Below are 288,358 nucleotides of genomic sequence, written 5' to 3'. Positions count from 1 at the left end.
GTATTCCCACAGCCACCGAGATCCCCAGATCCACCCTTGATCAAATGTGTGGTACCTGCTTAAATATCAATACAGACCCTGTGTTAGCATCCAGGACATGTTAATACAGTTGTGGGTCAGCTCGCCTAAGATAAGGATACAACACCTTTATGACACCTCCCAAACAAATCTGTGCATGCATACAGATTAGAGGTGATGCAATCTCACACTGATAAGTGGGTTCATACTGATAAGTTCCTTTTCAGTTTTATTTAATTTTGTAATCACTGCAATAACATTGCATATGCTAACAATTCATGAAGTTTTGTTTCCTTTTCTTCTTCTCATTTCTTGTCACAATCAGTGTAGTATAAAATAAAATCCATCCTATTTTTTTTTTTTTAATTTTATTTTTTAGATCTGCCAATGAACAAAAGTCTGCAACGCATAGTGCTATGACCATATAAACAAGTAAATATGTGAATTAATAATTTTACATTACTGGTTGAAGCCAACAGCTACATTTCTGTCACAGTCACAGACAAACAAAAGTCAATATGTCTCACTGTGTTCCTAATTAATGTACAGTCAACGTCTAGACAATCAGACAATTATACGCCAACGAGCTAAAGCAAGACAATCAAACAATTATACACCAACAAGCCAAAGCATTAAGACCACCTGCTCAATAGAGATTTGGTCCACCTAGGAATGCATGCCACAGATTTGACAAGTCTTTGGTAGGTTTCCAAAGGTATGTGGCATCAGAAATCCACCAACATAGCACACAGTTTCCGTAAATTATGGGCCGGTGATTCATGGGTGTGGAGCTGGCACTCAGTGGTGTCTCAGATATGCTTCATCAAGTTCAGATCAGGTGAATGGTGGTGGCCAAGGCATCGTGTGAATTCACTATCATGAACCTCAAATCACTGTATCATGATTCTGGCCTTGTGTCAGGGACAGCTGTCTTGTGGGAAGACACCATAACCAAATGCCATGTTTCCATTAATCCACACTACCAGTCTCAACGATTTCGCGTCCACTGTTATCACAATTGACAGTGTCACTGGGTGAACACAGAAATATTTACAGATTATTTGCCGTAGAGTCCCATGTTCAACAATGTGCTCTAAAACACTTGTTCCTGCACCATCAGTGTTCTCTGTTGGCAGATTTGCCACGGGTCACAACCTGTTCTGCTTTACAGAGTGTGTGAGCTAGTCTATTATCTCCACATTTTGTGATGAAGTGTGGACACTCAACCCTTTGTAACCTACTAGTGGTTGCACTGTCCTTCAACCACTTTCCACTGATGCTCACACCCGTACATGATCCTCATGGGCTCATTTGCAGGTGCTGGGCCACAACAATCCACTATTTACTATCATTGTTGATGACAGCTGATTTCCCCATCTGCAGCACGTATAGTCACTACAATGATTCCTCATTTGTCTCCGTGCCACTCGTATACTTTCTTTGCTGTCTCGTGCCTGCAAGACCACCAGGTGTCATTCAATCTTGTGGTGGGTAGAGGTCATAATGATTTGGCTCATTAGAGCATTTCCATTTTCTTGGGATTATCTAAATCATAGTTAAACTGTAAAATGTAACCCTTTTTCTCACCAATTTTTCCTCTTGTTTCAGAGACTCCACTTCACTGCCTTCACCATCTGACAAACTTCCAGAAGAGTTGCCTCCATTTTCAGATTCTTCAGATGAAGAATCAGATTCATCATGAGATTGGTTTTCCACAGTTTCATCTGTACAACAGAGTAATTATTATATGCCACTACACTAAAGCTATGGCAAATGAAATCCTAGCTAAAAGTTCTCCCTTAACCTCAGCTTTACATGCTCCACTATCTGAAGACTCATGAATGACTCAGCAGGAGAATAATACACTTTAATAAATTTAATAAACTTCAGTGATAAAAGTTGAAAAATACCATGAATTATTAGCATTAACAGCATACAGAAATCTAAGAAGAAGAAAAAATGCAAACGCAAATGATAAACAGCAAGGAAACAGCCCGCTATCACAAAATTCAGTAAGAGCTAACACTTCATCTACATTTTTGCAACGATCCTGATTCAGCACATTCCAATTGTAATGTCTATTCTTATGACTTCCATTTCCTGCTTTGCTTCCTTCAAATTTCCGTAGCACTTAACTTAGTTTCTGTACTAACTGTGGTCCTCTCCTCATTCCTCCGACATTCCTATCCCTTTATCTCATTTACATGCATTCCTCCCAAATTCGTATCCCTATACATTATCTCCATGGGAGTTATGCCTTGCTAATGAATGAGGAGGAATTCAAAATTCTGAAAGTGACCGAAAAAGTGTTTAAACTGACTTTTCCAGTACCTCCATCACATGTAATAATTACAGAAGAGCTTCTCAAAATTACAAAAATGAGAGCACGTAGAAAGTCATAACATTATTCACATATCTCCAATAAGTGTATAAATTACTGCACTATCAGCACATATGACAAATGTTAAAAACATTGGTATCACCCACAAAACAAAACAAAATCCAAATGTTAAGAACTTTTAATACAGTCATCATTTGCTAAAAGTAAAGTAGTCACTCACCATTAGGATAAAATAGCCTTACTTTCTTAAAAAGTAGATGAACTGTAACTGTTTACAAATGAAACACTATACCATTATTCTTTATTAGTATGTCAAGATGCTGAAGACATTCAAAGAACAGTCACAAAAGTTAGAACAATGTGAAATACTACTAAATCATGACACTGTGTTCAGAGAGAGGGAATATTACAGTTATCCACAAACTGAAACTACCATAACATAGCTACCTCCTGTTTAAAAACACAAAGAAAGAAGTACCCACAGAACAGATATAAAGAACAATCGGTCAGAATAATTTTAGGGTATACCAGTAACCCGGTTCTTTAAAGAATCAAACTCCCATGTATAAAACTGCTCCAAACGTCTGATCACTTTACAAATGAGTAATGTGTTAAAATATCTGACTTTAAGAAAGTAAGCACCAAAAAGTTTAGGGTAGTGTTGAAATTATGCTCCAAGTTTGATGGAACTAACTAAGTACTCTAATTATCAAGCACCGGATGAATATAGTCTGGGTAATTTGCACTCCATTTTAATCAAAAGTTAGTTTTCCATGCATCTCAATGTTTATTATGTCATATCTCCTGATCTGTGTGTCATACAATTATATAATTTTGCAAGCACATTCAGTGACATATGTAGATGCTGTCTGCAAAGTGTTTTGCAAATAGATTTAGGAGTAAAGATGCCTGATGTTGAAGTTGAATTTTAAGCAGAAGCTAGTGTTTCGCACATGTAAATGTTTATGACTTCATATCTCCCGAACTGTGTGTTGTACAATAATATAATTTCGCAGGAAGATTCTGTGGTATTTGTGGATACTGTCTCCAACTGTGCTGGGAAAACAACTACTAGTAAACAATTAATAATTGAAACATCATGTCTGCTACTCAAGTTTTACAGCATGATCAGCAAGACTGTAGTCAGCGATAAATTTTTTTACTTTCATCACATGTTGGACATGTCCGACAGAGCAGACACCACTAATGATGGTAAGGCTGATGCACACATTTATATAACAGAGAATGGGGAAAGAAAGGGAAGGGATGGATGGGAATTTGTGACTGGGTATTGTGTTAACACAATGGCTAAAGCTGAAAATTTGTGTTGGACCAGGACTTACATCTGGATTTACCATTTCTCATGAGCGGTTGCCTCAACCGCTGAGCCATCCGGACACAGTCCCTGACCAACTCAAATTTCCTACTTATTGCACAGTACAATGCATCGCTTGCCCATTAACCCCTGACTTGCAAATAATATTCCTGTAGGAGTTCAAACAATGTCTGCTTCAGTGAAAATGCACTAATACTGTCCAAACCCCTAAGGGAACCAATAATTTGCACACAGTGGGTAATGGACGAGGGATGCTGAATATCAGTTTTAAGAATCCAATGTCTTGAAGCTTTTGCCATCATAATAGGCATCTTATTAGTGTCAAAGTTTGCTCATGCGGCATACGGATGTTATTCTTGACATTTTAGGAATGGCTCAGAAGCAATATTGTAAGTATCAAAACTTTCTGGACCCAACACAATGAATATGATTTCCTTTATTAATAGTTGCATGTAGCCGATATGATGAGGTTTGTTAGACCGAAGCAAGTGTATATTAGTCCTCCCAAACTACTGATCTCTGTTTTTTGTTTGTTTTTCTGCTATAAAAGCACTATTACATTGTTAAATGAGGCAGCTCTGAGGAAACATTAAGAGAAACCATTGAGAGTGTAAATGTTATTCTGAATGAGTATTAACATCATTTGAAATAGGAGTCCCTATTTGTAAGGTTAGATTGGCAAATACCTTGTTACAATGTTAAATTAAGAACTTCCTGATTTCTAGACAGTTCTCTTTTGTCATAAATATTATACTTGAGGAAGCCCACATGGTGAGGATTTGTTAATTTCTTACCTCTTTTATTGAGCTTATATGAACATAAGTAATATGGTAGTCTATACTACTTCTCTAATATTTTTGAAACTGTTATACACGTTACCCTCATTAATCGGTTCCTGGTCAAGTGTCGTTAAATTCTCTACGTCGGAGATTAATAGGACTGTCACACCATTCTTCAGTTTAATAGCTCTGCAAAAGAATATTCCGTAGGTATAATGGAAACAAACAAAAAATACAAAGCTTGTATAGTGGCAGTTAAAATGATGCTATGACTCATTACTTGTACACACGCACACACACACACACACACACACACACAAATTTACACAAAACACATATTTACACAAAGTAAGTCTAAATTAACAGAGAGAAGTAACTCTCAAACCAATTTTGTGGGCAGTACTATCCATTACCATTAAGGTCATATATTCTATTTGTAGTTATAAACAAAATAATAAAATCTTACAACTACTTTGAAAAAGAAAGAGAGAAAAGATAAATGACAACTACTTCCTCTGTTGTACTAGGCTGTTCATCAGAATTGTGGGATATGCAGTTCATGAAAAATTACCAGTTTCATATTTACATAGACAAGTTCTTAAAACAAAAATGCCTTATTATAACTGAAGTTCTTCCAACTTGTAAGCAATTTCAATATCAACTAAGTACAGCAAATAAAAAAAAAGCAACATATGTCCTGCACTCCCACAGACACACTTTGCTGTCAATCCATGGATAAACATTTAATTCAAGCAAGGCAATCCTCACTTCTTGTGACGAGTCTACTGCTTGATCATAATTTTCCGTTCCTCGCTTTTTAACTGATACTCTTCTAAATGCATTTTTACTTCAACAATACATTAGTAATGAAAGTATGCATGGTTCAAGCATACACTTTTCTCACTTCTAACATCCACATCTCTATCAACTACCTAATTTTTATAAGCCTCAGTGTTCAGCAGAATGACAACTTGCAATATGGCATGTCGAGCAGTATATGGTTTATTTTAAGTGGTTGTACACATACTGAATAGTTTTATTCCCTATATCTCTGCATGAGGATTTTATTATTTACTATATGCAGTTCTATACGTGAATACTGTAATGTGAACATAGTCTCATTCTTCATGGATAACAGTTTTTAAAAGTCCAGAACGATCTTACATTGTCCCCTGAAAGGCACAGATCCAGGCTCATATTCCATTCTGGCACATAGTTTTGTCAGGAACTTTCACAAGCAGAAAGCTGACTACATTTTTATTGTTCTAAATTATCTCCTATATGTGAAAAATCAAGGTTTGTAGTACCCAACCGCAATAGATAATATCTGTAGCATTTCTGTCTAGTGGCCTTATTTTTAGTGCAATGTTTTTTGACCCATGCATAAAGCTGCTTTGGGCACAAGAAGAATAATACAGTCCATCTCGCAATATCTCCTTTATTTCAGAATTAGTTTTTGAAACTTCAGTAGCTTCCCAAGACAAACTGATTTGCATTTTCCCGCATTTAAATCTGAACACAGCTTGTCCATTCCCCACTCTCCCACAGACAGTAAGCCATTATTCAAAAGTGTCCATAAAAGCAACCAAACATAAAGAATTGCCAATTGCACATACTGACATAATTGCAGTACTGTTATCCTCTGCAAAAAAGGAGACCCTCCATGAGACAGATTTTCTATTTCTTAAAACAATTTCCCCCAAAAAATAAATATGTATAGCATGTGGAACTATGAAAGCCTTTAAGCCACCATTTATAACACCAAGGCATCCAGTGTCTAGAAATCTGAAGGAAATCTCTATAACGAGCAATGATTTTTAAGTAGTTTCACAATAAAATAGTGCCGTACCACACTAAGGCAAGTTTAAAAATCCAATAGTATGTGTGAGATGCATTGGAATTAAATTTCTATGTGAAACTGTTAACAAACAGGAGAGAATGCAACCAGCTACGAAATTCAAATTACCTAATTGAGAGAACTAACACCAGCATTTCTACAGATGATAGCAACATGAAAGTTCATGTAAGCAATTATTTTAATTATTACCTTTCAAATATGAATGGAAAAAATTGGTTCAAATTGTTTTATAGCAAAAGCTGACAATTATAATGAAGCCGCAACAAGCAGGGAATTCATTTTAATTTATGCTTCCTCTATATTCTTCTCTCGTGTCAGGTAAGTTATCAACTCTTGTAATAGTAAAAGTTATTGTGGGGTTAATAGTATTTGTGATGAGATACTACAAATTTCCAGTCCCAGAATATTTTATGTTCATAATCAATATTATGAAAAGCGTAGATAACTACCCATCATATACGTGAGACGTTGAGTCGTAGACAGGCACAACATTAAGACTGCTATACATCTGAACTTCTAAGGTAGGAAACACACAGCTGCCAGAGACAGTGGTCATGTGTGTATGAGTTGTGACTGGATGATACTTTAGAAGTAGGCCTTTTGGGCTGAAGGCTCAAATGTATAGCAGTCTTTTTGTTTTGCCTATCTGCGACTCACCATCTCCTCTATTTCGTGAGAAGCTATCTGTCCTTTTCATAATACTTTTATTATTCCATTCAGTTTTTTCCATTGTTTCTTATGTAAGGAACTCAAACAACTGTTTGTGGTTACACCGAATGCATGTTTGTGTATGTGTGGGTAACATTACTTCTGGTGTAACTTCCCTGACAAACTGAAATATTATAATTAATTGGTTATGTATGAGAAGGATTATTTCTTGACTTTCTAAAAGCTTTTGACTCTGTACCACACAAAAATTATTAACAAAAATATGGTTATGTGGGATATCAATCAAAATTTCTGACTGAGTTGAGAATTTATAGGTGGGGAGGACACATTATCTTTGATGGAGAGTCAGCAGTGAAAGTAGAACTAAGATCAGGTGAATTCCAGGGAAGCATAATGAGATTTTCACTCTGCAGCGGAGTGTGCGCTGATATGAAACTTCCTGGCAGATTAAAACTGTGTGCCCGACCGAGACTCGAACTCGGGACCTTTGCCTTTCGCAGGCAAGTGCTCTACCATCTGAGCTACCGAAGCACGACTCACAGCCGGTACTCACAGCTTTACTTCTGCCAGTACCTCGTCTCCTACCTTCCAAACTTTACAGAAGCTCTCCTGCGAACCTTGCAGAACTAGCACTCCTGAAAGAAAGGATACTGTGGAGACATGGCTTAGCCACAGCCTGGGGGATGTTTCCAGAATGAGATTTTCACTCTGCAGCGGAGTGTGCACTGATATGAAACTTCCTGGCAGATTAAAACTGTGTGCCCGACCGAGACTCGAACTCGGGACCTTTGCCTTTCGCAGGCAAGTGCTCTACCATCTGAGCTACCGAAGCACGACTCACACCCGGTACTCACAGCTTTACTTCTGCCAGTACCTCGTCTCCTACCTTCCAAACTTTACAGAAGCTCTCCTGCGAACCTTGCAGAACTAGCACTCCTGAAAGAAAGGATACTGTGGAGACATGGCTTAGCCACAGCCTGGGGGATGTTTCCAGAATGAGATTTTCACTCTGCAGCGGAGTGTGCACTGATATGAAACTTCCTGGCAGATTAAAACTGTGTGCCCGACCGAGACTCGAACTCGGGACCTTTGCCTTTCGCAGGCAAGTGCTCTACCATCTGAGCTACCGAAGCACGACTCACGCCCGGTACTCACAGCTTTACTTCTGCCAGTACCTCGTCTCCTACCTTCCAAACTTTACAGAAGCTCTCCTGCGAACCTTGCAGAACTAGCACTCCTGAAAGAAAGGATACTGCGCAGGAGAGCTTCTGTAAAGTTTGGAAGGTAGGAGACGAGGTACTGGCAGAAGTAAAGCTGTGAGTACCGGGCGTGAGTCGTGCTTCGGTAGCTCAGATGGTAGAGCACTTGCCCGCGAAAGGCAAAGGTCCCGAGTTCGAGTCTCGGTCGGGCACACAGTTTTAATCTGCCAGGAAGTTCCAGGGAAGCATGTTGGGACCCTTCTTGTTCATGTTGTATATTAATTATCTGCCAGTCAGTATCAACAGCTACCTCAGACTGTTTGCAGATGATGCAGTTATCTATAATGAAGTGCTGTCTCAAACAGCTGCAAAAATATCGAGCCAGATCTTGACAAGATTTCAAAGTGATATAAAGATTGGTGATTTGTTTTAAATGCACATAAATATAAAATTACACACATTACAAATGTAAAAAGGTAATATCCTGTGGCTATGAAACCAATGAGTACAATTACAGTCAGTCACCTCTTACATATATCAAGATGTAACAGTTTGTGGGGATATAAAAGGAAAGATCACATACGCTCGGGGGTAGGTAAGTCAGGTGGCAAACTACAGTTCACTGTCAGGAAACTAGAAAAATACAAAGGAGGCTGCCTACATATCACTTGTGTGTTTCGCCTTAGAAACATTGCTCCAGGGTGTGGGATCCAAACTAAATAGAACTAACTTGGGATACTGAACATATATAAAGAAGGGCAGCACAACTGGTTTCAGGTTTGTTTGATGACATTCACAGAAATTTTGAAAAACTTGAATTGACGGATTCTTGAAGGTACATGCAAATTACCCCCCCCCCCCCCCCAACCCTATTATAAAATTTCAGGAACCTGTACTCAGTTAAAAAAACTTTAGACATTGTTCAGCTCCATATGTATTACTCCTGTAATGACCATGAAAACAAAATTACATTAGTTACAGTATGCAAAGTGGCATTTTAGAAGTTATTTTCCACACAATCTGTAGGTGGCTAGATTGAAAAGAAACACGAACATGTGGTACTATGCTACATACCCTATGTCATGCGTTTCACACTTGTCTGCAGGATATGTTGTAGGTAAATATAAATGATTCCACATATGTTAATAAACACTGAATTTTAGAGCATGATGAAATATCACTGTTTGCTACAGCTTGCAAATTTTCCAAGTCATCTGACTGTCACTCAAAACTTTCTGCTAATGAAGCTGCATTTTTATGTAATTAATGGTTTAGTATTTTACCAGTAAACCCCTGATTCTTTATAGAAACTGATTCCCACATATAAAACAGCTCCAAGGGTCTGATTACTTTATATCAAGCATGTAAGTGAGAAAAAGTTTAGAAATGGGGTTGGAATTATGCTTAAAGGTTGTTGGAAGTCAATAAGTACTCTCTTTATGAAACACTAGATGATGTCCATCTGAAAAATTTGTGCTCCATTTTAAGCAAGAGCAAGTTTTTCATATATCTCAATGCTCGTGATGTCGTAGCTCTTGAACTGTGTGTCCTACGATGATATAATTTTGCACGTACATTCAGTGGTATATCCAGATACAGTCTACAAAGTGTGTTGGGAATAGAGTAACTAGTAAAGAAATAATTAAAAGTCATGCCTGATGAAGTTTTGGAGAAGGCAGTTTTTCACACATACAAACATTTATGATTTCATATCTTCTGAAAATGTGCTGTACAAAGAAGCAATTTTGCAGGCACATTTAGTGGTAATGCGGATATTGTCTGCAAACTGTGTTGCGAATAGAGTTGGTAGTAGAAAAGTAATAAACTAAAGCATAATTTCGGATGCTGAAGGTTTACTGCATGAAAAGCGATAAAATTTTTCGTTTCATCAATCTCTGAGGAGTGTCCGCAAGAAAGAGTTTCATAAAGGTTTATGAAAAGAATAGATTGCTACTCACTGTAAAGATTACAAGTTCAGTAGCAGATAGACACGATGAAAAGACTGTTACAAATAAGCTTTTAAACGAAACTTTCTTCAGAAAGAAACACACACACACACACACACACACACACACACACACACACTTGACCACTATCTCCAGCCAGATGCAACTGAAACAAACAGAATGGAAGCACACTCCAGAGTGGGGTGGGGAAATGGAAGGACAGCAGAGTACGGGTGGAGGAAGAGGAATCAGCACTGTCTGGCGGAACGTGCAGCGACTACAGGTGGCAGGACAGGGCTGCCGGATGCAGCAAAAGGAGGCTTTATGGGGTGGAGAGGGGAGGGGGAGAAATGGGGAGCAGGAAGGAGAGGATGAGAGAAGGGGAAAGACTGGTGGGTGGACAGCAGAGAACAGCGCACAACGGGGATGAGGGGAGGCAAATTGTGAGGAGGTGATAGAACATAAGGGGGCGGAAATGCGTTGAGGGTGCAAGGTCAGTAGGTTACCATTAAGTTGAAGCCAGGATGATTTCAGGAACGGAGAATGTGTCATGAGGACAACTCCCATCTGCACAGTTCAGAAAAGCTGGTGATGTAGGGAGGATCCAGATTGTCCAGATTGTGAAGTAGCCATTGAAATCAAGCCTGTTATGTACAGCTACACATAGAACCACAGGTTGGTCCACTTTGTTTCTGGCCACAGTTTGGCCATTCATATTGGTGGACAGCTGGTCGGTACTCATACCAATAGCAAAAGCTGAGCAATGGTTGCTGAAGAGCTGGTATATGACATAACTGCTCTCACAGATGGCCCGATGTCTGATGAGCTAGGATAAGATTGTGACAGGACTGATTTAATATGTGTTGGGTAGGTGGATTGGGCAGGTCTTGCATCTGAATCTTTCACAGGGACATGAGCCCTATGGCAAGTTTGATATTGGGAGTGGCATGGGGCAGATTAGGATGTTTTGGAGGTAGTGTGGCCAATGGAGGTAGTGTGGCCAATGGAACACCTCTTAGGGGGAGTGGGAAGGATGCTGGGTAAGGTGTCCCTAATTTCAGGGCATCGTTATAGACAATCAAAGCCACGACAGAGGATGTGTTTCAGCTGTTCCAGTCCTGAATGGTATTGGGTAACAAAAGGAGTTGCTCCTTTGTAATTGTTCTCCTGGATACTGAGAAGATTGGGATGTGAGGGATACGGCACAGGAAATGTGTTTGCAGACTACATCTGGGGGACAGAGTCAGTCTCTGAAGGCCTTTGTGAGATCTTAAACATACTGGTAAAGGGAGCACCTGTCACTGCAGATACACCGTCCCCACATGGCCACACTGTATAGGAGAACTTTTTTTGTGAGGACAGCGGGTATTGATGGGTTTAATGTGGACAGCTTATTTGATGGATCCATCAGAGATCAATATCCAGGAATGTGACACCCAGGACTGAGGAGGACCAAGTGAAGTGGATGGGAGAGGTGTTCACATTGTGAAGGAACGAGGGTAGGGTGTCCTGGACCTGAGTCCATATCATGAAAGTATCATCAATGTGCTTGACCCAGACCAGGGGTACGGGGCTTTGGGAAGCTTGAAAGGTTTCCTCTAGAAGGCCCATAAACATGTTGCCATAGGAGGGTGTTATGTGGGTGCCAATGGCTGTGCCACAATTTGCCACCTTCCTTCCCTTCAAAGGAGTAGTAGTTGCATGTTAGGATATAGTTAGTAAACAACCAATTATTCATAAAAGGAATCAGTCTTTCCTTCTCATGTCATACGGTAAGTCTCCCCTGACCCATGATTCTGGGTGAATTTCCCAAAACCTATCCCTTTTTCTAGACCTCTCCATTCCTTTTACTTCACCATTCTTCCTTCCTCTTCAACCCTTCTGCCTGAAGAAGGAGCCACTGATATAGTTAGTAAGGTGTATGAGGAATGAGGTAGACGGTTTGGAGACTGAAAGATGTTGGGAGAGGTAGTATTAACAGTGCTCTCGAATTTTTTTTTTTTTATTTGGGATTTAGTGATGTGCTGGAAAGGAAGTTTAGGGGCTGTGGCAAGTTGATTAGGTCAGCTAGGCAGTCTGGATGCTATGACAGGCTGATGAGGAGGAACATTGTGGGGAGTATAGGGGTTGGGTATTGGTGCCCCAAGGCGGCAATGGGACGTCAGCTGGCTGGATAACTTATGGAGATGGTGTCTGGAATGCTCTTCCAGGTACTAGAGAAGAAGGGACTCAGTTTCATGTATGTGACGTATGTCGTAGGGACTGCACAGTACCAATATCTTGTGGAGAGAGCAGACATGTTTCTAGGATGCCTGTACCATGAAGATGTGTTTTTGTAGTACCAGGTTTGTGAGGGAGAGGGACTGGCGGAATATGAAAAGGTGAAGGTCATTGTGAAAGGAGGGGTTGGATCCAGGGAAAGGATTTTTTATGGGTAGGTCACTGGGCGTCATTACCATATATTATATTATAATTATTCCTATGATCACAATTATTCCCTCATCGTCTTGTATTTTTGTGTGTTATTGTCCACACATACCTGTGTCATGTGAACATCTGAAACTAAACAATCTCCCTCCCCTCTTCCCTTAGTCCAACACACACATTCTTCCATATCCATTTGTTCCATCCCTCTTTCCCACTTTTTGTCTGTATTTGTGTGCATTTTTACATATTTTTGCATATCTGTACATATTTTATGCATCTCTTCTTGTCGTTCAGCTCACTTCACAATCACCCAATGATTTCATTTGCCCTTTTCTACATCAGTGCCCGTTTCCCCAACATCATCCTGCCACAATGGACCTCACAAGTCTCTATCCCTTACAAACCTGGTACTGCAGAACCACCACTCCATGCCACAGGCATTCCAGAAACACTTCCACTCCCTTCTCAAGATATTGTTCTGTCCAAAACTTAACTAAATATACCACATCTCCGAAACTGAAACCCTTGCACTCCAACACCTGGAAGAGCATAAGTTATCCAATGCCACCTTGGGGCACCTCTATCTAACCCCTACCCTACCCATAGTGTTCCACCTCATCAACCCTCGCAGCATATAAACCCTGCCTAGCTGACCACCTCAACTTGCCACATCCCCCAAACCTCCTTTCCAGCACATCACTAAATCCTGAGCCAAAACAATCCCAGAACACCATTGTTAGCCTTACCACCAAAATCTTCAGGCCCACAGTATTTTCAGCACTATCCAAAGGTCTCTCCTTTAGTTCTACACCCAAGTTTAACCCTTTCGGACTTGTGAAAAACCTACTCCCCTTCTCCCAATCCCTATGATGGAAATACTTCTTAGTAACCAATCCTTCCAAACAAAGTCAACCTAATCCCAACATTGAACCCTGCCTCTCTCAGTTGATCTCAGTGATCCTCCCTCCTCCCACCTAACCACCCCCTGGTCACCTCCCAGGACTTTCTGGCCTCCAACTTAATCTCACCATCCTTCCCCAGGTTCCTTCCTAAAAACACCACCCATTCAGCAGAAGAAAGAACAGTCATACACAGTCTCAAAAATGATCCTGACCTTATCACCACTGTCATTATGAATAACAGTGAATACCTGGCAGAAGGTCTGCTAATAGTCTTGACTCCTCCAACTACAGGGTGAGGCATAATAAAGAGCGATTTTAAAAAATTCTTTAATTTTTTTAAATTTTGTAATCTTAAAATACTAGAAAAAGCATTTTCTGCAACAGTAAAACATCATTTATATTTTGAAGATAACTCCGATAAGATGGCATCCATTTAGACGCACACATTCCTCCAGCCAGACCTTGAAGTGACTCATCACACTGTGCAGCACTGCCAATGGGATTTGAACAATTTCTTGCCTGATCCGCTCTTTCAGCACTACAATTGTTCAAAGAGGGTTATCCTGGTAAACTTTGCTTTTCAGATAACCCAACAAGAAAAAAATCACATGTGAGGTCTGGTGAATGAGAGGCCCAAGCAGTATCCCCATTTCAGGAGATCACATGATTTGGAAAGAAACAATTGACAATATTTATGATTACTCAAGCAATGTGGGAGGTTCCTCCGTCCTGCTGAAAAAATGCCTCATCGTTCACTATGTAGTGTGCCAGTTGTGGAGTAAAAAAGTTTTCCAGCATGTCTGTGTATCTCCCCGAAGTCACTGTTACAGCATTGCCAAGGCCATCTTGGAAAAGTATGGCCCTAAGATCCCTAATAAAGACACGACGCACCACACAGTAACTTTTGTGGAGTAGAATGGTTGGTGATGAAGTTCTCTAGAATTAACGTGAGTCCAAAATTAAAAGTTCTGCTTGTTCACAATACTGGAGAGATGGAAGTGAGCTTCCTCACTCATCTACAAACAGTTCACAACATCCTCGCATTGATTAATCATGTACAAAAATTCTAAGCAGAACTGGCTTCAGCTCACATAATCTGTTTCCTTAAGGGACTGACCATTTAGATTTTGTAGGGGTGAAAGTGCAAATATTCGTATAAAATTATTCTTACCGTTCTGTTTGAAATCCCAAGTGTAGTGCTGTGCCAGCGAGTTGAGCGATGAGGGCTTCACTCAATGGCACCTCTTACACGTTTGATGTTTTCAAGTGTGTGCACAACTTTCTGCTCCCAGTTACATCCCTTTCGATGACGTCATCTCCTCAATGTTCTTAACCCAATTTTTCAACACACAGGCAGATGGCATCGGCCAATCCTGATTGATGTTGACGTGGTTTCGGAATGCATGACATGCTAGCTGGTATGAAGTACCATTTTGACAAAATGCTTTGACAGTGTATACACAATGCTGTGGGGTCCAGCACGCCACTATGACTAAATGCTATTTCGCGCCAAACGTAACTGATGCAACCTCTCCACCGAATCTGCTCCAGTCCTGAATCCCTGAACCATTACACCAACAACCTGAAAACAGCTTTCGCATCCCGCAACTACCCTCCCGACCTGGTACAGAAGCAAATTACCAGAGCCTTCCTCATCCCCTCAAACCCAGAACCTTCCACAGAAGAACCCCAAAAATGCCCCACTTGTGACAGGATACTTCCCGGGCCTGGATCAGACTCTGAATGTGGCTCTCCAGCAGGGATACGACTTCCTCAAATCCTGCCCTGAAATGAGATCCATCCTTTATGAAATCCTCCCCACTCCACCAAGAGTGTCTTTCTGCCATCCACCTAACCTTCGTAACCTCTTGGTTCATCCCCATGAAATCCCCAAACCACCTTCCCTACCCTCTGGCTCCTACCCTTGTAACTGCCCCTGGTGTAAAACCTGTCCCATGCACCCTCCCACCACCACCTACTCCAGTCCTGTAACCCGGAAGGTGTACACGATCAAAGGCAGAGCCACGTGTGAAAGCACCCACGTGATTTACCAACTGACCTGCCTACACTGTGAAGCTTTCTGTGTGGGAATTACCAGCAACAAACTGTCCATTCGCCTGAATGGACACAGGCAGACAGTGTTTGTTGGTAATGAGAATCACCCTGTGGCTAAACATGCCTCGGTGCACAGCCAGCACATTTTGGCACAGTGTTACACCATTCGGGTTATCTGGATACTTCCCACCAACACCAACCTATCAGAACTCCGGAGATGGGAACTTGCCCTTCAATATATCCTCTCTTTCCGTTACCCACCAGGCCTCAACCTCCGCTAATTTCAAGTTGCCGCCGCTCATACCTTATCTGTCATTCAACAACATCTTTGCCTCTGTACTTCCGCCTCAACTAACATCTCTGCCCAAAATCTTTTGCCTTTACATATGTCTGCTTGTGTCTGTATATGTGCGGATGGATACGTGTTTGTGTGCGAGTGTATACCTGTCCTTTTTTCCCCCCTAAGGTAAGTCTTTCCGCTCCCGGGATTGGAATGACTCCTTACCCTCTCCCTTAAAACCCACATCCTTTCGTCTTTCCCTCTCCTTCCCTCTTTCCTGATGAAGCAACCGTGGGTTGTGAAAGCTTGAATTTTGTGTGTGTGTGTTTGTGTCTCTATCAACATACCAACACTTTAGTTTGGTAAGTTACATCATCTTTGTTTATATATGTACACAAACAAACAAAAAATCACTTGGCTCTACTGAGAAATTCATCAATGGAGTAGAAGGAGTAGGCCACCAATAAATCCTTTAGGCTTCTCTTAAACTGAATTTTGTTGGATGTTATGCTTTTCATGGCTGCTGGCAAGATATTGAAAATGTGTGTCCCTGAATAATGCACACCTTTTTGTACAAGAGTACGTGACTTTAAATCCTTGTAAAGATTATTCTTATTTTTAGTACTGATTCCATGTACTGCGCTGTTGGTTTGAAAAAGGGATATTTTTTAATTACAAATTTATGACTGGTTTCAGAATTTTTTTTTAAACGGAAGCTTACACATATATACCTTGACAATCACAAAAATAGGTTAGAATGTAAATAAGTAGTCAATTATACTCCTGTTAAAAGATACATTTATATATTTTTAAAAAGTATAATTGTTACACAAATAACTAGTTTAGCAGCTCATCATCCACTGTGAATGTGGTATATGCATCTTGCTGAACTGCTCTTTGGATCAGCAGTTCACTAACCCCCATCGATCATTACAGTAACACAGAGTAACCTTCTAATAGGTTAGTGACACATTGGCACACCTTTCTGTTTCAACTCCATATGAATATTCAGAGTCATTACAATATTATTCCTATAGGGTTTAAAAAGTCACTCTTCTGGTATTCTGTTGTCTGCTTTCATTTATGCTTGCCTGTCTTTGTTCACACTATTTTTTTTCTTTTTTTCTGTTCATGAACGGATGCAGGAGGTCTAAAAACAGGAATAGAGAAAGATGGGGAGACTCACACTGTTTCAATTTAATTTCACCTTAGACTTTTAGCAATTTCTGGACAATGATGAACTTCTGTAATCTTGTTATGCTTATTTAACAACTGAACATCTGTTCCTCCATTTCTGTGTTAGCAGTTGTGAGAACTGGTTCATTAATGGGACCAACTGTCAACTGAATTTAAATTTTTTATTTTAGCTTGAATCTAATACACCCTGCATTTAGAGTACATATAAAACATTTTATCTTTCAAGTTCAAAAGCTACGGACAGTTCCCTAATACCCCAACAACCATATACCATTTATTTAAATTTATCACTATTATTTGTATCATAGGGACATAGGCTACAAGTTCAGTGTTACATAAAGGTGACACTAAGCACTACTGATTGCACTTTAATGTGTTATTCCATTATGCCCACTGCTGTTGTAATTCTGTAATATTCTGAAGGCACTGGGACTCTGACAGAAAATTGTATCCCCTAAAATAGCCCTCTCCCACAGGAGGGCAACACAAAGGTGAAATGGGGACTATTCATTCTGCAACACAAATGGGCAATGGCCCATTTCTGTGTTAATGGCATCATACCTCCATTGTTTGTGAGGAAACATGTTGCAGTTCCACAAACCTCCATTCTGACAGAATACAGCAAACAAAGGGGTGGAAACAACTGAATGGATCAAAATTTTAATCAGTACAAGATAAATAACGATAACAGGAAATGGTAATGGGTTCTTTTCAGTTGGTTACTGGATGTCACTGTACACAATGCCTAGGTACTCTACTGCACATATGGAGAAACAGTCTCTCATTTAAATTTTCGGAGAGAAATTGTGACAGTATACATGAAGAGGTACACGACACCACCAAAAGGGCCTGGACAAACCCCTTGCTCAAGTTCTGTAGCAGATGAGCTCCTGTTGGATGGAATGAAGCACCTGTGTGTGGAAATACAGGAACTCAAAACAAGACATGTTGGAATAAGCTGTAAGACATCAGCACTTAGCCAGTGTAACAAATGTGGTGTGGCTGTGTGACAGATATTTTGCTGCTTATCATGCCAAATAATTTGTTATTTTTGTTTCTGATTTTTAATTTGTACTAATGTTTAGTTCATTTCTTTCAGCACATAAATGTATACCCATTTCATATAAATTTAAACAGGAACCCCCCATTTTTATTACATATTTATGTAGTACATAAAGAAATATGAATGTTTTAGTTGAACCACTTTTTCCGCTTTGTGATAGATGGCACTGTAACAGTCACAAACATATGACTCACAATTTTAGATGAACATTTGGTAACAAGTCGGTTTCTTAAATTAAAATACAGAACGTAGGTACGTTTGAACATTTTATTTCGGTTGTCCCAATGTGATACATGTACCTTTGTGACCTTATCATTTCTTAGAACGCATGCTGTTACAGTGTGATTACCTGTAAATACCACATTAATGCAATAAATGCTCAAAATTATGTCCATCAACCTCAATGCATTTGGCAATACGTGTAATGACATTCCTCTCAACAGTGAGTAGTTCGCCTTCCGTAATGTTCGTATATGCATTGACAACGTGCTGACGCATGTTGTCAGGCATTGTCGGTGGATCACGATAGCAAATATTCTTCAACTTTCCCCACAGAAAGACATATGGGGACATCAGATCCGGTGAACGTGCGGGCCATGGTACGGAGCTTCAGCGACCAATCCACCTGTCATGAAATATGCTATTCAATACCGCTTCAACCGCACGCGAGCTATGTGCTGGACATCCATCATGTTGGAAGTACATCGCCATTCTGTCATGCAGTGAAACATCTTGTTGTAACATCGGTAGAACATTACGTAGGAAATAAGCATACATTGCACCATTTAGATTGCCATCGATAAAATGGGGGCCAATTATCCTTCCTCCCATAATGCCGCACCATACATTAACCCGCCAAGGTCGCTGATGTTCCATTTGTCGCAGCCATCATGGATTTTCCATTGCCCAATTGTGCATATTATGCCGGCTTACGTTACCGCTGATGGTGAATGATGCTTCGTCGCTAAATAGAACGCGTGTAAAACAATCTGTCATCGTCCCGTAATTTCTCTTGTGCCCAGTGGCAGAACTGTACTTGAATCCTGGTGCATAGAAATATGGTACGGGTGCAATCGATGTTGATGTAGCATTCGTAACACTGACTTTTTGAGATTCCCGATTCTCGTGCAATTTGTCTGCTACTGATGTGCGAATTAGCTGCAACAGCAGCTAAAACACCTACTTGGGCATCATCATTTGTTGCAGGTCATGGTTGACGTTTCAGATGTGGCTGAACACTTCATGTTTCCTTAAATAACGTAAATATCTGGCGAACGGTCCGGACACTTGGATGATGTCGTCCAGGATACCGAGCAGCATACATAGCACACGCCCGTTGGGCATTTTGATCACAATAGCCATACATCAACACAATATCAACCATTTCTGCAATTGGTAAACGGTCCTTTTTAACACAGGTGATGTACCACGAAGCAAATACCGTCCGCACTAGTGGAATGTTATGTGATACCACGTACTTATATGTTTGTGACTATTAAAGTGCCATCTATCACAATACGAAAAACTTAAACTAAAACATTCATATTTCTTTATGTACTACACGAATATGTAATAAAAAATGGGGGTTCCTATTTTTTAAAAATGCAGTTGATATCCGTTTGACCTATGGCAGTGTCATCTAGTGGGCCAACCATAGCGCCATCTGGTTTCCCCCTTCAAGCTACACAAGTTTCGTTCTTTGTAGTTTTTTCATTTGATGCTTATTTCGTGAGATAGTTGGCCTGGTCACTATCAATGGACCATCCTGTATAATAATTAGAAAAGTAAAATTTTGTTTTTTTCCCTATAAATGTTTCTTTTCCAATGTAACAAACAATGTAATAGTAATAAATGGAAAAAAAATAAACAAAAAAGTCATTCACGGATTAATGGGTTGAATTCTCAAGTGTCCTCTAGTGGGATTTTTTTCTTTCCCCCAATAAAAACTGATACACCATATTACTATGCTGCACAAGTACAGGAATGGTTTAAATAAAATCTTTGGGGGATGGGCATTGGGAAGTGGCGGGCAGGGATAATTTAATGTTCTTTGTTTACACTCAAAGTCTCTACAGCCCACAATTTGCTTCATATTTTTACTTTTTGTATGTGAACATGTTGGCTCAATTGACTACATAAAACAAAGGGGGAATCCACTGTCACAGATGGGATAGTTTCACTACATTTGTCAAAAGTCAAAAGTTAATGTAACAAAAATTATACATAGAAATACATTAAAAATTGATTGGTGATAGCATGAATAGTTGTTTTACCCTCCCTTTAAATCTAAATGTCACAAGTTCAAAAAGTGAGTCACGGGACATAGTATTGAAAGTTCACCAACATTTTGCAAATATCGTGTTTTGAAAACATTGAGTTCACACTGTTACAAGAATTCTCTACATGATGAAATATCAATAAATGTTACATTATTAACACTTATTTATAAAAATTGCAATTAAGATCTTCACCAGTCTGACTAGGAATTGTCACAGGTGGGAGCCTCACAAATTACAATCTGTTTTTATCAGTTAAAAGCAATTTTATTATATCAATTCTATTTAAATAATCTTGTAGGAAAGTTTTGTTATTGTAAAGTAACATAAGTTTCAATACAATGTTAATTTAAGTTATAGTATTCCACTTTTAAAAAAATCAACCACTAAAATATGCTATGCAGCTGATTACTCATCCACTTTCAAAAATACTTGAATTCCTGAAAACTCATACCTTAAGGTGTTCAGAATGTTTCTGATGTATGGATTCAGAAGAACAGAAAGAACTTATTCACACTTAATATATGACACATCCTTCTCATTAACTTCATCTTTGCTGAGTGTCTTACAGTTCTCACACACATAATCTGTATTTCTCTGTTTTTTTCTTTTTTAACAGCTCTCTGGGCAATTGCAGCATACCTGTGTTCAGCTTATTACTTTCTTGCAACTTAAAACTTCACCAGAAAAATTTCCTGGCATGATCTTCATGATGGCTATTCAAACTTGGAAAAAAAATCCCTGAGAATTCCAGATGTGAGGATCAAGATGGTTTTTTAAGAAGCTTATGATATATTTATGGTGAGTCGGTACGGGAGAGGGTGCAATACAACAATAACAACTTTTCTTTCCTCTCAACTGGGCTATATACCAGCCATATGCAGTAGTTTAACCACAGTTTTTAATCATCAATAATTTATATGGAATAATGTTCATTTAATTAACACACTTTTAGATTTATGTATTTTACAATTTGTGATTTATAAAACTCAATACAATTCAATTTCAGTATCATGATAAAATGCATTATTCCCTGAGATTTTATGAAATTCCCTGGTTTCTTCAGATAAAACATAATTCCCTGAGGATTCCAGGTTTTCCAGAATTGCAACCCTGATCTTTTCCACAGCTAGTTCTGACCCTGTAATTTGTTTGAAATTTTGTCTGCACATATCAAGATATGATTGTTAACTACCCATTTTAGAATCTGTACAGATGAGAAAATATAAACTGGGTCTAAGTTCAAAAACTTTATTCCCATATCTGGAATATTTCCTTTACTGTCAAAGATAATTGCAGATTTTATCATTTGTGAAAAAATTTTGTATTTTCGGGCAGATTATCATATATAAGTCCACAAGATGAAGTTTTCTTGTTTACATAGAAAATTTGCTTTGTTTCTTTAGGAAAGTTTTCCCAAACACTATTTTTAATTACTGCTAGAAGTATTATTATAAGGTACAGATAGCCAAACCATAGGTACAACCACAACAGAGGATATCTGTTGACAGTCCAGACAAATGTGTGGTTCCTGAAGAAGGGCAGCAGCTTTTTCAGTAGTTGCAGGAAAATAGTCTACATGATTGACTGATCTGTCCTTGTAACTTCAACCAAAATGGCCTTGCTGTACCGATACTGTGAATGGCTGAAAGCAAGGGGTAACTATAGCCGTAATTTTTTCCAAAGACACACAGCTCTACTGTATGGTTAAATGATGATGGTATCCTCTTGGGTAAAATATTCCGGAGGTAAAATAGTCCCCCATTCATATCTCTGGGCGTGGACTGCTCAGGATGATATCATCAGGGGAAACAGATTGTTGCATGGAATGTTACAGCCCTTAACTGGGCAGGCAGGTTAGAAAATTTAAAAAGGAAAAGGGACAGGTTGAAGTCAGATATAGTGGGAACTAGTGAAGCTCGGTGGCAGGAAGAACAGCACTTCCTGTAAGGTGAATACAGGACAATACAATACAAAGACAAACAGGGGTGATGCAGGAGTGTGTTTACTAATGAATAAGAAAACAGGAATGCAGGTACGCTACTATGAACAGCATAGTGAATGCATTATCATAGCCAAGAGAGACACAAAGCCCATGCCTACCACAGCAAAACAAGTTTACACTACAAAAGAAATTATTCAGATAGTTAAAAAGAGATGAAAATTTCATTATGATAGGGAACTGGAATTCGATAGTAGGAAAAGGAAAAAATAGTAGGTGACTATGGACTGGGGGAAAGGAATGAAAGAGGCAGCCACCTGATAAAGTTTAGCACAGAGCATAATTTAATCACCGCTAACACTTGGTTTAAGAATCATAAAAGAAGGTTGAATATGTGGCAGAGACCTGGAGACATTGGAAGGATTCAGAATAATGGTTAAATAGAGAATTAGGAACCAGATTTTAAATTGTAATACATTTCCAGGAGTAGATATGGACTCTTACCAATATTCCTTGGTTATTAACTTTAGATTAAAACTAAAGAAATTACAAAAGTTATGAAATTAAGGAGATGGGACTTGGGTAAGTTGAAAGAAGTAGTGGTTAAGAGCTTCAGAGGGAGCATCAGGCAACGGTTGACTAGAACAGGGGAAAGGAAGACAGTAGAAGATGAATGGGTAGCTTTAAGAGATGAAATAGTGAAGGCAGCAGAGTATAAAATAGTTAAAAAGAAACAATGCCTAGTAGGAATCCTTGGATAACACAACAAATACTGAATTTAACTGATGAAAGGAGAAAATTTAAAAATGCAGCAAATGAAGCAGGTGAAAGGGAATAAAGATGTCCAAAAAATGAGATTGGCAAGAAATGCAAAATTGCTATGCAGGATAGCTAGAGGACAAGTTCAAGGATTTAGAAGCAAATTTCAGCACGGGAAAGATAGATACTGCCTACAGGAAAATTAATGAGGCCTTTGGGGAAAAGCGAAGCACCTGTATGAATATCAAGAGCTCAGGTAGTAAACCAGTCCTAAGCAAAGAAGGGAAAGCTGAAAGATGGAAAAGTATATATAGGGTCTATACAAGGGAGATCACCTTGAAAACAATATTACAGAAAGGGAAGTGGATGTAAATGAAGATGAGATGGGAGATATGATATTGCGAGAATAATTTGACAGAACACTGAAGGACCTAAGTCAAAAGATCTCGGAAGCAGACAACTTCTATCAAAACTACCGATATCCGTCGGAGAGCCATCCATGACAAAACCGTTCCATCTGGTGCACAAGATGTATGAGAGAGGCAAAATGCCCTTGGACTTCACGAAGGATGTGGTAATTCCAATTCCAAAGAAAGCAGTTGCTAACAGGTGTGAAAATTACCAAACTATCAGTTTAATAAGTCATGGTTGCAAGATACTAACACAAAGAATGGAAAAACTAGTAGAAGCAGGCCTCAGAGAATATTCTGAAGATGTATAGGAACACACGAGGCAATACTGACCCTACGATTGATCTTAGAAGATAGGTTAAGGTGAGGCAAACCTACATTTATAGCATTTGCAAGCTCAGGGAAGGCTTTTGACAATGTTGACTGGAATATGCTCTTTGAAATTTTGAAGGTAGCAGGGATAAAATACAGTGAGTGAATGGCTATTTACAACTTGTACAGAAACCAGACAGCCGTGATAAGAGCCAAGGGGCATGAAAAGGAAGCAGTGACTGAGGAGGGAGTGAGACAAGGTCACAGCCTATCCCTGATGATGTTCAATCTGCACACTGAACATGCAGTACAGGAAATCAAAGAAAAATGTGGAGTAGGTATTAAATTTCAGGGAGAATAAATAAAAACTTTGAGGTGGGACATTGTAATTCTGACAGAGAGAGAGTAAAGGACTTAGAAGAGCAGCTGAATGCAATAGATATTTTCTTGAAAGGAGAATATAATATGAACATCAACAAGAGCAAAACAAGGTTAATGGATGTAATCAAATTATATCAGGTGATGCTAAGTGAATCAGATTAGGGAATGAGGCACCTTAAGTAGTAGATGAGTTTTGATATTTTGGCAGCAAAATAACTGATAATGGCCAAAGTAGAGAAGATATAAAATGTAGACTGGCAATGGCAAAGATAGAATTTCTGAAGAAGAGAAATCTGTCAACATCTAATATAGATTTAAAGTATAATGAAGTCTTCAGTAGGTATTTGTCTGGAGTGTAGAACTGTATGGAAGTGAAACATGGACAATAAACAGTTTAGATAAAATAAAGAATTGGAAGCTTACAAAATGTGGTGCTACTGGAGCATAGTGAAGATTAGACGGGTTGATCACATAAGTAATGAGGAAGTACTGAATATAATAGGGGAGAGAAGAAATTTGGGGCAAAACTGGACCAAAAGAAGGGATTGGCAGATAGCACACATTCTGAGGCATCAAGGGATCACCAATTTAGTTATTGTGGGAAGGGGGTGTGTGGGGGGGGGGGGGGGGGGGGAAATCATAAAGGAAGATCAAGAGATGAATACACTAGGCAGATTCAAAAAGATATATGTTGCAATAGATGAAGAGGCTCACATAGGATGGAATAGCATGGAGAGCTGCATCAAACCAGTCATCACCTGAAGACAAAAAAAACTACTAGAAGTTATATAATAATAATAATAATTATTATTATTATTATTATTATTATTACTACTACTACTACTATCTTTACCCGAGAAACAGATCTGCTGAAGCATTGAACACATTTATATGATCTGGGAAGCACAAGACTCTCACTTATTTTGATTTGGTACGGATTTTAGCTTAAGCCTCTATTTTCTTTTTCTTTCAGCTTTCTTCTTATAATCCCAAAGTAAATATTTTTCATACAAGGATGTCTTTATCTTCATGTTTTCCAATCTTCTTTAATCTCATTCTATTTCTTTTCTTTATGCGTGTTGCATTTGCTGATATCTTTCTGCAACTTTTCTCGAAGTTTTCACATTCACTCTGCTGACATTGTTTTCCTCAATCTTTGAATAAACAATAAGCCAATATTAATGTAAACCACTAAGATACTAATTATAGTAACCAACATCACTTAAAAACTGACAAGACCAGATTTCAGTGACATCAAAAAAGAATTTCTTTGGTGAGACACAATTTATTTCCATATATATATATATATATATATATATATATATATATATATATATATATATATATATATATATATATATATATATTCAGAATAAAAAAAAAGGTTGTTTTTGTTTTTATATAAGGTCGTTTACATACTAAGCACTGCTTTATGTGTCACTATATGATTTTATCAGTTTTCCTTAATTCTAAAACAAATAGAGGGTAACTTTTTTTTGTCATAGTTGGGACACTAAACACATAACTGTTTTGACAGTCTAGCTGCATACTAAATATTTCTTCTTTCCTTGAAAACTCAAGTTCTTCTGAAAAGATGGGGTCATTGGAAGCACCTTATTCTTCTTCTCTACTTTAACCCATGACGTAATAGTGCTGTAATGTGTGACGTCACTACGGCGCGGTGTTTTTGAGTTGATTCATGTTTGTAGATGTCTTGTTGTGTTTGATGGTGGTGGATGTTGATATATATCACTATGGTAACATTGGATTATTCGAATCTGGGTAGTCAGAGCTGTAATGTTTGTTTGTTTGTTTGGTTGGCTGGTTAGTTGGTTGGGGTATAAAGGGACCAAACCACAGGGTCATCAGTCCCTTTTTCCAGACACAAGCAAGACTCAAGGTACAAAAACAGCCAAAGTACGTTTGAGAAAGTAAAAGGGGGAAAAGGAATGGGTAACCACAACTAAAAAGAAAACGAATAGAACAAACAAAAAAATGGGGAAAACATACCACAAGGAAATGCAGAAGAAGGTATTAAAACCATAGAGCAGATGGTCTGGGCTGGCTGATCACAATAATAAAAAGAGGATGAGCCAGCCACTCTGCAACACATTAAAATGCCCACCCCAAAAAGACAAGGCGAGATGAACACATGTAGGGAAAAGACAACCACCAAGACAAACAAATGCAAAGAAAGTGTAACAGAGTTAAAAATGGAGGGAGGGTGGCAGCCTTGGAGAGATGGCTAAATGCCCACGCTTAGATGGTACGATAACCCCCCCCCCCCCCCCAAATAAAATGTAAAACTAAATCTGCTGTTAAGGCAGAAAGTTAAAAGTCTGTGAAAGTTAAAAGTCTGCCGCAGAGGGGCTAAAAGAGGGCAATCCAGCAAAATGTGGATGACAGTCATATGTGAGTCAACAGTGACACCGACGTGGGTAGTCGTGACGGAGAAGGTAGCCGTGTGTTAGCAAAGTATGCCCAATGCAGGTCAGAGAACCACAGAGTTCCTGTGAGAGGCCCACATGGAGGACTTCCACACATTCGGGGTCTCCTTAATGGCATAAAGGTTGTTGTGCATATTGAGATTATGCTATTCCGTCTCCCAAAACTGAAAAACCTTGCAGCATAATAATGATCGCAGGTCAGTTAAGGGGATGCTGATCTCCAGAAGCAATTTCTGTGTACCCTGTTTGGCCAGCCTGTCAGCAAGTTCATTTCCTGGGATTCCGACGTGACCTTGGGGCCATACAAACAACACAGAATGAATGGACCATTCCAGGGCATAGACGGACTCCTGGATGGTCGCTACCAAAGGATGGAGGGGGGTAGCACTCATTGATAGCTTGTAGGCTGCTCAAGGAGTCAGTACAGAGAAGAAATGACTTGCCAGGGCATGAGTGGATGCGCTCAAGAGCACTAGAAATGGCCGTTAGCTCTGCAGTCATGTGGCAAGGAGTGCTGTTCAATATGTCCTCCATGAACATACACGAAGCCAACATGTCCATCAGCCGTCGAGGTGGCGGTGCAAACTACTTCATGGTCCTGGTACACGTCAAGAATCAAGAGGAAATGACAGCAGAGAGTTGCGGGGTTAACTGAGTCCTTAGGACGAGGTGTACATGGATGGACCTCAAGTATAGGTGGTAATGGCAAGGACTCCACTTCAGACAGAAGAAATCGGACGCGACCCGCAATCGTAAGCGCTGACCTTGGCCTCCGATGTAGGAGATAAACTGCCGTGGGTGGGAAAAGGAGATGGGAATTAGAATGCTCAGGAGAACTATGAATGTGTGCAACATAACTGGCATTCAGTTGTGCACCCCTAACCTTCAATGGATGGACTCCGGCCTCCACCAGGACGCTGGTCACTGGTCTCGTCCTAAAAGCTCCCGCTGCCAGTCCAATGCCACAGTGGTGTACTGGGTCAAGTAAATGCAATGCTGACGGCGCCGCAAAACTGTTAGCCAGAGTCCCATAGTCAAGGCGGGATTGAACAAGGCCTCTGTAGAGCTGCAGCAGCATAGAGCGATCTGCACCCCAGTTGGTGTTGCTCAGGCAGCGGAGGGCATTGAGGTGCTGCCAGCACTTCCACTTCAGCTGACAAAGGTGAGGAAGCCAATTCAATTGGGTGTCGAAAACCAGTCCTAAGAATAGGTATGTCTCCACTACAGTGAGTGGATAGTCATTAAGGTAATGTTCTGGTTCTGGATGAATGGTACGACACCGACAGAAGTCCATGACACATGACTTTCCGGCTGAAAACTGGAAGCCGTGGGCTAGAGCCCATGACTGTGCCTTGGGGATGGCTTCCTGTAGGCACCACTCAGCAACACCAGTACTGGAGGAGTAGTACGAAATGCAGAAGTCATCTGCATACAGAGAAGGTGAGATGGACGGCCCGACAGCTGCTGCTACCACGTTAATGGTCATTAAAAATAGAGAGACACTCAATACAGAGCCCTGCGGGACCCCATTCTCCTGGATATGGGGGGAACTACGGAATGCACCAACTTGGAAAGTATGGAGCGAGAGGAAATTTTGGAAAAAAATCGGAAGCGGGCCCCAGTGACCCCACTCATATAATGTGAAAAGGATATGATATCGCCAGGTCGTGTCGTGAGCTTTTCGTAAATTAAAAAAAAAAAAAAAAAAAGGCAGACTCGAGGGAAACTAGATTATCAGTGGTAGAGTGACCTTGGGGGAAACCACCCTGGTATGGAGCCAGAAGGCCATGTGACTCCAGGACCCAATGCAACTGCCAACTTACCAAACATTCTAACAGCTTACAAAGAACGTTGGTGAGGCTGATGGGCCGATAGCTTTCCACATCAAGTGGGTTTTTACCGGGTTTAAGCACCACAATGACGGTGCTCTCCCGCCATTTCGATGGGAAGATGCCATTGCACCAGATCCGGTTGAAGATGACAAGGAGATGAAGCTTGTAGTTGGATGAGAGATGTTTGATCATCTGACTGTGGATCTGATCCGGCCCAGGAGCTGCGTCGGGGCAATGTGCAAGGATGATGAGGAGCTGTAAATGGAGCATTATAGGGTTCACTGTGATGTTCAGTGAACGAGAGGGCTTTCCTTTCCATCCACCGTTTTGAGGGTGCAAAATGCTGGGGGATAATTCTCAGACACAGAGGCTCGAGCATAGTGCTCAGCAATTGTGTTTGCATCAGTACATAACACGCCATTGATGTTAATGCCAGTGTCACCTGTCGGGGTCTGGTACCCACAAACACGTCTGATCTTTGTCCAGACTTGGGAAGGTGATGTATGGCACCCGATGGTCAAGTCGTACCTCTCCCAACATTCCTGTTTCCGTCTTTTTATAAGCTGGCGAACGCAGGCATGGAGCCATTTAAAAGCTATTAGGTGCTCTAGGGAAGGGTGCTGCTTAAGTCACTGTAGAGCTCGCGAACGCTCTTCAATGGCCTCAGCGATTTCCACTACCAAGGTACTGTCTTTTGTCAGGGGCACCCTACAACATCGATAGCACCCTCAAAACAGTGGATGGGGGAGATTCAACGGAGACAGTAGAGGTGACAGCTTCCCAGTCTGCCTCGTTTAAAGCCCACTGTGGTAGACGTCCAGGGGAATGGCACTGGGGAGTGACATGAAGAAGGGAAAAGTGGTCACTACCACACAAGTCATTGTGGGCTCTCCAGTGGATAGATGGGAAGAGTCCTGGGCTGCAGAGGGATAAATCAATAGCTGAGTACGTGCTGTGAGCCACACTGAAATGTGTGTGTGTGTGTGTGGGGGGGGGGGGGGGGGGGCACTATTTAAGAGGCAGAGGTTGATTTGGGACAGGAAAGTTTCGACACCTCTACCCCAGCCAGTAAGCCCTGGCCACCCCACAAGAGGTTATGGGCATTAAAATCTCCCAAAAGTAGGAAAAGTTTAAGGAGTTGATAAATCAGTGCAGCCAATGCATTCAGGGGTACTGCACCATCTGGAGGAAGATATACATTCCACACAGTTATTTCCTGTGTTGTCTTCATCCTGACAGCCAGCGCTTCAAGATGGGTTTGAAGGGGCACAGGTTCACTGTATACCGAGTTCGGAACATAGACACAAACTCCACCTGACACTCTTATAGTCACTACAGATCTTGTAATATCCCCTATAGCTGCGGAGGGCAGGGGTCCGCATTGCCAGGAAACAGGTTTCCTGGAGAGCAATGCTGAAAGCAGTTGCACTAGCTCAGCCAAGTGGTGGAAAAAACTGGAGGATGAGGTTATTGTGAGGCTGGGAAGGCATGAAGCACGCAAGGAGTCAGGTTACACCCAGGGACACCTGCTGCCACTGACTGAGTATTTGTATCCATTCCTATTCTGGATGAGGCGTCAGTGAGATCCAGGTCCTCAGGGGAAGCTGAGACCTCCACCTCATCTGCAGGTGCAGAATTGGTTGGGAGTGGTGGTGTTGGGACCACCAGAGTGTCCTTTTTCTTAGCAAACTTCTTTGTTTGCTTGACCTCTCACATCTCTTTAGGGGCTTGCTGGAGGGGCTTCTCCAAAGTAGCTTCAGGCACAGAGGAAGACCATGAAGCTCTTTGTGCAGCAGCTTTTGGCTCCTTTAGCCACTGGCGAGTGTACGCTGTGGCGTTAGTGGAAACCTTGGGAGAGAGGGTCCCAAGGGACCCCTTCCGCATTAGAGGAGCCAGAAGAGCTGGGGGAAGGGGACCGATGTCCCCTGCATTTGGGGGGGGGGGGGGGGAGGGGGCCTTGTTCCCAAAGTTTTTTATTTTAAATTCAGTGCATTAGTATTTGTAAAATGACTCTTAGTGTTCATTAAAAATGACGATCATTCCACTTGGGACCTGTGGAATGGTACATTAGCTTATTTGTTTTAGTTGTAAATATTTGTCATGTATTGTTGTTTTTCTGACATGTTCCACATCCAGGAGGACCTCCTCACTACGGATCAATTGGAATGAAAGTAAATCTAATCTAATCTAATCTAGGTACTTTGGGAGCAATGGAAGGAGATTTTCCCCCCAACCACCAAGGGAGTGGATGTATTCTGGAGGCCCAGAGGGCCCACTGTTTGTGGCACATTGTGTGGTACAACTGGTACTTGTGACGGCAATGGTAATGTAGCTGCAGAATATGTGGACATCAACCGAATGGGGTGTAATCGTTCAAATTTATGTTTAGCCTCTTGGTAAGTCAACTGGTCCAGTGTCTTGTACTCCAAGATTTTCCGCTCCTTTTGGAGTACTGTGCACTCTGGCGAGCACGGTAAGTGCTGCTCTCCACAGTTGACAGAACTGGGAGCAGGCGCACATGGAGTATTTGGATGCAGTGGACGTCCACAGTCTCGACATGTGGTGCTGGATGTGCAGCGGGAAGACATGCCCGAATTTCCAGCACTTAAAGCACCACATAGGGGGTGGGACGTAAGGTTTAACATCACAGTGGTAAACCATCACCTTGACTTTTTCAGGCAATGAATCACCCCCAAAGGCCAAGATGAAGGCATTGGTAGCAACCCTGGTGTCTTTGGGTCCCCTGTAAACGCGCCAGATGAAATGAACACCCCGCTGTTCTAGATTGGCGCAGAACTCATCTTCAGACTGCAAGAGGAGGTCGCGATGTAAAATAATCCCCTGGACCATGTTGAGACTTTTATGGGGAGTGATGGAAACAGGAATATCACCCAGCCAGTCATAAGCAAGTAACGCCCAGGATTTGGGCTGAGGATCCTGTCTGAATGAAGACCACTGCTTCTCATTTTGGACAGTGCTGTCACTTCCCCAAAGCTTATCCTCAAGATGTTCAACAAAAAATTGAGGCTTCATTGGTAGAAAGGAGCCCCCTCCATTCTGCTACAGACTAAATCCTATGGCTCTCTTCTTTCTGTAACCCTACATTCCTCCCATGGTGTTGTGAGGGATGGAAACGATTTAGGGTCATATCTGTCAGCATTGTACTCGATCTTACCCTTCTTAGAGACTGCTGGCACCGTACAGTCCCAGCAAGAGGTGACTTAGTCCACTTCATTGCGGGTCATCCGCCCTGGTGCCACACACTCTGATCAGGGCACGATGGCTGTTTCCGGGAGTCCTGATGCCCCAGGAAGACAGGTATCTACTCCTCGGCATTCGTGGGGAGTTTACAGCTCAGTGTTCAGCAATGTGATCCCTGTGTTGTCGGGGGGCTACCACCAAATGGGTACACGACAGCCCCACCACAACACACTGGCTACCATGCTAGATACTGAGCACAGAGAAATAACATTGCCATGGGGGCGAAAGAGGACAGGAGACAATGGAAAACGAGATACCCCGGAAAGTGTCCTCGCGCAAATAGTTGAATTGCAGGTGGAGATGCAAAGCCATGACAAGAGATTCAGGAGATCAAATCTAAGGGCACTATAGATAACTCATGCATCACCTAGGGCGGCATTCCCCGTATGGCCCGCACTTTTGTAGAATTTGGAAAGTGGCAGGTCAAAGTATAAAATGGAACCTGAACTTACAGGACCAAAAAGTGAGACACTCCTTTTAGTCGCCTCTTACGAAAGGCAGGGATACCTCGAGCCTATTCTAACCCCCAGACCTGCAGGGAAGAGTGCTGTAATGTGGATCTGGAAGTATTTGCTTTGTGTTCAGTGAGGGGGAGGGACCTAAGTGATTTTGTTTGTTGGAGGCTTCGGTGGCTTTTGTTGGTAAGTAGTTTTTGTTTTCGTTTCATTCTATAGTAAATGTAATGTTGCGTCTGTTTCATATTTATAGAATTTCAGTTGCATTTAAATTGATCTAGTGAATATGGGGTTTTGGGTTTTTTGAATTGTTGTGTTTTGTGAGTTATGTATGGCAGGTGTGTAAGGTTTGTCATCGTGGTTTTCAATTACTGGTTAGCCTATACATTTCAAGACCTGTGTTCAAGCTGTGTAGGTCAAAGGAAATGTCAGATTCCACTTTTCAGAGTTATAGGTATTAGTTTTTTGGTATCAAGAGTTGCGTTTGAGCCATATAATTCAAGAAAAATGTGTGATTCCACTTTTCAGAGTTGTAGGTGTTGGTCTTATGGTATTGAGGGCTTTGTTTCAGCTACATTCGTCAAAGGATACATCAGATTCCGGTTTTTGAAACTGCAGATGTTGGTTTTTTTGTATCATGGGCTTCATTTGTGCTATAAAGGTCGGGTGAAGTGTACGATTCCTGTTGGTTTTGTGACTGTAGCATTATGTCATAAGTTGCGATTTTCCTTTTCTTTTGGGGCGTGGGGCGGGGGAGGAGGGGGGCGGTGTGGATGGTGCAGTATTTTGTGTTGTTATATATTTTACATTTTCCGCTGCAGTTGCCCATTACTTTAATTTTATTGTTGGAGTGAGACATTTTTGTGACACTTTTATTTTTGTTCTCATTTGTTGGCATGAGTGTGTAGTGGTGACATCGTCGCCATTTTGTATACACTAGAAGTAGGCGTTGCGTTGCCACATACTGATGACGCCAAGGGGTTCCTTGCGGAGTGGTGGAGCGGCCATGTACGAGGGGCATTTGAAAAGTCCTTGCAAAAATAAAAACTACTTACCTGTTTGGGGTAAACTTTTTTATTTTTTGACATAGTCTCCTTTTAGACTTATGCAATCTGTCCAATCCTGTTCTAACTTGTTGATCCCTTCCAAATAATAGGAATTGTCCAAGTCTGCAAAATAGCTATTAGTTACTGCAATCATCTCCTCGTTTGAATAAAATCTTTGTCCCGCCAGCCATTTCTTCAAATTGGGGAACAAATAGGAGTCCAAGGGAGCCAAGTCTGGAGAATAGGAGGGGGGGACGTTAAATTAGTTGGAATCCTATTTCCATTAATTTTGCGACCACAACTGCTGAAGTGTGTGCTTGGGCACTGTCATGATGGAAAAGGACTTTTTTGGGATCCGATCGCCAGCGTTTTTCTTGCAGCTCGGTTTACACACAGTCCAATAATGATGAATAATATTCACCTGTAATAGTTTTACCCTTTTCCAGATAGTCGATGAGGATTATCCCTTGTGAATCCCAAAAGACAGTTGCCATAATCTTTCTGATCGAAGGACTGGTCCTCGCCTTTTTTGGTGTATATTCTCCCTTGGTAACCCATTGTTTAGATTGCTGTTTGGTCTCAGGAGTATAATAATGTATCCATGTTTCATCCACAGTGACGAAACGACACTTAAAGCCCTGCGGATTCTTCCTGAACAGCTGCAAAGCAATCTTGCAACGCTTCACACAATTCCATTTTTGGTCAAGTGTGAGCAAACACGGAACCCATCTCGCAGATAGCTTTCTCATGTCCAAATGTTTATGCAAAATATTATGTACCCGTTCATTTGAGATGCCCACAACACTAGCAATCTCATGCACCTTTTATCAATGATTTCTGGAGTCAAAACCTCCACAGGGAGTCGAGAACGTTCAGCATCACTTGTGCCCATAAGGCCACTCCGAAAAATTTGAAGCCACTTATAAACTGTTCTAATCGAAGGTGCAGAGTCACCGTAATGTTTATCAAGCTTCTCTTTAGTCTCCTGACGTGTTTTGCCTTTCATAAAGTAATGTTTAACCACCACACGAAATTCTTCTTCGTCCATTTTTTGACAATAACTCAACTTCTTTGATTCACACAAATGACAAACACAAAGAAATAGACCAATATGGCTGAAACTTGGTGTGTGTTCTTTCCAAAGATGCTACTAACTAAAAATGACCTCGATACATGCCGGTGGTGCCATCTCTCAGACTTTGCACCAACTTTTCAAACGCCCCTCATACATAAAATGTTTGAGTACATAGATATACCATGGCACTGCACTGAACAGATATTTGAATATTGTGCAGAAGCAGTTGAATTTAGTGAAACTAATCTTATAATTGTTGTTGTTCATAGGTCCACTAACTAAGACTTCATAGCATTTCTGCTAAAGCTAGAGAGGGTTCTTAGTTCACTTTATAGGAAATACCAAAAATCAGTTATATGTGCTGACTTCAATATTAATTTTATATATGATTGTGCAAGAAAGAGGATGTTAGAAGGTCTCCTAAAGTCATATGATCTGATGCAGACTGTGTTTTTTCCAACTGAGGTGCTGGGAACAGTAGCACAGGCACAGACAATATTTTTATTCATTCTAAATCACTAGAAGGGCATTCTGTTAGTAAAAGCATGAATGGCCTTTCAGACCATGATGCACAAATTTGAACACTAAAAGGCTTTTGTACTCAAACAAATGTCACATATATTACAAGCTATACAGGAAAGCTAATGCAATGGCAACAGAGAGTTTTTTAAACCCCATTAAGAAACAAGAGTGGCAGGATGTTTATAGTGCCGATAAAATAGATGACAAATATAATGCTTTCCTTAAAACATTTCCCATGCCCTTTGAGAACTGGTTTCCATTAGAACATTCTAAACAGGGTACTAGCAGTAAAAGACAGCCTGGATGGCTGACTAGTTGGATAAGGATATCATGTAGAACAAAGTGAGAATTATATCAAAATGTTAGAAGTAGTCACAATCAAGCTACAGTAGCCCATTACAAACAGTATTGTAAGGTGCTGAAAAATGTTATTACCAAGGCAAAGAGTATGTGGTGTGCAAATAGAATACCTAATTCACAGGATAAATTTAAAACCAAATGGTCAGTTGTGAAGACAGTGTCGGTCAGCAACACAAGGTCGATGATATAAAGTCAATTCGTAGTAAAAATATTTCTGTTATGATAAGTAAGATATAGTACTGTATTTAACAATAAGGTTCTGAGCACTGCTCTTGAATTAAATAAAAACTCAGTTTCTAAAGGGAATCGTGTAAAACTCCTAGAAAACACCTTTCCAATACTGATGTCTGAAACACTCCTCTGTGATTCTGACAAGGGGGAGATTGAGTCAATAATTAAATCACTGAAAATTAAGGACTGTCATGGATATGATGGAATGCCTAGCAGAATATTAAAAGTACTGTGTTGCACATGTTAGCCCTGTACTTAGCCGTATTTATAATTTTTCCTTCAAGGATGGTCAGTTTACTGAACGATTAAAGTAATCAGTAGTAAAGCCATTTTATAAAAACGGAGAAAGGGATAATGTAGACAATTTTAGCCCTATTTCTATGCCACCAGTGTTTTCTAAAGTTAATGAAAAGGCTAGGATGTAAGGATAATGGATCATTTAATATCGCATAATTTGCTATCAAAGGTACAGTTTGGATCTAGAAGTGGTTTAACAACTGAAAGTGCTATATTCTCATTTCCCTGTGACATACTGGATGGATTAAACAAAAGGTTTTGAAAACTAACGATATTTTTTGGTTTAACTGATTGCGTTGATCAAAAAATATTGCTCCAGAAGTTGGACCATTAAGGAATATGGGGAGTAGCTCACAACTGGTTCACCTCTTACTTCAACAACATACACCAAAAGGTCATTATCCACAGTGTTCAGAATGGCTGTGATGTAGGGTCTGAGTGAGAGACAGTTAACTAGGAAGGGTGGGGGGGGGGGGGGGGTGCCAAGGAATCAGTGATGGGGCCACTCCTGCTCCTTATTTATGTTAATGATATGCCCTATAGTATTACAGGTAATTCTAAAATATTTCTGTCTGCTGATGACACTAGCTTGGTAGTAAAGAATATTGTGGCCAACACTGGCTCTGTTTCAAATAGTGCAGCTCATGACATAAGTTCATGGCTTGTAGAAAATAAACTAGTGCTAAATCACAGTAAGGTTCAGTTTTTACAGTTTGTAACAAACAATTCAACAAAACCCGACATTTTAATTGCACAGAATGGGCATTTGATCAGTGAAATGGAGCAGCTCAATTTTCTAGGTGTTCAGAGAGATAGTAAATTATCATGGAAAGCCCACATTCAGAATCTTGTTCACAAACTTAATGCTGCCATTTTCGCTATTCAAACGGTATCTGAAATAAGAGATCACCCGACACAAAAATTAGTCTACTTTGCTTATTTTCGTTCACTTACGTCATATGCTATTATATTTTGGGTAACTCTACCCATTCTAAAAGGATATATTTGACTCAAAAACTGGCAGTTCAGGCAATAAGTGGTACAAGTTCGCGAACCTCTTGTTTACCCCTGTTCACTAGTCTAGATATTTTGACATTGGCCTCTCAATATACATATTCTTTACTGTCCTTTCTTGTTAACAATATCAGCTTATTTCCAACCATTAGCAGCTTTCACACAGTTAATACTTGGAAGAAATCCAATCTGCATCTGGATCACACTTCCTTAAGTCTTGTGCAGAAAGATGTGCAGCATACTGCTGCATCCATTTTCAATAAGCTACCAAAGAATTCAAAAATCTTAGCAGTAACCCATGTGCTTTCAAATCGAAACTGAAGAGTTGTCTCATGGGTTACTTTTCCTATTCTGCTGAGGAGTTCCTTGAAAAATCAAGCTGATTCTTGCATTACAGTGCTGATTGGATTTACTTAAACTTATGACTTGACGTTTTGGGGTTCATAAACATTTTATTTATCTCTTATACTTTTATGTTGTAATTTCATGTGCTGACACATTCCATGACATAGAAATTTGTTCCTCAATTTGGTCCTACGGAACTGGACATACATATAAATGTAAAATAAAATAAATCAAGGGTCGAAGCATATGGGTGGAATGGGACACTTCCCTAATAATGAAAGATAAGCTTCTGTCTCTTAAACTTTACCACTAAACAATAATGGCTGTAAACTAAATTTAAATAGTTTCAAAATAAAATCTAATCTTCTTTTACTCCATCCTCACCTATAGCAGTGTCAACACTGTATGTATTTCCTCAACAAATGTTGTGACTTTTATTATTTTTCCGTGGCAGAAAAATTTAACTTCTGCAAATTCAGGAAACTATGACATACTTCAAACGATGAATAAAATTTAAAAACATTCAGGCTGTTTCACGTGGGATCACCCAATAGTTGTCACCAAGGCATTGTTCATTTAAGATCAAATTCTACCGGTGCTGTCACAAATATTTCTCTCGATTAAAGTTTGTGTCCTGCATGCGACACAAATGATGTTTACAATGAGAATACGTATATTCTATTACACGCGCAGTGTCAACTACCAGACATACAAGGCTTTCTGTAGCACCGTATAACATTGTACAGCCATTAGTACGCATGCTCGTAATACGAGGAAGTGCTACCACATCAGGAATGAAAGAAACTTCTAAGTTAATGAATATACAACAGCCAAACCGCTTCCTAAATGGAGAACTACGACATTTCATAAATTCTTCACATGGTCAAATAAGGACACATTGTAACACACGTACACCTATATACGGTTAAGTTAATACTGGGCACATAAGATCAACAATAAATAAATATCGTGGATTGTGACAAGGGAGAGATGAAAATTATAAATACTGCTGTGTGTGTGTGTGTGTGTGTGTGTGTGTGTGTGTGTGTGTGTGTGTGTGTGTGTGTTAAAATTCACGAATCTGCTCGAATAATCATCAAACTTGATGATCTGGCAGTTACACTACATTAACTGAATGTTACAATTGGAAAGCGTACTCAAAAACAGTCAATTCATGGTTAGTCAATGGATATAAAACCCGAAATCACAATTTCATTCGTGTGCGAGGACGCTTTCTAACCTGCCATTTCAACCGTAGCAACAGTGGCTTCCGAATACACATATGTCACTTACAGAATCCTTAAAACGTTACCTGTATTCCCGACTATCATTTTCCGATTTCGTTGGTGTAGGGAGAACAATGAACTTCTGACTGACACTTCCGTTGGTATTGCAAATCTCATTAGTCGATGATTCATTTTTGGCAACAATGTCATCGCGTCTTGACATTTTGGGACCTGGGAGGTTATGTCCATTCCCTTCATTGGCCACTCTCTTAGACATTCCGGTTATTCTAGAAACGAATGGCACCAGATTCTTCAAACGTACAACATTTTTAAACATGAGTATAAATTTTTACATTTTGATATGACTTCGCTAAATGTAAACAGTAAATGAACAATATCAAAGATTTTACTAAACAGGGCAATAAATTACAGTAAATGCAGCTTCAACGACTTTACTAGTAGACAATAAAATCGATACTATGTGTCACACACCCATGTTTCGCACTTGCTAGAATGATGAACACATTGCGCATGCGCCTGCTTCAAGGGTTGATACGGTTTTTCGACAGTGAAAAATTTGAGTGAACTTAATTAGAACTATAATTTCGATATACAGTGGATGTTAATGGAACGTATGGTGGCGTCAACGACAAATGGAGGTGTGTTTACGCACGATGAAATGTCAACGCGTCGTCGTTTCGCTCTGCCTAGCAGAAAACAGTGTAACCATATCAAACCTACCCACGGTACATAAATAGGGATATGGTACTCTTAAGTTTACTGTTATGAACAGTTTTATTTAATAACTTGAATGGAATTGAAATAGCTCAGTCTTATCAGACAGAGATTGTTTTACGCTCTTTGCCGCAATGGAAGAGTTTATTATCGTTGTTCAGCGTTAATGTGTAGTCCAGAGACAACACCTTCTAGAAAGCGCTGCTAGACATCACTGGTGTATTATCCGATAGGAGGCTCGACGATAGTGACTCTGAAATTGATAACAAACAAACGAATAACTCCACAGAAAGTGTACCACAGTTGGGGCAAGGGGAAGTTTCATCAGACCTTCGACCATAGATACTAATAGACTGGGCAAGCAGTGCAGCGGCTATACATCTGGCGTGGCTACAACATAGAATCACGTGACTGTTGGCAGAACGTCGGCGGGAGTTCAAGGCACCATTTTGATTCCTGATTTCACTTCCAGCATTTCTCAGTGAATTTCCTGCTAACTTCACCACATTAAATGTAGCTTATGTAAACACAGCTAGAAGTGATAAATTATTGCGTAACCACTGTATAAATTTAGTTTTACAGCCATTACTTCACAATGAACTTTGTGAACTGCTGTAACACTTTCGATGTTCGGCAATATATTCGCCGCGAATATTTCAGTGTTACCAATTATGAGATGCATTCTCTACTCACAATACGCGTTATGCACTGCGTAAAATGTAAATATTGCGTGTGTGTGTTTTAGTGCCTTGGTTGTAGAAAGTGTTATAGACTACATAAATCGGCATAAACAACGAAACCTGTAACGTAAACACACGTGTTCACATCGAATATAACGAACTCAATTGTGTCGTTCACCCACAAAACGTAAAGCAGTTTCATTTGAAAGCTCTTTTTTGGTTTAAACAGTTTGTTTCGTAGATGTAGCAAGTAAGATATCTACAAAATCAGTACCTACTTACATGAATACTTGTTCCACAGATCATGAATACGATACTTCACAATGATGTGTCAGTTTAATGAAAGGTAGACCTATCATTACATGACAATTCTTCCAATCACTTATTTATACCTAAAAAATCTTCTACTGAGTAGGAGCTGTCATTCATAGATTCTTTTAGTTTGATTTTAAATGCTGGTTGGCTATCTGTCAGGCTTTTAATGCTTTTTGGTAAATGACCAAAGATTTTTGTGGCAGCATATTATTTATCCCATACATTACAGCTTATTATCTGGAAACTAACATAGACCATACAACTACCTTTCTGCAAATGGTATTCAGTATTTGTTTCTGATATTCGTATGTTTTGTAACTGGGAAGTACAAAAAAAAAAAAAAAACTAAACCCTGATGAAAAATCAAACCCCTAACTTGTTTTTGCAATTTGTTCTTTAAAATAATACCAGCATAATTCACCCCTTTTTGTACCAAAGTCAGATTTAATCCAGGATAGTAAAAATCATCCTTTCTTCTTATGTAGTAGCAATGCACATTGCCATTGCTTTTGGAGTGGGAAGGGTTATTGGTAATAATTATCTCTCTCTCTCTCTCTCTCTCTCACACACACACACACACACACACACACACACAATATATATATAGGTGTGTATGTGCGGACGGATGTGTGTGTGTGTGTGTGTGTGTGTGTGTGTGTGTATACCTGTCCTTTTTTCCCCCCTAAGGTAAGTCTTTCCGCTCCCGGGATTGGAATGACTCCTTACCCTCTCCCTTAAAACCCACATCCTTTCGTCTTTTCCTCTCTTTCCCTCTTTCGTGACGAAGCAACCGTTGGTTGCGAAAGCTTGAATTTTGTGTGTGTGTTTGTGTTTGTTTGTGTGTCTATCGACATGCCAGCGCTTTCATTTGGTAAGTCACATCCTCTTTGTTTTTAGATATATATGTGTATATCTTCTTCAAAGTGCTTCGAAAAGATGCGTGTGTGCGCAGTAGGCTTGAAATCTTTTCGTTTCACTGCCTGTATCCACATCTGCCTGCGTCCTTCATCCTTTGGAAACCTATACGAAAGAGAAAAAGCAGCTTTGTAGCTTACCATTTCAAGAAATATATACGATTGCAATGTGCGCCTGGAAACACACACAGCACCTCAAACCGCCAATTTATGTAACTGTGGCGTTCTGGGTAAGGATATGATACACACAATAGTTTATCAGTATTCAAGAAATGCCGCTAAATTATACTAATAATACTTACACGTGAAATTTAATGTTACTTCCCTTCACAAAACGCTCGGTGCAACCATAAGCACAACAGGATACCACCATTGTTTTGCCAATAGTCACATGGTATAGCAGTAGAGATGTTGGTGCCACGAAATATACGTCATGACCAGTCTACCAATATCTATGGTCGAAGCATCAGACACTACTGTTGATAAAGATTCTTTCTTTTGGGAGATCAGTGATAAAACACAAGATCAAGTAGTACGATACAGATTTAATCAGAATAGAAACCACAGTCTAACGTAGCAGTCGCGACACTTCGCCTCGATTTTGTTGCCTACCGTTCCAGCAGCGCCCCAAGCGGCCAGTAAGTTAAATTGTGAGTTCGGCGTGATCGTGACAGCGAATAGTGGTTGTTTATTTTCATTTCTACAATGGTTTTTGCAAGCGGGAGCGTTTGTAGCCCAATAAATTGCAGCAACAACAGGAAGAAGACACCACAGCTGTCTTTAAAGGTTTCCTAAGGATCCTGAAAGGTACATACCATCATGTTACTAAACTGTATCCTCAGGATTCACTTGTAAACTACACGTGTATTAATGATTAGTGTTTCGTTTTAGGAGCGGAAAATGGCTAGTTAATAGCAGACAAGAAGACCTTACGAAAAAGACCCAATTTACCTGTATAATAATATTAGGTTTTGTTCGCGACATTTGGATCAAAATCAGTTCATGAACGCAGAAAATAATAAACCCGTGTGGAATGCAGTATCCACACTGTTTGACATCCCAAATAAGCCACCTCAACTGACGACGAAAAGGAAACTGCCACAAAGATTCGACAATCCATCTAAAGTTGTAAAACAATCGTGTGATACAGAAGCATCCAGTTCAACTCTCCTTGTATCAGTGCCAGATTCGTGTGAATCGTCAACACAGACCTGCTTTGACGATGAAGTGGTTAGATTGAGTGCAGTTATTCGTGTCTTACCAAAGCGTGTGAAGTGTCAGAATGTGCAGATCGCTAGGCTTCTAGAAAAACTATTACAGGACAAGGAAAGTGCCTACAGACAGCGACAGAAACTTTATCAGAAGGATCAAGAGAACAAGGACAAACGATTGTTGAAGACAGTAGGATCCCGATATTTATTGGAATCAAGACATATTTTCGAACAACAAGAAAGCAAATAATAACCTACAGAAATTGGCTTACTTGGGCTGCTGATTTCCTTGATAAGCATTTCATTCACTTCTGTTGTTAGTCACTTAAATTTTCTTGCTTCCTTTCTGTGATGACATTATTTTGTTAGCACCGTGTTCACAAACAGACTGCTTGAAAATTATTCAAATATTTGGTTTTGCGTGAAATGTAATCAGCTCATTGTAATGTTTTTAACATATTTCTCGCACTATTTCAGAGTTGCTTGTCCCACTTAGAATAATGTAAAGATGAAGGTCGTACTTGTGGCAACAGGTGGCAATGACAAAGATTGCAGGCCTACAGAACAACAAATGAGCTGTCGATCGCTTTTGCATGTAGAGGTACATGTCTGTGCTTCTTACGTGTGAATCTGTGTGTTTATATTCTTTTGATATCAACGTGGTAAGCTGTAATTCTGTCCAACGTCACAAGTTTTTCTTCACGAATGTGTTGTAGCTTGCCACTCGATTCATGGTTTTTGTCCATACTTGCGCTTATTTTAGAATCATTTTTAGAAACATATATGCCTTGTGATACTACACAAACCCTTGGAGGCAACAAAATAACTCAAATTTTTCGTAAATTACGTAGGACATGGATGCAAAATAAACATTATGCTTACGACGTGTCTGACGTTCACCTTACTCGCCGCTTGGAGCACTAGTGTCGCTCCATCTCTCAAACCGTAACAACTTTGATAGCAGTGAGTGTCGCGCCTGTTATGTTAGACTGTGATGGAATATCTGATTTTGTGATGTCAGAGCGTGCATATTCGGATAAACAGAGATTTCTTTCCAAGTTTTTGTTTGAAAGGAAATTGTTGAATGGAGACATTCAGCAACACAGTTACCCTGTGTCAAACTTCTTTTATTATAGCGTTCTGAAATTTTCCTAATTTATGGAAAAAAATGTCTTTTTCGAAAATGCCAGCCCATAAAATTTTGACTTTCTTCTGTTCATTAGTGCCATATAGTTTTACATTCCTTGAAAAGGAGAGCTTCCACTTTCAGGTTCATTAGGTTTTATAGACAACTGAAATTTTTTCCATACATAAAACCTGTTTTATTACCATATTATCTCATAAGGGGCTCATTAAAATCAAAAACTAGCCTTATTTAACATAATTGTAGTTTTGAAAGATGAGAAGAGACTCATTATTCTAGTATTTTAAATGGGTCCAATATGTATGTGAAAGGTCCAAAGACTTAAAGGTATCAATTTATACAACTTCTGTGCACTCTGTTTTGTACTGAAATAAGCCAGTCAATGAACTAAAAACATGTTCCACTGCTTCAATATCTTCCTTTGCTATAGAGTTATGCCTTCCTGTTCAACCAACAGGAACTGGAGCACTTACAATATTCAAAACATTGTCAACAGGAAATGAGCACTGATGGCGCTGTTGCTGTGCTTCAGCTGGAAACCTATATCCATCAGCTGGTCCATGTGGTAGCATAAAGTTCACTACAATTTCATTTAACTCATAACTGGTGTCTATAATCTCTGCAAGCCACCAGTCACAGTCACACACACACGCACACACACACACACACACACCTACACACACACACACACACACACACACACACACACACACACACACACACACACAAACACACCACAAACAACCTCCTTCTCAGGTTGTGAATCTGAAAATTATCCTGCTCTTTCTGAAGTGTCGGCCGAACGAACGATATTTCTTCTTTCTTGCTCCTGTGTGAAATGTGTGTTCGCCCATCACTTTGAGTCCAAAAATGTGTCTTCTGAATTCTTTTCAAAGGAGTAATTTGTTTGGACCTTTCTTATTTTTCTGCTCATGGAATGCTTCGATTTCCTCTTTCGACAAAAGAATCGCAGCTGTATTTGGTCTGGAAATATTATGTTTTGTACCATAGTGCTTCAGCAGGCCTCCTACACCATCACAAGGCCTCTTGCCATGACCAGTAGCACCGTATACCCAGTCAGTTGGCAGAAGCGGCTTACCCAGTTCAAACAGCTGGTACCGATTTTTAAAATGACTAGGAGCACCTTTGCAATTGAAGAATATCGCGAATCGCTAGCAAACCATGTGCTGAGTCATGTCCTGTGTCATCAGTTATAACTGCAACACTTGTTGTCTCGTTTTGAAAATATGTCACTTCTGTAAAAATTTAAACCTGGTCATTACTCCAATGATACCCTTGTACTTCTTGTAGGAGAACCATAGACAAATTCTCAGCAAAATTACTGCTAAGCACTAAACATATTTCATCAGCATGTACACGCCCTTTCACTTCTGCAATGTGTTGTTGCAATTTTTTCAGATGCTGGTGTGTTACTGATTTCACTGACCAGTTCTTCAATGAAACTGTCAAAGGCAACAGTTTTCTTAAACAGTTTTTTTACCTCCCATGTCTCATATATAATTTCTGCAGAGTTATCTGCTATGTCTTCCAGGCCAAGCGTCTAAAGACAGTCCTCCCTTTCCAGGACAGTCACCACATTTTTGAAACAAACAAGTTTCTCGCTTTACGTCACAGACTACTAATAACTTTACGCACCCAACCAATCCAACCAATGTGTTGTATGTCATGTACTCCAGTAAGTTCTTCAAAGTAACCACACAAAGTTCAAAAGTCACACAGTACACAAATAAACAGACATCTCTAGGTGGGTGTGGAACTACCCACTTAGGTCGTAGTGCATAAAATTTTGATCTTCCAATAGAGTTTGTGGCTCAACTTCATTGACCATGACAGGACTAACACCTACCTCTGTAGCTAACAGATTCAGAGTATTTAATTCTTCCTCTATTGATGCAAAATCTGCATCATCTGCACCATGGGAGGCTTCACCTTTTTCAGATGCTATCAGTGTTGTTATTCTGTCAAAACATTTAGAACACAAAAAGTCGTATCTGGAAACATCTTCCCTTTGAAACAGTCTTCAAATGAGAACACTTATTCCAAACCTGAACAAAATCTGTTTTCTTGTTTGTCTTGTATGTGGATATGTAAATAGTCAGCACACTTCACTCTCGTCCTTTTCCCAAAACACACTGCAACTGTGTCAGCTGGCAAATTCCTCACGAAAATACAGAACCCACTGGACGGTCTCGGATTTCTTAGAAGCCTCTTTATAAACAAATTAGCACTCAACAACTACAATACAGAAACCTGCAATGAAGAACCATGACAAAGAACTGACACGAAATTACAACAAAGTGTAAGAAACTGCAACAAAGAAAGTGATAAAAAATAACTGCAACAAGGAAAGTGACAAGAAATAATTGCAACAAAGACAATAGAAATAAACATTGTAACAAAGTAAGTTAGTAAGAAACAACTTCAGTGAAGAAGGACAAATACTTTAAGTCAGTTTTAAAATTGATTTATTTCACACAAAAATAAAAACTATAGTTTGTCTGTTGGGGTCAGACTTCTGTCACTATCAGCACAGACATCCATTCTGAAAACACACAATCACTGATTCTTATACAATACTATTTTGGTGTAGAAAATCCTAATCCGAGCATCATGAAGTCTCTCGCTGCAGAGTCTTGCTTCATGATGCAGCCTTATTTTAAGTGAGTACACATTTTTTTTATCTGGTGAATATGATTGTCGATGGGTGGACAAATTGAGATGTTCATTCAACTGAGGAAAACTATCATTCTTTAACTCCTGCTGTGATCAGTTTGTTCAAGGCGCTTTTCACATTTAAAATTGATGTTTGCCTCTTACCCTCTCGCCCATTTTATAAACAGAAGAAACATCATCCAATGCAAGAGACAAGCCACCTCTGTTCTTTATGTTCAACAGCCCTTAACCTGAAACATTGGAACATGGTGCCAATATGCTAATATTGCACTTTTTTGACAGGTTTCCTGGCCACAAATCCAACAATATATTCAACAACATCATTCACATATAATGTGAGGGAAGCTGGATGGAATATATAACCATGGTCATAATTTATTAATGTCACTCCTGGAACAGAAGGCAACACACTGCATTCAACTTCCTCATTTTGATAGTACTTGATGTTACACTGAGAATTGTGGTAGCATCAATGGCAGAACAATTTGAACTTGCAGGTGTGCGAATATGGACATGAACCAGAAGTCTCTTGAACGCAGCTTCAAATTTCCGAGCTGTGGGTGTATTAATCGCCCCCCACGACTCCTCACAGCACTGAAAAATACTTCCAAGTGGTTTTCACTAAGTTTGTGAGTCAATAACAATGTAATTCCTGGCGCAAATCTATCTGTAATATCCTCATACACAGCTAAGGACGAATACAGACTAATGATCATGGCTAGAAACTCAATTCTTCTTGTGCAATACACCAGTAATGTACCCCCAACAGATTTTTTTAAATGTAAACACCCCATCTTTCGCTTCTTTTACGTATTTGCGTACATCACTATATGTAATTGGGACCATACGTCCTTTGAATCCCTTGCAAAATAGGTTCCTACTGTTTAACATGTCAAGTAAATTATTCATCAACCTGACAGATTTCTCCATTGCTTCACAACCCTGAAACTGGGAGAGACCCAAATGTTTGTCACAGTATGTAAGGGCACTGGAAACACCTAAATGTCTGTGCAGCAGATTTAACCTTCATAGGTTCTTTGTGCCACTTAATACGGCTTTCGTCAGTTTTGTCCCCAAATGCAATCCCTCTGGAACGGTAATTTTTGTAGCTCCACAAAATAACTCCATTTAATTGGGCCATTTTTACTGAAAATAGCCCCTTTTGTGGCAAGACATGATGAAACTTTTCTATATGGACGAGAGTGACATCAAGACCTGCATAACGCGTTCCCGTTCACAGGAGTGAGTAACAGAATAAACTGTTACTCGCTCCTGTAAACGGGAATGCGTTATGCAGTTTTTGATGTCACTCGCGTCCATCTAGAAAAGTTTTTACTGAGTTTAACGAAGGCGATGTTGCCTGATATATTCGACGATGCCCTTTGGCTACACTGACTAAAGGATCCTTCCAAGAAATACCAAATAAAGATAACCTGAAGATGCCTAAATAAGGTGAAATGCGTAGTTGAAAAATAAAATACTAAAATTACAACCAAGACTGTTTTTAACCAATTCTGAAAAAAAGTTGAGAGTAAGTTCAAATTTATGTAGCTCTTCCAGATACTCCTTTCCATGTTCTCCATTAAAGCTTCTCAAAAGATGGACAACAACTGATGGGAGAAGCTTCGACAAAAACAAAAGGAACAACTTTTACTAACGATTGAATAATATATTTGCACAAAAGTAGAAAAATGGACAACTTATTTGTAGTAAAATCAAGAGTATGGTAGGTGCATATTACTTCCCTTAAGATTCAACACTTGCGTTTGAAAGATGAAATGTACAACACACAAAACAGTTATCACTGTTGACACTACTATTTTACTTTGTAGATTTCTTAACTTTGCAGCGCTGTATGAGTAATAAGACTCAGAATTTAGAAATATTAGTTTACCTCCAACATGTGAGCTGTACTTCCAGTGATCATCTGCTTCTGTTTTAATTCTGATAGCAGTGCTTCACCAGTACTGACTTTGTTAAACAATGGCATTTCTGTCTCTCTAAACGTATCTTTTTCCTTGCCACTTCAAGTCTACTCTTAGCAACTTCCACAAGATTAGTTACTTTATTGGGAGACACAATTACTGCTTACTTCGCATAATCCCATATATAGGATTTCCTGAATGTTCCTGGCCATTTTAGTTGATGGCCATCAGTGACAGGACTAAAAAAAAGCAACACAATGACAAAATTTTCTACACTGATTTTGAACACAAATTTAACATTTTACTGCTATCAACTACAGTTTTAAACCTTACTCCACAGTCAGCTACTTACACTGTCATGAAACAGCTTGCAAATTATGCTAACAAACCATTTCTGTGAATAGTATACCATGCTCTTTTTGAACCATACTTTTATATTACTGCTTGGGAAAATCCCAGCAGCAATAGTACTAAAAGAGTTTATGAATTGCGAAAAAAGACCATTAAGACCATCTTCAATAAAAAAAACTGACTCATGCAGAACTGCCTACCATAATCTAAAAATATTGAAATTACCATCGATGTACATAAAGAGAACAATTTTGTGAATCAAAGCCAGTGTAATACCAGAAAAAAAATGTGTTCATTCATACCAAATGAAATAAAGGCCAACTGGAAAGTATGCCACAGAAACTGAGAGCTGCTGAGAAAAGTCCTTGGCACCTGGTTGTACAATTTTAAGAGTCTACAGGGCAATATGAGTGAAAAGGTATTCTAGAAAGAGCCAAAGGATTATTTAATGGAAAAAATTATGCATCATATGTGTTTGGCTGCCTGATCTGTAATTAAGTAATATACAAATAGCTTTAAGACCTACACATCAATCAAGATAAAAATCTATGCTATATATTACCATTATCAATAATTTTAAGCTTTATACTGTAACATGTACTCTATGCATTTTAAGATACTGGATCAAGTTGATATGTCTTATATCACAAGTACACACACTGTACATAATGTAATGACATGGAAAAAGAGAAATAATTAAATCAAATGCTTTGATCTTAGTAGCCTATCAGTGCCCTACTAATAACAAATCTTCCTCAGCAACACTAGTCAGTGTTTTATACAAACTAAACCAATATTGAGCTAAATGTAATTTCAGTTGGAATGAAATTATAGATTTAAGTCAACCAAACTTGTGTACAACAACTTTCTTTAGTCATTTTGATAATAGTACAAATAAAATGCATCTTAAACATCATTTTGCGAACTAGAAGATGCCTCTTGCGCATTTCTCTGAGTTGGTGGTTTCCTCTTTCTTCCTTTAGGTGCTAACCATGGAGGACAATAAAAAATTGATGGTACAGCATCTGGCTTGAGTTTCCTTCCTATACCGGTCTCAGCATCAAAACTTTCTGGTGAAAGTTTCCTTTACAGCACTGTGTGGTTGGTTGCTTAAAAAATTTTTCTTTCCAGACCAGGATCCAAATATTTCTCTGTACTTTATCTCTGAGAAAACTGTGATCAATTTTGAGACTATGTAAAACATTTATCTTCACAACAAAGATATACAGTATAATGATCCATATCTTATATGTAGACACAAATAAATACTCCACCCTGGAAATATACTAAGTCAGACTTACAAAAGTGTTCAGAAGCATTTTGTATTGTTAAAAGAAATTTACCTATGGAGCGAAATATTTGTTCCTTTCACACACCTTTTGGTGCAACCAAATGCTGTACAAGATCTCACCTTGCAATACAGAACTGTAAATGAAAATACTACACTTGCGATAAATTGAACGTATACCAGAAGTCATATGCTAACACATATACAGAGCAACTGCAATAGCAGCAACTCGACTTCGGCAAACTTCCTGCCCCGACTCACGTGACTTAGATGTTGGTTGTGGTGGTTCTTTATACATACACATTGTTGGTATTTGTTTGTTATGTAAAGTTAAAGTTAGTATGTGATATTCTGCCTGCTTCACAACTGAAAAATTATTTATGTCATTGACTCTGTTATGGTTCTTCTCGCAGTTAGTTAGCTTGAGAAGCTGTTTTTACAGTAAAAGACACCACCAACAAACAATCTTCCAGATATACAGCTGTGTAAATAATAATTTGTTTTGCTTTTGTGATCTTGCAATGCTGGGGAGATTCTCGCAATTTCCGTTATGTGGGGATAAAAAAAATTTACTGAAATCACGTTTTTAAGTATGGTTCAATTTTAAAAAGACTGACTACTATTACTGCTTCAAAAGAAGAACCTCTAATCAAGAGAAATCTCCTACATTTACATTCATTGTTATTGTTTCTCAAAATTAGCAAATATTAAAAATATTTATTACGTCGCTTGGCCATTATCATTTATAACAATGGCGTTGACCTCTGCACCAACTTTTCCCTATATAATTTGCGTAAATTATTTAAGTCACTCACTTCATGAGTATAGGATCAGTTACAATAAAACATTATCGACACTTTTAAGTAATATTTGATTATATTTAGACTAAATATTACATGAAACATACGGCTTCTTACATAACCAAGAAACAAAAGGGAAGTCCTAGATCCTTTATCAAAAGGAACGCGGATTACAATAACAACCACATATCAGTTGATTACATAGTCTTTCGATCTTCTAAAATAATATTTATTTTGTTACAATGTCAGTTTTGTTAAATCTGCGAAATTCTTTAGTATTGTTTTTTCACATTATGTGGCGTACTGTCACATGGGCCCCCTAGTGAGGATGTACCCAAATATTTCCAGTGTTATGTCTCACTCACTACCAGACCCAATCACTTCACATGATTTTTAAAGTTATTAGTCACACTTGTTACTGCACTTTAACTCACACCAACAGTATTTCTTTACAATGTATTTTCAGCTTTACATTTATTTTGTCTGGGCTTGTGTTTAACTTACTCACATGAAGGCGAACAGCTTGGAATAACCTATGACCTAATAACAAAAGGCTTACACTCCCCCATTCGGGTTACAGGCGCATGGGAAAAAACGTGTCGAAAACAACCCCGCTCAGAGTCTTCGAACTGTTTACTTTCCTGTGGTATTTAATGATTATTTCGAATCACAGACATTTAAACATCCATATATACAACAATTATGATAAAACAGTATTTACATCAACACAAAAGGAAGAAGTTTACGTACAAGTTGGTTACAGTACAAATTATTGTAGAACGTTTTTTCATATTCGCTGTTTAAGGATGTCCATGACATGTTTTGTAACTTAAGGTTCAAGTCCATAACAAGTTATCCTAGTTTCACATATGAAGGCTTACATCAATAGAGGTACAAGTCCATTACCTCCACTTTTTTGTCTATGATGCTTCTGAAATTAATGGTCGAAACAAACTGAAAGAAAGGTTCATCTCTAACAAGAAACCATATGCTTGAATATTTCTGGTATGTCAACTGCAGATTTTTCAGCGCTCATTTAACTTTAGGATCCTGTATCTCAGAATGAACAAAAATGGACTTGTACCACTATTGAAATAAGCCCTTCATATAAGGGAAAAGTCTTTGTCAGTTTATCAATATTGCTTCAGCACATCAAGTTCATTTGACTTTATGCCTGCCAGTTTGCTGGTCCTCGGTGTTGCCAGTGGTCATTGGAAGTGCGCATGTTTTTCTGTGGGAAGTTGGTATTACCCCCCCTCCTTAATCTCTCCGTTTACGGCCGTAGTGTTTATTGCCGTTTTTAGTCGGTGAGTAAGTACGAGGTTAATATTGGTTTCCTTCCGCATGGCTAGGATGCCAATTACTGTTACTCGGTTGCTGGTTACACTCCGCCTGCCTTTTATTGTACGCTCAGTCATTCGAAGAATCATTATCCTTCGCAAACCCGTTCTTTCTGGGGTTGCTACTATTCGACTGTCGTGATTTATCGTTGTTTTGATTACTCCCCACATTGCCATATTCGTTTTTAGGTGCATCTTCTTGCATTAAATCCAAAGAATCTAGATTCGACATAAATTGTTCTATGTCCATGTCTGGGACATGCACGAGTTTTTCTCGATGTCAGTGGGTAGTTTTCCTTTAAGAATTCTCAATACATCCCTTTCCAACATCGTTTCATCCCAATAGAGCGTCTTATTAAGATATTTCTGAAAATATTTTCTTAAATTCCCCTAGTGGGGGTTGAACAGTTCAGTGTAGTAGACCTGTTGTCTTCAACTTTCATGTACAGCTCGGGAACCTTGCAAGAAATTTGTTTTCAAAATCAGAAAAAGCCCACAGCGCTGCATCTTCTGTTATAAAGGATGTGATAAACTAAATCTTTTGCCTCTGTGTCTAAGCGAGAAGCAAAACGTTTTTAAACTTTTTATAATGACGACAGGATGCACAGCCTTTTTCTCATCATTGTATGACTGAAACTGTCTACGTTTTATCAACAATTCCTCAAGTTTTACTTGGGCAAGGGTTGGTACACCTGAATCCGCGGTACCGACAATGCCTGTAAAAGTCAGTGGAGTCTGGCTTTGGTAACTCTCCAGACAAATTTCTCATCACGGCGTATATTAACTGGAAAGTTGCCTTATTACTCTCTTTTCTGCAGTGAATCGAGTTTCAGGTGTTGCTCTACAGCAACACGTGGTGTGATGGGCAGGTCGACCTGCAACCGGCCCACGGCTTCAGAGATACGATCGTCGATGCGTTGGTCCAAGTCTTGTGTGAGGCCATCGACCGTCCAGCTGATAACCTTTACTTGCCTTTCGAGCACGTCATGGGCATTGTCAAGATTATTTACTCTGACGTCAAGGTTATTGAATTTTCTTTAACATTTTTGTTTTGTTCTATAAGTTCCGAAACTTGTTGTTATATCACATTCATGTCCTGTGATAGATGTGAGAAGATAGCCTTATCTCGTTCTTCTAAAAGGTCGTTAAATATTTGAACAAGAAGGGCATCACGCTCTTTCTCTCTTTACTCCCTAGCCAAGGGTTCAGCTTTCTCTCTTTGCTCAAGGGCTTTGGCTAGTACACTTTCCCTTTCCTCACGTTTGCTATGTTCTGATTGTAACACGTCTTTTACCTTATGTAAAAGTGCTTGTTCGCGTTGTCTATCCCGAATATCTAATAGTGCTAACAACATTGCAAGAAAATTAGGCCTAGGACCTGCTGTTACTGATGCACCATCAGCTGATGCTGCGACATCAGTCATCGTTTCTGGCCTAATTTCATGAACATGTGTGCTCACTTGAGCTTCTTCAGTATTTGCAGTAAAATCGTGAAATGTTGGTTCCTGTTCTGGTTCCTTTTGAGGAATTTGCGATTGGGTATTCTACGAGCGTGTGGACATTATCGTCCACTTCTGCATCAGATAAAGCCTCACTCTCAGTACTTTTTCTCTAAGTGGCCTATTCATGCTTATTCAGTGACAATGTTCACAAGACATGCACAAAAACACAAGAAATATAACAGACACTTTAAGTGAAATTGTGTCACAATATACCGAAAGAGAAACACACAAAAATTAGAAAAATGTTCCTAAATTCACTATCTTTTAGTTATGTAATACTATCCTTAACTAAAATTCTTCAAATTGACTCAAAGCTTAACTCTGTAAATGAACTGAGCTAGTACACCTACACAGAACTTTCTGCAACAGCAGTGCAAGTTTTACTTATACTGAATCATTAATTATGGCCATCAGTGCTCTGAAGTTAACTTTGTGCACTCTTGACTTTAAATTACTTTACACTAATGTGGCAAACAAAATCGTATGAAATATGCACTGCACTGAACTATCTATGTCAGACATTCAAATTGAACACTGTCATTACTGATTTTGGTAAATGATTCGTTTTGACGTGACTGTAAAAATATGCAAATGTAAATTCATTAAAATATGTAGACATTTTAAAATGTATCACTGTGCAGAGTGCCTCTCCTCCTGCTTTTTTATGTCTTTTCGTCCACCAGATAGCAGCACTTGCGTCTGCACTCTTACCTTTTGTAGTTTTTGGTTTATTGTTCTGTTTATTTTCCTCAAAGCTGCAGCCCAAGGATCGGTTACTGCAGCCACTTCTGACACATGGATAGGTTGCTTGTACGATTTTGATGGAAGTGGTACGTGAAACAGATTATTTTTACAACTTTAAAATATGTACCACCTGGAATGTCTACAGACACATAATATACATTTACATCTAAGTTTTAATTTGAGATTATGAGTTCAATCAAAAACTAAATACAGGTATATATCTGTTTGCACATCTGTCAAGATATATTTATGTAAGTGGTTCGAGTTGCACGCTTTGGACTCCAGTTGTGTTGTTGCTTTAAGTACCTCCACAATTGAAATATTTATATAAATCGGTGGTTCGTGCTCACACGTTGGGCACTATTGTGGTGGTTCCTTTTACGTATGTATTATTGGTATTTGTTTGTTATGTAAAGTTATAATGAGTTTGTGTTATTCTGCCTCCTTCACAACTGAAAATTTATTCATGTCATTGACTCTGTTATGGTACTTCTCTTGTTTGCCCGACATGCTGTTTTTATAGTAAAAGACACCACCAACAAACAGTCTTCCAGATATACAGCTGTATAATTAATAATTTGTTTTACTTTTGTGAAACTGCAATGCTGAGGAGATTCTGGCAATTTCCATTAAACAGAGATCATAAAAAATTACGGAAATCATGTTATATGAGTATGGTTCAATATTAGAAAAACTGACTACAGTTACCATTTCATAAGAAGAACCTCTAATCAAGAGAAATCTCCAAAATGTTGTTTTATGTTAATATTTGTCAAAATTAGCAAATATTCAAACAATTATTGCGACTCTAGTTCGTTATCATTTAGAACAATGGTGTTGACCTCTGCACCAATGTTCCCCTACAAAATTTGCATAAATTATTTAAGTCACTCACTTTATAAGCATATTATCTGTTACAGTAAGACATTAGTGACACTTTTAAGGAACATTCGATTACATTTAGTCTAAATATTACATGAAACTTACATGTTTTTGTGCCTCATCACAAAATGGCTTCTTACATCACCAAGAAACAAAAGGGAAGTCCGAGATCCTTTATCAAAAGGAACAGATATTACAATAACAATCACAGATCATATTAGTTGATTACATAGTCTTTTGGATTTTTCTGCGATAGTATTTATTTCGTTACGACGTTTCCGAAAATCTTTAATATTACGGTATTTTTTCACGTTATGTGGCATACCGCCACATGGTTTCAGTGTAATAACGTCATGCACAGTCTATGTTATCTATGTTCTAGTCTAGACAGGGCCAGTTGTAGAATCTCGGGATAAATCCAGGGCTAGCGGAACAGGCATGGCCTATGGAATCGACAAACCTCTGATTCCTTGGAGTAAGCGTTGTACATCGCCATTTTATTCCTCAGTTAGTTAGTCCTAGAACAGCGTTCATGTCAAGTTAAGTTGGCAACAACTGAAGAGCACTCTAGGTATTTTCGTGTATGTCATTTCATATTTAGATTTACGTAGTCGTCGTCTGTAGAAATAGTGTGTCAAACATGAGTGATAAACGTTCCAGGTCGCAAAACTTTTCATTTGAGGGTACCTTGAAGCTGGTAGATACTGTGAATGAGTTCAAGAGTATAGTAGAAAACATGAAAACTTTGTAGTCTCATTCAGTTAAAATATTAGTGCTAAACATCTAACTAAATGGGTACCGTACATATATGTATAAATTCCTATCTTGAATTTATGTAAATGATCTATTATTTTTTATTCGACCAGTAAGATATCTTTCTAGATTTCCGAGTAAAGTATACGAAAAAATATGCCACAGTTTACATTCACAAACAATATCACATAGATCGACAGAGCGGGTACAATTGATGTACTATTATTATCATTTAAAGTAAGAAACATGTAAATATTGAGCACAGAAAAGGTAGCAGGGGCTGTAGATTGATGGCTCCCATATATGTAATGCAAGTTCCAAGAATATACGATTATCGTCACAGAATGACGCTACGGTCAGTTCAATTCAGATGGAACATTTCTGTACTATAGTATCCCATCAGATGTAGCTGTAGGGTAGATAGTGGATTGTAAGTGGGCACAAAAATAGAAGTAACTGTGGAATGCGGTCTGCTTTATGAAATAGCTGGTCTTTATAGTCTCTCCAACAAACTGTGGTAACATAGACATCATTGAGAATTATTTGACTCAAAACTCTGAAAGGTATTACAGGCTAGCTTGCTGTTGTATTTACGTCTTAGAATGATTCACTCATTACAGCAACGATGAGTGTTATACAGAAAATACCCTTGCTAAATTATTGAACACTTTTTGTGCATCCACTTTTGCAATTCTTGAGCCTATATGAATTATAGTGGTAGTTTATTTTAAGAATATGATGCAACATTTACACAAGCATCCATCATCTTTTCTATAGTCTTGGGGTGGAAATGTATCCATGGCAGATACCAAACTGGAGGCTGTTGTTATTGTATCTCACCATAAATGGTTAGAAACTGTTTAATATATAATTTTGGGTTGTGCAATCATCTCTAGCACCTGTATGTAATCTGGGTGAGGGTGGGAAAGTAACGAGAGTCCTGGCACCTTCACTGTGTTCTTCTTTCTTTTCTTGCCATTCAGATTAGAACTGTCAGTTTATTTGCAGAGTAAAAATACCTGTTCTCAAATGTGAAAGAATTAGCTGAGTTGCAGATGTTGCTACTTCAAAAGTACCATGACAAGAACCAGAGAAAGGAGAAATAACTGTATTAGTTGAGAAAGCAATACAAAGCTCAAAATTAGTATCAGAAAAGAAAAATTAATTCAAATGATTTCAGAATAAAAATGTATTAATCCATATACACTTGTTTATTTTATTTTAATTACATCAGAGAACAGAAATAATTAAAAATCAATACTATTTTTCTATGAATCGTAATTTATTTGTGCCTGATTTACATAAATCGAATGACATAATTCACAAGGTACTGAAATTGAATGCGTATTACTACAAATAAACAATATTATTTAAGGAAACAGAGAAAAAATCTCACCTGTCCGTCATATGCTACAGTTCCTAATGTAAAAGACTGACAAGGCGAAGTGCAGCTTCCTTTGATAAGCAAAACCTTGATATACATTCGGAATCGGGATTGTTACTCTTCCTTTTCCTTCCTCATTCTCATGAACAGTTCAGTCAAAATCTCGTCACTGCTGGGTGCTTCTGTCACTATCTCTGCAATTCTTTTGCAGTTAAGCTCGCTAACCAGCCAGGAATATCCGGTTAAGTTATCTCGAGTTTTTCTCTGGTTAGGCATTTTTCCGGATTTTCACAACGCGTTTCTTGCGCTATTCCGAGAATAGAGGTTAACAGGTTGTTAACCAGAGGTTGTACACATAGGTGGATTCACACATGCCAGAACTTCACCGTCACGTTTTTTAACGTCGACGGTCAGAGTAATTCCTAAGCATTCGCACTACACTTTATGTTAACATCGAAAGAATGACGACACTATGAAAATGGCCTGATACCTGCCAATTATGTGTTCAGGAAAATAAAAATAGTGAACCAAAACTCATTCTGTAGACGTCGAAACAGGAGTTTTCGTGCTGATTTGTTATTATAGAAATAAACGGTAAATGAGAATGTGAAGTGACAAAATAAATAGCACTGAAGTGACATGTTATCCGAGAGTAGTTTGTTAACTATAGGAAATGTGTATTAATATTAATTAAATAATATTTTTAGTTGGTAGATATGTACTGTGTCCCAGAATGTACAAACAGTTATCGTTCCATGGTGGTGAAATCTAAATTACCATATTCAGGCCAATCAATGTAGACTGTCACATTACATCACAGCACAGCATCATAACTTCAGAATGTTTTCACGCTGTCCATCACATCACATCAATTTTCTTAACCTAAAGTATCGTAATTGAGGAACTAAGAACAAAAAATTCCTTAGTGTCCTAAGAAATATTTCATAATGTTTGCTTGCGAGCGATTAACAATGGCAAGTGTTGAGACCTGAGACCACATTTGTATGATAATAATAATAATAATAATGATAATGATAATAATAATATTAAAATGATATAATTAAAATGGAAAAATGATGGATAGCACAATTGCATTATTAGTAAATGTTCTGCGTGTTTGAAATTGTGCTATTCTTCATTCCCTTTGTCTTGTATAGCTTCTTTTTTTCTGTGTGTGTCCATTACTATATACATTTTAATTACATTTGTCGTCTTCTGAAAGCTCTTATACTTCTGTTAATCTTATGAAATAGGACTTCCTCTCCTACATTTCAATTGTAGATGCAGGCAGCCAACTCCTAGTACACCAGTGCCTTTCTAGCTGAAGGAAATTCTCCCAACTAGGCACCACTTCACTTCAATAAAAATACTTAATACTGTTATTAAGCCTTCTTTAATTCAGAATTACATCTAATACAAAACACTTGTAGCATGTCATACTTTGAGCAAAACATCTTAACTGTCCTTCTACAAACGAGAGAGTGAAACAAAATCACATACAAAGAAAAGCAAATGATACTTTTGTTACTGCACATTCATAATTAATGTCTTTGCCAACACTTGTGGTTGGTCCTTTCTTCTGTCATTATTGCTGTTTCATTTTATTAAATAAATTTTAACTTTACCATATTGTGGGTATCTTTCACCGTGCACCTATACAATTGCATTCACACTGTATGTTGACATGGTAGGAAGACATATAGAGTTTTTGCATGTACATATTTATATTTACATATTTCAATAAGGGTCAATGCCCTCGATTTGTCGGCTTCTCCTTTATTTAAGGGAATGGATATTTCAGCTTATCCTATGTACGATAAAGTTCTACAAAAAATTTAAAGATTATGCACCTGATACGATAGTTCATTACATATTTGAATTTAGCGCACTGACAATAATGTTCAGTTTTCTACAACCTCACTGCCGGGGTTCACGCTTGTGCACTAGTAGGTTTGGTGGCTACCATATTGCGTCTGCGCACTCACTTCCTTATTGTTAATGTCACATTGAGTGTCAGACATTCACCTGAATATCACATATTAAAGAATTGCTGTCGTGTTTGACTTCATTCTGCATGCACTGTGTGTATGCTTATTCTTCAAAATCCGAGGCTGTACCAGAAGATCTCCATTCTTATGGCCTGGGCGTCTTTATTAACCATCGTACACTTCAGCAGAGAGAACCCTGGTTGACATCTGTCAACGAGGTAAGTACTGGCTCAGAACAACTATAGTTCACTTATGAATGTATCAGACGTTGTGAGACACAATACTCAAAGATTACTTCGTGGATCACATACGTTTATGTCACCAGATTTCACTGTCCACTTTATTAAAAGACATACATAGCTGTCCAAAATATTCTATAAATTGCTTGTCTTTAAAGTTCACACCTTTACATGAAGTTTCGTTTCCAATGAAAATTCATACAAGTATTGAGTTACAACAATATATAAAATGATAGCTTACTCCTATGGCTGACATTCCATCCATCGCTTATACTATGAACATAAATTTCTTACGTTTTAAAACATTATAAATTTTTCATTACCTAGGTTCTGTTACTACTTATCTTTGTTCACGTCACATACACAAATTCATTATATAACACATTATTATTGTACAATACAAGCATATGATACATTTGTACTTCATTTTATAGACAGGATATTATCACTTATGGGAGCTCATTTCTTCCTTAGGTAGAGGACGGAGAAAAACATCCAAAATATGACTAAAACATATGTATTGCTGCCTAACTACGCTTGGCGCCACCTCCTTCCGTAGAGAAGGAAGAAAGGAAATACTCATCTACTGGTTCAAGGTTTTATGAGGAAATGTTACTCGTACAATCGTGGACTAGTTGCCAAGAAACTCTTATTTCATGGAAATGATGTGTACTGACTAATCATTCATGTATATACCATGTTGTTTCTTCATGCACTAGTGGTGCTTACTTCAGTTCATGTGTAGCTTAGTGTTCATTATGAAGGAGTTTCAACCATTGTAGACTTATCTTTCTGGAATACATGGATATGTCATTATTTATGCTTTTATGTGACATGATAAAGATTAATTGGTTTTTGTAAAATTACATGCTTAAATTTTTATGTGTACTCTGCAGTGAATAGGTACTGGTAAATGTCACGGAGCTATACTGCAAAGATGTGAATTTTTATTTTTCATTGCCTTATGACTTGTATAAATATCCTTATAACTCTAATTCTTTGCTTGAGGTGCGGTCCATTTCTTCATTTGCTACATGCTACTCTCGATGTAATTCTCTTCTTCTGCGCCGTGACGATGCACTGCTCGCTGAAAGAAAAAAAAATTAAAACTAAGTGCATTATGTAGCTCGGTGGCCACTGATACATTTGATCATTGCATTTGTCCATAGATATTTCCATACTTTGTTTTGTTTAAATTCATAGACATTCGTTTATTCTGTTACCCTTAATAATCATTTACCCCGCAAAGTGAATTATTTGACATTTCCTACAGTATTTTATCGTTTCTTCTTAGCTTACACATGTTGTACATTTCTTCATAATGCTTTCTTTTGCTTGTAAATATGTTGTATATATCTTAGTATGTAATTAAATCTCTGTGCACATATATCAACAGATTCCTTAATTGTTAGACAGTAGATTTAATCGCTTAATTTTTCCTTTTACTTTGTATTTAAGTTAGATACTTGTACACATTGCATTCCTATTTGTTTGCGCCTTCTGACAGTCTGTCATGGTTGTGTACAGTTCAATGCCTCCCCTCCTAGTACTAACGTCAGAGAGTATGGTTGAGTGTGCACAGGTGAGCCATAAGCTAATTTTGTTTATACTTTCGCTTCACGTGAAGCGGTGTATTACTTCTCATTCGTGTTGATTTTATGCTTATGTGTACAAATCAAATGAATTACTTATACCTATACACATCACTTTATCCTAAAATACACTTCAGAAGATAAAAATTTCACTTAGAGTTATGTACATTACGTACAATTATCTTGTGATACAAAGAAAAATGCTACCTAGCTTTACCATTCTATAAAAGCTTTTACATCTTTGTGAGGGTGGAGACACTTGTCTCTCCCTGTCATCTCATAGACTAATCGGAACTTTCCATGGTAAGGTAGTTTGGAAATTACATATGGTCCTGAATAGAGTAACTGCCACTTCTAATTCAACTTGCCAATTTTTGTTGATTTAGGATGCGTACATATCAGCATTCGTTACCCTTCAAAAGTTTGTGTAACACGTTTCAGTTTCTTATTATAAATTTTCTTTCTATACTCTGCCCTGTTTTCGAATGTAATAATGGCTTGTTTGATATTGCTTGTAGTATCATTTCTGTAGTGAGTACTTTTGGCATGGGCGACTACCGCTCATTCGTTTGTTTTGTGCAGAACATCAATTTGTTAAGTGTGAAAGCTGATGAAGAATGTGGAAGGTTATTGACAACTTGAATGAAGGACGCTATTTATATTCTACCCATCGAATGTGTTTGTGAGGAGTGTATGTCCTAATAAACCATTTAAATTCCTTAAAGACTCGTACTACTGGTCTTGCTTCTGGGTGAAAGAAGCTTACTAATACATATTTTATGCCCTGTGAGGTCATAAATTGTCTCCACTTTTGCCCAACTAAATATGAACCATTATCAGTTGGTAGTACCTTTAGTTTACCTATTCTTGTCAAATAGTCTTCCTCAATTCTATTTCTGATATCTGTGGCTGTTGCATTTTTAATGGCATACATTTTGATAAGTTTCGAGAAAATGTCGTATGGTGCTACTACGTTTCTTACTCCTCATTTAGTTCTTGGATGTGGACCAGCTATGTCCAGGAATACTATATCTAGAGTTTTTTTGTGAGTGTTGGGTGTAGCTCAGTATATTCTGACACAGTGGGTTGCTTTGATTTTTGACATATTGCACACTTTCTTAATACCCATAGAAATCGCCTTTTCAAATTTTGAAAATAAGGAAGTGTTGCAAGTTTTTCAGTACATTTGGCTAATCCATAATGTCCTTGTACTTCATGTGTTTGTCTTATAAATTCCTCGATATAATCTTCAGGAATACACACACACCATTGATCAGATTTTTCATGTTACAAGGAAACAAAACGCCCTTGTACTTCTGATACCATTTACTTACCTCTCGATCTTCATCTTGTGTAAGGTTTTGCATGACTTTTCTCCATTGGCGATCTTACTGTTGTATAGTATTCATTTGCTTACAAAACTTATGGCAATCAGACTATTGTCTTGTACATGGCATTAATAGCGTTTTTATTTTTGCATCTTGCTCTGTTAATTCACTAAAGTCCACTACACCTTGTGGTAACCTAGACAAGGCATCTGCAATAACATTATGACTTCCTTTAATATAAACGATCACGAAATTGAATTATTTTAAATATAGACACCATCTAGCTAATCCTTGGTGCAATAGTTTACTTGTTAAAAGAGATAACAATGACTGAAGATGACAGCAAACTGGTATTCTTACCACACAAAAGATATTCAGACTTTTTAAGTGCCTATATTACAGCTAAGCTTTCCAATTCTACCACAGAGTAAGAGCTTTCTGCTTCTGGTAATGTTCGACTAACAAAATTTATGACCTTGGATACTTTTTTTACCATCTTCTTTTCGCATCTGGAACAAGCACACCCCCAGCCCCTGAGATGAGGCATCTGTGCATAGAGAAAAATCCTTGGACATGTCAGGGTGGCTAAGAATGTTTGCATTGACTAATGCCTACTTAATGTTATGAAAATCCTCCTGACCCTTATCGTCCCATAACGAATGCCAATTTTTCATAACAAGTTGACTTATGCATCACCGTTCATCAGTTGCTGTGGTACGAATTTACCAAAAAAAAAGGATGCTAGTCCTAAATAGGCTTTTAGTTGCTTTTTATTCCTTGGAGCTAGACAACTGAGTATGGCATCGAGATTTTAGATCACATAATATACCTTGTACTGACACAACATGTCCTAAATATTTGACTTACTCCTTACCATAACTAGAATATTTGAAATTGACTGTTACTTTGTAACCTGCAAATCGTTGAAATACCTGTTCAGTCAGCCTGATATGTTCGAACCAAGTGGGTCTGGCTATTAGCAAGTCACCTACATAGACGGTGACTTTGCTAAGCAATTCTGGTCTTAAGACCTTGCCCAGTGCGGATATAAACACACCTGCACTAATGCTCAGTCGAAAAGGTAGAACACGGAATTCGTAACCTCTGCCACCACAAACAAATGCTGTATATTTTCGACTTTCCTCGTGGAGCTTAATTTGCCAGTAGGACATCTTGAGATCGACTATACTGAAGTATTTTGTATTGTAAAATTTTAAAAGCTGTTTGTCCAAGTTGTCGGGTCTTATGCATACTCGTACTAAAATCGTATTGATACCTCTAGCACCAGAACTAATCTTACAGATGCGTCTGGGTTACTTACTGGAAATATAGGACTACAATAGGGTGAAAATGAAGGTTGCAAAATTCCCCATTTGATCATATGATTGATATCTTCACTTCCTGCCTCTCATTTTGTGCATGGAATAGGATATGATATTGCACAAAATGTTTCATTTGGATAAACTTCAAATTTATATTCATAATCTTTGATTACTCCAAGACTGAAAACATTTGCATACTTAAATAACAAGTTAGAAAATACTTGTCGTTGTATATCATTCAGCATCTGTGATTCATTTAGTTTCTGCTCTACCATTTCGTAACTAATCGTAAGCATCAAAGTTTTCTTCTCGTTCAGGATCAAATTTTTGTTTGTGAAATATTCAGCTGCAAAGGAATATTGTGTTATTACATTTTACTCTGGTTTGTTTTTGTTACTTTTATCAAGTGTTTTGACTAAGTCAATAGAAAAAAATCTGATCTTTTACATAAAAGTAGCATCTACCATTACGTACGTCAATCTGTGTTTTGTATGTTCTGAACATGTCCATGCCAATAAGACAATTAACTATAAGTTGGTCAGTTATAAGAAAATTGCACTTCACTGTAAGATATTCAGTTTGTAATGGAATAAGTGTCTGATGTCTCACCAATTTATTCTTACTGCCTGTAGTAGTCTGCACCTTGCACTTTGGACAGGGAATGTTGGAAATTTGTCCCTCTTTTTCAACTCAATATTAGGTTTGTAGTTGAACCTGTATCTAAAATTAACTGTGTGTCAATACTAAATATTTTCTCATTAGTGATTGCTTGTACTTATTCTTCCTGGGTATAATTCGTTGTGTCTAACTCATGCTGATACAGATCGTCCTAGATGTCTCCTTGGTTGTCGAATCTTATGAAACCTGTTTGTAGTTTTGCCCCCACTCCCAGAGAGGTCTATAGCTTAACTACGACCAGTTGGGGTTTTCCAATGGTGTAGTGTGACTTAATTCACTATCTGGAATAATATCAGTTAGTTGCACACAGTGGATACTTCGTCAATATGTATTGCTGGCTGCTCACGACATTCCTTCGCGAGTGCTCGTGGTGTTATTAGTAAAAACTGCTCTGCTGTTACTTTGCTGCCCAAAAGTTGGCTTGTGTACAGTGTAAGGCGAGTCACTGTTGCCGTGAATCAGCCACTGCTGTGGCTGATTATGTTTATATTCGGCATATGGCCTTGTGATGGTGGATTGTAATTCGATTGTACATTGAAATTACTGCATTTGTTTTGAGAATTTCTTTTAAATCGTTTGTTTTTTTCGTTCACGTTACCGTACTCTTTATCATTTGGTGTGTAACTTTGTTGTTGTGTGTACCATCCTTCCTGTGTGTTTAGATCACGTTTTACTGACTGATTTACACAACTATATTGTTGTTGTACCTGATTTTCTGTTGCTCTAATCGGTACTGGTCTTACCACATAGATTAAGTCGATAGAATCAAGCACTGACAGAAAATATTCCGTGTCGTGCTCTGGGGCTGTGACTAATTTGCGATGGTAAACAACTCCACAAAATTATTAATATGTCTACTTGTGATATTGGGTTCGTCCAGTAGCGTGCCTTGTTTAGGTATTTTTCAAAGTATCCACGTAGACCTCTGTATTTGTCATTGAATGGTGTGGGTTGAAAACCTCACGTCTGAGTCTTTTTTGTACCACCTCAGACCAGTAATTGTCGAGGGAAGCTCGTTCAAATTGTATATAAGTGCTGCAATGATTTGACACTTCAGTTGCCCATAAAAGAATGTTGCCTTGCGTATATCCCACGACACATCTCATTTTCTGTTATTCCGTGCAGCTGAAAGCTATTACATGACTAATAAATACTATTGGGTTCTGTCGTATTTATGTTGTTATTGTAGTTACCTGTAATTACAGTTGGTAATTGCTCAGGAATTGTGGGTCAGTTTACATTTTGCACTCTGCAGCTGTCACTGGTACCTGCTGCAGGATTCGTAACAATTTGTGGATAAAAACCAACAGGTTGTGGTTTGTTCACTGTAGCCGGTGTATCACTTACATGTATATTTCGAGATCCGATAATATTCTCTTTTAAAAGATTGTGGATCCTAATTTCCGTAACTTGTAGGTTATGTTTACCTTGTTCACTATTTCCCTTTCTTTTTTTAAATAGCTTTTTCTATTCCATCTGTGTATAACTTACAATCGGTTATTAACTTCTCTGCTTAACTAACGTATCTGCTTCAGCCTGACTGATGGTATCAAATAGATTTTCGTTGATCTACAGTCTCTGCTTCTTAGCACATGCTGAATCAACTTCTAATGTTGCTACCCTTAAAGTAAGTTCTTCTACAGCTAGAGTTACACCTTCATAGTCTTAGTTTAGTACGTTAACGACAGTGGTTACCTTTTTTACTGTCAAACATAAATGGTTTTGTGTGGCTTCAATGTTTGAGTATGTATCTGTGTTTTTCTTTATCTGTTGCTCTACTAGTTCATGATGGTCATTAAAAGAATCTACCTTCTGTTTTAACTCCGTAACGTTTCTGTTAACTTCAGAAAGTACTCCATTCTTTACTTGTTTTTTCATATCTTTCCATTTTTCGTCGATTTCAGTGCGAAAATTTTTGGCTAAGTCATTGAACTTCTGTGAGACTACGTCTTGCAATTACTTGAACACTTGTTTTGTTCTTGTATCATTGCATTTAGATCTTGCGTAACAGTGTTTTGTTGCTGCTTTGCTGTGGTTCCATCTTATGTCAGATTATCCATTTTGGTATTCATATCTTGTTTCATATCACTGAAATTGGTGTTCATATTATCTAATATCGTTTTTATGTTAGATAATAACTGTCATAGCAGTTTTTCAGTTGTACTACTGTGGTTGCTGTCAGCTGTTCTTATTATATATTAATGACTTGCCATTCTATATTCATGAAGAGGCAAAGTTAGTTCTCTTTGCTGATGATACAAGTATAGTAATCACACCTGAGAAACAAGAATTAACTGATGAAATTGTCAATACTGTCTTTCAGAAAATTACTAAGTGGTTCCTTGTAAACGTACTCTCACTGAATTTTGATAAGACACAGTACATACAGTTCCGTACAGTGAATGGTATGACGCCATTAATAAATATAGACCTTAATCAGAAGCATATAGCTCAGGTAGAATATTCCAAATTTTTAGGTATGTCCATTGATGAGAGATTAAATTGGAAGAAACACATTGATGTTCTGCTGAAACGTTTGAGTTCAGCTACTTATGCAATAAGGGTCATTGCAAATTTTGGTGATAAACATCTTAGTAAATTAGCTTACTACGCCTATTTTCACCCATTGCTTTCATATGGCATCATATTTTGGGGTAATTCATCACTGAGGAATAAAGTATTTATTACACAAAAGCGTGTAATCAGAATAATAGCTGGAGTCCACCCAAGATCATCCTGCAGACATTTATTTAAGGATCTAGGGATATTCACAGTAGCTTCTCAGTATATATACTCTCTTATGAAATTTGTTATTAACAACCAAACCCAATTCAAAAGTAATAGCAGTGTGCATAACTACAATACTAGGAGAAAGGACGATCTTCACTATTCAAGATTAAATCTAACTTTGGCACAGAAAGGGGTGAATTATACTGGCACTAAAGTCTTTGGTCACTTACCAAATAGTATCAAAAGTCTGACAGATAACCAACAAGTATTTAAGAAGAAATTAAAAGAATTTCTGAATGACAACTCCTCCTATTCCATAGAGGAATTTTTAGATATAAATTAAGAAAAAAAAGAAAAAAAACAAAACAAAATATTAAAAAAATAAAAAAAATAAAAATAAAAATAAAAAATAAAGAAAAACAACAAAAAAATAAAGTTGTTATATTAACTTAAGTATGTTGTTAAATTAACCTAATTATGTCATGTATTGGAAAATTCGACACATTCCACATCATTACGAAATATCGTATTCGTGATCCATGGAACTAGTATTAATCTAATCTAATCTAATCTAATCTAATCAAGTTAATGATTCTGTTGTGAACAAGTGGTGTTTGTAACATGCTGTAAAGATTCATGTTTGTATCTCTCTCCAATGTTTCATTCATTAGCGCATGTCACTCTGGGAGATGCATGACGTTGTCTCGTAAATTGTAAACATTGTGTTGTGCTGTGGAGCATCGCTATCATTTGTCACACCTGTGGGACTCATGTCAGACCTACTTAAACCTTCTATGGTAGGCATGCATGTCGCCTGAACTTCAATTGTTCGATTGTGTAATTCTATATCATCTGGCCTGATTGCGTTTTCTTTATTTCTATCAACAATGGACACACATTTTTCTGCTATGTTACACTCCTGGAAATTGAAATAAGAACACCGTGAATTCATTGTCCCAGGAAGGGGAAACTTTATTGACACATTCCTGGGGTCAGATACATCACATGATCACACTGACAGAACCACAGGCACATAGACACAGGCAACAGAGCATGCACAATGTCGGCACTAGTACAGTGTATATCCACCTTTCGCAGCAATGCAGGCTGCTATTCTCCCATGGAGACGATCGTAGAGATGCTGGATGTAGTCCTGTGGAACGGCTTGCCATGCCATTTCCACCTGGCGCCTCAGTTGGACCAGCGTTCGTGCTGGACGTGCAGACCGCGTGAGACGACGCTTCATCCAGTCCCAAACATGCTCAATGGGGGACAGATCTGGAGACCTTGCTGGCCAGGGTAGTTGACTTACACCTTCTAGAGCACGTTGGGTGGCACGGGATTCATGCGGACGTGCATTGTCCTGTTGGAACAGCAAGTTCCCTTGCCGGTCAAGGAATGGTAGAACAATGGGTTCGATGACGGTTTGGATGTACCGTGCACTATTCAGTGTCCCCTCGACGATCACCAGTGGTGTACGGCCAGTGTAGGAGATCGCTCCCCACACCATGATGCCGGGTGTTGGCCCTGTGTGCCTCGGTCGTATGCAGTCCTGATTGTGGCGCTCCCCTGCACGGCGCCAAACACGCATACGACCATCATTGGCACCAAGGCAGAAGCGACTCTCATCGCTGAAGACGACACGTCTCCATTCGTCCCTCCATTCACGCCTGTCGCGACACCACTGCAGGCGGGCTGCACGATGTTGGGGCGTGAGCGGAAGACGGCCTAACGGTGTGCGGGACCGTAGCCCAGCTTCATGGAGACGGTTGCGAATGGTCCTCGCCGATACCCCAGGAGCAACAGTGTCCCTAATTTGCTGGGAAGTGGCGGTGCGGTCCCCTACGGCACTGCGTAGGATCCTACGGTCTTGGCATGCATCCGTACGTCGCTGCGGTCCGGTCCCAGGTCGACGGGCACGTGCACCTTCCGCCGACCACTGGCGACAACATCGATGTACTGTGGAGACCTCACGCCCCACGTGTTGGGCAATTCGGCGGTACGTCCACCCGGCCTCCTGCATGCCCACTATACGCCCTCGCTCAAAGTCCGTCAACTGCACATACGGTTCACGTCCACGCTGTCGCGGCATGCTACCAGTGTTAAAGACTGCGATGGAGCTCCGTATGCCACGGCAAACTGGCTGACAGTGACGGCGGCGGTGCACAAATGCTGCGCAGCTAGCGCCATTCGACGGCCAACACCGCGGTTCCTGGTGTGTCCGCTGTGCCGTGCGTGTGATCATTGCTTGTACAGCCCTCTCGCAGTGTCCGGAGCAAGTATGGTGGGTCTGACACACCGGTGTCAATGTGTTCTTTTTTCCATTTCCAGGAGTGTATATGAATATAAAAAAAATTCACAAAAAATGGTAGCATTTTATATGCTAATTATTACACTTCATAATTGTAAATTACGTGATGTCGAAGCCTGTTTTACATCTATAATGATGCACAAAATATTATGTCCCAATTCTTTAAGTTTTTCTGACAACACGTATCACACTGAAAAATTCCTGTAAATTTTCCACTATTCAAGGAAGGGAATAATGACGAAAACGTTTTTATCTACATCAAAGTAAGCGCTACTAAGCATATCCATGCAAGCAACTTGTGTAGCCGTCCTACTTTTGCTGCACTGAACAAAACAGCTTACTATGGAAAATTTTATGTAACCTTCTCGTTTCTTTCCAAAATTTTCTCAGGTTGTTTTTCCTGTTTGCTTTACTTGCTCCTCGTTGAGATGCATGTAAACAGAAAATACAGACAATTTGTTTTTATGACTAATAACAATGTCATACAAGTTTCTTACTATAACAATAGTTAACAAAAGCTACTTACAACCAATGCCCTGAAATCATGGTACTTAGGTGGCCAGTTGTATTATAACAATAAAAAAATGTGATTATATAATTAAAATAACGAAGGTTGAGGCTCAAATGGTTCAAATTGCTCTGAGCACTATGGGAGTTAATTCTGAGGTCATCAATCCCCTAGAACTTAGAACTACTTAAACCTAACTAACCTAAGGACATCACACACCTCCATGCCCGAGGCAGGATTCGAACCTGCGACCATAGCTGTCACGCGGTTCCAGACTATGGCACCTAGAACCGCTTGGCCACCCCGGCCGGCATTTCAATTGTAGATGCAGGCAGCCGACTGCAAGGACACCAGTGCCTTTCAGGATGAAATAAATTGTCCCATCTTGGCACCAATTCACTTCAATAAAAATACTTAACACTGTTATTAAGTCTTCTCTTAATCAGAGTTACATATAATACAAAACACATGTCATACCTCGAGCAATATTACTTAACCATTCTTGTACATACGAGAAAGTAAAGCAAAATCATGACAAATAAAAGTAAATGATGTTTTTTGTTCTTTTGCCTGTGCCTTACTGCACATTAATGTCTTTGACAACACTTACGGACGGTTCTTGCTTCTATCATTATGGCTGATTCATTTTATTAAATCAATTTTAACTTTACCATATCCGGGGGCTCTTTCACCATGTACCTACACACATTTCAGAAAATCGACATATATTTGCTCCACAAAATATGTACATTCGAACACGTGAAACAATATTTAAATGGATTAAATAGAGCCTGTTTACCTTACCCATTACGTTTTTATTGTTACCTAACGAATAATGTCATAAACAATTGAATTTTTCTCTTCATTAGAACTGAAGTATTCACTTGAAATGTTATTTACTGACAACTGCTTCACTGCCTTATGATCTTATTTATATAGGATGAAACAAATGGTAAGGTCAGTCCTCAATGAGATGATAGAGGACCTTATTTACAACAAAAAATATTAATGGAGAATTTCTCTTTCGTTTGAATGCCAATCTCAGTTGACATATTTCTCATGTTAATCATTTTATTTTATTCACATAATTCCTTTACTAATCACTTTACTTGTGTCATTGTTCTTGGTTTGTCTTAGTCCTATCGGAAGGAACGCCCAAATGTCCCCTTCTTGGACGAATACAAGCTTCAACACACTGTCTGGTCTCTCATCGCAAAGTTACTAAATCCCTGCTGATGTATTGCCACTGCCACAATGTGAATCTTTGAAATGAACTCTTCTTTGCTTCTTATCTCCGAATTGTACACTTCTTTTTGAGGAAACCGCATAAAAAGAAATGCAGAGGTGTCAGATCAGCGAACCATGCTGGCCAATAAATGGGACTACCCCTACCAATCCATCTTGCTGGAAAATGGTCGTCCAACCATTGTCGTACTCAGTGTCGGATATATGCTAGGGCACTATGTAGTTGATACCGTTGGTGTTGCCTTGTCTGTATGGGCATATCGTCCATTCCTTGCATAACCATACCTTCTAAGAAATGCAGACAATCAGCACCCTCCATTCTGTCCTCCAGTACAAGTGGACCAAATAGTCTACCACTACACTGAATCTTGTTTGGAATGCAGTGAAATGAGTTACATGAGGATTTTCGTTAGCATGGGGGGGTAAGTTGTGTTTGCCCATAACACTACATCTTGTAAACACTGACTCGTCAGTCCATATTACATGGTTCACGAAATGTGGTTGGTCATTAATCATCTGTAATAACCACTGACAGTATGCAAGACGATGTCTATGATCTTGTGGCTTTAATGGTACAGATGAAGACCTTGTCGGTGAAGTACCTGTTAAGCAGATGAGTGAGACAGTCAATACATCTCCCAAAACACCTTACACTGACAGATGACATGCTTCAACAGTATCAAGAATTTCTTCTCCACAATCTGGATTATGGTCTGGTCAACAAACACAATGCATAGGTCAAACCAGGTGTAGAAGTATGAAACTGGAATTTAGTTGCAATAATTACATGTCTGTTGTTTGAAACTGATAAACAATATTTTATTCAGAATAATCTCCATCGCTATTTATACATTTCTCCCACGTCTCCAGCAGGCTATGAATGCCACACCAAAAAAACAGTTTTTTTCTTTTTAAGTGAACCAGTCAGCGAGAATTTTTCGTACATTTTCATACGAATTGAAGCGTTGTTCAACAACAGCGTGTCCCAGTGACGCAAATAGAGGATATCGGGCGGAGCCATGTTGGAGAATAAGCCGCATACCCTCGTATTTCCCAACTGAACGCCTCGATCGATGCCCTGACCCGTTTTGCTGTATGTGATGGGGCATTATCATGGAGCAATATGACTTCGTGTTTTTTTCCATATTCCAGTCGATTTTCACTTAATGCTGGGTTTAAATCGATCATTTGCTATTGGTAGCGGTCAGTGTTGTAGTGAGAGCTTCTGCCACTGAATGTATGAGGATGACCAAATGTAGCGGGAAGAGGTAGAAGGCACCGTATTAAGACTCGTCCGAGCTTTCCAAGTGATTTATTGTTTCCAACTACAGTGCCATGTGCCCCACGATCTGCATCACTGGGTCCTGCAATGCTGAGGACACCACTTTGCTGTCTACGAAATGGCTTGGCGCAGAATGGCTGCCTCAGCGACCCAGTGTGTGTCGGCCTTGTATGTCAGCAGAGTTGCTGCGTCGTCAGGGCGCCTGCAGTTGACTCAGCGAACTGCGTCATTGCCGACTCAGCGCCACTCAGTGTGAGCTGCAGGCGGCGAGCTGCGTCCTCGCTGGTGTGGCTGAGATCGCGGCCACAACGAGCGCCTGCGATCTGGCGTCCGAATCTGAAGCCCTCGCCTCGGAATGCCTCTGGCATGTGTTGCAAGCCACGATGCCTGCCCGTGGTAGCAAGCCGTGGAATGGCCCACCACTGGCCGGCTATGGACCCTCGTCGGCCTGAGGGTCAAACCAGCGACCTGCCATGGACTGGAATGCTGGCGCCCCATCTGCTGCTGTGTGTAGCTGGTGGTGTGACACGCTCCACCATCCAGGAGAGCTGCCACTCTTGAAAAAATCTCGTTAGAAACCCGCTCCTATTTGTACGTGGCTGTGCACCTCTGTTTTGCCATACTCATAACATGCTAGGTGGGCCCCTTCTACCTGTGATTTGCGACATGCAATACTGCTACGTATACTCTTTAAGCATTTGACGGCCTTGTGGCCTCTATTCTACTTCGCAACTGTTGGTATGCGTAACTAACTCTCAATCCGGCCTGCCCTTGGTCGTAACTTGTGCTCGGAATATTGCACAAAACTAACTTTTCCTATCCTAAACGGTGGTGCTGCTACAGTGTTAACGGTTTCACCAGGCTTTAGCAGCTTGTAATAAATGACACCCCTCTGATAACACCAAACACAGTGCTTTGTCTTCTTGCCAAAGCGATTTGGTCTTGCAGTGGATGTCGATGGTTTGCTTAGATTCACCCATGATTTATGACGCTTAGGATTCTCATAACCATTTTTCATGACCTGTCACTATTCAATGGAGAAACGACTTTATGCTTGCTGTCTTTTATTCCATTCATGCTGAGCCCATTTTCCCACTTTTTGCACCTTTCCTATAGCTTTTAACCGAAAAGAATCGCTTTTCTGCATCACATTAAATTGCTCTGAGTTCTTGTTAAATTTGACTTACAGCTTCATCTAATAAGGACTGTAATTCGACATCTTCGAACTTTATTGGTGGTTTCCCGCGCTTGTCGTTTCTTACATTAAAATCAACACTTCTGGATTTTCTGAACTACTCAAAACACTATTTTCGCAAGAGCATGTTCGCCGAAAGCTTCGACAAGCATTTGACGCCATTGTGCAGCAGTTTTCTTCAAACGATAACAGAAAACCAATGCAATCCACAAACCGTAATTTATAGGCACAAAACTCGACAAGCTTACTTGTTTGAAACAGATACCGATGTATGGAACTTGGGTTACTGTATGTTGACATTCATCGTCAGCCGTTACAGGAAGCAGATGGCGCTGCAGACGCGGTCTCATGGACGCTACACTGACGACTAGCATCATCTATAAGGAAATTCCGGTTTCATTCCTCCACACCTGGTAGTATTCCTGTATCCCTCATATGTTGGTGAAGCGCTTGAAACACCCATCTCCTTGGATGGCACCACTGCAGAAACCTCCCTAAGTATTCCCTTTCAGCTGAGGCTGCATTACCATTACACAAACTGTAAACAAACATGTCCTGGTAATCATCATTAGTAAAAATCGTGGATGTCCATATGTGGACATAACTTTTCAACTGATCGCTACAGTCATTTCACACAGGAGCGTACAAGGCTAAACAAAAGAAAAGCAATACATTGATAAGACGAAACATTGTGAGTATGGCCCACCGTGACATTGGATGCCGCCTGGTGGCGTTGCGGGCACATGACATAGTAACAAAATATGTAAGAGGAGTAGACACACACAGACGATGACCCTTGCAAAGATATGGGCTGCAAATGGGGAAATCCATTGAGATAGACGACTTTCACAAAGAACGGATTATTATTACACAGAGCTTGTGAACGATTATCTTGAAAACGGAGAAGCTGCTCGAATGTTCACATGCTACTATTGTGAGCCTTTAAGGAAAGAGGTAGATGGACAGTGAAACTACCAGTAGATGTTAAATGGTTGGATTTCCACGACACTTTACAGAAAGTGGGGTTGAGAGGCATGTCTGCTCTGCATTATGTTCAATGACATCTCTGCCAGAAGACCACAATGCTCGTGCACGCACAAAGGAGTTGGAGTATACGATTCATCATACATTGTTGAACATTGAACTCCATCCCTGTGTGTTCATATGTTGACCCAATGACATCGTTAATTACGATTCATTGGGCACAGAACTATCAGGATTCCATAATCGATCAATGGTAACGTGTCGGGTCTTTGGGCGAAACCAAAATACTCCTTTGTTGTGTATGTGGCAAATCAAACAAATAACCTGAGAAATATGTTAGTTCAGTCCGACTAAAAGGGAAAGAGAAACTCCCCGTTTTGATGTTTCATATGCATCTCCAAAACTGTCATGAACACAGAAAAATTGTATTAACATTTTTTGTTGCGAGTAAGTTCCTCTGCAATCTCATCAAGCATTGAGTATAGAGATTCAAATGGTTCAAATTGCTATGAGCACTATGGGACTTAACATCTGAGGTCATCAGTCCTGAACTTAGAACTACTTAAACCTAACTAACCTAAGGACAGCACACTCATCCACGCGTGAGGCAGGATTCGAACCAGCGACCGTAGAAGTATGCGGTTCCAGACTAAAGCACCTAGAACCATTCGGCCACATCGGCTGGCAAGTATAGAGGAAGTTCCTACCACACCACAATGGAAAAGTGAGGCAACTGTTCACGAACTGAAGGGCACCACTTGCAGGGATGGGTATCAATACAGGTCTATGACTTAAAGGACAATGGACAATGAAAGGAAACCAAAGAACAAAATAAATCAATACATCCAATTCCTACTGAGTAATCAAGTCTATCGTAAATGGATGCAGTTTCCTAGTTTTCTGTCTAGATGCATGAGGCTTGTTTCGTAATTCACTAAGATTTTCACTTTCAATTCCTGGTTAATAATTACTTGAATCTATTCTGCATCTGTCTTTTTTGCTTATTTTTCAATCTTTATTTTTGTATAAAATAATTTTATCTACCTCCTTTTTATGGTATTTGATCTTCAACAAGCTTGGACTTCATTAACTGCAGTCTCCAATATAACTGGCACTAACCATTTAATTTTCAAACTTTTTTGTAAATACAGGGATGCAGAGTTGTTGTCAACATTACTTGAATCTGTTAAACTGTTGCATATTCAACGCATTATCCTATAGTTGCCATCATTTACTAAGTGCAAACACAGCATTGCACTGCATGTGGCGGCTTCAGTAAGGTACGCTACACTAGCAGTAGAGAGTGGTCTAAGTCCAAGACATAAAGCAATTCTGAGGTAAGATTGGATACTTTCTATGACATCAGTGGTCTGTGTGACACATTTTGAAGAAGAGAACATACTAAGAATTGATTCCTTTAAAGATCTGCTAAGACATGAACAGTGAAAACCCCCAGCTCAACTGAAATTACCCGAAAATGTGATTCAGAAATTTTTCCAAATTTAGGTGAACTCATACTGACCAGCATGTCATCTCACAGCATCGCCACTTCAGGGTGTATTCACATTCTTTCACATCGCATCAATTCTCTTAACTCAGTACTCAACAGTGAAAGTGAGATCATGACTTACGATCAGTGATACAAAAAGTTGGATTGTAGTATTGGAATTATTAATGGACAAAGCAAACCCATAACGTACATTCTTGATAAGTTTTGTGTTTTAGAGGGGTGGAAGTGAAAAAAGATGTTAAGAAGTGGACATTTACTTGCTAGAGGAGATATATACTTACGAACACATCAAACAGTATTTAAAAGGGAATTATTAGAGCATGTTTACCTTGTCCATTGTGCTTTTTTATTTTCTTACAGAACTAATGACGTTATAAACAACTGTATTTTTCTCTTCCTTTGTAGCTGAATTTTTTCACTTACATTGTTATTTAGTGAAAATTGCTTCATCTGGTTATATTTTTATTTACACGAAGGTGTGTTCTGTTACTGTGAAACCTAAATTTTTTTCTGTCAAATATCTGACGCTGCTTGTGGAAGAACATTCAGTGCAGGAAATTTGCCATAAAAACAAAGCACAACAATAAAATTAAGATTAAGGAAAAACAAAAATACGAAATCCAATCTTACAACATGACTGAGTGTGGTGAAAATGGATTAACTTCCGATGTCAGCAGAAGATGCTGGCATTAAACCTTGCTCCCCAGATAATTTTGGCATGATGAAATGTGACAGGTCATTGATGTTCGGTATGAATGCCGCCATCTCGAATTCATGTTGTGATGTGACATGATGGCTGGTGTAAATTAGCCTTGTGTTGTCCATCTAGTTATGGCTGGAAAGACTGCATCAAAAATTAGGAACTTGATACATTATCTATAAGTAATATGTAACATTACAAAGAAATTGAAGATATTAAGTTGTTTCCATAGGTCCGTGTCACTACCATTGATATTTTAGTTCTCTGGCAGATTTACTAGTTTTGCAGAAAGATCAGTAAATCACAAGATTCACAGCAAAAAAATCCCCAGATGAATTTTAGTGGATGTAGTTTTAAGTCACTTAAAATATTTTTCCTGCATCTCTTCAGTGGCCAGACCTGCACTTCCATGGTTCGTGATCTGAACATTGTCAGAGTAATTGCTTGAAATCTGTCTCTTGTTTTGGACAGTTCTTTATGTTCTCTTTTTATGGGTGTTGTGGTTGTACATTTTATGCCTCTTGCTGAAAGAATCAAGATTTTCCTTAACCTGAAGGAATCATAAAAATATTCTCAGCTGAAAAAGAGCTAGAACCTATGGGCACAGAATAAATAAATAAATATAAAAGTATTCACTTGGCGCAGTAAGGATAGACGTTTCTAAATTGTTCTTTGCAATGTTCGCAAGTAATATTTATAGTCCTTAGTCTTACAGCCCTTATAAATATGGCATTTTATGCTGTTTGGAATACGCAGCAGAATATGTTGATGTTCTGCTCGTTTCTGTCCAATATGCATCTACCTTTATATTTGTTCGGTTACTTGGGAATAACACAAGTTCTAGTGTGTTCAAAAACATTTTTAATAAAAGTGTATACATTAATACTTAATAACGATAATAAGCCCTTCTATTGCAGCGAAGAGTGTAAAACACTCTGTGTCTGGTAAGACAGAGATACTTAAATATCATTCAAGTTATTAAATAAAATTGTTCACAACAAAGAACTTTAACACTCTAACTTATTTAAGAATTCACACTTCTCATATTATGGCTCAACTGTTGTAGTCAGACACAAATAGTGATTTTGTTAATAAATCCACAAGCAGAGTTTCTGTGTTTGCTACTTAAATACGAATTTCTTTAGCTGAAACCAACTCTCAAACAAAGAAGTATCTGAGACGAATATGTTTTTCTGGTTGGTGAAATTTTGGATTGTGTGTGAATCAAACAGCACTTCATTGTGCACTCATAGGCAAGGATTAAACTCCTTTAGCTGGAAAAGTTCAGATAAAAGTCTCTAGATCCAAACAATATCTCATCCTGCTTCACTAGCTGCTAAACTTCAGCTCCTGTAGTAGAAATTGGAACTGAAGTTCGCACTGACTCAGCCAACTGACAAGAGCATCAAATTAAAGGCGAAGAAAACTTGAGGTAGACTGTCAAGTCCCTAAAACTCCTCCGGATTCACTACAGCATTCAAGAATGTCTTCAGCGCTTTTATAAATAAGACAATAGTCATATGCACCACTCAAATAGCGAAAGATTCTTTGCAGCCTCATTACATAACGCTCTATTGTATTTTTAAGATTTCTGGATACTAATACAAAAATGTATGCTGCGTTTGGTCTTGTGCCACAAATCAGGTACATCAAGATTCGAGCGGCTTGCCTGTATAGTCAGCCAATAAAGAAAATTAGGGGGAAAATTTATGTAGTCCCAAGTGGTATGTGAGAGTGACAGGAGTGCAGAGACGTTAAAAGGTCATTTTATTATGTTTTTCTTGAATAACGCGAAAACTGCAGCTTCTGTCAAAAATTTTCCCCAGTACAAAATGAAACTACGTTAAATTTCCTACAAAAAAAGGTCCTAATTATATCTTTGCTAGAACTAAAAGCGACCATGATGCAGTGGATGGAAAAATCGCAAATTGTTAAACATAGTGTTTTAATGGAATAAAATTAATGTTTAATGCCCACTGAACTTATAAGTAATAGGAAGTTTACATTAGATGTTATTTTATAACATCTTATCTTTAATAAGTACATTTCATAAATTAATAATTGTATCATCATCTTCACCATCTTGAAGATCGAGTAACAGTGCACCATTCATACATGTACCATGGCATGTCCCACAAACCATGGTATATATAATGCCCACTTTTCAGCATCCACATTGTGTGCTGAAGACATCATGGTCCTATATTTTTCTCTCAATCTGTACTCGACTGTCTTCAACAACTCATTTGAGGTGAACTGGCAGTCGTTATTACCTTCTATGTAATTGAATATTTTCTCCATTGACCATTAATTCCATTATTTTCAGAGCACCCAAGTTTTCTATATTTAAGTGCTGAGACTATAATGAACTATTTATAGCAGTCCTCATGATATCTTGCATCTGCAGTGTGTTGATACCCAACAGAGCAGATATGCCTTTGGATGGTGTCTCCCCATTCATCCTCCCTATCTTCTGCACGAATTGCAAGTATGTTGGCAAAACAGAAGAATCAAATGCTGTGACCTTTCGCCCATTTTTGTCTTCATTGACCAGGATAGTAAGCATATTCCATGTTGATAGAGTTCTCTTTCATGCCATTTCCCTGTGATAGTTGGAGTTATAATAGGTCAACAATCGTTCACTCCAAAGTGCTCCAAAACGTTACTGGTGTATTGAGTCTGAAAGTCCTCAATAGATCCATCTTCTTTTCTATCAATTTCGAATGTTAACAAATATGATTCTGGGTTTGGTTTTATTTCGAATTCTCTGTCAAAATCTTTAATAAATTTTTCAAGTTTGCTGTCATTGTTTGCCACAAATAATCAATCATCAACATAGAGCATGAAGAAAACCTTGTAAGAACCGTTCTGTCTCATAAAAAGGGAGGGAACTGCTTCTCTACTCTTAAATCCTAATTCCATGATGTAATCAGTGAATCTCTCGTTGCAGCAACAGGTGTCTGGTTCAGGCCATATGAGCCTTTCATTAATTCACATACTTTTCTAGAACCATCATTATAATCTTCAGGCTGTGTCAGACATGCCATTTCCTTCAGGTCACCCTAAAGAAAAACTGTAGTCACGTTTATTTGTGCAATGTATATCTTCACATTGGTGGCAATACAGAGTAATATTTGAATAGTCATCGTCTTCACCACAGGGAGTATTTGTTCATAATAATTACTTTTCTTTGAGAAAATCCTTTGGTAACCAACCTTGCCTTGAAACTGTCAAACAATCTATCAGTATCTGTATTCGGTTTGTAGATCCATTTACATGGAATTTCTCTTTTACCAGAAGGTAAATCTTCCAAAGTCCAAGTTCCATTTTCTCGATGTGTCGCCATTTATTGATAAATTGCTTCTTTCCAACTGTCTTGCTGACTAAAATTCACGACATCACAATAACATTCTGATTCCTTAAAGGTCGTTAACTGTATTATGTAGTGTTGAGGTCTTTTTGTATGTTTTGTTCATGCATTTGTGGCCTCTTCCTTTCATCATCAGATAATTTTAATTACTCAACAGTTCCATCTTGTAAATCATCGTAACCATAAATTCATTTTGTTCTAATTTCTCTACAGTTTTATCCCTTAACTCACCATATCTACAGAAATTATTTTCTCATGGAAAGCTAAATTTCACTTTGCTCTCAACTTCGTCTGATGACTCTTAAGACTTCCGATGAGGGAGAACAACAGCCATAGGAACTAATGAACTTTCCTTTAGCATAATTTGCTCTTCAAAAATCACACAATCTGACGAATTTCTTCACACCAGATCCAACAATCATCATAATGGTCATAGCCAATCAGAAACTCTTTTACTGCTATTCAATACAATTTCACCCCTAATCGTTTTGGATTGTAAATATAACATTTAGAACTTGTTATACATAGATGCTTCAAACCAGGCTTGTTTCGATACCATATTTCTTGTGGATATCTCCCTACCGTCTGGAGGGTCGAATTCGTTTCAGGATGTATGCACAGAATTTGTTACTCCAGCTCAAAACGAATGAGTAATGTTTCCATGAGCATGCATCATAGCCCTGCTGTTTCAACAGGAGTACGATTATCTCTTTCATTGTATTCATTTGCTGTGGAATGTATGGAATAGTGACGCTTTGGATTATGTCGTCCTTCTGAAGAATCTCTCTTTTCTGTTTACTGCTGTTTACTGTTGTTTATTGTTTTACTGTACACCTAGCAGCCTTTGTTTCAAATATACATTGCCTTAGTTTATTAGGAACTTCTGATTTTTTCTTGACGAAGTGTCCCGCAGCAATTTCTTTACATACACATAAAAAAAAGTTTTGCCTCACATCAATTCCCAGAACTCTTGAAGACAGACGTTGACTGTGGATATTGTATCACAAACACAGTCCCTTTGACTCTTCAGAGATGTCCCTAAACCGCCCAAAGATGAAAACAACCATGCATGAACTGCACCTATTAGATGGAGGGGTCCGACAGCCGGTCATTTACAGTCATTCCATCATGAAGGAGTACACGGATTGTCTTGTCTGTAGTTCAGTCATGCCTAGATGGTCAATACCGGGGTTCGATCGCATAAGCTAGGAAGAGCTCTCAACAACGAAAGTGTGCAGGCATCTCAGAGTGAACCAAAGCGATGTTCGGACATAGAGTCGCCGTAATGGCCGTACGATACATGAATGCCATCCTCCAACCAACAGTGCAACCATATCGGCAGCATATTGGCTAGGCAATCGTCTTCATGGACGACAATTCACGTCCCCATCGTGCACATCTTGTGAATGACTTCCTTCATGATAACTACATCGCTGGATAAGAGTGGCCAGCATATCCTCCAGAAATGAACCCTATTGAATATACCTGGGATAGATTGAAAAGGGCTGTTTATGGACGACGTGTCCGACCAACCACTCTGAGGGATCTACTCCGAATCGCCGTTGAGAAGTGGGACAAACTGGACCAACAGTGCCTTGATGAACTTGTGGATAGTATGTCACGACGCATACAGGCATGTATCAATGCAAGAGGACGTACTGCTGGTTGTTAGAAGTACCGATGTATACAGCAATCTGGACCATCACCTCAGAAGGTCTCGCTGTATGGTGGCACAACATGCAATGTGTGGTTTTCATAAGCAATAAAAAAGGGTGGAAATGATGTTTATGTTGATCTCTGCTCCAGTGTTCTGTACAGGTTCTTGGAACCGAGGTGTTGCTAAAGTTTTTTTGATGTATGTATAAAACAAAGTAGCGATATCCAAACTCGAACTTTTGGAAAGGACCACAGACGAGCATGTGAATTAGCTCTCCTGGTTCAGAAGCTTTCTACCAAGCGCCAAATGGAAGCCAAATTGCAGTACCATAAATACAGCCTTCAAAGAGCTCAGAATCTAATTCCACATTAATGCCTTGTAAAGAGTGTGAAACTCGCCTTCACCGTCGTGAGTTTTTAACATTTTTCTAACTCAGACTGTTTTTTTCTCTCTGTTCCTCATCATCAAGGTACAATAGCAATCATTGCAAACAGCTTTAAACTAAATTTCGGCATTTTATGACGATCTGCGATGAACGAAGAAATAGCTCCTCTGGTGAGTATTTTATGAAATAGTTGTAATGTCACGGCGTACTTTCGAGGGAAGTGTAGCCTAACCAACGCCACCTAAACGGCAAGGCCTCACAACTCAACTATAACGTCACTCAATTCAGGCGAGGCACTTAGCCTCAACTCAGCCTTTCGTGGAATCGTTACGCTAACACAGTTTTAGGAACAGAAAAATATAAGACAGTAAAAGACATTAAGACTATCGAGCTTGACTGTAAAGAAAATTACTGCGAGTTGATTTGTTTTCTCGGGGAAAAAAGCAGAATCATTTACTGTTTTCAGGTGTGTCAGTTATAGAATCACGAAAATTTTTTGCGCTTAACACAACTTTGGATGCTTAAAAATTCCAGGCACTAAAAGCTGTCGAGCTGTAAGGAATGACATTACTGAGACTTAAAGCAATTTCTTTTTTTCTATGGTATTTCAGATGTAAAATAAGATATGACACTCCAGCAGATGGCGGAACAAAGTACTAACTAACAACAGCATATTTTGAGTTATTGCTTGTGGCATGTTTCATTAATTTTAAAGACAAGGACATAAACAGAGCAGGCAGTGCATTCTGATGGTACACATGAAACAACTACCTCACAGAACGCTGTGTATTGGGAAACAACAGATAACGTTTTCAGTTTAATCCTTAATTGATGGCTAGCATTTTCTTCCAGCGCCCCCTTCAATTGTACCAAAGTTTTTATTTACACTGACACAGTTTCATTCTTGTAACATTGACACAAGCGAAATTGCAGAATATACAGCATACACATGTTCAACAAATCCTAATACACACCCACAACATATTTCAAATATATGGGTTGAAGTCAACTGTAAACAATAGAAGTGGGAAAAAGATTACTGATAACTCTCACCAAACCTATGAGCACAACCACGACATACAGAAGTATCTATGAATTGCATGAAACAGCCCAGAATTCCCCAACAATAAAAGTTACATTAAACTTATGGAAACATTACACAGAGTTACAAAGTTGCAGTCCTCATGAATATAGCCTTGTTGCTGGCCGGAGTGGCTGAGCGGTTCTAAGCGCTTTAGTTTGGCACCACTCAAACGCTACCATCGCAGGTTCGAATCCTGCCTCGGTTATGGATGTGTGTGATGTCCTTAGGTTAATTAGGTTTAGGTAGTTCTAAGTTCTAGGGGACTGATGACCTCAGATGTTAAGTCCCATAGTGCTCAGAGCCATTTGAACCATTTGTAACCTTGTTTCACAGACATAATGACTGATGCCACAGCTTCTTAGTAGTTCATGTAAGGACAGATGTTAATAATTACTCAAACTATATCACATTTGCATTTCTAGATAGCAAAGCTTCTTCTACAAAACATCTTAAGTATTAACAGTGTGATTCTCAATTCTTGCGCTAATGGGCACAGCAAAATATGTAGGGAGGATAATAGATTTAAGTTTACAAATGGGAGATTACACCAAACTAACAGATTTCTATACAAAAATAAATTTCACAGAACGAAAAACAAGACAATCCAAATTTATGACATCTAAAGGAGATACAAGAATCACTGTCCAACAACAATTAACTTTCAAAGCAGGATCAACATAGCACATGCAAATACTTCTCACCAAACTCTAGAAAATGACAGAGTGGCAGATAATAAGCTGAAACGTCCCCTTTGAACAATTTATACAAGACTGTGCTTATACTGACACACAATGTTTTTTAGCGCAACGTAATCTGACTTTCAAAATTCCCTACTAAAGAATGGCCCTGACTAACATTAAACTATACCTTTCACAAATCACTTACCTCACAAAAATCTTCACTGCTCAAGCTACTGCAATACAGCGAGCGCCACTACTGCCAGCTAAATAAAAGATTCAAACTATGGAAGGCACTAACTACTGATAGGGATAGTTAGCAAATGAAAGATATTAGTAGAGAACAAACAATGTATTTACCTTGATATCATCATATATAAATATAGCAGTTCATGACAAATTACAAAACTCCGCCATCTCTCTCCCCACATCCACCACTGCTGGCGGCTCACCTCCAACTGCGCAACGCTATGCGCTGTTCACAGCCAGCTGCCTAACACTACAATGGCGAGTATTACAACAATGCAAAGCAGCCACAGACTGCACACAGCACAGCCAGTGATTTTCATACAGATGTGGCGTTAAATTAGTGTAGCTATTGTTTATTGCTAGCGCGTAATTATAGAGAGAATTTCCTTTGTAGTTGTAGTTTTTCATTGTTGTACAGTAAAACAGTTGTGGCATGCATGTAGATTTGCACCAAGTATTTCGCAGCTGCGCTGGCAATTAAGTAGACATTATTTCCATTGCTATGTTATTTTATTTTGCTCTTCAAATTGCGCTTTTCTGTGTTATCGTGTGAAATACTGTGACAATAATGGCGTGTGAAAAACGTAATACTAGGCTCCAAAGTAAACTGAGAAATGACAGTGAAGACGAAAGCAGTGTGTTAGCGCCGCAGAGTAATGAATTAACTAATGTTCAAAGTAGTAATTTGGTAATTGCGCATAGGGAAATGGAGCGGGCGGCAAACAATGGTGTAGACAGTGAAACAGGTAGTGAACAGGGAAGCGTTATCGATCGATTGGTCGGCAACAGCTCGCCTCAGGAATCGGGAATGACAGAACACAATATTGCAAATACTGCAGACTCAGGTTTTGGGTTCCCACCGTTTTCTCAAATGAGTCAAGACACATTTTCCACTTGTCAAAATGTGAATGTTGCCGGTGCAACTTCACTGCCGAAAAGCACTGAGGAACATGTTTCAGACACCAGTGCATTGTTATTACAATTAATGCAACAAATGGGACAAAAGCTTGAAAAGTTAGACACAATGGAACAACATCAGAGACAAACACAGCAACAGTTAGACACAATGGAACAAAATCAGAGACAAACACAGCAAAAGCTTCAAAAGTTAGACACAATGGAACAAAATCAGAGACAAACACAGCAAAAGCTTCAAAAGTTAGACACAGTGGAACAAACACTTGAACAAACACGTGAAGATTTAACTACTGAGTTACATAACATTGAATCGAAATGTCAAAAAGTCTGTATTGACGTAAAAACACAAATTTGTGAGCATTTTCAACCTATTTCTTTGCGGCATGAAAATGCATTACAGAATCACGAAGCAGCCATAAAAGAACTGCAAATTATTGTTCATGAAAATCATGAGACCTTGCAAGCTAAATTTGACTCAGTTGCATCTACCGATTCGGTTACGCAACTTGCAAAAACTCAGGAAAACTTTAAGGACACAGTAGATACTCTGAAACTTGGTTCAGAAAAACACACTGAAGAAATAAGGACACTATCGGAGAAAGTAGCCGAACTTCCGGATCAGGTCACTAACTTATCTACAAAGGTGGATGATGATCTGAATGACACAAGACCCGTAGCCTTCACTGACACAGAAGAGTATGAACAAATAAGAAAATTCAAACAAAATCAGAATCAAATTAATACACAACACCAAAGAGAAATCCGGGAAGTACAAGATCAGCTGACACAGGTAATACAAGAATTACGTATTTCAGAGGACACTGGCGCTCCAACACGGGAAGAGGGACTTAGAAACACGGAAAAGCCGCAAAATAATAACACAGGGCATTTCGGAAGTTATGAAAGAAATTGGCAATGTGCACCGAATTTTGAGATGGAACGGCCGACACAACCAACAATGACCGATATGCGACTCGCCGACATGATGATTTTGACTATAAGCTGTTCATTACTACACGTAAATTCAAAACATTTAAGAATTCTGGCAACGACATTCATCCACAAGCATGGCTCCATCAATTCTCTCATTGTTTTCCTCCCAACTGGTCGTTGGAACACAGATTAGAATTTATGTGTGGCTACTTAGAGAATGAACCAGCTGTAAGAATGCGATCGGTCATTCACGACTGCCACAGTGAAGGAGAATTTTACCATGCCTTCCTCTCAGCATATTGGTCTCAAGCCACACAAGACCGAGTAAAGCATGGTATCATAATGATGAAACATTTCGAACAATCTGAATTCTCCAGTCTTGTGAAATATTTTGAAGACATGTTGCACAAGAATCAGTACCTGTCAAACCCATACAGCCCCTCAGAACTCATCCGCATTTGCTTAATCAAATTACCTGAACATTTACGGCATATTATTTTAGCAGGACGTTGCAAAGACGACATTGAAGCTTTTCAGGGACTGTTACAAGAACTAGAAATTGACACTGATAATCGCGGAACGCGAAAACAAGGACACAACAATTACAGGTCACATCCGTCACAATTCCGTGACGACAGAAACAATAACCGGACACGACTGGTCTATTCTTACAACGCAAATCGTGACCAAAATAGACACCACCCGTACGACAACCGTTGGCAGAGTAGTAATAATCACAGGGAAAGATCACCTCTCCGCGGTAGTGACTATCACAGAGACAATCAGAGAAACAGACAATATGGGAACCAAAATAATTATTATCAAGGGAGACAGAATAACTTCAGACGCAACAGTTCAGCGCGCAGTTACGATTCAGGGAGAAATTCTCCACCACTTAACCGACAAGAAAGAAACTACAGGAACTACCGACATGACGACAGACGATGTGATCGTAACGACAGACCTGAATTGCATCAGAACTGGCGGGATTCAAACAGAGCAGGGCCCTCTCGAGGAGGTGAATTTGTAGAAGTTAGGTCTCCAAATCCCAATAACGACGCGCGCCAACAAAGAGACAATAGGCAATGACTCACACCGCTGGCAGCCACAAAACGTTCTTATGACACTAACGACGCAGCTGCCGTAGCTAGTAATTACGTAAAAATGGAAGACATTAGGGACATCTTACTCCAGGAACACGACGTAAAACATAACAACATTGCATATCCTGTGATTCACATTACAGCAAATGCAACAAATCGAACGATTGCCCCACACTTCCGTTACGTAAGATTAAATTACAAGGTGCAATCTTTGGAAAAAGTGTAGATGTACGCCAACAAACCAATTTAGAATTCTTTTGTCAAAGCCACAGCTTCTCTATGAACTTTCTCATTGTTCCATTATTGTCGACGGAAATTATATTGGGAGTAGACTTTTTGAATGAATACAAAGCAATCTTAAACTTTCACGATGCTGAAATAAGTTTAGAGAAAGAAGGTAAGTCAATAGCTTTGAAATTTGAAGATTGGCTCTCAAACCATGACGAGGAAATTAATCGGCTTTACCTTCTGTTAGACAACAGTTCGGACTTTTCTACGGAACTAGACACTAACAATCACTCTGCAAGTACTGACAGGGATGATATCGACGGCGCATTTGACACTAATAAGTTAATTCAGAATAAAATTCAAACAATTGAGAATTGTAATGACACTGATAGGCAGGACCTTTTTGAGATTTTACAAGCACATTCCACAGTTTTTACTCATAAAACAGGAACAATCAAGGGATTTCAATACCAATTTCGTGTTCGTGAGCATACTAAATTTTGTGTTAGACCATACGTAATTCCGGCGCATTATAGGGACTGTGTTAGAACAGAAATACAATCTATGCTTAATGAGGGCATTATTGAACCTGCAGTAAGCTCATACAACAATCCATTTCATGTTGTTGAGAAGAAAAATGGATCGATCAGGCTTGTCTTAGATTCGAGACAAATCAATACGATCATTATTCCTGAAACAGACAGGCCGCAAACGTTAGAAGAACTTCTTCAAAATTTTAATGGTGTAAAAGTGTTGTCTTCCATTGATCTCAGATCCAGCTTTTATCAGATCGAACTTCATCCAGAATGTAGAAAATACACAGCTTTCCTTTGTTTCGGCGTTTGTTATCAGTTTCGGAAACTTCCTTTTGGTTTGAACATTTCTTCGGCAGCATTCATTCGTGGGTTAAATTCCATATTACCTGAGTTCTTAAAACGTCACATCACCTTATATGTGGACGATATTCTGATAGCAGAAGCTTCATGGGAACAACATAATCGCATCCTCAACAGTTTGTTACGTATTTTTGCAGAATCTGGAACATCAAGAGCAAATGGCATGAAAAGACACACACACAGATTCGGCATTATTATCTGGTTAGAAACAACATACTGTTCAAACGCTGCACTGTTGATGACAAGCTATGGGTACTTTGCATTCCTGACGATTTTGTTAATAAGCTCATTTGGTACATTCATTTCAGCTACGCACATTTTGGTCCACGAAAATGTTATCATATTCTTCGAACGACTTGTTATTTTAACAATATGGAAAAGAGAATTCGAAGAGTCTTGTCTATTTGTAAACTTTGTCAAAAGGCGAAACCATCTACTGTCTCACATCGTGCTCCGTTGTTTCCTATCATTCCTTCTAAATTAAAAGAATTTGCTGCTGTTGATCTCTTGGGACCGCTTGTCAGAACATCTAATGGATTTTCGTACGTTCTAGTCGCTGTTGAACTTACTTCAAAATTTGTTTCTTTCACACCGTTACGTAAAGCCACTGGACGGTCTGTATCCAACGCCTTTGTAAAAAATTTCTTACGTGAAGTTGGCCACGTTGCTAAAGTTATTTCAGATAACGGACCGCAATTTAAATCTGCTGTTTGGTCACGCATGCTTCGCAACCATAAAATCAAACCTGTTTTTATTTCATTGCATTCACCACATTGTAACCCCTCCGAACGGATTATGAAAGAAATCAATAAGCTTTGCAGGCTTTATTGTCACAGAAAGCATCAGCATTGGGACAGATATTTACACTTATTTCAAAACGTGCTGAATGAAATGCCTCATGATTCCACTGCTTTACCACCTACTCTTGTACTGAAGAATGAAGAACCACCGAACAGAATCAGAGAGCTTGTACCTTTCCCGAATACACGTAAACTTCGACACAAAGACATAACTGATTTGGCTCTTAAAAATATAAAATCTGCAGCAGACAAAAGGAGAAAACTACACGCTAAAGCAAATGCAAAGAAATTGTATATTGGTCAGAAAGTTCTCATTAAAGCTCATTCATTGTCACATAAGAAGAAACACTTGAGTCACAAATTCTTTCTAGTTTACAATGGACCATACAGAATCCGATGTATACCACATGATAATTGCGTTGAAGTTGAAACTCTGCATACTAGGAAGAGTAAAGGTTTACACCACATTTCACATGTAAAACCATTTATTGAAAGATAATCTGCTTTTTAACTTTGTCTTTGCCATAAAACTTTTCACTTCACATTTCTAGTATGCTTTGTCAGACTTAAGAAACTGTTAACATGCAACAATGTTTGAAGTTAAATATCCAGTCTAGAACCTAGGGAACATTTTTAAACAGAAATTACAAATGCATTGTTATAGTGAACAGACGACACAGTGTTGTATTTGTACATTCTTGCTTGTTAGTTGCACGATTACGTAACGACTATCAGGCTTACATACTTAGGACACATACTGGTACTGCTAATGAGATTTTAATGCAACATTTTGGTTTACTTGAAAATACATTCTGGGTTTAATGTACTTTCTGTGAGATACCAGACGACACAGTGGTTAGTTTAAGTGACAACTACACGGTTTTATCACGACGCTTCTAATGAGTGACAATTTACAATGTTGCTTTTGTAGTGTTTCTGTTTTATTTCTGCACAGTTTTTCTGTTTTATTCTGCAAAGTAAAACATGTTTTAGTAGTAACTTTTGTGGTATAGCTACAATGAGATTGCCTTTTCCGTAGCACAACAATACGTTACAGCACAGTACTTTCTTCATCATGGCAATAAGCGTAATAACTAAGATATCTATACATAAAGCATTTCACTTTTGTTTATCATGAGGTAAGTACATTGACTTCTGCAGAACTTAGCTTTCGGAGGACGATAAGTACGACACTTCCACAGAATTATCTTACAGCAAGACGCACATTTAGCGTTACAGGACACGCATTTGAGTGATTAATTTTGTACTTAAAACATTTATTTTTAAAGATATTTGAAGTACAATGATACAAAGGTTTTCAGTGATACATTTCATTTCATTGCTGTAATCTGTAACACCTGAGGGTATAATTACATTAATCCTCAGGGGGGTATACGCCTACTTTGTGTACCATGTGTGTGGCAACCACAAGGAACCCTCGCTAATATGGTATTTGCTTATACAACTTTACACATCGGTACCATATTTCTCTAACACAGAATTACACAGCTATCTGATCATTTAACTGAGAGATAAACATTTTTTTATTACATCAGTGACAGATGTTTACGCAATTACACAGTTGGATAACTTCACACTTATGAAATTGTATTTTGTCTGTACTGTGTGAACTGTTCATATTTTTTCGGACCCATTGTGATACTATGAGAGCTTTGAATGATGTATTTGGTATGGGATCATGATTTTTAAAGTACGTTTGAGGCAGATGACACTTTTGACATGAGCAGAGAATTTTTTTAGGTTTTGACATTATTGCAGAAAGCTACGACGTTTTTGAGATTTGACTGAGGTGTTATGATGTTATTTTTTACGACGACGATGTGTATTATGCTGCTGAGGTATGTTTATGATTAATAAGCTGGTGCTATATGAGGAATTTGGTTATGCTATGTATTTATTATGATGAAATATTGAAGTGTCGTCGCAAGATTGACGTGTCGACGAATATATATATGTGTAATAAGGTAAGGAGTAATGAATAATGATTAGGGACTCTGACTTATGGAAAAGGATGTTGGAAACCAAGAATCATACTTTAGAATTATGAAATGTGTGTACATGTGTGAATCATGTGTGAATGTATCACAATGCTGGCAAAAATTTTTTGGACACTGTTATATCAATAGCATTTTGTTTCTACACATTTGCAACGCAAATTCTTGACCTGTGAAACATTTTATATGAGACTGTCACTGTAGCGGAAACTGCTGTCGTAAATATTTCCGTAAGAAAGTTAAGTGACCACCTGCACGTAATGCGTCGCGGGCACCCACCTGGGCGACAGCCGCCCGAAAAAAAAGCCATTAGCCTTTCAGCGGCACAGGTAAAAAAAAAAAAGGGGGGGGCATTATACTCGCTATTGACATTTCCTTGTCGAAAGCATACTGTGGAGCTCGTAATTTATGATATTTACTGAAATGCTTATGAATTGATGGGAAATATTCTTACATCTGCAAACCTGATAATGACAAGTGTCTTTCTACGAGAGTTGAGAGCTACTGACTTACGAAATGCCACATGACTATTGAATGATATTTGTATGCTTTGGTTTGCGTAATTGCTTATTTCATTTGACATCTGTTTTCCAGCTGTGTTGCAGCATTGGTTTCATAAAGTAAAATTAAATGCATTTGCTAATGTGAACACTTTCTGTCAACAGATCTATTAAATAATAATTTTGTGATCCACATTCTTCAAAAAAGGTGCACTTGGAAAGGAAAGAACAATAAGAAGGGACTAGTAACAGTAACTGCATACATAATATTCTTTTCAAGTACATGGTAATATTTCTTTTACAATAAGTTGTTGTGGTGCACCACTTTAATTACTTAGACATTAAGATGTGATTATACATTTCCCTTATCTGCATTGTTATCTTTACTGTAATATTTTTTCTGCTTGAGCTATGTCATGTTTAGATATAAGCTGCTGTTTGCCAGGCATAGTGCTACTGAACTTTAATTTGTGTTACTCTGCTAAGCCAGATTTATTTTTTTGTTTGCTGCGCATTGCCTCATATTAGTTGTAATGTTGAATTGCTTGGTAATTTAGATTTACTGTAGCTTGCTTTGCGATTTTCCATTTTTTTCATTGCTGTTTATATTAATTGTTTTATGTGCTGCTGCATTGCCTCGTCCCTTAGTTTAGCATCTGAGTTCAGTAGATTTAAGTTAGCTTAAGAGGGGTAGACTATATAAGAAACTGACTATGGAGAGTAGGTAAAGAATGCGTTGCGAAGTTATATGAAACAGACTTGGAATGAGTATTGTGCACTGAGAAATAATTATATTGAAAAAAATATGAATAGAATACAGAAAGCAGGTATAGATAGGACTTTTTGGGAATAATGTTGAATGAAGGGAGATCTCCAAGAAGTAAAGAAAGTTTTGTTTGCAAAATACTGCAGTACAACAAACCCTGTCCTTTCCTTTTGTATTATCCCACTATATGTTTGTGTACCCTTGTGTATTTGTTTTCTTCCTGTCTCTGTGTAGTTTCATAGAATTTTTTCTTCTTTTAATATTAAGCTACATTCACTATGATGAGGAATACTGTTATCCTCGAATATAATTGGCATTAATAATATGTTATTTACCTTATAAATATGCTTACACATTATTTATTCTGTTTTGTTTTAATGCTCATGTGTGAAGTTGATGTTTCGAAAGTGATTCTGATCTTTTATTTTTGTACTCATGTCATAATTCCTGTAACACTGATGTATATGTTCATTTCTATTCTTTTGTAAACCCTGTACTACAAATGTTATCTGTATTATTATGTTCTTTAATGATGTATTTTGTACCTTTGTTATTGTATTTTTATGTTACCAAATTGTAATTGTTACCAGTTCTTCAAATTAAGTAACATTTCACTACACACGTTTCTGTTGGTCATAGTACATGGACAATATGTGAGAAGTAGGGACTGATAGTGTTTGCACGTGTGTTAATGATTCAGCAAGGGACTGGATAACAGCATTGCTGGATCTAAGGACAATTCCAGAAACTTTGTGAGTTCACAAGTGGTGGTTTATGGACTTGCTATATTGTCCGCAAGACTATTCGATGGTGATTGTGCACCTACACATTTGCAACAGATGGCTGCTGGCTGTCTCTACCAGGACTACAGTGGGTCTGCATCTTTGATGGCCCACCAATTGCTACAAGGACTGCAGTGGGTCTGCACTTCTGGTGGCCCACCAGTACCGTAATTTCTACCAGGACTACAGTGGGTCTGCTCTGTGATGACCTAACTACCAATATTCTTCAAAACGTCGACTGACTCTGCTGTGGGTTTACTCTGTTGTGGCCCATTACCTGTCTGCATGTCGAGTCAGCACTGTCTTTCCGTTGGAAGGACAACACTACTTCTTCAAGACTGCATGGAAATCCACTATGTCTGTGTGCATTGTCTTTTACTGGTCAGACTTTGAGAAAAACACTGCAATTTTACTGTGACGAATGATGAGGACTGTCTTTATGGACTGTGAGAAAATTTTAGCTTTTGACCAACATTGTATCAATAAGTGTGTGCCTTTGATTTCTTTGTTATCGTAATTGTGAAAAAATTTTAACAAATATGTATTGGCCAGTGCCCAAAAAAATTTGTAAAATTTTTTTTGGGTAGCATGGGGGCTATGTAAGTAGGCTGTTTAGGTTTTTTTTATTGGTAACGCCACCTCTGTATGAAAATCACTGGCTGTGCTGTGTGCAGTCTGTGGCTGCTTTGCATTGTTGTAATACTCGCCATTGTAGTGTTAGGCAGCTGGCTGTGAACAGCGCGTAGCGTTGCGCAGTTGGAGGTGAGCCGCCAGCAGTGGTGGATGTGGGGAGAGAGATGGCGGAGTTTTGTAATTTGTCATGAACTGCTATATTTATATATGATGATATCAAGGTAAATACATTGTTTGTTCTCTACTAATATCTTTCATTTGCTAACTATCCCTATCAGTAGTTAGTGCCTTCCATAGTTTGAATCTTTTATTTAGCTGGCAGTAGTGGTGCTCGCTGTATTGCAGTAGCTTGAGCAGCGAAGATTTTTGTGAGGTAAGTGATTTGTGAAAGGTATAGTTTAATGTTAGTCAGGGCCATTCTTTAGTAGGGAATTTTGAAAGTCAGATTGCGTTGCGCTAAAAAACATTATGTGTCAGTATAAGCACAGTCTTGTATAAATTGTTCAAAGGGGACGTTTCAAAGCAACATGAATGAGAGCCATTTCAGAGACAGTAAAGTTGCTATCATTGCACCTTGAATGTGAAATAAGAGTATGCTGCTTTTAGATTAGATTAGATTTACTTTCATTCCAATTGATCTGATGTAGAACATGTCAGAAAAACAACAATACATGACAAATATTTGGAACTCACACAAATAAGGTCCCAAGTGGAATGATCGTCCTTTTTTAATGAACACTATATGAAAGAATCATTTTACAAATACTAATGCACTGAATTTAAAATAAAGAAAGTTTACTTATTTATTTATAAGGTAATAAATGTGTATTACAACTACTATAATACTTATTTTCAATGAACTCATTACTGCACTGAAACGGTGCAGAAGTTATATTGTACTTATGTATATACACACACACAAATCAGTTGGTTCTACTAAGAAATTCATCAATGGAGTAGAAGGAGTTGGCCACCAATAAATCCTTTAGGCATCTCTTAAACTGAATTTCATTGGTTGTTCAGCTTTTTATGCTTTCAGTGGAAAACTACAACCAGATTGTTCGAGGGATGAAACAGCTTTATCTTTTAATTAATAATATATGCTATATAGCAGAAAAAGACCTATCTAAATATTAGGGTGAATACACACAGTAAGTAACATGTTCAAAAAACTTACAATGCAGCACAAAAAAGGCACCAGAACTAAGAAAAAGTAAATATTAAAACATTAGGAATCCAGGAATTTAGTAGTTCAAATATCAAAATGAAAAGTGGTGCTTATGCCCAGCAGAATATTTCGCAGAAAAATAGACAACATATCAGGTCCCAAGTTTGGAACAGCTCATTTCAGATTTGCATGGCAAAATACACTTAAAAATCTTCAGCATGTAGCGATATGTACAAATTAATTTGCAATGTGAATTTAAAATGACTCATTCCAAGTCATTGTGGTTTATTGTGCAAAATGATTCATGGACCATGAAACAAACTAACACGGTAACACTTCCAATCAGGGACAAGAGTCAAAGATTTGGGGACAACACCCCTCATCCATCCAGAAAGGAAAACTCTAATAAAAATAATAGAAAACAGACATTTCGTGAATAACCTAGTGGACATCAGAAACCAAATATTCCACAGTGAAAACAATAGGGGGAATAAGACAAGAAATTATGACTAGATGCACTTATCTTCCATTCATCTTACCACCTAACAACTCACACCATCCCACACACATGCTATTTGACATTTGCATACTATCTGAAACCACATCACCTGACATCAATGATAAGAGTCAAACAAATTGGATAAGAAGTGTCAGCTACAGCACACATCTCTTTCTTAAGGAAATTAGCACTCAAAGAACAATGGAAATTAGAAAACTGTTAAATGTCCTATTGGATATCAGAAAACAAATAACATTAAAAATTATAACATGAACAAGGGGAGAAATTATGACTAATGACACTTATCTCCCCCTTCTCTTAGCACCTAACTGCACAACCACACCATCCTGCACCCACACTAAGTATTTGACATTTACACAGTATTTAAAATAAGACTATTTTACATCAGAGACGTGAGTCACAGGTATGGGAATAACAAGTACAACAATATTTTTAAAACACATTGAGAATATGTAATAGGAGGAACATGATAAACAGTTACGTCTAGATACACTTATCAGTCCTTTCTCTTAACACCTAATAGCTCACTCACCACCATACACTCCACTAAGTAATACTCATTACAGTAACATAGTAGGCACAAAGTATATTCTCTCTATATTGAAAATGGTGAAAATTTTGTAACATCTGAGCTGAATAAATAAATATGTACAAGGAGAGCTTATATGTACTGTAGTTAGTACCAAAAACTTGCTTAGTGAAGTTAACAAAGGTGGATAACTACTAGTGAAAATTATGTACATTTCTTTTTACTCCTTTGTTTAAAATATGTCCTTCCATCACAGTTTTCAGTTTCCTTTTGTTTAAAGACCTATATATCTTGTCATTTTCCATTTTACAGCAGTTATTAATCAAAATATTAATAACTGTCCAAACAGCAGGTCTACACAATTCATGTGCTGCATGTTTATCACAGACATCTACTGGCAAACCATCACTGGCCATGACACAATCAAGAATTAATTTACATGATGTTTGCCATTGATTTTGAATCCTGACAAAGGAATCACAGTGTTCATAGTAGTTTTCGCATTAAACAAAAGGAATGCATTACTATCATCAATGGCATTTTCTGTGGATATCGTAAGCCACCTCTATACAGATCTGTAATTAGTTAGTGCTCAACACCACATGCCAGGTGCTTATCTATTATTAGAAACTCAGCACAGTTACCACACTTTACCTTCTTAATTGTGCTGTAGCAACAGTATCCACCAATGAATGCACTGGTAATACTGGACCGATAAGTTCCAAATCACATTGACTAACACTTAATCAAACAATGGACAATCCAGTAGCAACTTTCCTTCCCTAATATTGTTGCATTCCATCCTGGATTTTCCATTGTTTGATTTTTGCCTGACGGTCTTACTTCCATCCTAACTCTGTGCTGTTTTCCTTTGTCACTATTTTCTCTTGCATGGCTATACTCGATGTCCATCCTTCTTTCTTTTCTTTCCTGTGTTTGCCTTACAAACGATCCTGCACACTATACTTATGAGCCAACTGTATCAACCGTCTCGGCCGCGCCCAAAAGGCGGCCTCAAGACCATGCTGATTGTTGGTGGAGCATCTTTTGTCCCACATTACTCCCTCCACTATAATTAATCCTATCCTTTCAAACTAACCACACTCCCTGCATCAGTTCACGTATTTTTGCGTGTGTTCTCCCGCACCTTTCTGATGTCAGACGATCTTGTATCTCTACCTACGAAACCCTCCTCCCTCCCCCCCCCCCCCCCCAATTTCTCCGTTCTATCCCTGTTCGCACCAGCTAAATCCACCTCATCCAGTCACATCTGCCGTCCCCTTATTCATGCTTATCCGTCCTCAAACCTGCCACCCACAGTAATATTTATTAAATGTTAGTTATTCTCTATTTTGATCCTTGTGACTTCTCGCCAATTTTAGTGAGTCGTCGCCTTCCGCTATCGTCGTCCTCATCAGATTTCATCTCGTTTTTTCCCCTTGTGCACCCATTTCGTCCTTTCCGTGATTTTTCACGCGTATTTGGGTGTATTTTTGGGTAAATTTTTGGAAGTAATTCTTTTTTTAGCGTAATTTTTCGCGTTTTTTGCACCACCGTGGATCCTTGCTCCTTCCATCTGCGTCAATACAGAAAAGTTTCCTTGTCCCTAACCAGATCCCAGTCCCACAAACTATTCCTGTGTTGTTGCTTGGCTCATGAAATCCCCCCTAATCGCCTTACCATCAAATTACACATCTCTGGTTGCCACTCCTTCTTCCACAACGACCTGTACCTTCCTGTCCCACATGAACTCGTATTTCACTCCTTCTCCTCTCTATTACAGTTCGCACCTACTAACTTCACCTAATCTAATCACATGTGCTGCCCCCTTCATCTTACTTATCCACCTGCAACCCACTTTACAATCATTTTATTTATTTTTTCTTCGATCGCAATGTGTCTTCACGCCAATTTCAGTTGGTTTTCGCCTTTCACTATTTACCTATTTGCTCTGATTTCATCTTGTTTTCTCGTACTTCATCCGTTTCATTCTTTTCGTGATTTTTCCCAATAGTTTGGGTGTACTTTTGAAAATATTCTGCATTATATACGTATTTTTACGCATTTTTTTCCTCCACCATGGATCCTTGCTCCTCTCATCTGTGTCAATACGGAAAATTTTCCGTATCCCTAGCCAGAGCACAGTTCCATACACTGTCCATGCATTGCTGCTTGGCTCATTGAATACCCCCAAATGGCCTTACCATCAAATTACCCATCTCCAACAGTCACCTGTTCTTCCACAATGGCCTCCAGCTGTTCAGATTCCACCATTCCTTAGCCCTCACCAACATAGACCTGCAAAACCGCATAAACCACGCCCAGTCCTACTTGCAGTACCTTCTCTCCCACATCAAAAAGGTCTCCATCCTGCTCTCTTCCTATTCCGGTCTCGCAGTACCACTGCCCACCAACTCTACAACAACCTCCAAACCTCCCCCGTGTCCCCTCATAGCTGACAAATCCCCATCTCGCAGACCTACTACACTTACCCCACCCTCTGAAACTCCCACCCAGAACCTAAACAGGCTCGCAACACAGTCGTGAACCTTTCCTCCAGAAGCCTTAGTCCCACAGAAATATCAGTCGTTTACGAAGGCCTCACCTTTTGCCCCACTCCCAAATTCAATCATGCAGGACTTGTTAAAGACCTTTTCTCCTCCTCCCGGTCCCTACAGTGGAAACACTTTTTCGCCACCAACCCGACCAGCCACACTCAACCAAATACCAATATTGAACCTTGCCTAACTCAGTTCACTGCTCTATCCAACCGTGATCCGCTCCCACTGCCTCCACACCACCTCCTGTTAACTTTCCAGAGTTTCTTAACCTCGAAACTTGCCTGACCATGATTCCCCAAATCCCTCAACATACAAACTAACCTTACATCCAGTGAAAGAACGGCAGTCCACCATCTAAAAACTGATCCTGACCTTATAATCCTACCTACAGACAATGGCTCCACCACCGTTGTTTTGAATCACAAGGATTACCTGGTGGAAGGACTCCGTCAGCTGTCAGATACTTCCACCTATAAACCCTGCCACAGTGACCCCATTCCAGTAATCCAGCAGGATCTCCAGTCACTGCTCAAATCCTTAGGTCCATCCCAGAATTTCTCCCCAGAGTCCATCTGTCTACTTACCCCTACCACTCACCACACCCCCCACCTTCTACATACATCCTAAGGTCCATAAACCCAACCACCCAGGATGACCCATTGTGGCAGGCTACTGTGCCCCAACTGAGAGAATCTCTGCTCTCGTAGACCAACACCTTCAACCTATTACCTGGAATCTATCCTCCTAAATAAAAGATACCAACCATTTCCTCCACTGACTATCCACAGTTCCTGTCTCTTTACGACACGGAGACCTGCTCATTACTTTTGATGCCACCTCCCTGTACACTAACATCCCTAATGCCCATGGCCTTACTGCTCTCGAACACTACCTTTCCAGACGCCCTATGGACTCCAAACCAACAACCTCCTTCCTAGTCTCCATGACCAACTATATCCTCACCCACAATTACTTCTTCTTAGAAGGCATTATCTGCAAACAAATTCACAGTACAGCTATGGGAACCCGCATGGCACCATCCTATGCTAACCTATTCATGGGACATCTAGAGGAATCCTTCCTAAAAACCTAGAATCCTAAACCCCTCAACTGGTTCAGATTCATTGATGACATCTTTGCTATCTGGATTGAAGATGAGGACACCCTATCCACATTCCTCCAGAACCTCAATATCTTCTCCCCCATTTGCTTCACCTGTTCCTACTCAACCCAACAAGCCACCTTCCTAGATATTGAGTTATCCCTCAGAGATGGCTACATTAGTACCTCCATCCATATCAAACCAACTAACCACCAGCAATATCTCCACTTTGACAGCAGCTACCCATTCCATACGAAGAAGTCCCTTCCATACAGCCTAGCCACCCATGGTCATCGCATCTGCAGTGACGAGCAGTCCCTCTCCAAATATACCGGGGGTCTCACTGAAGCCTTCACTGACCGTAATTACCTTCCCAACCTTCTACAAAAACAAATCTCCTGTGCCTTCTCTTTTCAGTCTCCCACCACCTACCAAAGTCCCACAGTTTGGCCACAGAGGAGCATTCCCCTTGTAACTCAGTACCATCCGGGACTGGAGCAACTGAATTACATTCTTCACCAGGATTTCGACTACCTCTCGTCTTGCCCTGAAATGAGAAATGTCCTGCCCACTATCCTTCCCACCCCTTCTACTGTGGTACTCCGACATCCACCGAACCTTCACAATATACTTTCCATACTTACACAACCCCGGCTCCGAATCCCTTACCTCATGGCTCATACCCCTGTAATAGACCTAGATGCAAGACCTGTCCAATACATCCTCCCACCACCACCTATTCCAGTACAGCCACTAACATCACCTATCCCATGAAAGGCAGGGCTACCTGTGAAGCCAGTCATATGGTCTACAAGCTAAGCTGCAACCACTGTGCTGCATTCTATGTAGGCATGACAACCAACAAGCTGTCTGTCCACATGAATGGCCACCGACGAACTGTGGCCAAAAAACAGGTGGAACACCATATTGCTGAACAAGCTGACAAACATAATATCCCTCATCTCAATGACTGCTTCACAGCCTCTGCCATATGGATCCTTCCCACCAACACCCCCTTTTCTGAATTGCGCAGTTTGGAACTGTCCCTGCAATACATCCTGCATTCCCATAACTCTCCTGGTCTCAACCTTCGTAAGTCACTGTCCTAACCCATCCGGGGCCGGATGTTCCCATTCGAGCACTACACAGCTGTCATTTCACCACCACACCCAGTCTTTTAATTTCTTTTTATTTCTCTCCTTGCCACTACTTCCCCACCCCCTCCCCTCCTGCCTTCCGTCTAAACTGCAGTACTTCACTGTCTGCCACCCCCTCCATACTATCCCTCCCCCTCACCACCCCAGCCTCCTGCTTACCCCCACCCAGTCGCCACTCCCATCATGCACTGATTCTGCTGCTTGCAGTTTGGTATCAGTTATCTGAGACTCTGTGTGTGTGTGTGTGTGTGTGTGTGTGTGTGTGTGTGTGTGTGTGTGCGTATGTGTCTGTGTGTGTGTGTGTGTAGCTGACAAAGGTCTTAATGGCCAAAAGCTATAATTGTGTGGACCTTTTTGTTGTGCCTATCGCGACTCAGCATCTCTGCTATATGGTGAGTAGCAATATTGACTAACACTTAACTTACAAATACCTGATGCTGAGACGTCACAAGCAACATCAAGACATTGAGACTGACCACAGCTACGTAGAGATCTAATTACAATTTTCTTAGCTGAGCTACTATCTACAGATAACTCTAACATGTTTATAACCTCAGCTGTTTCTCTGCCTCAAATATTTGCCTCATTGACACATGGTACTGGGATCCAGATAGCTGTCGACACAATCCAAACCTGGCTTCCAAGGCATCAGTCTGAAATTTTTCAGGCACCATGTATAACATTTTAAGTTCTGATGGGCAATACGTTCTCAGTTCCAATAATGCATATATTGTTAAGCTTGAGTGCAGAGTGTGTTTCCTTACTGAGCTTACCACTTGACAAATCCATGGAGCTCTAGTTGTCCAGCCAATTTAGAAAATTTTCTAGAAATTTACACTTCTCATCATCCTTGTGGCTTCTTAGAGAGTTTTCCATTTCCTCTCTAAGTCTAAGGCCTTTGAAAAGGGACTTGACATTCACAATTTTCCCCCATGTGCTTATTTATTTTGTAAATTCAGCAGTTCCTTCATAATTTTTAATGTTATTTGTAGGACCCAACTCCAGTAAACTACACTTGAAGGTGCCATTGAAAATTTGACAAACTAGCTTTAGTTTTTGTTTTCCTAATGAAGAGAACCACAGAGCTTTCATACTTAAACCATACCCAAATTTCAATAATTTGTTCATTACAATGTCAAATAAGGGCCTAACTGCAGAAAATGAAGCTTGCAGTCTTACAGACATGTTTTCGAAGCTGGGGAAGCAAAATGTCGCAAGTCCATGTTTCAAATTCACCCAGCTATATCTGATGCATTTATAAATGTGTACTGGGTCTATAACATAAAACAAGGGTCTGGAATGATCTGAAGGGTGTGGGTAAGCAATACTTAGTTGTGGTGGATATGCAAAATTACTAACAGATTTTCTATTAATTGAGTTATTGTCGGAGCAATACGTTCTTTTATTACATTGAACAACTGGTCAGCAGTCATTTTATTTACAGGCAAGATGTGGACAACATCTTTAAATGATGTAATTACACCTTGCACCATAAACACATGAGCAGCTGTTGCAAGAGTAGTGGTATCATGTCCCATACTAACTAAATTTCCTCCTTTGTAGTACATGGCTGGCTTAATGTGTATTTTTTTCTAGCACGATCATGATGATTCAGATTTGATACTTTCTCCCTAATGTGAGCTAGAAAGTTTGGATTGTTAGGATCAACATCAGTATTTGAAGAGATGTTTCTAATACCATTAGGATGAGGCAGAATAATATTTCCAGTGATTCATATGAATCTGTAAGCATGGCTTCATATAAAAAATAACGAAGAAGCAAAAACATGGGGAGGAAACCTATGTCTCTCAGGAGGCGAAAAGCTTAACTGAAACTGGATTCTTATGAATTCCATAGCAAGTTTAGTTTTCCCTCACATTTTAAGTTATCTAACAACTCAGCAATGATTTCTTGAAGATGTTTTTCTTCTTTTTAACACACTAAAATCTCAACAAATATTATAATATTGTCTAGATCATGGATATTACTTACAGTTTTTTGAACTTTCTTGGAAGTGATTTCATAACCCTTAGCATATATATGTACACTGAGTTCCCAATTAATAATTATTTACAAAATATGATGTGGTGTTCTTTCAATGACTACATAAAAAAACAGTATACATGAATCTTTCACTGCTTTTGACCACTTCTCACTACAAGTAACACTATCAAGCTTCTTGATCAGTTCTTGAAATGAACTGAAGGAAAACTTCTTATTATATTCTACTAGATATTTAATACTGTCCTCTATGGATGTTCTCAGTGCAGCAGCTTCCCTTTTATCCTTTTTTCAGAAGGAGATTCTATGATTTTTGGCATCACTTTGAAAATATGTGAAGGGCAGTTAGGTAATTTATATGGGACTGCGTTTTGTTGGAGTTGTGGCTTGCTTAGTGGTGCGGTTAACGTGGCCCCAGTTTTCTAGTCCACTGCTTGTGTTTCCCACAATATATCGTCTTCGCAGAAGTGCAAATGGCAGACCTGCAAAGTAAAAAGTAATATACTATACGCATGTCGCTGAAATTTGTACTGATTCTCAAACTTCAATTGTCATATACCTTTGTTGATAAGTATGGCTTAAAATGAAAGGTACTCGCCACAGTATCCTTGCTAGGAACGAAATTCTCTCTTTTTATCGCAGATAACCATTTCCTTTGCGTATTCTCATCGGCTGGAAATTTAAAAATGTGAACCTTCTTCTTCTCGTCGTAATTACCGTCACAACCAGGAACACGACACTTATTCACCATGGTGATGATCACTTCTGAACTGTTACAGGCAGTATACACTTCAAAGAGCAGAAAAGCAAACAATTTCACAAGGGAATTCAACTCACTAACACTACAGCTCCAAAGCAGTTGTTTACATGGCTCCACATAGCATTTCTACAGTCATCTAGGTCGCGCTGCCACCGGTAGGTCACTCTCCTACTGGCAGAGAGGTGTAAGGCCTTGTGATATAAGTGGAGTTGACTTAACACACACATACACACCACTGTGGTCCAGAATCACTCGGAAGTGACGTCAAAATAAAATATACGCAAACGCGGTGCACACTTGTCGACTGATCGAGATCTGTGGTCGAATCGAGTAGAAAGTCAGCTCAGTGACAGCACAGTCTAACATAACAGTCGCGACATTTCTCCTCAATTTTGTTGCCTATTGCGCCAGAAACGTTCCAAGCGGTCAGTAAGTTAAACTGTTGAGATCGGCGCGATCGTGAAAGCGGAAGCGAATAGCAGTTGTTTATTGTGTTTTTTTTTTACAATGGCTTTTACAAATGGAAGCGTAGCGCAGTGCAATAAATTATAGCAACAAGAAGAAGAAGATACCACATCTCTTTTAGGTTTCCTGAGGACCCTTAGAGGTTTATACCATCATGTTACTAAACTGTATGGTCAGTTCAAAATTGGCTCTGAGCACTATGGGACTTAACTGCTGAGGTCATCAGTCCCCTAGAACTTAGAACTACTTAAACCTAACTAACCTAAGGACATCACACACATCCATGCCTGAGGCAGGATTCGAACCTGCGACCGTAGTGGTCGCGCGGTTCCAGACTATAGCGCATAGAACCGCTCGGCCACTCCGGCCAGCTGTATGGTCAGGTTTCACTTGCAAAGTACATGTATATTGGTGATTAATGTTTCGTTTTAGGAGCAGAAAATGGGTAGTGAATAGCAGATGAGAAGATCTTATTAAAAAAAATTTTGTGGAGTGCGGTTAACCACATTGTTTGACATTCCGAATAAGCTACTAAAACTGACAATGAAGAGGAAGCTGCCACAAAGGTTTGACAAACCTGTAAAATGCTCCTATTGCACAGAAGCAGCCAGTTCAACTCTCCATATATCAGTGTCAGATTCATCTGAATCGTCAGCACCAATATGCTTCGGCGATGAAGTGGTAATATTAAGCACAGTTATTCGTGTCTAGAAAAAGCGTGTGGAGTATCAGAATGTGCAGATTGCTAGACATCGTACGAAACTGCTACAGGACAAGGAAAGTGCTTATCATTTTAAGTACAGACAGCAACAGAAACTGTATCTGAAGGATAAAGTGAAGAAGGACAAAAAAATTTTGAAAACTATAGGATTCTGACATTTAAAAAAAAAAGATGCCCTTGACTTCTTGGTTGGTTGGTTGGTTGGTTTGGGGAAGGAGACCAGACAGCGTGGTCATCGGTCTCATCGGATTAGGGAAGGAAGTCGGCCGTGCCCTTTCAGAGGAACCATCCCGGCATTTGCCTGGAGTGATTTAGGGAAATCACGGAAAACCTAAATCAGGATGGCCGGACGCGGGATTAAACCGTCGTCCTCCCGAATGCGAGTCCAGTGTCTAACCACTGCGCCACCTCGCTCAGTGACTTCTTGTTAAGCCAGATTAGCATGCCATCTGCAAGGCAGAAAGACGAAAATAAGCTGTTTACTCTAAATTTATTGTATTAAAGCACACAGGCAGACAGATTTTGTCAGAATGTTTTATGTTTCCATCAGTGCATACATTACAGAGGTATGTGGAAGGCATACAAATAAAATGTGGGATAAGTGACAATACGTTCCAGCATTTCCCTGATATTGTTAAATTAGTGCATATGTCATTGGATGATGAGTCTCTAATGGCAAAGTTAGCATATGGCAGCACTTCTGGCATGAGGACTTGGGGTTTACACTCACAGTATATTTCTCCCAGTATCTGGCAGTTAGGCTTGTTTCACATATACCCGGCAGCCAGCAGCTGACACCAGCTACCCGGTTGTGGGGGTGAAGAGCTTACTGGACGTTTCACGCCTACCCGACAGACGACGTGGCCGGCTGGACGACAGCCGGGCCGATGCCGTGGGATGCCGGCGGCCCCCACTGTGACGGCCTGCCGATCAGTTGCGTTTTGCTTTGTTCTGGTGGTTCAGCCTGTTCTGAAGATTTCTAGTGTGCCATGGCGGAAATAGATGTCGAAATTCTGATAACATTACTGCAGGATCGACCAGTTTTATGAGACAAGACTTTAAGTAGTTATAAGAACAGAATACAAACCAGGAACGCATGGACCAAAGTCTGCAAAGCATTGAACGAAGGTTTTGAACGGATTTGTGACAAGGATAGAGACAATTATGGTATGTACATATCTCTATTTTTTATGCTAAATCCACAACATTTTCTGCAATCAGTGGTACATAAAATTGCCATTTCACACATCCTTCATCCACAACATTCTTTTACGATCAGCGGCACATTAAATTTTAGATAATTGCCATGTCACGGACCCTTCAGGTGTCATAAAATAGTCCGTCATGATTTTTCGTACATTATTGGCAGAAATTCCCCCACGTGCACATTCACTTCTTGTTATACTTTCAAGTCCAGTGATGGACAGAGTATCCTCGGAGTTGTAACCCTTGTTTCTAAGAAAAAAATTGTGCAAAACAACACATGCCTTAACAATGTCAAGGACGTGTTGCAACGCTGAATGGAACTCTTCATTCGATCATGTAGATCGTCAAAAGCGCGTAAACTCACCAGAAAATAATTTAAAAAATTATCTTCATCTCCCCTTAATTCCTCAAAAAGAACAAAGAATGAACCCACTTCATCTCTTTTCACATTGAGTGGATGAACCCAATGCAACCTTCTTCTTCTTCCCTTCAAACGTCTGTACAAGACAAGCAACGCTAATAACTGGTCGGGCTCCATTTGTCGTCTGAAAGCAACTGCTGGCGCAAGGAAGGCGCAGCACGGCATGCCGTGCTGCTGTCGGGTGAGTGTGAAAGAGACGCGGCTCTTGTGTCGGCCCGGCAAGAATGCCAGCTTGTCGGCTGCCGGGTAGATGTGAAGTAAGCCTTACTTGTCCCACTTAGGATAATATAAAGATGAAGATCGTACTTGCGGCAACAGCAGACAATGAGTAAGACACAGTAGGCTTACGGAACGATAAATGAAGCGTGATCCGTTTTGCACATCTGTGCTTCTTATGTGTGAATCTGTGTGTTTATATTCCGTTGATATCAACGTGGTAATCTGCAGTTCTATCCAATATCACAAGTGTTTTTTTTACGAATGTGTTGTAACTTACCACTGGATTCATGATTTATATCCCAACTTGCGCGTATTTTAGAATCATTTTTAGAAACATCTATGTCTTCTGATATTACACAAATTCTTGGAGGCAAAAAAATAATTCAAATATTTCTTAAATCACGTAGGAAAGTGCTGCACAACAAACACTATGCTTAGACGCATCTGAAGATCTCCTTTCTCGCCGCTTGGAGCGCCCTCTTGTGCTGTCAAACGGTAACAACTTTTACAGCAGTGAGTGTCGCGACTGCTATGTTATACTGTGGTGACAGCACTAAGAAAACAGTAATAATGGATTTGTGCAACTGTGCACTGGAACTCATACTGCGATTAGAAAGAACTATGTAAAATTCCTGGGAAAATACAGGATTCATTTATGTGGTATATGGATGCCCAATGTTTGCTTTTTATTTTGCTTTTGCATGATGGTTCCTGAGAGCAGAGTCCCATTTTCATGTGTGTTTCTTCTAAGTTATGCCATTTACTCGAGGTGATGTTTGTGTGAGAACTGACGCAATGTTCAATTTCTTTAACTGTAATACACAGATCACAAACACGCAAACGGCGAATTTTGGAACAAAGCTGCCATTAACTTCCTAAATAGCGTATGTGTGAATTCCTAAGGGAGCGAACTGCTGAGGTCATCGGTCCCTAGACTTACACACCACTTAAACTAACTTATGCTGAGAACAACACACACACCCATGCCCAAGGGAGGACTCGAACCTCCGGCAGGAGGGGCCGCGCAATCCGTGACATGGCGCCTCTAACCGTGCGGCCACTCCGCGCGGCCCCTAAATAGCGATCGGTAATTACAGTATTCCACATGTATATGTTACAATAAAGGTAACATAACAATGGAACAATGCAGCATGCCACATCAAAAAAAATTGCATAATACACTATAAAACCCACACTTAAAAATTGAAATCAGATCCCAGAAAGCGACATATAAAAAATATATGAAAATAAAACCGCAACTGGCTGCAGAGAAAAGTTATTTTCTGGACTTTTGAGGGTCTCTACAGTCGCATGCTTCTGCCAGCCAATTCTAGCGGACAACATAAAACACAAATTTCTTATTACCTCCTCTAACGAATTACAATAGCCTGAAATCTGGCCGTCCTCCGAAACTCTGAAATCTTTCAGAGCTTCCCCAAAGATGGTTTGAAATACATGACACATTCTGTTCGCTGGCTACAACAACACCAAGCACAATGAACGGACAGTACAGAAGTGAACTGAGAAGAAAATAGCAGATGGTTTCCCCGCTAACTCTATTCGACCACGGATCACGATCAGTCGACATGTGTGCAGCGACTTTGCATATACGTCATTTTGACGTCACTTCCGAGTGGTTCTGGACCACAATGTTAGGCTTCCTTCTCATGATTAAGGCTTGTCTAAGCCTACTGTGACCAAACAGAAAGTGGTATTGATAGAACGGTTTACGAAATCCGGTTCAGGGAGCTCATGTAAGCATGCACTACATTTACATGCGACACATCATCAGAAAGACGAAAATCGAATTTCGAGAAACGTTTTTCACTGCCACGTTTACATATTAAGGTCTGAAGCGGATTTGCAAGGCCAGTTAAATATGGCGTCTGGAAAACAGCTGATCCAGTTTCTGATTTAGTCAACAGATTCGTTATTTCTCTTCACTTAAATATTATAGATCTACAGATTCATGCTCAGTGTTGAAGTTCACTGTGCAATAAGCCCTTGTTGTTGTTGTTGTTGTTGTTGTTGTGGTCTTCAGTCCTGAGACTGGTTTGATGCAGCTCTCCATGGTATTCTATCCAGTGCAAACTTCTTCATCTCCAAGTAACTACAGCAACCTACATCTTTCTGAATCTGCTTAGTGGATTCATCTCTTAGTCTCTGTCTGTGATTTTTACCTTCCACACTGCCCTCCAATACTAAATTTGTGGTCCCTTGATGCCTCAGAACATGTCCTACTAACTGATCCCTTCTTAGAGTCAAGTTGTGCCAAAACTCCTCTTCTCCCACTTCTGTTCAATATTTCCTCATTAGCTATGTGATCTACCCATCTGATCTCCAGCATTCTTCTAAAGCATCACATTTCGAAAGCTTATATTCTCTTCATGTCTAAACTATTTATCATCCATGTTTAACTTCCATACATGGCTACACTCCATACAAATACTTTCAGGAAAGACTTCCTAATACTTAAATCTATACTCGATGTTAACAAATTTCTCATCTTCAGAAAGGCTTTCCTTGTCATTGCCAGTCCTCATGTCATATCTTCTCTACTTCGACCATTATCAGGTATTTTACTTCCCAAATAGCAAAACTGATATACTACGTTAAGTGTCTCATTTTCTAATCTAATTCCCTCAACATCACATCATTTAATTTGACTACAGTCCATTATCCCCGTTTTGCTTTTGTTGATGTTCACCTCATATCCTTTCAAGACACTGTCTGACGCATTCAACTAATCTTCCAGGTCCTTTGCTGTCTCTGACAGAATTACAATGTCATCAGCAAACCTCAAAGTTTTTATTTCTTCTGCATGGATTTTAATTCCTGCTTCAAATTATTCTTTTGTTTCCTTTACTGCTTGCTCACAAGGGAACCTCCCCATCGCACCCCCCTCTAATTTACTTATAAGTTGGCACAGTGGATAGGCCTTGATAAACTGAACACAGATCAATTGAGAAAACAGGAAGAAGTTGTGTGGAACTGTGAAAAAATAAGCAAAATATACAAACTGAGTATTCCATGGGCGATATAAGCAACGTAAAGGACAGTGCGAGCTCTGGAGCGCCGTGGTCCCGTGGTAGTGTGAGCAGCTGCAGAACGAGAGGTTCTTGGTTCAAGTCTTCCCTCGACTGAAAATTTTACTTTCTTTATTTTTGCATAGTTATTATCTGTCCGTTCATTCATTGACATCTCTGTTCACTGTAATAAGTTAAGTGTCTGTGTTTTGCGGCCGCATTGCAAAACCGTGCGATTAGTAGACGAAAGGACATGCCTCTCCAATGGGAACAGAAAACATTTGATCGCAAGGTCATAGGTCAACCGATTCCTCCACAGGAAAACACATCTGATATATTCTATACGACACTGGTGACGGCATGTGCGTCACATGACAGGAATATGTTGTCGACCCACCTAACTTGTACACTTGGCAAATGGGTAAAAAGATTCTTCTACCTTGCCCGCTTTAGGTTTTCTTGTGGATGTGATAATCACTCCCAAAAAAGTGATGAAAACATAAGAGTTTGTCACATAAACTGAAAATAAAAAATTAAACTTGTCACTCGATGGAAGATTTGAACCAAGGACCTATCGTTCCGCAGCTGCTCAGGTTACCACGAGACCATGGCACTCGTGCGTTCGTATCGTCCTGAATGTTGCCTATCTCCCTTGAACTACTCAGTTTGTATATTTTGCTTATTTTTTCATAGTTCCACACAACTTCTTCCTGTTTTCTCAATTGATCTGTGTTCAGTTTTTCAAGGCCTATCCACTGTGCCAACTTATAACTAAATCTGAGGGGGGTGCGATGGGGAGGTTCCCTTGTCAGTATACAGATTGAATAATGTCAGGGATAGGCTACAACCCTGTTTCACTCCCTTCCTAACCACTGCTTCCCTTCATTGCTCCTTGACTCTTATAACTGCCATCTGGTTTCTGTACGAATTTTAAATTGCCTTTCGCTCCCTGCATTTGACCCCTGCCACCTTTTTTTGAAAGAGAGTATTCCATTCAACATTGTCAAAAGATTTCTCTTAGTATACAAATGCTAGGTACATAGGTTTGCCTTTCTTTAATTCACCTTCTAATATAATTCGTAGGGTCAGTATTGCCTCATGGATTCCAATATTTCTAGGGAATCCAAACCGATCTTTCCCAAGTTTGGCTTCCACCAGTTTTTTCATATGTCTTAATCTATCTTCTATGGATTCCAGTATTAAATCGGGTTCTTAGCCCCAATGCTTCCTGTGTAGTGTAAGATAGCGCCATTTACTCGGTCTCTACGGTACTCAATGCAACAGTTTTTTGCTTTTGACAGGACCATGAAATGAGGCCCTCCATTAATTTAAAGCAGCAGCCAGCCGTGGAGTGCCAATCTCCCAATTCACTCTCCCAGTTTGTATCGCTGTAACCTTCTAGTTTCGCATTACCTTCTCTATAGTATCTTAATTCTTTGTTGGAACTTCCTCTTAGGTATCGGAATATCCTTTTCACAGCATTCCGGTGCTTTTCCTTTGGGTCTCTGCAATATCTGCTCACTGTATTAGTGGCAAAAGCAATGTTGGGTCGCGATGTTTGAGACAAATATAACAGATTCCCTACTGCTTCTAAATATGGAACATTCTTATGACATTCCACACGTGCCTCATTTACATTTAACTTCACTCCTACATTCATTGGAGTGCTTATGGGTTTGCAATCACTTATGCCAAATTTCTTTAAGATTTTTTCTGTATATGATGATTGATTTATTCTCAATTCTTATCTCTCTTCATCTTTAGTGATCTGCATACCTAAATAACGTTTTACTTCTACCACATCGTGCACCTTAAACTTGGTTTGCAGCTGTTTCTTAAAAATTCTCATTTAACTCTCGTTTTCAGCCAGGATAAAGAACTTATCCACCCATATTGCCATTATTATTATCCCTTCTTTTTCCATTTTATAGTATACACTGGTATCTGCCTTAGATTGCTTCATATTCATATTTATTAGAGTTGTATGTAGACATCGATTCCAGGAATGTCTACTCTGCTTAAGTCCATAAATACTTTTTCACAAACGCTAAATCGTTTCCCTTTCCTATCTGGTTTTCATAGCTTCTCTTGGTGGAATGACATATATCTCCTCCTCCAATTTCCCATTAAAATATGGTGTTTTTACATCCATATGATGAATTGTTAAATTTCGTTTTGCTTCCAAGGCTAAAAGATATATCAATGAGGCATACTTGACTACAAGTGAAAAAGCTTCTATGTAACTACCCCTTGTTTTTGTCAAGATCCATCTATTACAAGTCTTGCTTTATATCTTGGTGATGAAATTTCGGAGCTCTGCAAAGTGAATACCCATCTTGCCTGTAAAAGATTCTTATCTGCTGTCATATTTACCTATTCAAAGGTTTCTTTCTGAAATAAAGATTCGAATTCTCTCTCCATCGCTTCTTTTCATTCTTGATAGCTCAGACAACTCATTGCTTCTTCTGCTGTTGCTTGCTCATCATTTAAAGACTGAGCTGCATACATTTCAAAATCCAGATATTCTTTCTGTTTTGGCATGTGAGAAGAACACCTCATATTGTCCTCTTCATTTTGTTCGTCCTCAAACTCATTGTCGTGACAAATAGTCTCCATTTGTCTTGGACTGTCCTCTTCCTGTTCTTCACTTTCTCTTTGTTCACATAAGGTTTCACTCTCTGAACAAGGTGCAGTTAACTTGATAGTCTTGCCCTCTTCAGAATCTTTTCTGTTTTCAAAGAATACTACATCTCTGCTTGTAACTATGCTTTTATTCAATGTATCCAATAATCGGTAGCCCTATGAATTCTAACAATAGCCTACTATACTTTTCAGCTTTCGGCTCCAATTTTCCTCTTAGCTGTATTGGAATGTGCGCCATTGCATCACACCCAAAACCCCTTTTATTGCTTAGGTCAGGTTTCCTTCCTACTCATATCTCGTAGGGGTTTTCATTCCTCAATAATCTTGTAGGTGATCTACTGTTCAAATATACGGCCGTTGATACTGCCTCTGACCAAAAATCTTTTGATAATCCAGCATCAGTTATCATGCTCCTTGCTTTTTCGACAATGGTCCTATTAGCCCTCTCAGAAACCCCATTTTGAGATGGGCAGTACCTCATGGTAGTTTGATACCTGATTCCCATTTTTGCCAGAAGTGTCTTCAATTTCTGGTTAATATATTCTCTCCCATTATCAAACTTGATGATCTTAATCTTCTTTCCCATCCACGTTTTGACCATATTAAAATATTCCACAAAAATGTCACTTACTTGGTCTTTGGCACTAAGAAAATAAATGTCAATATATCGTGAATAGTCATCAATAAATGTGTGGCTCCCACGTATGGCTCCCATGTATGGATTTGCACTCCATTGGGCCACATACATCTTTATGGATTAACTGTAAGACCTCTGTATATTTACTTTTTGTTGCTGGTTGATATTTATAATTATAGACACTCTGGAAATAATGATTATCCTTGAATTAATGTTCTATATTCCATGATGTACGTTCCTTGGAGAGAAATAAATTAATGTTGCATTGGAATCACGGTGTTGTGTGTCCGTAATATTTTGGTGCCGAAACCCGGGAAGAAATTGCGATTTCCTGCGTGGTTTCAACAATTAACGGCTTACTTCACGCTGTAGGAAACAAGAGACGGCGTCGGACCGCATCACAAGCTAAGTCCATTCCAATATAATATGATCGCATGAACTGGACGCTTCAAAACAATTTTTGCGGCTTTGTATTGCAAGCCTGAAACTCGCACTCAGGGTAGCTAGTTTAGTTAAAAGGTTTTCGTTCACTTACGTTTGCGTATACGCTGCTTGTTAAACGTTTAAGCTATTCACAAGCGCACTCGTAAACAATCTTACAACAGCCGTCTTTAGAAAGACATAATACAGGATGAATCAGAGATACAGTTAGCAAACTTCAAAAGAAAGCGAACTAGGGAGAGGAATAATGCTACGTGGTTTTGTGCGGCTGTTGATGCTCTTACCACAGAAAGCCCATTTGATGATTTTGAACATTACAGGGAACGTCTTCAAGAAACTCTAGAGAAGCTCGTTTCATTAGATGACGCTATTCATATTTTTGTCTCTCACGATGAATACAATGCAGACGTGCTGAGCTGTGAGGAATATATAGACAAAGTCAAACGCGCTATACAGAAGGCTACAGAAGCAATTGATTACAAGCTTTCAGCCACAACGTCGCAGATGAATATCATATCACCTCAAGTGATCACACAAACAACTATATTCCACTCTGTCAAGCTACCAGCAATTAAGCTTGAGTCATTTTGTTGAGATGTCGAAATGTGGTCCCGCTTCTGAGAACAATTTGAATCGACCATTGATAAAGACCCATCCCTTTCTACAGCAAACAAACATGTTTTCCTACGAGGGTATCTATCAGGCGAACCGAAGTTGCTAGTAGATTGAATACCTATAACGGCTAACACATATGAAGAAACAAAGAAAAATTTTATTGAATAGATACGGAGATAGCAATCGCATTATACAGGCGCAACTCAATTATTTGGATGCGCTAAAGCCTGTACAGTCAGCGACACCTGAAACGCTGAACAGTACATTCCTGGAATGTAACTGTCGTATTCAAGCACTGCATGCCTTAGGAGAAGACGTCGTGGCATACGGTAAAATTCTCACTCCGAAAATTCTGCGTGCATTTCCCGCTGAAATGTGCCACAAATGGGTCATTCATGCTAGAAGAACCGAAGTAGCGGAAGGAGATGTACTGAAACTACTTAACTTTTTGGAAAAAGAAGTTCGTGGTTCTCTCACTGCACAAAAGATTCATACAGAATATCAGTCATCTCCTAGCTTCACGCCCAATGCAGCAGCGCTTCACATAAATTCAAAGCAAGCGAAAAATCCTCGTAAGCCTAAAATAGAAGTACCAGTACAACCATATTGCGTATTTTGCGAAGCTCGCTCTTCGAGATTCTTATCGGAGCAGATTACTATTGGAAAATTGTTAAAGATTCCCCTCCGATTCGACTAACGTCATCAGTTTTCTGGTACCTTCCATTCTAGGTGGGATTCTTAGTGGAAGCAAATCAAGCACCACGGCTAACCTTGTCACGGCAAACTACATCAGTTTAGAGACAGCGACAACAGACGATATTTTACGTTGTTTCTGGAATTTAGAAACAATGGGAATCACAGAAGATGAAACAAAAACTCTGAGTCAGAAGGAATTGGCGTTACTGCAAGATTTCTCAAAATCCTGCTGCATCGAAGACAAAAGAAGAGTGGTGTCTTTCCCCAGAAAACCCAACGTTATGTTATCCAATAATCTTCAGCAAGCAGAGAAGAGATTTGCTTCACTGGAGAAAAAATTTACGAAGGACAAGAAACTGAAACAAATTTACAAGGCGCAAATGATAGAACACATCAAGAAGAAACATGTGGAAGTCACTCCTTCTGGACAGAAATTGCGTGACACATTTTATCTGCCGCATCATGCAGTAAAGAAAGAAAAGTTAGGTGTCATCAAATGGAGGATTGTATTTGATGGTTCGTCGCACGACCAGAATGCACGTTCATTGAATGACTCTTTAGAAATAGGTCCTAAGTTACTTCCTGGCATTCTTTCAATATTATTGAGATATCGACTACATCAAGTAGCCTTAATTGCCGATATCAAACAAGCATGTCTACAGTTAGTTCTTCACAGGAAAGATAGAGATCTCACGATGTTTTTCTTGGTACAATGTAATCGTAGATCAACAAGGAAACTATATTACAACTGACGAAAAGATTACATACCGCTTCACCCGGCTACCTTTCGGACTTAACCTGCAGTCCGTTTCTTCTTGCAGCCTCGATGAAAGAACTTGCTGTAATGCACAAAACGAATTTTCCGCAAGCTGCTTTACTTGTTGAAGGTAATATGTAAATGGATGATTTTGTAGCAGGTGCTAAAGATGACAATGCCGTAATTAACTTATGTTATGAGCTTACATCACTCATGGGACAGATCAGTCTACCAATGGCAAAGTGGGCCACAAGTTCAAGCCAACTGATTGGAATATGATAATCAGAAGGTGTCATAAACACTACCGATACGGAGGTACTGGGAGTCCACTGGAACACACAGACTGATACGCTCAGTGTTGTTCACAACAATGTTACTGACAATGTTATAAATCGTCCTGCCACTAAGCGAGAAGTACTACGAAACACTGCTAAATTCTAAGACCCACTGGGTTTGTTGTCGCCTGTGTCCCTCACTGCAAAAATAATTTTTCAAGAAATTTGGTCAAGAGGAATTGAATTGGATGAGCTTTTACCCCTTGATCTTAACAAACGCTGGCGAATGTGGGTATCAACATAGCCATCATGTTCACACATAAAAATGCCCTGATGGGTTGGTGTATCTGAAAACACTGAGCCAGAAATCCATGTCTTTTGCGATGCATCAGGAAAGGCCTACGGAGCAGTCCTTTATGTACGGTGCACCACAACAAATATGGTATCAGTCCATTTAGTTACAGTAAAGACCGACTAGCTCCCATCAAAATAATAACTCTTCCATGGCTGGAACATCTAGCGACACTTCTTGGATCAAGACTACTTCATTATTTCTGTAAGGCCATGAGCTATAATGCAAGTCGTGCAACATTGTGGACTGACTCAGCTGTAGCCTTAGGATGGATACAACATGACCCTAATCGATGGAAAACCTTTCTGTCAAACCGTGTTACGGAAATACAACGACTAACGAATCCGTCACAGTGGAGGCACTGCCCTGGTGACGAAAATACAGCTGATCTAACCTCCAGAGGTTTTTTTTTTTTGGTCATCAGTCTACTGACTGGTTTAATGCAGCCCGCCACGAATTCCTTTCCTGTGCTAACCTCTTCATCTCAGAGTAGCACTTGCAACCTACGTCGTCAATTATTTGCTTGACGTATTCCAATCTCTGTCTTCCTCTACAGTTTTTGCCCTCTACAGCTCCCTCTAGTACCATGGAAGTCATTCCCTCATGTCTTAGCAGATGTCCTATCATCCTGTCCCTTCTCCTTATCAGTGTTTTCCGCATATTCCTTTCCTCTCTGATTCTGCGTAGAACCTCCTCATTCCTTACCTTATCAGTCCACCTAATTTTCAACATTCGTCTATAGCACCACATCTCAAATGCTTCGATTCTCTTCTGTTCTGGTTTTCCAACAGTCCATGTTTCACTACCATACAATGCTGTACTCCAGACGTACATCCTCAGAAATTTCTTCCTCAAATTAAGGCCGGTATTTGATATTAGTAGACTTCTCTTGGCCAGAAATGCCTTTTTTGCCAAAGCTAGTCTGCTTTTGATGTCCTCCTTGCTCCGTCCATCATTGGCTATTTTACTGCCTAGTTAGCAGAATTCCTTAACTTCATTGACTTCATGACCATCAATCCTGATGTTAAGTTTCTCACTGTTCTCATTTCTACTACTTCTCATTACCTTCGTCTTTCTCTGATTTACTCTCAAATCATACTGTGTACTCATTAGACTGTTCATTCCGTTCAGCAGATCATTTAATTCTTCTTCACTTTCACTCAGGATAGCAATGTCATCAGCGAATCGTATCATTGTTATCCCTTCACCTTGTATTTTAAATCCACTCCTGAACCTCCAGAGTTACCACAGCAGATAAACTTCACCATGCTTCTGTATGGTTCCATGGACCTGCTTGGTTAACAAAGAACAGAACACAGTGGCCTCGAATTTTACAGACGGAAGAGCACTCCTTGCCAGAAAAGAAGAAATTAACAGACCAAGTCTTCATGGTACAAACAATGATTCCTATTTTAACAGCTACACGGTACAGTAGCTACTTCAAGCTGTTAAGAGTTACAGGATGGGTACTTCGCTTTAAACGGTACTTATTGAAAGAAAACAGAACATCTGGAGAACTAACAGCATCAGATTTGGGTGAAGCACGCACTTACTGAATTCAAGTTGTTCAACAGCAACATTTTGCGCTCGAACTGCATGCACTATACAACAACATGCCTCTACCACGTAATTCTCAGATAGCTCGCTACAACCCATTTTTGGATAATGGTCTTATTCGTCTCGGTGGACGGCTGCTGCTTGCAGAACTACCCAGAGGTCAACGCCACCCAATTCTTCTTGAAGGACATCATCATTTCACCCATTTACTGATCCAGCACACTCACATTCGTTTGCACCACCTTGGAGTAAACATAGTGTTATCTGAACTGAGAACAGAATTCTGGATCCTTTGAGCTCGACAGGCAATTAAACATGTTCTACACCATTGCCTACCTTGTAAGATGGTGAAAGCTCACGTTGTTCAACAAACTGAGGCTCCATTACCAGCTGAACGAGTCTCACCACTGAAACCTTTAACAGTAACAGTTATTGACTTTGCTGGTCCATTATATGTCAGACAAGGACATATTACGAAGAAAGCGTATGTTGCTCTATTCACATGCGCAACAACACGAGTCATACACCTGGAACTACTCTCAGATATGTCAACTGATAGATTTCTTCAAGCCTTACAAAGGTTTGTCGGAAGACGAGGAGTGCCCAGCACAATTTACACTGATAATGCTACTACCTTCCATGCCACGCACTTAGAGCTGAAGGAGCTCTGGTAGGCTCTCATGGCAAGCAAGACGCACAAGTACCTCGCCCAGCAAGCCATCACTTGGAAATTCATCGCCCCACACGCGCCTTGGTGAAGAGGATTCTGCAAACGGATGATGGGATCTGTCAAACGCTGCCTGAAAAAAGTTTTAGGACAGTTACAGTTGGACGAAGAAGGTTTCAACACAATCCTGGGCAGCATAGAAGCAGCACTAAACTCTAGACCAATTATGCAAGCGGCAGAGGAATCTGAGCCACTGAAGCCCGCACATTTCCTTGTAGGTGATCAACTCACAACACTGCCTACTGGTCCAGAATCAACAGTTAGAAAGGACTTGTCCAAGGAATTTCAATGGCTGCAGAAGATGGTAGAACACTTCTGGTACAGGTGGAAGAAAAAATATCTGATCCTACTCAAAAACTTCCATGAAACTCATCAACCAAGGCCAGGTTCAAAGAGACCCCAGCTGGGTGATGTCGTTCTTCTGCAAGAGGATGTTCATCCACGACACATGTGGAGGAAGGTGCGGATAGAAGATCTTCGTGAAGGAAGAGATGGGAAAATACGAACTGTAGTCTTATGAACTTCAGAAGGATCCATAATCTCACGTCCCATTCAACTGGTCATACCTCTAGAAGTTGACCAGGGTGGGGAGGGTGTTGCGGGTTGATATTTGTACTTATAGACACTCTTGAAATATTGATTAACCTTGAATTAGTGTTTTATATTCCATGATGTACGTTCCTTGGAGAGAAATAAATTAATGTTGTATTGCAATCACGGTGTTGTGTGTCCATAATACTTTTACTAGTCTTAAAAGGTAGCCTCGCTTGTTTTCCTTTTATGCATATCTCACAAGGGTCCATGGTCACACTATAATTATGTATTCCCTTTACCATATCCCTCATTAAAGACATACTCAACCTATTTAGGTGTCCAAGTCTGTGGTGTCACAAAAAATCTGAATGACTAACATTTCTATGTTTACTGTCAATGGTATCCAATTTAAAAATACCCATTTCATAACTTGCTGTAGTTACAACTTCGCCCTTTTCGTTGATTACTCTTGCTCCATGCATGTATGTCCCTTCTTGACAGTTTCCCTACAGACAGTAGGTTAGTCGCAACATTTTTTACATAGCGAACATCATGTGCTGTAACCATATTGGATTCACCATTTATACCTACATGTAGGTCTAGTTTCCCAGCCAAATGACATTGGAGCTTGCTGCCATCAACAGTACATATTCCCATATGAGTCCTATCTTTAACATCATAAGGAAGAGATCTGTCTTTAACAATATGCACAGCTGCACCTGAGTCTATAATCCATAATCGATTACCCACATCTCCAAAAGAATAAAAACATGAGAATGCCTTACCATTATTATTGGTCCCTCTCTTTGGGCTATCAGCAACATACCTCTTTTGCTGCGTGTCTGACCTTGGGTTTACTTTTTCTCTACACTGAGATGCAATATCCCCCTTCTTCTGGCATCTATAGCATCTCACTGATTTCTTCTTTATGTTTTTTGAATGAAGAGCAGATGCAGTTTCTTTCTCCAAAACATGACAGCTTGAAGTACTCTCTACATCCTGTAGGATTTTCACTTTAACACTGTCACCTGTGATCGGTATACCTGAGCTTTGCAGCCCCATAATCATAGGCACATATCTTTTGGGCAGTCCTACCAACATAAGTGTCCCTATCCATTCGTCAGCGATCTCAGACACAATGTTTCTCAGCCGATTCGACGTGGCTATTATTTTGTTGATGTAGTTAGTTAGCTGGTTGTGTGTCCCATTGATCAACCGCACGCTATGGTAGCTGTTATGATGTAGAATTTGTCAAGTGCACAAGAAATGCACATATGAAACAAGATTTTTTAATATATATATATATATATATATATATATATATATATATATATATATATATATATATTACAATAATTCTAAGTTAAATGCTTGAATTTTTATCATGGAAAGGTTAAACTACCTTTCCCCAAACCAAACTTTAACCTAAGACATGATGGTAAATTTCAAAAGGAAAACTACTCCAGGAAGTAAACAATCTTCCATCGCAATTCACGGCAGTGCAAGTAGGCCTTAGGATTCTGGAGATCCTAGAACATCATGTAAGGAAGAGTTTTAGCTTCGTAGTACTGCCTTCAAAGATAAGACCCTACTGGGGACTCTGAACATCAGCACACTAATGAAAGCTGGAAAACTAAAACACCTAACAGGTACTCTCAATCAATGCAACATACTTATATTAGCACTTCAAGAAACAAGGTGTCTGGATGAAAATGCATTTGAGTCAGGTGAATACAGGATCTAAAAAAGAAAACTAGCCATTAAAAATTCAAATAATACAACAATACTAGGAACAACATTTATGGTCCAACAGCAACTTACAGAATCAATAACTACTCTTAGCTCTCCATCAGAACGAATTTCATTTCTGAAGTTCAAGTCAGGCAATAAACGTTACACTATTAGAAATGCACATGCACCTATCAACCAACATAACAGAACAAATGCTGCCAAAGTGGAAGACTTTTGGGAAGTGCTAGAATACGAAACATTCATATTACCAAAAGAACATATAAAAATTTTGGTGGGCGACTTTAATGCACAAGTTGGCAAAGAAATAAAATCTAAATCAGTAGTTGGAGATTATCCAGCACATGCAAGAGCCAACAGAAATAGGGAAAGACTAATAGATTTTTGTAAACAATTTAATCTAAAACTAATGTCGTCATTTTTCAGGAAACATGTAAGAAAGAAAAAAACGTGGGTATCCCCTAATCCAAATCAAGGTGAATATCAATTGGACCATGTGGCAATAACAACTCGCAACTACAAGGAAATCTTGGATGTCAGTGAGGAAGGCCCTGACTGAAATGAAAACCATGTTCCAACTGAACAAACCTAAACCAAAATCAAGAAGATTTCCAAGAGCAAACACTACATTTCTCATACAAAATCATGACAAATTCTGTGATATACTAAACACATGAAAAATGGATGACTGGGAAGCAATTAAAGAAACAATTCTAGAGTCAGTTAAAGAAATGGGACAACCACAAAGCATGCCAAGACACAGATGGTGGAACGAACTGTGCGATGAAGCAATTGATAATCGACTAAAGGTGTGGAAAAATGGACCAGTAATAAGAAACATGAATACTTGGATGAGTTTAAAGAAGAAAGGAAAAAAACAGCAAAAATCATCAGGTCAGTGAAAAGAAAATATGACAAAGACAGATTAGAAGAACTGGATTCAGACTTTAAAAGGAACAACACTAGAGACTTATATAAGACTTTCAGCGAAGTTTTAACAGGATTCCAGTCACCAAGTTTATATTTTAAAGATAAAAATGGAAAAATGGTTTTGAGCAATAAAGAGAAATGCCAAATTTTAGCTGAATACTTAGAAATTCTATTAAATTGTGAAGAGCTTAATGACAGATTACAATTTCGAAAACCACAACATGAAAGTCCACCCTTGGAACCACCTACAGTAAAAGAAATAGTAAAGATTATCAAAGTATTGAAGAATAACAAAGCACCAGGAGAAGATGGGATAGTAGCAGAAATGGGGAAACTAGGGAGCTTATCCGCATTGTAGAAAATTCACAAAGTAATTAAAGACATTTGGACAAAAGGAAACATACCCAATGACTGGAAACAAGCATTGATCCATCCTCTCCATAAAAATTGAGATAAAACAGACATCAACAACTATAGGGGCGTATCCTTGTTACAAGTTACATATAAAATACTTTCTAAAGCACTTTTAAACAGAATAGAGGAACAATCAGGACCTAATATAGTTGATTATCAAGCAGGATTTAGAAAAGGTAGATCATGTGTAGAACAGATCCTTAATTTAAAAACAATTTTGAGAGTGAGAGCTATACAAAATAAAAATACACTAGTTACTTTCGTAAGCTTCAAAAAGGCCTATGACTCAGTTGGCAGACACTTTTCCAGATCAATGATAGACGAAAACACCAGAAGACTTGTTGAACTAACGCTCACAAATACAACATCAAGAATTAAGTTTCAATGCGAAATTTCTTAACCATTGAAAATCAAAGCAGGAGTTCTACAAGGAGATGGACTGTCCCCAATTGATTTTAGATAAAATGGTAAAAACATGGGAAAGCACATTAAAAAACAGAGGCACAAAGGGTATAAGCATGGGCCAAAGAAAGAACGAAGTTGAAATTAAATGTTTCGTCTTTGCAGATGATATGGCATTGCTAATTGAAAACTGAACAGACGCAACAGTTATGCTTGATCTGTTACTCAAGACTGCTGAAAAGACTGGGCTAAAAATATATTATGAAGAAACCGAGTATATAGAACACAAACATAATACAGAAAAGTTTATGAAAAGAAAGTATGTAAAAATTAAAAGAGTTGATAAATTCAAATACCTGGGGGAGTGGATCTAAGCCAATGGACTGGATAACACAACAAATAAAGAAAGAATATAAAACTTAGAATTTGCATATAAATTAACACAAAACTACTACAATAAGAAATCAATATCTATACAAGTGGAGATTTTAGACATTATAGTTCAGTTATTAAGACACAAGCAACGTATGGATCAGAGTGCCTAACACTGAATAAGAAAGGTGAATTACGAGAACTAGAAAAAATAGAGAGAAAAATACTAAGAAAATTCTAGGTTCTGAGAAAAACAAGGAAAATAGGTGGATTAAAAGGAGAGATGAAGACTGATACAAAATTACAGGAAAGATCACAGATATATAATGAGGAAGAGAGAGCTAAAATTTTATAGACATTTAAGAACAACAGAGGAAACATGGATTACAAAGAAAATTTTTAATTGTGTTAGTAAGCTGATAAACTGTAGGATGGATAGAAGCTGTTAAGAAAGATGCCAACAAAATAGACGTTACAGAGGAAATAATACGTGACAGCAATCACTTCAGGCTACCAACAGAAAACCCGAAGTACGAAGAAGATGGGCCAGAACCTCGATCCAAGAGAGTGGGGACAGATGAGCAGGGACGAGCAATTGGTGAGAAAATGAAGAAGTACTGGAAAGAACAGAAGAAAAAGGAACATCATAAGTCTTAAGTTGTATGCGGTCCATAGCTGGCAACATTCATAAATTATATATATATATATATATATATATATATATATATATATATATTACAATACAGAGTTAAAGATTAATATTTCTGTTATTTACCCCATTCCCTTAAATGGCATAAATTGCGTATACTATATTTATAGATTTATTTATTCCTATTCAAGAATTCATCTATGGTATAGAAGGAATTGTCAAGGAGAAATGATTTCAATTAATTTTTTAAGCTATTACTGTCGAAAATTTTTATAGCAGCATATTTTACCCCTTTCTGTGCCAAAGATAGGTTGAGTAAAGTATAATGTAAGTCTTTCTTTTTTCTGGTATTATAACCATGAATGTCACTGTTATTTTTAAACTGGTCTATGTTGTTGAGAATAAATTTCATTAGTCAGTAAATGTACTGTGAGGTTGTAAGTATTCCAAATCTCTTAAAAATATGCCTACAAGATGTGCGACTATGAACCCCACTCATTATTCTGACCACATTCTTTTGAGCAGTGAATACTTTTTGTCTAAATGTTGAGTTACCCCAAAATATTATTCAGTATGACATCAGAGAGTGAAAGTATGCAAAGTATGATAGCTAACTAATTTCTATATCTTCACAATTGGCAATTATCCTGAGTGCAAATGTTGCTGAACCTAGTTGCCTTAGACGATCCGAAATATGAATTTTCCAATGAAGATTCTCATCTATTTGTACACCCAAAAACTTAGTATGCTCTACCCTCTCTACTGACTTCTGTTGATGTGTTATATTTATTGAAGGAACTGTACTTTTGCAACAGACAATTGGATGCACCGTGTTTTTTCAAAGTTTAGAGCAAGCCCATTTGCAGAAAACCAATTAATGACTTTTGCAAAGACCTTATTTGAATCATTTTCAATTTGAGATTCTTTTACTGGATTAATAATGATGCTTGTATCATCAGCAAACAGTGTCATTTCAGCTTCCTGTTTCAGATAGGAAGGGAGGTCATACACATATATTTAGAACAGAAGGGGACTGATGATTGAACCCTGTGGAACACCTAGTTTTATTTCACCACAGTTAATCCTAGGATGCATATACAGGGCCTCTGAGGCCCTTGTATGTCTTCATTTTTACAGAAATTCTGTAATTTTTTGTTTCATTTCAAACTGATTTCCAGTACTCTTTCGCTAACACTGTGACATTCCTCCTATCAAGTCTGAACGAGATACCTTCTTAAGTTTTTTGTATAATTCAATATGTTTACCCATACACTGTGAAGTCATAAGCAGGGTTTCAGAAGCCCTCACAAATTTATAAATGTTGTTTAGAATATATTGTCTTCAACATTTGTTTGGGGGCAGTTATTAATTCAACAATAACTGTAATGGTATTTCCAACAACAGGAGTGCCAACAGCAGCATTAGCTGTAGTAGTAATAGTATAACTAAAAAATAATACACACTACTTTCACATATTGGCGACGTCGGTGTATTATTGATCTTTTTGCTATCAAATGTTTTATTATTTCATATCATTGTTATCCTGTGCTGCTCTTGTCAGCCTCATTGTTACTGTAGTTTGTTTGTTGCTGCAAGGCCCATATTGTTACGAGTATGATCGTTTAGTGCTCCACAAGCTGCTGTTCGAGAGACACGCCTTTTGCTATGGCTTCGACATGAAAAGCAAGAGAGGCAGTACATGCAAATGCAGCTAATTTTGAAAGTGTTGAGGCTCAGAGGTTTGAAGAAGTTGATTCTTGCGAGGAAGGAAATATTTTTGGAGATGCAAGTAGTGAAGAATCAGCCAATGAAATTGCAGATGTGAATAGTGAGGCAGATGGCAGTCCTTCTGATAATATTACTTCATCAGAGTCTGAAAATGAAGAACCACCAAAAAAAGGTACAGAAGACCACACATACATTAGTCGGAATGGAGCAATTTGGAAATTAGATCCTGCTGAAACTTTTCGTACATCTGTCCATAATATCACAAAGAGGCACCCGGTCCAGCCCGTGGTTTGAAAACCTGTAAACCTAAGGATGCCTGGAACTATTTCATCTCCAAGGAAATACTAGAGGAAATCACCAGCTGCACAAATATTGAAGGCAGAAGAGTGGCTGCTTTACGTGGTAAAACGTGAAAAAACGTTTCGCTTGCTGAAATGGAGGGTTTTGTTGGTCTTTTACTGCTTTCTGGTTTGAGAAGAGTTGGGATGTCCCTATTAGAGAATTATTCTTGGATGAAAAGGCAAATCCTACATATACGGCGACCATATCAATAAACAGATTCGAGGATATAAGGAGAATGATTAGATTTGATGACAGGTGTACCCGTGATGCTCGATCTGCAGATGACAAACTTGCAGCTGTTCACTATGTATGGGAACTATTTCTTGACAAGTGTAGAAATAGAACGACTCCCAACGATTTGCTCACAGTTGACGAACAGCTAGTCCCATTCCGTGGAAGAAGCAGCTTCATCCAGTATATGCCCTCTAAACCAGCCAAGTATGGCATAAAAATATTTTGGTTATGTGATGCTACATCTGAATATGCCTTAGATGGAATTGTTTACACGGGAAAGAGGCCCCATGAACCTATTCAGAAAAATCTTGGATTCAATGTGATGAAAGATCTTGCTAGAAGCATTGTAGGATCATCAAAAAATATTACAGTTGACAACTTCTTTACTAGTGTGGAGCTGGCAGAAGAGATGCTTCAGAAGCAGCTTACAGTGGTGGAAACAATCAAACAAAATAAACCAGAAACTCCTAATGAGATGAAACCATCTGCCTCAAGAGCGATTCATTCCTCTTTGTTTGCATTTAGAGGTGACATTACAATGGTGAGTTATGTTCCCAAAGAAAAGAGTCTATAGTTCTCATTAGCACAATGCATCACGACTGAAACATTGATGAAACTCATGCAAAAAAGAAACCAGATATAATAAAGTTCTATAACTCTACAAAGGGTGGAGTAGATCAAATGGACCAGAAAATTCGTTATTACACTTGCAAGAGACAAACAAGAAGATGGCCATTTGCATTGTGGATTAATATGATGGACGTCGCAGCAATGAACAGTGAAATTTTACTTTCTGCCCAACATCTGACATACCATAGTGGAACAAGTGATAAAAGGCGTCTAATCCTAAGAGATTTAGCAGAGGAAATGGTAAGACCACTAATGGAACTTCATATTCAAATCCCTAATCTTCCAAAGAAAATCGTTGATGCCACGCAAAGATGTGGTGTTCAAAAAGGTGTCATATTGCCGAACCAACTACCTGTTTCAGGAAAAAGAAGAAGATGCAATTATTGTCCATATAATAAACACAGGAAAAGTGCAATGACATGCATTGAGTGTAAAACCAACATTTGTAAGGAACCTAGTGGCGTTCTTTGTGCTTCTTGTTTGTCATATGTTGAAAACTAAGAAAAATGCAATTTTATGTGAACAATGAATAATAACTTTTTGTCAAAATATTGCCTATATACACAATATTGTGAATAATAAGTATGCTTTAGTTGAAGAAATTGGTTGTAATAACTGTTATAAAATGTAAACTGCAACTTATAAGTGAATTAATAAAATTATTTGTATCTGTTGTATGTAAATGGATGTAACTAACAAAAAATCAATCTTAGAGGTTTTTTTAATTAATAAAATGTTAATCAGGCCCACCAGATCCTGTTACTGTATCTTAGGAATATTTCAATATGACAATATATTTGACAGAAATAAATTTAACTCCAAAGAATGACTATATGAAAAGAGGAAAATGTTAAATGAGGGCAGATCCTGGAGGCCCTGCATATGCATTCATGTGCGTTTTCCGCAAAATGCATCCTAGGGTTAAATGAAGTGGCATACTTATTTAAATCGCTTGACCCATATAAGGAAACTTTTTGCTTCCTGTTCTGTAGGTATGACTTAAATGACTCATATGCTATTCCATTTATACCATAGAATTGTAATTTCTATAACATAATGTCATGGTTCACACAATCAAATTCTTTGGACAACTCACAGAAAATTTCATTTTACTATTTTCTATTATGTTGACAGTGAAATTGTATATTGCTGTCTCAGTGGAATAGCATTTTGAAATCCGTACTGTGATTTACTAATTGTCCCATTACTGTTGAGATGGCTAAGCACTCTTAGGTACATTACTTTCTCGAAATTTTTTGAGAATGCAGTAAGTAAGGATACTGGCAGATAATTATTACATCTGTGGTGTCCCTCTTTTTGTAGAGAGGCCTGACATTGGCGTATTTTAACCTGTCGTCTCAATCTTGCATTTGTCCAGCTGAGTGATAATTAACTCACGTAATAATCCTACTTTCCTTGTAAGACCTCCATCCTCAAATGCATTTCGTAATTTGTCCCAGACTTCTTTCGACGTTGCAGCTTTTTCAACGTTGAACATAGTTCACTGGATCGACTAGTAATATCAACTTCGATTTTGCTTTCTTATCCTTACTTCAATAATTGTGATCTGTTAATTTCACTGTTCCATCCACCACATACCATCGGTCGTCTAAACGTAAATACGCTTCTACTGCAAATTTCCACATTGCATAGTTTTCGTGAACCATAAGTCTTTCAATCTGCGGAATTTGTACTGCGCTCATTTTAACGGTAACTCTGATCTTTCTTGACGAAAAGAATAATACAAAAGGATAACTCGTATTTCACGCGAGTGCACTACTTGGAACTTTTCCAATACTTTCTCACTATTATATTATGTATATACTTATTTCAAATACATCGCTGGGCCCATAACCTATTAGAGTCGACAGAGGTGAATAAGTAATAGTGAGTAAAACACATTTAGTGCCAGTAAATATATTTGCACTCCCAGGTAAAATACATAGAGCACAACGACCAAGGAACATTCATTACATGCGTAAAGGTGGGTTTAGACTAGCAAGTCGCTTGCAGAAGTTATTGCTGCAAGTTATTGCTAGCCGCTTGCAGCTGTGTTTACACAGCAGCTCAAGAATTAAGCAAGATTCTTCCGCAAGTTCTTTGGCAAGAAACTTGCGTCAATAACTTGCTGATACTGTTTACATATGCTTTCAGTACCACTACGAGTGTCAGCCAAAGTGTAAAATGACAAGTAGGCGTGTGAGATATGATGCAGCTCTTGAAATTGTAATGCAAAACGTGAAAAAGAAAAAGAGAAGTATTTGGGTTAGAGAGTAGATAATGAGAAGATCGCAAAATGGTGCCTGTAATAACCTTTTGCAAGAACTGAGTATCGAGAACATGGATACTTTTGAAAACTTTTGCAGAATGTCCTCAAATGATCTGGAGTATTTGTTGGTGTTAATAGTGCCCGTCATATCAAACTTGGGTAATGCTATTTCAGCAAAGGAACGTTTGCTACTCACTCTATGATTTATAGCCACCGGGGAGCTACGAATAAAATAGGCATTTCATTTATTTATGTGAAACACACAACCAAAAAAAGTTTGAATTTTGAAATCTTTCTTTGTAGGAGACTCATACAAGTCCCTAATGTACTTGTTTCATATTCCAGTCAGCATGATTTTTCTGATCGTACCCGATGTATGTAGAGCCATTTTTAACGTTTTGAAAAGGGAAAATTATTTGAAGGTATGTGAAAACACAACAATGAAATTAAATTTTTATTGAAATAAACTGAATTGTACAGAATGATATGCTTATAAAATTGTTTTTTTTTTCTAATGCTCATAAAATGGAAAGTGACAAGCTAAGTAAATAGAACATATAATGATTACACATCATCTTTTTCTAGACTCCTAAAACAACAAGCGAGTGGATGCAGGTGGCAAAGGGGTTGTGTCTTCAAGTTATGCTACTTTCTATGTACTTCTTTTATGGATGTGTCGAATATCGACGAGATTTCATTTAATGCGCTCATCTTCTTCACTCTATCCTTAAAGTCTCGGTTATGCACGTTCTGTATTTCGGGGAAGCTCTCCACGTAAAATGTTCTGCATCCTGCTTCATCCATTCCCGTTTCTCCTCCATTTCTGAAATTTGTTTGCATATAATACGTAAGATGGTTGCATAAAATTAATTCACCACAGTAAGTAAAATGTTAAATATGAGTGTTATGCAGACGACATACATACTCTAACTTGCGCTTCCTACTTACAGGAAATAGAAATAAATCCTAAAAGCTGCAAGTTACTTGCAGATAATTCTTGCGTGGCGTTCACACTGGAAGCGGAAAACGTACAGCAAGTCACTTCTGCAATAAATTGCTACGGTCGCAAGTCGACTTGGCGATATGTTTACACTCACAAATCGCGCGGCGAGTTCCTCCGCGCAAGTAAATTGCTGCAATAACTTGCTAGTGTAAACCGAGCATAAAACTCTGAGCTTACAATAGCACCAGAGAGGTCTATTAAATTCCACATGATGCACTTAGCCGCCGTTTCACACGAAATATATTGTTCACACAATTGCAACAGAGGGGTTTACTGGACCACCCAGAAGGGGTATTGGGAAATCGGTTCACGAAATCTGGTTTTGAGTGTCTTATGTAAATGGGGCGATTGTGTCGTGATGCAGTGGAGGCCTGGGTTATTGAATCGAAACTATCCAAAGATATTACCATAACTACCATAAAGCTATTGCTAGTTGATGTGTTTTTGTTGTGAGTTTGCTTATTATTCGACACTGTGTTGTTACTTGCGAAGCAGTGGCATGTTGTTGTGCAACTTTGAATTTCGTTTATCTTACGTGAGACGTGTTGTCAACAGATGGTGTTATCGGAAACTTGATAATACAGGGTAAAGGATTTACCTGGGATGAGTTTTCATCGTGAGTCACTTTCAAACAACCAGACGCCAGTTAAGAGAAAAAGAGGGTGTTCCGAGGACGACGAAATGTCAGGTATATAATGTGACTCTATTTGTACGTGTGGTGTTTGTGTTCCTCCTGTTATAAACTGGGAAAGATATTTTTTAATCAAGTTTAATTATTTGTGTTGTAGGGGGATTACATCATGTGTACGGGTCTAATACATGTTTTCTTGATTCCTGTTCATTTAAGATGTAATACTGCTCTAAGAATGGTTGTTGCTGACCTGTTTCTAGGTCTCCCCTATGCTCATTCAACGTTATAAGTAATCTTGAAATTATCTCTTGAAGAAAGTTTGAAACTCACATGTGAAAAACACGTGCAGCATTCGTTGTAGTGTGTCAGAAGTGAATGGGTGCGTGCGGTCTTAATCAAAGATATACGTGGAAGTTCAGTTCATCAGTTGCATGGGACATTCCACACAAAGTCTCCTAGAGGTCCCCACTGATTCTGTTAAAAATTTGTGTGTGTGTACATGTGTATGTGGTAGGTCACTGTACAAAATTTTGGCTCAGTTCTTTCAGCGGTTCCAGATCAATGGCCATTTGAGTGGACCCACACCAAATCATAAAGTGCACGGGGTAAAAAATTTGGACAACTTTGGTATAGCTTTGTGCGTCTGTTGTGACATCTATCACCTTGAATTTTTGTAGGCCTACACTAGTACAACTTTTAGTTGCTCGGAAATTACCATCCCTTACACTAATTGGTCTGAAAGTGCCAAAATTTATCGCAAAAGATTTAAGTCACACTTTAAATAGTTATGATTTTATTGACCCTAGTCTCAAATGTCAAATTGAAAATTGAATGTTTGCAGCATTTTTCAGGACCCGTTTTTAATATGGCTACCATATCTGATTTTTTCTTAACTGATACCATTGGAGAGACCTCATTTTTTGCTACAAGGAACATTAAAAAGTAGAATGGTAATTTTCCATATAAGGTTTTTAAACTATCTTCAAAAATACCTTTGCTTTTATGCATACTGCGTGCTTGACAGAATAGCTTTAATGAATGGCATACAAAAATGAGCAGATAAACAACACTGTTGTGAACATAAAAAAGCAATAAGTTCATAAAATGAACCAAGTGTCATAAATTTGTTGCCAGAGTTCATGAAACCATTTTCATGTCTCTAAAATTCTCTTCAATGCTCTTCAGCACCTATGACGGGTAATTGTATCTCTGACCCATGGAAATGGCACTTGGAGTTGGCAAAATGCCTATTATCTGTTGTTCTGGGCTCCAGCAGATGTTCCTCCTTAGGGGCCAATGGAATGAATTAGTTGGACCATGTGGATGCATGAAACTGAATAAGGCATCTCGTTCTTCCAATGATGTGTCACAGATGTTTCCAGTCCACCATTTGTTCTCGTAAATGCAGGCCATGTATTGTACAGATTAGATGCTGGCAATTGGAACACTCGAGAAGTATGCTGATTGATCAACACTTGCAATAAATGAAACTCTTCTAATTTGTAACCGTTTTTTATTGATAAGTCTGAAGCAATGATTTTCTCTGGTCCCTGCAACCATGCAAACTTTTTCAAGTCTCCTTTCTTCCAGAGGTCTTGCAACATAAATTTCTTCTTTTCTAATAAAAAGGAATTTGATTCCATGAACTTGCTCATCACAAAATCTGAATAGATCACTTGGTGTTAGAATTTGATCTGGAGTTGGCCATTGGAGACTTGCTCTTGCTGCTAATCGCTTTGTTGTGCCCCCAGTACCATCACATGGAGACTGTCCATGGCTAGTGGCGAAGAAGTTCCATTCTGCACTGATACTAAAGTCATTGCATGGATTATGAAGTTCTTGAAATTTTCCATTACTGAAATAGCTGATGTGCTTCAGCACTGGAAAGTGGGTTCACAGGTGATCTATCAGCTTGGAGCAGAAACTATGACTGTGACTGTATCATGTTGCAAGCAATCACTGATGATGCAAAAGCTAAGAGACTCGATCTTTCCAGTCAAAGCCTTGTAATAAATAACAAAGGGATGTAATGTGGCCTGACTATTTTCCCAATGCCTGCCTTGTACAGCGACCTACACAATAAATGAATAATTTTCTGCAAAATCCATCAAAACAACCAGCTTTCCACATTCTAGACTTTCTTTGGTTTCTTTTAGGTAGTTGCTTTGATACTTTGCTACATACTGATGGGATGAGGGATTCACAATTTTGGCCACAATGTTTTGAATAAATTCGTCAGTCGTTGACTGCTTTGTCTCCAGGGTATCTTCATCAGTGTGTATCCATTCCTTGTATTCCATTGCTTCATCAATGTTTTTTCCTTCAAATGCGGCTTCTACAAATCTTTCCAAGACTTCTAATCCAGGGCATTGGTCACATCGTTGGAGCATGCAAGCTTTTGAATCCATATTGCAAACTGTTTTGGCTAACAAACTCTTGTAATCATTCTTAATTGGAGTCACTGCTAGCATCACCTTGACATTTTGATGAGCTGTACAAACACAAACTGAATGTGTTCCTGCTGTGATGCACCACTTTTGCTGGAGTTCATAGTATTTAGAAAAGCCAGCTTTTGGTAAATTTTGTCTTCAATATTGATAGACTTCTTTCAAGTTATAAAGCATCAGATGTTTCTGCATATGAAGTTTTGGGCCAGCTGGTGGCCTTATGGTTACAAAGTCTTTTCCAGGGCAGATTCAGCTGACTTCATCACTGTCATAGAATTTTGGTACACATTCCTTAATATCTTCTTGCAAAGCCTTTTCTCACTTTGGATCTGGTTTTGCTAATACGCCTTTCTCTTCCTTCAGCTTTCTGTCAGTTTTCACTGTTTGCTCAGACATGTTGAATTCTTCCATCATTTTTTTAATGCTCCAAGTGCTAGTGACCAAAGTTAAAATCTGAATTTTCTCAGAAGCTGAGGACACCGCCAGTTTTGCTTTCAATTCATTGATGAGCACTTTGTACAAAGAGCAATCATAGCATTTTTGACCTGGTGGCGGTTCTGTGACATCATCTGCTTGAAGCCCGCCAATTTCAGCAATTTTGGTAGCCACAACCATTTGAATTTGCCTTATTTCTCATTTTGCATATTCACTAGAATCCCAGTTTGAAACGTGCTGAAATTTTTCAGTGGTGACACACAAGTTGATCAAGGTAGAGCTCAAGCTGTCTGGAGCAACTGTAGTATCATCTTCATCAGACTCTGATGATGGCAATGGCTTGGCCTGTTTTGCATTGATGTCAACTCTACAAGCAGGGTAAAGCTTCTGTCCAGGCTTAACGTCAACTGTTGTAAGTTGTTTCAGAAAGTCGGCTGTTGCAACATCAATAGGACGCAGACCTTTGTTGAACACATGAGTCTTCTTTTGTAATGGATTGCAGCATGGTTTTTGCAGATATTGAAACCTGGTCAACAGTTCTGTTTCATGATGTAAACATATTTTGGCATGAAATCCAACTCATCGAATCAGCAAATTCCAATTTGTAGCCATAACAAGTTGTAACTTCGTTAATGATTCGGCAGTGGATTGAAGGAATCAACCAAGCTGCAAGTTTTGCGTACAAACTTGAATGATACTCAAATCAAATTACATCTTATATAGTGTGAATGTATAAAATGAGAATACTGGAGAATATTACAGAAAATTCTGGAAGTTTCTAGTGCCTTGTTATAAAACTGTTGTACATGAATATAACTTTCTGGAATCCATGCCTTGTTTTATAAAACAGTCATAACTGCATACAAATATCCAGAAATTTCCAAAACCCATGCCCTGTTACAAAATAGTCATACCTGCATATCTAATTTCCAGAAGTTTCTGGAACCCATTCAGGGTGTTACAAAAAGGTATGGCCAAACTTTCAGGAAACATTCCTCTCACACAAAGAAAGAAAATATGTTATGTGGACATGTGTCCGGAAACGCTTACTTTCCATGTTAGAGCTCATTTTATTACTTCTCTTCAAATCGCATTAATCATGGAATGGAAACACGCAGCAACAGAACATACCAGCGTGACTTCAAACACTTTGTTACAGGAAATGTTCAAAATGTCCTCCGTTAGCGAGAATACAGGCATCCACCCCCTGTCGCATGGAATCCCTGATGCAGCCCTGGAGAATGGTGTATTGTATCACAGCCGTCCACAATACGAGCACGAAGAGTCTCTACATTTGGTACCGGGGTTGCTTAGGCTAGAGCTTTCAAATGCCCCCATAAATGAAAGTCAAGAGGGTTGAGGTCATCCATCGGTCACCGAATCTGTTGTTGAGATGCGTACGAACACTTCGACCGAAATGTGCAGGAGCTCCATCGTGCATGAACCACGTGTTGTGTTGTACTTGTAAAGGCACATGTTCTAGCAGCTCAGGTAGAGTATGCCCTATGAAATCATGATAACGTGCTCCATTGAGCGTAGGTGGAAGAACATGGGGCCCAATCAAGACATCACCAACATGCCTGCCCAAGCGTTCACAGAAAATCTGTGTTGATGACGTGATTGCACAATTGCGTGCGGATTCTCGTCAGCCCACACATGTTGATTGTGAAAATTTACAATTTGATCACGTTGGAATGAAGCCTCATAATGAGGATTGACACATTGTTGGATGAACCATTTGCAGAAGTGTACCCGTGGAGGCTTATCAGCTGCTGATAGTGCCTGCACACGCTGTACACGGTACGGAAACAACCGGTTCTCCCGTAGCACTCTCCATACAGTGACGTGGTCAACGTTACCTTGTACAGCAGCAACTTCTCTGACGCTAACATTAGGGTTATCGTCAACTGCACGAAGAATTGCCTCGTCTATTGCAGGTGTCCTCGTCATTCTAGGTCTTCCCCAGTCGCTAGTCATAGGCTGGAATGTTCCGTGCTCCCTAAGACGCCGATCAATTGCTTCAAACGTCTTCCTGTTGGGACGTCTTCGTTCTGGAAATCTGTCTCAATACAAACGTACCGCGCCACGGCTATTGCCCTGTGCTAATCCATACATCAAATGGGCATCTGCCAACTCCGCATTTGTAAACATTGCACTGACTGCAAAACCACGTTCGTGGTGAACACTAGCCTGTTGATGCTACGTACTGATGTGCTTGATGCTAGTACTGTAGAGCAATGAGTCGCATGTCAACACAAGCACCAAAGTCTACATTACCTTCCTTCAGTTGGGCCAACTGGCGGTGAATCGAGGAAGTACAGTACATACTGATGAAACTAAAATTAGCTCTAACATGGAAATTAAGCGTTTCTGGGCACATGTCCACATAACATCTTTTCTTTATTTGTGTGTGAGGAATGTTTCCTGAAAGTTTGGCCGTACCTTTTGTAACACCCTGTATATGAAACAGTTGTATCTGCACATCAGGGGAACAAAAGTATCATGCTGCAAATAATTGTCTGACAGATCACATCACAAGTGCCTTGACATTTTCTGGCATAATGACTGCCAACACAGTAATACATGCAGTAAGCATAACAGCTTAGGATTCTTTAAATCTGTTTTAAATGCCTTATATGGAAGATTACCATTCTACTTTTTCAAGTCACTTGTAGAAATATAGAAAACTGATTGTGAAAAGTGCTAGAAATTTTCAGTTTAACGCTTGAGACAAGGGTCAATAAAATCAGAACTATTTACTCATAAATGCTAATACTGGTGTAGAATAGTGAGCAGTTAGTTGTTGGCTAACAGCCCAAATGTTCAGAGTTGATGGCAATATAGAAAACTGATTGTGAAAAGTGCTAGAAATTTTCAATTTGACTCTCGAGACATGGGTCATTAAAATCAGAACTATTTACTCATAAATGCTAATACTGGTGTAGTATAGTGAGAACCTAGTTGTTGGCTAGCAGCCCAAAAGTCAAAGTTCCAGCTGCCTTCCCCTTGTAGCAAAGGATGGTTAAAGTAGGGCTTGAATCTTTTGTGATAAATTTTACAAGGCACTTTCAGACCAAGCAGCATAATGGATAGTCATTTCTAAGGAATTTGAATTCTTTAGCTGCATTCAGCAACAAAAGTTGTACTAGGATACAAAAATTGAGAGTGGTAGATATCACTGAAGATGCACAAAGTTATGACAAAGTTAGCCGAATTCTTCACACCGTGCACATTGTGACTTGGTATGGGTCTACTAAGGTGGCCCTAGTTCTGGAACCACTATAACAATTTACCCAAAATTTTACACATTGACATAACACATACATATGTATACAAGAACAAGTTTTGAACTGAATCTGAGATGGTCGAGTGGGGAGTGAGGTTAAAGTTGAATAAGAAGAAGCAATAAAAACTATGAGAGGTGGCAAAAGACTTTTAAGAGCATGTGAACAAAATTGGTAGTGTCTTGAAAAGATGTTATAAGATGATAATCATCAAAAGTAAAACAATGGTACAGGCTGTGCTGGGGTAATTAGATTAGAAAATGAGACTTTAAAAGTAGTAGATGAGTTTTGCTATTTGAGCAATAAAGGAACTTGTGAAGGCTGAAGTAGATAGGATATAAAGTGCAGACTTATGAAAGTAAGGAAAGCATTTCTGAAGAAAAGAAAGAATTGTTAACTTTGAAGTGTTAGAAAATCCTTTTCTTTTGGTATTAATGTAGACAGGGTTGCCATAAGTTCTTGAAATCAGGGAACTTCAAAAATGTCAGTAAAATCAGGGAAATTTGAAAGAGACACTGGAAACGTGTCATTTTTGTCTCTATAGATGAAATGGCTTGTTTACTGAGATGTCATGCATCGTCACTGCCTGGGCTCAGCTGAGTATGTGCACTGCTTCCCTACTCCCTCATTCTTACTGCTTCTCCCCTTCCTACCGTTCCCCTCAGCTTGTAGACAGTGCTGCCACCACTTCTTGTTGCTAGCCTAGCAGCTGCCGACAAGAGGCAGGGAGATGTGAGGAGTGGTTTGTTTTGATCTGATTCTCAGAGACTGTTGACTCAGCGGCCAGAGACAGCAGTCATATGTGCATGAGTTGTGTGAAAGTGTGTTTGCTCTCATTTTCTGAGAAAGGCTATGGTCAAAAATTTAGTTGTGAGAGTGTGATTGTCTTTTCTATGTGCCTGTCTGTGGCACAGTGATCAGAGTATTCGTGCAAGTTATCTGTTGCATGAATTGATCACCATGATCTCATTTCATCAACATCGTGTCTGTGACTCATGAATAGCTACTCACATGAATGGGCTTCCATGTTGGGCCAAAACTGCAGGTGATTTCTGCAGGTACATCGAACGGATCAGGCCTACTGATCGGAAGCCCATAGTTTCCCACTAATGTGCAGACCCTGCCCGTATGATCTAGACTCACTGACTTTCCCGCAGACCATGTGTGCTTGTGTGTGGCATAATGTGGCAAATTTTTTTGGTTTATCCATGGACCCAGGACTGTGGTGCTCCTCGGCAGGTGAGAGGCCAAAGGCGATGGATGTCAGGAATTGCGATTGTCTCCCTACAAGTAAATTGCACAGTGCAGTGTTTTATAGCCTTTTTGTTCCTAGTACATTTTGGCACTTTGAAAGTAGTTCATGTATTAGAAAGTATGGATGATAAGAGGAAGTAAATTGTGGCATTGCTCGCTTTTTGTATGCTATGTAATGATATATTTCTCAAAAGAAAAATCACACAAACCTGAAAAATGAAATGATCTTTGGCACTGATGGCCAGGAGTCGCCTTCTGGGTAAGTTTGGCTGCCAGATTGCAAGTCTTTGTTCGGGTGTCACCACATTGGGCGACTTGTATGTCAGTGATGAAGAAATGATGATGAGGACAACACAACATCCTGTCCACGAGCGGAGAAAATCTCCAACCTGGTTACGAATCGAAGCCAGGCCCCCTGTATGGTAGGCAAACACATTACCACTCAGCTAAGCAGGTGGACACACAATACCTCTAAAATAATAGACGTAACACAGTGGGTATTAACTGACAATAAAGAACATAGCAGAACCAACATTTTATTGGCAGTCACCTATAGTGTTGATTTACACAACTATTCCCTGCCTTACATGCTTGTTCCAAGAGGCCTACTTTTTTCTGAGGCTATTTCTGAAATCAGTGAAGGTATTTTAAAACTGTCTTGCAACTGCAAGGAAATGTGTATTTTTGTCACCAAATGTCTTTCTTTTTTTTTGAGTTAAAATATCATCAGTAATCTTAATGAAACACACATACCGTTTGGCTTGCTTTCTCCATCTAAAAACAGTTCATTACAAAAGATGTTGATGTTAGTACTTAAGATTGCTCACACATTTAGAAGTACAGAAGTTCCTACATTTTTTTTTGTCAACTTATGTCTTTACTCACCCTTGAGATCTCAAAATTTGTCTGGGAGAAATGCTAAAACTTGTCTGGAAATCGGGGAAATATCGGAATTTCACTTGGGGAAACTTGTTGCAACCCTGGTAGAGTATAGCGTTGTATGGAACTGAAACATAGACAATAAATAGTTCAAGCAGAAAAGAGAATAGAAGCTTTTGAAATGTGGTGCTCAGATATAATTTTTTCAATGACTCTTGGGGCAGGGTGATTGGAGTTGAGGCATATCCTGCCGCATGCTCTCTCTCTGTGTCTGGGATATCATCAGCCCTACCTCCTCTGCCAGTTGCCTTATTTGCCCCCCCCCCCCCCCCTCCCCTCTACCAACCCTGTTTTAATTGCTTTTGGATGTAGTTAGACCCTTAGTTGTCACGCATCATAGTTTCCATTTTAGTGTTAACATTTCAACGAACAGTGGGTGCTGTTCCCCTCTTTTAACATGTGAATATATCAGATCAGAGGTTGGTCAGCTGTGGGAAGGATAGCCTCTTTCACATGCAGAATGCCAGGGAACTTGCACCTGGCCCCCACTGACCTGATTATTTTTCTCATCTTATTTTATCATTGTCAGTACAACTGATATCCATTATGTTTGTAGCCTTCAAACTTCTATTATTATGAATCTCCTGGCTATAAGGCATTCTTTACTCTGTAACTGTCTTTGCCCTTAGCTGGGTTAATGAGGCGTCAGATATTGGTGGGGTTTCTCTCACTTTTGATGAATCCTGGGTGACCCTTCGTCTACATAATGGCCTGACCCACATACTTTTATTTCCCTTTAAATTATTTCTCAGTTCTGGCATGAATGTTGCTTTCAAGGTCTTCCACTCCTACTTACTGTGATGATTCGACAAAATTTTTAGATGAACCATCTTGACCGGGGGTCAGGTAACCTCTCTGTTTAGTCCTTTATACTGCAACCAACCAAACAAATGTGATCCTACATGAAAAATGCTGAAGTTTAGAGGGGCAGATCGAATAACTAATGAGAAGATATTGGATCAAATTGAGGAAAAAATGAAATCTGTTGCACCTCTCAGCTGTAAAAAGAGATTTTTTGACAGCGAACATCCTTAGGCTTCAAGGAATTGTCAGTTTGGTAACAGAGGAAAGTTTGTGAGTGGCGGAGGGGAGGGGGAGATTTTAAAAATTATGTGGAGACCAAGATTTGAATACAGTAAACAGGTTTGAATGGAAGTAGGTTACAGTAGTTGTGCAGAGATGAAGAGGCTTGCACAGGATAGAATGGAGAGCTGTATTGGAGCAGACTGAAGGTGACTATTACAACAATCACCCATATTAGTACAGAGAAAGTGTATTTTGTTTGTAAATCTACTGATACGTACCACACCAAAGCAGTTGTTGCAAATATGTTCCATGGCAAATGCAATAAACTGTCAGCTTTGGATAAACAGATTGTTATCTTCAAAGTGGTTGAAAAACTGATTTTTTGTTACAAATTTCATTACTTTTGTGAGTGTCTGAGTTATTGATACTGAACTGTTGATACACTTCAGTTGGATTACCTTTTATGTAGACAGGGTCTATTTCAGCTTAAGAAATTTGGGTAAACACTAAACAAAAAGCATTTGTTTATTGCTGTGGTTAGTGGTTCTGAAATTTCAAAAAGTAATATTACTCAGGACATCACTTGAAATATCTTATGCATCAGGACCCTGAAGCTTCTGCATTGCCTATGACCTCATTAACTTGGATTTTCTTCCACTCACTCATGGTACAATTATCCACTACTCTGAAAATATACTCTGAAAATTTTCCAGTACAGCAAAAAATTTACTGTAGCTGTGAGACTGTGTCCTTTGTTCTTTCAATAGAACTCAGGCTACCTTGCATGGATTATATAGACTCTCAGTGTAATTTATACGTTATCTTTTTAGCCTCCAGTTTCTTTTCTGTAGAGTCGTTCTCTTGCAATTTCTTTACCCTGGGCTCTGTTTGAACTTAAAATCATATATTGAGCATGACAGGAACATTTTTCACATTGACCATCATTTATTGAGCGTGACAGGAACATTTTTCACATTGACCAGTTTACAAGTTTAGTCTGTAATTTGTTTGGGTATGATTTGTCTGTTTTGCAAATTGCTCATGGCATATGTCTTGGGTGCTTGTGAGTAAATACCGGAAAACTAAGGTCAAAAGAATATTAGATACAGATTGGAGTGCATACTTTGATTACTTATTGCCAATTAACAAATGATAATGCACATCTCTGAGGATCTACATTCTCCTTTTCTTTCACTTTTTTTGTTAAACACATATTTTCAGTGCCAAGCAGTCTAAGTTAGATAACGAACTGGCATATTATCCACATCCATCATTAATGTTAAAATTTTTAGGTTTGGTCATTCACCATTATCGTGCTGTATGAGGTCAAATCTGGGGAAAATCATTTGTGACAAATTTTCAACCATTTTGCGACTACAGCATTATTCTGAATCAGATTCCATGCAGAAATTTTTCTTACTAATTCTCCTGAACTGCAGCAGTTATTTGTGATTACTCTATAAGTTATTATTATGTAAATATGTTGTATAAAATTGCTACTAAATTTATGGTTGTTTTGATGTCAAACAGAAAAATATTATCACCTCCAATTTTTTGGCTCAGAAGATATAGTTGCTGAACAGTTTAAAGAAAACTTGAGCGTCATTTCAAATAGGTACCCCACTCATACAATTATAGTCGGTGGCGACTTCAATCTACCCTCGATATGCTGGAAAAATTATACGTTTAAAGCCAGCAGCAGGCTTGAAACGTCATCCGAAATTGTGCTGAATGCTTTCTCAAAACATTATTTAGAACAATTAGTTCATGAGCCCACTCGAAGGGTAAATTGTTGCAAAAGCGTACTTGACCTCTTAGCAACAAATAATCCTGGACAAATAGGGATTATCATGATGAGTACAGGGATTGGCGACCACAAGGCAGTTGCTGCTATGCTGAATGCCATAATACCCCAACCATAAAAAAGAAACGCAAAGTACATCTATTTAAAAAAGCTGATAAAAATGCTTTTAACAGCTTTTTAAGAGACAGTCTTCACTCCTTCCGATCTGATCACATAAGCCTAGAAAAGATGTGGAATGATTTCAAAAAGACAGTATAGACAGCAGTTGAGCGACATATAACACACAAATTAAGAAGTGATGATACTGATCCCCCATAGTACACAAAACGGGTCAGATCACTGTTGCAGAAGCAATGGAAAAAGCATGCCAAATTTAAAAGAATGCAAAATCCCCAAGATTTTCAAAGTTTTACGGAAGGTCAAAACATAGCATGTACTTCAATTTGAGATGATTTTAATAATTCCACAACGAAACTCTTGTCTCGGAATCTGGCAGAAAACCCAAAGAGATTCTAGTCATACATAAAGCATACCAGTGGCCAGTGGCGAGACACAGTGAATACCTTCACTGTGTGATAACAATGATGAAGTCGCTGATGACAATGCCACTAAAGCGAAGTTATTAAACATGATTTTCAAAAATCCTTCATCAAAGAAGATGAAGTGTATATTCCTGAATTCCAATCAAGAACAACTGCGAAGATGAGAAACATAGAAGTAGATATCCTGTGTAACAAAGCAGCTTAAATCACTTAATAAAGGCAAGGCCTCCATTCCAGATTGTATACCAGTCAGGTTCCTTTTAGACTATGCTGATACAATAGCTCCATATTTAGCAATTATATACAACCACTCGCTCACAGAAACATCCTTACCTAATGACTGGAAAATTGTTCAAGTCACGCCAATACCCAAAAAGGGAAATAGGAGTAATCGGCTGAATTGCAGGCCCATATCACTAACGTCGATTTGCAGTAGGATTTTGGAACATGTACTGTGTTGGAATATTATGAATTACCTTGGGGGAAAAAAATCAATTTATTGACACACAGTCGGCATGTATTCAGAAAATACCATTCTTGCGAAGCACAACTAGCTCTTTATACTCATGAAATAATGAGTGCTATCAACAGGGGATGTCCAATTGATTCCATATTTTTAGATTTCCAGATGGCTTCCGACACTGTTCCTCACAAGTATCTTTTAACCAAACTGCATGCCTATGGAATATCGCCTCAGTTATGCGACTGGATATGTGATTTACTGTTAGAAGGTCACAATTCGTAGTAATAGACAGAAAGTCATCGAGTATTACAAAGTAATATCCAGCATTCCCTGAGGAAGTCATATAGGCCCTTTATTGTTCCCGATCTATGTTAACGACATATGAGATAATCTGAGTAGCCCTCTTAGATTGTTTGCAGATGATGCTGTCATTTACAGTCTTGTAAAGTCATCAGAGGACCAAAGCAAATTGCAAAATGACTTAGATAAGATACCTGTATGGTGTGAAAAATGGCAATTGACCCTGAATATAGAAAAGTGTGAAGTTATTCACATGAGTACTAAAACAAATCTGCTAAATTTTGATTACGCTATATTCACACAAATCTGAAGGCTGTAAGTTCAACTAAATACTTAGGGATTACGATTACAAATAACCTAAATTGGAACGATCACATAGGTAATGCTGTGGGTAGAGCAAACCAAAGACTGTGATTCATTGGCAGAACACTTAGAAGGTATGACAGGCCTACTAAAGAGACTGCTTACACCACACTTGTCCGCCCTGTTCTGTAGTATTGCTGTGTGGTGTGGGATCTGCATCGGATGGGACTGATGGATGACATTGAAAAAGTTCTAATAAGTGTAGCCCATTTTGTATTATCGTGAAACTCAGGAGATAGTGCCACAGACATGATACGTGAATTAAAGTGGCAATCATTAAAACAAAGTTGTGTTTTGTTGCAGTGGGATCTTCTCAAGAAATTTCAATCACCAGTTTTCTCCCCTGATTGCAAAAACATTCTGTTGGTACCCACCTACATAGGGAGAAATGATCTTCACCATTAAATGAGATTAATCAGGGCTAACACCGAAAACTTTAAGTGCTTGTTTTTCCTGCACGCCGTTCGAAAGTGGAACGGTAGAGAGACAGCTTGAAGATGGTTCATTGAACCCTTTTGTTCTTTTTGTCGTCAAGGCTGTAAACAAAATAGATACCTGGTGCCGTGACCGTCGTGCACTCAGTTTGTACTGTTTACAAGTAATCTTGGGACTTACCCATAAATGTAGTGTTTTTATACAAACCCAGAAAGTGCATAGCAGTGCTTACACTGGGCTAAGCCGATTGTGACCTGAATCAAGTGAGTGTTGGTTCAAAGTCACACACAGTCCTGTGACTCTTGTTGAGTCTGCTACTCCCATCCGTTACAGTGCTGGGTGTCTTCTTGGAGTGCATGAGTCGACCTAGTGTAAAGTGTTGTCTCCTTTTGCCTGGGTCATATGGTTTCAGTCACAGTGATCAAGAGGCAAGTTAGACTGAAGATATTAAGAATGGAGGTATCAAGAATGATTATCAAGGTATGGAAATCTTAGTTGTGTGACTGAGTTTGAGCTGCAGTCTTTTTGAAAACTGGAGAAGACGATACTGGCAAGATACAGATCACATAAAATTCTGGGACATTTATTGGGATCTATACAGATGTAGATCTTATACCTCACATGTAGAAGTATTTTTGTCTCCTACAGTTTACATGTGGTTGGCTAGCACAGTAGAACTTTCACTGCGGTTTCAACCTCATTCTGTTAATAAAAAATGTAATTTCACATTGTGTACATCACATATTAATTGTGTCTATTACTTGACACTCTCTGTTCAGTGCCTCACTTAAAAGTTTGTATACCCATTTTCATTGCACACATTCCAGGATACAATTAAATTTGATGTGCTGCCCTTTTTCAGAAGACAACCTGACCTCATCCCTTTGTGGATCTGGGAGGAGGAGCAGTTCTCCAGATATGTTTGCTGATTCAATGGAATATTTAAGTACTTCATTGTCTGAAGGTAAATATTAGGGTTAAAGTTACTTTTGTTGGCTGATACTCTATGTTTAGATTATTTGTTAAGTCTTTCTTGTTTTCTGCTGTCTGTTCAGTCTTTTCTGTGCTGTCTCATACTTCATTTAAAATTTAAGAACAACTCTTACTTTTAAAAAAAGTGCCATTAGTTCTAAAGATGTGTGGACAGAATGTCACTAGTTACACTTGCCATGAGGTGGAGTATTCTTAGTACCAAACAGAGAGATTAGACTCAGCAAGATCCAAAATGAATCTGGTAGTGAACTCGTTTGGACAAGGATAACTTTTGTTAATGGTGTTTTAGATGCTTTTTTTTACCTTTTTAATACATATAAACTGTGCCTCTAGGGTCTGAATGGAAGTATAGTATGCACTAAATAAATACTATTATTTTACATTAGCATCAGTCTTTCCTTCTACCCTGTCTGGTAAGCCTCCCCTGCCCCAAGGTTCTGAGCAACTTTTCCAAACTCTAGCCCTTTTCTGAAACTTCGCCAGTCCTTTTCTTTCACCCCTCTTCCTTCCCCTTCAATCCTCCTGGGGAGAAGGAGCCACTGGCTCCAAAAGCATGCAAACTGTTATATCTTTTATATGTGTGTTCTTCTGCCACCACATGTTGAGTAGATTTTTTATCTATCCAGCTACAATTATTTTGCTATGTTAGGTACATACTACCACTTAGCATGCCTTGCAAGTGGACTACCCATCGCTGGCGCTGGGGAGGTGGAGGGGTCTACTTTGTAGGAAACCAATTTAATATTTCTATAACCAATGTCTTAAGTACAGTACTCGAAAACTCAAACTTAATAATTTACAGCACTCTCTATATTACATCAAAGACCCATTGTAGGGAGCAGTGGTTGCCAGACCTAGATTAATAACTGAATGTTTCCACCTGTCTTCATGATCAGGCAGGTCAGTCTCACAATGAAACCTTAAGGCCTTCTTTGATTTTCTTCATACTTTAGAACTCAGATATTAGGGCCTGGACATCAGTTTGCTAAAGCAGTACAACACAGTTCTCAAAAACACTGAAAAAAAATGAAGCTTTCAAAGATTATTTAAGTCAAAGCAATTGCAGTGTTTAATAATACCACTGGTAGCTTACCGCATGATATTGTAGTTTAGCAAAAACAAGGTCTCTGGCAAAATTCTCATTCAGGGTGGATTTTTTTAAACTTTGATTTCAATTAAATATTTGTTATCAAATTGAAATGTTAACTAACAAATATCTTATGTAGTTTTTGATGATAAACTATTTATTTTGAATTAATAATTGTATGAAAAAGCAGGTTTCCAAAATAAATTAAACTTCAGTGCAAAAGTTGGAAATGTCTTATTGTGAAGTGAAATATGTTGTCTGTATATAAATGATACTGTTAAATTATTTTATCACTTATACTTTTAGTTCTTTAGTTGGAATTCCTAAGTTTGTGTTTGTTAAGTGCTGATTGTGGTTCTCTTTCATATAGTAATTATGAACAGAACACAGGATAAGGAACAGTGGCGGTAATGTGAATTCTGAGAGAACAGATTCTTTTCAAAATTCTCATTTTATCACTAGCTTTCAGGATGGTGTAATGTTTAAATAGTGAAAGTATTATAATTTATTAATGCAGTAAATAAGAATAATGATCATGTCTGACGTGAAATCCTTTGACCAGCCAGGTCTCTTGGTTGTAGGGGAAGTTGAAGAAAGTCTTAACAAAAATAGTCAAAACTAGTGTCTAAAAATGCCATTGCTTATTACAAGGAGCTTCTTGCACAAGAATTTTCTTCCACAATTACTGAGGAATTGGTAAGACTGGTGGAAAATCTTTATCAATGTATGTTACAAAATATGGGTAAAAAAAATTGCAACAGATGAAGACTTGTTTATCATTGATGAAATCAATGTCACCTTTGAAGAGGATTCTGATTACGAGCCAGAGGGAAAATATTGTTAAAAACCTGGATAGGATTTCAAGTGATTCTGAAATAAAAGTTGTTAATATTTCAGAGTCTCATCCAAAATGGAGTGAAAACTTTACATAAACAAAGGTGTTTCCACTTAAAATCTATTAAGGATTTGACGAAAAGAGTTAAAAGGTATTGAAAGTGCTAGAGCTGCTCTTGGGAAATACACAGTTATTGGCTTGTGGATGTACAGCTGCTTTATAGAAGGTCGACAAGTGATGACAAGAAATTTGCAAATATGGACCTTAGTTTTTCTAAGTCAGGTTGAAAATTTTGATTTTAAATCTTTGGATTCATGGTTTGAGAACTTCAAACATAACCATTGAATGTGCCAGTCAAAAGTAACAAAATATGTATCTGAAAAAGGAAACAACACAGGAAATTTTGGGTTCTGCAGAAAATTTTGGTAGGCATGTGATCTGATATCAATTTTTGATCCCACTTTTGTTATTAATTCACATCTAACTAGTATTGTGTTTAAGTATTGTTTTCCATATTCATTATAGAATATTAAGCAGTGTGAAACTTTCTTTTCCTTTTTTCAGTATATCAATACCATCTACATTCAGTATACGAGGGTGGTTTGAAAAGTTCTCAGAGCAGAATAGAAAAAAAGTACTTACATCACTGAAACATTTTTTTTATTTTTTGATGTAGTCTACTTGTAGATTAATGCACTTGGTCCAATAATGTTCCAGCACCTTGATCCCATCTCAGAAATCAGTTTCTTCTAGGCCTGCAAAATAGTTGTCAACTCCAGCTATCAATTCTTCGTTTGAAGTGGATCTTCGTCCACCAAGAAAAATTTTCAGTTTTGGGAAGAGATGGAAGTCTGACAGACCTATATCACACTTGTTATAGCTCTGATAGACTTTAATCTCTTCCCAAAACTGAAAATTTACAACTTAGTTCATGTAATTTTGCTTTGGCCATGGCACTTGTGTAGGTGCGCATTGTGTTCAGCCGGCCGGAGTGGCTGAGCAGTTCTAGGTGCTAGAGTCTGTGTAGGTGCACATTGTGTTCAGCTGGCCGGAGTGGCCGAGCTGTTCTAGGCGCTACAGTCTGGAACCGTGCGACTGCTACGGTCACAGGTTCGAATCCTGCCTTGGGCATGGATGTGTGTGATGTCCTTCGGTTAGTTAGGTTTAAGTAGTTCTAAGTTCTAGGGGACTGATGACCTCCGCAGTTAAGTCCATAGTGCTCAGAGCCATTTGAACCATTGTGTTGATGGAAGATGACCTTGCTAAATGTGTTCTTTTTTCATTTATCATTTGTTACAGTTTGTCCAGGAGGTTAGCATAGTATTCTCCAGTAATTGTTTGCCCAGTAGGGAGATAAACTACAAACAGAATCCTCTTCGCATCCCAGAACACTGATGCCATGACCTTTCCCGCTGAAGGAACTGTCTTTGCTTTCGTTGGTGGCAGAGAATCAGCATGGTTCCACTGGTTTGACTGTTGTTTTGTCTCTGGGGTATAGTAGTGCACCCAAGTTTCATCTGTGGTCACAGATCGGTGGAAAAATCTTGTTCGTTTCTCCTAAAACCGGCCAAACATTGTTCCAAACAACAAGCCGGAAGTCGAAAACAATTTGAATAATCATTTTTTAAATGTTGTAGAGAAAATAAGATCTAAATGTTCATTAGAAGAAGCAAGGAAGTTAATGGAAGAGGCATTATCCACGCCATTTGATACAATTGAAATTCCACCCACCTCTCCTTCTGAAATTAGGAAGATAATAAACTCCCTTAAGAATAAAAGCTCACATGGAATTGATGGCATTTCCAGCAGGATAATAAAAGCTTGTTCCCAAGAGATAAGTGGGATTCTTAGCCACATATGTAATAGCTCTCTGAAGCAGTGTATTTTCCCAGAGAGACTGAAGTATGACATTGTTAAACCACTGCATAAAAAAGGGGATATGTCAGATGTCAACAACTGCCGCCCAATCTCTCTTCTGACTGCCTTATCCCAGATTCTTGAAAAAGTAATGTATTGTAAAGTTGTTTCACACTTTTGTAAAAATAAAGTTTTAACAAAATGTCAGTTTGGTTTCCAGAAAGGTTTTTCAACGGAAAATGCTAAATATACTTTCACTAATGAAATATTAAATGCTCTGAGTAACCAGAAGTCACCCGTTGGGATTTTTTGTGATCTCTCAAAGGCTTTTGATTGTGTAAATCATGGAATACTTCTAGATAAGCTCAAGTACTATGGTATGAATGGGACAGCACTCAAATGGTTAAAATCATACCTAACTGGAAGAGTGCAGAAAGATGAAATAAGCAGAGCACATAATATGCAAAAAAACTGGCGATTTCTCAAATTGGGGAACAATCAATAATGGGGTGCTGCAAGGTTTGGTCTTGTGTCCTCTTCTGTTCTTAATATATATTAATGACTTGCCATTCTATATTCATGAAGATGCAAAGCTGGTACTTTTTGCCGATGATACAAATATAAATATCACACCCAACAGACAAGAATTAACTGGTGAAATTGTAAATGATGTTTTTCAGAAAATCATTAAGTGGTTCTCTGCAAATGGACTCCCATTAAACTTTGACAAAACACAGTAAATGGAATGACACCATTAATAAATATAGACTTCGATCAGAAATCGGTAGCTAAGGTAGAATATTCAAAATTTCTAGGTGTATGCAATGATGAGGGGTTGAACTGGAAAAACACACTGAAGATATGCTGAAAAGTTTGAGTTCAGCCACTTATGCTATTAGGGTCATTGCAAATTTTGGTGATATACATCTCAGTAAATTAGCTTACCACACCTATTTTCATTCTCTGCTTTCGTGTGGCATCATATTCTGGGGTAACTCATCATTGAGTAAAAGAGTGTTCAGTGCACAAAAGCATGTAATCAGAATAATTGCTGGAGCTCATCCAAGATCATCCTGCATGCACTTAATAGCCAGAGATTTTCACTGTAGCCTCATAATATATATATTCACTTATGAAATTTGTTATTAACAATCCGAATGAATTCAAAAGTAATAGCAGTGTACATGGCTACAACACGAGGAGAAAGGATGATCTTCACTACTCAAGATTAAATCTAACTTTGGCTCAGAAGGGGGTAAATTATGCTGCCACAAAAGTCTTTGCTCACTTACCTAATGGCATCAAAAGTCTGACAGATAGCCATATGGCATTTAAAAGGAAATTAGAAGAATTTCTTAATGGCAACTCCTTCTACTCATTAGATGAATTTTTGGATATAGTAAGTGGGTAATTTCCCCAACCAAAACAAAAAAAATTAAGTGTCATGTAATATTTTGTGTAATGTAATATCTTGTATAGACACCTTTTATTAACCTGACATGTTCCACATCATTACGAAGTGTCGTATTCATGATCTGTGGAACAAGTACTAATCTAATCTAATCCGATATGTCCATTCTCATGTGTTTCTGATCCAGTGTCAAGAATTGTGGCACCCATCTTGAAGATAATTTTTTAATTTCTAATTATTCAGTTAAAATGTGACATATCCTTTCAGACGACATCTGACAAGAGTGAGAAATTTCACGCACTTTCAATCGGCGATCCTCCATGACCATTTTGTGCACTTTTGCAGTGATTTCTGGAATAGTGACACATCTTGGCAGACCACTGTGCGGATCAACATCTAAGCTCTCCCAACCAAATTTAAAATCATTTGTCCACTTGGCAACAGTTGAATATGAAGAAGCCCTTTCTTTATGAAGTACTTAATCACTGCTCAAATCTAGATTTTTTCCGTCTTTGCAAGTCACTACACAGGAACAACAACAGAGCCATGTCACCGCCACAGTTCTGTTCCAAGAGCACTGATGTGGCACGTGTTTGCAGGCAACACATCGAAAAATACAAGAATGATATTCATTCTTAGTCAGAGAAGTTGACAGCTAATTTATATAAAAATTGTTTGATTAAATCCATAAGACCATAAGTGCGAGAAAAAAATTTCTCTTGCTTGTTGAATCTTGGCAAAGACAAACCAAGCCAGAAACGTATCATGAAATTTTTAAATGATAATCATTTGTCAACAAGTACAGTTAATTTTTTTCCTCCTAAATGTAAAGCTTTAGTTCAGTCTTTTGATTTACATTTTTATAAGCACGTCAAAAATTTTATAACATGGCTTCAAATATGCACATATTTAATCAAATAAATATGTGAAATTAATTCTTGAGAAGATTGTTTTAAAATTTAATCTGTCATGTCACTATCTGCCATATTTTTCTAAATGATTCAACATACATGGTATTTCCAAATGAAATTTTCACACTGCAGCGGAGTGCGTGCTGGTGTGAAACTTCCTGGCAGATTAAAACTGTGAGCTGGACTGAGACTAGAACTCGGGCCCTTTGTTTTTCACGGGCATGTGCGCTACCGACAGAGCTGCCCAAGCACAACTCACAACCCATCCTCACAGCTTTACTTCTGCCAGTATCTCATCTTCTACCTTCCAAACTTCACAGAAGCACTCCTGCGAACCTTGCAGAACTAGCACTTCTGGAAGAAAGAATATTGCGGAGACATGGCTTAGCCACAGACTGGGGCATGTATCCAGAATGAAATTTTCACTCTGCAACAGTGTGTGCGCTGATGTGAAACTTCCTGGCAGATTAAAACTGTGTGCCAGACCAAGGCTCAAACTCTTAGTGAGTATCTCCATGATCTCTTCTTTAGTACAACCATGAAATCTTGTCATTTTCTTTGGAGAAGATAATAAGAAAAACACTGTTATGCCAATCTTTATGAACAGTAAGACGTTAAGCAAAGTCAGATGTGGCAAAATGAGATTACAACAGACAAAGTACCTAAACAAAATTTTGTGGCCAGTATTGTGAAAAGCTATTGACACATGTGGGAGAAATTCTATTGTATACCTAAACTCATCAACTGCACTCACATGCCTTAGAGGAGGCATGTCTATAATCATGCGTAGCAATCAGGCGTCGTTTAGGACACCTAAGGTAACTTGTCACTAACACTGAAGGAGGCTGTGCTTAAATTCATCAGTAGTACGTAGGAACAACGGAGCACAATGAATTGTCTTGTCAGCAACAGTCAAAGGATTAATAGCTCATGTATAATAGCCTATTTTATTTTCAACTTGAAATTAAGATGGTTTGGCCATGTATAGAGGAAAGGCATTAAACAAGGAGCCAATGAATATACGGAAAAAGAAATAGCTATAAAGAGACTCAAATATAGCTGGACAGAAAAATGTATTGACCATTTAGAAATAGTAAGAAAGATATGTGTAAACAAGTTTAGAAAAGGCTCAGTCCAGGATAAGAGCCAAGCATAGTTCTTGCATGATTATAATGACATTAAGAGGCTCTCGTGCATAAAAACTTGTGTTATGTGTGGCCAACTTTAAAAGTGCCAGTATTTGATTAAGTGTGTGCTGTTGTAGATGAAACATGTTTCCATATAACACTCCCTTTCCTGCTATGTATCAAACTGGAACATATACTATCAAACCTCAGTTACGGGTCAGTCCATACCAAGTGGTCCAAGAAAAAAATAATTGGTTGCTTGACCCTTTCAGAAAAATTTTATATTTACTGGGTGAATTCCCCAATGTTTAGTAACCACAAAAATATTTAAAAAATTATTGTTTATTATTTTGAAATGGTGGCCATATTTGTTCCATGTCACATGCGTTTTTTTTGTATTTGCAGGCATCTACATTTTTTACAATTATTCAGTAGTGGATTGTCCTAAGCCTTTCAGATAAAATGCATTTAGTTCAACACACTCTGGGCTACAAATTAACATTATCACTTAGCTGAATGTATTTTTTAATGTATTTTAATAGTTCAAAGTTATCAGCCACAACTGAAAAAAACTCAGTTTTTGAACAGTAGTTTTCCACAGAAAGATTGATTTCCCAGCTTGAATATTTTTTCTGCTATTACACTGTATAGTAAAGTTACTTTTTATAGAGTATCAGTGGAGAGCAGCTTACACTAGAAAAAACCACTATTTTAAAAAATGGATTTTTTTTTAATTTTTCCATTTTGTGGCCTGCGATATCTTTGTTGGGGGACCAGATAAAAATCTGAAAATTTCACAGTATAAATTTCAACTTTCGGATTCAATTGGAAGCTATGGAAAAAAAATTACAAACACGGGTCAAAAATTTTTTAACACATGATATGTAGGCTTATGGAATAAAATGTATCTTACAATGTATAATTTAATCATATCTATGATTACTTAATTTTTTTGAAAATAAGCCTACTAATTACATTATATTGTTCTCTTGTTATTTGTTTTTAGTTCATCGCTCATTGAACATTTGAGAAATTTGTTCACTCAGTTTGGGTGTTAGGTTATAAGTTCGCCCAGTCACTGTTGTAAATTCCATGGCAGACAGCTTCCTTAGTACATTTTTAAGTGGCATCCAAACTTTATCCTACTCAGTCTTTTTAAAAGACGCCCATGGTCCTGGAGGGTGATAAAATACAACATGTACATCTTAGTTTTGACAGTCAATGTTATCACCTTGCCAATCCACCACTGTTCATCGTAAACACAAGCCACTATGTCTTTATTTTGAAGAACCAGTTGTACAAGTTTCCCACGCTGATGAAAGTTCACTATCAGGTGAAGTTGATGTGATCTTACATTTAAGTAAGTTGTGTACAAAACAATGAAAAGATCGAGTGCCTTTAATCTTCTGACAAGTGTTGTACCTTTCCTTCAAGACACTGTCATAGACTTCTTGTATTTCCTCACATTGTACAAAAACATAGGTAATTCCTTTGATATGTTTTTTACAGAATTCAAACATTTCTTGAGGTGTTATGATATGATTGTCATCGGTCCGCGGCAGACTTGCTTTTGTGACAGCTCGCTTTGTTGTATCCCTGACACCATTACAAGCATTCCTTCCACGGCATGAAGCAAAAAAAATGACATTCATATATATCGACTTACTGCCACATCCTAAAAGTACAAGTTTTTTTTATTTTTATTTTTATTTATTTTTTTTATGGAAGGATTGTGCTGTTTAATGTAGTTTTTTAATTTTAGTTGAAAAATGTGCACTGCTGTAGTGTTGTGTTCAATGTAGTCACTTATGAAACAAAAGCTGTGGCACATTAGTTTATCTTCATCTTTATAATAGAATACAAATTGATGAACTGTGGCCTGTTTGTGCCCAGTGGTGTCTTTGTACTTCATCTTGAACAACAAAGGAATAATTTCTGAAAAGTCAGCAAGAACTAACCATTCATCAGCTGCCAAGATTTGCTTTTTGTCTTTCAAAAATTTACTTTGAACTTTTGCAATAAAATGACGCATTTTGTGATTTTCAAGGGTAGCCACCAACACTTCAAAAAACTCTTCTTGTGATTTTATGACTGTCACCATTTCCGTTCTGTCTTGTGTCATCCATTGTTTGTATTTTATATTGTCAGGCAACAAATCGTCTTCTTCGGATTCTTCAAACATGTCAAGTAAGGCTTGTTTGCCTGGACAATCTGCACATTTTACCATGATCACACAATTGTAACTGATCTATCATCAAGCAATTTGTTAACATCGAGTATAGGTTTAAGTGCCAGGAAGTTGTTTCTGAAAGTATTTGTATGGAGTGTAGCCATGTATGGAAGTGAAACATGGACAATAAGTAGTTTGGACAAGAAGAGAATAGAAGCTTTCGAAACGTGGTGCTACAGAAAAATGCTGAAGATTAGATGGGTAGATCACATAACTAATGAGGAGGTATTGAATAAAATTGGGGAGAAGAGGAGTTTGTGGCACAACTTGACTAGAAGAAGGGATCAGTTGGTAGGACATGTTCTGAGGCATCAAGAGATCACCAATTTAGTATTGGCGGCTGTTATTGTCATTGTCGTAATACTGAATAACTTTATTGATTGCATTTTCATCTACCAAATTAAATGCACTTTTCTTTTGTAATGCTGGTAAAATTCCCTGTTCTTTTAGTAATTGCCTTCTTAACTTAACAAGACGTTCTGACGCATTAAGGTCATCGCTAACTTTTGCTTGACTCCAAGAATTCGGCAGTAAACTGATAACCTTAATTTTATCCTCTTTGTTTGTAGTACTGCATTTAGTTTTTAGTTTTTCTATCAACTCATCATATTCGGTTGGTGAAGTTTTAGGACTTCCATCTGTTTTAGTACAAATTGTATTTTGAAATGGAACTTCTAAATTCTTTTTGACTGTAGCTGCCACTTTCTCAATTTTTGTATTCAAGACATTTGGTCTTTTATCTTGACTTAGTTTTCTAATTTTACTAGCAGGCGATATACCCAGGATTTCACAAGCTGTTTCTACTTTTTTAATGGTTGCTGGTAAGTCACAAAATTCTGTATCTGAGGTTTCACTATCCTTTCTCTTGTGAATTACAAATATCTTAGAACATGTTGGACACAATGTTTTTCCTGGTTGGAGATTGACAAAAGGGCTTTTATTTTTAGAATAATGATCAAATGTTATTTCTCGCAGACCTTTTGTTATGGGTTTTTTTATGTTTCTCAAAAGGGTCCATGTGAGACTGACCAAAAAGGTGATGAATTATTATTATTATTATTATCATATTTTTTTTTTTTAAAAGTGTTTCATTTCATGGTACTTGCATGTTGATTTGACATCTGGGTCGACTTGTAAGTGAAACAACACTTTTTCTTCTTCACTGTAATCTTCGATTAAAGTAATGTCTTTAGGATACACTCCATACACACTTTTATGACATGCTTCATTAATAATAACACCAACAGAACACTGAGACACCATTTTCCAACTGCACACTTCAAGAAATTATAGCTAAATAAGTGTGAGTAGACAGTTGTTGGTGTAAGGGGGAAGACAACAGTCAGACTTGTATAGGCTTGTAGATGCAACTGTTAGTATGCTGAAACAATTATCACAGCATTGTTTCAACAAATAATCATTAGCTAATGTAATGTGGTGTGTTACATAATGCAGTTGGTATACTTTATTTGGTTAGCCTACCAGATATCACAGATGTTAAAAAACATATTTTTGACTTGTGTTTATAATCTTTTTTCCATAACTTCCAAAGTTGAAATTTATACTGAAGTTTGATATCATAAAGGTCTATTAACTGTGAAATTTTCAGGTTTTTATCTGGTCCCCCAACAAAGATATTGCATGTCACAAAATGGAAATATTAAAAAAATATATATTTTTTTAAAAATAGTGTATTTTTTAAAGTGTAAGCTGCTCACCATTGATACTCTATAAAAAGTAACTATACTATGCAGTGTAATAGCAGAAAAAATATTAAATCTGAGAAATTAATCTTTCTTTGGAAAACTAGTGTTCAAAAACTGTTTTTTTAAATTTGTGGCTGATAACTTTGAACTATTAAAATATGTTAAATAATACATTCATCTAAGTGATAATGATGTTAATTTGTAGCCCAGAGAGTGTTAAACTAAATGCATTTTATCTGAAAGGCTTAGGACAATCCCCTACTGAATAATTGTTAAAAATGTAGATGCATGCAAATACGAAAAAATGCATGCAGCCTGGAACAAATATTGCCGCCATTTCAAAATAATAATAAACAGTAAATGAAAAAAAAAATTTGTGACTACTAAACACAGAGCATAACTTAATCACAACTAACACTTGGTTCAAGAATCATAAAAGAAGGTTGTATACATGGAAGATGCCTGGAGATACTGGAAGGTCTCAGATAGATTATATAATGGTAAGACAGAGATTCAGGAACCAGGTTTTAAATTGTAAGATATTTTCAGGGGCAGATGTGGACTCTGACCACAGTCTATTGATTATGAAATGTAGATTAAAACTGAAGAAACTGCAAAAAGGTGGGAATTTGAGGAGATGGGACCTGGATAAACTGAAAGAACCAGAGGTTGCAGTGAGCTTCAGGGAGAGCATTAGGGAACGATTGACAAGAATGTGGGAAAGAAATACAGTAGAAGAAGATTGGGTAGCTTTGAGAGATGAAATTGTGAAGGTAGCAGAGCAGCAAGTAGGTAAAAAGACGAGGACTAATAGAAATCCTTGGGTAACAGAAGAGATATTGAATTTATTTGGTGAAAGGAGAAAATTTAAAAATGCAGTAAGTGAAGCAGGTAAAAAGGAATACAAACGTCTCAAGAATGAGGTCGACAGGAAGTGCAAAATGGCTAAGCAGGGATGGCTAGAGGACAAATGTAAGGATGTGGTGGCGCATATTACTAGGGGTAAGATAGATACTGCCTACAGGAAGATTAAAGAGACCTTTGCAGAAAAGAGAACCACTTGCATGAATATCAAGAGCTCAGATGGAAACCCAGTTCTAAGCAAAGGAAATCAGAAAGGTGGAAGGAGTATATAGAGGGTCTATACAAGGGCGATGTTCTTGTGGACAATATTACAGAAATGGAAGAGAATGTAGATGAAGATGAAATAGGAAATATGATATTGTGTGAAGAGTTTGACAGAGCACTGAAATACCTGAGTCGAAACAAGGCCCGGGAGTACACAACATTCCATGAGAACTACTAACAGCCTTGGGAGAGCCAGGCCTAGCAAACCTGTACCATCTAGTGAGCAAGATGTATGGGACAGGCAAAATACCCTCAGACTTCAAGAAGAATATAATAATTCCAATCCCAAAGAAAGCAGGTGTTGACAGATGTGAAAATTATTGAACTATCAGTTTAATAAGCCACGGCTGCAAAATACTAACACGAATTCTTTACAGACGAATGGAAAAACTGGTAGAAGCCAACCTCGGGGTAGATCAGTTTGGATTCCGTAGAAATGTTGGAACACGTGAGGCAATTCTGACCCTACGACTTATCTTAGAAAATAGATTAAGGAAAGGCAAACCCCCGTTTGTAGCATTTGTAGACTTAGAGAAAGCTTTTGAACGTTGACTGGAGTTATTCTCTTTCAAATTCTGAAGGTGGCAGGGGTAAAATACAGGGAGCGAAAGGCTATTTACAATTTGTACAGAAACCAGATGGCAATTATAAGAGTCAAGGGCAGGGTGTATATGACCCGGGACAACCGGGAGATCCGGGAAAAACCCGGAATTTTTTCATCTGGGAGAAAATCGCGATAAACCTGGGAATTTTTCGGAATTCTGGGAATTTTTCATTGTTTTAGTTTTCAGTTAAATTTTTGTGATTTTGACGGGTAAGAACCATACTCTAACAAAGGATATTACTGTATCCCGCTTCTGCAGTATAGTACTGCAGCAACAAAACATGAACAGGAGAAAAAAAAATGAAAATAAAACTTAAGTCGCAAAAGAAATACGCCATATACAACAATAAAACACAGTGCTCATACAAGCATTTGCCAACTGCAAAGTGTGTCAAAGGCTTTGGGAAGACTATGCAATGCTTTCTAACAACAAATTGTCTCCGATTTGCGTGACGTCACAACTGTTTACTTTAGATTTGTTTGAGCAGTTGCGGGCCGGCCCTTGTGCGTGTGCAGTCGAGTCATGTATGAGAAGTACCTTTCCCCGCTTCTCGCTACAGACGTGTGGTTGGGCGTTACTATCTAATATTTCCCCGGTTCAGAAATATTGGAGATCTGGGGCTGATTCACAGAGCAGTCTGAGTTCTAGTGGGGAGTCTCCACGTGACCCGTGTTTATGTTTAGTGATTTTGCTGTTTCCTCTTCATTTATTGCTCTCACATTAAACGAAAACAAAACGGATATCTATGGCCATGAGCTATCAAATGAATTAAAATACGTTCTCATAATTACGGAAGGCTAAAATATGTTATTAGTTTCAGGTTTTATCTCCACCTTTCTGACGATCAGGCATTAATCGCCTTGCAGAACAATGAAGTTATTTTTGTCGGTTTGCTAAAGAAATTTGGCTTTTATTAATCTTTTCCGCTGGGGCAGTCAATTTATTTGAAACAAAGTGTTTAAATCCATACTATGGGCTAGTTTCAACTGTTCACTGCATTTCAAAAGTGCATGTTTTCATCTTCTAGCACATACGGCATTATGCCATAATAAAGAACCAAACATGAGATAATACAGTACCGGTACTCAAGAAAATTTACGTCCGAATCTGGACATACGAATGTGCACTTTAAGCCGAATTACATATTGTAGTATGGTTCACGAAATTCCGATGTTCTTGGAGTATCCTCTGATGTCTTGTTTCTTTTATGACACAGTGTAAGATCTTGTAATGTTTTACACTTACGAACATACGGGCTTCGTGCATCATCGTAGATACTGCCGCATTTGTGTGTTGTACCTTAAATTGTAACACGCACAAAAAAATCAACATTATATGTGAAAGCTTAGCTTCTCTTGCAGCTTACTAATCTCAGAGACCAATATTGTATGTGAAAGCTTTTCTTTTCTTGTAGTAACGCTGTGAATGTTAACTTTTCCTATTTGTGTGTACGCGTTACTTATCACTGGTATTTCTATTGGCTGACTACATCACGTATCCTACGCTAGAAGATCCGCTGTCATCGGCTGGCGAGATCACATGATGAGCTAGGACTGGCTACAAAAGCGCATTGCAATCTTGATTTCAATGCTTCGGAAAGTAACATGCGGTGTTTGGTGGAATTTAAATTTACACTTTCATAATATGCAGCATACATGTTGCTGCACATCAAAGATCTTTCCAAAACGTGTTTTTTACTATAACCATTTAAAGGATTGATAAGTTTTACAGTTCCAAGGAAAAGTACACTGTCACTTGACAGGGAAAAAGTGTATTTTCACCCGGGAGAAAGTGGAAATCCGGGAATTTTTTTTCTTGTCTGCGTGTAGGAAATCTACTCACCAAGGGCAGCAGGGGAAAACACACACACACACACACACACACACACACACACACACACACACACACACACACACACACACACACACACTCTAAAGGATTTAACTTCTACAAGCTTTTGGAGCCAGTGGTTCCTTCTTCTGGTAGAAGACTTGAAGAGGAAGGAAGAGGGGCGAAAGGAAAAGAACTGGAGGGGTTTAAGGAAAGTGGTAAAGTTCAGAAAAGTCACCCAGAACCCCGCCTCAGGGGAGACTTATTGGACAGGATGAGAAGGAAAGACTGATTGTTGGGGACTGCACTGGACGAGATTTGAAAACCCGAGAGCTTAAAGGTGGAAGACAGAGATTACTACTAAAACATTCTGCATGAGTTAATAACAGTCATTTTCCTTCACCCCTCTTCCTTCCCCTTCAACTTTTCTGTCAGAAGAAGGAGCCATTGGCTTTGAAAGCTTGTAAACGTTAAATCCTCTTGTGTGTGTGTTCCCGTGCCACCACTTAGTGAGTAGATTTTGTATCTATCCATTTATATTATATTATCAACAATGCAGATTAAGTGAACATTGTCATATTTCCTCAGAATCATAGGGAAATATGCATATGTAAGAGTGACTGATTTCATTTTCTAGATGATGCAAGAACAGGGAAGCAATACAAACCATCAGCTGATAAAAAGGACAAGAAACTTGATGAAAGTTTAAAACAAGACACAAAAGGAGAGTCGTGTCCGTGGCGAGGTGTTAGCCTTGAGGATATTAAAAGTGGTTATGGGCTGTGGGGATACCCACAGTTGCCTCCAGTTCGGTCATCAAACAGCCATGCTGTGCTATATCAGGTAATACACATTGACTGTTTTCGTGGTGGATGTTGTTTATATGGCTGCCTTAAATTTGGATATCACTTAAAAATTAAATTCATACCCTATAAAAGGAAGGGGCATGAGTAAAAGTACTTACCCATGTTATATAGCAGTTATGCTGCAAATACTGTGCAGTATTGTACGTGGGCAGGACAAGTGACCAACTTTCTATTCACATGTATGGCCATCGCCAAAGTGTGGCAAACCACAGACTTCACCATCTAATTCACTATCTAATTCCAAACATGTTGCACACCACAATACAAATGACTTCAACAGCTGCTTCTCTACTGGGGCCATTTGGATACTCCCTTCCATCACAAATTAAATACCACTATTTACATAAACATAACACTCAAATAGCATTGTAAGTGGCTACATTTGTACAAACAAGTATGTAATTTGAAATGATTCTTAAATTTAACATCCTTCATGTAAAAGAAATTAAGTATGTCTGTTTTCCTTTTAATTACTTTCCTTTTACTGCATAATTTTTTGTCAAATAACTCCCAATGGGATGTAGTGGTTCCCTTCAGTTTCTCTGAAATAAAAAAAGATAAATAACATTATTTAGTGCTTTGTCCATCTTTAGCAACTGTGTTTCAGTTTGTTGAAATTATCAGCAACCAGTTGAACAAAAGAAAGACTGTTTGTTTATTTTTATTTTCGGTATATGTTGTCAGACTAAATGCCCATCTACAGTGGTCCTGCAGAAGGTATACAGTAATATAATACATAATACTACAGTGTATACTGTGGGACTTGGGACATACTCATAGTTTTGCAGTAGATTGCCTAGTACTCATGTGTAATTTATTATTTTGCCTTTATAGAATTTCTGTAGATCTTTTTGGAGACTTGGTTTTAATTTTTAGCTGATTGTCAGCATGTTCTCATAGTGTTATACAAGAGGCAATGTGCTTTACAGTATCAACGGTGTATTTTGTCGTCAGAGATATTGGTTCATGAGTATTGTTTTATGTGATTTAATAATGTTTCAGTAAATTACTATGTTTTGTTTATTAGTAATGAATATATAAAATATAATTAGTATAAATTCTGTTGTGTTGAGAGAGTTATATCATCTCTGGATGGGGATAGTTATAAAATTTTTGATAAAATTCTTCTTTCTTAGGTTTATTTGCTCATTTAGAATTTTGCTTGATCATTTTTTGTGTGCGTAAAACTATCTATCTCTTTGAGTATGTTGAGGTATCTGCCTTTGTCAGCTGTGTGTACAATTAACAGGCACTGTGATGCATCTGCATTTCATGATTTTATTCTTTGAGATGTGTATGGAATGCTGGTGAATTATTTTTGCAATTATTCTTATGTTCATGGAATCTTGATTTATAATTTCTCCCTGTTTGACCAATAAGTATTTTTTCACAGTCTTCACATTTTAGTTTATAAACTCCCCACCAAGAAAGTTTGTGGGTTTTCTAGTGAACACAAAAATAAAATAAAATGAAATAAGGCCAGTTCCTGATACCTTACTGACTGTATACAAGTCGCTTTCACACGAGTTGTACCATAGTTAAATTATATAATTTTTTGGTTTTTCTAACTATGTGTTACAATTGCAACTTCATAAAATTGCAGTTTCACGGCTCTGCATTTATTGTGACAGAGGGGCATATGTATGGCTCTGATTAAGGATTGGTTGTAAAAGTCCTAGGGATGAGCCATACTCCACCTGTTTAATGCTCTGTTGCTGTATTAGCAAATAATTTATGAAAGGTGGTCCTGCAGTCATCGAGTAATTGAGGGTAGACAAGTTATGTGACTTATAAATTAATGATCATAAACACTCACGGAAAATTTGTAATAAACATAGGCAACATTGCAGATGTAACTCATAAGAACAGGTGATTTATTTATTAAGGTCCAAACTCCTACTGAGTTTAGGTTCTACAAGAGTTTTATTTCTAAACAAAGTTAATTATTGAAATATATCAACAGCCCGTGAATTATCTAGTGTGACGTGGAAGCTGACAAAATTTCCTCTTAAGACCAAGCTGCAATTTGTGTACTCAGTAATAATTTCCTTCATCCGCATTGTTAGATGCCCATAACCAAGATCCAATACGTGATCCATAGTATCTATACATAATTAAAATCACATCACTCTGCCATACTCTCCAAGGCCAGAAAACCAGTTTCTCTCTCTCTGTCAATTTGCTGAACTGTTCTGTTTTCTCCATCCCTCGTGCTCAAAAGAGCATCCATTCCACCACCACCATCATCATGACACTTCAGCCAGCCAGCCCCAATTAAGTTTCACATTACGTATAACACTTTTGCGTATATGCAAGTGGACCACAACTCTTACATTAATTATTCCATAACTAAAATATGTATTCCCAATTGATGTATTATATCATGATGCATCTGCTGACACCAACTCTTATCATTTTTAGTTACATATCTCATTGACATTGACATATCTGCGCTTTTAGCACACCTTCATTCATATTATAATCAGCATTGATAATAGATTAATAATCTGATGCGCTGATAACTACATACTGCCTCATCTTATCAGTGTAAGTGTGGAGAATGGTCTGGTTACACACCTGTAGACATATAAGCTTAAATTATGGAATACTTACCAACAATGTAATATTCATTGTTTGTTACGATGGTGGCTGTTGTGCAATGTCGTTACTGGACATGTGGTGTCCTGTGTATGACAGAACTATTTATCATTCAGAAAGTGTAAACATTTGTGATGGAATTAATGATTTGATTATAAAAATGTTTATGATTGCAGGTTGGTAATATTTTATATGATGTATTGCATTCTGTTGATTTTTGACTTTGCTTTTGAATTTACTGTGCTTTTGGATTTTACTGTCATTAGCGAGCCATATTAACTACTTTGGAGATCAATTCCCTGCAGTCCAGCATATCTGACCTGTGGCCACCTGTAAATGCCTTGCTAGTAAAACCCATTCTCTTGCTTGTGCTAATGTTCTCAGTGTCCGTAGGCTCTCTCCGTACCTGCTCAGTGGAAACTATTTCTAACCCCTTAGATTTCTGTTCATATTTACTCGGAATCAAAACCCACTGTAACTGTGGTTGTTCCACTGCAGCCTCATGACTCTCCCAAGATTTGTTAAGTTACAGACTTCTGTTGTAAGCATGTCATGGTCGTACATACTGAATGGAAACTATACCTTGATCACTTGGCAAACATGTTCAGTTCCAGCCAAAGGTTCCTCACGGCTCATTACATTGTATAGTCCTGCACTTCATCTGAGTGGCTGAGTGGTTCTAGGCGCTACAGTCTGGAACCGCGCGGCCGCTACGGTCGCAGGTTCAAATGGTCGTACATACTGAGTGGAAACTATACCTTGATCACTTGGCAAACGTGTTCAGTTCCAGCCAAAGGTTCCTCACGGCTCATTACATTGTATAGTCCTGCGGTTCTAGGCGCTACAGTCTGGAACCGCGCGGCCGCTACGGTCGCAGGTTCAAATCCTGCCTCGAGCATGGATGTGTGTGATGTCCTTAGGTTAGTTAGGTTTAAGTAGTTCTAGGTTCTAGGGGACTGACGACCTCAGATGTTGAGTCCCATAGTGCTCAGAGCCATTTGAACCATTTGAACTTCATCTGAAAGTGTTGATATGAATAAGTCTTCAGTGTCTCTATAGATCAACAAAATTAACATTGTGATAGACATTCCAATAAGTTGAGTGATACGGCTAGCTGCCAGCCAATGGTAATTCTTCCTCTGGTGCCAAGTGCTTGCTGTTCCATTTGTTTCTAAATACAAGCAGCATCTTATCTAATATGGCTGTCTGCAAGTTGTGTCCCGTGCAACTACTATCTTTCAATCACAAAGTTATTTTATCCAAGCCATATCTTACTTATCTTAACACTGTTTGCTTGAGAGAGAGAGAGAGAGAGAGAGAGAGAGAGAGAGAGAGAGAGAGTTGGGGGGGGGGGGGGAGAAAAGAAATATTCTCCCATCAGCTGTTGTTTTCCTTAGAAATTCTCTGTGGTGTTCCTGTTGAGCTATGTTCGTAATCTATGGATTATATTCATAATGTTTTGCTATGGTGTAGGTCTTACAGGGTGTCTCTCTCTGGTTTTCTTCATACTTACAGGATTTGGTGGTAGAGCTTGGGCGTCAGTTTCCCAAAGTAGTAAGGCACAGTCCTTAAAAGAAAAAAATTCCTTGAAGGTTTCAGAGCACTGTTATGTATACTGGTAGCTGACATAACTGGATTGTATTCATGAAGTCGGTAGTTGAATCGCGCTAGTATTTTCCTTTTTTACTTGTTTTTTAAATTGCATATTTATTAACAAATGGAGATATTAGTAAATATATATTGTATCATATTTTTAAAATAAAATAGTCTTTTTATTTTTAATTATCATTTGCATTAAATATGAGCATTCACAGTAAATTAAAATTTGGTATAAAAATGTGAAACATAAAATATTTAGGTCTGTGTGTGTGTGTGTGTGTGTGTGTGTGTGTGTGTGTGTGTGTGTGTGTGTGTGTAAAATTCTGATTTATTTTCTTATGACCAAAAAAAAAAATAAATAGATGTTATTTTTATTAAAAATATGATTTGGTATTTGTTAATTAAAATTTTGATTTGTTAACGCATACAGAATTGAAATATGAGATCTGAACCAGCAACTATACAATTACAATCATATTACACTTTGCATTCAGCTACCAACAAATATATTAATATACCAATGATGTTTTATACTTAACAGTACTCAGAAGTCTTTGTTTATTTATCTGCTAACATGTCAGTCTCCGTGACACTTGCTTGCAATGTACTTTAATTCTGATTTGTCCCCGTAGCAGTATCCATTGGCCACTGTATGATATGATTTGCCTCTGAGCTCTTTGAGATTGTGAGGCACCAATGAGTTGGTTCTTGTTCCAGTTAACTAATGACACTGCTTCTCCTGTTTCCAATTGGCACTTGATAGCTTGCCCATTAATTCCAAGTGGATCATCAACCTGGTTGATGCCCCTTTAATTGGCATAACAGGCTTTGTGATATGGAGTTGTCTATTTCACTGCGATGACATTGCTGTCCTCTTGATCATACAGACGCTGGAAAAATGATCTGGCTTGTGACAGGTGGTGCACTCCATGTTGTAATGTGGACATGCATGATATAGCTGTTGCATGATTTGTGTAATCTGTAACAGGTGTATGTGGCCCGTCAGTGCTGAGGAAGGACAGCTGTGGTATGCCACATTCATTGAGGTCTGATGGTGAACTACATGCTCTTGTTTCAGAATTTCTACTGATGTAGTGTCAGATGACTATTAGTTTACACACATGCTATTTTACCACATTTTGTTGGACTAATTATGGAGTGACGACTCTTGTTTCTCACCATTTAAGCAACTACATCAGCTACGTGAAAGGTTATGCATCTCGACATTGATTTTGATAGTTTGCTGTGCAGGTGCAGCTATTTCAAATGCTGACTCGTATTCTATTAGTCCATCTCTTCCAGACCCTCTCTCTGTCCATCTTCTTCACTCTGCTCTCTCTTTCCATCACCTCCTGTTGCCCCTCTCTCCCTCTCCCTCCCCACCACCTACCCTCTCTCCCCCTCCCCCCTCTCCATCTTCCCTCTCTCTCTGTCAATGTGCTCCTCCTCCCTGTGTCCCTCTCCTTCTCCCCCATCTCTTTTACTCTTCTCCTCCCCTTTGTCCCTCTCCTGCACCACATCTCTGTCAACCTCCTCCCCTCTGTCCTTTTTCTGCTCTCTTCTTTCTGTTCATCTCCTCCTCTCCTCTTCTCTTTCCACTTTATCATGCTCACACCAATAGGAGGCTGGCACTCTGATCTCCACAGTATTTCTCTCCAGATTGGAACTAATGTGTGTACCAAATTTAGTTGAAATTGTTCCAGGGATTTAGGATGAACCTATTACCCATAGCTCTGCCCACATGCATGCATGTCATTATATTTTTCCTCTGTACCTATATCAAATTCCACTGTACAGTTTCATTTTCATGCAGCTCAATGTTTATCTCCCGAACTGTGTGTCGTACAATGATATTTATTTATTTATTTATTTATTTATTTTACATTCAGCAGTGTATGTGGATATTTCCTGTGAAATATGTTACAAATAGAGTTAGTAGTCAAGAAGCACTAAATGAAAAGGTTATACACAATGCTGCAGTTTTTCTCACATCACTATTTGATTTAATATCTCCTAAAGTATGTGACGTACAATGATATACTTTTGCAGGTACATTCAGTGACATATATGGATACCATCTGCAAAATGCATTGCGAATTGAGTTCATAGTAAAGAAGTAATAAATTGAAATGTCATGCATAATGTTGCAGTTTTTCATGCTTCTCTGTATTTGTCGTCATTTTTCCTGAACTATGTGTCACACGGTGATATATTTATGTAGATACTGTCAGTGACAGATGAGGGTACTGTCTGCAAAAAACTTTGTGCATGATGCGGCAGTTTTTTTTACACATTTCACTCTTTTTGATGTCATATCTCCTGAACTGTGTTTCGTACAGTGATATACTTTTTCTGGAAAATTCTGTAATGTATGTGAATGCTACCTGCAAAACATGTAGCAAACACAGTCAGTAGTAAAGAAGTAGTGAATTAAAACATATGCTCCATGTAGCAGTTTTACTGCATGAACTGAAAAAAAAAAAATGTTTGAAGTGGTTAACTTTCTTCCTTTCATCATTTTGTGGGTGTTGTTAGCAAGAAAGAGTTTCTTGAAGGTTTGAATTATGTGGAAAGTATGTTGCAAGTCTCTAAGTGCTAACTCTCAAATACTGGATGACTAAAGTATGGGTATTCACGCATTGTGGGCTACACTGCTTTTTCACCCCCACTCTCACCCTCACCCCTTTGATAGGTAGGAGATACTGACCATCATCTACATCTACCTGATTAAATGCCTGGCAGAGGGTTCATTGAACCACCTTTAAGCTACTTCTCTGCCGTTCCACTCTCGAACAGCATGCGGGAAAAATGAAACTTTAAATCTTTCTGTGTGAGCTCAGCTATCTCTTATTTTATTATGATAATAATTTCTTTACCTTTAAAGATGAGCGCCAACAAAATATTTTCACACTCTGAGGAGAAAGTTGGTGATTGAAATTTAACGAGAATATCCTGCAACATTGAAAAACGTGTTTAGTTTGAATGACTGCCTCCCCAGTTGTTGTATCATATCCATGGCATTATCTCCCCTATTTTATGATAACTCAAAACAAACTGCTCGTCTTTGAGCTTTTCCAATGTCCTTCACCAATCCTGTCACCTGCAGATCCCACACCGCGCGGCAGTATTCCGGAAGAGGGATGACAAGTGTATTGTTAACTATCTCTTTAGTAAATCTGTTGCATTTTTCAAGTGTTTCGCCAATAAATCACAGTCTTTGGTTTGCTTACTATACAACACTATCAATGCGATTGTTCCAATTTAAGTTATTCATAATTGTAATCCCTAGGTATTTAGTTGAGTTTACAGCCTTTAGATTTGTGTGATTTATCAGGGTAACTGGAATTTAGCAGATTCTGTTTAATGCTCATGCAGACAGCTTCATAATTTCCTTGATTTAGAGTCAACTACGACATTTTGCACCATGCAGATATTTTGTGTGAACCATTTTGCAATTTATTTTTATCATCTGATGACATTACGTGATGGTAAATGGCAGCATCATCTTCAAACAATCTAAGAGGACTGCTCAGGTTCTCTCCTGTATCACTTACATAGCTTAGGACCTACAGAGGACCTATAACTCCTCCTTGGGGAACACAAGATATTACTCCTGTTTTACTCAATGATTTTCTGTCAGTTATTATGAACTGTGACTTTCTGACAGGAAATCACAAATCCAATGACACAGCTGAGATTACACTCCATGGACATACAATTTAATTCGAAATCATTTGTGAGGAACAGTGTCAAAAGCCTTCTGAAAATCTAAAAGTATGGAATCATTTTTATGTCCCCTGTCGATAGCACTGATTACTTCACGAAAATAAAGAACAATATTTTCTGAATCCATGTTGGCTATTTGCCAATAAATAATTTTCTTTGAGTTGATTCATAATGTCCGAGCACAGTACATATTCCAAAATCTTGCAAATTGACGTTAGTGATGTGGGTCTGTAATTCATTGGATTATGCCTGTTTCATTTCTTGGAGTTTGATGTGACATAGTGATGATTTCTAGACTGTAAGTGATATGTGAACCAAGTTTAGTTGAAATTGGTCCAGTGGTTTAGGAGGAGATTTAAAATGTGTGTACATTCATGCATGCGTATATACATAACTGTACATACATTTTTATGACATGCGCTTGACACAGAGGCATGAGAACAGAAATATGACAACACAATACAAAATAATCAGTAACATTTATTAATATTGTGAATATACAGTTTTACTTAACTTTGATAGCGTGTTTGATATGTGATATTTAGGTTCTTACATGTAATACAGTGAAATTATAAATAACTTTGCTGTCTTTCGGCTATGTATTATTTTGCCACATGACTGAAGACATTATTCTGACACCCATGGTTAACTGTTCCTATTTCTATGTAAACGGCAATTGCTATGTTGGAATTGTAGTCTTCTGAATGGAAAATAGAACTCAGTAACTGCAGAACTGCTGGTGTTACAGGAACTGAGTGAGTGTTTGTGGCATGTCATTTTTATGCTTGTTGGAACAAGGATCTCCATCTGCACCAGTACTAGGTGGAAGCAAAATAGTCCATGGTTGACAGCACTTCCTCTGGTGGCAGGTAACACTATTGGCGGAAGTGTTTGATTCACCATTGATATGTGATGGAAGCAGAAGGTTGTCCCAATTAGCAAGTACCATCTATAGGCAGCTGCTTGGAAGGGTGCTTGGCGAGTGATTGCCCCTGTGTGGAGGTGGACTCTTTTGGTATTGCTGTGTCCCTTTTGAGTCATGGATACAGCAACTCTCCCCCGTCAGGAAAGCTGATGAAGCCGGGTGGCTTCATTGACTTCCTGCTTTCTTGCTTAGTAGTGTGCGCATTTGGTTGATGCATACATGTTGCTCCTCCTGGAATTTGTCCATGGTATTGTGAGAAACCGATGAAGAACCACACTGAGGTGGTAGTGTGGTCAAGCATTTGCCATTATGTTATGTATAGGCGAATGTGATGTGCAGTGCTCGCTACTGCTGGTGCGTCACTGGTTGGCTACAGTAGGACCCTGCTGCTGGAGGTGCTGGCGGGTGCAGTTGCCAACTGTGTCAGAAGGTTCCCCAGATGGCTGGCTGCATAGAAGTCTTCAGATTCTATAAAAGAAAACAGCCTAGGAGTTCTGCCTACATGCATGCGAGTAGGGTGCAGCCTGATTTGATTTTTAAGGTGTTTTGTGACTCCATGTGAACACTGAACTTTGAACATTACATTACCAAGCTGCTCTGTGAGTGTGCTAGGTACCTGTGACTTATTCCCATACTTGTACATTATAATGAGTATGGTATAAGTCAATTAAAAAAAAATGTGTTTTGACTGTTGCTGAAGCTCAGGTTGTGGATGCATGAGTCACTTTAAAATTGACATTAATGTGCAATGAAGTCTTCCATGTAGTTTATGAGCTGGATATTGTGCATGATGTGGAGTAGCTCTGTACTGAAAGAGGAACATCAATAAAGCAGTTTCTTTATTGTACTACTAGTCAAGCTGCATCATGAGCGATGTGAAAGTGTGATCAAATCTTTCAGCGAGCCCAATGGCCTCAGTATGAAACGGTAGTCTTGAAGTGTGAAATGCTGTTGCTTTTACAAAATAATTTAAATTCTTAGGAAAAAAAAAGTGCTGTTGTCAGTCACAATAGATTTTGGCAATTCTTCAATAGGAAGGACCTTTAATAAAGCCTGAATAGTTTTTGTGGAAGATATTGACGATGTCTGTATTACAAATTGATGAGGATGAGCCAGTAACTTCCGAGAAATAGTCCTGTAAAATCAATACACAGACGTGACCAAGGTTTCTGATGCCTGTGGCTACAGAAAATATTGTTGAGACGAAGCTGGCTGGTATGATTGACATAAGTGCCATTTTGCCAGCATCGTTTCAAGGTATTTGTCAATATTGCGCAGTAGCAAAGCGTTTGGTAGAAACTATGCTCCAGCAGCATTGCTGTGTCATCTGTAGTACCTTAGAATTTAAGCACCACAGGGATAATCACTTGTGTCTTGTCTGATTCTTTAAGCACCACAGGGATAATCACCTGTGTCTTGTCTGATTCTGAATGTAACAGAATGACACCTTTGCACACTGTAAATGCCTGCCTTATATTCCAATAAGATTTAATCTTTGGCTGATTAAGGAACGTCTTATCAGTAGGTCACTTCATTTGAATGTTGTTGTTGTTGAGGTCTTCAGTCTGAAGACTGGTTTGATGCAACTCTCCGTGCTACTCTAGCCTGTGCAACCCTCTTCATCTCGAAATAACTACTGCACCCTACATCCTTTTGAATCTGTTTATTGTATTAATCTCTTGGTCTCCCTCTATGATTTTTGCCCCCACAATTCCCTCCTATACTAAACTGGTGATTCCTTGATGTCTCAGAATGTGTTCTACCAACCAGTCCCTCCTTTTAGTCAGGTTGCACCACAGATTTCTTTTCCCCCTTAGTTCTATTCAGTACCTCCTCATTAGTTGCATGATCTAAACATCAAATCTCAGCATTATTATGTAGCACTATATTTCAAAGGCTTCTATTCTCTTCTTGTCTGACCTGTTTATCGTCCATGCTTCACTTCCGTACATGACTACACTTCATTCAAATGCTTTCAGAAGACACTTCCTAAATTTAAATCTGTATTCAATGTTAACAAATTTCTGTTCTTCAGAAATGCTTTCCTTGTCATTGCCAGTCTAGATTTTATATCCTCTCTTCTTTGGCCATCATAAGTTATTTTGCTGCCCAAATAACAAAACTCGTCTACTTCTTTAAGTGTCTCGTTTGCTAATCTGATTCCCTCAGAGTCATCTGCTTTAATTCAGATACATTCCATCATCCTTGTTTTGCCTTTGTTGATGTTAATCTTATATCCTTTCCATTTTAATATACTGTGTAATCTTAGAAACATCTGTATCTTTTGCACAAGTTTGGTAATTAAATTACAGTTTACTGGGAAATTTTTCACAGTGTCTTGACTACCGATATCTGTTGAGAAACAAATATCAGCTTATGAGACAAACTTTTTGTTTTGCTCCGTTGGCATACATGAAAGCATAACTGCATGCACATTTGTGCTGTGGACCTGAATATAATTACATTGTCATATTTCGACAGAAATAGTGCCCAGCACCACAAATGCTGAGCTGTCAAAGTGTGACGACTGCAAATTGCAAAAACTTTCTTCCTGATCTGATTGTAATTTCTTTGTGCCACTGTCAGAGTCCCTGAAGCATACACAGTTGCTCATTCAAAACCATGATATCGATGTGACAGAATGGCAGCTTGCCGCAGTCTAAAGCATCAGCAGCAGCTGTGAGCATTTTGTTGTTATCATATGTTGTAAACATTTGGCATCAAGCAAACACTGTTTTAATTTGTTAAATGCGTATTGGCGTTCACTGTTACAATTCCCTCTGATTCCTTTATGTAACAACTTGTGCAGTGGTTCACTGATAGAAGCTGCCTGAGGAAGAAAATTCCTTTAATAATTTATTTGTCTTAATATTGCATGTAATTGCTCTACATCCTTGGGAGCTAGAAGGTCTTTAAGGGTGTCAGTGTGTTACAGTGTCAGTTTGATGCTGTTTGCTAGCAGCATGTGCCCTAAATATTGCACTTCATGTTGAAAGAGGCACTTATCTTTGTAGCATTTCAAATTTGCCGCTTGTAGGATTTTGAAAATAGATTCCAAATTCTGTAAGAATTCTGCCGGAAGTGTTCCTGAGATACATGTCATTAAAGTAGTACACAGCACCATGGAGCTTTCCAAATTAATTGTCCTAAATACCGCTGGAACAAGTGCAGTGCGCCGGCAATCCCGAAGAGTGACCATTTGTAAAAGTAGAGATTGGATGAACTATTTATCACCATAAATCTCTGTCTCTCTTCATCCAAAGGGATCAGCAAATTTGCTTCTTCAAGATCCAGTTCGGTAAAGTAAACACTACCAGCTAATTTCTGCATCGGTTCTTCTGGCTTGGGATTGGGTATGAGTCAGTAATTTATTGACTATTAACCGTTGCTTTGAAATCTCTGCAGAAGCTTAGTGAGCTGTTCAGTTTCTGTACAATTGTGATTGGCATAGTTCATTGGCTAGGTGGGTGGTTATGGTATCTTTAACCTCATTCTGTGCAAGACATTGACTTTCGCTTTTAATGCAAAAGGTTTGCATAATTTTGGCACCATATTTGACTTCACTATGACATGTGCTCATAACCTTTAATACTGGTTGTTGCTTCAAAAACAATATCATCCTATTTTTCTGATGGTTGATTAACTTTACATTCAGAACACCAGTTTGAACATGATTTACTGCTTCGTGAATGGTGAAGCCATGAGTATTGTAGAGATCTAATCGTAGTAAATTCCTTGGTTTATTTGAATTTACAACTACAAATTTAGTGTGTTTCATTAATTGTTCATATCTAACATTGTTAAAATTTTCCTTTTACTGGAGTACAGTTACAGTAAGTAACTGATCAATGAATTTTTGAAAGTCTGTTAGCTTTGGGAACCCTAATTTTCGCTTTGCCTGTAGGTTAACGACTGAAATTGATGACCCTGCTTCAGTTTGAAAATTGATTGCCACTTTGTTTGTAGAAGTCGTTTTTTGCCTCCTTTGCTTTCTTCAAATCTGTCCAAGCACACTACAGTGACACTTGGTTTGCTGACAATAATTGTAGCAATTGGAGCATGGACTTAGGAGAGTCAATAGTGGTCGGTCCATGTCTGAAAATTATGCATAGAATGGTTTACAAAATTCACAAAAGTCTTCCTGGAAAGAAAACAGGTTAGTGGTCCCAGAATCCAGTATGCATAGGATAATGCTAAGCCACAGTGTTGGTGCAGAAACCAAAGAAATAAAACATGTACTCAAAAGGAAGTATGGAAAATAAGAATGCAACTTCTATTGATTTGCACTGCCTCATTATTGTCAGGGTTGGGGAACTTGTGAAAATGTCATTAATCTTGATGTTGTCCAATAGCCAATATTAGGTACGGGTCGAAATTTTTCAGCAAATCTATAACCTTTGCCTCGTCACCAGTGTTGATAACTGGCAAAAAATTGTTAACAATTATCACTTTATCTCACCACCAGATTTGGAATACTGATCTTAAATCATTTGCTTCATCACCAGTCATGGTGTTACAGATGTATTTTTTCTTGTCACCAGCATTAAGCTGTTGTAACTGAATGTTGCTATCAGTTGAGCCCAAACACCCACGGTAGCAGAAATCTTATTTCCACTATAGTTCTAATTAAGACGACACTATGCACACTAGTAATATCTAATTATACACTTGCTTGACTGGGTAGATTAAAACAGAAAGGTGATAACACAATAAGAAATAATCATTAACATTTATTAATGGTGTGGATAGGCAGTTTTACTTAACTTTGGTAGTAGTTTAATGTGTGGCACTTCAGGTCCCATACCTAATACAGTGAAATTCTAAATAACTTTGTGTCTTTTGCAGTCTTTGTTTTAGTTGTCACTATCACTGAAAGTGTTGTGCAGACACTCATAGTTAACTGTTCCTGTTTCTTTGTAAATAGCGACTGCTCTATTGGAACTGTAGTCATCTAAATGAACTGTGTAACTGCAGGAACTGCTGGTGTTGCAGAACAGTGTGTGTCACTGGCTTGTTGTCTTTTTGCGTGTTGGCAGAAAGATCACCATCTGCACCAGCACTAGCTGGAAGCAGAATAGTCCGAGGTTGACAGGGCTCTCTCTGGCGGCTGACAACACTATTGGTGGGTCAATTTGATGTGCCAGTGGATGTAGTGTGGAAGCAGAAGGTAGTCCCGATTATTAAGTGTCATCTGGAGGTGGCTGCTCAGAACTGGTGGTATTGCTGTGTACCTCTCGAGCCACGTATATAGCTAAAACATGGCTGTACATGCAAAGTTACACTGTCTAGCTAAACCTACATATTCTGTTGTCACGGCTGCATGTGAGTGGCCCTGGTTGTTTTATGCATTAGTTAAACTTGAGTGTGGATATAATGTGAGTTTCTTGTCCCAGTGTTTAGGCAAAAAGTCACAAACTACAGAAAAAGATAATTTCCTAGGATCATTCCCATGCTTCAGTTTATGACAACCTTATGTTGTTGTTGTTGTTGTTGTGGTCTTCAGTCCTGAGACTGGTTTGATGCAGCTCTCCATGCTACTCCATCCTGTGCAAGCTTCTTCATCTCCCAGTACCTATTGCAACCTACATCCTTCTGAATCTGCTTAGTGTATTGATCTCTTGGTCTCCCTCTACGATTTTTACCCTCCACGCTGCCCTCCAATGCTAAATTTGTGATCCCTTGATGCCTCAAAACATGTCCTACCAACCGATCCCTTCTTCTAGTCAAGTTGTGCCACAAACTGCTCTTCTCCCCAATCCTATTCAATACCTCCTCATTAGTTACGTGATCTACCCACCTTATCTTCAGCATTCTTCTGTAGCACCACATTTCGAAAGCTTCTATTCTCTTCTTGTCCAAACTGGTTATCGTCCATGTTTCACTTCCATACATGGCTACACTCCATACAAATACTTTCAGAAACGACTTCCTGACACTTAAATCTATACTCGATGTTAACAAATTTCTCTTCTTCAGAAACGCTTTCCTTCCCATTGCCAGTCTACATTTTATATCCTCTCTACTTCGACCATCATCAGTTATTTTACTCCCTAAATAGCAAAACTCCTTTACTACTTTTAAGTGTCTCATTTCCTAATCTAATCCCCTCAGCATCACCCGATTTAATTTGACTACATTCCATTATCCTCGTTTTGCTTTTGTTGATGTTCATCTTATATCCTCCTTTCAAGACACTGTCCATTCCGTTCAACTGCTCTTCCAAGTCCTTTGCTGTCTCTGACAGAATTACAATGTCATCGGTGAACCTCAAAGTTTTTACTTCTTCTCCATGAATTTTAATACCTACTCCGAATTTTTCTTTTGTTTCCTTTACTGCTTGCTCAATATACAGATTGAATAACATCGGGGAGAGGCTACAACCCTGTCTCACTCCTTTCCCAACCACTGCTTCCCTTTCATGCCCCTCGACTCTTATAACTGCCATCTGGTTTCTGTACAAATTGTAAATAGCCTTTCACTCCCTGTATTTTACCCCTGCCACCTTCAGAATTTGAAAGAGAGTATTCCAGTTAACGTTGTCAAAAGCTTTCTCTAAGTCTACAAATGCTAGAAACGTAGGTTTGCCTTTTCTTAATCTCTCTTCTAAGATAAGTCATAAGGTTAGTATTGCCTCATGTGTTCCAACATTTCTACGGAATCCAAACTGATCTTCCCCGAGGTCCACTTCTACCAGTTTTTCCATTCGTCTGTAGAGAATTTGCGTTAGTATTTTGCAGCTGTGACTTATTAAACTGATAGTTCGGTAATTTTCACATCTGTCAACACCTGCTTTCTTTGGGATTGGAATTATTATACTCTTCTTGAAGTCTGTGGGTATTTCGCCTGTCTCATACATCTTGCTCACCAGATGGTAGAGTTTTGTCAGGACTGGCTCTCCCAAGGCCATCAGTAGTTCTAATGGAATGTTGTCTACTCCCGGGGCCTTGTTTCGACTCAGGTCTTTCAGTGCTCTGTCAAACTCTTCATGCAGTATCTTATCTCCCATTTCATCTTCATCTACATCCTCTTCCATTTCCATAATATTGTCCTCAAGTACATCGCCCTTGTATAAACCCTCTATATACTCCTTCCACCTTTCTGCCTTCCCTTCTTTGCTTAGAACTGGGTTGCCATCTGAGCTCTTGATATTCATACAAGTGGTTCTCTTCTCTCCAAAGGTCTCTTTAATTTTCCCGTCGGCAGTATCTATCTTACCCCTAGTGAGACAAGCCTCTACATCCTTACATTTGTCCTCCAGCCATCCCTGCTTAGCCATTTTGCACTTCCTGTCGATCTCATTTTTGAGACGTTTGTATTCCTTTTTGCCTGCTTCATTTACTGCATTTTTATATTTTCTCCTTTCATCAATTAAATTCAATATTTCTTCTGTTACCCAAGGATTTCTATTAGCCCTCGTCTTTTTACCTACTTGATCCTCTGCTGCCTTCACTACTTCATCCCTCAGAGCTACCCATTCTTCTTCTACTGTATTTCTTTCCCCCATTCCTGTCAATTGTTCCCTTATGCTCTCCCTGAAACTCTGTACAACCTCTGGTTCTTTTAGTTTATCCAGGTCCCATCTCCTTAAATTCCCACCTTTTTGCAGTTTCTTCAGTTTCAATCTGCAGTTCATAACCAATAGATTGTGGTCAGAATCCACATCTGCCCCTGGAAATGTCTTACAATTTAAAACCTGGTTCCTAAATCTCTGTCTTACCATTATATAATCTATCTGATACCTTTTAGTATCTCCAGGATTCTTCCAGGTATACAACCTTCTTTCATGATTCTTGAACCAAGTGTTAGCTATGATTAAGTTATGCTCTGTGCAAAATTCTACAAGGCGGCTTCCTCTTCCATTTCTTAGCCCCAATCCATATTCACCTACTATGTTTCCTTCTCTTCATTTTCCTACTGACGAATTCCAGTCACCCATGACTATTAAATTTTCGTCTCCCTTCACTACCTGAATAATTTCTTTTATCTCGTCATACATTTCATCAATTTCTTCATCATCTGCAGAGCTAGTTGGCATATAAACTTGTACTACTGTAGTAGGCATGGGCTTTGTGTCTATCTTGGCCACAAAAATGCGTTCAATATGCTGTTTGTGTTAGCTAACCCGCACTCCTATTTTTTTATTCATTATTAAACCTACTCCTGCATTACCCCTATTTGATTTTGTATTTATAACCCTGTAATCACCTGACCAAAAGTCTTGTTCCTCCTGCCACCGAACTTCACTAATTCCCACTATATCTAACTTTAACCTATCCATTTCCCTTTTTAAATTTTCTAACCTACCTGCCCGATTAAGGGATCTGACATTCCACGCTCCAATCCGTAGAATGCCAGTTTTCTTTCTCCTGTTAACGACCTCCTCTTGAGTAGTCCCCGCCCGGAGATCCGAATGGGGGACTATTTTACCTCCGGAATATTTTACCCAAGAGGACGCCATCATCATTTAATCATACAGTAAAGCTGCATGTCCTCGGGAAAAATTACGGCTGTAGTTTCCCCTTGCTTTCAGCTGTTCGCAGTACCAGCACAGCAAGGCCGTTTTGGTTAATGTTACAAGGCCAGATCAGTCAATCATCCAGACTGTTGCCCCTGCAACTACTGAAAAGGCTGCTGCCCCTCTTCAGGAACCACATGTTTGTCTGGCCTCTCAACAGATACCCCTCGGTTGTGGTTGCACCTACGGTACGGCTATCTGTATCGCTGAGGCACGCAAGCCTCCCCACCAACGGCAAGGTCCATGGTTCATGGGGGGAGGGACAACCTTATACAATTTGCTATTGAAATTGAGCAAAGCACTTTGCTAATATGAATTGGAAATGTTACTTGTATTGCATTATAACACAAAATAAGATGGATAAATGTCCCAAGTTTCTTCAGACGCCTTGAAAGCAGTGAAAAGTGGTGGCTATGGAGATGTCACTGTTGCTTGGTGTAGTAGCTGCACCTGTTTCTCATCTTGCTGTTTGTGCTGCTACAGCTGTGTAGCCTTCATCTCCATTTGTTGCTTCCATAACTTCAGAAATAGGGGTCGACATCGTCACTGTTCATACATGGTTGAGTAAGTCTTTTTTTTTTTCCACAAATATAGTATCTAGTACCACATGCAAGTGGTCAGAAAAAGCAGAGTAGTGGCTGCGAGCAGATGGGCAACTAGAGGTGGGAGCAGAACTGTAAACAGTAATGTTCAGAGCAGTGTGGCTACTTGTGAGCCTGCAACCAGCACGGTGTGTTGTTTAGTGAAAGGCAATAACATTTTAATTTGAAACCAGTGCTAAGAACTAGTCATTGTCAGCCGAACATATGTTCAGAGAGCAAGTCCAAACCAAGACAGTGATACATGGTCTGTCCAGAAAGTAATGCATCACTGTTTTTTTTAATTGCTCTTGTAGATTCAACAACTAAAAATTCTTCAAAGTATGACCCTTCTGCATCAATATATTTTTGCCAGTGCAGTTTCCAAGCACCATAAACTTTCTGGAACTTCTCAGTTGGGATGGGGAAGCCATCAAAGTAGCTTACACATTGTCCATGACTTGAGATGCTTTCCTTTGAAGTCCCTTTTCAACTGAGAAAACAAAAAGAATCCAATGTGACCAGGTCAGGACTGTATGGCAGCTGTGGCAACCCTGTCACATTGATACAGGTCAGGTAGGCTATGACAACAAAGGTGGTGTGAGCCAGTGCATTGTCGTGGTACAGTTCCCACAATGCCCGGGACTTCTTTCGGATGCAGGCGATCCTGTGATTCAGTCTTTGGAGCACTGCTGTGTAAAAGTGGGCACGGTGACCATGTGTGTCATTCTGCACTCTGTCAGATTTGCTTGAGATCTTCACACACTTCCAGACAATGTTGCTTTTGCACGTTGGACAAAAGTCAGGCTCAATTTTTGCACAAATCTGCCACATGCCGAACTCTGCAGATACAATTTCATGAACAACCGTTTTCTGTAAGTCCAATATTCCTGATGTCAAGCAAACACTCATTCAACCGTTGAATTCAGTAACTGGCGCACATGAGTTGCATGGTCGTCTGTTCATGCGGGCCCCATCAGCGACCTACTCCTGACCTCTAAACATTTTGTGCCATCTGTTTGGCTGCGATCTGAAAGGCAATCAACCCCAGAGGCTTCCTTTAGCATTCCAAAAGTTCGAGCGGCACCTTGAGCTACGTGCAAAACTTTATTACGTAGCAGTCCTCTAAAGGTTTCTCACTCATTAAGGTCGATGCAACCACTACTTAGAGGTTAACAGAAGAAGTTGTACTAATCCTCCAAGAACATGGAAGCAATTGAGTGACCTACCAATGGAAAGTTGAGGTTTCCTTCCACCCTCCCCAACCAACGACTCCTCCGCAGCATATAGTTGTGTCATAAAAAATTGCAATGCATTACATTCTCAACACACCCTGTCTGTAGCTCGATTGGTTTCGACATAGTGAGTGGCATGTGATGTATGGCTTCATAAAATAGTGGAATTTGTCCGAAAGGCAACTGCAGTTAGGTACTGAATGGCACCACCATGATACACTACATGATCACATGACCCAGTGTGAATGCTGTTCATGGGAAGGACAGTACATTGTTGACTCAGACATCTTGGATACTCTTTGCATGGCTGTTTAGGACACTTGAATTCATTTACATCATTCATAGACTCTTCTGTGTTGGTCAAAACCAAAAGATTGTGTAAGATATTCTATCATTCATTGACATACCAGAAGAAGCTGGAAAAAATAAAGTTCGCTGTTGGCACTTCTGACGATGTTGCCATTAGTTTCACTTGGTTTGTTAAGTACAAAGATTCACATATTCCAGTAAATTCTTTCATATGCATTTTTATTACATTACTATAAAACTATAGTTGTTGTATTTCTTTTTGAGCAAAAAATAAAATTGTGAATAAAAATAGAGTAAAATAATTTTGCTTTTAGATTTTAATATTTTTCTATTACTTTTTCATAAATGACTAAAATATTTATCCATTCATTTTTCAAGATTTTTCATGAAGTTTTGAAGTTTTTGTGTTTAACCTTCATTGGCAATCATAATTTCTGTGATCTAATTAGAAAGCTATCTAAGTATTTTGTGTTGTCTTCTTTGTAAAGCTTCCTGTGGGTAGAGGAGAAAAACCAGCACCTTTGAAGCAGCATTACATTGATAAATGGGATAGTGAATATGTTAGAATGCCTTTTTCACCACAGAATCTTTGTGCTGTTAATAAGGTAAGTAATAGTGCTTTTCGATGTTGCAAATGTAATTTAAATTTCATAGTTTTTGTTGGTTAGAAAATAAAAGAAATGGAGATTTCCTTTCAGTAAGGAAATTATGTTGCACTAGAAACAGTGATAATATTCAGTACTAAGACTAGTGGTAATATCTCATGAACAGTTAAACCTAATGTATTTGTTTTATATGTGTAGCAAATGAATTGTGACACAATGGGAGAGGACTCATAATATACTGGATAAGCACAGTATCGCAGAACTTTTATAGCTGTTTAGACATTCAGTGTGTGTATGGCAGAAGCAAATTGTGTATTTACACCTTTTACAAAGAATAGAGAGGCAAAGAAACAATCTTGTGATCGCCAAGCCATGATTTGCCTGGTATCTCTGTTGAGCTCTGTTGATGGTTGGCAGCAATTCATGTTATTGGCCACAGGTTCATTCCTGTTGTGATAGTATGTAGATAACTATATTAGTTACATACCTGAGTTTTGAACGATAACACTCACTGTAGTCCATTTTCACTGGTTATTTATCTTCTTTCACTCTGCTAATTGTTAGTATCTCTCAGTGTATCTTCTCACACTCTGTTCACAGTTTCCTTCTTTATTACCTTCACTTGATCTATGTAATAGCTTTTTTTAGAATTTAATGTCTTTGAGAATCATTGCGTCCAATTTTTTCATGCTGTGTATCTTATTAGTCCATTAAATTTCGGGCATGCAGCCGTGGAAATAAAATTTCCTCCACTAATATTTCGGCTGTGTATTGTCCGGCCATCCTCAGAGTGAGTCACAAGACTGACGACAAGATGCCAGGTGCAGTCTTGAGCTCACATATCTCAAGAGCATTTTTAAATTGAATGGATTTTCTCCACATCAAATTCGAAGAGCATTCAACGAAAAACTTAGAATGCAGGTATGTGATGGGGAAGAAGATAGTAATTCCTTCAGATCTAGTGTGTTTTTGCCCTGTGTGGGTGCTCTTTCCTCGAGGATAGGCTGTATTATTGAGAAACACTGTGTTAAGGTGATCTTCTGGCCCCCCATGGAGATTGCAGCTTTACTCGGCTCTGTGAAGGACGATTTACAGCTTAGTAAAGCGGGTGTGTATCAGATTCCTTGCGGAAATTGTGAGAAGTTGTACATAGGTCAAACAACACGCACCGTTCATGAGAGCTGTGTGGAGCATTGAAGATACACATGCTTATTACAGCCAGACAAGTCATCTGTGGCTGAGCATTGTATTTATACAGGGCATTCCATGAATTACAGTGATGTGAAAATTTTATTATCTACCTCTTCCTTTTGGGACTCTGTCTTCAAGGGAGCTATAGAGATTAGATTAGCTAATAATTTAAGAAATATAGATAATGGTTTTAATTTGGACAAAACATGGAATCCGGCTCTTGGGATAATTAAACTGCAGAGAAGTCATCATGGTGTCACCGCCACCAATCATACATCAATAAGCGAATCGAATGTTTGTTCACTTCCGTCACAGGTGGCGCATGTGTAAGCGTATTTCTTTGCTGCCGATTAGCATCTGTGACCTGCATGCACTGTACCGCCATGGTGGAGCATATAAGGCCGCACTTGGCATCTTGTCGTCAGTCTTGTGACTCACTCTGAGGATTGCTGGACGATACGTGGCCGAAATATCAGTGGAGGAAATTTTATTTGCACGGCTGCATGCCTGAAATTTAATGGACTGTTCATTACGCCATGAGAAGTTGAAAATGTACATTATGTATCTTATTTTCTGTGAATGACCTTAATGCTATCTCATGAGTGATGATGTCATGAACAGTACCATCTTCTTAATGTCTTATGGTATCTTAATTTATGATTCATGGTGAAGTCCAACACTCACAACTGTTAAATCTATGCCATTGTCATTTAAATAGGCTTTTGCTGTCTGGTTTTACTTCTGTGTTGCCCCAGACATTCTCTCTGCCCTCTTTCATCTATCATGTATCTTGGATTTTGATGTGATTCTCCCTCTATTTCTTATCACGAATTTATTGATTTATTAGTTTGTGCATCTATAGACTGGGTGCTTCAAAAAGAAAGAACAGATTTCAGTTGTTTATTGCAGACAAACTATAGAAGATGGAAACACATTGTGCATGTCAGTGGCTAGAGGAAGGTTCAGAGTTCTGACAGAGCTGCATTGTTGTTTATTTGTAGCAACATGCGACTGTATCACAAGAGAAATCATTTCGTGCATTGGAATTTGTGCGAAGTCAACTCATTGTTGAAGTGCAGTGTGCATTCCACTATCGATTCTGCAAAAATCCACCCCTGCATAAGCAGATTTATGAATGGCATACAAACTTCTTGGAAGTTGGTTGCAAATGCAATGGTAAGAGCAGTTGTCGGCCATGCATTTCTGATGATGAAAATGTGAAGTTTACCTGAGATAGGATCACATGGAGCCCTCTGAAGTCCACAAAACTGGCAGGCCAGAAACTTCTACTTTCTCTTCCACAAACAACAATATGGCTTGTTCTAAAAAGATGCCTGCATATGAAGCCTTACAAGTTGAAGTTAATGCAGCAATTACATCCAGGTGGCCTTAACCAGAGGTTTTGCATTTATATTCTCCAGGACAAAGTCAAACTGACATTTCATCTATCGATAAAATGACACTGCCATGACGTAAGAATTTGGGGTTCACAAAATCCTGGTGTCATCATCAAACATGAAAGAGAATCACTGAAACTGAATGTGTTATGTGCCGTTTCTGTTCACAAAGTTGATGGGCCATTCTTTTTTGTGGAGGAAACTATGACAGGAATGTTACACCTGGACACTCTGCAAAATTGGTTGTTTCCTCAACTTCAGTAAGATTCCAGTGATTTCATTGCTACGCATAACTGCACCTCGCTTCACTTTCACTTTGAGATGTGGCATTGTCTGTACAGCACAATCCTACACCATTGGATTTGAAGAGATGGACCACAGTATCTTGTTCATTGTGTTTGGCCTCCTGCGGCACCAAACCTCACACCTTGTGATTTTTTTCTGTGTAGGATACATGAAAGACAGTCTTGTGCCACATATGGCAACTGCTCTTCGACAGCTGAGAAATCGAATTGGTGAAGCTGTTGATTCAAGAAAGAGGGGCCTATTGATTTGTGTGTGGAATGAAATTAACTACCATTTAGATGTTTCTCGAGCAACGCATGCTGCTCATGTTGAGTATATGGTGTAGTGTCTGTACGAACAAAAAACCTTAAATCTTCATCTCTCTGGTGATGTACAATTTGTGTCTATCTTTCATAGTTTGTCTATAATAAACATTTGAAAATTGTTCTTTCTTTTTGAATCACCATGTATTTTTCATAGAATTTGACTTCCTGTACCCAACAGTTAAAGATAATAACATTTTCCCAAAGGACTCATTGAGCAAAGTAACACAGTGGTTAAATCTGAAGGAGTTGAGTTAAAATCTACACGTTATCATACTCATTTTAGTCCTCTATAATTTCCCCAAAGTGAGTTTAGGTAATAAAGCCTGGACAGTTCTTAATGATCGACAGTTGGTTCTTCCTCTTCACCTTACTGCAACTGACATTGTGCTTTTTCTCTAAATATTTTCACCAGATGTTAAGTTCTGTCAAATCCTTTATCCCAGAGAAGTTTACAAACAGGTGAATGTCTCTTATTCACTAACCGAAACATTGAATTATGTAGTATGCGATTTCCTTGACAGCCTAATAAATCATGAAGTCTGGAGGAAAAGATTGTGTATAAATTCTTTTACCGAGTAGATTAATTACTGGATAAGAATTCATTTTTTACCAGTGTAACTGATCAGTTGCTTGATAGAAAATGTAGTGGATAGTATTACACAAAATTGATTTCTCATTTACATTTTTATAAATTAAGTTAATCTTGTAACCTACTGCATAAAGGATAATGTAAACCAAAAAGTGTAGGCGGTATTTGACAGTGCTGAAGTTATTTTGTGAAATTGTAAATTTTGTGTAATTAAAGCAGTTCCATATCCCACTGCAATATGCGAAATTCCAAGTGGATCCAGTGGTTCTATGTTCACCTTCATTGCAATCTTCTTTATATTGGGAATGAAATCCACTTACTTGGCCCAGGATTGATTGTGATGTACATGGGCACTTATGTTGCTTAAGTTTGCCACAGTATTACTTGTAGAATTTGGGCATGGACCTAGTATTTTTGATTGTCATTTTCTTTGGAATGTTAAGCTCTGCATTTGTGCCCAACTTTTGTAATTATGTCCATTCTTTGTCTTCACGCTTTATGATGTCTTAAGAAAACCAGAATATTTTCCAGCTTTTTAAAATTTCACAGCTTTGTGATATCTCTATTCCAGATGCACACTTGGAACTCAGAATAAATTGTACTACACATAATCCTCTTCAAAACGATGCTTGATTCACTGAGATTGCATAATTAGTTCCTGAAATACGATCCTATTTATTGACACTTGTAGACTCTGTAAAATTCAAATTTGTGGGTGATTACTATGTGCATATAGCTTGACATCAGCCTACTGTCAATCTCAAAGCAGTGCTGGTACAGACTTTTGTACTTCTCCTTTAAAATGAAACTGTTTGTAACTTTTAACATGGCTATTCTCATATCCTGAATGAATTGCTGCCTAAATCTCAAATGCACTGACTGTTTGTATTCAGTTCATCTTCACCAATGCCTGTCATCACTTGTAAAATGACACTTCAAATTATTCATAATCCATGTCAACACAGTCACCTTCACAGGAAAATATGGAATGGTAGTTTAATCTCGGTTTTGGGCATGATTCACACCCAGAGCTTATTTTATGAATTAATTATATATTTTATTGCAATATTTTGTCTTATACACAGTGCTTTTGTTTGTTTTTCAGAATGATGGAAGTTCAAAAAATTCACCACGCCCTGTCTGGGAGCTTGTAGAAGAGGCTTTGCTTAGGAATATAGTATCATCCCAACAGCTGGAAGCAGCCATACTGTCATATTGTAGTGGATATGGTCGAATCTGGGACTTTACGACTCTGCACTATTTTCTGTCTGATGTAATAATGTTATCTTTCACTATTATCTATTACAGTTGCATGATACATTAATGTTTGTAACTTGCTTTACACTCTCGGTTAAAACTTCTTGCTTTTGACACTTGTCACCTGGTGCTTTAATGTTATCACATTGGTTGTCAGTTATGCATCAGTTTAGACTTGCACAACAGGTAGGAGGCTGCCAATGAGCTCCAGAGACCGTTAAATTGGGCTACTGGGCAGCCCCGATAACAGTTTATGCTGGTACAACACACTGCTCGAGAATTAAAAGTGCAACAATGATTTGTTGTGGTTTTGGCAACAGCACATGGTTTGCAGAGGGAGTGAGTATTCGGTGGGTACAGCACTGCTCTGTTGAAGCACTGAGCAGGCCTTGTTGATATAGAGGGCAAGTGATGCAGTATGCAAGTATGAAAGTTCTAAAAAAAGAAATATAGTGATGTCATCATGGGAAAATCTGTCAAGTTAAGCAACTTTGATAACAGTGATGTTATGATGGCCTAGAATTGAAGTACAAATATCATATTTTTGTCCTACAATCGCTTACGTAGATGTTAATGGATGAAATTAAAACTCGTAATAGAATACAAGAAGAAATGAAGATTAAAGTTTAATGTGCAATTGGTGATGAGGTCATAAGAGAAGGAGCAAACACTTAGAGTAGGAAAGGACAGGGAAGAAACACAGCCAAGCCCTTTTCAAAGCAGCCATCCCAAAAACTGCAAGTTTGTATCCCACGTGTGTCACCAATAGTAGTCAGGTGTTTCAGCACAAGTTTAGACCTTTTGGGAATGGGGGCTGAAGTTTTGTGTAATAACTGGTCGTAACCACATCCTGTAGTGTTGGTAGACAGTTGATGTCAGGAGAATAGAGGAAAAGGGGAATCATTCTAGAAAGAGCTGCTAATGATTTTTTCATGGACATTTACAAATGGTTTCTATCCAGTTTGCTGACATTAAACTCTGAAAAACTTGATAATTACAGTTCAGAACTTGCAAGTAGTCTCCACCCAACCAACATGTAAAATTCGAGGACATGCAGATAGAAGAGATTCTTGGGGTTAAAAACTTTGTTGTAAATTCAATTTGCAAGAAGATACAACACAACTACTGTAATGCATAAATAAGTATTTGTTTGCGGTGTGAAGGTTATTAAATATGGGTGATATAAAAAATAAAAGCTAGCATACTTTGCATATGTTCGCACTGTAACGTCAAATGGTATAATAAGTTTGAGTAACTCTTCAAGTCAAGCTTAAGTTTTGTGGGACTAAAAGTGTGTAACATGAATTATTTGTGGTGTAAATTCAGGGAAGTCTTTCAAAAGCCTGCTCACAGAACCAGGTATATTAACTGTTGCTTGTCAGCATATTTATTCCTTAATGAAATTAGTCATAAGTAATGTATCTGTCTTTCAAATCAACTTGTCATAGTTTCAGTGCAGTTATGTGATCGGTGTGTGTATGACTTGAAAACTATTTTTGTTGATGATGAAATGTGGCCACAGTAGTATTGGGTATTGTCTTATGCACTGAGTAAGTTGTAAAAATGTTTTGACATTTCTCATATCCTAGAGTACTACGTCACTTAGAATTTGCAGAAGGAACATCAGCATATCAGTTCTGTTGTAAATATATATTATGTGTTTTTGTTTTTCTAACATGTTCCATGTCTTCAAGGACCTCTTCAATATGAGCCTATGGAACATACAGTGTATCTAATCTCTAATGTCATCAAAAGGAGTTTGCTACAAATCTGTTGTATTGTGATAATATGGTTGGTATGTAAGCCCTTCATGATTGTGTTCCATCCAGTAGGTGTAAATCTGTTGCAATTCTTCCTAAACATTGTGTGGTCTGAACGCCACATACATCATTCCAGAAAATCACCATCCTGTAACTTATTGCATTTCTTATGTTTGAGGAAATATTACAACAGTAAAACAGTGACAAATCAATCAAATTATTGTCCATTGCAGCAATTGATGTGTGGACAGTGGACATACATAACAGATCAGAAAATTCCAGTAACTTTAGGGTGAGTTATGGGTCCTTTCTAACTTATAAAGTAATCCCTCCCCCCCCCTTTTTTTTCTGGAATTTCCAATATCACAAAATATATTTACCTTTTTGTCAGGGAGTTACAGATTTTTTTAAAGCTTTTGACTTTATTTCAATGAGATCTGTACTGACATGACTTTAGCAACTAGTTATTGTTTCAATGTATCACAACATACTCAAGATTATATATAATTTAATTGGATAGATAAAAATTCTACTCACCAAGCAACAGCAGAACACACACAAAAAAGACTGTTGTAATTTGCAAGCTTTCGGAGCCAGGTCTCCTTCAGGCAGAAGGGTTGAAGGGGAAGGAAGAAGGGTGAAGGAAAAGGACTAGAGAGGTCTGGAAAAGGGGTAGATTTCAGGAAAGTCACCCATATGACTGCTGTGCTTCCATTACGCTTTTTCAGGATAATCATGAAGTCAGAACTGAAAGATAAGAGAGACAAGGAGATTTCGTATCAGTAAAACTGTTCTCAGATCCCCTAGATGAAGTTTAGTTGTCCTAGATGCTAGAAGAAGGAGCCAGTGGCTCTGAAAGCTTGCATAAGTTACGTCATTTCTGTATGTGTTTCCCTGCTGCTGCTTGCTGAGTAGATTTTTTTTTGTCAATCCATTTACATTATATTATCAGTAATTGATTCTTCTCTTTGTTAAAAAAAAACTGAGAATCACTCAATGTCGAGTTGAGAGTGCATGTTGAGAATTCCCAAGATACAGACAGGGATACAAAAAAATGAATGAAGGAACATACTTTAGTGAAACACATCATTACGGCTACAATGAAAATGAAATGGTTCCGAGCTGTAGACATAACCAGGACGATGGACAGATCATAGAAGTTTTTGTCCTGGATTCCACGGGACAAGAAAACACTGAGACAGCAGTCTAAAAGAAGATGAGTGGATGACATAAGGAAAGAGACAGGAGCAGCACAACTGAAAATGATTATGCATGGAAAAGTGTAGAGAAAGGCTTTATCCAGCAGTCGGTGTCAAATATACAGGGTGTATCATAATTAATAGCGTAGATGCATACAGTTGAAAGTACATGATACTAGAAGCAAAAAAGTCTCAGTAAACATAGGGTCGAAAATGCATACCTTAAGAGCTATGAGCAATTTTTCATCTTCGATACTGTGAAGCAAATCCGTTTGTATCTGACTGTGTTGCTTTAGGCTTTATGATACTGGTACAGATATTTTTAATACAGATAAAATAGTTCACTATCGTGAAACTCACTTTTAATATGGATAAGTTAGTCGACTACCATGATACTCATGATTCTTTATGGACTGTAAGTAATATATTTTATGTTATAATGTAGGAAATAAATAAGAATGTGATGTAACAATGTGTAACAATAGGACTAATTATTTTATTCTTTTTAATTCCTAGTGACAGTATGACCATATATACTGCAGCTTGGAGGAATACAGTTTCACTAACAGTAACATCTGAAAGAAAACACTTAGTCTCATACACCTGAAAAGTTGAAGGTTCAGTGCGATTGAGCTGTTATTGCTTTTAATTATATCACAGTTTTTCTAATGTTTTGGTGTGTACGATTATAGACAGTTCACCCATGTAGCAGAGTTATGTACTTTACCTCAGACATCCAATTTTGTTAATGTTGTTTTATTGTCCTTTTTTTAGGTACTAGATGAGACAGAAGTGGACTGTTTCTTCTCTCAGCTGTTGCCTAACATGGTTCAGCTAGCTTTGCAGCTACCTTCTCTAATCAGAAGTCCAGTTCCCTTGTTGAAGCAGTTCAGGAACAGCTCTGTTAGTCTGAGTCAGCTCCAGATTGCAAGTCTTTTAAGTAATGCTTTCTTCTGTACATTTCCAAGACGAAATATGCTACAGCGTAATTCAGAATATGCTACATTTCCAGATATTAACTTTAACAGGTAACTTTCCTTAAAGATTGGTAAAATGGCTTTGCTTACAATAATAATCTTCAGGCAGAAACCTGAAGAAGCTTAACAAGTTAATATCATCCTGTTCTGAGGACAGAAGGCCATGCCATAAATAAAACCTTAATACAGTAAAACTTGCTCAAATTGGTACATGTATAATTTGGAAATCTGCCCAAACTGTACAAGTATTTCAGTCCCGACACAGTCAGTGCACTTTTATATGCTGATTTTTTGTATAAAGCGGAACGTGCCTGATGTGAAAATGGAAAGCAAAACTTAGAACATGCTTAATGATTTGTTGTATAATGCGGAAAAGAGCCTATAGAATATTACTTTATTACACTTCATTACTTATTCATGACCCTACAAAGATGTTACTTTTAACACTTCAGTTAAGCGGTGCAAAACTGAGGAAAAAAAGGCGAAGAAGACCGAAAATGAAGAAATTAGCGAAATAATGTGGGAATGTTTCGTAAGTGTGTGGGAAAAAGCTTACCTTTATCTGGATCCATGTTGCAGAGTGAGCCTCAGAAAGTCACAAAAAGGCTTGGAATTACGGAGTTTAAGGCATCCACAGGCTGGCTGGACAGTTTCAAAGCTAGGCACAACATTGTGAGGAATGAAGTGTGTAGGGAAGTTAAGGATGTGCAGGAAAGTGTAGCAACAGAATGGAAGACAATACTGTTCAACTTAATTGTGAATTATGACCCAAAAGACTTGTTCACTGCCAATGAAACGGGACAGCTTTATCGTGCGCTGCCTTCAAACCTGCTAGCAATTCAAGGTGGAAAGCGGACCGGTGAAAAATGTCCAAGGAAAGACTCGCTGCACTGCTACGTGGAAACATGTTAGGTGAAATGGAGAAGCCACTGGTGATCAGAAAGGTGACAAAACCCCATTGTTTCGAAAACATAGACGTCAGTAAGCTTCCAGTCACAAGGCGAAGCAATAAAAAGGCGTGGATGGTGAGTGGTCTTACAGAAGAATGGCTGGGCTCTTTCAATACCAAAATGAAAAAAGGAAATCGCCAGGTTCTCCTTTTCCTAGACAAAGCAACCTGCCACCCAAAAATAACGTTATCAAATGTGAAATTGACTTGGTTCCCTCCAGTTTCAACCAGCCTCACACAACCCCTGGACCAGGAAGGGTTATTTACACATTCAACTGTCATTATAAGTGATTATTGATATAATCTGAATATAATAGAAGGAAACATTCCACATGGGAAAAAATATATCTAAAAACAAAGATGATGTGACTTACCAAACGAAAGCGCTGGCACGTCAATAGACACACAAACAAACACAAACATACACACAAAATTCTAGCTTTCGCAACCAACGGTTGCCTCGTAAGGAAAGAGGGAAGGAGAGGGAAAGACGAAAGGATTTGGGTTTTAAGGAAGAGGGTAAGGAGTCATTCCAATCCCGGAAGCGGAAAGACTTACCTTGGGGGGAAAAAAGGACGGGTATACACTCGCACACACTTGAATTTTGTGTGTATGTTTGTGTTTGTTTGTGTGTCTATCGACGTGCCAGCGCTTTCGTTTGGTAAGTCACATCATCTTTATTTTTAGATATATTGATATAATCTCTTATTCTTAATGTTGAAGAAGCCGAAAGTGCATTTGCTCTTACACAGTCAGTTTCTGTCCTATATGCAGTAAATTGGATTGGCTTGGCAGTAAAGGAAATGAAGCCGGAAACTGTCACCAAGTACTTCAACAAAGCGAGGTTTGGGGGTCAAGAACAAGACTGTCACCAAGTACTTCAACAAAGTGGGGTTTGGGGGTCAAGAACAAGACGCTTCTGTGGCCATCGAAGTTCAAGAAAATGCAGCAGCAATTGTTGAATTAATGAAAATGCGAACATTTCGTGTAGTGCAGATGATTACATTCGAAGTGATGACTTTGTCAACTCACTCCACTTTCACTTCAGCATCAGATTTAATAGAAATCCACAATGCAGAGGATGATGATGGAGAAACAAAGGAAGAAGAAGAGGAGCAAAATGATGTACCTAGAAAAATTAATACGTGTGAAGAAGCCATTACATGCATAAATGATGTTATGCAATTTACAGCACACACAGTTTCTCCCAAATTGTTGGAACTATTTTGAGCAGAAAATTAAAACAAGTTCCCCCCCCCCCCCCCCATGATAAGCGGCAAAAAAGTGAAATGTAAAGCAAATAAATGTGGGAATAATATGTATGTACACACAGTAATAAATGAATTTAAAATTCGAGTAAAAATATAGAAATGCCGTGTTATTTATCAGTTAGTATAATAGTCCAGTGTTCTATTGTCCAATATACAGTAAATGAACATCTACTGGTACGTAAATACAGTATATGCACAATTAAAAATTTTTACTGTACTTCTGTGCATGATACCTTACAAATTCTACGTAGCCCTCTGAATTGTGTGTAATCTGAGAACTTGTCCAATTTGGAAAATTATTTTAGTTCTAGGCGATTCTGTTTTGAGCAAGTTTTACTGTATGTGTGGTAGATGTTAAATGATCGAAAACAGTATGTTAAGCTTCCGTTGTGATGTGTTATACTTTGCTCACCTCCAGTTATCTGAAATTACATGGAGCTAATCCTTTCAGTTACTGATTTTCTCCAATAGCCCACTTTTCTTCTTTTTTCAAATGCCTATTTGTTTCCTGTCATTGAAAACTGAATTCAAAAACATTGTATGTCTGTCAGAATTTTAATATTATTTGCTGCCACACAGTTGTATCAGTAAGCAAAGCCATTTAATCAATTTTCAGTACTGTTATGATTTTTTTCCTTTTTCATTTGTAGTACTGGTTAGCCCATCAGTCCCTTATTGAATTTTATAAGATCTTTATATCTTGCATTGATGTAGTAGATGATGTAATAGTGGAAATTAACAATGGACTGGTATGTTTACTTGTGTTATGAAAATTAAGTAAAGTATAAGCAGTTTTTTTACATAATCTTTTAGTAGACCCTGCTGTGTTTTGGTGCACACTATCTCAGGTGGGACATTGTTCGCTACTATAATCCTTAAAAGCTGCAGTGAAAATTATATATTTCTGAATTATGATATTTACTCCTGCTCACTTTGGTTTCATTTTGACAGGCAGGCAAAGAATATTGAGCTCTGAAACATTTTTAAATTCTTAGTTTTGAAATGTTTGTAATTTATTGGCACCCATATGCCTAATGGAGTAGTTGCCATGTTTTCATCAGTAATATTCAGTGTATTACATAACCATGAAATTGCAGTTATAGATAGCTTTGTGGCATTGTTACTGTCTATATTAACTCATAAGCTCACATGGAACTCTTCATACATATTCCTAATGTTATGTGGACTTCTGTGAGTAACACAAAGAGGTTATTTGAGAGTTATACAGTATAATATAGTGATAAAAGCACATGTACATTTTCATGCAATTAAAAATCCTGATGGAAAAAAAAATGTAAACTGATGGAGGCATCATTACCAACATAGAGAGAATATTAAATATATTTTACTTGTAAGCAAGGGTTGTAACTTCTCAGTACTTAAATGGCAGATTAGAACCATAAGTCATTAAGAACTGTAGCTGATTTACCTCTAGGTTGCCAAGCAGAATGTTGTTAATCTTCATCCATGAACTCATTGCGTCAGCTTCTTGAACTTATTATGTTCTCCTTATCACCATTGTAAACAAATGTTTAGCACTTGCATTCTGTGAGGTATATATCCTTTTTTTTATGAGAATACACAATTTAGCATCTCTTTGATCCTATTCTGTAACCACTGGACTTCATATCAGATTGTGTGATGGCCGGTTCATGTGGGACTCTGTAGACATATTTGATTCTCAGCAGGCATCATTGTTTCATATGATGTTCATTCACTTGTTGTTCAGTTTGTCAATTAGATCTAATTTTTAGCTAAATATTAACATGAGCTCCAAAATTCTGGTCAGCTTGTATCATTTCCTTTCACACCAATGGTCCATGTTATTCTGTGCAACTGCTGAATTGCTTGAATGCTCATCAGATGTGACATGAGTGCTCTTTCCTCTTTCTTCAACTGTCCTTCCAGTACTGCATTATCTTTGTACACAATGTTCTCTCAATTTTCAAAGATCTATATCATTGCAGAAAGTTAAGAGATACCAGTTGATTCTGCACAACAACTACGTTTCTACTGGTAATTATACATCAATTATCTCACTACATAAACATACAGTTCATTTTAGAAAATTAAAAATACTTTTATGTGTAATGTAAGAATCTTTAAGATGGGAAAAAACATAATTTATTGTCCCACTAACCAACAACCCTTATTCATAACTACTGGGTGGTTATAATTAAACTTTCCCTATTTAAAATGTTATAACATGGAAACTAATTACCTTATGAGTACCAGACTTGGTAGCATTAGTGTGCAGAGTATGGGATGCATGATTTCCATGCATCACAGCACTAGCTCCGGTTCCAACTAAGGCCACCAGGTGCCGTGATCAGTCATCGTGATTCATGCTCTCACACACCTGACCAGTCGCAGTGACTTGTTGGTATGTCAACAAGAGCTTGGACAAAAGGAGCAGGGCATCACTGGTGGAATTCTATTATCAGAACAACAGTAATGCTGCAGCTGCACTTTGAGAATACAGCCACCTGTAAGGATTATGGAAGTGTCCTCTTTATTCACCTGCTGTGCAGAGCATGATGAAGCTCAAGTCAACTGGAGAAGTGGGTATCGCTCTGGGAAGAGGCTGATGATCAGTTGCACCACAGGTGGTTGAAGAAATCACTGTTACTATGACAAACAACTCTGCGTGCAATTATCGATCATCAGGCTGTGTGCATGCTGTGTCATGACAATTGAACATCCCGTGCTCCACTGTACGGAATGTGCTTTGAACCGTTCTCAAGTGGTATCTGTACAAGATCCATATCATACGGCAGCCTGCTCCACAGGATGTACAACGACGTATTGACTCCGCTCTCCACATTTTCACAAGGGTTGAAGTTGACGAGGGCTGTCCATGGACCATCCTATGGACAGACGAAGCTCATTTGTCCGTGATGGGTGAAGTGAACACACATAATTGCCAAGTGTGAGGATCTTCACTTCCAGTCACTGTGCATGAAACTCCTCTGGATGGTGAACATGTCACTGTATGGTGTGGTTTCAAGGCTATATTCATCATTGGCCCATTCTTTTTTGAACAGGTTGGCGCTCAAGGACCAAAGACGTGCAGTGGGCCTGGCCAGCATTAATGCAGTATGCTTCACCTGTATGTCATCCATGCCCTACAGGAGAGAGATGCATTGAACTCAACAGTTTTTATGCAAGATGGGAGCCCACTGCACATTGCCCATGAAGTTTACCTGCTTCTCTGAAACAAATTTGGAAATGATCAAATTATCAGCTGATTGTTTCTGGTTGCTTGGTTGGTGTGATCACCTTATCAGTCCTGTTTGTGAGGCTACCTGAAGGACAGGATTTACCAGGGGAACATTAATGCATGTGATAATCTGAAGCGGAGCATATCGAGAGGTAGCCAGTGTACCCATAGACATACTTTGTTCTGCTGTGCAGAATGCAATCCTGCTCTTTCAGACTCTTCTGGTCAATAATGGGCACCATATTGAGCCCTTTTTGTAGCAGTAATGGTACTGGTATGTAACAGTATGATGTACTGTAGCAGCACATTAAAAGTGTTTCAGTTAACTGATTCCGTATTATTGCTCTTCCCCATGTCCTTGACGTTAATGCTACGAAGTCTGGTACTTGTACGGTAATTAGTTTCCATGTTATAACATGTTAAATAGGGAAAGTTTAATTATAACCACCTGGTATAGCGCTGTCAGGTGCCAGACCTATCAATGAGTCAGAGAGGTGGCTATGAGATGCAAGGTGCCCCTCTTCTTTGTCAACATTTCAGTGGACTGCATGGAAGAGACATTATTCCCAACAAGATCTACGTCCCTTGGCTTGATATAGTTTGATTGGTGATATCTTTGTGATTTGGATTCATGGTGAAGAAAACTCCACTTCCAGCAAAAGCATAATTCCTTTTCCCAGCTAAAATTCCCATAGTTCTTCTCCAGATGCAAAATTACCCTATTTGGTGTTGACCTCCATCACACTGAGGCCGTCCGCAGCTTGTTGTCTAGTGGCTAGTGTTGCTGTCTCTGGATCAAGGGGTCCTTGATTCGATTCCTGGCTGGGTTGGGGATTTTCTCTGCCCAGGGACTGGGTGTTCATCATCATCATCATCATCATCATCATCATCATCATCATTTGTGACAATGGATAGATTGGCCTGTGTAAAAATTGGGCTGTGTAAGAAATTGGGACTTTGTATGGGCACTGATGACCATGCAGTTGAGTGTCCCACAAACCAATCATCATCATCATCACATTGAGGCTCACATTCAAACTTCAGTCCATAAGAAAAACAGCCAATAAGTAACAATATCAACACTTCGACAGTTGCCACCTCTTTCACATGAAATGTTCTTATACATCCATGGAGAACATTTAATCCAATACTGAATCCCTAAACAACTATACCAGAAACTTTTTCCCTAATTTATCTCTCATGCAGCTACTCAACAGGTCTTGTCCATAAACAATTCTCACAGGCAGCCTCCTCCTCTGACCTTCCACCACTAAACTTGTTGAATGCACAGATGTACAAAGAACTGTCCACATTGGGGACACCCCGTACTCAGTTGCTGAGCACACTCTACAGCATGACCCAAGAGACCTGAATACCTGCTATAGCTCATTGACCATTTTGATCCTCCCATCCAGAGATGGGAACTTCCTCTCCCGGATACCTTTTGTTTTCTGCTGCTCACCTGGACCTAACCTTTCTCAGCTATTAACAACATCCCCCGTCTTCTTTTCCCAATGACAGATTTTCATTGTATACTCAGTTACTCATTAATTTTTAATTTCGTCTCTCCTCCCGACATCCTATTTTTCATCGCCCATTCCAATTTCTTCATTGCCATTTTTCATTCCACTTTTTGTTTCTTGCTCCATCTTCAATTTTAACTCTGCTACCAAGTCTGAACTAACACTGACAAAATGTATGCCAACATATTATTTCTCTCTCTTCATCTTCATCATCATCATCATCATCTTCTTCTTCTTCTTCTTCATAATCATTCTCATCATCATCATCATCATCATTATCATTATTATCTTCACTTTCCTATGCCCTCATCTTAAGACATATGCATCTCTCTGAACCTGTTGTTTGTGTGTCTGCTATTCGTATCAGAGTTGCTGGAGATGGTGGTCATGTGTGCACGAGATGTGCTTGTTTGTATCTTGTGTTTTCTTTTCTGAAGAAGGCTTTGGCCGAAAGCCAAATTGTAATAGTCTTTTGTTGTGCCTGCCTGCAACTCTACACATCATCTTTACGGTGAGTTGCAATCTGTCCTTTGACTTATATTGTTGATATTCTGGATAGCTTCTGCCTCTAATTACAAACAAACAAAGTTCATAGTCATCACCTGACTTATGGTACCATAACAGGCAATAGGCATGTTATAACTTTTGGGATAGGCCAGTAAAGTATTTTCTACTAATTCATCAGCATCTTGTTTATTATAGTCCCCTGTTGTCCATTGTTGATGATTTTCAGACTCTCATTCAAACTGTGAGGGCTATCCATAAAGTAACACACATTCTGAAATAAAAAAAATAACAATATGGAGAAACCAAATTTTGTTATATATATTTGAGAAGATGCACCCTTAAGTTATTTTTCTACTTAATTGCTAGCTGAATCGAGGTACTTATCACAATGTGGCACAAGTTTTTCAATACAGTCTTTTTGAAAATTTGCCACATTCAGTTGCAGTCATTGGTTTAAACCAGAACACAATTCAGCGTCAGTATCAAAGCATTGCGAGTGATGGTAGTCGCTTGGTGCCAAATCCAGGTTGTATGGTGAATGATGTAACACCTCTCATCCAAAACGCTGTTGGAGCTCTTAGGTATCATTGGTCATGTATGGATGGGCACTTTCGCAGAAAAACAAAACTGTTGCGCTAAGGCCCCCCCCCCCCCCCCCCAAATGCTTCTCTTGTATTCCCCGCATTAACTTTGTCAGTGTCTGAAAATACTTCTCTGAGTTAATTGTTGTGCAATGTTTGTGGATATCAAAGAGAATCACTCCTGTAGAGTCTCAAAACACAGTAGCCCTGCTCTGTCTTGCTGACAGTGTTTGCAAACACTTCCTTGGTGTCTTGCGAGAAGTTGTATGCCCGCACTCCATTGACTGTCTTTTTGTTTCACAATTGACATCCTTCATTACCAGTGACAATGATTGCTAACTTTTTTACCACTTTTCTCATAATCTTTGAGAAAAATCAGTGCTGCAGCTGGTCTCTGTTTTCCGTGGTGTTCTATTAGGATTTTGGAAACCCACCTAGCACAAAATTTGTGGTAACCAAGCTTCTCCACCAAAATTTCAGGCATCAGACTCAGAGAAATATGGGAAAAATACTCTGAAAGTTCTGTAATCATGAAAAGATTATTTTCACGAATTTTGTCATTGTTTTTCGTGAGCAATTTGTCAGTCACAAGGCTAGGCCTACCACAGCAGTTCTCATTGTGAATACTGTTACGGCTCACCATTGCTCACTCGGCTTTCAGTCATTATTCCTTTTACATACGCATCACAAAGGTCATGATAAATTTCAGTTGGTTTACAATCCCCCCCAATGAAAACGTTATCATAGAACGCACCTCACAAGTGGTGGGATTTTCTATTGCTGCATACATTTAACATGTCACAGGAAGCAAAATAGCAGAGATACAAATCACGTATTACCATCGCTGGATGCGTACTGCGTGTAGGAACATTATGGTACCAGATGGCTTCTGTAGCCCTGTTCAGCACTGCAGTACACCAAAACTTCTATTGCTTTGTGGATAGACCTCATACAAGGAGACAAAGTTCCCAGGTACACATTCAGACCCTCTTTTGTTTTGTGCCATGACATTTACAGACTCTTGTAGCAGCACATGGAAGACTTTTCATCATACTGAGATTATCTAAGTTGGTGATCATCCACAGTTCAGCAATCATAACTATTTGTAAGTTATTGTATACTATTTGTAAGTTATGGGTTTGTGTAAAGTACACTTTGATCACAGGTATTCTTAAAGAAGCAATTTTCACCTGGGTGGTGTATTTCTAGTATCAGTGACTCTGTGTGATACATATAATCCAATCACACTTTTAAGCAATAGTAATTTAATGCTGTATGCAATCAGCAAATTTTAGCACAGCATAGTGACTGAATGTACCACTCACGAGTCTGAAACCTACCCTTGAGTGCTGTTTTGGTAGCTTATTTATGCGGGCATCCAGAAACGATTTATTGCTAGTTTTTTTTGTTTTATTATTTTTAAAGTTTGATGAATGTCAAGTCTACAAATTGCTTGACACTTTTTTATTTTATTTTACAAGGTACATACTTTTAAATTTTAATGTTAAGATATACAGTGAAATCCCGCTTTTACACTTTTCAAAGGGCTTCAAAAATGGTGTAAAATAACATTTTGAGCTGTAAGTTACTTGATCTGTAAAAGTTACATATAGGATACCCCTTTGCATTTTTTCACTTTATGTGTGACATATGTACATTATAGGCATCGAAATACTTGTCAGGACGTGTTTATTATCTAATAAATACTGCTGATGTAACTGAAACTTATAACTTCATGGAAAGTAGAAATGTCTGACTCAACTTCGCACATCACAATCAGTGTTTTAGGAAAGCCTGCTGCTGTCATTCATTATTTAAATAATGAAACCCTGCACCAATTACATATTTTTTCATGTTTAGCACCATGCGTTTCAAGAATTTTTCTCATTGTCAAGTGCAAATATTTACATAAGTATTTTGTGTTTACTGAAGATCTTTGGTCCGGTGCAAGATGAGATCACTGAAGAATAGAGGATCAGACATAATTACGAACTAGATGAAATGTACAATAGACCAGACATTGTAGGACTGATGAGAACCAAGTGCCTTGTATGGGCAGGACATGTCAGTCAGATGGCTTAATGCTGATGGCCTTTGAAAGGTAAGGATTATACTCCTTGTGGAAGACGCCCACTAGGACGACCAAAGAAGAGATGGAGGGATGAAATACATGTGGACTTGCTGCAGATTGAAATAGAGAATGATTGGTGCCAGAAGGCACAAAACAGAACCCAGTGGAGGAGGAAACTTGTAGCAGTGCGCAATCATCTGGGCCTGATCGCATAAAGTAAAGTAAAGTAATTTTGTGTGGTGTTTCCACATGTGTTGCACTGAAGTCGTCTTTTTGAGATTATCAGGTACTGTGCCTCCTCAGTTATGTAAAAAACCACACACATGCAAATTATCAGCTATTTTTGTTTGTGTAACATCACAAAAAATTATATATAAATACTGCACTTGACAACAAGGATAGGTTCGCGAACAAGGTTTTCTCAATATGACAAAATACGTAATTGAAGCTGTGTTTAAACTGAAGACTTTTGAGCAACACACAGTGAGTGAAGGTGTCAACTAGCGCTACAAGTGGCCAAATAAAGAAACACGCTAAACATGGTTTGACAGAGATGTCATAATGCAATCTTGAAACTGTGCATGCACATTAGAGATAGTTTGGAAATGTTTGTGATTGGTCATGATATCTTTATTTGAACAAATCTAGTTACTCCCATCAGCCACCACCCCCTTTTGAGCTTGGCAGTGGCAGGAGAATTGTTTCAACTTTCACGTGTTTTACTGGTTCAAATCCGTTAAGTAGAGTGCCCTGGTGTCAAGAAACTTCACTACGTAATGTTTGTAAACACTACTCAGTAGCCAATGTCATGTAAGTGTCATTTTTATGTCAGTTTCTTCTCCACAAACATTTTTTCATAAAGTGTAAGTAGTGGGAAAATTATGACTATGTTGATGCAAAGCCAGGTGCAAATTACCATTGTGGGCATAGGAAATTGGACAGGAGATGTAAAAAATGTTGTAAACGGTAGGAAAATGTTAATTCTGGGAACATAAAAGTGGGGTTGTACTGTAATCTGCATAAAAAAGCATGCAAGTATAGACTGATGGTAGGTCTATGAGAGGGCAAAATGCATTATTCAAAACTCGGGCATGGGGGACAGAAAAAAAATAAAAAATACCATATCAGAAATTCCATTTACCTCTGATGTTGAAACGGGCAGATTCCAAAAACTATGAATTTACCCACAGCTCCTTTATGTTGCTCTGATTGCTCAGTCAGTAATTTAATTTTATGTGGCTGGTTTCTGTATGTCAAATTACTGTTTTTACATTGTAGTTATCCCTGTAGTTTTAAAGAAGCAACAATACTATCTGAATGCACATGTGGAATCATCATCAGAAGCTAGAGGTTTATATGAAGCAAACCCATCCAAACCCTGAAAATAAACATCCCCATGTGCTGGACTGCCTGGCTTTTTGTTGGATCTGCTTGGTGAGCAATAAATCAGATTGCTTTGAGCTAAATATGTGCTTTGAATATTCGTAAAAATTTGCATTTATTAAGTATTTTCTTCTAGTGATACACTACTGCGTGACTTGATTATGGTTTTTGATTGAGCACCAGAGGTGTGAGGAAAAGATTGAATATAAGGGTGTGGAGAAAAAAAAGACATTGATTTTTATTTGAGTTACAACATGATGTAAATAGCTTATACTAGTCTGAAATAGTGGGTCACCCTAATGCAATTTGTACAGGCTTCCCAACAACAGTCAGTTGATTTTTCAAAATTTATTTTACTAATTTTTTCACTTCATTAATGTTCTCAGGATGTTATGTTTCTTTAAATAGATGTGATAAGAACTATTTTTGTTATTGAATGTTCTGTTGGAAGATGTTAAGTGTACATTGACCATTTATAAGATAATTACAGGGTATAAAACGAGAGCCATCTTTATTGGTATTAAAAATTTATTTTCCTTTGTTACTATGTTCTCTGGAATTTTATTTTCAGATATTGAGAAATGATTTTTTTTTTTTTTTACAACAGGTTATTTCAGGCAAACAAGAAAAAGGCATCTCAGAGAGCAGTGGAAAAACTTAAATGTATCCTTCACTATTTTAGAAGAGTATGTCATAAGGGTAAGCTTTCAAAGATAATTGTGTTGCTTCATTATATGCACTGAAGCACCAAAGAAACTGGTATAGGCATGGATATTCAAATACAGATATATGTAAACAGGCAGAATACGGCACTGTGGTTGGCAATGCTTATATAAGACAACAGTTGGTGCAGTTGTTACATTGGTTACTGCTGCTACGATGGCAGATTAGCAAGATTTAAGTGAGTTTGAACGTGATGTTATAGTCAGTGCACGAGCGATGGGACACAGCATCTCCAAGGTAGCGATAAAGTGGAGATTTTCCTGTACAACTGTTTCATGAGTGTACCATGAATATCAGGATTACGGTAAAACATCAAATCTCTGACATTGCTGCGGCTGGAAAAAGATCCTGCAAGAATAGGACCACGACTGAAGAGAATCATTGAACATGACAGAAGTGCTACCCTTCCACAGATTTCAATGCTGGTCCATCAACAGGTGTCAGCATGCGAACCATTCAACAAAACATCATCAATATGGGCTTTCGGAGCCAAAGGCCTCTCGTGTACCCTTGATAACTGCACGACAAAAACTTTGCGCATCGCCTGGGCCTGTCAACACTGACATTGGACTGTTGATGACTGGAAACACATTGCCTGGTTGGACGAGTCTTGTTTCACATTGTTTCGAGTGGATGGACTGTACAGGTATGGAGACAGCCTTATGAATCCATGGACCCTGCATGTCAGCAGGGGACTGTTCAAGCTGGTGGAGGCTATGTAATAGTGTGGGGCATGTGCAGTTGGAGTGATATAGTCCCCTCATATGTCTAGATATAACTCTTGACAGGTGACACGTATGTAAGCATCCTGTCTGATCACCTGCATCCATTCATGTCCATTGTGCATTCTGATGGACTTGGGCAATTCCAGCAGGACAATGAGACACCCCAAATGTCCAGAATTACTACAGAGTGACTCCAGGAACCCTGTTCTGAGTTTAAACACTTCTGCTTGCCACCAAACTCCCCAACATGAACATAATTGTACATATCTGGGATCCCTTGCAACATACTGTTCAGAGGAGGTCTCCACCCCTCATACTCTTACAGATATATGGACGACCCTGCAGGATTCATGGTGTCAGTTCCCTCCAGCACTACTTCAGACATTAGTCAAGTCCATGCCACATCATGTTGTGGCACCTCTGCATGCTCGTGGGCCCGTACACCATATTATGAACGTGTACCAGTTTCTTTGGCTCTTCAGTGTGTATTCTGAAAAAAACAAAGAATTTATTCTCATTCTTACAAAATATAATTTTTGCATGGGTTTGGTGCATTTATTATGGAATCTAAAAACAAAAAATCGTGGACGGGACAGTCATTTCCTTTGTGGTTTTAGTATGTACCTAAATTAACTGTTTTACTTAAAAGAAAAAAGAAAGAAAATTACATATTTTCTCTCAATCTGTTAAGAATGAAGTTTTTTAATATGGTACTTAACAAGTCAAACAGAGAATTGCTGTTCAAGACTGCTGTTGCATTAGTTTACAGGTTTTTTTTGTGACTGTTTAAGTATGGGAAGAATAACTGGAGTGTTTCTCAACAGCTCCAGAGGGTGTAGTAACATTCACCCGAAGATGCGTAGCTCCAGAAAACTTACCTCTCTGGGAGACATCGTCAAAGTTATTGAATAAACTACATATAACAAGCTGTGGAACCATAGAAGATGAAGGCAGAGGAATGCTTCAAGTTGATTTTGCTAACAAGTATGTATGTATGCTATTTGTTTGTTTTCCTACCTTATTATTTTATGACAAATGAAATTAAATTCTTGAAATTTCCACTTTACCTTGAAGATACAGTTAGTAGTAACATACAGAATGGAGACAAGGCCTTCCACATTGCAGTCGTTTATTTATATTCTAAGTAAAAATAAACATTAAAGGCGGACAAAGTATGTACTTCAATATAGGGTTCTTAGGTCTTCCACTGAATCACATTGTGTTGATTTCATAATATTTCACGGAGGCAACTCCACTAAGTCTTCTTGAATTTCTGTTGCTGAAAGTTTGCAAATAGCCGAAACTGCTGGTTCAAGTGAAGGTGATTTTGCAACACCTCTTATGAACAGAGTCCAGCAAAAGTAGGAACTTATTGGTGACTGCCAGTTCACTCAGTGCAGTGGTGAGCAGTCCTTGCTTAGGATTGTGAAGCTCTGCTAAGGCCTTCACAGACAGGCATTACATGCCACACCTAGTCCTCGAATAAATATCCCATGCCATCTCCACATCCAGAACTAGCTGAAAATTGGCACTCCCTTCATTGCTCTGTACATTCTTGGCTGGAACATTTTAACCACAACCTTTGTCAGGTCTTTGACTACCTTTCATCATTTCCTGAAATGAGAAACATCATTCCCAAAATCTCTTTCATCTCTCCAAATTGGTATTCCTGTGTCCTTACAATCTGTGAAATGCCCTAGTCAGTCCTCATGACATTCTTACAGTCACTCCTTTTCCGCATGGCTCATGTATCTGTGGTAGACACAGTTCCAAGATGTATGCACCCACCAACACATCTTATTCCAGACCCGTCAAAGACACATCCAATCGTGTTAGAAGCAGAGCCATTTCTGTAAACATTCATGTCAGAACAACTTCTCCAAAGCCCTTTATGTGGACATGACCATCGACCACCTGTGTACCCAAATGAATGGCCATTGCCAAATTATGGCCAAGAGTGAAGATAATCACACAATGGCAGAACATGATGCGTAACATGACATGCTGAGTTTCAATGGCTGCGTCACAAACAGTGCCATGTCAACACCCCCAACCCACACCTCTTTCCCTGCATACCAGCTTTCCTGCATTCCATAAATTGCTGGAAATTGTGTGTAAAACATATCCAGCAATTCAGCAAAGAATGTGTATCTCAGCTCCTGAATGCCTCGCCTGTAGTATGAGTGACTGACTACCATTACTTCTCCCATTAAAAGAATGTTAAGTGGATGTTTTAAGTATGAGTGCTGTTAATATGTTCTTTTTTCTGATTGTAGATAGAGCTAGAGTCATTTTCACCATTCTTCTTCTTCTTCTTTTCCACCTGGCATTTAACTCCTAAAGTTATCCTTGTTATTTCTAGGCGATTAGGTGGTGGTGTTCTTCGCTGGGGCTGTGTACAAGAGGAAATTCGTTTTGTAATTTGCCCAGAGCTAATTGTGTCAAGATTATTTACTGAATCCATGGAGCCACTGGAAGCAGTGCACATAATTGGTAAGTGATAATTTTTAACCCTTTCACTATAACAGGTGTGTTGTCATAGGCCGTGGAGCTCTGTGTTGTTATCACTTGAGCTGACTACCTGAGCCTGAACCCTTCCCAAGCCAACGCTTCCTTTCTGTTGAATTGCTTGCACTGGCCTCCTAGTGTTGTACTGAATAATTTGAAGGTAGATTGTGAGATAAACGGTACAATCTGTAGATCCAATTTCTCCAGTTTACCTGTGTCTTGGTGCATGCTAGCACAGTAATTAATTTGCAATGGAAATGAAGTGTTTGCTGGAACCCACTTTTGATGTATCGAAATACATTTGGAGTGCATAAATAAAATTAATTGTTCTCAGGCGAACTTCGGTGGTAGTAGCCCTTGCCTTACATCAAAATAATTTGATCATATCATAAGAATACGAATCTGCATAAATTTTTATTAACTGATACTACTTATGCAGTGTGTTTACTTCATGCATAGAATTGACATTCCTGGATATGACGAATCAGATCAGTCTGTTTCCAGCATACTACCTCATGCAGAGAGAAGTGTTTTACTACATGCTGTATGTATTTTCAATCCTTTTTTACATCCCTAGGCAACTTCCAAGACAAAAATCCCAATACCCAAGTATAATTGTCTGCATTACATGGGAATAATTGTAGCATACACTAAACGGGTGAATATGTACACTTCTGTTTTACTGGTGCTATGTATGCTGCATAATTACGTAATGTACAAAAGAGCAAGTCTGTTTCTTGCAGTAGACCTCTTTATTTGGAGAAACACTCTAAAGAGAGTAAATTTAACTGTGTGATTGCTTTTTACTATACTCAATGTGGATTTTCAATTCTTGTTTACACCATTTGGCAACTTTCGTGGCCAAAAAATGAGGGTACCAGAATTGAATTATTTATGGCACATTGGAATGTAATCATCTTGTAAAGTGATAATATGTATAGTTTTTGTTTAACTGACAGAATGAATTTCATGTGTTTGTAATACACCAAGTAGATATTGTAGCACTTCCAGTGTACTTTTTTTTTAATGTCACTCACAATAAGATCCAGAAAATGCCTCCCTTTAGACTGTTGAGGATCCTTTTCATCAGAGCACATTCCTATGCCCGATTTTTTCTGTTCTGTTTAATATTTTTCTACACTTTCCCTAACAACATATAGGTGAAACACTGCAAGTGACATTTTTCTCTCTGTAACCAATCTACGGAGACCTTGAGCAGTGAAAATATACAAATGCAGACCATGAAAAAAACATTTTTTATACCATTTCACAGTCTTGGGTGCCGATCCTACAGAGTTCAGTAGCACGTCACAGCAGTCAACTGCAAGTCAGCTTCCCACTCATTCTCGCACCAACTGAGTATCTCCAGGTTTTTTATCTGTGGAGTCATGATGGTGTGACATTTTTCTTGTAGTACAGAAGAACACAAAGTTAATCGTGGTATAAGCACCAAATGTGAAGTAAAAATCTGCAAGAAGCGATCACAGCAATGAATGTAGATGCACACTTGAATTATGCAGCTGGAACTCTAAACACTTACTGGAAGAACGATGTGGAAATTTACTTTGCCTGTTAACCCATCTGGAACAAGCAGATACCTGTGTCTCAGCATGCTTAAATTTGTCTACAGCAGTGAGAAAGTCAGCAGAACTGGTCATCTAAACACTTCAATAGCATTGAAGGAAAACACACAGGCTATGATTAAACTCATTCAGAGCACAGCACGTGACAAGGTAACTCGTCGACAGCAGTCAGAAGGTTAATGAGCTGTTGTGCAGCGGTTGCCTTTTTATATTGCATGAGAAGGGAGAAATATATTTTGACTCTGATGATGAGTTCAGTGAATTGAAAGTAATAGTCTATAAGTTAGTTACACCTGTTATTGAATAATGCAAACATATTTGTTATAATAGTTATACAATTTATTCAGCATTGAATAATCAGTACAGTTCCTACAATAATACAGTTTCTACATCTACATCCATACTCCGCAAGCTACCGGATGGTGTGTGGCGGAGTTTCAGGATGTTGTACTGATTATTTGTCTGAATATGTGAGGTAAGAACATTAAAGTTTACAATTTATGAAATAGAGTTTTGGGTTTAACAATAAATTCTACATTCAGATGCATTTTACGAGATTTATTTGATAAGTCTGGTAAAAATACTAATAAAAATGTTTGTTTCATAAACAACTCTCCTTACTTCTCAGCTTAGTCTCCTTTGAAGGATATATACTTGGTTCAGTGATCCTCCAGCTTTTTCATCACGTTGGAAAAATAGAAGCTGTCAAACTCTGCAAAATACTCATTGACAGAACTATCACTTCCTCATTTGACGAAAATTTCTTCCCAGCAAGCTAAAGTTTCAAGTTATGGAACAGGAAGAAGTTACTTGAGGGTAAGTCTGGTGAATAGGGTGGATGGGAAACTGATTCAAAATCCAGTTCATGCACTTTTGCCATTGTTATCACTGATGTATGGGATGCTGCATTATCGTGGTATGTGTGCCAATGTTGGTCATTTTTCAGCGAACCCAAATTTCAAATGATTTAGCAAAGAAGCATAATAGGGTCGAGATATGTTTCCACCTTTTTCCAGTTAATCTATGAGGATTACTGACTGGGAAACCTAAAAATCAATGGCCATCACCTTACCAGCTGACAAAATGGTCTTTTATCTTCTTCAGTGCATTTTCACCAGCCTTTGTCCATTGTTTTGTTTGCCTTTTTGACACTGTTGTGTAAGGGTGGATCCATGTCTCATCAACAGTATCAGTTGGCACTGAATGTCTTGTGGATTGTGATTAAACATTGACAAACATTGTGTTGAAATGTTGTACTGGATCTGCTTTTGGTTGATTGTGAGCACTCGCAATACTCATCTCCCACGTAACTTTTCTGTAGGCAAGTCTCTGTGTAGGATATTATGCACTTGCTCAGTTGAGATGCCTACAGTCTACGCAATTTCACGAATTTTATTCAGCCATCTTGCATTACCATGTCATGGATTGTGTCAGTGGTTTTGTTTGTGGTGACCTCAGTTAGACGACCGTTCTTCACAAACCACATTTAAATTCATTAACTCAAAAGTAAATGGTCTTCAGTAATGGTGCAGAGTCCACGTGAACTACGTTGAATTCTATTTTGATGTGTGTGGCAATCCAACACATCCAATGAAAAAGTTTGGTAACAGCATGAAACTCAAGTTTCTCAATTTTCATTCACAGTTGACACATTGACCAATTCAGATAGTTGTCAACAAAGAACTGTACATTGTACGTTGTTGAAATTCTTTATACAATCCTGGGAAAAATCAAGCTTATCAACCATGAAGGCATAAGAAAACAAACAACGCTAGTACATTTGTTAATATTTAAGAAACAATATTACAGTTTTTATCATCTTTAAATTGCTTGTGAATTACCTAATTCTGCGAGCCCAAATTACTTTTATTTATAATGTAAGAAAAGACAGACTGCTACTTACTGTAAAGAAGGTATGTCAAGTCGCAGACAGGCACAATTAAACGACACACAAAGCTTCAGCCTTCAGCAGTGACACACAGACACACAAACGCGCGCGCGCACACACACACACAAAAGCACACATGACCACCAACTCCAGCATCTCGGATCGGATGAGGGGCGGGGAAGTTCAAGGGATGGTAGCGTAAGGGTGGGAGAGAGGCGAACGCTCTCTGGAGGAGTGTGAAGGGCTAGATTGCCAACAGGCACAGCGTCACAAGATTGTGAGGCAGCGGTGGGGAAAAGAGCGAAAGGAGAACAGCAGGGAAAGAGGGCTCCAAATAAACAGGTGAGAGATGAGAATGGGGAGGGATGATTGTGCAGATGGGGTGGAAACTGTTGGGTGAAGGATGTGGGGACACTGTGTTGCCTTAGGTTGAGGCCAGGATAATTATGGGAGTGGAGAATGTATTGTAACTCACATGTGCACAATTCAGAATAGTTGGTGGTGGTGGGAGGGATCCAGATGGCTCAGGTAGTGAAGCAGCTATTGAAATCAAGTGTGTTCATGTTCAGGCTGCTTGTTGTGCCACAGGATGGTATACTGTGCTCTTGGCCACAGTTTGGCGATGGCTGTTCATTCTGGTAGACAGCTGGTTGGTAGTCATACCAATATAAAAAGCTGTGCAATGATTGTAACAGAGCTGGTAAAGGAGGCTGCTTTCATAGGCCAGTCGTGCCACAGGTTTATCCTACCCCATCGGGCCGGGCCACCTGTGAAAACAGCTCTGTCATTTACCAGCTCTGTTGCAATCATTACACAGCTTTTTATATTGGCATGACTACCAACCAGCTGTCTATCAGGATGAACAGCCACTGCCAAACTATGGCCAAGAGCAAAGTAGACCATCCTGTGGCACAACATGCAGCTGAGCATCACACACCTGGCTGTTCACTACCCGAGCCATCTTGACCCTCCCCTCCACTAACAACTTTTCTGAACTGCGCAGATGGGTTTTACCCTTACAACACATTCTCCACTCCCGTAATTATCCCAGCCTCAGCTTACAGTAAACTAGTGTCCCCACACCCTCTGACCAACAGTTTCCACCCCCACTGACCTATTGTCTCCTCCCCGTTCTCATCTCCCACTCAGACAGCATTCGTCTCTCTCCCCGCTCGTACACTACCATCGCTTCAACTTCGCTGACCCCTCCAGATTGCTGCTTGCATTCCACATGATGTTGCATTCTGGCCGAGATGCTGAAATGGGTGGTCATGTGTGCATGAGGTGTGCTTGCTTTTGTGTGTGTGAATTACGTGCATGTTTCTCTTTCACTGATGAAGGCTTTGGTCAAAAGCTTAGTGTAAGCATCTTTCAATTGCGCCTGTCTGCAACTTGCCATCTTTTCTTTATGGTAAGTAGCAATCTATCTTTACCTACGTTGTTGATATTCCTACCTGGAGTTTCCATTGTTTGTACTTTATTTTTCATGAAGACAAAACTCTCATCTAGAAAATAAAATTGATGTTCTGTTAAAATTCTTTTAAGATGGCCTTTTAATTTTGTAGAAGGAAGGACTGTGAGGTTTCTAGGAAGGCCGATGGCAAGCAATAACCCAACATGAAGTGCATTTTTGTCATATAATGCTATTCTGTGGTTGTTTGCACGGTATTTTGATTTTTGTTTAGTATTATCCCGATGAATTTTGTTGTGGTATGGTCATCTTATTTCTTGCAAATTGCCTCTTCCATTTTCTTGTGTGTTTTAGCAAACTGAGTTTGCACTAGTTTCTATGGCATACAGCGAGGCACAAGGAAATTTAAGAAAAAATACTTAAATGTCAAGGATGAAAGGTTCATATTCAGACTTTATTATTGTTAAATGTTACATAAACACAAAAAGTCTGTTTCAGCATGTATCTTTTCCAATGTTTTTGGGTGTCCACATAGCATGTTGACTCCATTTTTGTGTACAATATTTCCAAAAATGACCTAGTTGTCATATAATTATGTGAATGATTGTCTAATGATATCATGAGTAGGTCACTTGTTGAAATAGCATGGAAATAGTGTTGACAGAATGCAAATTGTTAACCTGAATGGACACTGGAAAACTGTATAGGCCTACTCGAATGAGACACTGGCAGAGTAGAAGTGGACTGTTAAGGGTGAATTAAAGTCATAAAATCCCAGAAAATATTTTTATTTATGTCAGATTTGGGCTATATGGGACTCTCCAGGGAGGATATCATTTATTCCATGTGCCAATCACATGGGTGACAAGGTTGGGTGGGCAGACATTTAGATAATTTGAAAGAAGTAGTGATAGGATTAAATTTAAATAGTAGAGTAAAGCATAGAGCTGTCTGCCCTGTACCCTGTAGGACACCTCAGACACAAGAGAGAGAGGGGGGGGATTCAGAAGCATCCCTCTGCAGCCAGACACAGCATACAGTCACATGGCTGTTCTTCCACATTTACTGATTGTTTATTCAAAGAATGCTGGACAATGCAGCATCTTGGTATGGGCTCGGTGCTGCCCTTGGACTTTTGATCTATCGATTCAGCATGCATATACATGAACCATGAACCATGGACCTTGCCGTTGGTGGGGAGGCTTGCGTGCCTCAGCGATACAGATAGCCGTACCGTAGGTGCAACCACAACGGAGGGGTATCTGTTGAGAGGCCAGACAAACGTGTGGTTCCTGAAGAGGGGCAGCAGCCTTTTCAGTAGTTGCAAGGGCAACAGTCTGGATGATTGACTGATCTGGCCTTGTAACAATAACCAAAACGGCCTTGCTGTGCTGGTACTGCGAACGGCTGAAAGCAAGGGGAAACTACAGCCGTAATTTTTCCCGAGGGCATGCAGCTTTACTGTATGATTACATGATGATGGCGTCCTCTTGGGTAAAATATTCCGGAGGTAAAATAGTCCCCCATTCGGATCTCCGGGCGGGGACTACTCAAGAGGATGTCGTTATCAGGAGAAAGAAAACTGGCGTTCTACGGATCGGAGCGTGGAATGTCAGATCCCTTAATCGGGCAGGTAGGTTAGAAAATTTAAAAAGGGAAATGGATAGGTTGAAGTTAGATATAGTGGGAATTAGTGAAGTTCGGTGGCAGGAGGAACAAGACTTCTGGTCAGGTGACTACAGGGTTATAAACACAAAATCAAATAGGGGTAATGCAGGAGTAGGTTTAATAATGAATAGGAAAATAGGAATGCGGGTAAGCTACTACAAACAGCATAGTGAACGCATTATTGTGGCCAAGATAGATACGAAGCCCACACCTACTACAGTAGTACAAGTTTATATGCCAACTAGCTCTGCAGATGACGAAGAAATTGAAGAAATGTATGATGAAATAAAAGAAATTATTCAGATTGTGAAGGGAGACGAAAATTTAATAGTCATGGGTGACTGGAATTCGAGTGTAGGAAAAGGGAGAGAAGGGAACATAGTAGGTGAATATGGATTGGGGGACAGAAATGAAAGAGGAAGCCGCCTGGTCGAATTTTGCACAGAGCACAACATAATCATAACTAACTCTTGGTTTAAGAATCATGAAAGAAGGTTGTATACATGGAAGAACCCTGGAGATACTAAAAGGTATCAAATAGATTATATAATGGTAAGACACAGATTTAGGAACCAGGTTTTAAACTGTAAGACATTTCCAGGGGCAGATGTGGACTCTGACCACAATCTATTGGTTATGACCTGTAGATTAAAACTGAAGAAACTGCAAAAAGGTGGGAATTTAAGGAGATGGGACCTGGATAAACTAAAAGAACCAGAGGTAGTACAGAGATTCAGGGAGAGCATAAGAGAGCAATTGACAGGAATGGGGGAAATAAATACAGTAGAAGAAGAATGGGTAGCTTTGAGGGATGAAGTAGTGAAGGCAGCAGAGGATCAAGTAGGTAAAAAGACGAGGGCTAATAGAAATCCTTGGGTAACAGAAGAAATATTGAATTTAATTGATGAAAGGAGAAAATATAAAAATGCAGTAAGTGAAACAGGCAAAAAGGAATACAAACGTCTCAAAAATGAGATCGACAGGAAGTGCAAAATGGCTAAGCAGGCATGGCTAGAGGACAAATGTAAGGATGTAGAGGCCTATCTCACTAGGGGTAAGATAGATACCGCCTACAGGAAAATTAAAGAGATCTTTGGAGATAAGAGAACGACTTGTATGAATATCAAGAGCTCAGATGGAAACCCAGTTCTAAGCAAAGAAGGGAAAGCAGAAAGGTGGAAGGAGTATATAGAGGGTCTATACAAGGGCGATGTACTTGAGGACAATATTATGGAAATGGAAGAGGATGTAGATGAAGATGAAATGGGAGATATGATACTGCGTGAAGAGTTTGACAGAGCACTGAAAGACCTGAGTCGAAACAAGGCCCCCGGAGTAGACAATATTCCATTGGAACTACTGACGGCCGTGGGAGAGCCAGTCCTGACAAAACTCTACCATCTGGTGAGCAAGATGTATGAAACAGGCGAAATACCCTCAGACTTCAAGAAGAATATAATAATTCCAATCACAAAGAAAGCAGGTGTTGACAGATGTGAAAATTACCGAACTATCAGCTTAATAAGTCACAGCTGCAAAATACTAACACGAATTCTTTACAGACGAATGGAAAAACTAGTAGAAGCCAACCTCGGGGAAGATCAGTTTGGATTCCGTAGAAACACTGGAACACGTGAGGCAATCCTGACCTTACGACTTATCTTAGAAGAAAGATTAAGGAAAGGCAAACCTAAGTTTCTAGCATTTGTAGACTTAGAGAAAGCTTTTGACAGTGTTGACTGGAATACTCTCTTTCAAATTCTAAAGGTGGCAGGGGTAAAATACAGGGAGCGAAAGGCTATTTACAATTTGTACAGAAACCAGATGGCAGTTATAAGAGTCGAGGGACATGAAAGGGAAGCAGTGGTTGGGAAGGGAGTAAGACAGGGTTGTAGCCTCTCCCCGATGTTGTTCAATCTGTATATTGAGCAAGCAGTAGAGGAAACAAAAGAAAAATTCGGAGTAGGTATTAAAATTCATGGAGAAGAAATAAAAACTTTGAGGTTCGCCGATGACATTGTAATTCTGTCAGAGACAGCAAAGGACTTGCAAGAGCAGTTGAATGGAATGGACAGTGTCTTGAAAGGAGGGTATAAGATGAACATCAACAAAAGCAAAACAAGGATAATGGAATGTAGTCTAATTAAGTCGGGTGATGCTGAGGGAATTAGATTAGGAAATGAGGCACTTAAAGTAGTAAAGGAGTTTTGCTATTTGGGGAGCAAAATAACTGATGATGGTCGAAGTAGAGAGGATATAAAATGTAGGCTGGCAATGGCAAGGAAAGCGTTTCTGAAGAAGAGAAATTTGTTAACATCCAGTATTGATTTAAGTGTCAGGAAGTCATTTCTGAAAGTATTCGTATGGAGTGTAGCCATGTATGGAAGTGAAACATGGACGATAAATAGTTTGGACAAGAAGAGAATAGAAGCTTTCGAAATGTGGTGCTACAGAAGAATGCTGAAGATTAGGTGGGTAGATCACATAACTAATGAGGAAGTATTGAATAGGATTGGGGAGAAGAGAAGTTTGTGGCACAACTTGACCAGAAGAAGGGATCGGTTGGTAGGACATGTTCTGAGGCATCAAGGGATCACCAATTTAGTACTGGAGGGCAGCGTGGAGGGTAAAAATCGTAGAGGGAGACCACGAGATGAATACGCTAAGCAGATTCAGAAGGATGTAGGTTGCAGTAGGTACTGGGAGATGAAAAAGCTTGCACAGGATAAAGTAGCATGGAGAGCTGCATCAAACCAGTCTCAGGACTGAAGACCACAACAACAACAATACAAGTAGCAACATGTGTTGTGGCTGAGACAACCAGGTACTGAATGTAAAATCTTAATGAGATAGAAAGATAATAAAAATGATTAATTTCTTGAGGGTGCACAGTCCAACTGACAACTGGGATTGTACAAAGCATACTGTCCCAACACATACTCCAGGAAAACCTCAGAACTTTGAATAAGAATGCCTGGAAAGGAATTTGAACATTGCTTTATCCAAATCCAAATTTGGTGCCATAAGCACACCCCCATTCATTTAGTCCATTGTTCACAAGCTGCAGTATTTAGAGTACAAGGTGTTCATGAAATGAAGTGGAAGAACAACTTGTTTCAGAAGAAAAGCTGTCATGAAAACTCTCTCCATCTACATATACACATATTCAATGACTGTCTCTCGTGACATATGTTCATGTTCTGCTTGGCTTCTCTGCATGCCATGTAAGGAGATTTAAACAGTCTGATGATGATCATGAAGATTGAAACCGGTTACCAGTAAAATAGAATATTAAAAAAAAAGGTGATCAAGACTGATTATTTCATGTTAATTTCAATATAGATAGCTGTGTTTCCAATATTTTATCAAAAGTCATTTACATACATGAATATCTTTGATAGTTTCATAAGTGATGATGATTATGATTATTATTGAATTTTGCACAGAAATATGCTCTCACATACATTACTGACTTTAGGGTTAATGTTTTGAGTGTTTCATTTTGTTCTGTGTTAGTCGTGAACTTATTGTGACTCCAACAAATTTGGAAATTCTTGAAAACCACTCCCCAGATTGTATTTCCAGAATTATTTATATGAATGTCACTCACAGTAACACCTGTAAAATGCCTCCCTGTAAATCCTAGAGGATTCTCATCGTCATAGTGCCTTCTCTGCCAAATTTTGTCTGTTCTGTTGCATATTTTTCTAAGGTTTCCCTGACAAGAGACAGGTAAAACTCACCAACTGCCATTTTTCACCCTTTAACCATTCTGTGGAGAGCATGAGCATTTATGATGCACAAGTCCAGAATGTGAAAAAAAAGAAAGAAAATCCCATTTCACAGTCTTACGCTATGATCCTATGGAGTTCAGTAGCATGTCACAACAGTCAACTGTGCCCATACTCATTTTGTAATGTACAATACTTTAATACCCAACTGTTATTTGGATTTCATGGTTCAAATGGCTCTGAGCACTATGGGACTTAACGTCTATGGTCATCAGTCCCCTAGAACTTAGAACTACTTAAACCTAACTAACCTAAGGACATCACACAACACCCAGTCATCACGAGTTAGAGAAAATCCCTGACCCTGCCTGGAATTGAACCTGGGCGCAGGAAACGAGAACGCTACCGCATGGCCATGAACTGGGGACTATTTGGATTTCCCACCTAGCCCGAGCATCAGTAGGGAGAACACATCAGAGGTACCCAGGCTCCAGACAACAGCTGCGGCTTGTGCCCACGTAAGGTGCAGCAGCTGCAGCAAGCATATCATGTGGCACCATCCTCTTATGAGTGTTTTCAACTAAAGACCGCAGCAGTACTAGTAGGCAAACTTAGTTATAGATAGCTGCAATATATTAAAGTACTTATAAGGTCACAGACCAGATCCTCTTGAAATGATTTGGGATCTAATACCAACTATAAGTATAGCAATTGCTTTTCATGAAGGGAGTAGCCAAGTCCTCTCTAAATGTAAAATGCAAATATAATTAACTGTTGATCAGGGAAAGAAAAAGTTGCTCCAAAATCTAGGTGTTGGAGCCATGAGATGTAGGAAGTGAGTAATCACTAACAATGAAAACAAATCTGAGAGTTAAAGTGCAAAATCACATTGGTATATCCGGTGCCTACCAAGCATCATGACTCTCACCATATCCGGATTTGGAGTGGCCTCCCTTTCCTCCATAATCTGATCATCTTACCCTTTCTTAATTATTGTACCCTCTCTTAAAAAAGTGAAGAAACAACTTAGAGGACTATAAGAAGCTATTGGTTTACTCAAAAATCAAACAATGGAATATCCAGGATGGAATGTAACAATATTATGAGAAGGAAAGTTGCTACTCAGCATCTATGCAATATGGTAACAACTTTCTTTCTCATAATAATGATTCATTCATATTGATAACTGCCCCATTCGATTTTATTTTATGATCTGTGAGTATATTTAAGTAGTTAACTATTTATCATCTTTTGACATATGTACTAATTTTGATATTTTAAATTCTAAGGATCTTAAACAATTAACTAAATTTTTAAAATGTGTTGGTAATAAAAGTATGAAAATTAGAACAGTCATAAACCATTCAACATTGATGTACTCATTTTGGCTTTCATTATCTGTGAATTATGACAGAAATTTCATTTCTGCAAACACATGAATTTGAATTGTGCGTTTTTGTGAGCAAAACCTCATTTACAGAGAAACTTTACTTTGCAATAGCATTGTATAAAAATGAAACTAACTGACATTGAGACTGTAAATGTGATCATGACCCAAAGATGTACCCTTTATCACCTGAGCTATCTGCAGCTTGGTTTAAAAGTTCAACCTGCCATTTCCTTTCTCCAGGCTCATGTGCATGTTAGGCACTTATATTCAAGCTCTGTCAGGAAGCTTCATAACAGCATATAATCTGCTGTAAAGTAAAGATTCATTCTAGAAGAAATCCTTAAGCTGTAGCTATCACACTCTCCACTTCACCCTATTTCTAAGGGGTGCTTGTACTGCAAGATATGCAGGAGTACTTATTTAGTGTCTGGAAAGTAGAGGAGAAGTACTGGCAGATTTAAGACTTGAAGCGAGCTGTTTGTTGTGTCTGATTAAACCAGTTAGTAAGAGCAATTTCCATTAAATACAAGAACCTGAGTTCCAGTTCAACACACAGTTTCAGCGTACTCATTATTCCCTTCTTTATGTGCATTTGTATGAATAAATGAATAGTTGATAATTACTGTTCTTAAGTACAGTTGTTGCCAAGAAGAAAATGTATTGGTACCACTTCTTCCATTATAGATGATTTCTCTTTCCGTTTGCTGATTCACTGCATATTATTTGTGTTCCTATTTACTTTTAATAGTTTGTAGTTCAAGAAACTTACAGTTACTGATTTTATATTTTATTGTAAATTTGTGATTGTAAAAAGTAGCATTAGTTGAAATCACTATTCTTTAAAAATATCTGTTCTTAGGCTGTGAACGATTTAGCAATTATAAAGGCTATGGTGATAATTTTGAATGGTCTGGCGATCATTGTGATACTACACCACGAGATTCAAGTGGGCGGCGACTTTGCTCCATTACCGCAATAGATGCACTGGCATTTCGAAATCCAAACATGCAGTATACTCCAAGTAACATTACAAGAGAATTAAACAAGGTAAATTGTATAGCTCAGATTTAACCCATGTATGTTCGATGATTCTTATGTTCACTTGGAACTCTTAAAATTCTGTGATTGTTTTTACTGTAGAGACATGTATGTATCTGATACAACCCCAAGTAGGTTCAAATCCTTTTCCAGCTATGAAATAGGTGAAGCAGACATCAATCTAAAGATTGTTTTGACAACTGCGTTGGTTTATTAGGCATGGTCCTGTTGGAAGTGGCTGCTGTTGCCTGCCTCTGACCTTTCAACTGACTCACCCAGCCATTACAGGGCCAACTGCAGTTTAATGTGGGTTCTGAACCATGGTGCAACTTGTCACTTTTCATATCAAGGAACATTGCCAGAGGTGAAAGAAGTGATAAATGACAGATTGGAATCATAGGGCTGACCAGCAATTGAACCTGAGGCCTTCAGATTTTTAATTTGATGCTTTATGACAGAGACACTTTCCAACCATACCGACTTTTATTTCTTGAGGGGCTTTTTTTTTTTTTTTTTGAAAAAAATTAAAGCCAATCTTGGCATAGTCCCACCCCCCCCCCCCTCCACCCCCCGTCTTTGTTCAATTGAAATACTGCTCTGTTTATAGTGTCTTCAATGCTCAGAGTTGCTAAGTTACGCCCTTCTTTCTGTGAAGTGAAAGTGCATGAGATTGACGGCTGAGAAGAGTTTAAAATGCAGGAGAGCACATTGATGGAATATCTTTGAAAAGTCTTGTCTCATGATAAGAACAAGAACAACTCATTGACACACCATCCCTAATGACTTTGCCATCAGTGGCATGTCAACCCTTAATTCTTTTTTTTCCCCACTGTACACAAAACATTTTAATTTTATTTTAATTTTGCTACAGGGAAGGTGTCAAGCCCAAATTATCTTTCTCATTTGTCAGAGAAGCTATGAAAGTCAACATCAACAGCCCTCAATCTGTAATCCATACAGACACTGCACGTTGACATTTTGAATCTTCTTTACATTTATTAGTAGACACTAGTTTCTAGCCATGTAGAATTGACTTCTGTAGTATATGCAGGACAGCGCTCCTGCATATTTGGCCATCACATTCACGGATGTGCTTCACAGGCCATGTATGGGTCCTGCTTTACTTTGGGAGATTGTTTGTCAACAGAAGATTCACTGGGCTGTTAGTCACCAAGGCACCCGTAGCTGCCACAGCATCTGAGTGCACAAGCCATGCCAATATGTGGGCATCAGGCTGACCATTGCCTTGACTGCTACCCATCAGACAGTGCAATCTCATGTATTTGACAGGATTGTCAGCTGCCCTTGTGTTTGGACCTGCATCTTGGCAGCCCATGAACTCAGTCTCTTTGTACAGTGCCGCTGCTAATCTAGGGAACCTCACGGCCCATCACAACTACTGACTATCGTGGACTTCATCATTGTGGGCATCCGTTACACTTCATCAAGATGGACGATTCAGTTGTACTCAACTATAGACTTCTGTCCTCTGAATATATACTAAGTTCAGTTCAAGGTTAATAAACAAAGAGTTGCTATAGCAATGTGTGAACTCAGTCACTACTAACCACACCACTCAGTTAAGGATATAACAGTGGCAATGAAGATAATGGTTTCAGGATACAGGCCTCTTCTCTACAGTGACATCTAGGCTGATTCTGTCATGTGTAACACTTCTAGTTTGTATGGATTCTCACAACAGTGCCTGCTCCAGATTTGTCCTTTCCAGCACCTGCTCAAGGTTCACTGGCTTCATTGTCAGCTCATGGTCTTGTCCGTCATCTAGCTGCTGCGCTCCTTCTCACTGAGCCTGACACTGCAGTGCTGTGTCACATTTCACCCACAAGATGCAGCTTGGCTGGCCCTCTGCCTGAGGATGGCATTTTTGGTTTTCGTAACTCTTCGGCTGGTGTGATTGTCTGGATTTCACTAGGCAGTTGTTTGCAATTAGTATTCCTGTTTTCTCAGCAGATGCAAGCCCTTGGCAGTTTTCTCTTCTCACCTTAGTTTAGGCGGTCCGTTCATGTGTTGTTCCAGTATACATTCTCTTCATTGACATTGTTGGTCTGTGTGGTTTTCAGTAGTTCCTTGGTGTATTTCTCACCTATCTGTATACCCTGTCTGATCACTCACCAGATCCATTGTTGTCTCAAGTCCTTCCATTATGGGGTCAGGCAATTCCAGGCCTCCTACATAGCATATCTATGCTCACTGAGGCTCTGAATTCTTTCCTACAGCGTTCAAGTGGCCGTGATCAGGAACGGCAGTCAGATGGGTTGTTTGGGAGTTTGTGTTTGGCAAGCTGGACCACCTCCTGTCATATTTGTTTGCAATGTTGTCGTGCCATGCAACACTCAGTTGTTGTTCAGGAAGTTCTCTAACACAAGTCCCTCTTATATGGGCCCAGCCCTTGCACGTGACAACATTGGACACCAATTCTCTTATCGTTGGCCCTGTCTCTGCCAGTCCTTCTGTTCTCACTGGCCTGTCTACGCTGATGCCCGTTCTCTCACTGGCCCCACTCGTAGCTGGCCCTCTAGTCATTGCCAGTCTTAACTGTGGCTAGCCCTTGCGACACTTTTCCAGCTCGTCACTGCCAGTGGCATCTCCGCAGCCATCCTGGCAGCTGAAGCAAACTGTCTCTGGTGCCAGCACCACACCCACCCATGATACTGCTTCCACAGCCAGCACCGGCCTCCTTGTGGCTGATCCTCTCAAAGCCATTCCCAGCCTCCACTGCTACTGCCTCCTCTGAGGGCAGCTCGGCCATCTCTGCTGGCACCACCAATCTTTTTGTGTGTTCTTCCAGACCATGTGTTGTGACTTCTTGGAAACACCGCCACCAGCCTTACCTCTCCCCAGCCTTTCCCATTACCACCTACAGCAGCCAGTTACCGTTCTGCCACATGAACATAGCATGCTTCTTCCACTGAGCTCAGTTTCTTTGTGTTCATTAACTGATTGTCCTGTTATTTTGTTCTAGTCTGCTTTGGTGGCTGCTCAGTGCCTCCTCCCTTGGGTCTGCTTCTCTGGGATGGAAAGGGGGGGTGGGGGGGGGAGTGTACTATATACAGGGCTGGGCCCCTTCATCTTCAGCCACCATCCCCACAGATGTACTTCATGGGCCAGGTACGGCCCCTGCTTTATGTAGGACAGTTGTTTGTCAACAGAAGACTTTCTGGGCTTTTTACTGCCAAACCTCTTGCAGCTGCTACAATGTCTGGGTGTGAAAGGCATGCTGATATGTGAAGTGCAGGTTGCAGTAATCAGTGCTGCAGTCCCTGGCACCTGTTTGTGTCCAAACAGTCACATTTCCATGAAACACCACACCTGTATTCCTCCACTGATGGGTACTTAGATGGCCACTCAGCCCCTTGACAGCCAGTTCCAATTAGGGCTCAAGAGTGACTATCAGTTACTATGTCTTTGCTGTGTAACCTTTATGTGGTAGTATCAGGAAGAAGATAGTTTGCATGGTGCATAACTCAAAGCAATGCTAATTTTGTATTTCCTTAAGGGAAAAAAAAGCAACAGTTTTGTAAATAAATGTTACTGTACGTGTATGTTCATTGGCATGAACAAAAGTGAATGGGCATCAGTGGACAAGAATTTGCTGCCACACAACCAGCAGGTGAGTGCAACTGAAAAGAATTCATGTGTGTACATGCTTGGGCTACTGGTTGTCAAGCTTATCAGCAAATCATCAAAGGAAGTTCATGTGCTTTTCCACTTTTGTGCACACTCATTGTTAACAGTACAGAGAGTGAATAGTGCAGAAAGTATTTGTTTTCAAAACTCTTCTTTTCTTTTCTTTTCTTTCTTTCTAAAAAAGAATTGCCTTGTTGTTAAATATGAGTTGTGTGACAGATGGAGAAGTCAGTATTCATGAGATCTACACCACAAAATGTATAAAAGTGATTATGCTTGGTAGGAAGCTGCGGAAGTATTCAAAATTCCAGCTGAGGAAGAATGTAATTTCATTACTTCCTTCCTTCTGACAGAAATAGAGTAGAGAGGAACAAGCTCAGGATTGGATGATATGCGAAACAAGTACTAACTGCCCCCAGTTGTTGGCGTTTAGTCAGATGAAATAGCTACTCGGTAGTTTGTGTTCTGTTTTGGGATTTTTCCCTCAGGTGAAGTGAGTAGCCAGTAGAAATTGTCTTCTGACATACATGTAAAGTTTTCAAACAAGGTAAAGGAATGCCTGAGCTGCAATTCAGTGATAAATACACTATTATCTATATTGCATGAAAGATCAGAATTTAAATTTTTCTTTTCCCGTGCCACCTTGTTTGCTTCTCATCAGCAATGCATATGCCACACAAAATAATTCTGTCTAAATAGCAAAGTTTTGCGTTGTAGCTGTAACGAGTGTTGTATCTAATAAAACTGTATCACCATAGAAACAGTAACATAGCATTTGTAGTTTTCATATGCGTTAAAGCTTGTGCTACTCTATTCAGTCCAGTGTAAACACTTCTTAATAAGTGCAGGTGAGTATTAGTGAACACCAATGATTTGTTCTGTGACTCTTTTCCATTCACTTGTGTGTAAATGTGGTTTTACAAGTATATTAGTTTTAAATGTTTTAAACTAACTGTGTGAAGAACAATGATTTTGTTAACTACATGGATTTCACTATTCTTTATTGAATTGCAGTACTACTGGCAGTCTTTCAACACACATTATCATTTGCCCTAAACTCAACATGTGGTATTTCAGTCAGCACTGGATGGCTTTATAGCCAATTTGATGTCAGCACTTTCAACAAACTTAAGTTAAACTTCATGTTTGTAGTGAACCCAACAGATGCTGATGCAGTATACTGTATGTGACTTTCTTGTAAGTTAGCAGTTTGGTGGAGTTTCACTACATTGTGCATATTTTTGTAAATCCAACAGTTCACATTTCAAAGTACAGGCCGAGTTTCCCTTCAGTTCTGGATCTTGGTGCATTGGTGTGAGTCTGTGTTGTTGTAGTAGACTGCACTAAATAGTGCAAACATTCCAAATAAGTACTTCAAGTCCAAAGTCGTAAGAGTTGGAATTTTTTGGGATTCCATGTATAATGCAAGGCATGACACCGTAGCACCCGAGGCACAGACACCAATCAAAGATTTAATACAGCCTAATCATCTGTGATGTTGATAGTACTGGTTTAAGTGAATTGATCATAATGTAGGTTATGTGTATGTACTGCAACTTGTCACTGTCTCAGAATTATTAATTATAATTCTTGTATATAATTACCAAGTCATAAACATTGTGACTGATTTCAGTATAAAACCAGATGTGTCTCCCAACAGCTGTCAGGTGCATTTTCTCAGGAAGTGGAATTTTACACGCCATTTCAGTAGAGTAGTCCCATATTAGCCTTGTGCAATATTCATTTAATTGATATGTATAAGAGGGACAGTAAAACATGAAGAATAACCAGCACACAGGCAGCAACTCACATGCTGCCCTGGCTCGTGCTGACTGCTAGGTCTCTGCTTGAATATTGGTTATTCTTCATGTGTTACTGTCCCTGTTAATATACGTTGATAAAACCAATATTGCATTAGACTATTTAGGGACAACTTTATTGAATGAGCATGTAAAATTCCACTTTAAAAATAATTTTGTTTGTAACATAAAGCAAAACAAACCGACACTCCCTGTTGTCGATGGGTGTCTCATGAAACGAGTGATAAGCAATATTTGTGGCTGACACTGTTTACACATTGCAAAGACAAAATTGTGAATGTATGCCAAAGCACCAGAGAAAATACTTGTGACAAATTTTAGTATAGAAACCCTGTATAGACAAACTTTCATCAATACAAGCTATGATGTGGATACTTGTGTGCTTGAAGATGTACTGCATCATCCTGCAGACATAGTTTTTTGATGATACTGTAGTGGAAACATCACAGTATCTAGGGACGTACATGAATTCAGTTTTTTCTGCCAGCCAATTACAGCATTCTGTCCAAGAATTTATTCGTTGACAATTTTTTTAGAGTCATCTCTACCTTAAATTGGAGAATTCTAAGGTTTCTGATTTCACCATGTTGACTTTTAGGATTCCTGCAGTAGTGGCACCTTCTGTTGTGGCTAGGCAAATGTTATCCCTGTGTATCCTCAGAAGGTAAATACTATGATACGAAATAGCTTTACAACAATAAAGGTGTTCTCTATGTTATCCTGATTACTATACACTTCAACTTGGGTCAAAGTTATAATCCTTGGCAGGAGATCTACTAATAAGTATTGTATACCATTGCCATAGACACGAAGCCCACGCCTACTACAGTAGTACAAGTTTATATGCCAACTTGCTCCACAGATGATGAAGAGATAGAAGAAATTTATGGTGAGATAAAAGAAATTATTCACATAGTGAAGGGAGACGAAAATTTAATAGTCATGGGGTACTGGAATTCGATAGTAGGAAAAGTAGTAGGTGAATGTGGAATGGGGGTAAGGAATGAAAGAGGAAACTGCCTGGTAGAATTTTGCACAGAGCATAACTTAATCATAGATAACACTTAGTTTAAGAATCATGAAAGAAGATTGTATACGTGGAAGAGGCCTGGAGACACTGGAAGGTTTCAGATAGATTGTATTATGGTAAGGCAGAGATTTCAGAACCAGGCTTTAAATTGTAAAACGTTTCCAGGTTCAGATGTGGACTGTGACCACAATCTATTGGTTATGAACTGTAGATTAAAACTGAAGAAACTGCAAAAAAGTGGGAATTTAAGGAGATGGGACCTGGATAAACTGACTAAACCAGAGGTTGTAGAGAGTTTCAGAGGTAGGATTAGGAAACAATTGACAAGAATGGGGGAAAGAAATACGATATGAGAAGAATGGGTAACTTCGAGAGATGAAATAGTGAAGGCAGCAGAGGATCAAGTAGGTAAAAAGACAAGGGCTAGTAGAAATCCTGGGATAACAGAAGATATACTGAATTTAATTGATGAAAGAAGAAAATATAAAAATGCGGTAAATGAAGCAGGCAAAAAGGAATACTAAAGTCTCAAAACTGAGATTGACAGGAAGTACAAAATGACTAAGCAGGGATGGCTACAGGACAGATGTAAGGATGTAGAGGCTTATCTCACTAGGGGTAAGATAGATACTGCCTACAGGAAAATTAAAGAGACCTTTGCAGAAAAGAGAACTACTTGTATGAATATCAAGAGCTCTGATGGAAAACCAGTCCTAAGCAAAGAAGGGAAGGCAGAAAGGTGGAAGGAGTATATAGAGGGCGATGGACTTCAGGACAATATTATGGAAATGAAAGAGGACATAGATGAAGATGAAAAGGGAGATATGATACTGTGTGAAGAGCACTGAAAGACCTAAGTTGAAACAAGGCCCCTGGAGTAGACAACATTCTATTAGAACTACTGATAGCCTTGGGAGAGCCAGACCTGACAAAACTCTACAATCTGTCGAGCAAGATGTATGAGACAAGTGAAATACCCTCAGAATTCAAGAAGAATATAATAATTCCAATCCCAAAGAAAGCAAGTGTTGACAGGTGTGAAAATTACCGAACTATCAGTGTAATAAGGCACGGCTGCAAAATACTAAGACAAATTCTTTACAGGCAAATGGAAAAACTGACAGAAACCAACCTCTGGGAAGATCAGTTTGGAATCCGTAAAAATGTTGGAACACGTGAGGCAATACTGACCCTGCAGCTTATCGTAGAAGATAGATTAAGGAAAGGCAAACCTACACTTCTAGCATTTATAGACTTAGAGAAATCTTTTGACAATGTTGACTGGAATTCTCTCTTTTAAATTCTGAAAGTGGCAGGGGTAAAATACAGGGAGCAAAAGGCTATATACAATTTGTACAGAAACCAGTCAGCAGTCATAAGATTCGAGGGGCATGAAAGGGAAGCAGTTGTTGAGAAGGGAGTGAGACAGGGTTGTAGCCTATCTCCAATGTTATTCAATCTGTATATTGAGCAAGTAGTAAAGGAAACAAGAGAAAAATTCAGAATAGGAATTAAAATCCATGTAGAATAAATAAAAACTTTGAGGTTCGCTGATGACATTGTAATTCTGTCAGCGACAGGAAAGGACCTGGGAGAGTGGTTGAACAGAATGGACAGTGTCTTGAAAGGAGGATATAAGATGAACATCAACAAAAGCAAAATGAGGATAATGGAATGTAGTCGAATCAACATGCTGAGGGACTTAGATTAGGAAATGAGACACTTAAAGTGGTAGATGAGTTTTGCTATTTGAGGAGCAAAATAACTGATGATGGTTGAAGTAGGGAAGATATAAAATGTAGCCTGGCAATGACAATGAAAGTGTTTCTGAAGAAGAGAAATTTGTTAATGTCGAGTATATATTTAAGTGTCAGGAAGTCTTTTCTGAACGTACTTGTATGGAATGTAACCATGTATGGAAGTGATATATGGACGATAAATAGTTTAGACAAGAAAAGAATAGAAACTTTCAAAATGTGGTGCTACAGAAGAATGCTGAAGATTAGATGAGTAGATCACGTAACTAATGAGGAGTTACTGAATGGAATTGTGTCGAAGAGTAATTTGTGGCACAACTTGACTAGAAGAAGGGATCAGTTGGTTGGACACTTTCTGAGGCATCAAGAGATCATCAATTTAGTATTGGATGGAAGTGCAGAGGGTAAAAATCATAGAGGAACATGAAGGCACGAATACCCTTAATAGGTTCAGAAGGATGTAGGTTGCAGTAGTTACTCAGAGATGAAGAGTCTTTTACAGGATAGAGTAGCAGGGAGAGCTGCATCAAACCAGTCTCTGTCCTGAATACCACCACCACAACAACAACAACAACAACAACAACAACCTTTGGCATGTGTATCAATTAACCCAATGTGCAATTAACCCACTTTTCTGTTCATTAATTAGCCTCCAGACAGATCTACTTGGATATTTGCATGCATTAGCAAACCCCTTGTGGGATCCAGGGAAGTATACAGGGCCCAGGTTGAAACCACCTGGTGGATTAATGATGAGGGTCATTGTGCCGGTCAACCTGGATATTGGTTTTAGGCAGTTTCCCGTATCTGACTAGGTAAATACTGGGCTGATTCCAGTGTCCCACCTTCTCACAAGGTGTGCAAACATTTAGAAAATGTTTGCACACTTTCGCTTGAAATAACACTAGATCCAAAAGATTGGGGTACACAAATAGCCACTTGGAGGGGGGGGGGGGGGGGGGGCTGGGCGTGAGAAGGGCATCTGGCCACTCTCTACTACCAACATTACCAAATTCAGTATTTAACATGGCATCCCCCTAAAAATATGGGATAATGGCGAGGAAAAAGAACAGGAAGAAGTATTAAACTTCAGATAGTGCGTATTTCAGTGGTTCAGTATTTAGGTAATAAACTATGGATCAAAGGTGGAGGTTTCAATCCCCTGTCAGTCCTAGGATTTTTGTATTTCACTTCTCTCACATCTGGCAATGTTTATTAATGTAAGAAATGCTGAATTGTGCCATGGTTTGGAGTCCACAATTAACTGTAGGTTCCCTTATAAATGAGTGGGTAAATCAGTTCAAAGATCAGAGGAAGACAAAGGCTTACCACCTCCAACATCTGCTGAAGCATTATAGTGGTAAAACCAATCTTCAGATTGAGGACAGCTAGGCAAAAGTTATGTTTCTGGTTTCACTTTTGTTTTGTGATAGGAAGTCTAGGAGGGTATCTCATTTACTTTTTCATCTTTTCCTCCTTCCTCTCTCTCTCAAAATTTTTTTCCATATCTTTTTCTACCTTTTAATCCATCTTTACTTCTCATTATCTGTTGCCCAAAGCTGACACTATACTTATCAATGTATGATCTTTGACCTCCTATCGTCTGTGACATCACCCATTTAATATGTCTCTCTTCTCGTCCTCACAACAGGGTAGGGCTCCTCTCAAAATAGTTTGGAAAGCTAGGATAGTCCCATGTGCCTTTATACATGTACATCAGCAGTATTAAATATTTTGCCTCCTGTAGATAATTACTAGTTAGTAGCAGACCTGTCTCATACTTTAATACTTTTACATTAGATCAAATTAGCCATTGTGTTCTTAGCACTAAATTATCAGGTTTACAGTTTTGGAAGGACTATGAAATATTAAAAAAAAAAAAAAATCTTGAAATTGTGAAACAGGCTTAATATGTGCAATGTTCAAATCTTAACTGGTTTCCTGTTTCTTTATTACGTGGCTCATGTTTTGTGGAATTTCTTTTCTTTGAAATGTTTTGAACCTGTATTACTGTTACTCCAGACTGACAAAAAAAGTTATACGCATGGTAATGTTATTTACGCTTTGCAAAAATGTGTAGGGGAACTTCAGTCATTATCCTTGAAGTAACTTACAAAGTATTACATACAGAAAAAAGAAACTAACAACAAATGTTACTTTAAGCCACAAAAATATTTATTGCTAGTCAACCACTATGACATTTCGGATACTGCCAATCTTTCATTTGGATACTGCAAAATCTAGAGGACAAATTTGTGTCTTTTACACATATTCTTATAACGTTTTTGGATGTTGCTACAAAAGCGATTATTTCCTACTGTTTCAAAATCTCGCAGTATTTCATATTAACACTGAAAAATTGTGCCTTTTAAATCCTAATGGCAAACTTTCCATAATAATTAATTTACATATCTTTCTAGATGAAATCTAAAATAATAATTTTCATAGGCTTACGTTGGATTCTTCAGTCCCGAAATTCCAGAAGATCAGCGTACACCTGTGGCAACAGGAAACTGGGGATGTGGAGTATACCGTGGCAATGCTAAGCTAAAGTCACTGCTGCAGCTCATGGCAGCTACTGAAGCTGGTCGTCATCTTGCATACTTCACATTTGGAAATGAAACTTTACGAGACGATGTTTTCCAGATGTACACTTTTTTGATGGAGAATCGTGTTACAGTTGGTAATTACATTTTCCTGTCTTTGTTTTGTATGAACAGAGACAATTTATTTTGTGAAATTAGAATTGCTTTGAAAATGGTATTCTATAATGCTTGCCTTTTATTTATTTTTTTGGAATTATGTAGCAGCACATATAGAATAAAAGAACCTCAAAAATTTACTACTTATTAGATGGTACTTATGAAAAGTTCATTACAATCGGTAATTTTAAATGTCTTCTCCCCATAATTATTCACTGTCTGCTGTGAAGATATTTTTACGTGGTTGAATATAACTGATGATCATTTGTCTTTAAACAGTATGAGGAGTCGCACTGAAACCAATTGGTGACTGTCTGCTTCTGGTTTTAGAATTCATATTCATCACTGGGAATTTAAATATACTTTACAGGAAATTTAAAAGTACAGTTATTATTCTGCTATAGCTGTGCCATGCATCAGTGAAGAGCACAAAATCCTAATCAAGGAGTCATAAACTACTTTTTACACACCTTTATTCTCCTTGGTGTTAAAAAGTGAATGGTAGCTTTTTGTTTTGGACTTGACTTTCATCAAGAGTGAAAAAATAGGAAAAACATAGGGAAGATCAAGGTGTAAAAGTTGTAACAGATAAGGAGCACTCTCTACCATATGTGGGTTAATGTAGTTGTTGCAGATGGATGGAAAGGAAAATTGAAGATTGTGCAGCAGCATATGAAATTTGAGAGTCTGAAGAAGCCAATGTAGCAATGCCTAAAAGAAAACTGTTTACATATTGGTTAGCCAGTGAGATGACAAAGATAGTCAAGGAAAAGAAAACTGTGTTTTTAGTCATTTTATTTTGGAGATTTTTGGATCCCAGTAATTTGGGTCAGTGGTTGGGTGGGGGTTGCAAAACAAAAGGAAGGGGAAAACAAAAGAAAAGTTTTTCCTCCCTTATGCAGTTATGAAACATTCGAATGATGTGCTGTTGGCAGGACTGTAGCAATGTGTCCATCACAGTGTTCCATTGATTTTATGTTTAGCTTCCAAGCTACTATTATTGAAGTAGATTGTGTTACATTGATTGTGACAATTTTTGCTGCGTCTCTGATTTATGTGAGCAACTATGCAATGATAAATTTAGGAAAAAAGATACAGAAACATGTAAAGATTTGAAGGAAGCTTACAAATGATTTCCCAATTCCAAAGCGATTGTTGATCAGTTGAAGATGATCCTCAATCAGAAAAATCTTTAACCTCCACTGGTTGCACTCACATCCATAAAATCAGGTATCTTGTACATGTCGCCCATCATCTAAATATTCAATATTCAAGAACTTGTCATTTTACTGCAAACTTTTTCTTATTTTTGCCAAGACTGAGAAGCAGCTGGAACACTGAGTGTATATTTTACAAGACACTCCTTGAACTAACTAACAGTGACGAAACATTGGCAAAGTCCTTTAGACGAAGTCCGATCATCACAGTGGGTTGCTGAAGGTTCTCTCCTCCCACTAATCCCCTCATCCATCCCACTTCCAAAAAAATATTGCTTTCCAGTCTTAATCCAATGTCAAAGTACTGATCACAATCAGTAGAATTTTACAGCTTAAATTTTTGCCTAAAAGCCAAACACTGAATGGTCAGTGCTGTGAGGGGTTCTGAAATGGTTGCATAAGGAAGTCTGCAACCCAATGAATCTGATCACTCAGGTATGACAAAGCATTAGTTTTGCACCAAACATTGTATGGCTGCCCTACCCCAGCCACCCTACTCTTCAGATTGCTCACCATGTGAATTTTGTTTTCAAAATTAAAGTCATTGCTTTGTGACACACTTAATGACATTATGGAGAATCTATATGGGCCTATTCCTAAAGAAGCCTTTCAGGGCTGCTTAGAGGATGGGAAACACAGTTGGGATAAGTGATTGATTATAGGAGTTTAATACTTTTGAAAAAAAAAAAAAAAAGGATTTAACATCTGTAAATTGATTAAAACTATAATTCTTTGGTTTACATTTTGAACAGGCATCTTAGCTTGTGCAGGGTAGCAGTCAGTCGGGTTTCTGCTGCAGGGCTTATTCTGGAATGGCTGTCATTGCATAATCAGTCTATACTCTGTGCCTCTGCCTATCCACTCTCTTGCAGGTATTTTTGCGGTTGTCTCATTAAAGCAAGAAGATGAAAATTATCTTGTAAGTGAAATGTTTAAGGCAATTTTGGATGTAATGTGCTGGCATTATTTGGTAATGTGATGGTGCATGGACAAATTTCACAAGTACCTATCATCAGGGAACAGACCAACATTACAAAAGGGGAACACTTAAAAATTCAATTTTAGGTAGTATTATTACATTATTTGGATGTATATTTTCTGTTTACACAGAACACCAAAAATTGTGATTCCGATGGTAGTGCCTTCTGAACACTTCTTAAATCAGTCAAATCAAGGATTTTTATCATATATCTAGAGCAGAAGGGAAACACTCTTATTTGCATCACAGTAATGAGAATATGTAATATTCTGGTCTGATGATTATTTTCTCATTTAGTTTGGTGTGATTTGAACTTCTCTGTCATCTTGTAATTAATATTTATAAATTTAATACAAACTAAATATTTCTATTATTTTTTAAATTTGAAAAAAAACAATGTTTACCAAGAAAGGAATGAAAAAAGAAAGCAAAAATAGACAGAAAAACACCCTGTATGAAGTTTGATTATTGATCTTTCAATCAGGTGTAACTTAGTGTGATTTTCCATAACTACATTTCTCAAAAATAAAGATGTCTCTTCATTCATCTTCTGTTTTTCCCCCTTTGATAAAGTGTATCAGATTGTATATGATTGGATTTTTTTTTTTTTTTAAAAAAAAAAAAAAAAAAAAAAAAAAAAAAAAAAAAAAAAAAAAAAAAAACGCCAGAGTACCATCTATTGAAAAATGTAAACTCACTGACTAGCATTTAAAAAAAATCAACAGACAGCAAAGCCTAATTTTGAATTTTTTTGTGTTATCTAAAATATTACTATGTATTATTACAGATGCATATGTCGAATTATACTGGCTACATTTTTGTATTTTGGCTGGAAAACCAGTGTGTAATTGCACTGCTTATTAACTCTTTTGCTTTTTTATGCTTTAAGTTTAGTGAGAAGTGTTTTATTTTAGTTCATTTTACATGATTGTGTTCTTCATTCAGGGAAACTCTGGCAGTATCTGCAGCAGTATTATGACTATTGTGTGAGAGATGGAAAGGTAACTCTGGACTTGTATGCATACCTATACAAACGAATTTCTGATTCAGAGACATCTGTACACCCAGCAGGTAAGTTGTTTACTGTAATCTTAATATAAGATAATGAAGACATTTTAATTTTTTTTGGTTTATTAAAAATCATTGATTGCCACAATCGAGTGTTATAGGTCCATTACTGTCCACAATATACAGGGTGAACCACCTAAAACTTGCATCACAGATATTGCAGAAATGGAAAGTGCTGTTGGTGTGCAGTTCTCACAGAATGGATTGGTAGTCAGGGGCTCTTGTTGTTAACCAATAAACAGATTGTAGTTACACGTTGAAAGTGTGTTTTTTGTGGAAAAATACACTTATTTAAATGGAACAATTCTTATTTGACATTAACAAACTAAAAGGAGGATGAATTAGAATGTCAGTGGTGTTTGTTGTACCTTTCTAGTGTGAATCATTTACATGATATTGTATTTTGAAAAGTTTTCACACTGACAATTGTTTGTGCCACTCAACCTTTGTAATTGCTGGATATGATGATGTTATGTTTGCGTACAGTGTGCTTTTGTATTTCTTGAGTGCACTGCAACTTGCTAGCAAGCTAAGTGCATGTCAGTCCAAGCAGTAGGCTGTGAATGGATGATGGGATTTAAACAATAAAAACTAAACTCTGCCCGAACAGGTCTTGAAGGCCCAACGGTACTGACTGACCGCCATGTCATTCTCAGCCCACATTTATCACTGGATGCAGATATGGAGGGGCATGTGGTCAGCACACCACTCTCCTGGCCGAATGTCAGTTTACAAGATCTCCATGCTTATGGTGTATGGAGAGTGTAAGAAAATACAGTTTGTTTTTTTTGCTATTTGTGTGTGCAGTAATATATACCAACAGACATCAAGCATCTGAGCAGTTATTTGTCAACCTCTTCAAACAGTTATGTAAAAGTGATAGCATAACACCTAGACAACATAACAGGAAGAAACACATGGCAACAGAAGAGGGGGGGGGGGGGGGGGAAATTAATAATCATGCTTGTTCCGTATTTGATCTGCACATTAGCTCCTGCGCAATCACCCAAGGAAGTGGCATGAGTCAGGAAAGTGTCATATGCATTCTCCATAGACATATGTTCAATCTCTCACACATCTCTCTCTGTTAAGAGCTGCATGGAAATGATTATGAAAATTGTGTTAACTTCTGTACATGGACATTAAGACAGGATACTCGATATGTTTCATGTATCTTCTTTAGTGATGAAGCAACATTTACCAATCATGGCCAGGTAAACCACCATGTCAGCATCCATGGAGTGTAAATGTATGCTATGGGATAGTGAACTGTCAGCTCATAAGCCTGTGTTTCATAGACAGAACACAGACTGAACACACAGAAGTATCACAGCCTCCTAACAGACCATCTTCCACAGATGTCAGAAAACATTCCTCCACAGACTAGGAGGAACCTGTGGCACCACCATGATGGTTGTCCCATCCATAGTGCATGATATACTGCAGCATGTCTTCATGAATTGTTTCCAAATCATTGGATGGATGCAGAGGCCCTATACCTTGGCTAACCTGTTTGCCAGCTTTGATGCTTAAAGACTTTTTTCTGTGGGGAAAGCTAACTGACAATTTCTACATGGACATACCAACTACACCCAATGATATACAATGATGTATTACTGCAGCCTGCTCAGACATCCCCATTGAAATGTTAGGACGTTTGCAGCAGTTGTTCCATATCAGACTGGAAGTGTATTTTGCCGCTGTCGGTGGTCATTTTGTACACAGTCTGTGATGGTCAGTTGTTAGAATGCACATAACTAATGATTGCAGTAGTGTTGTTCTTTAGTGTGTGCTACCACAGCTACTGTACAATATTTGGGAGGGGAGGGGGATACTTTTCAAAATATGAGATCTCATAAACAACTCATACTAGAATCCTGCAACAAACACCACTGACATTGTAATTTACCCTACTTTTAGTTTATTAGTGTCAATGTACAAGTTTACTTTCCAATTGGCTCCACAGATGTATGATCATATAGAAGAAATTATTCAGGTAGTTAAGGGAGACGAAAGTTTGATAGTGATGGGTGACTGGAATTCGATAGTAGGAATAGGAAGAGAAGGAAAAATTGTTGGTGAATATGGACTAGGTGAAAGGAATGAAAGAGGAAGCTGCCTGGTAGAATTTTGTGCAGAGTACAATTTACTTTTCGCTAACATCCGGTTTAAGAATCATGAAAGAACGTTGTGTACATGGAAGAGACTTGGAGACACTGGAAGGTTTCAGATTGATTATACGGTGGTAAGACATTTTTAGGAGCCAGATTTTAAATTGCAAGACTTTTCCAGGGGCAGATGTGGACTCTAACCACAATTTATTGGCTGTGAACTGTAGATTAAAACTGAAGAAATTGGAAAAATATAGGAAATTAAGGAGATGAGACCTAGGTAAGTTGAAAGAACCAGAGGTTATTGAGAGTTGCAGAGAGAGGAATGGGCAACAGTTGACAAGAATGGGAATTTTTTTTATTTTTTGTTTTATTTTTATTTATTTTATTTATTTATTTATTTATTTATTTGGGTGCACAACTACAGTGGTCATCAGTGCCCGAGGAACAGGGGAAAAGAATACAGTAGAAGACAAATGGTTAGCTTTGAGAGTGGAAATAGTGAGGGTAGCAGGGTCAAATATTTAAAAAGACAAGGCCAAATAGAAATCCTTGGATAACACAGGAGACACTGAATTTCATTTGTGAAAAGAGAACATATAAAAATGCAGTAAACAAAGCAGGCAAAAAGGAATACAATTGTCTAAAAAATGACATTGACAGGAAGGGCAAGTTCCCAAGATTTTTAATTATTTTGAGTGTAAATGTGGCTTAACCGAGATGTTTTAGGAGTTCCAAAATGCGTTTTTTTCCAGTTTAAATTCTCGTAATTATGGACACCTGAAAGTTTTTAAGTTTACATTCTGTTAATTTATTTCAACACCACATGTTACACTTATCATTAGATTAGTACTTCTAGATGTGCGGAACTGAATATTTATGTTTTGTTTAAATTGAGAGTGAGACTATTTGCATAAAATCTATCAATGATACTTTTAAGAACATTGTGTACCATTTCTTCTGTTGCTGTATGCTTGGACTGATTACAATACTAGTGTCATCCATAAAAAAAACTAACTCTGCTTGTTGCATATTAGACAGAAGATTGTTTACAAATATGAGGAACACTAGTGCATCTAAGATTGAGTCTTCAGGAACCTCATAGATAACTTCTCACCAGTCAGAAGAATCTTCCGATTACATTGGTTGAATTGCTAAGTACAGCTTTCTGCATTCTTTTGGTTAGATATGATATTATCCGCTGATTGGCTATATCATCAGTTCTATAAAAGCTGAGTTTATGTAGGAGAATATTGTAATTCACATGGTCATATGCCTTAGCTAGGTTGCAGGAAATACAAGACAGTGCTGTTTTGTTATTTAATGCTTGTAAAATTTGGTGAGTGAACATGTAAATAGCATCCTCAGTTGTACAGCTCTTCTGAAATCCAAACTTTGATTTCGTTTTAGAGGCTTTACCAGTGGCATATTTCAGTCTCTCTGGAAAAGTACCTTGAGTTAATGATGCATTACATACTTCAGATAAGAAAGGGCTTATTTACATGGGAAAAAATCTTTAGTACTCAGTTGGAAACACCATCAAATCCAGATGAGTCTTTACTTTTGAGAGAAAATATAATTTCCTTAATTTCAGAAGAAGAAGAAGTTGGTGATACATTCATATGATAGAATTTTATGAGAATTATTTTTGTTTTCTCAGCATACTGCTGTGATTTTTCTCTTGAATTGTTTGTCCCTATATTTACTACTACATTTAAGAAATGACTGTTAAACATATCTGCCACCTGTGACTGACCATTTATAGACCTTCCATTTTTCAGTAGTGATATTTTCTGTGGCCTGTTTTCCCATCCCACAACATTCCGTGTAGACTTAAGTCCGTTGTCAGAATCACCGATGTGTGACATAATTAGCGTGATCCTTGATTTTTTAAATTACTTTTCTTAGTAATTGCTAGTAGCTTTTGTCGTGTTCAACTACTGCAGGATCTTCACTGGTTCTTGCAAACAGGTATCTCTTCCTTTCGCTTTCACATTGTACATTAATCCCTTTACATGGCTATTTAATGTCTCTAATGATTAGCTTATACTGTCATATACATGTAAACCATAACCCTTATGTAGCTGCTCATTGTTGCTGGATCACCACCTGAAAATGCTGATTTAAGATATGTCCTTAAAATGAACAGCCAGCTCTTTTTAAGTTTAAAATTTGGATGTTCACCAATCTTTAATCACATCCTTAAGATCTACTGGTGCCGACCAGGTCTCTACAGTCTCTAATAATGTTGACACTCAAGTAGTTAGTATGGACATAACAGTTCTTCTTTCTTCAAAATGTGAAATTGCACCCAATACAGATTAAGTGATCATATGTTGCCTCACATGTAATCAAGTAGAAAAAGTCACAGAACTGTTACTATAGGCATACAGATTACTTAAATTACCCAAAACATATATTTTGATACGAGAGAAGGAAAGTTGCTACTCACCATATAGCGGAGATGCTGAGCTGCGATAGGCACAATGAAAAGATTCACACAATCATAGCTTTCCACCATCAAGGCCTTTGTCATCAGTAGACACACACACACACACACACACACACACACACACACACACACACACACACACAAGCACAACTTGCACACACATCTGCAGTCTCAGAGAGCTCAAACTACACTGCGAGCTGCAGCACCAGTGCATGATGGGAGTAGCGACTGGGTGGGGGTAAGGAGTAGGCTGGGGCGGGGAGGGGGAGGGGAAGGGATAGTACGGTGGGAGTGGTGGACAGTGAAGTGTTGCAGTTTAGACAGAGGGTAGGAGAGAAGGTGCAGAGGGGGGAGGGGGTAAGTAGCGGAAAGGAGAGAAATAAAAATAAAAGAAATCAAAAGACTGGGTGTGGCGGTGAAATGATGGCTGTGTAGTGCTGGAATGGGAACAGGGAGGGGGCTGTATGGGTGAGGACAGCGACTAACAAAGGTTGAGGCCAGGAGGGTTATGGGATCGTGGGATGTATTGCAGAGAAAGTTCCCACCTGCGCAGTTCAGAAAAGCTGGTGTTGGTGGGAAGGATCCATATGGCACAGGCTGTGAAGCAGTCATTGAGATGAGGGGTATCGTGTTTGGCAGTGTGTTCAGCTACAGGGTGGCCCACTTGTTTTTTGGCCACAGTTTGTCGGTGGCTGTTCATGCGGACCAACAGCTTGTTGGTTGCCCTGCCTACATAGAATGCAGCACATTGGTTGCAGCTTAGCTTACAGATCACATAACTAGTTTCACAGGTAGCCCTGCCTTTGATGTGATAGGTAATGTTAGTGACCGGACTGGAGTAGATGGTGGTAGGAGGATTTATGGGACAGGTCTTGCATCTAGGTCTATTACAGGGGTATGAGCCATGAGGTAAGGGATTGGGAGCAGGGGTTGTGTAAGGATGGATGAGTGTATTGTGTAGGTTCGGTGGACTGCAGAATACCATGGTAGGAGGGGTGGGAAGGATAGTGGGTAGGACATTTCTCATTTCAGGGGATGATGAGGGATAACCAAAACCCTGGCGGAGATTGTAATTCAGTTGCTCCAGTCCCGGATGGTACTGAGTTACAAGGTGAATGCTCCTCTCTGGCCAGACTGTGGGACTTTGGGAGGTGGTGGTAGACTGGAAAGATAAGGCACGGGAGAATTGTTTTTGTACAAGGATGGGAAGATAAATCTGGTCAGTGAAGGCTTCAGTGAGACCCTTGCTATATTTAGACAGGGACTGCTCGTCACTGCAGATGCAACGACCACGGGTGGCTAGGCGATACGGAAGGGACTTCTTGGTATGAAATTGGTGGCAGCTGTCGAGAAGTGGAGGTATTGCTGGTGGTTAGTAGGTTTAATATGGACGGAGGTACTGATGTAGCCGTATCTGAGGCAGAAGTCAACATCTAGGAAGGTGGCTTGTTGGGTTGAGTAGGACCAGGTGAAGCAAATGGGGGAGAAGTTGTTGAGGTTCTGGAGGAATGTGAATAAGGTGTCCTCACCTTCAATCCAGATAGCAAAGATGTCATCAATGAATCTGAACCAGATGAGGGGTTTAATATTCTTGGTTTTTAGGAAGGATTCCTCTAGATGGCCCATGAATAGGTTAGCATAGGATGGTGCCATGCGGGTGCCCATAGCCGTACCGTGGATTTGTTTGTAGGTAATGCCTTCAAAGGAGAAGTAATTGTGAGTGAGGATATAGTTGGTCATGGAGACTAGGGAGGAGGTTGTTGGTTTGGAATCCATAGGGTGTCTGGAAAGGTAGTTTTTGATAGCAGTAAGGCCATGGGCATTAGGAATGTTAGTGTACAGGGAGGTGGCATTAATACAGACGAGCAGGGCACCATGTGGTAAAGGGAGAGGAACTGTGGAGAGTCGGTCAAGGAAATGGTTGGTATCTTTTATATAGGAGGATAGGTTCTGGGTAATAGGTTGAAGGTGTTGGTCTACGAGAGCAGAGATTCTCTCAGTGGGGGCACATTCTCTCATTGGGGGCACGGTAGCCAGCCACAATGGGGCGTCCTGGTTGGGTTTATGGTCTTTAGGAACCATGTAGAAGGTGGGAGTGCAGGTAGTGGTAGGGGTAAGTAGTGAGATGGTCTCTGGGGAGAGGTTCTGGGATGGGCCAAAGGATTTGAGTAGTGACTAGAGATCCTGCTGGATTGCTGGAATGGGATCACTGTGGCACGGTTTGTAGGTGGAAGTATCTGACAGCTGACGGAGTCCTTCTGCCACGTAATCCTTGCGGTTCAAAACTACGGTGGTAGAGACTTTTTCTGCAGGTAAGATTATAAGATGGGGATCAGTTTTTAGGTGGTGGACTGTGGTTCTTTCTGCAGATGCAAGGCTAGTATGCATGTTGAGGGATTTGGGGAATGATGGTGAGGCAAGGTTCAAGGATAAGAAATTCTGGAAAGTTAACAGGGGGTGGTTTGGAGGCAGTGGGGTGGATCACGGTTGGATGGAGGAGTGAACCAAGTTAGGAAAGGTTCAATGTTGGTCTTTGGTTGAGTCTGATTGGTTGGGTTGGTAGCGAAAAAGTGTTTCCACTATAGGGACCGGGAGAAGGAGAGAAGGTCTTTAACTAGTCCTGCATGGTTGAATTTGTGAGTGGGGCAAAAGGTGAGGCCTTTGGAAAGGACTGATATTTCTGTGGCACTAAGACTTCTGGAGGAAAGGTTCATGACTGTGTTGCGGGTCCGTTTAGGATTTGAGTTCTGTGTGGTGGTGGGAGGGAGTTTCGGAGGGTGGGGTGAGTGTAGTAGGTCTGTGAGACAAGGTTTGTCAGCTATGAGGGGGTGTGGGGGTGGTTTGGAAGTTGTTGTAGAAGTGGTGGACAGTGGTACTCCGAGGTGGGAGTAGGAAGTGAGCAGGATGGAGAGCTTTTTGAGGTGATGTTTTGCATGTTGCTCAAGTACCTGCAGGGCAAGTTTCAATGTGTGTTATGGGTTCCAGAAATCTGGGATTACATAGCAGGAGAATTTTGTGGATGGAAAGAAGGTACTGCAAGGAGGATTGGGCATGGTTGATATGGTTTTGCAGGACTATGTTGGTGAGGGCTAGGGATTGGCGGAATCTGAACAGGTGGAAGTCATTGTGGAAGGAGGGGTGGCAACCAGAGATAGGTAATTTGATGGTAAGGCCATTAGGGGGATTTCATCAGCCAAGCAACAACGCAGGAACAGTATGTGGGACTGAGATCTGGCTAGGGATAAGGAAACTTTTTTGTATTGACGCAGATGGGAGAAGCAAGGATCCATGGTGGTGGAAAATTGTGAAAAAATACGTAAGAAAGTAGAATCACGTCCGAAAAATTATGCAAAAATACACCCAAATATGTGTGAAAAGTATGAAATGTATGTAAAGGGGGGAAAAAAGAGATGAAATCTGAGGAAGATGACGATAGTGGAAGGCAAAAACACACTAAAATTAGTGTGAAGTCACAAAGGTCAAAGTAGAGAATAACTAATCATTAATAAATGTAAGTATATTACTGTGGGTAGCAGGTTTGATAAGCGTAGAGAACAGGGACGGCAGATGTGACTGAATGAGGTGGATTTAGTGGGTGCGAACAGGGATACAACGGAGAAAGTGTGAGGGGTGGGGAGGGATTCGTAGTTAGAGATGTAAGATCGTGTGGCACCGAAAAAGTGCGAGAGATAACATGCAAAAATACAGGAACTGACACAGGGAGCATGATCAGTTTGAAGGTATAGGCTTGATTATATCGCCGGGAGTAATGTGCGACATATGATGCTGGACCAACAATTAACGTGTTCTTGACGCCGTCTGTAGCGCGCAGCCGAGTCCGTTGATACAGTGTGGCTCATAAGTAGTGCGTGCAGTGCAGTTCGTAAGGCAACAAGAGAAACACAGGAAAGAAAAGAAAGAAGGACGGACATTGAGTATAGCGACACAAAAGAAAGTAGTTGCAAAGAAAAACAGCACAGGGTTAGGATCGAAGAAAAGCTGTCAGGCAAAAATCAAACAATGGAAAATCTAGGATGGAATGTAACAATATGAGAGAAGGAAAGTTACTACTCACCATATAGCGGAGGTGCTGGGCTGTGATAGGCACAGTAAAAAGAGTCACACAATCATAGCTTTTGGCCATTAGGCCTTTGTCAGCAGTAGTCACACATGCACACACACACTCACGCAAGCGCAACTTGCACACACATCTGCAGTCTCAGAGAGCTGGAACTACACTGCGAGCAGCAGCACCAGTGCATGATGGGAGTGGCGACTGGATGGGGATAAGGAGTAGGCTGGGGCGGGGAGTGGGAGGAGAAGGGATAGTATGGTGGGAGTGGTGGACAGTGAAGTGTTGCAGTTTAGACAGAGGGTAGGAGAGAAGGTGCAGAGGGGGGATGAGGTAAGTAGCGGAAAGGAGAGAAATAAAAATAAAAGAAATCAAAAGACTGGGTGTGGCGGTGAAATGGCGGCTGTGTAGTGCTGGAATGGGAACAGGGAGGGGGCTGTATGGGTGAGGACAGAGACTAACGAAGGTTGAGGCCAGGAATGTTACGGGATCCTAGGATGTATTGCAGGGAAAGTTCCCACCTGTGCAGTTCAGAAAAGCTGGTGTTGGTGGGAAGGATCCATATGGCACAGGCTGTGAAGCAGTCATTGAGATGAGGGGTATCATGTTTGGCAGTGTGTTCAGCTACAGGGTGGTCCACTTGTTTTTTGGCCACAGTTTGTCGGTGGCTGTTCATGCAGACCAACAGCTTGTTGGTTGCCCTGCCTACATAGAATGCAGCACATTGGTTGCAGCTTAGCTTACAGATCACATAACTGGTTTCACAGGTAGCCCTGCCTTTGATGTGATAGGTAATGTTAGTGACCGGACTGGAGTAGGTGGTGGTAGAAGGATGTATGGGACAGGTCTTGCATCTAGGTCTATTACAGGGGTATATGAGCCATGAGGTAAGGGATTGGGAGCAGGGGTTGTGTAAGGATGGACGAGTATATTGTGTAGGTTTGGTGGACGGCAGAATGCTGCGCTAGGAGGGGTGGGAAGGATAGTGGCTAGGACATTTCTTATTTCAGGGCATGACAAGAGGTTATTGAAACAAAATAAAACAGAATGAAAATACACAGTACACTTCCACATGAATACATCAAAGTAACAGTCGGGCTTCTAGAGCTAATAACAGAACAGAACTATTTTCAGTTCAATAATGAATTCTATTTACAAAGTGAAGGATTACCAATGGGATCCTCAGCGTCTGGAACTGTAGCAAACATATTTGTGAACCATGTAGAATAGATTATATTTAACAAAATAGTGCCAGATAGGTACAACATCCTATACTGGATTAGATACACGAATGACATCTTATACCTGATAGATGAACCAAACAATAAAATTGACTAGTTACACACAGACATAAATTCTGTTCATGATAAGATACATTTTACAATAGAGGAAGAGCAAAATACACAGTAAAATTTCTTGGACATCACCATAAACTTTCAAAAGAACCAACACACATTTGACATATACCAAAAACCAACAACAACAGACACAGTTGTACACGAAGCATAACAACAACCCTATTGTCAAAAGCGGGCAGCACAGATAAATGCTCCACAGTCTAAACACGGTACCACTGGATACAGCCAGTTACAAAAAAAGAAGTGGATACTATAATACAAATAGCCACGAACAAGAACTTAGTAACAAAGCTGAACAAGAAAATCAAGAAACAGAAAAGGACAAACACCCAGCTGTCACCAACACAAGGACGAAATCACACACAAACAAATACACAAAATACAAGAATAGAAACAACACAAAGTGCGAAAGAAACAAAAAGTAAAAGATTGTACACAATGACATACAACCAAAAATACACACACAGAATATCCAATATTTTCAAAAAACAAGGCATGTAAATAGCACACCAAACCAACAACTCAATTCAGAAGTACAGGGTGATTATAATTAAAGTTAAACTTTCAAAACACTGTAGAAATAACACCACTGCTCAGAGTGATGTCAAATTGCAATGGAATATTATAGGAGAAGGGGGAAAACTATGGCAGAAGAAATAAATAGTGTGAAAATTGATCAATAGATGGTGCTGTATGTATCAGAATACATAATTGAAAACACCTGTCATGTGCACAACCCATTGAAGCTGGTATAAACACCATGGGTGCAAGGGTTTTCCTCCTTTCACTTAAGCAATATTACAAGAATGATGACTGTGCAAACGTCGCTCTGCAGAAGTTCTGGACACTGAAGGGTTTGAAAAAAAAAGGCGTTGGTCCAAGCACTGCTGTGGATCTGGAGAAAATGATTCAGAAATTCGAAAAAATGGGTTCTTTTGGTGTGCAAACTGGTAGAGGGAGGAAACAAATTGATTCGATGTCAGTGGAAGCGGTGGCCACATCATTGCAGGAGGAGATGAGTGGTGGTGTGCAAGTGTGCTGTGCACAGAGAATTGCCCAAACATTGGACATACCTGTGAGCACGGTGCGTAAAATCCTACGAAACATCCTTCTTTGCTATCCATTCAAAATTACCCATGTGCATGAGTTGCTTCCTGTTGACCCACCAGTAAGAGAGACCTTTGCTTTAGAATTTCTTGCTCATATGGAAGTGGACAATGATTGGCTGTGGAAAATATTGTGGACAGACAAAGCCCACTTGCATCTGACAGAATATGTCAATACACAGAATTGTCGAATATGGGCAACAGACAATCCACACGCAAATCAACCAGTACCACTTCATCCTAAAAAGGTCACTGTTTGGTGCGTGTTTATGGCATCATTTATCATAGGACCATATTTTTTCGAAGAGAAAGGTGCTTCCGGTCGTGTTACCTGTACCATTACTGGTAAACGCTGTGGTGTCTTTTGTTCAACCACGTCCGTCATTCCAGCTCTCCAGCAGTGTGGATGTGTGACTGGGATCATTTTTATGCAAGTTGGCACACCTCCACACATTGAAAATCCAGTTAAGAAGCTGTGAAGCGCCATTTTGGAAATGTTGGAATTATCAGCTGCCATTTTCCTACAGCCGGCCATTCAGATCATCTGATCTTAATCTGTGTGACTTCTGCCTGTTGAGCTTTCTGAAAGATGTTGTGTTCAGTGTTCCGATTGCAAACTTAGCTGCATTGAAGGCACGCACTGCACAACGCATTCTGAACGTGACCTCAGAAACATACCAAACACTTGTGGAACGTGCTGTTTCACAATTTCAACTTGTTGGAGAAAACGGTGGACAGCATATTGAACATGTTTCGTGCCAGTCACACGGAAGTTAGTAATCCAATTTGATTTTGATTGATACTTTTTTATTCGGCCTTTGGCCCCAGCACAATTAAAAACCAATGTGATTGATGCTTTTTATGCATACAAGACAATTTCTCTCTCTCTCTCTCTCCCCCTCCCTCCCTCCCTCCCCCCCCTCCCACTCCCTCCCACATACACAGACACACACGAAAGAAAGAAAAAGATTGTTTCACAAATTGACAACACTCACATCATGAACAAAAACAAATGACCAGACTTAAGCACTGTGGCAGGGTAGAATGAGAAGCAGTTTTTAAGAAAGTTAATTGTAAAAACTGCCAGGTGCAGATGTGAAATGAAGCCTTTCGACACCAACCACTGCTAGCAAGGAGGGAAGTAGCATAATATGTAAAGAAACACTGTAAGTAAGTTGCAGACCAAGTTTATAAAGAAAACACTTTTTTAACCTAAAACACGCAAAATGTATAAGCATAAGTATCCAACTTACAGAATAACCACAGAAGATGCTTTATAAATAAAAGTGAAACGTGTCTGGTGTAATTCTTTTTAATTAGATTGCAGTCAGCTCAAGACGGATAACTTATAGTAATAGATGTTAACAGCTACTGCAGAAGATGGCCACACAAACAAACATATTAAGTGTATTAGTGTCTGTTTCAGTTCATAATGCAAGGATTTAACATGTGCAGTTGTGTTATTAATTAAAAAGTGAATAGTTCTTACAATGGGATATTACATGCTCAGTTTTAAATTTGTTTATGGTAAACACAAGACAAACTTCATTTTGATTTTTTTGTTTGTTTCTGTTTCATGTAAAAGGCTAAACATTGAAGCACATGGTGTTTATAAACAGAAATTAATACAGGTTTGATTTTGGTTAAGTATATATAAGTTAATTCAGTCTTAGAAGCCACAACCAGTGGGCCTCATTTGTTTACACTTATTTACGAGTATAAACACAACTGTAACAGATCATTTATAAATGAAAATGGGAAGATTAACAATAATGAAAACAATAGGTTGCCACTCACCATAAAGATGACACACTGAGTTGCAGGTATACACAGTGAAAAGACTGTTACATACTAAGCTTTTGGACAAAGCTTTCTTCAGAAAAAAAAGGAAAACACAAAGACACATTTACATAAGCAGGCCCACTCATACAAATGACTGAGGACAGGACGAAGAGAGAAAAGAGTGGTGGGTACATTGGCAGAGAGTGAACACAGTGAGGATGAGGGAACATTAATTGGAAGAAGGTTATAGGACAGAGGGCGCAGAAACTGTTGTGTGGAAGGTGTGGGAGCAACAGGTTATTATAGGTTGAAGCCGAGATGATTTTGGGAATGGAGAATATGTTGTAAGGATATCACGTGTTTGCACATTTGTGGTGGTGGAGGCGAGGATCCAGGTGGCCTGGGTTGTGAAACAGCCATTAAAATCAAATATTTTACGTTCATGTGCGTGTTGTGCCACAGGGTAATCGAGTTTGCTCATGGCAACAGTTTGGTGGTGGCTATTCATCATGCCGGACAGCTGGTTGGTAGTCATACCAATATAAAAAGCTGTGCAATGATTACAGCAAAGCTGGTATATGATATGGCTGCTTTCACAGGTTGCCTGTGACAGGATGTGTATTGATGTAATTACTTACAATAGTGCAACCACATGTGACAAATGCACATATTGACACAGTTTAATTGATAGTTTGGGTCTAATGTCTGGGGATTATGAATTGCAGTTACATTTGGATGATTGCTTCAGCACGAAGAATTGCTAGTGAGGCTCTCCCGTGGATATGTAAGGTATTTACAAAAAATAAGGAAATCACAGAACAAGAGGTGAAGATTTGTGCCCCTCAAGCACAGATTGAGGCAACAAAAATCGAATTAGAATAGTTGAGGTGGGAAAGAAAGTGGGAAAAGGTAGCAGGAAAGATGCAAAAAGTAATAGTTTAGATAGCTTGTGACAACTGATCTAAAGAACAGATATACCCTGTTATCCATTGAAGTGAAAGACCTTCATTCAGCTGCAGAAGTAAAGAGGATACAGCAGACTAGTAATAAGTGTTTAAGAGACAGGTCATAAACTAAGTTGAGTGAAGAAAGAAAGGTTTTGCTTCTAGGTAACAGTCAAAGGTGGGTACAGACAAACACTTGCAGGAGAAACTGCTATCAGGTTATCAGGTCACAAGTATTTTAAAACCAATTGCTAGTCTTGACCAAGTAATGGAGAGTATTGGGGCACTAACTAGGGATCTGAGTGAAAAGGACCAAGTATTGATAGTAGCAGAATGGGCAATGGTCTAGCCAAGAAGAAGATGGAGAAGTTTGGTGCAGTAACATTACACACAAATTTGGGCATTGGTGAGGTCTGCAGCAACTTGATGAATCCTGTATGAACAAAGCCGTCAAGTGAGTAGGCCTGGAACTGACTGAGCTGCTGCTGACTACAGGTGTGGCTCATATAGATGCTGTGCCACTTTCTGCTATTGGGAGTTAGGGATACAAAAGACAGGGCCTATACTGTAATAGACAGAGGAAAGACAGATTATCTGAAAAAAATATAGAAATACGGGAGGGGGGAGAGAGGACAGGATGACTCAAGAACATTGCCAGTGGTACAATTCCTGTGATTACAGGTTAAATACCTTATTCAGACAGACTGCTTTAAGAGAGGCCCAGATAAATGAAGGGTCACACACAAACTAGTGTGGATAACCTTACCATTATACATCAGAAAGCTAGAGGACTAATAAGCAAAGTTAACAAACAGGTTATCTGTTTCCACTATCTAGAACGTCAAAAAAAAAAAAAATTAATGTATTATGCGAATCCATATGCTGAATGTAGAGGAATACAAATTAGCAGCCCATTTCTGTAGGGAAAAAATATAATCCAGTTAAAGTCTGTTTATGCATGTTCCAGTCATATTAATGCGACTACCTGTCAAAAGCCTGAATAACCACGTTTCACCATGTGGGGTGTGCAGGAAGAGTGTCGGTGAAGTTCTCGAAGTTATCCACGGGGATGTGGAGCCATGCAAATCCATTGCCATGGCCAGCTGCGGGAGGTTTCTTGGTTAAGGATCAAGGGCACAAATAGCGCAGTTGAGGTGGTCCCACAGAACCTTGGTTGGGTTTAAATCCGGGGAGGTTGGTGACCAATGGAGTACGGTATACTCATCCTGGTGCTCTTCAAACCATGCACGTACTTTTCGAGCTGCTTAGCACATTGCCTTCTCCTGCTGAAAGACACCATTGTACCGAGGAAAAGCAAACTGCAGGTAGATGTGGACATCGTCCCAAGGATAAATGCATTATTGGATTGATCCATTGTGTCTTCCAGAATGTTGAGATCACCCAGGGTATGCCACGAAAACATTCCCCAGTCCTTGACATTCCTCCCTCCGGGCTGGACCCTTTCGACAATTGTTGCAGGGTGCAAGACATTTCACGCTGTACGCACCAACAGCCATCTTTGCTATGGAGCGTAAAACGTGATTTATCTGAAAAGGCCATATGTTGCCACTCAGTGGACGCCCAGTTGCAGTACTGTAGTGCAAATTCCAGCCTTTTTCGATGATGAACAGCAGTTGGCATGGAAGCATGAGTCGGACACCTACTGTGGAGGCCCATATGCGTCAGTGTTCACTGAATGGCCATTGAGGAGACACTTTTGGTAGACCCATGGTTCATCTGGGTGGTCAGTTCCTAAACAGTTGCACGTCTATTCATCCGTACACATCTCTGCAGCTGTCAGTCATCCTTGCCAGCTACAGCCTGTAGTATACTTTAACCTCAGTGGGATACAATTGCAGTTTACAAACTTAGCCGTTTTGGAAATGCCTCCACATTGGCCTCAAAACCAATGATCACACCCTTTTGGATGTCAGATAAACCACAGTTTCAGCATTATGGGAATGACAGTACTGTTTTACACATGCCCCCAACACAACTTATGTACCCTCCACTGCTAGTGCTGACACCTGCCATCTGTGAGTGGTTACTCCACAATGACGTCAAAAAAAGGGGGGGTGGGTGGGGTGGGCGATGTACCAGAAGTTTCTGCTTAGATCAACAATCCCAAGTCTGCTTATGAATTGCTGCTACTGGAAAGGTCATGTTTAATTGTCACAGTAGATAGATTTCCTCATGGAAAGTATCAAATATTCTTACTAAAATTTGTGTCATAATTATGCCATCTAGCAGTCAAAAGGAGACAAAGTATAGTCTGTGGACACTTTAATATTAATAGTATGAAATATTCAAATAAAATTAATGATTTGGTTATGTTACTTAACACTTGTAACGTGTCCCTTGTTAATTTTATCACATGCAGCCGTAAGGTAAATAATTAAAACTCACTGTATGTCTGAAATCATTAATTCAGATAATAAAATTAAATGTTATGTACAGTACTATACAGACTATAGTTTGTCTCCTTTTGACTGCTAGATGACATAATTATGCCACATATTTTAGTAAGAATATTTGATACTTCAGGTAGACACATCTCTGAAGTATCTGAGAAGAGTGGCATCTATAGTTCAATGGATAAATCAGCATAATATATGCAAGAAAGAATGCCTTATACATAAAGACAAATTACAGATACTACCTGATCTGCCAAAGAAATTAAGAATGTAATGAAGTTCCTCAAAACAAAAAATACTCATGGAGTTAAAAATGTCTCAAGTAAAGTACCAAAATTCTTCTCTTCACATATATGCAGTCTTTTTGGTCACATTGCCACAGTATCACTGAGTAATTTCAATAAACCATAACTGTTATCTGATACACTCCTGGAAATGGAAAAAAGAACACATTGACACCGGTGTGTCAGACCCACCATACTTGCTCCGGACACTGCGAGAGGGCTGTACAAGCAATGATCACACGCACGGCACAGCGGACACACCAGGAACCGCGGTGTTGGCCGTCGAATGGCGCTAGCTGCGCAGCATTTGTGCACCGCCGCCGTCAGTGTCAGCCAGTTTGCTGTGGCATACGGAGCTCCATCGCAGTCTTTAATACTGGTAGCATGCCGCGACAGCGTAGACGTGAACCGTATGTGCAGATGACGGACTTTGAGCGAGGGCGTATAGTGGGCATGCGGGAGGCCGGGTGGACGTACCGCCGAATTGCTCAACACGTGGGGCGTGAAGTCTCCACAGTACATCGATGTTGTCGCCAGTGGTCGGCGGAAGGTGCACGTGCCCGTCGACCAGGGACCGGACCGCAGCAACGCACGGATGCACGCCAAGACCGTAGGATCCTACGCAGTGCCGTAGGGGACCGCACCGCCACTTCCCAGCAAATTAGGGACACTGTTGCTCCTGGGGTATCGGCGAGGACCATTCGCGATCTCCTACACTGGCCGTACACCACTGGTGATCGTCGAGGGGACACTGAATAGTGCACGGTACATCCAAACCGTCATCGAACCCATCGTTCTACCATTCCTAGACCGGCAAGGGAACTTGCTGTTCCAACAGGACAATGCACGTCCGCATGTATCCCGTGCCACCCAACGTGCTCTAGAAGGTGTAAGTTAACTACCCTGGCCAGCAAGATCTCCGGATCTGTCCCCCATTGAGCATGTTTGGGACTGGATGAAGCGTCGTCTCACGCGGTCTGCACGTCCAGCACGAACGCTGGTCCAACTGAGGCGCCAGGTGGAAATGGCATGGCAAGCCGTTCCACAGGACTACATCCAGCATCTCTACGATCGTCTCCATGGGAGAATAGCAGCCTGCATTGCTGCGAAAGGTGGATATACACTGTACTAGTGCCGACATTGTGCATGCTCTGTTGCCTGTGTCTATGTGCCTGTGGTTCTGTCAGTGTGATCATGTGATATATCTGACCCCAGGAATGTGTCAGTAAAGTTTCCCCTTCCTGGGACAATGAATTCACGGTGTTCTTATTTCAATTTCCAGGAGTGTAGTTTGAGTATTGTGTGTGTGTATGTGGTTTGAGGTTTTCGGGCGCTAAACAGCGTGATCATCAGCGCCCAAATGCATAGAAACAGGAACACATGCGGTGAAGGGACGAAGACGGACAGCGAACAAGGAGAACGGCTAAAAGACACAGGCCTGACGCAGTTCCAAATCCTCACATACAGAGGCAAAACAAGAGGAAAAGAAACGCACTAAAAAAGGAAAGGAAACACAAGGAAAAGAGAACAGAAATCGAAGTGAAACAAGTAGGTAATCGTGACTGGTGGACCTCTTACCTAAAACCTGGGTGAGCCAGTCGCCCAGCAGCACATTAAAATCCTCTTCCTAAAATCCGAAGCAACAAATTGGACAGGACACAAAACCGTAAGACCTTAACCACAGTCGTTGTGTCGTCTTGCAAAATAGAGGGCAAATCCGGTGGCAAGGAAACCACCGCCCTCTGGTCAGAGTATAAAGGTCAGTCAAGTAAAATGTGCCAGACAGTAATCTGGACGCCACAAGCACTGCAGATTGGGGGGTCCTCCCGCTGGAGTAAAAAACCATGCGTTAAGGGACTGTGCCCGATGCGGAGGTGAGTGAGGAGAACCTCATCCCGCCTGCATGACTGGTAGGACGTACACCATGGCCACATGGTGGCCTTGACCAAACGCAGCTTATTTTCACCAACTGCCAGCCACTCCTCTTCTCATTGACACATAACACGAAAGCGCAAAAGGGAGGTAACAGCATGGAGGGGGGCGGCACATTCAACAACGTGAGGGAGGAAACATGCATCTTTGGCAGCCACATCCGCCAATTCGTTTCCCCTAATACCCATGTGCCCCGGCACCGAGCAGAAAGAAACCTCCTTCCCCTGCCGTTGCAGGTAGCGTAGGGCATCATGGATGTTCTGGACGACCGTATCTGCTGGGTACAAGTGTTGCATGGTCTGAAGGGCACTCAGGGAGTCAGAACAGATGAGAAACTTAAGACTGGGAACACATCTCATCTGCTCCAGTGCCCGCAAGATCGCAAACAATTCGGCATCAAAGATGGTAAACGCCGCAGGAAGCCGTAACTTGACAACTCGATCAGGGAAAACAACAGCACAACCAACAGAGTCCCCCTGTTTAGAGCCATCCGTAAATACTGGTACACGGTTGGGATGCTGGTTTAAAATATCGTAAAATAAGGAGGTAAAAACAAACGCAGGAGTGCAGCTCCTCCGGTACTCTGACAAGTCTAAAAGGACGCTGGGCCTCTGGAGCAACCAGGGAGGCAGGCGGGTAAAACCCTGGAGTTGGGGTGCCACACGCTCCACACCAAGGGACTCAAGCAAATGCTTGGCACGAATCCCAAATGGTCTCGTTGCCCTTGGACGACTGGAAAAGAGATGTTCCATAGGCGGTCGGGCAACAGTTGGGTACGCAGGGGAGGTAGGACAGGCAAGGAATTGACACACCCGTCGCACCATGAGGAGTTTTCGCCGGATGGCGAGCGGCGGTTCCCCTGCCTCAGCACACAGGCTGGGGATGGGACTGGTACGGAAGGCCCCAGTGGCCAGCCTGATACCCTCATGGTGTACTGCGTCAAGAATCTTCAGATACGAAGGCCTCGCTGACCCATACACGGTGCATCCATAGTCAACACGCGACCAGACGAAAGCCCTGTAACACTGCAGCAGACGCGCCCGATCTGCTCCCCAGGACCGATGGCTCAGACACTTCAAAATATTTGGTGCCTCCAGGGCCCGCACCTTGAGGTCTTTAAGGTGTGGCAACCACGACAACTTGGAATAAAAAGTGAGGCCCAGGAACCTCACACTGTCTCTAAAAGGAAGAATGGTGCCCCTCAGACGCAATTCAGGGGAGGTAAAAGCATGTCGAGAACAATTAAAATGAACACGCACACATTTGTCTGCAGAAAAGGTAAAACCCATCTTCGCAGTCCATCCCTCTAATCGCTTTATCGTAAGCTGCAGCTGCCGACTAGCAGTGGCAAGACTGAAGGAAGAACAGAAAACAGCAAAATCGTCCACAAACAAGGAGCACTGGGCCGGACTCCTGATAGTGGACGTGATACTGTTAATGGCGATGGCAAAGAGGGTGACACTTAAAACGCTTCCCTGAGGAACACCATTCTCCTGCACATACAAATCAGATAGCACATTACCAACCCGATATCGAAAGAGACGGCGGGAAAGAAAGGACCGAATGAAGATGGGGAGATGGCCACGAAAGCCCCACTGATGGAGTTGATTGAGGATAAGGCGGCGCCAAGTAGTGTCATACGCCTTATTAATGTCAAAGAATACACCTAGACAATGCTGGTTACGTAAGAAGGCCTGCTGGATGGCCGCCTCAAGCAGGGTCAAGTTGTCTATAGGTGAACGACATCTGCGAAAGCCACACTGAGAGTAGCTAAGGAGCTGCCTGGTCTCGAGCAGCCAAACTTCGAGTATTAACACAAAAAGCTTTATTCATGCAAAAATATTATTATACACTCTGAAACATATATAATACAAACAGAAAAATTATATTTTACCAAGTGAGGTGGCGCAGTTGTTAGCACACTGGACTCGCATTCAGAAGAATGACGGTTCAAATCCGCATCCGGCCATCCTGATTTACGTTTTTCATGATTTCTCTAAGTCATTACAGGCAAATGCGAGGACGCTTCTTTGAAAGGGCATGGTCAACTTCCTTCCTCATCCTTCCCTAATCCGATGACCTCGCTGTTTGGTCCCCTCCCCCGAATCAACCAACCAAAAAATATATTTTACTTTTATCAAAGTATCCTGCCTTTGATTTAATGACTGCCTCACAAATTCGAGGCATGTGATGAGTAACTTTTTGCAAGTTTGCGAGTCTGTATGATTCCACGTGTCCTTAACAATATTCCAGAGATGTTCCTTGCTTGTTATGTGAACTATCCAGAAATGTATGTCGACTTCATCCTACACCATTCCACTAGGATTACAATCGGGGCTTTGGGATGGCCACACCATATATTACAATTTGTTTTTTTATTTGATCCAGTGTACTTACAGAACACTGATCGATATTTTGGACCATTATCGTGGCCGGCCGCGGTGGTCTAGCGGTTCTAGGCGCTCAGTCCAGAACCGCGGGACTGCTACGATCGCAGGTTCGAATCCTGCCTTAGGCATGGATGTGTGTGATGTTCTTAGGTTAGTTAGGTTTAACTAGTTCTAAGTTCTAGGGGACTAATGACCACAGATGTTAAGTCCCATAGTGCTCAGAGCCATTTGAACCATTTTTTTTTGACCATTATCGTGTTGTAATATTAACCCTTTCTCTATTAAGCTCAATCTACATGTTACTGTGTGATACTGAAGCATATGATGCTAGTGTTTCTGGTCCCTACACCCTTTATTTTCACAGTGTTACCAACTCTGTGTCCCGCTAAACACCCCGAACTATAATTGAATCCCTACCATGTTCAACAGTAGGTAGAGTGCACTTTCTCCCTCAGATTGGTGAACAAGTGTCCTCCTCCTGGTACCAAAAATCTAAAATTTTGATTCATCTGTGATCTGTGAATAACACTTTCTTCCACTCTTCATATGTCCACTTACTAAGTTTCCGAGTCTCTTGTTTTTATTTATGGGCCTCAGAAGAGGTTTCCTTGTTGCCATAAGTCCTCTCAAGCTGGCATCAATCACTCTCCTTTGTAGTGTTGCATCAGATATAGTTTACTTGTTCATTTCTACCACATCAGTGCTGTTGTTTTGAAGCTTACTAGTAATCTTGATGAGGTTGTTATCATTTGTCATTTTACGAGGTAGTTCTGGTCATCGTAGGCCCTTATTGCCACCTGTTGTCTTCTGGCAGTGGAGAGTGTATTGCACTCTCTCTATAGACACACTAAATTGGTTCGCAATTTGGAATCCAAGCCATGGTATTCTGTGGTATCTACAGGACATTAGATATCAATTATTATGTTTATTGTCACAATACACTTAAAGTAGCAGATGAGTTTTGCTATTTGGGCAGCAAATAACTGATGATGGCCAAAGTAGAGAGGATATAAAATGTAGACTGGCAATGGCAAGAAAAGCGTTTCTCAAGAAGAGAAATTTATTAACATTGAATATAGTGTTAGGATGTCTTTTCTGAAGATGTTTGTCCAGAATGTAGCCATACATGGAAGCAAAACATGGACAATGAACAGTTTAAGGAAGAAAATAGCAGAAGCTTTTGAAATCTGGTGTTACATAAGAATGCTGAAGCTTAGATGTGTAGATCATGCAAGTAATGAAGAGGTACATAAGAGAATTGGGGAGACAAGAAATTAGTGGCAATACTAGACTAAAAGAAGGGATCATTTTGATAGGACACATTCTGATACATCAAGAGATCACCAGTTTAATACTGCAGGGAAGGTTGGTGGTAAAAATTGTAGAGGGAGAGTAAGATATGAATACAGTAATCAGATTAAGAAGGATGTTGGTTGCAGTAGTTATCCAGAGATGAAGAGACTTGCACTGGACAGATTAGAAAGGAGAGCTGCTGTAAACTAGTCTTTGGACTGAAGACCATAACAACAACAACAATAGTGTACTTACTTCTCAAAGCCACAGAGAGAAATTCTCTATGCAAGAATCGAAACACATCTCTATCAAAATAAGGTACTCGGTATCAGTTTAGATTTAAAAAGTGCCTCTCCACAGTAATGCTGTTTTTTAATTCACAAAACAGATAATATAAAATTTTAATTATAAAATGTTGCCAGCTGGTATTTTCTGTGACTTATCAAAAACATTTGGTTGTCCAAGGCACAGTATTCTTCTTGATAAAAACAAGTATAATGGTATCAGAGATCTTACTTGTACCTGGTTTTCATGTTATCTAACAGAAACAAGAAACTGTGAGAGTGTACACAATGAAACATCTTCAGAATGGGGAATAACCACTACAGGAGTATCACAGGAATTGATATTAGGTCCGCTCTTGTTCTCATTACATCTGATAATCTTCAGTCATGTACCCAGAGACAGAAATAGTTCTCTCTGTTGAGAAGGCAAGTTTGTAACCAAGCCTAATGGAGTAACCACAAGTCCTACAGTTATTCACTAATGTCATATGGAATCATATTTTGGGATAATTCATATTTAAAAGAAAAGTTTTTGTTGCTTAGTAGCATGTAATGAGGATTATGTGTGTTGATCACTCTAGAACATCTTGTAGACCGCTGTTAAAACAGTTAGACATACTGAAAATAGCCTTGCAGTGCATTCACTCTTTTATTAAGTTTTGTTTCCAGTGATCAGTCACAGTTTGAAAGCAGTAACATTCATAAATATAATACTAAAAGAAGAATGATATACACTATCTATCACTCAGCTTTAGTGTGGCACTGAAAGGAGTGAGATATTCAGCCATAAGTATTGTATTTTGACCAACTACCCAGTGGTCATATTTTCTCCAGAGTGATGTGCTGTAACTGATTTTTTTTCGTATCACAGCAAGAGATTACAGTTATGAGTCATAGAACATGCAAATAACTAACATAGTCTTGAACTAGAATATCTGAAACTGACAATGAGCATATTTTTATATTATGTATAGCAGTAGTTGGTCTTGAAGAGTCTGATGATAGGCCTCCAAGTTAATATCTCCTCTTGGCACTAAACTTGCTAAGAAGTATCACATCCTCTCCCAGAACAGTGTCACTTCTCCATAACTGAGAATTTGCATTTTTTGATTTTGGAGGGGATTGTATATATTGCCATTAGAAAAATTGGTGGCCACGTTTGTGTGTTTTTCTTTTGCTTTAGGGGTCATCACTATACAATGTGATTCAAAACCTCATAGAGCACAAGGAATATTATGCCATTGTCTATCTTAGTTTGTGTTTGTCATGTGTGACACAGTGAGGTGGCACATTGGTTAGCACACTGGACTCGCATTCGGGAGAACGACAGTCTCCGGCCATCCTGATTTAGTTTTCTGTGATTTCCTTAAATCGTTTAAGGCAAATGCCGGGATGGTTCCTTTGAAAGGGCACAGCCGATTTCCTTCCCCATCCTTTCCTAATCCGAGCTTGTGCTCCATCTCTAATGACCTTGTTGTCGACGGGACGCTAAACACTAATCTCCTCCTTGTCATGTGTCATCCCTAAAGAATTTCTAGTGTAGTTACATGATTTTGTATGTAAGTTTAAGAAAGGGGAGGAAAGAGAGAGAGGTTGAAAATAGTTAAGTATAAATCACTGTATGCATATAAAAAATAAGAAAGAAGAAGTCTTTGGTCACAAGACCAAAAGCTAAATATGTAACAGTCTCTACATATATTGTAAAACTGACCAGTTCCATATCATAACAAGAGGTTGCCTTATGATCCATGGAACATACAGATAATTACCAAATGTTATTTATTAGCTGTGGTTGGCAGCAACCAGACTCAAAGCATTTGTGGCATCAAGTCTTCCACATTCTATGATTCAAATCTACAGAATGGAACACTAATATTAATTGTGAGCATAAGAATAAAGTTGTAAAATTTTATTAGCACTGCAATTAGACTGACAGAAACTGTAAGAGCTTCAGTAAGTGAGATTTAATAATCCAGTATTGATCATCTGTCTAGTCCTTGCAACAATCTCACTAACAGTTACAAGATTTTAAAGTATATTTCATTCACTATTATTTCTAACAGCATTTAGGCAATTTAAAGGCAAATTAATTGTTTCTTAAATATCTTTGACTTTGACATTTGTGTGTGCTTTTTTAATAGAAATGTATATACAAGAGCTGTTTGAAAAGGTCTCGGCCTCGCCCAGGATCGCAGCACTACTTGTGTTGTTTCCCTCTTACGTTAGTAGTTGTCACATAAAATTGCAAGTCATTCCAGGTAGCAGTTGAGTGTAGGCAGTCATTTAAAGCAGTTGCGGTGCGTATGCTGTTGAAAGTGGGAAAAAATCGAGTATTGTGGAGATCGACAAAGTGCATGATGTAATTTTGGAAGGTCGGCATATAAAGATGCGTGAAATTAGTAATGCTCTAGGGATATCAAAGGAATGTACTGATCACATCTTGCACCAGGAATTGAACATGAGGAAGCTTTGTGCAAGATGGGAACCGTGGGTGCCCATTGTGGGTTACAAAAGCATTTGCACACCACTTTCTGAAAGGTGCTTGGTGCATTTTAAGAAAAACAGAAGTGAATTTTTGCATCAATATGTAACAGTGGATGAAATGTGAATTCACCACTATGCACATGAATCCAACAGCAGTCTATGTAGTGGATAGAAGCAGGTAGCAGGTACTTCATGAAGTGCGTAGAAACAGATACGTTAGCCCCAAAGAAGGCAAATATTGTGCCATCAGTGAGAAAGAGCATAGTGTCGGTGTTTCAGGATGGTAAAGAAATTTTGTTGATTGACTACCTTGTACAAAGATAAAACCATAATTGGAGAATACTACTCTCAACTTCTAACAAAACTGGACACAATCATTTGTGAAAATAGACCTAGCTTAAAGAACAAGAAAAATCACCTTCCATCGGAACAATCCACTTTCCCACAAAAATGTCTTGGTAATGGGTAAACTGAGGTATTTGCACTATGAAGTGCTTGAACATTCACCCTATTACCCAGATTTGGCTCTCTCAGATTTCCATCTTGTCTTAAAACTGAAGAAATTCCTCACTGATCAGTGCTTTTCATTCAGTCAAGGAGCCATTGCGGCTGTAGATGGGTACTTAGCAGCATTTCCAGAGGAACACTACAGAGAGTGGTTAATGGCATTGGAGCATCACTGGGTGCAATTTGTTGATCTTAGAGGAGATTATGTGGAAAATAAAACTTCTTTGAAAGCATAAATCATCATTTTCACCACCTGGCCGAGAACTTTTCAGACTGCCCTCATATGTTGTTATGTTTTATTTTTAATTATTCTTCTTTACCTTGAGTCATAAAGAATGCCCTGCAGCATCATTTATCATCTTTTATTTCACATGTTTACCCTACTAATTTACCTCAAATAAAACCATGCACTCTGTGTGCTAATTTAAAAAAGAAGTTCTGTTATATACTTCAGATGTTAATATATTTAATGCATTTGTCTTACAGTAGCAGTCAACACTAACTTCCATGTTTTATGAATATGATTTTTTAAAACTATATAGATTAGATTAGATTCAGTTTTCGTTCCTTAGACCCAAAAATGAGATGATTCTTGTGAGTGTGGAACATGTCAGAAAGTATGACATAAAAACATTTGAATAGGAGATAGTTGAAATAGGTGAATGCAATGTGGTAAACTGGAACAGCTAATATTTGCAGAATTAACACGCTGTCAGAATGAAACACTGTTATGCTTCATTAATAAATTTATCATACTCAAAATACCTAATCTTGACTGTTGTGATCAAGTGCTGTCAAAAGTGAAATCTAACAGATATTTTTACGTAAGCTGGCTTAACAGTCTCTGTTAAGATATTCATTTATGGAGTAGAAGGAGTTGTCTATCAGAAAGTCTTTCAAACTGTTTAAACTGTGCTTTATCTGAAACCAAGGTTTTAATGGTCGCTGGAAATTTATTGAAAATGTGTAGTCCTGAATATTGGGCCCCTTTTTGGACCAAGGTAAGTGATTGTAGGTCTTTATGTACATTGTTCTTATTCCTAGTATTGATACTATGTATTGAGCTATTGGTTGGAAATAGAGTTGTATTACTAGCAACAAATTTCATTAACGAATAAATATATTGAGAAGCAGGGGTTAGAATACAAAGTTCCTTGAACAGGTTTCTACATGATGATCTTGAATTTACACTACAAATGATTCTTATCACATTCGTTTGCACCCTATAAACTTTTGCTTAGTTTGATGAGTTGCCCCAGAATATGGTCCCGTATGACATAATAGAATGAAAGTAAGCATAGTATGCAAGTTCTTTATATTTATATCTCCTACATCTGACATCATTCCCACGGCAAATACAGACTTGTTTAGGCACTTACGCAATTCACTTGTATGCCTTTCCAAATTGAATTTATTATCGAGTTGTAATCCCAGAAATTTAACACTGTCAACCTCTTCGATCTGCGTGTCTTCATATATTATTGCTACTTATTGCAATGTTTGTATCATCTGCATACAAAACGAACTTAGTATCTGGCAATGTAAGAGATGAGAGGTCATTAATGTACACAAGAAAAACCAATGGACCCAAGATGGAACCTTGAGGAACACAACATGTAATTAATTTACAGTCTTTTGTCGTTCTGCTTTGGTTTTTACACATTGTTTTTATTTGCAGGAAATGTTCGGTCTGTGGAGCCAGGCAACTTTGCTTCCAAAAATAACTCCACCTGGAATAATAAAGTTGAAGAATGGAGTATCTCAACTGGCAGTAGTAGAAGTAAATTACAAAAAAGCTTAGAAAGAAGAGATGGAAACAGAGAATCTTCAGTTTCAAGCTCCGTTAAAGACATTGGACAGAACTCTACAAAAGTAGCATCTGAAAGTTCAGCCATGCATCATAAAAAGAACAGTGATACAGTGACTGAGGAAAACTTAGAAGCAGTTATGATGGAAGTTGAGAGTGTAGATAATGAGGTCTCTGTTCCAGACAAATTGTGTGACTCCTCCGCAGCAAAACCAGGAAGTTCAAGTTCAAAAACTAGTCTGTTAGATCAACTGGATAAGTTTGAAAACACAGAACTTCCAAAATCAACAAACACCCCAAAGAGAAAGATATCTGATTATTTTAATGCAGTTCAAAAATAATGTTTTTTAGCTGTTACATTCTTAAGTTTCTGCAAATAAGAATCACATTGTTATTTATTTACAGCTGAGATCACAGTGCATAAATAAATGTAAATACATTGAAAATTGTATAATGGAATCTTATATTAAACTACTGTACAATTTAAAGCAACAATTTTAAGAAATATTTTTTATATTGTGTCATTAAACACATCTGGTTAACAGCAAATAAATATTTTATATGTGGTTTAATTTCATTTTTCATTTTACAGTAAAAAACTTGACAATGCAGATTATATAAAGTGTGAAAGCTAAGAAGGAACGTAGCAGTTATTGATAGTGTGTTTACATGGCAGGAATTCACATTCTTTAACATCTTCACTGCCACTCCCTGGAGAAACAGTTTTGCAGTTGCAGTTGGGTTTGACCAAAGCAAGGTTTTCAGAAGAGCCTACATGTCCACAACATTAGATCATGAGGGCTAGACATGGTGTGATGTAAGATGCCAGTTTGGTAAAGTTGTGTGTTACCCAGTGTCTGCCAAAACAATGACTGATAATCACGACATTTGAAACCAATTTTTTTAGTTAACACTTTGGAGACCAGCCACTTGAAGAATATCAGGCCTAGGAAGCCGGTCATTTATGCCGCATTTAAAACATTACAGGCATATAGGTAACTGATGTATCATCAAGAGTAACACATATTAAATGAGTACCATGCCTCAAGATTTTTTTCTTCATATTTTAATTGTGAACATTTTAGGTTAGGCTTTACTGTGACTATTATTGACCTCAAATGAAACAACAAGTTTACTGTTACCAGTCACTATTTATTTATCTCCATGGCCCATTTCAAAGGTTTAAATATCCATCATCAGGTGAGTTTCCATTTGTTAGTATGACTTATGTGTGTGGTGTGTTACGATTTTCAGAGGTGAGCGACCACCAGAGACAATGTCACTAGTTCCTCCAAAAATCATAACACAGCACACACACACGTCATAGTAATAAATGTAAATCTACCTGATGATGGAGGTTTAAATCTTTGAAACATGTGGAGATAAGTAGTCACTGTTAACAATAACTTGTTGTTTATTCTTCACATTTACTTCAGTTCTTAGATGGATTACAAGTTTTAAAGTACTGATGGAGCAGAAAGTATAATTATCCCCCCCCCCCCCCAAGAAAAAAATGTGAGGTAAGTTTCTGAGCAATCTCTTCCTCTTGAACCTCCCAGATTTCTTGGTCACTCAACAAACATGCCATATTTGTAGCAAAATTACAGCAAACTGCGAAACCTAATGAGTACATGCATGAAAGTTACGTCAATGCAATCATATTGGCTCAGCCATTCATGACAGCAGCTGTTGTGTTCACTAATGTTTGTTTTGTAACAACAGAAGGCAGCACCAATCAAGGGACAGGTAGCAAGATGTCCGTACATTATTCTCATATGAAACGAGGCCATTTTGAGTGCTACCTGGGATATGATGTTTTTCGGGATATGATGTTTTTAACATAAGGTTGTGGCTCGAGCTGTGTTCAGTCATTGTCTCCAAAGTGTTAAGTAATTTAGGATTTCAAACTGTTTAGAAGATTTTGTCATTATTTGTTCATGTACAAGGTTATAAATGGGTGCTGTACATCTTCAAGATGTGACAGCAGTTGCAACTTTACGACGACTTGTAGTATACGTTGGGCATTCACTTATTCTGTGCTGCGGTGTCATGGCTTGGAGATGCTGGGCATGCCATAGATAAGAGTGCTGTGACAATAATGATGATGTATCACTGCCAAAAGAACATAGCTTGACAGAACTTGGACCAAGCATATAAAGAGCTGTTATAGTGTACTACAGAAGGTACCTGATAGAAATACACATGAGGTGAACAGAAATGACAATTTTATTTAAAAACAATAATTGCACTGAAGTCGCCATAATTTATGATGGTCCCCTGGATGTTACAAAAGGCAGGACTTGATTCTTAATAGTGTATGTGATCACCACAGACTGTAGCACATGCGCTGCAACATGATCCCATGCTCTCCTTAACGTTGGTAAGGAATCCTTGTGGTAGAGCATTCTGTTGCTCTACCAGCACGATTGAAAACTGCTGCATGGTAGTTGGTGCGTGTAGAAATGCTTCAGTAAGTCTCTCCATTGTGACCCACACATGCTGGATGGGTTTTAAGTTGGGGCCAGGTAGACCAGTCCACTTGCTGAATATCCTCTCATTCCAAGAGTGTGTGCCAGTGCTGTTTGATGCAGTCATGTATTGTCATCCATAAAAATGGCCAAATGCGCCACTGAAAAGATGTATGTGGTGGAGGAGTACAGTGTCACAATAATGTTGACCCAAGAGATTACCGTATTCAAAGATCTGGGAGTCAGTACACCCATGAAAGATTATGCATCCCTACACCATAACACTCGGACCACCAAAATGATCATGTTCAACAATGTTCCTGGGGCCATTGTGTATTTGGGACACTCCTCACGTATGTAAAACAAGGCTGTGAATAATACCAAACTCCTGGGCTACACTCATCACAGCTGGTCCTCCTTCCAGTTTCCCGATTAATCTTCCCCAAGGCCATGTTATAATGAAATCCACCACCAAAGTACCCCGTAACTGCTCACTGATTAACACACACTGTCTTTTTTTCCCATTCCTTCAACTGACATGTGAAGCCCAACTGTGTGCATACATTACTTTATCTACCTGTCCTTAAGTTTTGTAGGGCAGTGTGATTGTAATAAAGTTTTGCAGTGCAATGTAATAACCAACATATTAAATTTAAAAAAAAAAAAAAAAAAAAAAAAAAAAAAAAAAAAAAAAAAAAAAAAAAAGATTTGAGATTTTAAATTGAAGATCTACTGCAAAATAGTCACTGTTGACATTCACAAAGCAATCAAAATCAAAATGATAAGATGAAGTACATGAATAATTACAAGCACCATAAGTGAAGAAGTTTAAGAAGAAATAACTTGGTGATAAGTAATAAAAATGAACAACAGTTACTTCACAGAAGAATTTAATGAGTACACATGGTGTATGGTCATAGACTACAGCTTCAAAGGCTACTACTGTTTCATCTGCCCCATAAATATGATGTAACAACTAGCAGGATCAAGGTTAACTGCTCAACTACCAACAGTAGTGCCGTTTCACCAAGTTGCAGTGAGAGGTATCCAGTGACATCATGATGTGGCAAGCTGCTTTACTAAGCTTGGTGAGCTTTGCAGAAACCAATTTGATTTTTTTTTTATTGTGGTGTTGGTGTATTTTGTGTATAGTTAAAGTGTTTTTCTGTTCAGAACACTTTTTTATCTAAATATAATTACTTTAGTGCAACAACTAGCAGGATGAAAAGTTTAATTTTAACTTACTGCTCTTTTAACTCCTCCTCAGGGGACACCACATTAACGTATCACTGTCTGTGAAGGTGAGGAGGTTTGCGTGCTCTGGATCCGGAGGGCTGTGTTGGCAGTGGCGTAGCTATGAGCAGGCTCACCCATGCTGGACAGGCCGAAGGGGAGTAGTCAGACCAAGTGTCTCCCACGACGACCTATCGAAAACCTGTCTCCTATCCTTTTCCTATCTGTAGTCCATCTTTTTCTTTTCCTTCCCATTTTCCCCCACTTAACCAATGCTGGCGGTTAGACCACGTATAGGGGTGCGGAGGAAATGCCAAGCCCATATGCCGAACATCTGGCAAATCGTCAGTGCCTGGGCGATAAGGTGGCAGCCCCACAAAGCCAATTGGAAGCGGTGGGCCAATCACCCGCCCTTCTTAAATAACCCAATTACTGAAACCGAGACGAGAATAAACTGGTAACTCTTTTAACTGCATGCTAATAGTAATCATAAACATGCATCAAGGCAATTATCAAGTAACTTTGCAAGCCCTTTGGGATTTATAACTATGATATGGGACAATTAGTACAAAGCTATGCTGAGGCAGAGCGGAAATTAAATATGATAAATGTGACATTAGATACTCTAGAAGGGATTTGGAAAACACAAACAATGTGGTGCTAGCTGCAAAGAACCGTTTACTGGATTAAAAGAATCCTGTCAGGGAAACAAAGAAATTATAAAAAAAATTGTCAGGAGTTACATTTTGATGTATCTGGGCAAACTGATTGTGTTATAGGACTAGTAAATGCATGTGCTATTGAATTAAACAGCAATTTAACCCAAACTTGATACACAAGTATCAGTCTGAATATTTTAGTACCAGGTACATATTTAAGTAAGGTAGATGCTTTCCTTTCCACTTTGTCAACTTCGGCAGAATGTAGTATGCTTCATTTGAAACAAAGTGTCAGCTACAAGTTTATTTAATTATTAACACACCTCCTTTGCCAGATGTAGTACATAATCAGGTGGTTTGGGAAAGATAAATTCGTTTTAATGCACACTTGCAGTTAAAATTGGCAGAATATGTATGTGACAGATTTTATCCAAAAATTCTGAAATGATTGCATAGACTCCAAGTATCTATTATCTTTTGGTGTTCATTTACATGATGTTTATGTGAGGTTTTTGCAAATGGTGTGAGGTGTACTTTTAGCAGAGTGATTACTTATGAAGAGGACATGTGAGATTTTGATTATACATTTACTGCTTAACTTTTATGTGCTGTCAGATAGCGACTAAATATTTTGGGGAAATTAAAAAGAGACAGAAAAGGTGGTGTGATCAGAATGCAGACCCCCGTGAAGTCTATCTTAAGCTAAGTGAAAGATGTGGATCGACTGGCATACCTGGAAATACATATTAGGGTACACTTCTCAATGCCACAGGCACATAGAGGTTGTGGTGTGATGTGGTGTGGAGGTTGCTCCATAGTGCTTCATATTTTCATAAATATGTACCTACCTTTTATCGGTACCATGATGACTTCTTTAAGTTGTATTTTCGTACACTAACCTAACTAAAATGCTCAAATAATGAAACTTATAAGAACAACAGAAATTCCTGGACGGAATAATACGTAAAATAAAGGAAAGACAACCACTCACACATAACTGACTGGCGTGTGGCGCATAGAAACATGCAACAGAACAACTATTTATACAAGCTTTTGCAAAAGTTCAAAAGTTAGTCAAAATAAAAATCTAGTACTGTGGGATGTGGATTTTTGCAATGTCACATAGATGAGGGGCAGAAGAGTAGGGATAAAAAGTACTAACATAGATGAAATTGCATGCTGTGCTAACAGAGCCCTAAAAAGATCATTAAGATCTATAGTGGCATGAACTGGGCACTTCAATGGATTTCTTAAAGGAGAGAGAAAAAGAAACTAAGGCAATTGGGTATGGATTCATAATAAATTAGGAGTAAGTTTACCTTAAATTACCAGAGTAGAGGGGATGGAAGTGAGGTATGTGACTATAAACAGGAGGAACTATGTCTTGAGCAAGGAAAAAGAGAAAATACGTAAGAACAACAACATTGTGTGAAAGGTTATGTTATGTGTAAAATGTCCTGAGTAAGGAGGTGAGACTGGTAGTTTCTACAGAGGTAGAATACTAAAATTTTGAGGGTTACTGCAAAGTTGAAAATTACAGAAACCTACCTTATCTGCAGTGGTTTGCTTGGTATATTGAAGTAGAAATTAATTTAAAATGAGACAAGTGTCTTTTAGTATCCTGTCCCAAGGAAGGTTATAATTAAAAAGTAATATAGTAGGTTATAAGTTGCTTTAAAGATGTAACTACTCCTGTCTGATAACAGTAGCAGAAAGGTCATTAAAGTACCATAAAATATGTTCTGTTATAAAGAATGGATGATGATTGTGAAATATAGCCGGAGATAATAATGATTGCTTCCATCCAGGGATTTACTTCAGGAATGTGCACTGTCCAAACATGTGTTAGTATATTCGTAAGAAATTTGTATATCTAATTTATGGAATGGTAAAAATCTGATAAGGGTTTGTACAATTTTCTCATGAGTGGCAATAACAAAAATTTCTATGAGTTTTGTAAAAACGTGTTTTATACAAGAGCGCGCATGTAATCAGTCAGACTGCGTATAATGCTTACCAATACAACGATAAACCTGTAAACAGCGATAATTTTATATGGGCCTGGCTGATTTGCTATATGCATTATGTTAATCACCCCTCATTACAACGACAAAGTAAATTTAGCAACACCCTTTTATAAAAAGACAAAATTTCGCTGAATTAACTATTTCCTACTTTCTAAGAAACTCACTATAGCGGTAGGTATTAGACTTTTGGTGCTTTATTTCCAGAGGATTTGTTACATACTACAGAACTGTATTTATTCTAGCGGTAAAGAGAATAGCATACAGCCATGGGCGAGCTGTGCTGAGAGGCAAACGTCAAAGAGCTCCTATATTTGAACGAGTGTTTAGTTTGTCCATTGTTGAGCATGAGTTGCAGACAAGTGTTTTGTTGGGCTCATATGCAGTTTATCTCCATGATTTTTGCAATCTGTGAATCTTTTTAGTTGATGTAAATACTTTGGACTTCACTAAAATTTGGACAATGTCCTGAACCTGGAAATAAATAAGGTTGCAGACAAAAATGGAGGTTTTCAAAGACAATGATAATGGAATGAAACAAGTAGACACGGCGAGGAAGTGTGGACTTGCACAATCAGTGTTAGTTATATTCCTTAAAAAACGAAAATAAATTGAAGAACGTTTTGTAGGTGGCAACAATGTCCTGAACCTGGAAATAAATAAGGTTGCAGACAAAAATGGAGGTTTTCAAAGACAATGATCATGGAATGAAACAAGTAGACACGGCGAGGAAGTGTGGACTTGCACAATCAGTGTTAGTTATATTCCTTAAAAAACGAAAATAAATTGAAGAACGTTTTGTAGGTGGCAAATTTAACCTTTCAAGAAAAAGAATGAAGATGGCTGCTGCTGCTGATATGGACAATGCTACACTGCAGTGGTTTAATGAGATGTGTGTGCAGAATGTACCAATCAATGGTCCATTGATATGACACAAACCCTTAGATTTCCGTAAGTTGCTTGCGATTCTAATTTTAAGGCAAATTACGGTTGGTTGCAAAGTCTTAAGGACAGGCATGGCATCATTTTTAAATTGATTCCAGGAGAAGAAAAATCAGAATCTTTAGGTGATGCAGAATTTTGGAGGAAAAACACCAAGTGTAAACTGTTAGAAATATACAGTCCTGAAAACTTGTACAACACAGATGAGACGGGATTGTTTTATCAACTGATGCCAAGGAAACGATGGCCTTTACAGGAGAAAAGTATAAGGAGGGAAGCAGTATAAAGTATGCCTGACTGTTCTCTGCAGCAATATGTCAGGGACACACAAATTGACACCACCAGTGATCAATCAGCAAACCCACAGGGCTTCAAAAATGTATGAAGCTTACCAGGTAACAGGGTACATATATTTCATTTTACCTTTCTTTAATTTATATTTGCTACAGTCATATTGTAAATGTGATTTCTTTTACTGCAGTTAATTACAAGGCAAATCGGAAAGCATGGATGATGTCTACTCTTTTTAGTGAGTGGTTGCTTTCGCTTGATAAAGAGATGTCAATGAAGAATAAGAAAATCGCATTACTAGTGGATAATTGTAGTGCACATAATAACTTGCTAGCATTATAGAACATTGAACACTGCTGCTTCCCCCTGAACTATACTTCGATTCTTCAGCCACTAGATGTGGGGATAATTAAGAACTTCAAGACAAAATAAATACTGTTCACATTTAGTTAAACACGTGATCGCAAACATTGAAAGAAAGGTGTACAATCCTTGCAGTTTCAGTGTGAAGAAGGCTAGTTCCTGGAACAGTGTACAGCCAAATGTGATTGTGAACTGCTGGAAAAATGCAAGAATTTCTGAAAGTGAAGATGTTTGTGAGAATGTTGTGGTGGATGAAATAATGCAGCATGGTATTCAAAGTGATCTAGAGATTTATTCAGCAGTTACTGGTAAAACCATAGATGCTTCAGTAGTTGCATACTTGTTAATGGATGATGAGTCGTTGGTGTTTGAAGCGTGTACCGCCGAATCTATCATCGAGGAGTTAAAGGATTGAAGATTCTGATGATGACAGTGATGCGATAAGTGTGAATCCCTTCTTGTGATGGAGCTAATAGGTTAGTTGGAAACCATTTGCGAGGTGCCGGGATGGAGAAGAGTTTGTACCTCCTTAATTCTGGCAAATTTTACATGAGAACTGGACACGCACTCAACCCCCTCCTTACCTACCATCTAATTGATTATGTGCGTAATGATAATGAAAGGAATTGATGGTGGACCAAGCTAGTTGGTAAAATAAGGAGTGCACACTCACAATAATTTAATAAAAATCATTATCTACTCAGTAAAGGAAAAGCTAAATTTTGTCATAATAAATGACAGGAAACGGGATTCTGCATCTATCTATGAAATGATATGCGGATAAAATATTACAATGTGATTTATTATAAATCAGAACACAAAGGTACTTGATTGTCAATACGAACAGTAGGCTATAGGGTAGGTTATACAGAACTGTTATGAGAATAAGAGTTCACTTGAGAACAACGGGCTCCTACTCTCTGTGATGCAATAGATTGACGATAATGACTGGAGGTCCTAATAAATCAAATACTACTCCCCAGATATAATGCAGTATTGCGATTAGTAGTGAGAGCTCAAATGGGATCACATGGAGAAACAAGCAAGGTGGACTTGTAGCGAGTGCGGGTGCTGCTGAGGGATGCAGTATAAAAATGATAAATCCTACAACAATGCCAAAGCCACAAAATACTGTACCAGTCCTGAAATCTGCAGCATATCGTCGGTAGGCAGCGTTCTGATGATGTAAGCGCCGACTTCTGCTGTGCAGCAACTCTGTTTCAGCCCCTGGTTTCGAAGGCTGTTTGAGAATTATAAGTTCTGCCAAAAAAGTGTGACTAAGTTGCAAGACCATCCGACGAAGATCAGATCCCTAATCCACTGCGCCCGTGCAATGCAAGAGCAAAGCCAACATTGCTCAACTCCCTACTATCCTTGAAAACCGCGAATGAGTATTCAGTGCTGATTCCAAAATTCCTCCACACTGTCCCAGAACATCATTCGCACTAATACCGACCATTCCCTCCTATTTCAAGCGGGGATTTATGACCTCTATTAGCCTCAGTTTAAGTTGACGAATCATGCCTCTGCTATTCAGCTGAGGGCACTGAACTTGCCGTTTGGACGGCTACGAAAACAACATGCCTAGACCACTGGCCATCTGGCGCCAGACAGTCACACCCAGCAGGGCACGGTCCACAAGTATTCTCAGAATCATGCAGACAGTGCAGTCAGTTGTCGCCAACAGTCTTTATTCCAGACGTGCCAGAATGGTAAACATATAAACTGCAGTGACACTCGGACACCTTGCAGATCGATTCGCCATGCGTACAATAGGCGAAACTCGACCAACGTCAGTTGTTCCACCAGGCGCTGAAGCCCATTGATGTATGACCCTCTCGGTATTCGCAGAAGTGCAGCCACCCAACCGGAAACACAGTGGCAACACAAGCCACCCAACCGGAAACACAGTGGCAACACAAGCCACCCAGGGAACTAACCCAACATGCATAAGAATCAAGTGAAAAGTATTTTGAGCTCTCAGTACAAATACTCTCAATACAATAACCTTATTCGGCCTGTTACTACTGTGCAGTGACATAAAACATTAATCAAATTGATGAAAATGAGAGGCGACATGCACAAGAGGGCATGGAGCCTCTCACATTCAGCAAGAACCATCTTCAATCCCCAGTGTTTCAGTGCAGCAATTGATTGTGTTAGAGGAGATAAAGACAATGTTCACTAGAGAATCTTGAAAAAACAAAAGAAACAAAGGAAAATAAGTGAGCTTTCCTGTACACGAAAGTAAGATATTCTACAGGTACAGTATTAATATATGAAGTGAACAAAATTTGTTTCATTAGTTGTCTTTTAATGTTATTTTTCATAGAAAAGTACTACAGTAACGTACTTCTCAGCCACGAAAACATGACTCCTTGCTCCGAGCATGATAACTAAACCAGACTATAACAGTAACCCTGGTACAACTATTTAATTTTCATGGTCCCACAAAATTTGTTATATCTAGGTTTGATCAGTAGTACTATACCATGCCTGTCCTTAAATCTTTGCAACCATCCATTTCTTGCCTTAAAATTAAAATCACCAAGCAACTTAGCAAAATCTATGGCTTTTTGACGTATTAATGGACCATTAATTGGTACACTATGCACACGTATCGCATTAAACCATCACAGTGTAGCACTGTCTACATCGTGAGCAGCAGCCATCTTAATTCTTTTTCTTGAAAGGTTAAATTTGCCACCTAAAAAACTTTCTACAATTTCTTTTCGTATTTTAAGGAATGTAGCTAACGTTGATTGTGCAAGTCCATACTTCCTGGCTGTGTATGAGCCCAACAAAACACTTCTGTCTGCTACTGACGCTCAACAATGGACAAACTAAACACTCATTCAAACAAGGGAGCTCTTTGATGTTTGCCCCTCAGCACAGATCTCCTGTGATGTACGCTATTCTCTTTACCGCTAGAATCAATACAGTACTGTAATATGTAGCAAAGCTACTGGAAATTAAGTGCCAAAAGTCTAACAACTAAATAAACAATACCTACCACTATAGTGAGCTTCTTAGAAATAGGAAATAGTAAATTCTTCAAAATTTTGTCTTTGTTATAACAGGGTGTTGCTAAATTTACTTCATCGTTATAAAGAGAAGTAATTAACATAGTGTGCATCTAGGACATCAGCCGAGTCCATATAAAATTATCTCTGTACTTGGGTTTATTGTTGTAATGGTAACCGTTTTACGGAGGTTTGCCTGAATTTGCAATCTACCTAATGACTGAGCCATGATGCACCTTTTCTGGCACACCAGCTCTATGGCACAGCACTATCAATTACCCAGCTGTACTAGGCTCTTTGCCCCTTGTGAGCTCGTGGGTGTTTCGCACTTGTGGCAGTTGGTGATGGACTTGCTTGGGGGTGCAAGGACGTGCATGCGTGGACAAAAGAGGAAAACACGCATGCTTGGCCACAGTGGCACAGTGGGTCTACCTTGTAAGACAGTTGTGAGTTTCTGGTGGACCTGCCTGATGTCAACTCCAGGCGCTGTTCATCACATTGCCTTGGTGCCTGTTTTCTCAGAGAGACCCATCCATGAAACTTCCTGGCAGATTAAAACTGTGTGCTGGACCGAGACTCGAACTCGGGACCTTTGCCTTTTGTGGGCAAGTGCTCTACCAACCGAGCTACCCAAGCATGACTCACGCCCGGTACTCACAGCTTTACTTCTGCCAGTACCTCGTCTCCTACCTTCCAAACTTTACAGAAGCTCTCCTGGAAGTTTGGAAGGTAGGAGACGAGGTACTGGCAGGAGTAAAGCTATGAGTACGGGGCATGAGTCGTGCTTGGGTAGCTCAGTTGGTAGAGCACTTGCCGACGAAAGGTAAAGGTCCCGAGTTCGAGTCTCGGTCCGGCACACAGTTTTAATCTGCCAGGAAGTTTCATATCAGCACACACTCCGCTACAGAGTGAAAATCTCATTCATCTCGAACAGTGCTCTCCAAAGGTGTAAGTGATTTTGGTGCCTTCTTTTCGTTGAACTATTTGCGTTGCGGTGAGTGTATGTGTTGCTTTGTTGCCCTAATGTACGCGTTATGGAAGTAAGAGCAGCCAACAAAGTGTGTGACCGCATGGAGACCAGCAATTACTACTTCCTTTTAAAAATCAGCTGGTTGGATTATTATTAGGAAGCTGATTAGCATGAAGGTGTGTGTGATATATTTTGGGTTTTTGGGACAGTATTCAGAAGTTTATGTATTGTCTGTATGAGATTTTCAGTGTATTTTTATTGCCATCAAATCGACGTCCCTTGTATATTGCTGTAAAATTTGGGTCGCTTATAAACATCCATTTATTTGAAAACACTCACTCAGTCTCGAACTGTCCATGGGTGTACTGTCGGTCCATAGCGTCCAACAGGCACAATATTTTGGCGATCAGACATGTCTCTATCATCAGGTGCACTGACGAACAGTTTGTCAGCTCACCTGACGATGGCAACATGTCTGATCACCGAAATATTGTGCCTGTTGGACCCTATGGACCGGCAGTACACCCGTGGACTGTTCAAGCAAGAAATACGCTGGGAGAAACTGAAGAATCACACTCACTCTCTCATTTGTAAAGACTCGTATTCTGTAAAACTAGTCATTTATATGTAGTTCCTTTATATACACTCCTGGAAATGGAAAAAAGAACACATTGACACCGGTGTGTCAGACCCACCATACTTGCTCCGGACACTGCGAGAGGGCTGTACAAGCAATGATCACACGCACGGCACAGCGGACACACCAGGAACCGCGGTGTTGGCCGTCGAATGGCGCTAGCTGCGCAGCATTTGTGCACCGCCGCCGTCAGTGTGGGCCAGTTTGCCGTGGCATACGGAGCTCCATCGCAGTCTTTAACACTGGTAGCATGCCGCGACAGTGTGGACGTGAACCGTATGTGCAGTTGACGGACTTTGAGCGAGGGCGTATAGTGGGCATGCGGGAGGCCGGGTGGACGTACCGCCGAATTGCTCAACACGTGGGGCGTGAGGTCTCCACAGTACATCGATGTTGTCGCCAGTGGTCGGCGGAAGGTGCACGTGCCCGTCGACCTGGGACCGTACCGCAGCGACGCACGGATGCACGCCAAGACCGTAGGATCCTACGCAGTGCCGTAGGGGACCGCACCGCCACCTCCCAGCAAATTAGGGACACTGTTGCTCCTGGGGTATCGGCGAGGACCATTCGCAACCGTCTCCATGAAGCTGGGCTACGGTCCCGCACACCGTTAGGCCGTCTTCCGCTCACGCCCCAACATCGTGCAGCCCGCCTCCAGTGGTGTCGCGACAGGCATGAATGGAGGGACGAATGGAGACGTGTCGTCTTCAGCGATGAGAGTCGCTTCTGCCTTGGTGCCAATGATGGTCGTATGCGTGTTTGGCGCCGTGCAGGTGAGCGCCACAATCAGGACTGCATACGACCGAGGCACACAGGGCCAACACCCGGCATCATGGTGTGGGGAGCGATCTCCTACACTGGCCGTACACCACTGGTGATCGTCGAGGGGACACTGAATAGTGCACGGTACATCCAAACCGTCATCGAACCCATCGTTCTACCATTCCTAGACCGGCAAGGGAACTTGCTGTTCCAACAGGACAATGCACGTCCGCATGTATCCCGTGCCACCCAACGTGCTCTAGAAGGTGTAAGTCAACTACCGTGGCCAGCAAGATCTCCGGATCTGTCCCCCATTGAGCATGTTTGGGACTGGATGAAGCGTCGTCTCACGCGGTCTGCACGTCCAGCACGAACGCTGGTCCAACTGAGGCGCCAGGTGGAAATGGCATGGCAAGCCGTTCCACAGGACTACATCCAGCATCTCTACGATCGTCTCCATGGGAGAATAGCAGCCTGCATTGCTGCGAAAGGTGGATATACACTGTACTAGTGCCGACATTGTGCATGCTCTGTTGCCTGTGTCTATGTGCCTGTGGTTCTGTCAGTGTGATCATGTGATGTATCTGACCCCAGGAATGTGTCAATAAAGTTTCCCCTTCTTGGGACAATGAATTCACGGTGTTCTTATTTCAATTTCCAGGAGTGTACATGCATTTATTTAAATGCACTCACTCAGTATTAGTAAAAGAGCAATTGCTCCTTCATTTATATTGTTATTTATTGATTTCTTAACTTATATTAATTGATGTTTGGTTGGTGTTTGCTGTGTCTTCTGTGGTCTGTTTGTGTTCCAGTTTTCTGCAGGTTGGGATGTTTGGGAGTGGCACCATGTTTCGCTTCAATGCACAGGTGCCGTGTTGTGACATCTAATGGGAAGTGACTCCCAGTTGGGCCCCGGCATTTAGGTGTTGTTTTGGATGGCTGGTCTGCTGCTTCTGGCATTTTAAATTAAGTCACCTTTTGCCCAGGGTAGCCTGGTGTCACTGCCCATTTGGTAAACATTTAATGAGTTTCTTGTATATTAAAAAAAAAAAAAAAAAAAAAAAAAAAAGAAGGTTTTTTTAGATTTGTTTGGGAATGAATTGTATTAATTTGTAACTCGTTCCGCTGCTTGTGTTAGTTGGGTTCTTATGAACTGGTGTCCGTTCCATTAATCACTTTCATATTGCAAATTATTGCTCTTTAAAAAAAAGAAATTATCTGTGTCACACTTCTTTAAATCACCTCCAGATTGTAATTTATTGTTCCTTAAGAATTGAAATCTTTGTGGATCATTTCTTTAAGCCAGTTTTGGTATTGTCTTAAAGATGGCCACTAGTTGATTGTCTCTTAGATGTTTTATAAATATTGTCTTGAATAAAGTGTTAATTTATTGACTTGGTAGTTGTTGTGTTTGAGGAGTGACATTATAGGGCATTGATCTTCCATGCTAAGTGTACCCCTCATCCCGACTTCCTTTGTCACAATGATATGGTTGAGTGCATACCTTTTGATAAAGGAGATTAGTACCAAGTATTTTAACTCATATTTCAGCGTGATAGGTGCCTGAAAAAGTTAGTACTAAATAAAATGACAATAATTTCTCTTTTTATTGTAGGTAACATTAAATTCATACTATGAAATATCGAAGAACGGCATCAGGAGAATTCCACAAAATTCCTGGTCCACATCATTAATGTCGATATGCAGCACGATTTTGGAACATTTATTGTGTTCGAACATTATGAATTACCTCAAAGAGAACGGTCTATTGACACACATTCAACACAGATTTAGAAACTATTGTTCTTGTGAAACATGACTAACTCTTTACTCACATAAAGTGTTGAGTGTTATTGACAAGTGATTTCCAATTGATTCCATATTTCTGGACTTTCAGAAGGCCTTTGACACTGAACCTCAGAAGTGTTGTTGTTGTTGTGGTCTTCAGTCCTGGCACTGGTTTGATACAGCTCTCCATGCTACTCTATCCTGTGCAAGCTTCTTCATCTCCCCTACATCCTTCTGAATCTGCTTAGTGTATTCATCTCTTGGTCTCCCTCTACGATTTTTACCCTCCACGCTGCCCTCCAATGCTAAATTTGTGATCCCTTGATGCCTCAGAACATGTCCTACCAACCGGTCCCTTCTTCTTGTCAAGTTGTGCCACAAACTCCTCTTTTCCCCTATTCTATTCAGTACCTCCTACCCATCTAATCTTCAGCATTCTTCTGTAGCACCATATTTCGACAGCTTCTATTCTCTTCTTGTCCAAACCATTTATCATCCATGTTTCACTTCCATACATGGCTACACTCCATACAAATACTTTCAGAAATGACTTCCAGACACTTATATCTACACTCGATCTTAACAAATTTCTCTTCTTCAGAAGCGCTTTCCTTGCCATTGCCAGTCTACATTTTATATCCTCTCTATTTCGACCATCATCAGTTATTTTGTTCCCCAAATAGCAAAACTCCTTTACTCATTTCCTAATCTAATTCCCTCAGCATCACCCGACTTAATTCGACTACATTCCATTATCCTCGTTTTGCTTTTGTTGATGTTCATCTTATATACTCCTTTCAAGACACTGTCCATTCCGTTCAACTGCTCTTCCAAGTCCTTTGCTGTCTCTGACAGAATTACAATGTCATCGGCAAACCTCAAAGTTTTTATTTCTTCTCCATGGATTTTAATACCTACTCCAAATTTTTCTTTTGTTTCCTTTACTGCTTGCTCAATATACAGATTGAATAACATCGGGGAGAGGCTACAACCCTGTCTCACTCCCTTCCCAACCACTGCTACATTTTATATCCTCTCTATTTCGACCATCATCAGTTATTTTGCTCCCCAAATAGCAAAACTCCTTTACTCATTTCCTAATCTAATTCCCTCAGCATCACCCGACTTAATTCGACTACATTCCATTATTCTCGTTTTGCTTTTGTTGATGTTCATCTTATACACTCCTTTCAAGACACTGTTCATTCCGTTCAGCTGCTCTTCCAAGTCCTTTGCTGTCTCTGACAGAATTACAATGTCATCGGCAAACCTCAAAGTTTTTATTTCTTCTCCATGGATTTTAATACCTACTCCAAATTTTTCTTTTGTTTCCTTTACTGCTTGCTCAATATACAGATTGAATAACATCGGGGACACACTACAACCCTGTCTCACTCCCTTCCCAACCACTGCTTCCCTTTCATGCCCCTCTACTCTTATAACTGCCATCTGGTTTCAGTAAAAATGGAAATAGCCTTTTGCTCCCTGTATTTTACCCCTGACACCTTCAGAATTTGAAAGAGAATATTCCAGTCAACATTGTCAAAAGCTTTCTCTAAGTCTACAAATGCTAGAAACGTAGGTTTGCCTTTCCTTAATCTTTCTTCTAAGATAAGTCGTAAGGTCAGTATTGCCTCACGTGTTCCAACATTTCTACGGAATCCAAACTGATCTTCCCCGAGGTCAGCTTCTACCAGTTTTTCCATTCGTCTGTAAAGAATTGTCGTTAGTATTTTGCAGCTGTGACTTATTAAACTGATAGTTCCATTTTTTTTCACATCTGTCAACACCTGCTTTCTTTGGGATTGGAATTATTATATTCTTCTTGAAGTCTGAGGGTATTTCGCCTGTCTCATACATCTTGCTCACCAGATGGTAGAGTTTTGTCAGGACTGGCTCTCCCAAGGCCCTCAGTAGATCTAATGGAATGTTGTCTACTCCTGGGGCCTTGTTTCGACTTAGGTCTTTCAGTGTTCTGTCAATCTCTTCACACAGTATCATATTTCCCATTTCATCTTCATCTACATCCTCTTCCATTTCCATAATATTGTCCTCAAGTAGATCACCCTTGTATAGACCCTCTATATACTCCTTCCACCTTTCTGCTTTCCCTTCTTTGCTTAGAACTGGGTTTCCACCTGAGCTCTTGACATTCATACAAGTGGCTCTCTTTTCTCCAAAGGTTTCTTTAATTTTCCTATAGGCAGTATCTATCTTACCCCTAGTGAGATAAGCCTCTACATCCTTACATTTGTCCTCTAGCCATCCCTGCTTAGCCATTTTGCACTTCCTGTCGATCTCATTTTTGAGACATTTGTATTCCTTTTTGCCTACCTCATTTACTGCATTTTTATATTTTCTCCTTTCATCAATTAAATTCAATATTTCTTCTGTTACCCAAGGATTTCTACTAGCCCTCGTCTTTTTACCTACTTGATCCTCTGCTGCCTTCACTACTTCATCCCTCAAAGCTACCCATTCTTCTTCTGCTGTATTTCTTTCCCCATTCCTGTCAATTGTTCCCTTATGCTCTCCCTGAAACTCTGTACAACCTCTGGTTTAGTCAGTTTATCCAGGTCCCATCTCCTTAAATTCCCACCTTTTTGCAGTTTATTCAGTTTTAATCTACAGTTCATAACCAATAGATTGTCCACATCTGCCCCTGGAAATGTCTTACAGTTTAAAACCTGGTTCCTAAATCTCTGTCTCACCATTATATAATATATCTGATACCATCTAGTATCTCCAGGATTCTTCCATGTATATAATCTTCTTTTATGATTCTTGAACCAAGTGTTAGCTATGATTAAGTTATGCTCTGTGCAAAATTGTACCAGGCGGCTTCCTCTTTCGTTTCTTACCCCCAATCCGCATTCACCTACTATGTTTCCTTCTCTCCCTTTTCCTACTCTCGAATTCCAATCACCCATGACCATTAAATTTTCATGTCCCTTCACTACCTGAATATTTTCTTTTATTTCATCATACATTTCAACAATTTCTTCGTCATCTGCAGAGCTAGTTGGCATATAAACTTGTACTACTGTAGTAGGCATTGGCTTTGTGTCTATCTTGGCCACAATAATGCGTTTACTATGTTGTTTGTAGTAGCTTACCCACACTCCTATTTTTTTTTAATTCATTATTAAACCTACTCCTGCATTACCCTTATTTGATTTTGTATTTATAACCCTGTATTCACCTGACCAAAAGTTGTGTTCCTCCTGCCACCGAACTTCACTAATTCCCACTATATCTAACTTTAACCTATCCATTTCCCTTTTAAAATTTTCTAACCTACCTGCTCGATTAAGGGATCAGACTTTCCATGCTCCGATCCATAGAACACCAATTTTCTTTCTCCTGATAACGACGTCCTCCCCGCCCAGAGATCCGAATGGGGACTATTTTACCTCCGGAATATTTTACCCAAGAGGACGCTATCATCGTTTAACCATACAGTAAAGCTGCATGCCCTCGGAAAAAATTACAGCTATAGTTTCCCCTTGCTTTCAGCCATTCGCAGTACCAGCACAGCAAGGCCGTTTTGGTTAGTGTTACAAGGCCAGATCAGTCAGTCATCCAGACTGTTGTCCCTGCAACTACTGAAAAGGCTGCTGCCCCTCTTCATGGACCATACATTTGTCTGGGCTCTCAACAGATACCCCTCCATTGTGGTTGCCCCTACGGTACGGCCAATTGTATTGCTGAGGCACGCAAGCCTCCCCACCAATGACAAGGTCCATGTTCATGGTGGGGAGGACCTCAGAAGTAGCTTGTAATAAAATTGTGTGCTTATGGAATATCAACTCAGTCATGTGACTGGATTCACAGTTTTTAGTAATTGATGGAAAGTCATCGAGTCATAAGTGAATTCTGGAGATTCCCAAGGTCCTCTGCTGCTTCTTACTGTATAAATTATTTAGGAAACAATCTGAACAGCCATCTTAGGTTGTTTGCAGATAATGCTGTCATTTATTGGATAGTAGAGTCATCAGAAGATCAAAACAAATTGCAAAATGATTTAGAAGAGATATCTGTATGGGATGAAAATTAGTGATTGATCATAAATAATGAAAAATGTGAGGATATCCACATGAGTGCTAAAAGGAATCTGTGAAACTCTGCTTACACAGTAGATCAATCAAATCTAAAGACTGTAAATTCAACTAAATACCTAGGAATTACAATTACAAACAACTCAAATTGGAAAGAATACATAGGAAATGTTGTGGGGAAGGTGAACCAAAGATTGAGGTTAATTGGCAGCATGCTTAGAAGATTTAACAGATCTACTAAAGAGACTGCCTATACTATGTTTGTCTGTCCCCTATTGGAGTACTTTTACTTGGCATGGGGGCCTTACCAGATGGGATTAACAGAGTACATCAAGAAAGGTCAAAGAAGAGCAGCACATTTTGTATTATTGAGAAATAGGGGAGAGAATGTCACAGACATTGTACAGGACATTGGGGTGGACATCATTAAAACAAAGGCATTTCTCGTTGCGGTGGGATCTTCTCATGAAATTTCAATCACCAGCTTTCTCCTCCAAGTTCAAAAATATTTTGTTGATGCCAACCTACATAGGGCTAAACAATCAACATAATAAAACAAGAGAAATCAGAGCTTGCACAGAAGATATAGGTGTTTGTTTTTTCTGTGTGCTGTTTAAGAGTGGGATAACAGAGAATTACTGTGAAAGCGGTTCAGTGAACCCTCTGCCAGGCACTTAAGGGTGATTTGCATAATATCCATGTAGATGTATATGTAGGTGCAGATATGAAGTCATAATACTTGCTGAGCGGTTCTAGGTGCTACAGTCAGGAACCACACGACCGCTACGGTCTCGGGTTCGAATCCTGCCTTGGGCATGGATGCGTGTGATGTCCTTAGTCCCATAGTGTTCAGAGCCATTTGAACCATTTTTTATCATAATACTTAATTGACTCCTATTTGGAAGAAATGAACAATGTTTCCTTGTCCTGATTTAACTGAAGAATGTAAAAATAAGCTCCCTTGTTCTGGTTTGTCCCAAGATTTTGACGAAGTAAAATATAAAATTTTGGGATAAGTTATGCACAGGTGTTGCCCCTAGTAATTCCATCTTATCAATGTTTTATGTGCATTACATTTATAATGTTTAAGTGTGTATGTATATCCAGTTTACGATCTCTCATTTTTTTACTGCTACGTCGCAGCGCCATCTCTTGAGGTGATTCTGTATTAGGCTTCAGTACTAGCACACGACGCTGTGGCGCATTATGCTTACTATCTGAGCCCCCATCTTACTCTGTTACTCGCTCCTATGAACGGGAACGCGTTATGCAGAGCTTGGTTCCTCTCGCATCCATCTAGAAAAGGTAATGATTTTACTATTTTATATTTCTAGTTTTTACTGAGTGTAACGAAGACGATGTTGGCCTGATATATTTGACAATGCCCTTTGGCTACACTGACTAAAGGATTCTTCTAAGAAATACCAAATTAAGGTATTTGCTCTTTCAATAGGTGATCTGTTTATACATGCTTACAGGTTATCCAAGTCTGCACAACGCGATCACGATTCTTAAATAGATGTATTTGTTCTCTGTTTTCTATGTAGATAACCTCAAGATGCCTAAATAAGGCGAAACGTGTCGTTGAAAAATAAAAAACTAAATTTGCAACTAAGACTGTTATGAACCAATACTGTTAAGCACTGGTTTGCCGTATGCCACATATGGATTGGAAGAATTTCTCTTCTCTATCAATCCTGATGAGCTACTGAATAAATTCCAAGTTGATATATTGAGCCGACAAACATTATACTGCATTTACCTGTTAGTCACCAATATTAATCAACTAACGTTATTTGTATTGTTATTTCTTTATTCAACACTTTTGGAGTGTCACCTTGAAAACTGATCAGTACATCTGACTTTCCAGGAATTTCATAAATATTAACAAAACAAAATGCAACAGGACTGAATGAGTGAGGAGTTCCACTTTCTACATCTTATCTCATGTCCAAAGCATCAAGACTGTACAGGGTTAGCAGAAGCCTTTATTTTTTAAAAGAAAAATTACAGTGCACATGATTTTGTATAAATGAAAATAAAAAAATGTTTGTTTCTCAAATTCCAAAATGGTAACAAGATAGATTACTTGCCAGTGGTAGATGAAAGACTAGCAAATGTCTACATGTGTATTAATTATTGCCTCCTATGACATGCTGTGGTGTTGGCATTAGTTTTGGTTTTAACATACAGGGTGATTATAATTAAAGTTAAGCTTTCAAAACACTGTATAAATAACACCACTGGTCAGAATGACATCAAATTGCAATGGAATATTATCAGAGAGGAGGGAAAACGTATGGCAAAAGAAAAAAAATAGAGTGAACATTGAACAATAGATATGTCAGAATACGGAAATGAAAACACCCATCATGTGCACAATCCACAGAAGTTGGTAAAAACGCACCAGGTACACGGCTTTTCCTCCTTTCACATCTGTGACATTTGCCAGTATGCTCTCAATGCAGGATTGTGCTCTGCTTGTAAAGCTGTATTACAAGAATGATGACTGTGAAAAAGTCATTCTGCAGAAGTTCCGGACACTGAAGGGTTTGAAAAAAAACATTGGTCCGATGACTGCTGTGGATCTGGAGAAAATTATTTGTAAAATCGAAAAAACAGGTCCTTTTGGTGTGCAATCTGGTAGAGGGAGGAAATGAATTGATTCGACATCAGTGGAAGCAGTGGCCACAGCATTGCAGGAGGAGACGAGTGGTGGTGTGCAAACATGTAGTGCACGGAGAATTGCCCGAACATTGGACATACCCGTAAGGAAGTGCATAAAATCCTACAAAACATCCTTCGTTGCTATCCATTCAAAATTACACATGTGCATGTGTTGCTTCCTGTTGACCTGACAGCAAGAGAGACCTTTGCTTTAGAATTCTTTGCTCGTACGGAAGTGGACAATGATTGGCTGTGGACAGACAAAGCCCACTTCCATCTGACAGGATGTGTCAATACACAGAACTGTCGAAAATGGGCAATGGAAAATCCACACACAAATCAATCAGTACCACTTCATCCTAAAAAGGTCACTGTTTGGTGCAGGTTTACGGCATCATTTGTCATAGGGCCATATTTTTTCAAAGAGAAAGGTGCTTCCGGTCCTGTTACCTATAATGTTACTGGTAAGCGCTGTGAGTGTCTTTTGTGCAACCACGTCATTCTAGCTCTCCAACAACGTGGATGTGTGAATGGAATCATTTTTATGCAAGTTGGCACACCTCCGCACATTGCAAATCCAGTTAAGCAGCTGCGAAGTGCCATTTCGGAAATGCTAGAATTATCAGCCAACATTTTCCTACAGCCTGACCATCCAGGTCATCTGATCTTCATCTGTGTGACTTCCGGCTATGGGGCTATCTGAAAGATGTGTTCAGTGTCCTGATTGCAAACTTAGATGCATTGAAGGCACGCATTATGCAACATTCTGAATGTGACCCCGGAAACATTTCGATCAGTTGTGGAACATGCTGTATCTCGATTTCAACTTGTTGCAGAAAATGATGGACAGCATATTGAACATGTTTTGTGCCAGTCAGATGGAAATTAATAATCTGATTTGATTTTGATTGATGCTTTTTATGCAGTTTTTGGCCTCAGGAGAATTAAAAACTGATGTGACTGAGGCTTTTTTATGCAGTTTTTGGCCTCAGGACAATTAAAAACCAATGTGATTGATGCTTTAATGTGAGTTTTTTCCCATCCAATGTGATATGACCTTGCTGTGGTGGTTGGGCTTACGTAACTAACAGTATCACACCTGTACACCTATGCACAATGAGTAGTACAGTTTGTTTAGTGTTAAATTTACACCTTAGTCATTGTTGTATGATTCATTTGTCATTTGTAGTTGACCACTAATAAATTATGATGCTTACAGCACCATCAATAGCTACATTTTGTAACTATTTATTTTTCTTCTGCCATACATTTTCCCCCTTCTCCAATAATATTCTGTTGCAATTTGATGTCATTCTGACCAGTGGTTTTATTTCTACAGTGGTTTGAAAGTTTAACTTTAATTATAATCACCCTGTATAGATAGCCAGTAAACTTGACATAAACATTGTATATGAAAATATTATTAATAATATAAATTTCAGATGTATTCTTTTGTGATTTGTAGTTTTTTTCTGCATTTTGACCTCATTTTCTTATGATGTTACATTATGTGACAGAGCTATGTCACTTAAAAGGACAATTGTCATATTGTTTTCATTAATATTTGTGTTGTTGTTGTGGAGATGCAGCTCTCCATGTTAGTCTACACTGTAAAAGCCTCATCATCTCTAAATAACTGCTAAAATCACATCCATTTGGGCATGCTTAGTATAGTGAAGCCTTGGTCACCTTCTCCATCCTCTAACCCCCCCCCCCCCCCCCCTACACACACACCCACACACACACACACACACACACACACACACACACATTTCTCCATTATCAAATTGATGAGTAATCCACACCTCGAAGTCAAGTTGTGCCAAAAATTTAGTTTCCCCCAATTTGATTCAGTACTTATTCATCAGTTACCGGGTCTACCTGTCTAAACTTCAGCATTCTTCTATAGCAGCTCATTTCAAAAGCATCTACTTTCTTCTGGTCTGAAATGTCTACACAAAACATGTAAAGACATTACCTATAAATGTAATAGTGGGCACAAATCAAAACTAAATGACGGAGGTCATCGTATGCTAACACAAATTGTGTCAAAAAAACACAAAATTGCAGTGGCTGAAGTGACTGCAGAGCTCAATAGCCATCTTCGAGACCCCGTATATATCGACACTGTCTGCCAAGAAATCTATAAAGCAAATATTCATGGATGAGCTGCTATACCAAATCCATTAGTGAGGACAATCAATGCAAAGAAGCACAAAACATGGTGTCAGGAGCATAAATCCTGGATGGCTGATCAGTGGAAACATGTCATATGATCCTTCGAATCAATATTTTCATTATTTCCAACATTGGGCCAGATTAACATCTGGAGAACGCCAAAAGAAACCTACAATCCTGATTGCTTGGTTGGAAATGTGATGGTGTGGGCAGGCATATTATGGTATTTTGCTGGTCCCATCATTACTCTTAAAGACCATGTTACAACCAATGATTATGTGAACATTTTAGGTGATCAGGTTCAAATGTTGTTCCCCAACAATGATGCTACACTCCTGGAAATGGAAAAAAGAACACATTGACACCGGTGTGTCAGACCCACCATACTTGCTCCGGACACTGCGAGAGGGCTGTACAAGCAATGATCACACGCACGGCACAGCGGACACACCAGGAACCGCGGTGTTGGCCATCGAATGGCGCTAGCTGCGCAGCATTTGTGCACCGCCGCCGTCAGTGTCAGCCAGTTTGCTGTGGCATACGGAGCTCCATCGCAGTCTTTAACACTGGTAGCATGCCGCGACAGCGTGGACGTGTACCGTATGTGCAGTTGACGGACTTTGAGCGAGGGCGTATAGTGGGCATGCGGGAGGCCGGGTGGACGTACCGCCGAATTGCTCAACACGTGGGGCGTGAAGTCTCCACAGTACATCGATGTTGTCGCCAGTGGTCGGCGGAAGGTGCACGTGCCCGTCGACCTGGGACCGGACTGTAGCGACGCACGGATGCACGCCAAGACCGTAGGATCCTACGCAGTGCCGTAGGGGACCGCACCGCCACCTCCCAGCAAATTAGGGCCACTGTTGCTCCTGGGGTATCGGCGAGGACCATTCGCAACCATCTCCATGAAGCTGGGCTACGGTCCCGCACACCGTTAGGCCGTCTTCCGCTCACGCCCCAACATCGTGCAGCCCGCCTCCAGTGGTGTCGCGACAGGCGTGAATGGAGGGACGAATGGAGACGTGTCGTCTTCAGCGATGAGAGTCGCTTCTGCCTTGGTGCCAATGATGGTCGTATGCGTGTTTGGCGCCGTGCAGGTGAGCGCCACAATCAGGACTGCATACGACCAAGGCACACAGGGCCAACACCCGGCATCATGGTGTGGGGAGCGATCTCCTACACTGGCCGTACACCACTGGTGATCGTCGAGGGGACACTGAATAGTGCACGGTACATCCAAACCGTCATCGAACCCATCGTTCTACCACTCCTAGACCGGCAAGGGAACTTGCTGTTCCAACAGGACAATGCACGTCCGCATGTATCCCGTGCCACCCAACGTGCTCTAGAAGGTGTAAGTCAACTACCCTGGCCAGCAAGATCTCCGGATCTGTCCCCCATTGAGCATGTTGGGGACTGGATGAAGCGTCGTCTCACGCGGTCTGCACGTCCAGCACGAACGCTGGTCCAACTGAGGCGCCAGGTGGAAATGGCATGGCAAGCCGTTCCACAGGACTACATCCAGCATCTCTACGATCGTCTCCATGGGAGAATAGCAGCCTGCATTGCTGCGAAAGGTGGATATACACTGTACTAGTGCCGACATTGTGCATGCTCTGTTGCCTTTGTCTATGTGCCTGTGGTTCTGTCAGTGTGATCATGTGATGTATCTGACTCCAGGAATGTGTCAATAAAGTTTCCCCTTCCTGGGACAATGAATTCACGGTGTTCTTATTTCAATTTCCAGGAGTGTATATTTCTGGACAATAATGCACTTATTCACACCCAGGACAGTACAATCTTGTTCTGAGGAGCAGGCAGCTGAACTGCAGCATCTTCCCCGGCCTGCATGTTTCCCAGACTTGATCATTATCAAACCCTTGTGGGCAGTAGTGGAGTGCAGACTCTGAAGCAGATTTCCCTCCCTTATCACTAGAGGATTTAGAAGAGGTTCTGACGGAAGAGTGGCACAACATTCCACTCGAGACTATTCAATCATTATATGCCAGTATTCCAAGAAGAATGGCAGCTATATTATGGGCAAAAGGGGGCCCAACCCTCATTAATAAACCATTCTCCAGTAAGTACAGGTGTTCACATTGTTTTGCCTATCTACTGTATATAAGTGTGCACGTGTAACAGAAAGTGAAAAGGAACCACTTATCAAAGAAGTAAAATTTTCATTAGAAACAAAAATGTTCGATAACATCAAAATATCGACTTTTTTCCTTTTGTATATTGCAGTAATATACTTCATTCTGTACATGCTCATACTGATTTGAAAGTTGTTTCAACCAAACTGGAGTTAACAATATCATTAAAAGCAATTGCTATCTGTCTTCTGGAAGAGGACTTCTTGTTGTTATGGGGAACTAACATCAGCCCAACAAGAGGCCCCTTTTCTAAATCTTGCAGTTATGTATGCAGTGCTTCTCAAACTAGTATCTCCTAAATTTGAAAGGCATTTTATGGGTTTCAGACTAGCTTTGTGTAAGAATATTTTCTGAATACAATAATGCCAAACAAGTGGTCCCGTCTTATGTGAAAGTTATAAATGCCTACAAATGTTACCAATTTGCAGTTGACAGCTCTAAAATGCCAGCAACAAAACCCTACACCTACAACATGTTTACCCCACTGCTGCTGCCACAAATCAAAAAGGTGAAGCGCTGTGAATACATATGACTAGCTAAATTTCTTGAAGCACAGTAATGCTGACAAAGTGCCTCATGTAACTAAATATTGTTAGCTACAAATGGAGTGAACACTGCAAAATGAACACTGATGAAAATGAATTTGTGTACCGCATCTTTCCCTATTACAAAGAGGGATAAAACATTCTCAGGGTTGCCACAAGTTTCCCCAGGTGATATTCCCTGATATTTCCTTGTTTCCAGACATTTAGCATTTTTCCCTAACAAATTTTGAGATCTCCATTGTAAGTTAAGATGTAAACTGACACTGTGCTTCATTAAGATCCCCAATGTTTTTTTATTTCAATAAAATGAAACACATTTGGTGACAAAAATATGTATTTCCTTGGAGTCACAAGACGGATTTAAAATACCTACACTCATTTCAGAAATAACCTCTGAAAATATAAGCCTCTTGAAAGAAGTGTATCAGGCAGGGAAGAATTGTGTAAACCAAAAGTGTAGGTGACTGTCAATAACATGTTGGTTCTACTATGTTAGTTATTGTTGGTTATTACCCACTGTGTTATATATATTATTTTACAGGCATTGTGTGATTTTTCTTTCAAGAAATATATGAATACATAGCGTACAAACCGCCAATGAATGACACATTTTATTCTTCTTATCGTCTATACTTTCTAACATATAAATGACTTTTGAAGTGCCAAAATGTAAGAGAAAAAATAGAATGTCTATGAAACGCCACACTGTACGACATGCTTGCAGTGAGACAGTCGCAATTCCTGAAATTCATCGTCTATGGTCTCTGCTTTGCTGAGGAGCACCACAGTCCTGGATCCATGGATAAACCTTGAAAAACCGCTGCATTATGCCACACACTAACAGACCCGGCCTGCGGGCAGATCGGTGAGACTAGTTCTGACAGGCAGGGCCTGCACATTAGTGGGAATCGAATGGCTTCAAATTGGCAGGCCCGATCCATTATAGAGATCTGCAGAAACAGCCTGTGGTTTTGGCTCATCGTGGAAATCCACTCGTGTGGCCAGCTATTCACAAGCCACAGACAGCATGTAGATGAAATGAGACCACGGGGATCAATCCGTGCAACAGATAACTTGTACAAATACTCTGAGAATCAATAATAATGAGGATAGGTAGCAATGCACTGTAAATATGATTTCTGAGCTGCAGACAGCCACATAGAAAAGACAATCATACTCTCACACCTAAATTTTCAGCCATAGCTTTTGTCAGAAAATGAGAGTGCACACACATTCACACAATCACTCAGACACAACTCGTGCACTCATGATTGCCATCTCTGGCTGCTGCATCTACAGTCTCTCCGAATCAGATCCAAACAAAACACTCATGCCTCACTGCTTCTGGACTGCAAACTGAGGGGAGTGGTAGGAAGTTGTAATGAGGGAGTAGGGAAGCAATGAACGTAGTCAGCTGCACCCAGCCAACAGCGATGCATGACACCTCAGTAAACAAACCATTTCATCTACTGAGTTAAAAACAAGATTTTTCCAGTGTTTTTTCAAATTTCCCTGATTTCCCTGACATGTTTGAAATTCCCTGTTTTCCTGAACCTGTGGAAATCCTGATTCTGTGTTCTGAAGCAGAACCAAAGCCTCAAGTCAGTGACAATGAGGATTCTGAGGCAGAATCTCACCAGCCAGATATTCCAGAACCAAAGAAGAAGAAGAAGAGGAAGTGAAAATGCTATTTGTGAATGACCTTGAGCCTCTTCAGAAAAGTACTTTAGAAGCAGAAAACCAAATCCTTTGGCCACTATAAAACATTGGATCTACGTAATCTATTTTTGGTTGTTTCATGATTTCAAAATTGTAGGTAGTTTTGGACCCATTAATGACATCAAAACCAAAATTTTCTCTAAAAATTACATAGCACAGAGTAAGAAATGCATATTTTTAGAAGAAAGCTGTGCAGGGTATGCTAATTTTTCTCAATTCGGGACCAATTTATTTGGTTTTAAATTTTTGTGCATTATAAAATGCTAATAGGCCTGAAGGAGTTAACCACTTAATGTGTAATGTTAACTTAGTAAAGTCTGTACCATTTGACAGAGGGCATTTTAAAGATAATATATATGCACAATTTGTTTCTTAAATATGACAAAATACACAATGGTAGTAAAGTGAAACTTTAAAGCACATTATCTGTTGTTGTGGTCTTCAGTCCTGAGACTGGTTTGATGCAGCTCTCCATGCTACTCTATCCTGTGCAAGCTTTTTCATCTCCCAGTACCTACTGCAACCTACATCCTTCTGAATCTGCTTAGTGTATTCATCTCTTGGTCTCCCTCTACGATTTTTACCCTCCACGCTGCCCTCCAATACTAAATTGGTGATCCCTTGATGCCTCAGAACAAGTCCTACCAACCGATCCCTTCTTCTGGTCAAGTTGTGCCAAAAACATCTATTTTCCATCACCAATATTCAACCTGTCATAACTCACTGAAATTTAGACATATAAATCTGCTGAACATAAAAATTACAATGGAACAAAATCCAAAATTTTCAACAAGAGGTCCCTTTTTGCATTCCATCTCACACCTATGCTTTTAATTCAACAAACTTTAAAGGTAGAAGCAGAACCAGTCTACAGTATTAACTAATTGTGGTGTCATTGTCTGAAAAGCTAATTTCAGAACTGGCTATATACTACAGATCCTCCATTAAATTTTGGCCGTGAAGCAGTGCAAATACCATTTCTTCAGCTGATATTTTGGTTGCCACAGTGAAGTATATGAAGCTTGGCTTGGCACCTTGTTGTCAGTCTCAACTCACTCTGTAGATGGCTTGATAATAGTGCCAAAATATCAGTTGAAGTAATAGTATTTGCATGGCTGCATGCCCAAAATTTAATGGATTATTCATTATACTGCAAGTTAAAAATGCACATTATAGATCATGATTGTTCATCCATCTGTTCTATGAATGTGTGTATGTTAGGTCCAGCCTGCCACTGCAATTGTAGACAAGTCTTCTAGTATAATCCACATATCAGAATAAGAATTCCATTTGTTGATACAAAATACTAATGACAACACACAATATTTTGATATGACTTCCT

General features: G+C 39.1%; 2 protein-coding genes across 3 annotated transcripts in view; one reads left to right on the top strand and one right to left on the bottom strand.

Moving 5' to 3' along the window:
* Window positions 1-38,658, bottom strand: part of LOC124796652 (nardilysin-like) — a 381,435-nt gene extending 342,777 nt beyond the window's left edge. For both annotated transcript variants that reach the window (XM_047260712.1, XM_047260713.1), the window contains exons 1-3: window positions 38,348-38,658; window positions 4,575-4,663; window positions 1,606-1,742 (exon numbers count right to left, since the gene is read on the bottom strand). In XM_047260712.1, coding sequence (XP_047116668.1) covers window positions 1,606-1,742; window positions 4,575-4,663; window positions 38,348-38,598 — 477 coding nt within the window. In that variant the 5' untranslated portion in view covers window positions 38,599-38,658. The remainder of the gene's footprint in view (window positions 1-1,605; window positions 1,743-4,574; window positions 4,664-38,347) is intronic.
* Window positions 38,659-129,664: 91,006 nt separating this feature from the next.
* On the top strand, window positions 129,665-259,074 carry LOC124796636 (poly(ADP-ribose) glycohydrolase-like). The gene is made up of 14 exons (XM_047260711.1): window positions 129,665-129,791; window positions 129,898-130,030; window positions 144,128-144,229; window positions 159,623-159,828; window positions 179,825-179,941; window positions 184,835-185,002; window positions 188,720-188,973; window positions 201,035-201,126; window positions 202,700-202,859; window positions 204,238-204,368; window positions 216,914-217,101; window positions 227,796-228,030; window positions 231,191-231,316; window positions 258,405-259,074. Exons 2-14 carry the CDS (start codon window positions 129,946-129,948, stop codon window positions 258,872-258,874), a joined length of 2,334 nt encoding a protein of 777 aa, XP_047116667.1. The 5' UTR covers window positions 129,665-129,791; window positions 129,898-129,945; the 3' UTR covers window positions 258,875-259,074.
* The last annotated feature ends 29,284 nt before the right edge of the window (window positions 259,075-288,358 follow it).

Source organism: Schistocerca piceifrons, chromosome 1 (genome assembly GCF_021461385.2).
Source record: "Schistocerca piceifrons isolate TAMUIC-IGC-003096 chromosome 1, iqSchPice1.1, whole genome shotgun sequence".
NCBI classification, from domain to species: Eukaryota; Metazoa; Arthropoda; class Insecta; order Orthoptera; family Acrididae; genus Schistocerca; species Schistocerca piceifrons.
Note: the sequence above shows the minus strand (reverse complement) of the source record. Positions and strands in the feature narration are given on the sequence as shown.

Coding starts and splice junctions, on each gene's coding strand:
- LOC124796636 (XM_047260711.1), top strand. CDS start 129,946: ATGAGTTTTCATCGTGAGTCACTTTCAAACAACCAGACGCCAGTTAAG. Junction 159,829..179,824: donor GCCATGCTGTGCTATATCAG/GTAATACACATT, acceptor TTCTTTGTAAAG/CTTCCTGTGGGTAGAGGAGA. Junction 228,031..231,190: donor GGAGAATCGTGTTACAGTTG/GTAATTACATTT, acceptor TTCTTCATTCAG/GGAAACTCTGGCAGTATCTG.